Genomic DNA, 288358 nt, shown 5'->3' on the forward strand with positions numbered 1-288358 from the left:
TAGTGAACTCCTTCAAAAAAAGGCAAAAAACAATGCTTTATCATCATACTGCCAAACAAAAAGTGCAATAGTTCGCGAACAAAAAGATGTATATAAATAAGCATGGTACCGCTGAAAACGTCATCTTGTCTCGCAAAAAACGAGCTGACATACAGTGTCATCAGCAAAAAAGTAACAAAGTTATCGCTCGCAGAATAAAGCGATGCAAAAATAATTATTTTTTCTATAAATTTGTTTTTATTGTATAAAAGTGCCAAAACATAAAAAATGCTATAAATGAGGTATCGCTGTAATCGTACTGACCCATAGAATAAAACCGCTTCAATTTTACCACAGGCGGAACGGTGTAAACGCCGCCCCAAAAGCAATTCATGAAATGCTGGTTTTTGTTCATTCTGTGTCCCAAAAATCGGAATAAAAAGAGATCAAAAAAGTCACATGCCCGAAAATGGTACCAATAAAAACGTCAACTCGTCCCGCAAAAAATAAGATCTCACATGATTCTGTCTGTCAAAATGTGGAAAAATTATAGCTCTCAAAATTTGGTGATGCAAAAACTATTTTTACAATAAAAAGCGTCTTTTAGTTTGTGACAGCTGCCAAACATAAAAACCCGCCATAAAAAGAAAATCAAACCCCCCCTAAAATAAAATGTATTTATTTCCATTTTCCCATTAGGGTTAGGGTTAAGGTTGGGGTTAGGGCTGAGATTAGGGTTAGGGGTGTGTTGGGGTTAGAATTGGGGTTTTTTCCCTGTTTACGCACATCAGGGGCTCTCCAAATGCAACATGGCGTCTGATCTCAATTCCAACCAATTCTGTGTTGAAAAAGACAAATGGTGCTCCTTTCCTTCCAAGCTTTGCCATGCGCCCAAACAGTGGTTTACCCTCACATATGGGGTATCAGCCTACTCAGGACAAACTGCACAACAATTTTTTCAGGTCCAATTTCTCCTGTTACCCTTCGGAAAATAAAAAATTGGGGGCAAAAATATCATTTTTGTGGAAGAAAATATGTTTTTTTTTTTAATTTTATGGCTCTACGTTATAAACTTCTGTGAAGCACCTGGGGTTTCAAAGTGCTCACCACACATCTAGATATATTCCTTGGGGAGTCTTGTTTCCAAAATGGGGTCACTTGTGGGAGGTTTCCACAGTTTAGGCACATCAGGGGCGCTCCAAACGCGACATGACACCCGCAGACCATTCCATAAAAATCTGCATTCTAAAACGTCGCTACTTCCCTTCCAAGCCCCAATGTGAGCCCATGCAGTAGTTTTCTCCCACATATGGGGTATCAGCGTACTCAAGACAAATTGCACAATAACTTTTGGGGTCCTGTTTCTCTTGCGAAAATAAAAATTGGGGGTGAAAAGATAATTTTTGTGGAAAAAATATGATTTTTTTAATTGTACGGCTGTACGTTATAAACATCTGTGAAGCCATTGGGGCTTCAAAGTTCTCACCACATATCTAGATAAGTCCCTTGGGGGGTCTAGTTTCCAAAATGGGTCACTTGTGGGGGGTTTCCACTTTTTAGGCACATCAGGGGCTCTCCAAACCTGGCGTCCGATCTCAATTCCAGCCAATTTTGCGTTGAAAAAGTCAAACGGCGCTCTTTACCTTCCAAGCTCTGCCATGCGCCGAAACAGTGGTTTCCCCCCACATATCAGGTATCCGCGTACTCTGGACAAATTGCACAATAACCTTTGTTGTCCAATGGTGTAAAAATGGTCAACTTTTAACTTCCTAACGAAAAAAAATATTTTAGTTCGAAAATTATGCTGATGTAAAGTAAACATGTGGGAAATGTCACTTAATAAGTTTTTTGTGTGCCATATCTCTGTGATTTAAATGCATAAAAATTCGAAGTTGGAAAATTGCAAAATTTTCATAATTGTCACCAAATTTCCGTTTTTTTCACAAATAAACGCAAGTTATATGAATGAAATTTTACCACTAACATGAAGTACAACATGTCACGAGAAAATAACGTCAGAATCACCAGGATCCATGGAAGCGTTCCAGAGTTATTACCACATAAAGGGACAGTGGTCAGAATTGTAAAAGTTGGCCCCGTCATTAACGTGCAAACCACCCTTGGGGGGTAAAGGGGTTAAACCTTGGAAATGTATCATATCAATGAGATACTTGAATGCTTTGGCATTTGTATCCATCATCTTTACACAGCTCTTTATTAGGCTATTAGGCCTAACATGACATGCAATGGTGGTAACAAAATCTTATGTGGGTCGACAAGTGCTGGATGCAGGACATTTTTACTACCTGGCTTAATGTGAACCTGTCACCAGGTTTGGCTGATATGAGATACGGCCACCACTTTTCAGGCCTAATATTCAGCATTCTATAATGCTGTATATCTGCCCCCAACCCGACCTGAAAGATAAGTGGGTCGCCCCTCACACCCAGGGCAGCGGGGTACTTGGTACCGGGCCGGTGTCAGGGGGAAGGTGTCACAACAGCGGTGACCCGGTCCGTGGCCCTGGGCACCTAATATCAATGGCGGTGATGTCAATAGTGTTATAGCTTAGTTGAATAGTTCGAGACGCCACCCGTGGTGTTTGGCAAGTAAGATATTGAGCCAACGCTGCATGCAGATCCACTGGGACTGATGGTGTGATGCAGCAAAGATTGTGTAGCTCCCCACAGGTGGAGCTGTAGTCCCAGGGCAGTGAGGGTGCAATGGATGAGGAGAGGCGCAGAATGGTATAGATGCTGGTACCCAGATGTAGCGGTGCTGAAGGTGTTAGCGACGAATGAATGGAGGACACCAGGGCTTGTAGTTTCAAAGCTTTACTAACAGTTCGTAGTATCCACTGGTGCCCGCCTCCGTGCCATGTCCTCCGGGGCAGAGACTCAATCAACCTACCGGGCAAGTCAGGGTTCTCCTCTCCAACACGTGCCTTTCCTGAACGACTCCTCTATTGCGCCTTTTAGTGTGAAGAACTCCAGTACCGCAGTTCTCTGGAATTCCTCCTGTCAGATGTTCCTAGAACCTTACTTGTATGACAGACAGCTGTAGCCTCTATCGGGGACTCCTCTCAGAGTCCTGGCTCGCAAATCGGTTGCTGTTGTGTCCCAAGTCTTGGATGGGAGTAGTGCATTTACAGCTAACTACTCCACCGGTGTCTGATGCAGAACCATAAGTGTCCATACAACCTAGGGGACCGGGCCCTGGCCTTGCGCTGAGAACCTATAGGCAGGGTTCCTCTTCCAACCCTCAACTCCTCTCTGTTCTCCTACTCATTCGTTCCGCGCTGTTCCATCTCACTTATGGAAGCTTAGGATGCAGGTCTACGTCTTTCTCCTTCTGTTCTCTTTCCCGTGCCAGCTGGCTCAGATCACTGAGGCAGCTGCAGCACTCTTTCTAAACTGAACTCAAACTGAACTCAAAACTGAACTTCTCTCGCCTGACCTCCCGTCAGACTGACCTACTATCCTCAACTTTCCCTCTCTTTTATACTAACTCCACCCACCTCCCAGCACAACTCGTGTTACGAAGCAGGGTTCCACGAAGGGTGCTCTGCTACCCCCAGCCTGAGGCTGCTAGGCAGACTTACTGAACTATCCTGTGTGTGGGATGCAGGTGTTGGAGTGTGGAAAGGAGTTCCCAACTTACCTAGGCAGGTGGGCCACTACACCTTAGGAGAAGGTGCAGTATCTCTGTGGTGACTGAGCCTCAGGGGCGCCGCATAAGAAAAAGAGCTTTTATTATATTCACATGTGGGGCGGTCCGGTCCAAGGGGCGTCGCTGGTCATGGTCCAGAGCCTCCTTTCTTCTTGTGATGCCGCCCTCCTGCTTGGTTCGTGTGGATGGCGTGTCCCTACATCATCCACACAGTCTGCCTGGCACTGCACTCCTGTGCAGGCATACTTCTCTGTCCTGTTAAGTACTGCAGTGCGCAGGTGTAAGAGAGTGTGGGCCTTGCCCCTTTAAATGTTGGTGCTACTCTTTACATGTACATAATTGCCATATTTGTATGTGTCGTGTATGTAGATGTTTATTATTATATTGTATTATATGTAAGATAGGGACAGTGCAGCTAGAGAAAAGGGTCACTAGATGGGGGCACTGAGTACACTGCATAGGAAGGTTTAGTTGTAGGACACTTAGAGATTAATTCTAGGAGGGGTTACTGAGGAATAAGTGAGATGTCCTGTTCATAGTCAGGAGTAGACCCTTGTGTGCTGCTCAGGTGGCTTTGGGCCTGGGCTGCTAAGCTACCACGAAACATTTTAAGGGAGAAGCCCAGCCATCCATGGAGAGGAGGGGGAGTATAAGAAAGGAAGAGAAGGGTTAAGAGCACAGTATCCGCAGCAACGTAGTGAAGAATTTACAGAAGAGTGGGCCACCATGAAAGTGCGCGGGCAGAATAACCATTGAAGGGGTGGACCACCCGCTAGATAGTATTTACGTGTCAGGGATGAAGTTGGTTTCAGGGAGATATATTTAAGTGGTGTTTTCACTGAGCTCTTCGTCCCGTTATATCTTTGTGGCGTATTCCATGAAGCAGAAGAAGTTAGGGAAAGACAGAGAAATGCATTGCTGGTACTGTGACGAATGTGCTGGAAGTGTTATTGATGTGCTGTGTCCTGAACATAATAAACCTGTATTGTTTAAAGTTGCTTTGGACTCTGCCTCTTGTCCTTTGAACTCAGGGAAGAAGGGGGGACACAGCAGGGAAGAAGCAGCTGCCAGCGCAGTGAGTATGGATTGTGCTGACATGACTACAACCCTGTCGGTGTTTTACACAGGCATCGGGAAAGGCCCCGACTCATGCGCACTGCAGGACTTTACTCTGCCATAGTCAGGGTAGAGAATTACACCTGCGCAAGAGCACAATACCGAGGAGAATGTGTGGATGATGTAAGAATGCATCATCCACACGAAGCAAGAAAGAAGATGGGATCGTAAGAAGAGAGGAAGCGCCGGACCCAGAAGAGCGACACCCCTCGGACCCGACTGCCCCGCAGGTGAGTATAATAAAAGGTGTTTTTCTTATCTTTCAGGTCGGATTGGAGTCAGATATATACATAATTCTATAATGCTTTATATCAGGCCTGAAAGGTGGTGGCCTCAACGCATATTGGACAAACCTGGTGACAGGTTCCCTTTAAGTGAATGTCGGATAAGTCAGTCTCTATTAATATAGTGATTGTCATGATCCAGGTCGGGGTTTGCTTGCTGCTTTTCGCTCCCCGGCCTGGTCATGTAGGGGTTAACCTTTTCTGCCTCTCTCTGGAATGGAGGTGGCTATTTCTCGGCGCTGCTGCTGATAGCTCTTGTCAGTGATAGTTTCTGCCTTCGGCTTGAGCTGCTGACCTAGTGCATCCAGTGCATGCCTTTTGCCTCCTGACTTCCCGTGTTAGTGTGCCCCTCTCCCGGTCCCCTATTTAGTGTGTGTCCATGTGCCTGTTCCCCGCCGTGTATGACTCGGTTCATACTGTGACCTGCCCCGTTGTACTCCATGTCTGTTTCCTCTGGTCCTGCCCTGCTCCGAACCTTTGGCTTGTGTTTGACTGTGCACCAGTCTCACCCCATTCTGATACCGCAGTTCCGACCGGCTTCTGACCTTTTGGCTCGCCTCCGACTCAGCTCTTGTCTCATCCCTTGGTACTACGTTCCCGGCTGTGTACAATTTGGTGTGAGTAACCTCTCTCCTGCCATCTAATGGTGGTTACCCCGCTAATGCAGGTCCTCACTTGCGGAGAACCGCTGTCCTCACTTCCTTGCCCCCTAATGGTTGTAACTGAAATAGCGTGCCAGGTACCCACGACAGTGATATTCGCTTTCACGACAACTCCACTCAGACAGAAAGCAGCTGGTTCACGTGAGGTTGCTGACAGAAAGTCTGGGTTTTGAGAGGAAGATGCTTCATGACACCAAGCGCCCTTTTCTTCCTCATTTGACTAGACTGAAAATGTTACTGATAGTTCTTCTGTATGTGGTACTGTGCGTATTGCAGATGAAATGTTTGAATACTGTAAAGTCCACTTCTTCCTTGAAACTGCTTTCACAATAGGGATCACTATGCAGAAATAGCCATTGGTAGTGTGATCAGTTGGCTCTCTGCTGGATCATTAGGACTGCAAAGATTGTCTCTTCCTATGCAACACTGGTTAAGATGTGTTGCACATCTTTTGCAGCATATGTATGGAGCCCAACTCTTGTCCTGATCTCCTATTCTGCAGCCAAAATACAGGTTGTAGGCTTTCCTCATCAGGGTAGTCAAGTTTTACCTTTGTGACCAAAAGTGATTTCTCCACATATTTGGAAAAAATATCTGCTTTGTTAATGCAAGAGCAAGGCATATCTGAAAAAACATAGAAACATGTCAGTATGCTAAGAAACTAAGCTAAGAAATCCTAATACTGTATACCTTACACAGAGAGTATTTATAAAAGTAGGTGATGCAACTGTAATTAGGATTATGCCATTGTAGGTAGGTGAGCTGACTGGGGGGTGACCCCTTTCCTTGCCGCGAACAGACTGAGACGGAGACTGAAGTGCGTCCAACAGGTCCTCTTTATTGGCCGTCCTCTTGACGACCACAGCAACATACAGCAGCAGCTAGACACTCTCCGCACACAGGCCCAGGTACCTTCGCTTGCTTCTTACTTCCATATGACGGCCCTCACGACTCTTTCAATGCAGCTGCCCTAGGCCTACCACTACAGCGCTTTGCCTGCCCGAGTCCGTCCATTTTGTGGTACTCCCAGGCTCTCTCAGTCTGCGGCTTCTCTTGTCAGGGCCACCCCCCTGACTGTCTCAGATATCAGTCCCTTCTGCAGTGTCACCACTGTACTTCTCTTCCTCAGGTCTACTCTTCTCCTCAGCTACTCTCCCTGGACTGATCGCTTCTAGAACTCTCTACCTGCCTTTTATCTCCCTCCTTGAGGATTCCTCCCAGAGTTCTGGTAATCCCGCCCCCCCATGACTATGCGGTTTTGCAGCCCTAAACTGATGTTTAGTCCATTTCTCACAACTCTCTCTACTCCCATCTTCTGGCCAAACTTCAGTATTGCACCCATCTCCTCTATTTCAGCTGTCTCCCATCTATATATGCAACAGTCTCCCTAAAGCACACAATACCCTGTCCTACCCACTGCAGACAGGTCCGTACGTCAGTCCACCTCCCCTACACCATCAGAGCGGTGTTGGCGTTTTTTGATTGGCCACACTAAGATAATATAATACTGAAGGGTCAATAGTATAAATAGATGATGATCAGAGCGGTCATCAGGGCATTACTGCCCTTACTTGCGTATGGGCCCGGCGAGCAGAGGGGACATGCAGCGGCTCCGAGCTGCAGGATCCTGTCACTTCAGTAACTGATTGTGCGTCCTCAGTTCAATTAAAATCTGTTGCCGTGCCGGAGATTCTTCCCGCACTGCAAGATTTAACAACCACCAGCATCCTAGCAGTGGACACCACTGGATCAAGGCCAGGTAAGGAGAAATATTTGTTTTTAAAGCTGCAATATGAGGAACATTATACTACTATGGGGTGCATTATACTACTATGGGGGGTGCATTATAATGCTATGGGGCTGCATTATACTATGGGGGTGCATTATAGTACTATAGGATGCATTATACTGCTATGGGGGGTGCATTATTCTACTATGGGGTGCATTATATGACTATGGGGCGCCGTATAATGCTATGGGGCTGAATTATACTATGGGGTGCATTATAGTACTATAAGATGCATTATACTGCTATGGGGGTACATTATACTGCTATGGGGGTGCATTACACTGCTATGGGGGTGTTTTATACTACTACTGAGTGCATTATAATGCTATAGGGGTGCTTTATTCTGCTATGGGGTTCAAAAAATATTTTAGCCAAAACAAAAGCTGCTGTCTATGTATGTGATCTGGTGTTAGATTGGAACTGTTGAGGAGTTGCTGTACACTGAGTTCTACTGCAGGATATAGATTCTTATCTGTCCCTTCCTGTTGAACTGGGGTGCAGCACCCACACTGTATGCCATACCATCCCCTAGTTTCTATTTTCTTTTACAGTGTTTCTTTTTCTCTTTTATTCCTAGGTATCTCCACCAAGGTGTAAGGCTGGTTTCACACTTGCGTTTTTTTGCGCTGTCTTTTAGTGCAAAAAACGCATGCGTTTTTCCCCAATCTTTTACATGGGTGCGCATAGGTGCGCATACACATGCGTTAGTACGCATTTGTATGCGCATGCGTTTTTTTGTAGTGTGTGCTCGGGCGCACAAAATGCATCCTGTTGCATTTTTTGTGCGTCCGACTTGACCCCAAAAAACGCATGCGCATGCAATGCGTTTTTTTTACAGCAAAACACCCATTATAATCTACGGGTGTGCAAACGTGCGCATTGTAATGCGCACGTATGCGCAAAAAAAGATGCTTTTTTTTTAAAAACGCACCAAAACCCGCAAAAAACGACACAAATGCATGATGCGTTTTTTTCATGCGTTTGTGTGCACAAAAAACGCACAGCAAAAAAACGCAACTGTGAAAGTAGCCTAAGATCAAAAATATTATTCTGATGGATCCATTTTCCTAAAGAGGAAGATTTCGCCAGGAACTTGCTAAATGTATTTACTTTGTTGTATTTCTCCTAATGTGTTTTGATTTCAAGTGATCTCATATTTTTTGGGGGACCATGTGTACCTTTAACAATTGGGTTTGGTTCCCTTTTCCCCCGAGTACCCTCTTGTGGGTTATGTTATGAGGTTCTAACCATATAGGTGTGCTGCTGGTATACGATTTTGTGAATACTGGACCTACTAATGTGCATAATATATTCTTCCGAGTGTTTGAGAACATTCCTCTACTAGTACTTTAATTTGAAACAGTCTAACATGTACCGCACCTTAAACTCAGCTCTATTATCAGCAATCCTTTCTATTGCTGCTTTTTAGAGTGTTAACTACTGTGTTTGTGTGCACATAGTAAACTGTGCACTCTTTTACATCTGATAATATGGGTTAAATGATCATGTATTTTTAGTGGTCTGGTTTGAAACTTCTTTAATCATGTGCTGATATATAGGGCTCCAACCATATACAGTGGGGAAAAAAAGTATTTAGGCTGGTTTCACATTAGCGCTTTTTAAGCGCACGCACGGCCGGGGGTAGCTCCGCCCCCGAGCCGGCTCTCTGCCCGGCGTGCCCACCCCTTGCTTGTAGCGCCGCCTCCTAGCGCACAGCGGCGCCTGCGATCGGCGCACCCTATCTTTAGCATAGGGTGCGCAGATCGTGCGCAGGCCGTGCGCTAGTTGCGCTTTGACCTGCGCTGCGCACTTTTGACGGTGCGCCGTGCGCGCCAAAATCCGAAAAGTTTGATTTTGGCGTGCACGGCGCACCGTCAAAAGTGCGCAGCGCAGGTCAAAGCGCAACTAGCGCACGGCCTGCGCACGATCTGCGCACCCTATGCTAAAGATAGGGTGCGCCGATCGCAGGCGCCGCTGTGCGCTAGGAGGCGGCGCTACAAGCAAGGGGTGGGCACGCCGGGCAGAGAGCCGGCTCGGGGGCGGAGCTACCCCTGGCCGTGCGTGCGCTTAAAAAGCGCTAATGTGAAACCAGCCTGAGTCAGTCGGCAATAGTGCAAGTTCCACCACTTAAAAAGATGAGAGGCGTCTGTAATTTACATCATAGGTAGACCTCAACTATGGGAGACAAACTGAGAAAAAAAAATCCAGAAAATCACATTGTCTGTTTTTTTTTCATTTTATTTGCATATTATGGTGGAAAATAAGTATGTGGTCAGAAACAAGCAATCAAGATTTCTGGCTCTCACAGACCTGTAACTTCTTCTTTAAGAGTCTCCTCTTTCCTCCACTCATTACCTGTAGTAATGGCACCTGTTTAAACTTGTTATCAGTATAAAAAGACACCTGTGCACACCCTCAAACAGTCTGACTCCAAACTCCACTATGGTGAAGACCAAAGAGCTGTCAAAGGACACCAGAAACAAAATTGCAGCCCTGCACCAGGCTGGGAAGACTGAATCTGCAATAGCCAACCAGCTTGGAGTGAAGAAATCAACTGTGGGAGCAATAATTAGAAAATGGAAGACATACAAGACCACTGATAATCTCCCTCGATCTGGTGCTCCACGCAAAATCCCACCCCGTGGGGTCAGAATGATCACAAGAACGGTGAGCAAAAATCCCAGAACCACGCGGGGGGACCTAGTGAATGAACTGCAGAGAGCTGGGACCAATGTAACAAGGCCTACCATAAGTAACACACTACACCACCATGGACTCAGATCCTGCAGTGCCAGACGTGTCTCACTGCTTAAGCCTGTACATGTCCGGGCCCGTCTGAAGTTTGCTAGAGAGCATTTGGATGATCCAGAGGAGTTTTGGGAGAATGTCCTATGGTCTGATGAAACCAAACTGGAACTGTTTGGTAGAAACACAACTTGTCGTGTTTGGAGGAAAAAGAATACTGAGTTGCATCCATCAAACACCATACCTACTGTAAAGCATGGTGGTGGAAACATCATGCTTTGGGGCTGTTTCTCTGCAAAGGGGCCAGGACGACTGATCCGGGTACATGAAAGAATGAATGGGGCCATGTATCGTGAGATTTTGAGTGCAAACCTCCTTCCATCAGCAAGGGCATTGAAGATGAAACGTAGCTGGGTCTTTCAACATGACAATGATCCAAAGCACACCGCCAGGGCAACGAAGGAGTGGCTTCGTAAGAAGCATTTCAAGGTCCTGGAGTGGCCTAGCCAGTCTCCAGATCTCAACCCTATAGAAAACCTTTGGAGGGAGTTGAAAGTCCGTGTTGCCAAGCGAAAAGCCAAAAACATCACTGCTCTAGAGGAGATCTGCATGGAGGAATGGGCCAACATACCAACAACAGTGTGTGGCAAACCTTGTGAAGACTTACAGAAAACATTTGACCTCTGTCATTGCCAACAAAGGATATATCACAAAGTATTGAGATGAAATTTTGTTTCTGACCAAATACTTATTTTCCACCATAATATGCAAATAAAATGAAAAAAAAAACAGACAATGTGATTTTCTGGATTTTTTTTTCTCAGTTTGTCTCCCATAGTTGAGGTCTACCTATGATGTAAATTACAGACGCCTCTCATCTTTTTAAGTGGTGGAACTTGCACTATTGCTGACTGACTAAATACTTTTTTTCCCCACTGTAGTTGTGCTGCTTATGTATGACCTTGTGAATAATGGACTCACCGTGGTGCTAAATGCATCTTTTTGAGAGTTTGAGAAAGTTTCTCCATTATGATTCCAAGTTGAATTAGTCTAACCTGTACCGCAATAATAAATAAAAAAACCTCAGCTCTATTATGAGCAACTCTTTCTCCATACACTAGTAGTGATGTGTTCTGAGAGTGTCAACTACTGTGATTTGTGCCATCTGACAACATGAGTTAAAGGTTCCTGCATTTCTAGCAGTCCGGTTTGGAACTTTTTAAGTCATATGCAGGTATTATAGCCAACTTTCCTTGCGCTTCTGTATCTCTGTGAGCATGCGCACTAGTGTGTATAACTTTAGCACTATTTGGTATCAGTAGATGAGATATTGCGCATATACCTAATCTCTGTGTGACATATTCAATACAGGGCATATGTGGTTATATCGGTAATGATGCCCGCGCTAACGTTTTTACTGCTGTACCAATGGTATGTGTGCGTGCACTGCCGTGAGCAGGCGCACAGGCCTAGACAGTTGCGACATTGCCATTAGTGAAGGTTGGTAAGATACTGCGCATGTATTTAAGTCGCCACTAGTAACTATGGGCAAGACATTGCGCATGTACCTGATTCACATATGTGACTTCCGCTGGATACACTATATGCCTTGACCTCCAGCAGCGAGCACTTCCGGGTGGCTTATCGCGTGCCACCGTGATGTCTCTTCATGCTTACTTCCTGCAGCCGGCTGTCAGCTGGCAAGAATTTCTTCCTAATTATACTACTTTAAATAGATTGGTCTAGCAGAGCCAGATATGCTCACCTTAAAAAAGACACCTTGAGTGTCGGAACGCGTGGGTTTTTACATACCTCCTTGGCCGCACAGCTGCTTCACAGATGACGGGGCGACTGTTTTCTTTCTCTGACTGGACTGGTTTACGGTGATGTATTAGCCCACCCTATTTTAGCCAGCCCAGCAACTCCTTCACTGTGCTATTTTTCCTCTCAGTACTCATGAGTCAGGTACACAGTAAAGTTTGAGTTATAACTTTATCTTTCATGCATGTTGCCTCTTAGGCCTCTTTCACACTTCCGTTTTTGACCATCAGTCAAAATCCGCCAGGTTATGAAAAAAACGGATCACCCATTTTTTTTGCTATGGGGGTGCATTCTACTGCTATGGGGTGCATTATACTACTGTTGAGGTGCATTATACTGCTATGGGGCTGCATTATACTATGGGGTGCATTATTCTACTATGAGGGTGCACTTTTAATGCTATCGGGCTGCATTATACTATAGAGTGCATTATAGTACTATAGGGTGCGTTATACTGCTATAGGGCTGCATTATACTACTATAGGGTGCTTTATACTGCTATGGGGGTGCATTCTAATGCTATGGGGGGTCCATTATACTACTATGGAGGTGCATTATACTGCTATGGGGCTGCATTATACTATAGGGTGCATTATACTACTATGGGGGTGCAATATAATGCTATGGGACTGCATTATACAATGGGGTGCATTATACTGCTATGGGGGTGCATTACACTATTATGGGGTGCATCTTACTACTATGGGGGGTGTCTTATACTACTATGGGGGTGTTTTATACTGCTATGGGGTGCATTTTAATACTATGGAGGTGCAATATACTGCTATGGGGCTGCATTATAGTACTATAAGGTGCATTATACTGCTATGGGGGTATATTATACTACTATTGAGTGCATAATGCTATAGGGGTGCTTTATTCGGCTATGGAGTTGAAAAAATCTTTTAGCCAAAACAAAAGCTGCTGTCTATGTATGTGATCTGGTGTTAGATTGGAACTGTTAATGAGTGATTGGTGAGGACATGGTGCAGATATGGAGTTTTTCTATGAGTGGGTGGTGGGACTGTGGAAGGTTCGAGGGTTGAAGGCGGTGCTGGGGTGGAACCTGGGAGGAGTCTCAAAGGGGCCCGAAAATGTTGCCACTATGGGGCCCCGAAATTCCGGGTGGCAGCCCTGGATGTAATAGACTAGTTATTAACAATCTAATATATAAAGCTCAATGTGTGTGTATGTATGTGTGTATGTCCGGGATTGGCATCTGTACCGCAGCAGCTACAGCCACAAAATTTTGCACAGTCACACGTCTGAACCCTGAGAGCGTCATAGGCTATGTTGTGAGGCAAAATTTTAACCCCGCGCGTTACAATTCACCAAACAATTTTGCCCCTATGTACATAATGGGGAAAAAGTGCATGTATGTATGTATGTGTGTATGTCCGGGATTGGCATCAGCACCATCGCAGCTACAGCCACAAAATTTTGCACAGTCACACGTCTGGACCCCGAGAGCGTCATAGGCTATGTTGTGAGGAGAAATTTTAACCCCGTTCCAATTCACCAAACAATTTTGCCTATTATTCTTATCATTTCTATGGTGTTATCATCCTTCTGTAAAGCTGGAAATAACACAATTTATTACCGTGCCAACACAGACCACCCTCTGACACAGACTGCAGGGGGAGCCCAGTATCACACAGGATAGTATTAGATACACGGCTCAGCAGTCAGTATCACACAGGATAGGATTAGATACACGGCTGAGCAGTCGCTAACACACATGATAGGATTAGGTACACGGCTCAGCAGTCAGTATCACACAGGATAGGGTTAAACACATGGCTCAGCAGTCAGTATCACACAAGATAGGAATAGATACACAGCTCAGCAGACAGTATCACACAGAATAGGATTAGATACATGGCTCAGCAGTGAGTATCACACAGGATAGGATTAGATACACGGCTCAGCAGTCAGTATCACACAGGATAGGATTAGATACACGGCTCAGCAGTCAGTATCACACAGGATAGGATTAGATACACGGCTGAGCAGTCGCTAACACACATGATAGGATTAGGTACACGGCTCAGCAGTCAGTATTACACAGGATAGGGTTAAATACACGGCTCAGCAGACAGTATCACATAGGATAGGATTAGATACACGCCTCAGCAGTCAGTATCACACAGGATAGGATTAAATACACAGCTCAGCACACAGTATCACACAGAATAGTCTTAGATACACGGATCAGCAGACGGTATCACACAGAATAGGATTAGATATACGGCTCAGCAGTCAATATCACACAGGATAGGACTAGATACAGGGCTCAGCAGTCAGTATCACACAGGATAGGATTAGGTACACAGCTCAGCAGTCAGTATCACACAGGATAGGGTTAGATACACGGCTCAGCAGACGGTATCACACAGGATAGGGTTAGGTACACGGCTCAGCAGATGGCATCACACAGGATAGGATTAGATACCCTGCTCAGCAGTCGGTATCACACAGAATAGGATTAGCTACATGGCTGAGCAGTCAGTAACACACGATAGGATTAGATACACAGCTCAGCAGAAAGTATAACACAGGAGAAGATTATGTACACAGCTCAGCAGACATTATCACACAGGATAGGGTTAGATACACAGATACACATGTTGTTTATCAAAAGGCTCTTGAATGAGTTGAAAATAAAATACTATCAATACTTGGGTAATCGTTTAGTTAATTTGTGTTGCAAATCTGTAGTGTTGAATATATGATGTGAAATGTTTTTATGTGCAATATAATCATTATAATTTGTTATAACTAACCACAGTTGGTTACTACGCCCAGGCAACGCCGGGCTCTTCAGCTAGTACAATAAGGATGAAATAATAAAGACTCAATTTTTCTATAAGCCTGCATGAACGGTGTCACAAGTAATTGCAACCTCCTCTAGATCTTGAAAATTAGAGCAAATCGGCAAATCTAAGCATCATATTCGTTTTCAGCAGCACAAAATTTGTTGGATTCAGCTGTTTTCATCTCTGAACGAATTTGGCTGTTATCTGCATGTCAGTGCAATGTTTGCTGCCATGTGAGGACCCAGCCTTACAGTCATCAGATGAAAGACAAAGTGAGGTGCCCTCTACTAGCAGTTTTCACAGAAGTGATCATAGGATGCACAGACTTTTGTCCATCTCTGAAAGGCTTGTGGCATAAGAAACGCCAGCCTTGAACTGGACCAGCGATGGCGGAGTCCTGCTACTCTCAACTCTGGCTATGGTCCCCAGCTGACTCTTTAAATGATATTTTCTATGAAAAGCCAGAGGGTTTGAGAGAAAAATATTCCTGGCAGTAACTATTTAGCCAGACTCTGATTCATGATACCAGATTCATGCTGCCTAAAGCTGTGGGTAACAGGTTCCCTTTAAGTGTGGACAATGCAAGTGAAAAATGGATTTAGCATAGCCTGCAGTCGCACTAGCCATGTGAATTTCCAGTAATTTATTTTGTATCAAAGAAAAGTGTACTATGAATAAAAATCAACATGTGAAGAGTTCATACATAGCACACATTCTACATTCTCTGGTTTCTGTGTTAAAACTACAAATAAATCTCAAATTTGTGCTTGTAAACTAAATTTGGGGTCATATATGTATAAAAATTCCCATCCATCTATTTCAAGAACGTCAAACTGAAAAACACAGAGGGACAAAATTAAAAACTTGGACAAAGTTGTGAGTAAACCTTGATATTTATGAAAACAAATGTCTACAATTGAGGAGGTTTTTTCCTTATCAAACATAAACAATGAACCATTTCATATGGAAACAAACTTAAAGGAATGTTCAACGAACAAAGTATATTTTAATTAATAGAATATTGGAATAATATAATATGTTATGTAAGAGCAGTAAAAAAAAGCATATGGCCCAATGGCCTCATTTAAATAAGTAATAACAAAGGATAAAAAGCCTTGAATCATGCAGATAATAAAGTATAATACCAAAAGAGCCCCTCAAACACAGTAAGATACCCCCACAGTAAATTCATCCACTGTACCCTCCACATACATGATATGATGACCCTACTGTACCCCACCCTCAACTTACTCGGCAAAGTATGGCGATCCCATCACAGTAGAATTCTCAAACTGTAAACCCCAAACAGCATAATGGCTCCTTTTAGTCCTCCATATAGTATAATGGCCCCACATAGTCCTGATGATAAAAGGGCAATAAAGTTTATAAAAGATAGTTCATGATGCAACCTGTGGTATTCGGCAAATAGATGTTAGCCGACGATGCTTGAGGAGACTGCTGGGGCTGATGGTGATGCAGCAGAGTTGTTACCGCTCTCCACAGGTAAAGCTAAACCCCAGGGCAGTTGAAATGTGATAAGATGGTAACGATGGTGGTTGTAGTGCAGGACAAGTGACGCAGTAAATAAATTGGAGGACACAGCAGTGTGCTTCACAGGTTTTTCTCACAGTTCTGATGTTACAATCCACAGCCGGGTTGCTGTGTCCTCAGGGTCGGTGGTCCAGCCAGCTCTCAGGTAATTTGGGGTACACCGTGTCAGAACCCCCTTCAGATGTTCCTTTCCTGGCCATCTCACTGCGCTGGCTCCCACCTCTCCTGCCCTGCGCCTTCACACAGTGTCCCAAGCCAGCAGCCTTGCATCTTGTCGGGCGATGTGCTTTAGGTCCCCTTGATCCTATCCAGCTGCCTTTTCAGCGAATGTGTTGGATGTGGCTGCAGCACATGCAGATACTGCAACCGTCGGTTAGCTAGCTGAGTCTTTAGATTTTCCACTAGTCTGGGGCCGGTCCCCTACAGCGACCTGGTCCCTCCACCCGAATACGGTCGGCGTGGATGTGGGCCCCACGGGTGGATCTCTCACTACCCGTGCCCCTAGGACTCCTTCTTTCTCTCAAGCTTATATTTCTGTTTTCTCTCTTTCTTTTCTCTCTTTCCACTGTCTGCTAGTCCAGGAATGAGCTCCTCACTGCTCAAGTCCCCAGCACCAACTGCTGACTCACTCTCTCACTGTCACTTCCTTCAGCTCAAGCAAGCAAAAATAATAAACCAACATATACTCCCTATCCGCCGTAATCCATTTAATACTGAGTGTCCCATGTCGATGTCGCCCGGCTGCCGGCGATACACTGACAGGAGATAATCACTCTCGCAGTGTATCACTGTGCCACAAATCAGACTACCCTGGAAGGGGTGTGACTAGGACAGCTGCCTTGGTTTTCACTGGAGCCTCTGATGGTGAGGTCAGGCTTGCGCGGCAGACAGCTGCCAAGTGCCACTCCAGGGTGGTGTCTGGTTGTGGCTGCTGATTCCACTTGGGGAGACGGTGGCGTGGCTGAGACACTGGCAAGCAGGCACGGCAAAGACATGGGCAGACGGGCACGGCATGAGACACTGGCAAACGAGCATGGCTTGAGACACTGGCAAGCGGGCACAGCTTTGAGACACTGGCAAGCGGGCACGTCGTTGTGACACAGGGCAGGCTGGGACGGGAGACACATGGCAGGCTGGCATGGGAAAGACACAGGGCAGGCTGGCACGGGAGAGACACAGGGCAGGCTGGAGTGGTATATGAAGGAACAGGTAGAGACCTGTTCACACAGCGGGTGCTAGTACTGAAACAGACAGGAGGGAGAGGAGTATGACAGAAAAAGTTTGGACCAGTTCACACAGGATGAGCAAGTACGGATACTGGCAGAAAGGAGTGGAGTGTGACGGAACAGGTTTGGACCTGTTCACACAGGAGGAGCAAGTACAGATACAGGCAGGCTGCGGAGAAGAGCAGCAAGAGGTTCTGCAGCAGCAGAACCAAGCAGAACCGCAAGAGTACAGAGAACAGGCAGAGCCTACAGAGCAGGCAGAGTCGCAAGAGAGCGGAGCACGAACAGAGCCGCAAGATTGCGGAACATAAGCAGGCAGGGAGGACACAAGGAGAGACACAGCAGGGTAAGAAGCCAAAGACAAGGAGACAGACAGATGGACGTAGGACAGAGTTCAGACAGGGTAACAGTATGAGACAAGGCACAAGACCAAGGACACAGGGAACAGAGTGCACATAGATACAAAGAAAGGCTAGGAGCTACAGCACAGGGACCAGGAAATACTGCCTCCTGGAGGGCAGCAAGACAGGTACAAGACAAAGATAGGACAAAGACACACAGAGCAGGATATTCTGCCTCCTGGAGGGCAGATAGACAGTACCAAGAAAAGCTAGGAGAAAAGCCTCCAGAGAAGGCAAGACATAGGACAGGGCCTGGCTTATTCAGCAGCAAGAAACTGAGTGAACACATTGCACAGGCCAGGTCCAGTGGGTGGAGCAGCCCTAAATACTAGAGGGTTCTTGCTAATAGGCCAAGGAGACATTAGACAGATGCACCCTGACTCCATAAGAACCAGAGAGTTCAGGCACTGCACCCCTACACACACAGCCAGAAAACATGCAGAGAGCAGACATGAGACATAGCATGGAGATGGCAGCAGACAGAATTCACAGCATGGCCTGGAGCAGTGAGAAAGTTGGTGTGTGGAAAATGGGAGGCCATGCAGCGATGCCAGCAGGGTTGTTACAATTACCATCTATCTAAATACACATACACATATATAAGCCTGACCGGCTTGGGGCCAGCTTCACGTGGTCCAATGCTACCAGCTCAAGCGGTTGTTTGGTGACTAAGGGCTGTAGGGGAGCCCTCTGGCTATCATGGGTCTTTCCGTCTCAGGTTGCATGGACCACATTATCGACACCATTTCTTGATTGCTTTCCTCATGCCAACCCAGTAGAACTGCTCACATAGCAGAACTTCTGACTTCTTCCACCCAAAGTGTCCTGCTCCATCGTGGTACGCTTCTAAGACCATTGGCACATCCCGCTTGGGGACTACCACCTGCCAGACCAGTTCGTGGGTTCGGGTGGTGACGCTTCTCTGACACAGCTTCCCCTCACAGATGAACAACTTGCCCTTCTCCTTCCAGAAATGTTGGGTCTCTTGTGGAGCATCTGGACCAGTGTGCGAATCAGCTTGTGTCAGCAACTTCTTTACTAGGCGGACTGCCGGATCTCTGTCCTGCGCTTCTGCCCATCCATAGTGGGGCAATGGGTTAATCGTTGCCTCTTGCACGGCATAGTGCTTGTCACTCACGCAGTGGGAGCCCTGAGCCACACTGGGGCGGTGGAAGGCTGATAACTCGATTTGTTCGAGTTCCTCCGGGTCTTCTCCCCCATCCGGCAAGTTGGGCATCCTGGACAGCACATCAACATTAGCGTTTTTTTGCCCTGCCAGGTATTTGATGGTAAACTCGTAGTTGGAGAGCCGAGCCATCCATCACTGCTCCAACACACCTAGCTTCGCCGTTTCGAGGTGGGTCAGTGGATTATTATCCGTATAAATGGTAAACTTCGCTGAAGCCAGGTAGTGCTTGAAGCGCTCCGTTACCGCCCAGACTATGACGAAAAACTCCAGTTTAAAGGAACTATAGTTGTCGGGGTTCCTTACCATGGGATGAAGCTTCCTGCTGGTGTAGGCAATCACTCTCTCTCTCTCTGCCTTGCTGTACCTGGAACAGCACTGCTCCCAATCCCACATTGCTGGCGTCCGTATAGAGTATAAAGGGTTGGCCATAGTCGGGATAGGCTAGGACTTCGTCTTCCGTAAGAGCCATCTTCAACCAAGTGAAGGATTCTTCTCTTTTACTCCACTCGAACGGAGGACTTGGGTTCTTGGCCTTCTTGACTGGCCTATTAAGAGGTCCTGCATGGGTGCCGCTATCTTTGTGAAGCCCTTTATGAATCTCCTGTAGTAACCTACCATCCCAAGGAACTGCCACATTTCCTTGATAGTGGAGGGTGTTGGCCAGTCCTTGATCACGGTGACTTTTTCAGGGTCTGGTGCCACACCTTCGGCGCTTACCATGTGACCTAGGTACTGCACCTTGGGCTTCAACAGGTGGCACTTGGACTGCTTTATTTTCAGGCCGAAACCTGATAAAGCCTAAAACACCTCGGCCAGGTGCTCCAGGTGGTCTTTGTTCGTCTTTGAGTAGACGATGACATTGTCCAGGTACAACAAAACGGTTTCAAAGTTTTCATGTCCTAGGCAGCATTCCATTAACCGCTGGAACGTTCCCGGGGTTTTGCAGAGGCCGAATGGCATGCAGTTGAACTCACAGAGGTCCACTGGTGTCATAAATGCTGTCTTCTCTCTGTCTGCTTCTGCCACGGGAACCTGCCAATACCCACTGGTAAGATCTAAAGTGGAGAAATAGCGGATCTCAGTGCAGCTAATGATTCCTCAATTCTGGGTAATGGGTAGGCGTCCTTATGTGTAATGCGGTTAATCTGCCTGTAGTCCACACAAATCCTCATTGTACCATCTTTCTTTCTAACGAGGACTAACGGAGCTGCCCAGGGACTACAACTATCTCTGATTACCCCAGGCTCCTTCATTTCCCGTAACATACCTTTGGCACATTGATAATGAGCTGGTGGTACAGGCCGGTACTTATCTTTAATGGGCAGATGATCTCCGGTGGGGATATGGTGTTGGACCCCTTTTACCTGCCCAAAGTCTAGAGGGTGTTTGCTAAAGACATATTCTCGAACCACCCGTTAAACCCCATGCTTTTGATGTGAATGGGTGGAGTCAGTACCTATGTGTAGCTTCTGACACCAATCCTCCAGCTGCCCCTCAGAGCCATTATCCTCTGCCTCGTCGGATGGAAGCAAGGGTTCCAAGGCCTTTATTGCAATATTACTGACAGTGAACAGTTTAGCAAGGATGGCATACTGGGGTAAATGGACCTCTTTCTCCCCACAATTCAAGATGCGTATTGGTACCCTGCCCTTGCGGACATCAACTACCCCTCTGGCTGTCAGGATGATGGGTCTACTATCGGAGTACATGGGTTCTACCAGGGCCTGGTAATCTTGACCCCTGAGACCTATTGCTGCCCGACACCAAATCAACATTTCACTACTAGGGGGTATTGCAATGGGGAATGGATCACTCACTCTGACACTGCCGACTTTTCCACCAGACAGCTCTACCTGTTGTGTCTGCATCAGGGCTCTGATTTCATTTTGCAGGACACGCTGCTGACTCGAACTGGCGGTCTCAGTTACCTATTGCAACAAAACAATAATTTCTCCAAGAAAATTCTCTTTTACATTGGTGCCTAGAGTAATCATAAGACAGCATTCTTGTCTGTCAATAGCAACTATAATCAAACCTTGCGACTGCAATTCTACTCGGCCAACCTTGATGGTCACCTCCTTATACCCCACCTGAGGCAAGGGCTGACCATTGCTGGCAAAGATGTAAAAGTGTTCATCTGGGCTGCGAGTAATGTCTGAATCATCCCAATACCGTTTAAAAAGGATATATGGCATCGTTGTCATCTGGGAGCCGGTGTCCAATAAAGTATTCATCAGGATGCCATCAAGCACGACGGGCAGGCCTGGCTGTCCTCCCACGTACTTGTCTCCCAGCTTTGTGGGCCCGGTTGTCTTACTCCTGGGGGGTTGGCCCTCTGGCCCAGGGGTTGCTTGTTTAAATTACAGAATTTTGCGATGTGCCCCGCCTTGTTGCAGCGGCGACAAATGGGCCGTCCGTCCTGGTCGCAGCGATCGTTGTCTCTCCCTCTGGTCGGTGGGATTCTCCTCTGCCGTTGCCACGGGACATCATCTGGACTGGAGGCCAGCTGGATCTTCTCCTTTGAGGATACTTCCATGGACTGCACGGTTTTGGTTAGTGCAGCCACACTTTTGGTCAACTCCTGGACCTGGAGACGTAGGCCTGCACAGGAGTCATTATCTAGGGTTTGCGCATTGGCCTTCACGGGTACCGGGGAAAAGGACACCGCCTCCTTGTGGTATGTGATAGCTGGGCGCTGGAGAGGTGCAGTGCCACTTTGGGTTGGTTCTCGCAGCACCCGGATGACCTGATCTTTAAATTGTGCGAAGTCCAGGTCAGGGTTTTGCAGGGCCATAATGCACAGGTGTGTCCGTTGAGCGGTAGACAGGAGCCCCTCAGTAAACTGCTCTGTTAGCAATCTGTCCTCGTCTCGCACAATGTCGGGGTCTATCTGTTTAATGGCCTGCAGTGCCTCTTGCAGGTTTAGGGCACAGTCCCGTACACTGTCCTGCACCCTTTGTTTGCACTCGTAGAATTTCATTTTACTCTCCGCTGCTGTGCGGCTGTCAAAAGTATCCTTCAGCCGGGCCAGGATTTGCCTAACAGTTCTTTTGTCGGTGTCCGGCCAGGACTTCACCTCTCTCTGGGCCGCAACGTTAGCTGGCCAAAAGGATGCTGACTTTTTGGATCTCTGACACGGGGTACACTTTGAATAAACTACACTACCAATTACTTCAAAGTATATTTTTTCGTTGAAGAAAAAAGGAGTGAGACTTTTAAAATTTAGTTTTTAGTAAATTTTAGTAAAACACTAGTTTTTAAAATTTAAGATAATGAATTCCGTATCATATTTAAAACAATGTGCCATAGTGATGCAGTGTTAATATAAATTGTGACAGAGATCATGTACACTATACATAATATTATGCTGTACATAAATTATAAGCACTAAGCAAAAATTTTTTAACTATACAAGGTGCTTTTTTGTTGTTTCTTCTTCTCTTTTTCCAGAATTTCAATTTTTTAGTCCTATTTACAGGATCTTCTTTTCTTTGCCGTTCCATCTTGTAACCAACACGATAAACAGGAAAAATCCGGTCATCATGAATCAAAGATGCTCCAAATAGATTTAAATTCTCAAATAAAGAAAATAAATATTAATAAAATCCTATAAATAAAATAATCAATAAAATATCACCCTATGCCTAAATTTGTCAAGAGATTAATAAAGGAGGTCCTACAAAAATGCCCCAAAACCATCACTTTCATTAAGTCCTTGTGGACTTAAGGCCCCTTTACATTTAGCGGTGCACCAGCGATCCGACCCGGTCAGGATCGCTGGTGCATCGCTAAATGATCGCTAGTGAGGTGTCACACAGGCAGACCTCACAGTGATGCAGCGCACGATACTCACCTTTCACACACAGCAATCCTGACGTCCTCCCGCCCGCGTCCACGCGTCGGCGCCAGCAGGAAGCCCAGCAGGAAGCGGCTGACGCGAAATGGAGCCGGACATTCTCGCACGATCAGCGATAACCAGCGGGGGAGCCGGTCGGAGGTAAGTATCACACATAGCGATATCGCTATAACGTCACAAAAGCGGTGACGTTATAGCGAGATCACTCTATGTAAAACCCCCTTTAAGGTTCCCAATCTGAATATCCATTTACATTCCAATTTGGCTAAGCTTTTTCCCAAGTCACCACCCCTAAAGCCCAAATCTAGCATATCAATACCCCTGATTTTCAACAAATGGGCTTTGCACTCATGGTATTGCTTAATTTTTCGGGGTATTGTTTTAAGTGTTGACTCATTTGTTACCGATTTTGCTTTCTCCATGTCCAAGCAATGCTCCCGTGTGCGTACTTTCAATTCTCAGGTTGTTAATCCATTATAAGCCTTATTACAAGGACATGTGGCTTGATAAACAATGCCCTTTGTAGTACAAGTAATATACTTTCTGATGTTATAAGTCCTTGAGCCATCATGATTTTTGAAAGTACTAGTTTTTATTAGGTTTGCACAGGCCTTACACAGACCACAAGGAAATAAACCTTTTTTATTATTTTCCCTTTCCAAATCCACTTTGCGACTTGAGTCATAGTGACTGTGTATAAGATGGTCACGTAAATTACGTGAATGTCTTGCAACAACTGATGGGTATGGATCTAATACCCTTTTTAAAATTGGGTCCGTTAGTAGCACATTCCAATTTGTTTTAGAATGCCTTTGAATTCGTCCCACTGATTCTGGTAGTTAGTTATAAATCTCACCTTTTTATCCATTGTTTTTGTCAGTATGGTATTTGTTTTGAAATAATGTGTCTCTTGAGGCATTCTTCGCTCTGACATAGCCCTTTCGAATACTTTGTCTGCTGTATCCTCTTTCCTGAAACCGCTGAGAGAGATCTCTTGACTGTACTTCAAATTGATGATCATCTGAACATATCCTTTTAATTCTAAGAAACTGTCTAATTGGGATACCCTGTATCAATGCTTTAGGGTGAGCAGAGCTAGCATGCAATAATGCATTAGTGGCTGTTGATTTTTGGAACACCGTTGTAGATAAAGAGCTATCAGGAGCTGCCGTGATAAAGAGGTCCAAAAATTCAATGCTCTGACCATACTTGTAAGTTAAATGGATATTATAACAGTTGTTGTTAAGACTCAACATTGTTTTTTCCAAATCCTGTTTTTGTTTTTTTCCTGCAATAATTCTCAGTATGCAGGGACTTCACGCTCGCTCCCGATACATGACGTGCGGCCAAAGAACGCTGGTGTACCCGTCCCCTGATCACTTGACTGAAGTGGATTATGGATATTCCACCGCGGTAGCGCGCCTGTGTCTTCTTTACATGAGCGTTGCGTGATCTGCCCTGTGCCGCAATATATCTCGGGCACCCGGCGAATAATTAAAATAATTAAGCAATTGACTCCGGCTCTCAGTTAATTTATTTAAAGGCTGTTCACCCTCTGCGCAGACACGCCCCCCAAAGAAGCTAGGCGAAACGTGCGCCTCGAGGCAGAGGGATTGAGCTCTTATTTAAAGGCTGTTCACGCTCTGCCCAGACCCCCCCCCCCCCGAAGAAGCTGGGCAAAACGTGCACGTCGGGGCAGAGGGACTGGGCTCTCATTTACTGTGATTTAGCTGCCAGGATCCAGGTAAAGTGTCCATGGTCATTGTTTTCCTTAAGGAGCTTTTGTATGGTCTCATATTGAAGCCACAATTCAGTTATGTAGGGACCTGAACATATAATTGGCATAAATAAGTATCTGATGGTAGAATTAGAGTGGGTTTTTTCTCCCCTGTGATATTGTGATACTTTTGCAGCAATATAGAATCTAATTAACCTCTTGGTCCAGCATAGACCACAATACTTTGAATGGTTTTTTATTGCAGTTTGTCCTCAGTACTGATTATTTCAACATGAGCTATTATAACCCTCATATATGATCATGCTTTTTACCAGGCAGCATGTAAATAATATTTTGAGACCCAATGTCCCTTTTTCTTGTTCCTATACCTTCTTAATTTTAAAGAGTGTCTAACTAATGGACTAATAAAATTGTATATTTTAAAACAAGTCTCACTCCTTTTTTCTTCAAAGAAAAAATATACTTTGAAGTAATTGGTAGTATAATTTAATTTGTTTGGAGTAGACATACGAATTTGTCACTTTTGAGGACCTTTTGGTGTATTATTATATGAATAAACTACGCAGCCTCTCCTTAAAGTCGCTCATGGTGTGCGACTCCCCTGAGTACTGAGGTAGCCAGGCTGCCCCTGGGATATATAGCATGGATAAAGGCATTACAGTGGCTGCGGCTGCACTCGCTGCTGGATCCTCTCCTAGATTGGGCATCTCCTTCCTTCCTAGTGAACCTCAGCCAGGCTTTGGGTATCGTTACTGTAGTAAGCGGCTGCTCCGAAGGCAGGATGGATTGAGCTCCCAAGGGTTTCCAAGTTGGGGCCTCCTGCACGCCCTGTGGCGAAGTCATCGCGGCTATTATACAGTTCAATAGTCTATGGCACACAGTACCCGGTAATACCGGGCTACGAAATCCTGTTTGTGAGACCAAAATGACACGCCCACCAGGGCAGTAGAGTACTCGGAACCGGGTTCGGACAGTTCTTTGGGGAAGTCACGGGGCCATGACCCGACTCCGTGGCCCTGGCTGTGCCGTAAAATGGGGAATATGTATATGTATATGGTATTTAATGTGACGCCACCTGTGGTGTTCGGCAACAGATGGCCTACGCTGCTAAAAGGAGACCGCTGGGGCTGATGGTGATGCAGCTGGGATGGTTCTGCAGCTGGGATGGTTCTGCTCCCCACAGGTGGAAAGGGGCCCCAGGACTACCGGTTCTGTTTATGTCAGGCTTCGTGTACCTTGTGGTGTAGGACTCAGGGCACAAGAGATCATTGGAGGACACAAGGACTGTAGTTTTCTTTTCCTTTACTTGATGGTTGATAGTACAGACTGGAGCACTGGTAACAGATCGTGATGGAGAACCGGGCAGCCTGGAAGCAATTTTGGATACACCTGGCCAGGTAGGTACGGAGAGCCCTTCCTTCTGCGCTGTCCTCCTTTTTATCCGGTTCCTAGCACTCAACTCTGGGGCGAGTTTAGTCACAGCTCCACTCCCCAGGTTCTGCTCAAGTTCTCTCCTAATGAAACCTGGTAAGGGGACCCCTCCTTGCTTCCAGGCATGACATTACTCCCTGTGAGGGAGGCAATGCCACTGTGGCAACCGGACTCCTGGGGTGCCATACATATGCCAGTCTATACTGAAAAGGAAGTACTGAAGACCTGTGGGGAACCCAGACAGCTATGAAAAGAGGGAGGCAAGAGATAATATATGACAAGTAGGATTTATTTTATTATTTTTAAGCTCTCTTGGCATTTAAATAAAAGTATATTGAGGCTGGACAACAAATATTTAACAATTTACTGCCAACAGCTGCCCATGTTAATCATCCATATTTCATTCTAAAGCCAAAAATTACAATAATGGATTTTCCATGGCTAGACATTAAAAGGGAACATGTCACCAGAAAAACCGCTATTGAACTGCAGATATGGGGTTACTTACCTGCCTGGCAACCACACTAAGCCCGAACGCTTCGGGTTGAAAATTAACTTTGTTCTCCCCTGCAGCAGTCCAGTTTCACTCATGGAGGCGGTGGTGGTTCAGTCATCGTTCTGAGTATAGAGAGCGGCAGCTGTAACTGCGCCCCCAGCCCTGTCTGACACAGGTTGTGCATTGGGGCCGACTGTCAATCAGGTCCAGGGGTGCAGTTACAGTCGCCACTTTGTATATGCAGCGCATGACTGAACCCACGCCAGCGCCACCCTCATGAATGAAATCCAAACCCTGCCAGGGAAAAAAAAAAGTTAATTTTCTTCCTGCAGCGTTCGGCTAAGTGGGGGCAAATTAGTAACACTATTAACCTGCAGATAAACCACATATTTACAGGTTAATAGTGTTTTTCTGGTGACAGGTTCCTTGTTGTGAATTCTCTTGCTCAGAGTTCTGAGCCGAAGCTCCCTCTGCTCCCTCCGGTGGTTGCTGATAGTGGAGCTGGTCAGGTGGATGGAAGTTCCCCACCTGACGACGATAATTGGAAACCTGGGATTACTGGCTGGGAGCATATAATTGAGCTGGTTGCTCTTGGAGGTTGCTGGTGTTTCCTCAGTGTGCATTTGGAGCTCTTTTGTCCCCTGCCTGATCTGCATGGTTCAGCTACGTGATTCTTTTGCTAATCCTTTGCATCTAATCTGGTTGTGTCTTTTTTTGCTTTCTGTTTTGCTGCTAGGGTTCGGCGTGCTCCCTGCTGGGGGCAGCGCTGAGCCCTGCTTCATATGTTGCAGCTTGTTCAGTCCCCTGTTATGTTAGTATCTTTTTGCTTGCTGCCAGTTTATACCAGAGTGCTGATCTAGCGGGGGTGAGATCGTGTGAGCTCAGGTTTTTTTGTATATCAGTAGTGTTGGACTTTTTCAGGGTTTTGTGTTTGATTGCAGACAGCATCTTTTCTATCCTGTCCTGTCTAGACAGTTTGGGCCCCACCGTTTGCTCAGTCTGTTCTCTGCCTGTGTTTGTGTCTCATCTTGTCTCACCGACAATATATGTTTGGGGGCTGTCTATTCCTTTGGGGATCTGCTCCGGGGCAGTTTAGATTTCATCTTTCTGTCTTTAGGATTAGTTAGTCCTCCGGCTGTGACGAGGCATCTAGAGCATCGTAGGAACGCTCCACGTCTACTGCTAGTTGTGCGGATAGGATCAGGGGTCTGCAATCCGCTTAGTTACCAACTTCTCTGGTCTTCTGGTGGCTTAGCCTGTTCCTGCCATCCTCCTTGGTGATCCATTCATAACAGTTCCCTTTAAGTGCTCCTGATGAATTTTTGTTCAGGTCAACACAGTCCACGGGAGACCACTGATAGTAAATGAGAGAATGTTGACCTATGATATTTACCAATACAGAGAAACAAGAGATTTAAAAAAAAAAATACAGGACCCATGTATCTATCAAATGACTGTGTCTATAATTTTGGGGATTTTTCTTTATTTTGTCATCTCTAATAATTACATGTCACAATCACTCTTTCTTAATGAAAAGCGACCTTTCAGTTCATTTCAGACAAGCACTGTTCCAGGGCAGCCATGCCATATATATTAGCCTTTTCTACACCTCCATGATGCTGGATAAGCTCTCTGCAAGGGGCACTGATCTGAGCTAGTGTTGCGAGAAGGGCCTGCAGCACAGGCACTAGCTCTAAATCAACAGATTCTGGTGAAACCTTATCTAGCAGGTTCAGTATGCCTTGTAACCAGCCAGATGTAAGCACCAGAGTGCACAACCAGTGCAGCAGAGGAAGGCAGGCAGAGAATGCTTGTACCCCCAGGAACCACAATTCAGAGATGTCTGCCCATGCCTGCGCATAGCCATCACTCAGGACAATATATTGTTTTTCTTCATCAGGTTCACAGGACAGCACATGGCTATGGCTCAAGAACTTGATAACTGCTAAAAAGAAATCCTGGGAGAAACTTTCTTGCACAACTGAAAAAAAAAAGAAATTGATTTAATTAGAACCAAGTCCCAGACTTTACCAGTTCAATTCAAGGGAACCTGACAACAGGATTTATCTTTATTAAATAATTACAGAGCTGCATTTGTCAATAAACACTGATGTTAAGGGAAAGCTGCTAGCCTAATTGTAATAATCAGAATTTTAATCTTCGGTTCCTTCATATTCCAATTATTTTGACTAAATCGAACAGGCATGGACTTAATTCTGAACAGTCCAGCTAGCAGCAATCACTCACACGGCATGGTTAGAGCCTTTATATTGCCCCATTGCCTCCTCTCAGCTTCCTAAATTACAAATATAACAGGCGGCAGTCACCGTGTCTTGGTTATTCTCAGTGATTGGCCCATGTGCCACTACCTATGTGCCACACAGTGCAGATCCAATGTCTCACCAGCGGAGCGCTTGCAACCAGGGCTGTGGAGTCGGTAAGCCACAGTTGCGACTCCGACTCCTGGATTTTATCAGGCTCCGACTCCGACTCCTTCATAAATGGCCAATTCATAACAACAAATTTACTGTTGTAAAATATTAAACATCGTGCTTATTCAGTTTCTCACCATCATATAAGTAATCAGACCACTTAGAGCAAAAACTACATTTATTAGAATACAATTAGAATATAGCAAATAACTTTTATAAACTTTTCTAAACTGTAAGTAAATATGCAATAAACACTTTTATGAAGTTAATAAGAAGAAATCTATAAATTTGTCCTCAGAAAAAGTATTGCCTCTGTCAGATCCTCCTTCATGGATGCCCTCAAATCTGATCTAATTATTTTGAGAGCAGAGAACAACCTCTCTACACTAACTTGTGTTGGTGGCAAAGCAGTAACCACTCGGGCAACATCTCTGACAATGTCAGGATACAGAGAAATCGCTTGTTGCACTGTTATTTTTGATGAACGGTCAAATTTCTCAATTTCTTTTAGTGCACATGAAAAATTCTGCTGAAATCTACTGGCTGTGTTCCTTGATGGGGATGACTCTTCTTCTATGCGGGAACGCTTTGCACGGTCCTTGTGATCCAAATATTTTTCGAAATTAAATTCTTCATCAGTTGATGATGAGGGTGAAGATGTGGCAGGACGAACAAATTCTTCTTGTTCCTTCTGACTGTTCTGCAACCCTTTCATCCTTACTGCTATTTCAAACAGAGCTTCTTTTCCTTTACTTAGCTGTTGATCATCTAGAAGAATCCGATGCATTGGGTCTACATAAACAGCTGCCAAAAGAATGTTATTTTGTAATAGTAGCTCCTCTCTCCGTTTCATTGATGTAGCAATGCCACTTGCAATTAACCCTCCTCTTTGGGACAGGCGAAACATCAGGTTCTTCCACTCCTTTAAGAAAATACCTGGAGTTAAGTCCTCTGCTTATAATTTTTTAGTCACTGTAAATGGGTGCTCTAGCAATTTTTCCAGCTCAGTCACCTGATTCCACTGACTTTCATTTAGCGTCAGTTGAGGGTTAGCCATGTCTACAAGAAAGGTTTTCAGTTCAACCAAGCGCTGAATCATTAAGTAAGTACTGCCCCATCGTGTGGCTTGATCAATAATTGCCCCTTTTCCAGCATGTCTCTTCAAAATTGAGTCAACTTTAGGGGTTCTGGCAACAGTAGCCAATTTTCTCACCTTGCCAATCAGTGCAGCAGCATGTCCTTCTTGCAGACTGTCTCTTATAGCCAGCTGTAGCGTATGCACAACACAGCGCATGTGATGAATGAAAGAACATATTGACACAGTTTCAACAAGATCATCTAAACTATCATGTTGCTGTTCATCTGAAGCAACTTCAGTTTGCTCCTCAGTTACAATACTGTGTTCCTCTATTTCAAACATGTCTGTGGACCCAGAATGTTCTTCTAGCTGCTGGTCACCATCATTACTCTCATTCATTAGCTTAATAGTACTTATCATATTTGAAGCATTGTCAGTTACGACAGAAAGAACTTGCTCTTTTTTAAGTTCATAGTCTTGCAGAACCTTTTCCACCAAGACCTGGAGAAACTCACTGGTGTGATGAGCTTTGGTGTCTTTTACTGCCAATGTCTTGGTAACTATTTCATTTTTGTCACAAACAAATCGGACATTGATGGCAAAATAGTTCACTCTGTGACGTGTGCAGGCATCCATTTTAAGAAACAGAAAGCGTCCCTTGAGAGTTTTTTAAGTTCTTCCTTTTGTTTAAAAGCTTCTGCAATTACTAATTTTCTAATACTCTCTCTCTCCAGAGAAACACCAAGCTTGCGGGCCATTTCCCCATTCAGACACATAAAAGCTGGTCGTGAAAATAATGAAATAGGCACACTATCCTTTACAACAAGCTCTATGATCTGTTTTTTAAATGTATCTACTGTCATTGTCACAGTAACTTTGTCACTGACAAAATATCTTGCAACTGATGGCTGCAAAGTTCTCTGCTCCTTTGTTTGGCTGGAAGAGCTGGGCACTGGTTCATTGGTTTGGATGCAGTCTTTCTCATCCACTGCTTTCAGTACTTCTGGATGAAAGCGCTGTAAATGTCTCTTTAGATTAGAAGCTCTGGTAGGAGCATTTTTATCTTTGCCTGAATATGCACTCATCTTGGCTTCACAGCATTTGTTTTCGTCTGGATCATTTGTCATACACTGACAGACATAATGTTTTCTATCTTGAGTGATGGTGAAATGTTCAAATACAGCTGATTTAATGTGATGCTTCTTTGACATTCTCAGGTTTTTAATTCTGCATTCACAATCCAAATGACAATTGTTTTTCCTAAAAACAATTGTACAAAATTATTGCCAGGTCGTACAACTGATATAGTGGTCAGTAATACTGTTATTATTCCTCATGTACTCACAGTTAACTGATGCAAAGTTTGTTGAAAGGATAATACTTCTTACAGTCTTCCTCTTCTGAGTAGCAGGCAGCTGTGAGATGCTTGGAAGACGGACACCTAGTATGATCTAGTCTAGAGGAGGAGCTTTACTACTAAGAATTTGCAACACATTTTCACTTTCAGTTTCATACATTGTAAGTAGGGGGGTTGGGGCAGCATGAGGATAACCAAGTATAAGATTAGATAAGGGCAGTGGAGAACAGTGACACACAAGTAGTAAGAAATGTCTCTATCTCCAGCAGAACTGCTTATCACTGTTGTTCATAGTTTGATAGAACATATATATTTGAGTAACATTTATAAAATTCATATGAAAGTTCAATTATAAAATATTAATACATTTTTTTTAAAGCTGGAGTCGGAGTCGGTACATTTCTACCGACTCCGACTCCAACCAAAACTAACTCCGACTCCGACTCCACGACTCCGACTCCACAGCCCTGCTTGCAACTGCAAATGAGCTGTGTCGCCATGTACACTACCGTTCAAAAATTTAGGGTCACTTAGAAATTTTCTTATTTTTGAAATAAAAGCAGTTTTTTTCCAATGAAGTTAACATTATGATTCAGAAATACACTCTATACATTATTAATGTGGTAAATAACTATTCTAGCTGCAAACGTCTGGTTTGTAATGCAATATCATCATAGGTGTATAGAGGCCCATTTCCAACGACAATCACTCCAGTGTTCTTATGGTACTTTGTGTTTGCTAACTGTGTAAGAAGGCTAATGGATGGTTAGAATACCCTTGAAAACCCTTGTGCAAGTATGTTGCATAGCTGAAAAACAGTTTGGCTGATTAGAAAAGCTATAAACCTGACCTTCCTTTGAGCTAGTTGAGAATCTGGAGCATTACATTTGTTGGTTCCATTAAACTTTCATGTGAAACTCTACAGTCTATTCTTGTTCTTAGAAATGAGGGCTATTCCATGCGAGAAATTGCCAAGAAACTGAACATTTCCTACAACGGTGTGTACTACTCCCTTCAGAGGAGAGCACAAACAGGCTCTAACCAGAGTAGAAAGAGAAGTGGGAGGCCCTGCTGCACAACTGAGCAACAAGACAAGTACATTAGAGTCTGTAAGTTTGATAAATCGATGTCTCACATGTCCTCAACTGGCAGCTTCATTAAATAGTACACGCAAAACGCCAGTGTCAACGTCTACAGTGAAGAAGTGACTCCGGGATGCTGGCCTCCAGGGCAGAGTAGCAAAGAAAAAGCCATATCTGAGACTGGCTAATAAAAGGAAAATATTAATAGGGGCAAAAGAACACAGACATTGGACAGAGGAAGATTGGGAAAAAAGTGTTATGGACAGACGAATTTAAGTCTGAGGTGTTTGGATCACACAGAACAACATTTGTGAGACGCAGAACAACTGAAAAGATGCTGGAAGAGTGCCTGATGCCATCTGTCAAGCATGGTGGAGGTAATGTGATGGTCTGGGGTTGCTTTGGTGCTGGTAAAGTAGGAGATTTGTACAAGGTAAAAGGGATTTTGAATAAGGAAGGCTATCACTCCATTTTGCAACGCCATGCCATACCCTGTGGACAGCGCTTGATTGGAGCCAATTTTATCCTACAACAAGACAATGACCCAAAGCATACCTCCAAATTATGTAAGAACTATTTAGGGAAGAAGCAGGCAGCTGGTATTCTATCTGTAATGAAGTGGCCAGCGCAGTCACCAGATCTCAACCCCATTGAGCTGTTGTGGGAGCAGCTTGACCGTAGGGTACGCAAAAAGTGCCTATCAAGCCAAACCAACTTGTGGGAGGGACTTCTGGAAGCATGGGGTGAAATTTCTCCAGATTACCTCAGCAAATTAACTGCTAGAGGTCTGCAATGCTGTAACTGCTGCAAAGGGAGCATTCTTTGACAAAAGCAAAGTTTGAAGGAGAAAATAATTATTTCAAATAAAAATCCTTGTTTCGAACCTTGCAAATGTCTGGACTAGATTTTAAAGGGAACCTGTCACCCCCTCAGGGCGTTTTTAAGTAAAAGAGCCACCTTCAGCAGCACTAAGGCTGCACTATGTGAAGGTGGCTCTTCTGTTTCTGACCCCTAGTAAAGCAGAAATATTGACTTTTATAACTAGGTCCCCATACCTGTAATGCATCCCATAGGTATGGTGTGTCCCCCTGTATCAGCCACCTCCCAGCCGTCCATCATGCTCGTCTTGTGTCTGGGCGCCGCTTCCAAGCCGTCCATCATGCCCCTGTGCACCTCCACCTCCTGTGTTGTATGCCGGTGCCTGCGCTGTGACAACAGTTATCGGGCATGCGCAGTGCCCGCTGCCCGGGAACTGACATCTGGTCATCAAGCCTGTGTGTTCTGGAGTTCCCCGATTCCCAGCCCCGCAGTGTGAATTGTTGTCAAAGCGCAGGCGCCGGCATACAACACAGGAGGAGGTGGGGGCGCACAGGGGCATGATGGACGGATGGAAGGCGGCGCCCAGACACAAGACGGGCATGATGGAGGGCTTGGAGGCGGCGCCCAGACACAAGACAGAGGCATGATGGATGGCTTGGAGGCGGCGCCCAGACGCAAGACTGGGGCATGATGGATGGCTGGGAGGCGGCTGATACAGGGGACATACCATACCTATGGGACGCATTACAGGTATGAGGACCTAGTTATAAAAGTCAATATTTCGGCGTTACTAGGGGTCAGAAACAGAAGAGCCACCTTCACAGAGTGCAGCCTTAGTGCTGCTGAAGGTGGCTCTTTTACTTAAAAATGCCCTGGGGGGGGTGACAGGTTCCTTTAAATTCATTTGGCAACTCATTTGATTAATAAAAGTATAAGTTTTCATGGAAAACACAAAATTGTCTGGGTGACCCAAAACGTTTGAACGGTAGTGTCTATAGTGCTGAGCCAGCAAGTAGTGGCACATAGGCAGAAGTTAACAGTACATGTGTCAGTACCTCAAGGCTCAGAATATTCACATTTCTGCAAGCAACAGGAATCACATTGTCCTATCTCAGTCAGTATGCCTTGCCAACTCGTGATCTGCCTTCTGGGAAGAGTACTCTTCATACTAGGCATTATAAAGTGACGAGTGTTTCCCTGTTGTAGGTGTTTCATCTATGGACAGATTAAAAGGTGTTGTCCACTACTCAGACAATTGTTTCTCAACCAGTTTCTTCCTTATAAAATAATAGCAGCTATACTTCTCTCCAGCACGAGTACCGTTCCAGTGGTGTAAACTCTCCCAGGCCTCACGTGACATTGTTACGTTATGCAATGCCTGCAGCCAATCAGCAGCTGCTTCACTCTCCCCTCCTTCAGACAAATTAGACATTCATGAGGAATTAAAAGACCAACCACAAATCTGAACTGAATTTGTCTGATGGATGGGCGAGTGAAGCGGCTGCCAATTAATAAAGTCAGGCGAGGCCCTGGAGAGCCAGCACCAACACTGCTGGAACTGCACACACACTGGAGGGGGTATAGATGCCATTATTTTATAAGGGAGACAAGTGGTTGAAAAGGAGTTGTCTGAGCAGTGAGCAATCCCTTTAAAGGGGCGATCTGATCAAAATACACTGTTCAAAAAAAGGGAACACTAAAATACCACATCCTAGATATCACTCAATGAAATATTCCACTTGCAAATCTTTATTACATAGTGGAATGCGTTGAGAATAAAATAAAATGATGAATATAAATCTAAATTAATGTCCCATGGAGGTCTGGATTTGTAATGATACTCAAAATCAAAGTGGAAATGAAATTACAGGCTAATCCAACTTCAGTTGAAATGCCTCAAGACAAGGAAATGATGCTCAGTAGTGTGTCTGTGTGGCCTTCACGTGCTTGTATGACCTCCCTAAAACACCTGAGCATGCTCTTGATGAGGAAGTGGATGTTCTTCTGAGGGATCTCCTCCCAGACCTGGATTAAAAAATCAGTCAACTTCTGCACAGCCTGTGGTGCAACATGGCATAATGTCTGCAGTGCGCAGGTGTCGGGAGAGGTCTGGCGCCTGCGCACTGCAGAATTCTTTGTTTAAATCACCCCCCTATCGCCCCATTCAAAATAAAATAAAAAAATCACATATACACATATTAGGTATCGCTGCGTTCAGAATCGCCCGATTAAAAAAAAGGATTAACCCGATCACTAAACGGAGTAGCGAGAAAAAAAAATTAAAACATCAGAATTACGTTTTTTTGGCCGCTGTGACAGTGCATTAAAATGCAATAATGGGCGATCAAAAGAACATATCTGCACAAAAGTGGTATCATTAAAACATAAAAAACGTCAGCTTGGCGCACAAAAAATAAGCCCTCACCCAACCCGAGATCATGAAAAATGGAGACACTACGGGTCACGGAAGATGGCGCAATTTTTTTTTTTTTTTTAACAAAGTTTGGAATTTTTTTTCACCACCTAGATAAAAGAGAACCTAGACATGTTCTGTGTCTATGAACTCGTAATGATCTGGAGAATCATAATGGCAGGTCAGTTTTAGCATTTAGTGAACTTAGCAAAAAAAGCCAAGCAAAAAAACAGTGTGGGAGTGCACTTTTTTTGCAATTTCACTGCACTTCAAATTTTTTTTCCTGTTTTATAGTACACAACGTGGTAAAACCAATGGTGTCGTTCAAAAGTACAACTCGTCCCGCAAAAAACAAGCTCTGACATGGCCATATTGACAGAAAAATAAAAAAGTTATGGCTCTGGGAAGAAGGGGAGCGAAAAATGAAAATGCAAAACCAAAAATACCCCCGTCGTTAAAGGGTTAATACATTTGGCTCCACCGGATAATGTAACAGCAGTTGTGTGCGGGTGATGGATGTCGGACCCACGCCGATTTTGATAACCTGTCTCACAGATTGGTCATTAACATATTTTTGAGTGGATATCTCCTTTACAGAGGATTTAGTTACCTGGAGAGGAAGCAAGTAGGCGACTCATCATCAGTCCCAGAGTGGAAACGTTCGCCACCAGAATCAGTTGGCCTTCCTTTATCAGTATTTCAGGAAGAGACTGCATAAGAAGTTTCAGAAGGGTCACAAAGCAGCTTTCCTGACTGGCGGATGTGAAACATAATGAAAGAATTAAATTATACACTGTGTACTAATACAAAAGGGCCCCACTACAAGTATAGGGGGTGACAGCCAAAAGGTAGTTCACAGAATGGAAAAACATGGATTTTTGTGAGTACTCACCGTAAAATCCTTTTCTCCGAGACGCTCATTGGGGGACACAGAGACTGTGTGTGGGTGTGTGCTTCTGCCGTCTGGAGGCTGACACTAAGTATACAAAAAAAGAGTTAGCTCCTCCTCCGCCGCATACACCCTCGCCCCCAGACCGGGAGTAACTCAGTTTAGTGCATAAGCAGTAGGAGAACGCGCCTTAAACTCAGGCAAGAAATTATACGTCTGAAAAAGGGGCCACCCTAAACCTTACACAAGGATTTGTATAACTCAAAATAAGTAAATGCCAACTGGCTAATAGGGTGGGTGCTGTGTCCCCCAATGAGCGTCTCGGAGAAAAGGATTTTACGGTGAGTACTCACAAAAATCCATGTTTCTCCTTCGTCTCATTGGGGGACACAGAGACTGTGGGACGTTCTAAAGCAGTCCTCTGGGCGGGATCTTAGCTCACCCAATCCATGCTAATTTGCGCCCCTGATTAGAGGTGCACAACTGCTGCCTGGAGAATCTTTCTTCCCAGGCTTGCATCCGAGGATGCCTGGGTATGTACGTTATAATGTTTGACAAACGTATGCAAACTGGACCAGGTAGCTGCTTTGCACACCTGCTCCGCTGAAGCCTGGTGTCGCAGTGCCCATGAGGCACCCACTGCACGAGCCGAGTGTGCCTTGATCCCTGCCGGAACCGGCGTGCCACTGATTTGATAAGATTCTTGGACCGTCAGGCGAACCCATCTGGCCAAAGTCGCTTTGGACGCAGCGAGCCCCTTCCGCCGCCCTTCTGGAATCACGAATAGAGAGTCTGTCTGGCGGAATGGTGCTGTCCTTGTCACATACCTCCTAAGGGCTCTTACCAGATCCAGGGTGTGCAATGCCTTTTCTACCCTGTGCACCGGTGCCGGGCAAAACGAGGGTAAGACAATGTCTTCGTTGATATGGAACGCAGACACAACCTTCGGCAAGAAGGGAGGAGCTGGCCTTAAAACTACCTTATCTTTATAAAAGGTTAGGAACGGCGGTTTACAAGATAAGGCCGCCAATTCCGAAACCCGCCTAATAGACGTTATAGCAACCAGAAAAACGACCTTTCTGGACAGGTAAGGTAAGGAGACTTCTTGCAATGGTTCGAAAGGAGCCTCCTGAAGGGCCCTGAGCACCAAGTTCAGGTCCCATGATTCCGTCGGCGCCTTATAGGGGGGTACTAAATGTGCGACCCCCTGCATAAACGTTCTAACCTGCCAGACGGAAGCGACCTTTCGTTGGAAAAGCACCGACAGGGCCGAGATTTGCGTTCTGAGCGAACTCGGAGCCAATCCTGCGTCCAGCCCTGCCTGCAGAAAAGCCAGTACGTTGGGGATCGAAAAAACCAGAGGAGCCACTCCGCGATCCCTACACCAACGGAAAAAACTTCCCAAGTCCGGTGATATACTCTCGCCGAGGAAGGCTTTCGGGCACTCGCCATTGTGGCCGCCACATCGCGCCTGAATCCTGCCTGTGTTAACAGCCAAGATTCAATGGCCACACCGTCAAACACAGGGCCCCTAAGTTCGGATGGCAGATCGGCCCCTGGGACAGTAAGTCCGGCCGATCTGGGAGACGCCAAGGTACGTCCACCACTAGTTGAACCAGATCTGCATACCAGGCCCGCCGGGGCCAGTCTGGGGCCACCAGAATTGCTGGAACCTTCTCTCTCCTTATTTTTCTGATGACTCTTGAAAGCAGAGGCAGCGGGGGAAACAAGTACGGGAGACGAAACTGGCTCCACGGAAGCACCAGAGCGTCTGCTGCGATTGCCTGCGGGTCGAGGGATCGAGCGACAAACCTTTGTACTTTGGCGTTCTCTCTGGAAGCCATAAGGTCCACGTCTGGTGTCCCCCACCGTTGGCAGATCTGTTGAAAGACCTCGGGATGCAGGGACCATTCCCCTGCCGTGACCCCCTGTCGGCTGAGAAAATCTGCCGCCCAGTTTTCGACTCCCGGAATGTGCACCGCTGAAATTACCACGTGGTTCTTCTCTGCCCAACGCAGTACCAGCCCAACCTCGCGCATGGCTGCCTGGCTGCGCGTGCCCCCTTGATGGTTGACATATGCTACTGCTGTAGCATTGTCCGACTAAATGCGCACCGGCCGGTGTCTCAGCAACCGCTGAAAATGTTGCAGGGCCAATCGTATTGCCCGTATCTCCAGAATGTTGATCGGGAGAATTATCTCCCGAATGGACCACCGCCCCTGGGCTGTGTGACTCTGGAAAACTGCTCCCCAACCATGCAGGCTTGCATCGGTCGTCACCACCAACCACTGTTCCGGGGGAAAAGGTTTCCCCTGGACCAGAGACGAGTCGCGAGTCCACCATCGGAGTGATCGCCGGACCGGCGGAGGCAACTTGCACTGATGACTGAGAGACAGCAGCCCCCGGTCCCATGCTGACAAGAGCGCATGCTGAAGCGGACGGAGATGGAACTGGGCAAACGGGATTGCCTCCATCGCCGCCACCACTCTGCCCAACACACTCATGCCGTACCGGATGGATCTGGTGCCTGGCTGTAGAAGGTTCCGTACCCCCTGCTTGATCCTTCGCGCCTTGTCCTGAGGGAGGATCACCAGCCCCCGGGAGGTGTCGAAAACCATGCCTAGGAATACGATTCTCTGGGCTGGAACCAAGGACGACTTGTTTCAATTGATCAACCAGCCTAGACGGGCCAGGGTATCCAGTGTGATACTGACATTCCCCTGGCACGCCTGAAACGACGGTCCCTTTACCAAAAGGTCGTCCAGGTACGGTAGTACCGTTATGCCCCGTGCATGCAGGATGGCCATAACCACCGCCATTATCTTTGTAAAGACTCTGGGGGCAGTGGCCAAACCGAAGGGCAGAGCCACAAATTGGAAATGTCGCCCTCCGATCGCAAAACGCAGGAACCTCTGGTGTGGAGGAAATATCGGAATGTGTAGATATGCATCCTGCACATCGATCGAGGCCAGGAATTCCCCTGGATCCATGGCTGCAATGACCGAGCGGAGGGACTCCATCCGGAACCGCCTGACCCTGATGAATTTGTTCAGGATCTTTAGATCCAGTACCGGCCTCACAGTCCCGTCTTTTTTGGGGACCGAAAACAGGTTGGAGTAAAAACCCTGCGTCTCTTCGCCTTGCGGCACTGGGACAATGACCCCTTTGCACTGTAGCGTCATTATGGCCTGTAACAAATCTTCCGCCTGCGATTCTGTCCCGGAAAGTCGGGAACGGAAGAATCGCTGTGGCGGGAGTCCGACAAACTCTATCTTGTACCCGGACGATATCAATTCCGCCACCCAAGCGTCGCGTGCCACTGCGACCCAAACGTGGCTGAACCCTAGTAGGCGTCCGCCCACTCTGTTGTCCGTAGGTACGAAGCGCCTCGAGTCATTTTGCTGGAGGCTTTTGGGATCTGGCCCCCCTCGCTCTGGGCAAACGGCCTCGGCCTCTACCCAGCGGATTGGCTCTGTAAGAGGTTTGCCTTTCCCTACTCTGGCCATCGTTTGTGGTGGAGGATGCCCTGGCCGAAGTCCCCCCCAGGGGCTACGAAAAGGCCGAAAACGCCTCTGCGTTTGCCTGAATGCCGGGCAACTCCTCTGCTGCGGGAGGAAACTACTTCTCCCCCTGTGGCTTCTGAGATAAGATTATCAAGCTTCTCACCGAACAACCGATTGCCCTGAAAAGGCAATGAGGTTAAGGATTTTTTAGAGATAGAATCCGCTTTCCACAACCTCAGCCATAATGCTCGCCTAATGGCGATCGCATTTGCTGCTGCCACAGCCGAACACTCGGCCGCGTCCAGTGAGGCGCTGATGAGATAATCACTCGCTCCTGATATCTGATTTGCAACTTCCAAGACCTCCGCGGGCAGATCCCTGTCTTGGAGGGCCTTATGCAGAGCGTCCGCCCATGAAACCATGGCCTTAGCCACCCAAGTTGCCGCAAAGGAGGGGGCCAGAGCCGACCCTGCTGCCTCATACACTGAGCGGGCAAGCCCCTCTATGAGGCGATCAGTTGGGTCCTTGATGGAAGAAACACTGGGTATCGACAATAGCGACCTTGATGCTAAACGTGATACCGGTGGGTCCACTACTGGTGACTCCACCCATCCTTTATGGAGCTCAGGAGGAAACGGATACTTTGCTTGCAGCGCTTTTTGCATTGCAAAACGCTTATCCGGGTGTTCTCTATGTTTCTGGACTAGATCCTCGAACTCCGGATGCGTGGCAAACCTTCTATGCGGTCGCCTGGTTTTCTTGAAGGAGACCTTGTGACCTGAGGCCGTGGACACATCGTCCTCGATCTCTAATGTCTGGTTGACTGCCTCAATGAGGCTGTCCACCGAGTCTTGGTACCCCAGGCTTTCTAGATTCCAGGCCTCCTCCTCCTCGCCCTCATCCTGATCGCTCCCTGAGCTCAGCGACGGGGAACGAGATGCCCTAATACCCGCCGCCGAAGCCCCGGAGGGCCCGGCCGACGGGGAACGAGCTCTTTTGCCATGAGCTTGTCTGGAACTGGAGCGGCCTCTAACGGTCGGAGGGTCCTGAGACGTGGACGAGCTGTCTTCCGCTGGCAGACCACCATCCTTTTCCCTGCCCGGGCCTCGAAGGGATTCAATTGCCCTTGTAAGGGACAACATAGAATGCGATAAAGATACCGCCCATTCCGGGGGGTCCTGACTCCTGGGCTCTGAAACAGTGGGGGGCTCCTGGGCGCGCTCCGACTCGCAGGCTTCACAAAATTTACCCGCCTGCGCCTTTGGCAGCCTGACCCCACAGGAAACGCAAACAGCGTATAGGAAAGAGTGAGCTTTCCCTTTGCCAGACATATTGCCCAAGCTTGAAGGTAGGGTAGAAGGAGGAGGAGGGTAACCCCTTCCCTGAGTACCAGTGCGGCTCTCGAAACGGGGTTGCACTCACCCACAGGTAACGTTCCACTCCTGTTGAACGACCGCGGAACCCTCGGTGCGGGAGAGAAACACGTGGAGGGTTACTCACACGTGGTCGCCCGTTGATGATTTGGGGAGATCGGACCCTCTCTATAGGATCCGTCGCCCCTGTCTTATCTTCATAGAAAAGAAAGAAAAAAAAAAAAAAAATCTAGTCTGGAGCTCCAGACTGCGTGTGCCTCCATCAGACACTAAGCAAAAAACTGAGTTACGCCCGGTCTGGGGGCGAGGGTGTATGCGGCGGAGGAGGAGCTAACTCTTTTTTTGTATACTTAGTGTCAGCCTCCAGACGGCAGAAGCACACACCCACACACAGTCTCTGTGTCCCCCAATGAGACGAAGGAGAAATTAAAATTAGGAGCAGATACAGTTTTGATTACAAATCATGAATTTGTCTGATAAATTTCTATTGCTATAGACGTATGAGGGCAAGTTTGTTTGTGAGAAGAGATGTAGCTTTGAATGCTACCATTTAACAAATAAGGGCTCCATTCATCAAGACAGGCACACCCACAAACTAATACAAAGCCCAGTAAAGACATGTCATGTGGTCATCCAACCACATGGTGGTAGTATTGCAATTATCTACTGACATGTTAAAGGGGTTGTCCCATGGACAAAGTTCATTTTAATCAATAGATCTTGGAATAATAACTTCCACAAAGGGTCAGTTTTTAAGGATCTGGAGGAATTGGTCTGATTTGATTGCTTTCAAATAACAAGCCAGTGACCTTAGGGGGAGGCTCCTGGAAAGAGGCTAGCCCAAAAAGATTTTTAGTGACGCACTGAGAGATGCCCTAAAAAGGGATAGAACTAAATTACTTGCCTCTAGGCCGGATATGATAAAAGACTAATGAGATTAGATTTCTAACTATATTTGACAATGGTGCCCAACAAGTGAGATCCATCCAGCAAAAATACTGGGCGGTACTAAAATTAGATTGGGGATTTGATTAGTAAAAATGAATGTGTGTGTGTCTGTGTAACACCAACCAATCACGAAGCATCTTTCATTTCACCAGAGCTGGTCAAAAGAAGCTGAGCTGATTGGTTGCTATGACCAACAGTTTTCCCACTTGACACTACCTCAGCAGACACTGACATGGTGGGAGAAATATAGCATCCCTGGGAACATAAGCTCCCAGCCATTGTCTGCCCCCCTGAAAGGAGCAGAGGGCACATGACAGAAATGAATCCCCCCTCCCTGCCCATATCCCCATCACAGATCTTCCATCCCGTAGGCACATCTTCCCCCTTAAAGGGATCATTGGTATGGAAGTCAGAGCAAATCCATCCAGCGCTTTGGTTCTGATCCCAGGCCTCTCTTAAAGGGATCCCAGGTATGGAAGTTAGGACACTTCCACTCAGCTCTATGGTTCTGCCCCCAGGGTCTCTTAAAGGGATCATTGGTATGGAATTTTGGGCAAATCCCCTCTGCACTTTGGTACTGACCCCAGGCCCTTCTTAAAGGGATCTTTGGTATGGAAGTCAGGGCAAATCCATCCAGTGCTTTAAGTCTGACCCCCGGCCTCTCTTAAAGGGATCCCCGGTAAGGAAGTCATGGCAACTGCCTTCAAATGCTCTGGTACTGACCCCAGGCTCTCTTAAAGGGATCTCCTGTACGGAAGTTAGGGCAAATCCCTCGGCGCTCTGATTCTGACCCCAGGGTTCTATTAAAGGGATCATTGGTATGCAAGTCAGGGCAAATCCACTCAGCACTCTGGTTCTCACCAAAGTCCCCTCTTAAAGGGATCCTCGGTACGGAAGTGAGGGAAAATCCACTCTGCACTGAGTATAGTTAGGACCGTTCCACTCAGCGCTCTGGTTCTGACTCCAGGCTGACGGGATGATAGGGACATTAGTGGTAGTTGTCCGGTGGCTCTGGCTGATGGGATGATGTGGGATATTAGTGGTAGTTGTCCGGAGGCTCTGGCTGACGGGATGATGTGGGATATTAGTGGTTGTAGTCCGGTGGCTCTGACTGATGGGATGATGTGGGATATTAGTGGTTGTAGTCCGGTGGCTCTGACTGATGGGATGATGTGGGATATTAGTGGTAGTAGTCCGGTGGCTCTGGCTGATGGGATGATGTGGGATATTAGGGGTAGTCCGGTGGCTCTGGCTGATGGGATGATGTGGGATATTAGGAGTAGTCCAGTGGCTCTGGCTGACGGGATGATGTGGGATACTATGGGTAGTAGTCCGGTGGCTCTGGCTGATGGGATGATGTGGGATATTAGTGGTAGTTGTCCGGAGGCTCTGGCTGATGGGATGATGTGGGATATTAGTGGTAGTTGTCCGGAGGCTCTGGCTGATGGGATGATGTGGGATATTAGGGGTAGTAGTCCGGTGGCTCTGGCTGACGGGATTATGTGGGATATTAGTGGTTGTAGTGTGGTGGCTCTGACTGATGGGATGATGTGGGATATTAGTGGTAGTAGTCCGGTGGCTCTGGCTGATGGGATGATGTGGGATATTAGGGGTAGTCCGGTGGCTCTGGCTGATGTGGGATATTAGTGGTAGTAGTCCGGTGGCTCTGGCTGATGGGATGATGTGGGATATTAGTGGTAGTTGTCCGGAGGCTCTGGCTGATGGGATGATGTGGGATATTAGGGGTAGTAGTCCAGTGGATCTGCCTGACGGGATGATGTGGGATATTAGGGGTAGTAGTCCGGTGGCTCTGGCTGACAGGATGATGTGGGATATTAGAAGTAGTAGTCCGGTGGCTCTGGCTGACGGGATGATATGGGATATTAGAGGTAGTAGTCCAGTGGCTCTGGCTGATGGGATGATGTGGGATACTATGGGTAGTAGTCCGGTGGCTCTGGCTGATGGGATGATGTGGGATATTAGTGGTAGTTTTCCGGAGGCTCTGGCTGACGGGATTGATGTGGGATATTAGTGGTAGTTTTCCGGAGGCTCTGGCTGATAGGATGATGTGGGATATTAGGGGTAGTAGTCCAGTGGCTCTGGCTGACGGGATGATGTGGGATATTAGTGGTTGTAGTCCGGTGGCTCTGACTGATGGGATGATGTGGGATATTAGGGGTAGTAGTCCGGTGGCTCTGGCTAACGGGATGATGTGGGATATTAAGGGTAGTAGTCCGGTGGCTCTGGTTGACGGGATGGTGTGGGATATTAGGGGTAGTAGTCCGGTGGCTCTGGCTGATGGGATGATGTGGGATATTAGTGGTAGTTGTCCGGACGCTCTGGCTGAAGGGATGATGTGGGATATTAGGGGTAGTAGTCCAGTGGCTCTGGCTGACGGGATGATGTGGGATATTAGGGGTAGTAGTCCAGTGGCTCTGGCTGACGGGATGATGTGGGATATTAGTGGTAGTAGTCCGGTGGCTCTGGCTGATGGGATGATGTGGGATATTAGTGGTAGTTGTCCGGAGGCTCTGGGTGATGGGATGATGTGGGATATTGGGGTAGTCCAGTGGCTCTGGCTGACGGGATGATGTGGGATACTATGGGTAGTAGTCCGGTGGCTCTGGCTGATGGGATGATGTGGGATATTAGTGGTAGTTGTCCGGAGGCTCTGGCTGATGTGGGATATTAGGGGTAGTAGTCCAGTGGCTCTGGCTGATGGGATGATGTGGGATATTAGGAGTAGTCCAATGGCTCTGGCTGACGGGATGATGTGGGATACTATGAGTAGTAGTCCGGTGGCTCTGGCTGATGGGATGATGTGGGATATTAGTGGTAGTTGTCCGGAGGCTCTGGCTGATGGGATGATGTGGGATATTAGGGGTAGTAGTCCAGTGGCTCTGGCTGACGGGATGATGTGGGATATTAGTGGTTGTAGTCCGGTGGCTCTGACTGATGGGATGATGTGGGATATAGGTGGTTGTAGTCCGGTGGCTCTGACTGATGGGATGATGTGGGATATTAGTGGTAGTAGTCCGGTGGCTATGGCTGATGGGATGATGTGGGATATTAGGGGTAGTCCGGTGGCTCTGGCTGATGGGATGACGTGGGATATTGGGAGTAGTCCAGTGGCTCTGGCTGACGGGATGATGTGGGATACTATGGGTAGTAGTCCGGTGGCTCTGGCTGATGGGATGATGTGGGATATTAGTGGTAGTTGTCTGGAGGCTCTGGCTGATGGGATGATGTGGGTTATTAGGGGTAGTAGTCCAGTGGCTCTGGCTGACAGGATGATGTGGGATATTAGTGGTAGTAGTCCGGTGGCTCTGGCTGATGGGATGATGTGGGATATTAGTGGTACTTGTCCGGAGGCTCTGGCTGATGGGATGATGTGGGATATTAGGGGTAGTAGTCCAGTGGATCTGCCTGACGGGATGATGTGGGATATTAGGGGTAGTAGTCCGGTGGCTCTGGCTGACGGGATGATATGGGATATTAGAAGTAGTAGTCCGGTGGCTCTGGCTGACGGGATGATATGGGATATTAGAGGTAGTAGTCCAGTGGCTCTGGCTGATGGGATGATGTGGGATACTATGGGTAGTAGTCCGGTGGCTCTGGCTGATGGGATGATGTGGGATATTAGTGGTAGTTGTCCGGAGGCTCTGGCTGATGGGATGATGTGGGATATTAGTGGTAGTTGTCCGGAGGCTCTGGCTGATGGGATGATGTGGGATATTAGGGGTAGTAGTCCGGTGGCTCTGGCTGACGGGATGATGTGGGATATTAGTGGTTGTAGTCCGGTGGCTCTGACTGATGGGATGATGTGGGATATTAGTGGTAGTAGTCCGGTGGCTCTGGCTGATGGGATGATGTGGGATATTAGGGGTAGTCCGGTGGCTCTGGCTGATGTGGGATATTAGTGGTAGTAGTCCGGTGGCTCAGGCTGATGGGATGATGTGGGATATTAGTGGTAGTTGTCCGGAGGCTCTGGCTGATGGGATGATGTGGGATATTAGGGGTAGTAGTCCAGTGGATCTGCCTGACGGGATGATGTGGGATATTAGGGGTAGTAGTCCGGTGGCTCTGGCTGACGGGATGATGTGGGATATTAGAAGTAGTAGTCCGGTGGCTCTGGCTGACGGGATGATATGGGATATTAGAGGTAGTAGTCCAGTGGCTCTGGCTGATGGGATGATGTGGGATACTATGGGTAGTAGTCCGGTGGCTCTGGCTGATGGGATGATGTGGGATATTAGTGGTAGTTGTCCGGAGGCTCTGGCTGATGGGATGATGTGGGATATTAGTGGTAGTTGTCCGGAGGCTCTGGCTGATGGGATGATGTGGGATCTTAGGGGTAGTTGTCCGGTGGCTCTGGCTGACGGGATGATGTTGGATATTAGTGGTTGTAGTCCGGTGGCTCTGACTGATGGGATGATGTGGGATATTAGTGGTAGTAGTCCGGTGGCTCTGGCTGATGGGATGATGTGGGATATTAGGGGTAGTCCGGTGGCTCTGGCTGATGTGGGATATTAGTGGTAGTAGTCCGGTGGCTCTGGCTGATGGGATGATGTGGGATATTAGTGGTAGTTGTCCGGAGGCTCTGGCTGATGGGATGATGTGGGATATTAGGGGTAGTAGTCCAGTGGCTCTGGCTGACGGGATGATGTGGGATATTAGAGGTAGTAGTCCGGTGGCTCTGGCTGACGGGATGATGTGGGATATTAGAAGTAGTAGTCAGGTGGCTCTGGCTGACGGGATGATATGGGATATTAGGGGTAGTAGTCCAGTGGCTCTGGCTGACGGGATGATGTGGGATACTATGGGTAGTAGTCCGGTGGCTCTGGCTGATGGGATGATGTGGGATATTAGTGGTAGTTGTCCGGAGGCTCTGGCTGATGGGATGATGTGGGATATTAGTGGTAGTTGTCCAGAGGCTCTGGCTGATGGGATGATGTGGGATATTAGGGGTAGTAGTCCAGTGGCTCTGGCTGACGGGATGATGTGGGATATTAGTGGTTGTAGTCCGGTGGCTCTGATGGGATGATGTGGGATATTAGTGGTTGTAGTCCGGTGGCTCTGACTGATGGGATGATGTGGGATATTAGTGGTAGTAGTCCGGTGGCTCTGGCTGATGGGATGATGTGGGATATTAGGGGTAGTCCGGTGGCTCTGGCTGACGGGATGATGTGGGATATTAGGGGTAGTAGTCCGTCGACTGTGATGGGATGATGTGGGATATTAGAGGCAGTAGTCCAGTGGCTCTGGTTGACGGGATGATGTGGGATATTAGGGGTAGTAGTCCAGCGACTGTGACGGGATGATGTGGGATATTAGTGGTAGTAGTCCGGTGGCTCTGGCTGACGGGACAATGTGGGATATTATGGGTACTAGTCTGGTGGCTCTGGCTGATGGGATGATGTGGGATATTAGTGGTAGTTGTCCGGTGGCTCTGGCTGATGGGATGATGTGGGATATTAGAGGTAGTAGTCCGGTGGCTCTGGCTGATGGGACGATGTGGGATATTATGGGCAGTAGTCCTGTAGTTCTGGCTGATGGGATGATGTGGGATATTAGAGGTAGTTGTCCGGTGGCTCTGGCCGATGGGACGATGTGGGATATTATGGGTAGTAGTCCGGTAGTTCTGGCTGATGGGATGATGTGGGATATTATAGTGAATGTGGCTATGCGGAATGGGCGGGGCTCTACACTCAGCTTTATATATATATATATATATGTATATATATGTATATATATATATATATATATATATATATATTTTTTTTTTTTTCATTATAATTTGCTATAACTAATCGTAGTTAGTTACTATGCCTGGGCAGCGCCAGGCTCTTCAGTTAGTTACATATAAAAAAAAGTCTTTCATAGCAACACAACAGGAAAGCACAAGATCAGATTCTTTAGAGATTGCTTGAACGAAGGTGTGATATATAAAAGCACATGTGAATGGCTGTGAATCTGGAGGCAAAATAGGACAAGGGTTGGTTGGACACCTCTGAGATAGTAAGAAAAATAAAAAAAAAGAAGAGACCCTCACATTAAGGCATGTTAACCTAGAACCTTAAATGTATAGGTATTAATAAAGGTAAAGAAACTACCCATGAGGGCAGGTGAGGGGGAAGGATTGGGACAGCTCTATCCTACAGTGTGAAACCAAGATGGATCAACCAAATACCAAAACAGGTTTGAGACAGGCATAATGAAGTTCTGGCTGGACTGGATAAAAGAGGATTTATTCATCCAATAGGCGCTTCTACTGTATTCTTAAATACCTATATATGGTTGGTTTCTAAAAACGTTTGTGTTCCATAGCAGTGCATTGGTGGTGGCATGGAGTGCACAGGAAGTGACACCATCAAGCTGGCATGTAACGGTGATGCTTGTGTTCCATGATACGACACGCTGATGGAGAGGTGTTGTTCCATTGTGAGTTCCACAGACCGGATACGATGCGCCGGAATGTGAAGGTTATGATGAGTATGACACTGCCCGTGCTCCATATAACGTATGTGACGCTAGTGGAGCATGAGATGCATTACGTACTGGTTTACTGTGAGCAGTGGAAGGACATAGGATCATTGCTGATTTGATACATTTTCTATTTTATTTTTCTTTAGGTAAAAGTGATAAGCTAACTTTATTCTTTGGGTTAGCATGATTATACTGGTAATGCCTATAATTTTTTTTTTTACACTTTCTTACCTGCACACGGAGAACAATTTTAATCAGAAAAACATTTTGTGCATCTCCATATTCTGACAGCCATATTTTTTGCCGACAGGCAAATGAGGGCTTATTTTTGTGAAACGAGATGACACTTACAGTGACACTAATGACTTTTTGTGCAGCAATATGAAGAGAAGGAAAACAGGGATTTTTGTGAGTACTCACCGTAAAATCCTTTTCTCCGAGACGCTCATTGGGGGACACAGAGACTGTGGGTGTGTGCTACTGCCGTCTGGAGGCCGACACTAAGTATACAAAAAAACAAGTTAGCTCCTCCTCCGCCACATACACCCTCGCCCCGATAGCGGGCGGAAACCAGTTTAGTGCCAAAGCCGTCGGAAAAGCTGACAGCAATTTAGCTCTACCGCAGAAAATTATATGTCTGAAAAAAAAGGACCACCCTACAAAATAAGGGTTTATACCCATCAAAAATAAACAAAAGCCAACTGGCTATCAGGGTGAGTGCTGTGTCCCCCAATGAGCGTCTCGGAGAAAAGGATTTTACGGTGAGTACTCACAAAAATCCCTGTTTCTCCTTCGTCTCACTGGGGGACACAGAGACTGTGGGACGTCCCAAAGCAGTCTCTGGTTGGGAGCAACTCATCAATCTACACCGCATGCCTACCTGTTCAAAGGTGTGCCACTGCTGCCTGGAGAATCTTCCTACCCAGGCTCGCATCCGACGAAGCCTGCGTATGTACGTTGTAATGTTTAGAGAACGTGTGCAGGCTTGACCACCTGCATACCTTGCATACCTGCTCTGCCGAAGCCTGATGCCGAAGCGCCCAAGAGGCGCCCACTGCCCGAGTCGAGTGCGCCCTTATTCCAGGTGGAACCGGCGTGCCTCTAATACGATAAGCCTCTTGAATAGTAAGGCGAATCCATCTGGCTATGGTCGACCGTGAGGCTGAGAGCCCCTTCCTGCGCCCTTCAGGGATCACAAACAACGAATCTGTCTGGCGAAAAGGCGCTGTCCTCGACACATACCTCCTGAGGGCCCTCACCAGGTCCAGCGTGTGGAGCGCCTTCTCAACCCTGTGTACTGGAGCTGGACAAAATGAAGGGAAAACGATGTCCTCATTAATATGGAACGAGGACACCACCTTCGGCAGGAACGGCGGAGGTGGTCTCAAGACTACCTTATCCTTAAAAAAGGTCAGAAACGGTGCTCTACAGGATAGGGCTGCCAGCTCCGAGACCCGCCTAATAGAGGTTATTGCTACCAAAAACACGACCTTCCTGGTAAGGTATGGCAATCCGACCTCCTGCAATGGCTCAAAAGGAGCTTTCTGCAGGGCCCCCAGCATCAGATTAAGGTCCCAGGCGTCTAAGGGAGCTCTAAAGGGGGGCACTAGATGCGAGACTCCCTGAATGAAAGTTTTGACCTGCATAATGCTAGCGATCTTTCGCTGGAACAGAACAGACAAGGCCGAGATCTGTCTCCTCAGGGAACTCGGAGCCAACCCTGCGTCCAGGCCTGACTGCAGAAAGGCCAGAATGTTGGGAACTGAGAAGGACAAAGGCGCAACCCCGTGCTCTCGACACCAGAGAAAGAAAACCTTCCAAGTACCATGATAGATCCTCGCCGAGGCCGGCTTCCTGGCGTTAATCATCGTGGCTACCACCTCACGCCCAAACCCCGCCTGGGTCAGGACCCAGGACTCAACGGCCATGCCGTCAAACACAGGGCCCCTAAGTTCGGGTGGTAGATCGGCCCCTGGGACAGTAAGTCTGGCCGTTCCGGTAGACGCCATGGCACGTCTGCGAGGAGCTGTACCAGATCCGCGTACCAGGCTCGACGGGGCCAGTCTGGGGCCAGCAGAATTGCCGGAACCCTCTCCCTCTTGATCTTCCTGATTACCCTCGGGAGAAGAGGCAGAGGGGGAAACAGGTACGGGAGCCGAAACTGGCTCCATGGAAGAACCAACGCATCCGCTGCAATCGCTCGCAGGTCCTGAGACCGGGCAACAAACCTGTCTACCTTGGCGTCCTCTCTGGAAGCCATCAGATCCACGTCTGGAGTTCCCCACCGTTGGCAAATCTTCTGGAAAACCTCGGGGTGCAGGGACCATTCTCCGGCCACGACCCCCTGCCGACTCAGGAAATCTGCTGCCCAATTTTCCACGCCTGGTATATGGACCGCTGAAATTACTGAGTGGTGCCTCTCGGCCCAACGGAGTACGTGTTCTATCTCGCGCATGGCTGCCCTGCTGCGCGTGCCTCCCTGGTGATTCACATACGCCACTGCCGTGGCGTTGTCTGACTGGACCCGGACTGGGCGACCCAATAGCCAGTGCTGAAAATGCTGCAACGCCAACCGCACTGCTCGAATCTCCAACAAGTTGATCGGCAGAAGGGCCTCCTGGGGAGACCACTGCCCCTGTGCTGTGTGATGACGAAATACTGCTCCCCAACCTATAAGACTCGCGTCGGTTGTAACCATCAGCCATTGATCTGGAGGAAAGGGTTTCCCCTGAAGGAGAGAGGAGTCGCGCGTCCACCACTGCAGTGCCCGCCGGACCTGAAGGGACAACCTGCACTGATGATCCAGGGAGAAAGGACTCCTGTCCCATGCTGCTAAAAGAGCATGCTACAGGGGGCGAAGATGAAACTGCGCAAACGGGATTGCTTCTATTGCTGCTACCATCCTCCCTAGCACCCTCATCCCAAATCGAATCGTGTGAGGGCCTGGCCGCTGAAGACTCCGAACCTCCCGCCGGAGCGCCTGGGCCTTGTTTTGAGGGAGAATTACCAACCCTTGGGAAGTGTCGAAAATCATCCCTAGGAATGGAATCCTCTGAGCCGGGGTAAGACATGACTTCTTCCCATTGACTAACCATCCCAGGCGGGATAGGGTATCCAGCGTGATGCCGACATTCTCCTCGCATGCCTGAAGAGACGGTCCTTTCACTAACAGGTCGTCCAAGTATGGCAGCACTACTATGCCCCGAGAATGAAGAATGGCCATAACGACCGCCATCACCTTCGTGAAAACCCTGGGTGCCGTGGCCAACCCGAACGGCAGAGCCACAAACTGGAAATGCCGGCCATTTATCGCAAAACGAAGGAACTTCTGATGCGGAGGAAAAATAGGGATGTGCAGGTAGGCATCCTGAACATCGATTGAGGCCAAATACTCTCCCTGCTCCATGGCCGATATCACCGACCGGAGGGATTCCATCCGAAAGTGCCTGACCTTGATGAACCGGTTTAGGAGCTTTAGGTCCAAAACCGGTCTTACTGTTCCGTCCTTCTTGGGGACTGCGAACAGGTTGGAATAAAATCCCTGGGCCTCTTCGCCCTCTGGTACCGGGATAATGACCCTGTTGTACAGAAGAATCCTGATGGCCCCTAGCAATGCCTCTGCCCGGGATTGCAATTTGGGAAGACGGGATTGAAAAAATCTCCTTGGAGGGTGTCCGATAAACTCTATTTTGTACCCGAATGACACCAATTCCGCCACCCATGCGTCGTGTGCCACCTTGACCCAGACATGGCGGAACCTGAGCAGACGACCGCCTACTCTGCTGTCCTCGGGTACCTGATGCCTCAAGTCATTTTGTAGGGGGCCTTTGGGACCTAGCTCCCCTTGACCTGGGTGGACGGCCCCGCATCCTCCCCAGCGGGTTGGCTCTATACGTGACCTGGCGCGCTCTGTCTTGGTTGTGACGAGCCGGGGCAGTAGAACCGGCCGCTGATGCCCATCCTGGGGCGCGAAATGCTCGAAAGCGCGCCTGTGGTTGACGAAAGGGCGGTCTGCTCTTCTGCTGTGGGAGAAAGCTACTCATTCCCCCTGTGGCATCTGAAATAAGCTTGTCTAGCTTCTCTCCAAAAAGCCGTTTACGCTGATAAGGCAGAGATGTTAACGACTTTTTAGAAATCGAATCGGCCCGCCATAGCCTTAGCCACAATGCTCTCCTAATGGCGATAGCGTTTGCTGCGGCTAGCGCCGCGCAATTAGCCGCATCCAAGGATGCATTAATTAGATAGTCTCCTGCCATCGAGATCTGATTTGCTATCTCAGACACCTCTACCGGCAAGTCTCTGTCCTGCAGGACTTTGTTCAAAGACTCTGACCACGACATCATGGCCTTGGCCACCCATGTTGCTGCGAATGAAGGCAAAAGCGCTGACCCCGATGCCTCATACACCGAGCGGGCTAGACCCTCTATGAGCGGATCCGTGGGGTCCTTAATGGAAGAACCACTAGGCACCGACAACAACGATCTTGAAGCCAGGCGTGACACTGGGGGATCCACAATCGGAGATTCTGCCCACTCTTTACAGAACTCTGGTGCAAACGGGTACCTTGTCTCTAGCGTTTTCTGCCCTGAAAAACGCTTGTCTGGGCGTTCCCTGTGCCGCTGCACCGTGTCCTCGAATTCTGGATGAGTGCTAAACACCCTATGTGGGCGCCTGGCCTTTTTAAAAGATATTTTATGCCCTGCGGTCAGGGAGACGTCCTCTTCAATACCAAGAGTCTGATTGACGGCCTCAATGAGACTGTCTACTGTCTCCCGACATCCGGGAATATCCAGATCCAAGGCTTCCTGCCTGTCCTCATCCGAACTCTGCTCGCTCTCAGACAATGGTGATGGAGAGCGAGACGCCGCACTCACAGATGCCAAAGCACCGGAGGGGCCCGGAGACGCCATATGGGTTCTTTCCCTGTACGTCTCCTTAGAGAGGGTACGGCCCCTGCATGCCGGCAGCTCATGTGAGGTGGATGAACCTTCCCAAACCGGAGAGCCGTTGTCTCTACCCCTATCCGGGGCCTGAAGGGTCTCGATCGCCTTCGTAAGTGAAGCCATAGACCGAGACAGTGATAACGCCCATTCCGGGGGCTCCGACCCCCTGGGCTCCGTTGGCGGGGAGGGCTCCTGGGCGCGTTCGGAACTACAGGCCTCACATATCTTAATAGTCTGCGCTCGCGTGAACACAGCCCCACAGGAAACGCATGCGGTATAAAGGAAGGTGTGTTTCTTCCCTTTTCCAGACATACTGAGGAACAAACGGCCAGAAAAAAACCTTTTTCTATTTTTTTTTTTTTATGGCATCCAGGGGTATGAGGAGAAGGAGGACAACCTGCCCTAGTGTGGCCAAGACGAGGTCGCACTTACCCGAGCTCCTGCTGTCTCCCCGTGCTCCTGTGCTGCTGCTGCTGCTCGCTCCCAGCTGCTGGTCTCCCTGGGTAGGCTGCGATGCTTCCTGACCGCGGCCTACCCCATTCTGACGCCGGGGCCTCCATTTTATCCAGCACCCGCCCAGTATCTGGGGGCGGCGCTGGATCTGACGTTGTGTCGGGGGGCGGGCGCCGGATCTGACGTCACGCTGGGGGGCGGGCCTTCCCCCTGCGTCCTAGGCCGACGCCGCGGGCTAAATTTCGGCCCTGCCCGCCCGCCGCATCGGGGGGCGGGCCTTCCCCGCGGCCTAGGCCGAAGCCGCGGGCTAAATTTGAGCCCTCTTCCCCGCGGCCTACCTCGCCCAGGAACTGGCGCTCTAAACGGCGCCTACTCAGCTACGCGCGCTCCTTCCCCAGCCCGGCCACTGCAGAGGGCCGTGGCAAGGGAGAAGGGGAACACGCCGGTGCCCCTGCCGCGCCGAGGAAGCCCTCCTGCTCTGCCTGCAGGCAGGAGAGGGGAGCCGCTCCAGTCCCTGGAGAGTACGCCGCAGCCCTGGCCTGGAAACCTCCCGCTGCCCAGGAGCCCTGCTTACCCTGAGGTAACCCATATCTTCGGACGGTGCAGGCACCCTAGCTCCGTCCGCCTTGGCTGGGCGAGGAGAGGGACCGTCCGCCACCACGCAGTACCGCCACCTGGCGTTGGTGTAGCCGTGGGGCCGCACAGACTAGTCTTGTGCCTCTGTGCAAGCCCATGGTTTCGCTACCTAGGGGTGGACAGGGCTAAGTCTGGCCTATTGTCCCACGTCGCGGGAGAGAGAACGTGGAGGGACACTCGCACGTGGTCGCCCGTTGATGGTTTGGGGAAATCGGATCCTTTCAACAGGATGCGTTGCCCCGTCATATCTTCTTTAAAATAAAAAAGAAAAAATAGATGTCTGGGGAAAAGTCCCAGAGATGTCCCTCGGTGCGGGAAAGGATACGCAGAGGGATACTCGCGCGTGCTCGCACGTTGATGTTTGGGGGAGATCGGACCCTTTCAATAGGGTCCGTCGCCCCTGTCTCCTCTTCATAGTAAGAAAATGTTAAAAAAAAAAAAAAATAGTCTGGAGAGACCCAGACTGCGTGTGCCTCCATCAGACACTAAGCAAAAACTGGTTTCCGCCCGCTATCGGGGAGAGGGTGTATGCGGCGGAGGAGGAGCTAACTTGTTTTTTTGTATACTTAGTGTCGGCCTCCAGACGGCAGTAGCACACACCCACAGTCTCTGTGTCCCCCAATGAGACGAAGGAGAAATAAAACAAAAACAACACTGCCTTTAATTTTCCTGATCACCTCTCTATTAACCTGCAATACTTATGCATTGCGGGGTTTTACACTGACAGGAGAACCACCAGATTGCACTTATGACAAGGCTTGACAGCCCACCGGAGCTGGTAGAGCCCGACGTTACTGGATGACCTATGGAGCTCCTAATGGAGCAGTGACAACCAGAAGCTTCGCGCAAACATATGCCAAAGGGGTGAAGGGGAGCCCATGCCAGCTACGGAGCATCTTTTTGGACCACCATTAACCCTTGTGCAGCACCACCCTCGGCTTATACATGAGTCAATAAGTTTTCCCAGTTTTTTGTGGCAAAATTAGGGGGGGTCGGCTTATACAGAAGTATATACGGTATTCTAATTTACTGAGATAATGACTTTTGGGTTTTCATTGGCTGTAAGCCATAATCATCACCATTAACAGAAATAAACACTTGAAATAGATCACTCTGTTTGTAATGACTTTATATAATATATGAGTTTCACTTTTTGTATTGAAGAACTGAAATAAATTAACTTTTTGATGATATTCTAATTTTGTGAGAAGCACTTGTAAGCTGCATTTTATAGTACCGGCGAAAGGTATGAGGTTTCAGAAATATCACACGCAGCCCTTATCTTGTCCAAGACTGACTTTGAGCACTAACTTTTTTTATATCTGCAATATGTCAATTCCTTTAGCGCTTTTGTATCAGGCCTTCACTTAAAAAGCAATGAGGAAGTGCAAAAATGCTGAAAAAAAAACCCACAACACACACAAAACTTAACAGGTTTTGCTCCATAGCATTGTTTTTGGGGGTGACAGGACAATTGTGTACAAGATAATTGTGTACGGACTATTGTGTACAGACAATTGTGTACAGGCCAATTGTGTACAATGACAATTGTGTACAAGGCAATTGTGTACAAGGCGATTGCCCTGTACACAATTGTCCTTGTACACAATTGGCCTTGGACACAATTGGCCTGTACACAATTTTCTGTACACAATTGTCCGTACACAATTATCTTGTACACAATTGTCATGGAACCGTTTTTGGGGAATAAAACTACCGTAACGCTATAAGAAAATGTACTGTTGGCAAAACTAACGTCATCCACACCCACAAATTGCAGCTAAAAAACCTCTGCGTTTCTTTTTTTACTGCCAATAAAGTAGGTTTTGGCTGTAGAAAAAAAAACGCAGCAAAAATACTGCGTGTGAACATCGCCTAACAGGTATTCATATTTGTACAAGTTTTTTTTACATTGAGGAAAAGAAAAACTAAAAAACACCCCTTACTTCTAGATACACTTTAAAAAGTTATTTTTTCTACCCCAAACCAGGAGTGGATACGTAAAATACGGTAAATGGAAGACCTTACACTCAGGAGAAATTGCACAACATATTTTGTGGTCCATTTTCTCCTAATACTCTTGTGAAAATAAAAAAGTTTGGTTCCAAAGTAATTTTTTTGTGAAAAAAGTAAAATGTTAATTTTTTTTCCTTCCACATTGCTTTCGTTCTCGTGAAGCACCTGTAGGGTTAATAAACAACTTGAATGTGGTTTTTTAGAATGGTGTCACTTTTGGGTATTTTCTGTTATATTGACCCCCCAAACCCACTTCAAATGTGAGGTGGTCCATAAAAAAAATGGTTTTGCAAATTTTGCTGGAAAAATGAAAAATCGCTGGTCAATTTTTAACCCTTATAATGTCCTAATACAAAAATATGTTTCCAAAATTGTGCTGATGTAAATAAATAACATTTCCCACATGTCTACTTAACGGTTTTGTGCGATATGACTCTCTGATTTAAAGGCACAAAAATTAGAAGCTTGAAAATTGCTAAATTTTCTAAATTTATGCCAAATTTCCATTTTTTTCATAAAAAAATGCAAGTCATACCCAAGAAATTTTACCACTAACATGAAGTACAATATGTCACAAACAAAGAAGTATCAGAATCAGTGGGATACGATGAAGCGTTCCAGAGATATAACATCATAAAGTGACAGTGGTTGGAATTGTAAAGAGTGGCCTGGTCATTAAGTACCAAATTGGCTCTGTAACTAAGGGGTTAAATTTCCAGTACAAAAGGTTCTTAAAAAAAGCACAGCTAAGGTCAAGGATCCCATACCTACCAAACAAAACTTGGCTCTGTCACCACTAGATTGAGGAAAACCCCACAGCAGCTCTGTAGACTCAGTTGGGCCTCATATTTTTTTTCTGCACTCAGATCTTCCTCGGAGGAGAAGATCTCCCACTTTAGCTGGTAGTATTCACAGAGAAGGGCAGGAACTCCTTCAGAGATTAGTATTTTCCGTGGAGCTTCTTCAGCACTTAAATGGCACAGAGCAGGAAGCAGGAACCTGGAGAAGAATAAGATGTATAGCGACTTAGTTCTACTGGGCATCAAAAACCCTAAATCAGGCAGAGACATGTTACAGACACTGAAATAAACCATTATTTGTCCACCAAATCTCTCTCAAAAAGACCTCCAAATTATATTCCAAGGTCTAGATCTGGCAGATCTTGTTAAACCACAAAAGGCATCAGTCTTGTCAACTGCCATTTGCAATTGGTAGACTGCCAAGAGCCAGCAGTACACAATAGGCTGGGTTCACATACTTGCTGCATTTTTTTCTGAATGATGGACACCCAACCCAACAACCCAATATCAAGTAGACGTAGACACATTGACACTATAGGATGGATTAGGTTTTTATTCAGTTCTTCAGTTTATATAATGGAACTCCAAGTGCTAGTGTAAGGTTCACACTGGATCCCATTGACTAATAGGATCTGTTGGTTTCCTTTGAGATGTTGTGTTTTTTTTTTGTTTTATTAAATGCCCTGCAAAAACACATATTTGGTATTGCCGTGATTGTAATGATCTGTACTATAAAACTGATTATTTATTGTGCACAGTGAATAAAAGTCGTAAAAAAAATAATTATGTAGTTTCAACATGTAAAGTTATTAAAGTGTCAATTATACTGCATGGTGAACTCTATGAAAGAAGTTAAAAATCTATTTCAGATCTATTGTTTCTTGTTCAAGCCTCCTTCCAAAATAAAAAAAAAAATATATAAAATTATCAAAAAGTCTTATGTACTTAAAAGTGGTACAAGTGCAAAAAAAGATGGATTTTTGGTTCTTACCGTAAAATCTCTTTCTTGGAGCCTTCATTGGGGGACACAGATTACCATGGGTGTATGCTGCTGCTGCTAGGAGGCTGACACTATGCAAAAACAAGAAAATTAGCTCCTCCCCGGCAGTATACACCCACCGACAGGCACCAAGCACCTCAGTTGGTGAAAAAGCAGTAGGAGAAGCAACGAGAAAACTCTAAACAGAGGTACCAACCCAACAAGGGACTCTAAGACCCAACACGGTACGACTTAAACAGGGAGGGTGCTGTGTCCCCCAATGAAGGCTCCAAGAAAGAGATTTTACGGTAAGAACCAAAAATCCATCTTTCTTTATCGCCTTATTGGGGGACACAGATTACCATGGGACGTTCCAAAGCAGTCCCAAGGGTGGGAACAGCAATAAGGAACAAAAGTAACGGAAAGGCTTAGGTCGGCCGGTGAGCCACCGCCGCCTGCAGAACCTTCCTACCAACCACAGCATCAGACAAGGCCTGGGTATGAACCCTGTAGAACCTCGTGAAAGTGTGCAAAGATGACCAGGTTGCGGCCTTGCAAATTTGCATGGCCGAGGCCTGGTGACGAGCAGCCCACGAAGCCGCCACAGCCCGGGTGGAATGAGCTCTTACTCCCGGAGGGGGCCGCTTTTCCTGAAGACGATACTCTTCCAGAATGGTAGAACGAATCCAGCGAGCGATCGTGGATTTGGAAGCCGGAAGGCCCTTCTGGCGACCTTCAGAGATGATCAGCAAGGAATCGGACAGACGAAAGGAAGAAGTCCTCACGAGATAGACACGCAGGGCTCTAACTACGTCCAGTTTGTGGAGAGACTTCTCAAGCGGATGAGAGGGAGCCGGACAAAAAGAAGGAAGAACGATATCCTCATTGATATGGAAAGCGGAAACCACCTTTGGAAGAAAAGAAGGAACGGGCCTGAGGACGGCTTTGTCCTGATGGAGAATGAGGTAAGGGGAATGACATGACAAGGCCGCCAATTCAGAAACTCTTCTGATGGATGAAATGGCGATCAAAAAGGTGACCTTCCAAGAGAGAAGGGACAAAGGAATGTCCTGGAGAGGCTCGAACGGCGCCCTCTGGAGAGCGCTAAGGACGAGGTTGAGATCCCACGGGTCTATTGGCGAATGATGAGGAGGAGCCACGTGGGAAACCCCTTGCAGAAAGGTTTTGACCTGTGGTAGAGAAGCTAGCTCTCTTTGGAAGAGGATAGAGAGGAAACCTGGCCCTTGAGCGTACTGAGGGACAGACCCGCGTCTAACCCAGACTGAAGAAACCCCAGGATAGATGGGATAGAAAAGGCCATTGGGAAGACTCTTTTATCATCGCACCAACGGAAAAAAACCTTCCAGTACCTATAGTAAATGCGGGAAGAGGCTGGTTTCCTGGATCTGATCATAGTTTGAATAACCTGACTGGACAGACCAGATTCCTTCAGAATTGCGGTCTCAACGGCCATGCCGTCAAACTCAGAGACTGAGAATTCTCGTGGTAAAGGGGGCCTTGCGAGAGAAGGTCTGGACGGTCTGGAAGCCTCCAGGGGACGTCCGCGAGCATGTTGACCAGTTCCGCGTACCAAGGCCGTCTTGGCCAATCTGGAGTGACTAGAATCACTGGTACGCCTGCCGATTTTATCTTTTTGACCACCCGAGGGATCAGTGCCAGAGGCGGGAACAGATATGGAAGTTGAAACTGGGACCACGGAGTCACCAGTGCGTCGCACGCGACGGCTAGAGGGTCCCTGGACCTGGCTACGAACTGCGGCACCTTGTGGTTCATCCGAGATGCCATGAGATCGACATCCGGGGTGCCCCAACGGTCGCATATCTGAGAGAAAACTGCGGGGTGCAGGGACCATTCGCCGGACGCTAGGCCCTGGCGACTCAGAAAGTCGGCTGCCCAATTTTCCACCCCTGGGATATGGACGGCGGAGATTGCCGGAACATAACGTTCTGCCCAGCGGAATATCTTGGCCACTTCTGACATTACTTGCTTGCTGCGCGTGCCCCCCTGATGGTTTATGTACGCCACGGCCGTGGCGTTGTCCGACTGAATACGGACCGGCTTGCCGGATAGGAGGGGCTGCCAATGAAGAAGGGCCAGGAAGATTGCTCTGATCTCCAAAAGATTGATTGGGAGGAGAGACTCCTGTGGCTTCCAGCGACCTTGGGCCGCTTTCTGATGGAACACGGCTCCCCATCCTAGAAGGCTCGCATCGGTGGTGATGACTTGCCACTGAGGCGGAAGGAAGGACCTCCCTTGGAGAACTGACGCTGACCGTAGCCACCAAGTGAGAGACTGCCTCACTCTGAGAGGAAGCCGAATAGGACGGTCCAAGGACATCGTGGTCTTGTCCCAGGCTGAAAGCAGAGACAGCTGGAGGGGGCGAAGATGAAACTGCGCAAAGGGTACTGCTTCCATGGAAGCCACCATCTTACCCAGGACCTTCATGCAGAACCGAATGGGAATGGGAGCAGGCCTCTTGAGAGTTCTGATGCCCTTGGAAAGAGTTGTAAATTTTTCCCTTGGAAGAAAAACACGGGCTAGCTTCGTGTCGAATTCCATGCCCAGAAAGGTCAGACGCTGGGTGGGGATCAGAATGGACTTCTCCTTGTTGACTAGCCAACCTAGGTGGCTGAGAGTGTCCAGGGTTATCTGAAGGCTCCGGAGACAGTCCTGGCGAGACGAACCCTTGATCAAAAGATCGTCCAGATAAGGGATGATGAGGATCCCTCTGGAGCGAAGGATGGCTATGACGGTCGCCATCACCTTTGTGAAAACACGGGGCGCTGAAGCTAGGCCGAAAGGAAGAGCTGTGAACTGAAAGTGGTCTCCCTGAAACGCAAATCGAAGATACTTCTGATGCTGCACACAAATTGGAATGTGCAGATAGGCATCCCGAATGTCCACCGAGCAGAGGAATTCCCCGGGCTCCATGGAAGCAACCACCGACCGAAGAGACTCCATCTTGAAATGAAGAATCTTCACGTGGCGATTGAGCAATTTGAGGTCCAGAATAGGACGAAGAGAGCCGTCTTTCTTCGGGACTACGAAGAGATTGGAGTAGAACCCGGAAAACCGTTCGTCTGAGGGAACGGGAACAATGACTCCGGCGGAAAGAAGGGAGGAAATGGCCTGCAGAAAACCCGTAATCTGGGCCCGCTGTCGCGGAGGCCGAGACCGGAAAAACCGTCTGTTCGGGAGTGAAGCAAATTCGATCTTGTATCCGGATGCGACGAGTTCTCTGACCCAAGCGTCGTCGACAACGGACAGCCAAGCATCCGCGAAAAAGGAAAGTCTGCCTCCCACCCTGGAAGAAATTCTAGGTGGGGTTGACCCGTCACTTAGACGAAAATCTGCCGGAATTGGCTCCTGCAGATCTGGAATATTGTCCTCTAGATCTCCAGCGAGGAGCGGGTTTGTAGGAAGGTTTCCTCTGATCCCGCTCCCTGGTGGCGGCCGGCCGATCCTGTTGAGTGGCTCTCTCCGTGGCAGAGAAGGGACGAAAGGGCCTGAATGGTCGAAAACCCTTTCTGTTGAAAGGACGTTTTGGTCGAGATTGGGGAAGCGAAGTACTTTTACCTCCAGTGGCATCGGAAATTATCTGATCCAGCTTTGCTCCAAAGAGTCTAGAGCCATGGAATGGCAGATTGGTAAGCGACTTTTTTGAAGTAGTGTCCGCATTCCATGACTTTAGCCAGAGGACTCGGCGTACAGCTACTATGTTGCTGTTAGCCCTTGCTACGCAGCCGGCCGCGTCCAAGGAGGCGGCCAAAAGGTATTTACCCGCATGGTTAATCTGATCTGCCAGATCCGCCAATTCGTCTTGAGGAGCTGACGCTAAGATGCCTCTGCGAAGAATTTTTGCCCAAGCGGAAATGACTTTCGCCACCCAGGCGGATGCGAAAATAGGGCAGAGAGAGGCGCCAGATGCCTCAAAGATAGACTTAGCCAGAGATTCAATCTGCCTGTCAGTAGGATCTTTGAGCGATGCCCCGTCTGGCAGAGAGAGCACCGTTTTTGAGGCTATCCGGGAAACTGGAGGATCCACCTCGGGAGCCTTGGACCACTTTGAGAGCAGTTCTGCGTCAAAGGGGTACAGAACGTCCAAGTACTTGCGGCCTGAGAAACGTTGCTCAGGGTGCTCCCAGTGTTTGGATAAGGTAGTATCGAAATCGTTGTGATTGGGAAAGGTTCGAGACGGAGGTCTGGCTCGTTTAAGGAGAACCGAGCATTCCTGAGGTGGAGCCTCATCCTGTTTAATTTTTAGTGTTTGGAAGATAGCTGCAATAAAACTATCGACCATGTCCCGCGTTTTAGAAACGCTGTTCCCCTCTGAACTAGCTTCCGATTGAGAATCATCGCCTGACTGAAGGTTGTCATCCGAGGAAGGAGAAGGAGGCCTGGGAGCGGAAGGGCCCTGCGAGCTCGAGGACGAAGTGGACAGAGCCCGCTTCCTAGAAATCCTTCCCTGTCTGTCTCTCTGAAGGTCGCGGTCAGGTGTGGACGTCTCACCCCCAGAGGCGGTCGGGGCAGAGGTGGCTGAGGATAGCTGAGGCAATCGTTCTAAGACCTGGACCAGCGACTGTGATACTTTTGTCAAGTCAGAAACAGACTGTGACATTGTAACGGCCCACTCTGGGGGGAGAGAGGAGGGAAGAGCGCCCTCCGCCCGGGACTCTGAGATGCTGACATATCTGAAGGACTGCAGGGGGGGCAGAATGGGGACGATCGACCCGATGCCCACTTCTTTTTACAGCGCGCACAGGCGTAATAGGTAGCGGTGGGCCTGAAGCAGAGATCCCCTGAAGGGTTGGGCATAAGTAAACTGCACTGAATGGCCACAGAAATTAGGGAATAACTGCCGAGGAGAGCAATCCTTGCCTCAGAGCCGAGCCTACCGAGATTCTGTGCGAGCAGCAGAAGAAACGCCGAAGTGTCCCCCAAACAGCGCAGGAAGGAGTGATTCAGGCATCAGGAAATCCTTGTGCTGGAAGATGGAGGCGGAGCTTAGCGGCTGCGCCGTGACTGGTTAATAGCGACGGAGAGGGCATGGCGGAAGAGGGGGGGCTGGCATCCAAAAGAGAAAGAAGCCCTGTGATGGGCTAGAAAAGGCGCGCTGAAAGGAGCGCGCTCAGGAAGGGAGGAGGGAGAGCAGAGGAATTCCCCGCGCTGAGGGGAAGGTGAAAGTGAAAGTGCCTCCCACCCTGACGGCGCCGCAGCCCCATGCCCGACATACCGCGCTAAGGATGGCAATCTGACCCGGTCCTGCCGCTTGCGACGCTGCGGTGAGTGAGGAGATCCCCCGAGACTCCCTGACTAGAGCAGGGAAAGTGGAGGAGCGCAAGCGGCTGTGTGAGCGCGCGGCAGGCAGAAAGGGCGGGAGATTCAAATCTGTGGACCTGAAACCAACAAGGTCCCTTCTTCTCCCATGTCACTGAAGCTTATGCGGGGCCGGAGGGAACGTACAGGCACTTACCTGACGTCCCTGAAGAGGATGACCACAGGGGCCCACGGGGAAACGGCAGGCCGCTGGGGGGGGGAAGGAGTCCTCTGTACCCGCATCCTGCAGAAGACGGCTTGGAACACCTACGATCGCCGTCTTCCTCTCAGCCCTGTCCCGAGAAAGGGGTGAGGAGTGGGATTAGGCAAGGACCAGCCACCTGTCCGCAACCCTTATCACCGGAAGGTGATAGGGAAAAGTCCTGCCTGCGGTACTGAGAGTTGCGAAGTGGGTAACACCACACTGCTCGCTCAGCCGCATGATATAGGAAATCAGGGTGATAACTATACCCTGTTTCCCAATGGAAAAAACCTAAAAGACAAAAGAGGGAGAAAATTAAAAAGTTCAAACTAAACCTGAAAGGAAAATTGGATTAAAACTGCGGATCTGGGGAGATCCCGGTCCGCCTCCTACAGACACTAAGCACAAACTGAGGTGCTTGGTGCCTGTCGGTGGGTGTATACTGCCGGGGAGGAGCTAATTTTCTTGTTTTTGCATAGTGTCAGCCTCCTAGCAGCAGCAGCATACACCCATGGTAATCTGTGTCCCCCAATAAGGCGATAAAGAAAAAAGAAAGATAATAATAAGCCTTCATACAGCTCTGTTAGTGGAAGATTGTATAAAATACATGGTTCTCAGAATACCATGACAAATTATTTCTGGGGTAAGAGTTTATTTATTCTACAAAATAAGAAAACCATAGAAATTTTGTATCACCACGTTCATAATGAGCCACAGAATAAAATTAACAGTTTTATTTATGCAGCTCGGCAAATCATGTAATAATTAAAACGCATAGAAAAGTACTCCAAAATTATGCAGGTGACAAATATCCTGAAAATTAGGAAAAAAAAGGATGGGTGAGCACTCACATATGACTGATAAAAAAAAAGGTTATAGCTACTGGAATGCGACATTAGAAAAGAATAAAAGCCAAAATCGACTGACATCAAGGGTTTAAAGAAGCACTCCCAACAAAGTTTTTATGCTCTTACTATATTGCAATCATCATATTATATAGCACTGTGTATTTACAATTGCTCATTTTGCCTTTCTACCCAGACAATTCTTCTCTTTTCCATTAGGTCTATGACATTACGTGATAAAAAAAAAAAAAATGACTAGCTGAATCCTTCTAAGCTCTAGGTAGAAACTGGGGGAGTTAATTTTCTCTGCACAAGTCACTGCAAAAGTCCCTGGTAGGGGAAGGAGTGGAGCAGCTGGGCCAGGAGTTGAAAAACAGGATGATTTGTGCTGTTAGAAGAGACTTCCTGTTTCTACACAGAGAAGAGAAGAATTAGCTGGGCAGAAAGGCAAAATGAGCAATTGTAAGTGCACAGCGACATATAATATGATTACTGCAATATATTAAGAGAATAAAAACTTTGATGGGAGGAGTGCTTCTTTAACACAATATTCTTCTCAATGGAGAAAAGCTGCCGCCAGCCGTGTTGGGCAGCTGTTTATTGTGTAGCAGCTGACAACTATTGAATTTATATAGCCAACATAAAACATTGGTGAAGGAGTAAGAAGTGTTTTGGCACCTTATCGCATCGCCAGGCCACACTGCACCCCAGCTGCTGCTCAGTAACGCCATCTGAGGTGCTTCCTTGAGTTGCTTCCTACAAGTAACTCCCCGCTGAAACCATGTGCGCATGTAATTTACAAAGAAAGGCAACAGCTGGATGACTTCCTGCCTAAGACAGGAGGTTTCTTCCGCAAGCCAGGCTCCAAGTAACCTGACTGATGCCAGAACAAAAGGATCCTCTATTTTCTCCCAACCCACCTGAAATACAAGAAAATCGTCAATTAAAATAGGCCGAAAGCAGATTGAAGAAAGCATTACATTCAAACACAAAAGTCCAAGTTTACATAACGCTAGCGGAGTCAGATATGGAATCACATAAGGAATGGCCATGTGGAAGCTTATATTAGACTAGCTACATTACCCTGTGTAAAGCCATGTCCGTGTGCAAGCTTCCATTACTCTAGCTGTGTTCGATATGACGTCACACGCAGTATATACTGAACGATAGGACATACCTGCTGTAAATAGTACATAACGGCTGCACAGGCCTCCTGCATCACTTGAAGGAGCTGCAGTTTCTGCACATCTCCTAGTACTGGATGTCCCTCCTCTTTTGTACATTCCTGAATACCCATCTCGACCAAGGCATAACAGGCTGTGGCAGTAGCTTGTCTTGAATCCAATGGCATAGGGTCTTCCAGTGCCATCCTTATCTCCACACATGCCAAGTTCACCAGCAGAGACAAGAATTTTGATTTTTCTCCTTTGCCATCAATCATGATCCAGGATGATCCATAAACGTTTGAGAGGCATGCTGCAAGCTTAAACGCTGGGTCACGTTGGGAAACGCTAAGCTTACTACTCATGATTACAAATAAGCCTTTAGAGAGATGTTTTAGGCTGTTTACTCCCCAAGAGGTCTCCAATAAAAGCGGTGATGGAGGAAGGAACACGGGAAGGATTTCAGCCAAGTGGAATTTACGACTACCACATTCATTTCCAAAGTCCTCACTAAGTTCAACCAGCAAACACTGAAGGTCACTGCGGCTTTTCTTCCAGCACATATCTGGCAGGGAGGTGAGCAATGATGTAAGTATTCTAAGGGCTTGTGTCCATCCATGATTCTGCTTCACATAAGCCTCACACAAGGATGATAGAGTTCCACCAGAAACTAACTGCTTTGCCCCCTCAGTAGATGCAAGGATGCCAACAAGGCATTGGTAAGCATCTTCCACCATAGAGGTCAAGTCTTTGTTGTCTTCCTGGCAAGATATATTCAAAGTTTCATTCACAATTGGAATTTTGTTGATAACCTGTGGATGTGAAGCAAGAGATGGGTCTGTGCAGAAACAAGCCAAAAGAGTTAACCCGAGGCTTCGAAACAAGTACTCCGGGCATCCATCAGGTGTAGTCTTTGTAAGGAAAAGGCGATTTAGGAAAGAGAAGCCAACTGCATTAAAAATCCTATGTCGTGTGCTGCCATCCAGTTCCTGGGCGTGAGCGCATTTTGTTACCTGAGGAAAGCAATGAAAACCATATAGTTTTACCACTGAAGAAAAAAAAAAAAGAGCGGTGGTAAATAATTTAAGGGGTATTCCCATCTTCAAGATCCTATCCCAATATTTAGGAGGTGTAATATTATTATTAACAGCAAATGCCTCCAATTAGAAATGTAGTATAGTTCTTCTAATATGCTATGTTGCTTCCCCCATGTGCAGGGCATTGCAGTAGTTTGGGTACCCATGGTTATAACCACAAATAACCAACTGGTACTATATGAGTGGTCGTTGCACATCTCCAAGTAAGGCAAATGCTGTACAAGACAAAACCAATGCGAGCGAATTCTATGCATAAAATAAGCTGCGTTTTGCAGTACCAGCACAAGCAATAAGACTTCAGAAATCTCACACACACATTACTTCCCCCCCATGCGTACTGAGCCCTGCAGTGGTTTAGCATGACACAGCATGCCAATTCTATCAGCACTTTACACCCAAAATGAAAAATTAATGGTTGATCAACACAAGCAAATCCGCTTAAAAAAAACGCAAAGAAGAGGTGCAATTTGTATGAAGCATTTTCTTGCTAACACTTCGGCTTTGATGCAGAACAACATGCTGGAATTAGATCATGTGGACAAACCCTATAGGTTTCTTGACCACTATTCTGGGCTGGAGCTGAGTAATTAACCCCTTAAAGGGAACCGGTCATGTCCTTTTTCTGCTATTAAAACTGCCCCCAATGTTTTGATGATGCACACTGCAACACACGTTTATCGCAAGCAAAATTCCCCAGTATTTAGCGCAAAAATCCCTTTTTATACTTTGATGATTGCCCCACACACCTTCTGTTTCAGTCATAGGGGTGGGCAGCTCTAGCTTGTCAGTCACGGTCAGTCAAACACATTCTGAAATTCTCCACGCCTATCGTATTATAATTCTTTCCTGTCACTGCTCCCTAGGTCACAGCAGTTTCCCAGCAGATCCTGCACGTGCATAATTAGCTTTCTGATCGTGCGCACTGAATCTGGGTGTATGTCCCAGCTTATTATCCTATGTGCGCATGCTCCGAGCCGCTGAGAGTCTGTGACCACACGACACTGTGCGCTCTCACAAACTATCGTGTCACTGTGTTCTCGCTCGCCACTCTGACGCCCAGCGGCTCTGGAGCATGCGCACATAGGATATGAAGCTGGGACATACACCCAGATTAAGTGCGCATGCCCGGAAAGCTGAGCATCATTGAGCAAGCGCAGGATCTGCTGGAAGATTGCGGTGACGTAGGGAATGCCAATACAATAGGTGTGGAGAAAGTTAACCGACAAGCTAGCGATCTCACCCCTATGACTGAAACAGAAGGTATGTGGGGCTATCAAAGAATAAAAAGTGATTTTTGAGATAAACATGTTAGTGATTCAATGAGCTGACATCGGGGGGGAAGTTTAATAGCAAAAAAAAACCACATGATAGGTTCCCTTTAATGACTGGGTCTGAGATTCCTTTCTTCATGACTGGTCAATTTTACTTTTTCTTTTTTACTTTTTGTTTTTTTGATTCTCCATGTTTCAGTAGCCATAACTTTTTTTTTTAACGTACTTTGCCCTCCAAGAGAACATTTTTTATTCTCTTTAAATGTGCATTTTTCTACTTTAACTGGGGAAATGCAGTTTAGTCCCAGTTACAGGAGAAATCAGCTCATAACAGTGACAAAAATCAGCGGCAGAGCTAGTCGGCTGTGCTATTCTATTAATGTACAGAAACCTTTTCACGTCTCTCGATACATTAAAGCGGTTTCTGCGCTTTAAAATAGGGAATGCTCTAAATGAAAGCAGTACCAATTACATAAAAATTAAATCCACTTCTGCTCATGTGGTCCCTGAAGTGATAACGTGGCACCCACATCATCTGCCTCAGTGGTCACGTGCTGTACAGGCAAAAGATGGAAGAAACGTCATCACTTCAGTGGGCATCATGGCAGTGAAGACACAAACGGTTATGCAATGGTCATGTTCCCAAGACAGGACACCTATGGACAAGCCTATGGACATACGGTGATGGAGATCATGTGCTCAGTGCAGGATATGGAATTACTGAGGATTTATGCTACACAAGACAAATTCAGTAGAAGAACAGCAATCTTAAGAAACTTCATTCAAATTCTGATGGTACTATTCCTTACCAGGAGCAACGCCGCAAACTGCTCACTATCATTCTTTGCTGCTCTAAGAACTTCCAAGCAACGTTCCAGGGCAGAATTCTGGGCGCTGCCATCTGCGGGCATCTCCGCCATTATTCCAAATAACTGAAAGAACAAACACAAAGCATTAGACATGAATAAATCACCAGGAAAGAAACAGAACCTTTCCAATGTGACTAGAATAGAGGGGCGTTAGATTTTAGTAGGTCGGCATGTGAAAGCCCAGACCCATGGGCCTGTTTCACACATCAGTTTTTTTGGTCAGTCAAAATCCGTTAAAATGGCGGATAACAGATCCGTTCCTGTACTGACCACAACGTTTGGCACCGGACCGTTATTTTAACGGATCCGTCAAAGGAAGATTTTTAAAGGACCTGCTGCCTGGGGAAGGGGAGAGAGAGAGAGAGAGAGAGAGAAAGAGAGAGAGAGAGAAAGAGAGAGAAAGAGAGAGAAATAAAGAGAGAGAGAAAGAGAAAGAGAGAGAGAAAGAGAAAGAGAAAGAGAAAGAGAGAGAAAGAGAGAGAAAGAGAGAGAAAGAGAGAGAAAGAGAGAGAAAGAGAGAAAAAGAGAGAAAAAGAGAGAAAAAGAGAGAGAAAGAGAGAAAAAGAGAGAAAAAGAGAGAAAAAGAGAGAAAAAGAGAGAAAAAGAGAGAAAAAGAAAGAGAGAGAGAGAGAAAGAAAGAAAGAAAGAGAGAGAGAGAAAGAAAGAGAGAGAGAGAGAAAGAAAGAAAGAAAGAAAGAAAGAAAGAAAGAAAGAGAGAGAGAATTTTTCAGCCGCCAGAACAGAGTTTAGGGTTAAATTTGCGGCTGAGTGAAGTCTTTCGGGCACGCGCAGTGAGAAATGCGGATCCTGCCGCTCGAAAAAACGTTGCATGGTCCGTTCGGGCATGTCGGTGGACGTTAAAATTTTGGCAGATCCGCAAAAAAACGGATCCAACGGATGGCCATCCGCCAAGTCCCGCTGGTAATGCAACTCAATGGGGAAAAAAACGGATCCGCCAAGAAAAATGGCGGATCCGTTTTTTTTTTGCAAAACGGCGGATTTTGACTGATGGACACAAATGGATGTGTGAAACAGGCCATAGTTTTCAGGCATCAGCCTGGCTCAGTACTCCAGGTACAACACTCAGTGAGCAGCAAGAAGCCTTTTACATTCAGGGTCTCTGTGTGGAGTGAGGGGGAAAAGCTGAAATGATGTCATGAAGACCCCCACTCTGAGGTGGGGGATAAAGGAGCTTTCTTCATGTTACCAGCCCTCATATCGCCAACAGGAGACGAGGCGTACCCTTATGTTCTGCCTGGGTCCGACTATCACATTATTCATTTCATACACAATGTAACACTAATGTAAGACTGTATGAGGGTGCCCACAAATAGAAAGTGCCAGGTGGCACTATCAGGAAGCCAGCATGTGGTATATTATGACTATTTCATCATTCAGGCTTGATAGTGTGAAAACTGGCAGCAAATTTAACAGACAAACAGTAAGCACCGATTTACTGTCTTGTTTTTAGAAATCATTAATATACATAAACATTCTGACTCGTTACACATCTTATCAGAGAATGCGGCTTCTTTTTCCTCCTGAACTGATCACTCTCACAATTCTCAATTCACGGGTAATATCAGATTTTTCTATTACAATGAAGGAAATGACATTTGGTGCTCATAACTACAGGAGAGATGAGTGGACATCGTCAGCTGCCAACTTATTCGGAACGCTATAGCGCTTACCAAAGAAGCTGACTCGGAACCCGAATACCTGGAGCGTTCCCGATGATCAGCTGATCGGGCCGCAGCTGCAGGTGTCGTGGCTGTGTGACAGTCACAGCATATGCATGGAGAGCCTGTGTGTTGTGACTGTCAGACAGCTGTGGCGCCGATGAGCTGATTATTGGGAGCGCTCCAGTTATCTGGGTTGCCGATGCAGCTTCTTCGGTAAGCGCTATAGCTTGCTGAGTAAGGAGGGAGCGGACGACGCTCGCTGATGTCTACTCATAATGTACTTGACGTCACTTCATTGCGGGCCGCACTGCTGAGGAGACGCGCTGCAGAGACCAATAGCGGGGGAATGGGGAGAGATGAGCATTGTATTATTACTTTTTTAAATCAGTGGGTACATTGTGGTGGTCGTAATACGGGAGTAATATCCCCCATCAAGGACTATGGGGAGTATATTATACTACATCGAGCACCAAGGGGAGCTCATTATACTATGTCGAGCACCAAGGGGAGCTCATTATACTATGCCGAGCACCACGGGGAGCTCATTATACTATGCCGAGCACATTATACTATGCCGAACACCACGGGGAGCTCATTATACTATGCCGAACACCAAGGGGAGCTCATTATACTATGCCGAGCACCAAGGGGAGCTCATTATACTATGCCGAGCACCAAGGGGAGCTCATTATACTATGCCGAGCACCACGGGGAGCGCATTATACTATGCCGAGCATCACGGGGAGTGCATTATACTATGCCGAACACCAAGGGGAGCTCATTATACTATGCCGAACACCAAGGGGAGCGCGTTATACTTTGCCGAGCACCACGGGGAGCGAATTATACTATGCTGAGCACCATGGGGAGCGCATTATACTATGCCAAGTACAACGAGGAGTGCATTATACTATGCCGAGCACCAAGGGGAGCTCATTATACTATGCCGAGCACCACGGGGAGCGCATTATACTATGCCGAGCACCACGGGGAGCTCATTATACTATGCCGAGCACCAAGGGGAGCTCATTATACTATGCCGAGCATCACGGGGAGCGCAATATACTATGCCGATCATCAGGGGGAGCGCATTATACTATGCCGAACACAAAGGGGAGCTCATTATACTATGCCGAACACGAAGGGGAGCGCGTTATACTATACCGAGCACCAGAGGGAGCTCATTATACTATACCGAGCACCACGGGGAGCGCATAATACTATGCCGAGCACCATGGGGAGCGCATTATACTATCCCGAGCACCACGGGGAGCTCATTATACTATGCCGAGCACCACAGGGAGAGCATTACACTATACCGAGCACCACAGGGAGCTCATTATACTATATCGAGCACCAATGGGAGCTCATTATACTATGCCGAGCACCACGGGGAGCTCATTATTCTATGCTGATCACCACGGGGAGCTCATTATTCTATGCTGATCACCACGGGGAGCTCATTATACTATACCGAGCACCATGGAGAGTGCATCATACTATGCCAAGCACCACGGGGAGCTCATTATACTATACCAAGCACCACGGGGAGCTCATTATACTATGCCGAGCACCACGGGGAGAGCATTATACTATATCGAGCACCACGGGGAGCTCATTATTCTATGCTGATCACCACAGGGAGCTCATTATTCTATGCTGATCACCACGGGGAGCTCATTATACTATACCGAGCACCATGGAGAGCTCATTATACTATACCAAGCACCACGGGGAGCTCATTATACTAGACCGAGCACCACGTGAAGAGCATTATACGATGCCGAGCACCACGGGGAGCGCATTATACTATATCGAGCACCACGGGGAGCTCATTATACTATACCAAGCACCACGGGGAGCTCATTATACTAGACCGAGCACCACGGGGAGCTCATTATACTATACCAAGCAACACGGGGAGCACATTATACTATGCCGAGCACCACGGGGAGCTCATTATACTATGCCGAACACCACGGGGAGAGCATTATACTATACCGAGCACCACAGGGAGCTCATTATACTATACCGAGCACCAAGGGGAGCTCATTATACTATGCCGAGCACCAAGGGGAGCTCATTATACTATGCCGAGCACCCACGGGGAGCTCATTATACTATGCCGAGCACCCATGGGGAGCTCAGTATACTATACCGAGCACTATGGGGAGTACATCATACTATGGTGATCACCACGGGGAGTCCATTATTCTATGCTGATCACCACGGAGAGCTCATTATACTATGCCGAGCACCACGGGGAGCGCATTATACTACGCTGAGCACCACGGGGAGCTCATTATACTACACCGAGCACCACGGGGAGCTCATTATACTATACCGAGCACCATGGGGAGTGCATCATACTATGCCGAGCACCACGGGGAGCTCATTATACTATACCAAGCACCACGGGGAGCTCATTATACTATGCCGAGCACCACGGGGAGAGAATTATACTATATCGAGCACCACGGGGAGCTCATTATTCTATGCTGATCACCATGGGGAGCTCATTATTCTATGCTGATCACCACGGGGAGCTCATTATACTATACCGAGCACCATGCGGAGTGCATCATACTATGCCGAGCACCACGGGGAGCTCATTATACTATGCCGAGCACCACGGGGAGAGCATTATACTATATCGAGCACCACAGGGAGCTCATTATTCTATGCTGATCACCACGGGGAGCTCATTATTTTATGCTGATCACCACGGGGAGCTCATTATACTACACCGAGCACCACGGGGAGCTCATTATACTATACCGAGCACCATGGGGAGTGCATCATACTATGCCGAGCACCACGGGGAGCTCATTATACTATACCAAGCACCACGGGGAGCTCATTATACTATGCCGAGCACTGCGGGGAGAGCATTACACTATATCGAGCACCACAGGGAGCTTATTATTCTATGCTGATCACCACGGGGAGCTCATTATACTATACCGAGCACCATGGGGAGTGCATCATACTATGCCGAGCACCACGGGGAGCTCATTATACTATACCAAGCACCACGGGGAGCTCATTATACTATGCCGAGCACCACGGGGAGAGCATTATACTATATCGAGCACCACGGGGAGCTCATTATTCTATGATGATCACCACGGGGAGCTCATTATTCTATGCTGATCACCACGGGGAGCTCATTATACTATACCGAGCACCATGGGGAGTGCATCATACTTTGCCGAGCACCACGGGGAGCTCATTATACTATACCGAGCACCACGGGGAGCTCATTATACTATACCGAGCACCATGGCGAGCTCATTATACTATACCAAGCACCACGGGGAGCTCACTATACTAGACCGAGCACCATGTGGAGAGCATTATACGATGCCGATCACCACGGGGAGCGCATTATACTATATCGAGCACCACAGGGAGCTCATTATTCTATGCTGATCACCACGGGGAGTTCATTATACTATACCGAGCACCACGGGGAGCTCATTATACTATACCAAGCACCACGGGGAGTGCATCATACTATGCCGAGCACCACGGGGAGCTCATTATACTATGCCGAGCACCACGGGGAGCGCATTATACTATATCGAGCACCACAGGGAGCTCATTATTCTATGCTGATCACCACGGGGAGCTCATTATACTATACCGAGCACCACGGGGAGCTCATTATACTATACCAAGCACCACGGGGAGCTCATTATACTAGACCGAGCACCACGGGGAGCTCATTATACTATACCAAGCACCACGGGGAGCGCATTATACTATGCCGAGCACCACGAGGAGAGCATTATACTATACCGAGCACCCACGGGGAGCTCATTATACTATACCGAGCACCAAGGGGAGCTCATTATACTATGCCGAGCACCACGGGGAGCTCATTATACTATGCCGAGCACCCACGGGGAGCTCATTATACTATGCCGAGCACCCACGGGGAGCTCATTATACTATGCCGAGCACCCACGGGGAGCTCAGTATACTATACCGAGCACTATGGGGAGTACATCATACTATGGTGATCACCACGGGGAGTCCATTATTCTATGCTGATCACCACGGAGAGCTCATTATACTATGCCGAGCACCACGGGGAGCGCATTATACTACGCTGAGCACCACGGGGAGCTCATTATACTACACCGAGCACCACGGGGAGCTCATTATACTATACCGAGCACCATGGGGAGTGCATCATACTATGCCGAGCACAACGGGCAGCTCATTATACTATACCAAGCACTACGGGGAACTCATTATACTATACCAAGCACCACGGGGAGCTCATTATTCTATGCTGATCACCACGGGGAGCTCATTATTCTATGCTGATCACCACGGGGAGCTCATTATACTACACCGAGCACCACGGGGAGCTCATTATACTATACCAAGCACTACGGGGAGCTCATTATACTATGCCGAGCACCACGGGGAGAGCATTATACTATATCGAGCACCACGGGGAGCTCATTATTCTATGCTGATCACCACGGGGAGCTCATTATACTATGCCGATCACCACGGGGAGCTCATTATTCTATGCTGATCACCACGGGGAGCTCATTATACTACACCGAGCACCATGGGGAGTGCATCATACTATGCCGAGCACCACGGGGAGCTCATTATACTATACTGAGCACTATGGGGAGCTCATTATACTATGCCGAGCACCACGGGGAGCTCATTATACTATGCCGAGCACCACGGAGAGCGCATACTATACTGAGCACTATGGGGAGCTCATTATACTATGCCGAGCACCACGGGGAGCGCATTATACTATGCCGAGCACCACGGGGAGCTCATTATACTATACTGAGCACTACGGGGAGCTCATTATACTATACCGAGCACTATGGGGAGCTCATTATACTATGCCGAGCACTATGGGGAGCTCATTATACTATGCCGAGCACCACAGGGAGCTCATTATACTATACTGAGCACTACGGGGAGCTCATTATACTATACCGAGCACTATGGGGAGCTCATTATACTATGCCAAGCACCACGGGGAGGGAGCTCATTATACTATGCCGAGCACCACGGAGAGCGCATTATACTATGCCGAGCACCACGGGGAGCGCATTATACTATGCCGAGCACCACGGGGAGCTCATTATACTATACTGAGCACTACGGGGAGCTCATTATACTATACCGAGCACTATGGGGAGCTCATTATACTATGCCGAGCACCACGGGGAGGGAGCTCATTATACTATGCCGAGCACCACGGAGAGCGCATTATACTATGCCGAGCACCACGGGGAGCGCATTATACTATGCCGAGCACCACGGGGAGCTCATTATACTATACCGAGCACTATGGGGAGCTCATTATACTATGCCGAGCACCACGGGGAGGGAGCTCATTATACTATGCCGAGCACCACGGAGAGCGCATTATACTATGCCGAGCACCACGGGGAGCGCATTATACTATGCCGAGCACCACGGGGAGGGAGCTCATTATACTATGCCGAGCACCACGGAGAGCGCATTATACTATGCCGAGCACCACGGGGAGCGCATTATACTATGCCGAGCACCACGGGGAGCGCATTATACTATGCCGAGCACCACGGGGAGCGCATTATACTATATAGACGACTATGGGGTGATAGAACAAAAATCATTGCACTCTGCACAGCACATCGCCCTGTGAAAACTGCATATGTGCTGCTGATAACATGACGCTGTATGGGGAAAGACTGCTCTACTAGTGATTGTTCTGTTCCCATCATTGTTCCTCACCCAGTGTAAAGAGGCCGGGAAACAAGCGTCGAACAACTTGAATATTGTTGATCGCGCTCGCTTAGCGGCCTGAGACCATGTGAATACAACAGAGAACCATGTGAATACAACAGAAATGTCTCTGTGTGATGTGCAATCTGTGAGCATTAGGGGCCCCACTTTGTCTACTACCGGCCCGGCACCAGTGAGGTGCTGCAGATCTCCAGCCGGGTGTTCTCGGTGTCATCCATGGCGGCCGCAGCTCCACAGCCTGACTGCACGCTGTACCGTAATTACTGCCAGGAGCCGCCCCACTCACTGTAAGCGGAATCACCTACCCCTCCACCACCGCACGGCCCCGTGGTACCATCTTCCGGTCTCCATCTACCACGTAACTTCCGCTTTACGGCTCCTCCAATGACAGCGGCAGCCAGAGTCCCGGGCGGCTGCCATGGTAACTGACGCCATGCTGGGACAGGGAAGGAAGCCCAGGCTGCAACTGGAGCAGCACATCCGGGAGGAGGAGGGGCGTGAGCTGCTGAGGACAGGGGGAGGGGCTCCGGAGCAGCTCGGCAGGCAGCGCTGCGGGTCCTGTGGGTACGGGGCATTGTGCGGGTACGTATGGCGCTCCTCTGTGTGGGACCCCGCACTGCACCCACTGGGGGAAGGTAGCAGGGTAGCACTGTGCTGTGGGGTCCTGTCATCGCGTGCACCTGTTGTGTCAGTAATCAGGCACATGGACAGGATGCCCCCCTGCTCCTGTGTGTGTTGCTGGTGCCAGATGTCTTCTCACCAGCGCTGCCTTTCTTGTTGGGCACATGCTGTGATCCACATCTTCTACTAGATGCAGACCCCCTGTCCTATATACTCCTGATCCGGCCAGTGGTCTGTGGGGCGCAGCAGTCAGATGGAGAAGCCCCCCGATCAGTGCGACCATCATAGTAGTGAGGGGAAAAGCCCAGGTGCCCAGGGCTGGCCGTCGGGCTAGTGTTTAACCCCATAAAGGTCCATTATCCCAGGATCGCCACGTCTCATGTGCTAGAGCTGATGGCCGGCAATAATCGCATATGTGGCCCGGGGTGCAGCAGTCAGATGGAGAAGCCCCCCGATCAGTGCGACCATCATAGTAGTGAGGGGAAAAGCCCAGGTGCCCAGGGCTGGCCGTCGGGCTAGTGTTTAACCCCATAAAGGTCCATTATCCCAGGATCGCCACGTCTCATGTGCTAGAGCTGATGGCCGGCAATAATCGCATATGTGACCCGGGGTGCAGCGGCAGGAATAAGCCCACCCGTCACCTTCTGTCATAGGGCTGTGGCAGATTAGAGCAGCCCCCTATTACAATGGAGGGTCCACTCCAGCCCCTCATTATGGATCCTGTGCCACGGTTATTAGTAAGACATAAACATGGCGGCCGCAGTTTTCAGGACCCAACATCTATCTAACCACAGTTTCTCTCAGCGTAGTTTCCTTGGAATCAGTACCGTTTTTCGGCAGATGCTTTTTGGGGTGCAGTGCGTACCTACGTGTGAGATAAGAGGTGACGGCTTGTGTCTTTTTCCACAGCTCGCTCCTATTCTCTTGGGATGCTGAACTAAAATCTTGCTCAAGAAGTGGAGATGCAGTTGCTGCCCCTCAGTCGGGGGCAGTGATGGTGCAGCTGCCCGTACATGGAGGTGTTGTGGAGCAGCTGACATGATTAAGGTGAGACTATGTACCTGCTCTCCGGGGACTACTGACAGTCACGGTCTGTACACGGCTAACCGGGGACTCCTAGCCATATATAACCATGGTCAGTACACAGACTGTGAACCTGGCCCAAGGCTACAGTCACACGGCATTGTGTCACGTCCTATTGCTGTCTGAGTATAATGGATCACACATCCGTTACAATCAAGGATCCAAGTGTCTCCGCATGTGTCCTCTTCTCATGCGTATTGCAGATCAGACTCTTCTATTACAGCCTTTGGGGATCCGTATAAAACAGATGGAACTCGGGGCAGACTTTGTAATTTACAGAGAGTCCGAGTTTCATTGTTTTTAACTGATCCACTTTCAGTTATGGCTAAAAAGTTCAGTCAACCCACTTCAGTTAGAAAAACGGATACGGATGTAAGTGTTATGTCACCTGTTTCTCTTGGATGGTAATATATACCACACTCCGCAGCATATATACACAGCCTTAGCCAGGGGCTCCTTCGCTATTGTACTCCGCAGCATATATACACAGCCTTAGCCAGGGGCTCCTTCGCTATTGTACTCCGCAGCATATATACACAGCCTTAGCCAGGGGCTCCTTCGCTATTGTACTCCGCAGCATATATACACAGCCTTTGGCAGGGGCTCCTTCGCTAATGTACTCCACAGCATATAAACACAGCCTTTGGCAGGGGCTCCTTCGCTATTGTACTCCGCAGCATATAAACACAGCCTTAGGCAGGGGCTCCTTCGCTACCGTACTCCGCAGCATATATACACAGCCTTAGGCAGGGGCTCCTTCGCTATTGTACTCCGCAGCATATATACACAGCCTTTGGCAGGGGCTCCTTCGCTATTGTACTCCGCAGCATATATACACAGCCTTTGGCAGGGGCTCCTTCGCTATTGTACTCCGCAGCATATAAACACAGCCTTAGGCAGGGGCTCCTTCGCTACCGTACTCCGCAGCATATATACACAGCCTTAGGCAGGGGCTCCTTCGCTATTGTACTCCGCAGCATATATACACAGCCTTAGCCAGGGGCTCCTTCGCTATTGTACTCCGCAGCATATATACACAGCCTTTGGCAGGGGCTCCTTCGCTATTGTACTCCACAGCATATAAACACAGCCTTTGGCAGGGGCTCCTTCGCTATTGTACTCCGCAGCATATAAACACAGCCTTAGGCAGGGGCTCCTTCGCTACCGTACTCCGCAGCATATATACACAGCCTTAGGCAGGGGCTCCTTTTCTACCGTACTCCGCAGCTGTGGTAAATCACTAAGGTTATCCTTTGGGAGACACAAAAAATCATATGGGCTGAATTCACCCACTGCATTTGGTGGTTTTGTCATTTATGTGGTGCCATTGACTTCATGTATTTTTACCATAGGAGCTGACTCCTAACAGACCTAAAACAATGAGGGGAAAAAATAATTTGTTGCTGCACAGTAGTGTGCTTTGTTTGTATAGCACCATCATATTTCACAGCACTTTATACACATTACCATCACTGTCCCCATTGGGAATCACAATCTAGATTCCCTATCAGTATGTCTATGGAGTGTGGGAGGAATAGGGAGACCCAGAGGAAACCCACGCAAACACAGGAAGAACATACAAACTCCTTGCAGATGTTGTCCTTGGTGGGATTTGAACCCAGGACCCCAGCGCTGCAAGGCTGCAGTGATAACCACATGTGTGTTTTTTTTTCTGAACTTGTCCGTTTATTCAGACAGAGAAACGTAAATTAATCTAGTCTGTTTCTTATTTTTAGAAGGATTCAGATAGATTCCCTGGGCACAGTGCAGAAATGTATGACTAGGGCCCAGTGAGAATCAGATAGAAGTCCAAGTGCTGCACAAGACTGAGTATAAAGGATAATTTTTGGTTCTGATAGTCGTACCAATCAGGCCAGTGACATCCAGTGCTCCTTGTGCTCGTCTGCATTGTGGATGGTGCCTTCTGTTAAATGCACTGGTATTGTGTGCACTGGCACATAGGAGCATAGGTTCATAATGCTCAGTGTGACAGCTGATTGATTAGAGATACGTCTTTGTGAACGAGGCCTTTCTCTAATGTTTGTCCATAGGTTTTCCATACACACTCCTTGTCATGCATGTAAGCGGAGATTGCTGCTGCACTTCCAGGAACCTCCTTCAGAAGATGTGTTAGTATCTTGGAGCTCAGCCTGGGCTCAATTAATTGTTTGTTTGCACTAAATATAGAAATAATGGTTGTAAGACATCCTGATAGAATTCTAGTAAGACTTTATTCATATAAATGTATTTTTGGACAGTGTGTAATGTGTGCATATGGCCAATATACTGATGATGACCCATCGCTCTGGAAAAAAAAATCTCAGGATGCAGTATTGTCATCCGGTTTCTGGATGAGATCTTGCTGGTGGGTTCTGGATGAGACCTTGCTGGTGGCTTCTGGATGAGACCTTGCTGGTGGCTTCTGGATGAGACCTTGCTGGTGGCTTCTGGATGAGACAGTGCTGGTGGCTTCTGGATGAGACAGTGCTGGTGGCTTCTGGATGAGACAGTGGTAGTTTTAATTGATGATAGCTTGTGTGGACGTTTGCATTTGAACTAGTGCACATAGTTGCTCATTGACCCAGTCACTTATAATATTTGCAGACATGAACTGAAACGTTTGCATGAGCTCGGCCTAAAAAGGAACAGCAGATCAAGTCCAGTTAATGATCGAGAATGTTCTTCTGAGACCTGGGAGATGTGTATGCCATCTTTGTTCCGCCAGAGAAGGTTAGACATTATGGTTCATTTCCAGCAAGAGTGAAAGTTTTATAGCAGAAGGAACCTAGCAAAAGGCTGGATTCAGTCTTCCATTTTCATGAGCCGTATACTGACTAAGGATCTTCTGACCTGAACTGCTATGCCTATAAGGCTGTTAGTTTGAGACAGGCGGCCTGAATGACTGAAAGCCGGTGGCTTCAGAGAGGCTTAAAGTTCATGTTCTCCTGGGGGCCGCATTTTAATACTACAGCCAGGAACCATCATAGCGCTGCTAACCTGCTGATTAACACTATATTTTCAGGTAACTAGCTTATTGACCCTGACAGGTTCCCTTTAAGGTCTTGATGTTTTCTTCTCTAAACCATGACTGCTATCGCTGGTGGCAGCGGGATGCTCAGGAGTCGTGAGAGAAGCCACTTTAATATTATATGAAGTTGTTCTCCCATGATGACTGGTCCTGTGACATGCATTTCACAGTGTTCGAGAGTAGTCTTCGATTTACGTGCAGAGCCTTCTTCTGGGAGATTATGCCTTGTTTTTTTATCTGAAGGCTTTTTGTCTTGGGTATGAAATTACTGGAGGCTCCTTTGTTTTATGACTCACATATGACAGTAAGTTTACCACAGTGCGCAAATAAGGAGGTGGACAGTAATTGTTCCACGCCGTAAAAACAACTCGTGCTTGGATTTTATGGGCTGCCGCACAAGTTTGTCTGTGGTAGTGATGTCTGACATGCAGTGTGTGACCTGTGGACTTCAGACTATTTCTCCCACATTATACGGTATCGGCTATGAATCCGGTGGATTCTGCCGATGATCACGGTGACACATCGACATCGGATGCTACGACTGACCTCACCGTGTGCTTTATCCCATGTGTAGGGCATGTATAATATATGGCTGCTACTTAGATGACAGCGACGGCGTATTGTTTTCTATGTTTTGTGTAGTAATAAAGCCCCTGTGTTAATACATGAATTAAAACCGCGAGTACATTTCAATATGCGCTTATACGTAATGCCATAACATTGCAAAAAGTAATTTTCTTTTAGCTGTAACCCCCAGGAAGTAGGCAGTCCGCCTCCTGAACAGGATGAGGATACCGCAGCATCAGATTTCAGCCCTTAAGCCTTCCATCCCTGCCAGGCAGATGAAAAGATTAGCTTAGTGGATTGCTTTCACATCAAGTATTAAGGCTACAAAGCTCAATTAAAGGCATTGTGCATTTAGGGCGCTGTTTACCCCGTACATATTTTTACCATTTACTCATATTGCAAATAACCTCCTCTTCCAGCGACTGCAGAGTCACAGCTTGTCTTATACTATGTTATGTTGTCCTTGGATGGACATGTCAAGGTGTCTTCCTGACACCCAGCTCAACATACCAAAAGAGAAGGATTGTATCAATGCAGCATGTTGAAAAGTTGTGCAACATGTCGAAAATCTATGTGTGACGCGTGGAATATTCACAAGCAAGTGATCGCGTCCCATGTAGGGTCTATGCAGCCCCATGCACAACAGGGAGCTGTCCGCCAATCCAAGGTTTGGCTGACAGCAATCTCTCCAAAACTAGAGGCTAAGGAGTCTGAAATTGGAAATGCCAGATCTTTATCTCCCCTGATATCATCTGTTGGGGACAGTTGGGAGGTTCCCATACACATAGGATTGTTGGCTAAGTCCACCGATATGTAATGAGTATGGGGGCTTTATGGGTGAGCTAGAATAGTGAATTGCGTATGGCCAAGGGCCAGATAAGCATCATTGTATTGTAGCTAATAAATAATACCTGTTTGGGATTGGGGGTCCCCTACACAGTCTGACACGGCCCAGTCAGTGGTGACAATGTAGGGCCACGCTCAGTTTTAAAGAGTTGCCCATTCATAAAGGTGTAGGAGGAATAACTGAAGCACAGTACTGTGCAGAGGATGGGATGGAGTCACCTTTTTATATATTGATTACTGTGATGTATTATATTGAATTGAATAGTTCACTCCTTATACTCAGTTTTGTAGTTTGTTTGTAGGTCTTCATATTTCTGTCAATGTACATTGATGTGTATAAAGGAGGAGCGTGAGGTGCAGGAGGAGGCTGTGTAAAAAGGAGCGTGAGGTGCAGGAGGAGGCTGTGTAAAAAGGAGCATGAGGTGCAGGAGGAGGCTGTGTACAAAGGAGCATGAGGTGCAGGAGGAATAAGACCCCTTAACTGCCACCGTTATTTGTCATAACTAACCACAGTTAGCTTGTGAATATATACTATGATTGATATAATTCCTCGGCATTTATGGTTCACTGTTATTGCTATGAAAAGGACAGCGGGGCATCTGAGGACAGGAGAGTGTCCCTGACCATAGTTGTCAGAGGGGCATCTAGCCATGATCGAATGCATAATTGTTGTGAGTTCATTTTCCCCTTCACCATTGAGGTCTGATGAACTCCCTCTTCTGGTGAAGGAAGGTAGTGAGGCTGATTACCAAGCACCTGAGCTGGATGATGATGACTGGGTGACGGGAATTGCTGACTGGATATAAGACAGCCGACGCCCTTCTGCCTGGCTGGTGATTTCTCTGAGGGATTCTAGGAGACCAGTCTGATTCCTGCTCCTCAAAAGCGAAGTTTTCTGCTCTGCTTTTTGCATTTGTGTTTTGGTTTTGTTTTGCCTTGTTTTTCTGGATTTCTGTCATTCCCTGCTGGGGTGAGCTGAATTCCTTTTTGCTCTGTCTTCAGAAAATACCTGAGTACTGATAGTCTTTTTGAAGCCTAGCGTCTTCAGGCTTTTTTCCCTATCAGTCTGTTGGCTCTTGTTTTGATAGGATTTTGGCGGATAGCAGACAGCAGCTTTTCTATCCTGTCCTATTTAGTTAGCTTGGGCCCCATCATTTGCTCAGCCTATCTTTCTATCTGTGTGAGTGTTTTTTCATCTTGCTTCACCGTCATTATATGTTGGGGGCTGCCTATTGCTTTGGGGGCTGCTCTGGGGCAGTTTAGATTTCCCTTTCTGTCTTTAGGCTATTTAGTTATCCGGCTGTGATCGAGGGGTCTCGGGCACCGTAGGAACCCCCCACGGCTACTTCTAGTTGTTGTTGATAGGTTCAGGGGTCTGCAATCCGATAGCTGCCAACTCCTCTGGTTTTCTGGACTTAGCTAGTATTTCTGTTTTTGCCTCCTACGGTGACTCATTCATAACACATAATGTGAACTTGCACTATGTCTCCGCTCACTGCTGTATGGTACAGGTATACATTCTGGTATACACGTGAAATGTTTTTTTTTCCCACTGTCCATGGTAAGGTTTCTGTACTGTGATTGAATACGTGCTCTTTACAGTAATTGTTCCATCACTTAGCAAATATTTATTTCACAGCACCACCAAAACCATCTGAAGCGATGTGCTCAACGCTGGGCTTACCATGAACAGCTCCTGTCATCACCTCTTCACTGACGACCAGTGCTATGTAACTGTGCCCGCACTAGCCTCAGTGCACCTGTGTTCCTCTTTGTTTTTAGCTTGTGCTTAATGGATAAGCCCGGAAAATCTTTTTCATGAAAGGGAAATATTAGTTGAAATGTTGACAAATTCATCATGTAAATTTTGTACCTTTTTTGCTGGAATAATATTTATTTATATAGCGCCAACATATTCCGCAGTGCTTTACAGTTTTAACAGTTTCAAAACACAAGTCATAAGTAACAACGTTAACAATACAATAATTAAAGCAAAATAAGACGACCCTGCTCGTGAGAGCTTACAACCTACAATGAGGTGGGGAGATGCAAAGTACAGGTGTGTATTTACAATGATGTATTTACAATGATGGTCCAGCCATCTTGAGGGAGTGAGGGATGGATGGAGATAGTGAATGGGCTACACATGCACACTTACACATAGAATGACTTTAATTAGTGAACGTGATGGGCCGCTCTGAACTAATGCGTTTTCAGGGAGCGCCTAAAACTATGCAAATTGTGGATAGTCCTAATTTCTTGGGGTAGAGCATTCCAGAGGATTGGCGCAGCGTGGGAGAAGTCTTGGAGTCGGGAGTGGGAGGTACGGATTAGTGCAGAGGTTAGTCGAAAGTTCACACATTGAGGTCAACTTTGACACAAGGCAAGGTTTTTAATATTAGACAGTTTAGGACTATCCCGAACAGAGTTACCGTGTCGTGGTGGGATTGCTTTCCTGCTACTTTTGATCAAAAACAGTAACTAAAAACTCTGTATTATTTAGATGCACTTTTGCTTTTACTAATTTAGTTACAGCAGGGTTTTTGCTCACTTTGTCTATTGGAGGGAGTGGATCAATGCGACAGTGAGGGTTTTTGTTGTTTCCATGGTGGAAAAGGGCGGATTCTAGAGATGTTCTTGAGGTGTAAGCGGCAAGAGCGGGCAAGAGATTTTATATGGGATGTGAAGGAGAGATTGGTGTCAAACATAACACCCAGACAGCGCGCCTGCTGCCGGGGTGTTATTATGGTGCCACACATGGTGAGAGAAATGTCAGATTTACGGAGGTTAGTAGACGGCGGGAGCAGAAGAAGTTCAGTTTTAGAAAGGTTGAGTTTCAGATAGAGAGCGGACATGATGTTGGAGACTGCGGACAGTCAGTCAGTGGCATTCTGTAGTACAGCGGGGGTAAGGTCGGGGGATGACATGTATAGTTGTCATCAGCATAAGGATGGTACTGAAAGCCAAATCTGCTGATAGTCTGTCCAATTGGGGTTGTGTAGAGAGAGAAGAGAAGGGGGCCAAGGACTGAGCCCTGATGTACCCCGAAAGCGAGAGGAAGAGGAGATGACGTTGATCCAGCGAGCAAAACACTGAAGGAGCAGTCAGAAAGATAGGAAGAGAACCAGGCAAGAGTAGTGTCCTTAATGCCTAGAGAGTAGGAGACGGTGGTCAACAGTGTCGAAGGCTGCAGAAAGGTCGAGAAGAATGAGCAGAGAGTGGTCACCATTACATTTTGCTGTCAGAAGGTCATTGGTAACTTTGAGTGCAGTTTCAGTCGAATGTAGGGAGCGGAAGCCGGACTGTGGAGGGTCTAGGAAGGAGTGCATGGTGAGGTAACTGGTAAGGCGGGAGTAGAATAGGCACTCCAAAAGTTTAGAGATGAAGGGGAAATTGGAGACTGGTCTGTAGTTGTTTGTGCAGGATGGGTCGAGAGCGGGTTTCTTTAGTAATGGAGTAATGATAGTGTTTGAAGGAGGATGGGAAAATGCCCCAAGAGAGGTAGAGATTAAAGATTGTAGTTAGGTGAGATGTGACGACTGGAGAGAGAGACTGGAGGAGATATGAGAGAATGGGGTCGGTAGTGCATGTAGTCGGACGAGAAGAAGAGAGGACTCTGGAGACTTCTTCTTCTGTGATGGTATCAAATGTGGAAAGTGAGCCAGGGGAAATGCAGGGAGGGATGGGATTCACAGCACTTGGTGGTTGGGAGTGGATTTCCTGACGGATATTATCTATTTTTTCTATAAAGTGGGAGGCCAGGTCATCAGCACAAATGTCTGTGTTAGGGGCTTGTGCTTTTGGCCTGAGGAGGGAGTGAAAGGTGTCAAAAAGTTTCTTGGGTTGTTGGCTAGTGAGGAGATCAGGAGGGGTGAAGTAGGTCTATTTGGCGAGGTGAAGGGCAGAGTTATAGGTTCTTAACATAAATTTGAAGTGGATGAAGTGTTCTGGTGTGCGGGTTTTTCTCCATAGGCGTTCATCACTCCTAGAGCCTCACTGGAGAAGTTGAGTTTGCGATGTGAGCCAGGGCTGTTTGACTCTGTGTTTGGAGGTTTGAGGGTGAGGGGCGTTGTTTGGTCAAGGGTGCTTCTAAGAGTGTCGTTGTAGTGATGAACAGCCAAATCAGGACAGGAAAAAGAGGAGATTGGGGACAATGGTGAGAGTAGGGAGTCTGAAAGTGTCTGAGGGTTAATGGCTTGTAGATTTCTGAATGTGTGGTAGGTAGGAGTGTGCTGGGGTGGGCGAGGATTTGTGAGCGTTACAGAGAGAATGTTGTGGTCAGAGAGGGGAAGCGGTGAGTTATTTAAGTAGGAGATTGAACAGAGCCGGACAAAGACCAGGTCAAGGGTGTTACCATCCTTGTGTGTCTCAGAGGTTGAAAGCTGTGAGAGGCCTAGAGAAGTGGTTAGTGTCATGTCGCTCTCGCCGCATTCCCCCGGAGCAAGGGCTCAGCGCCCGACGTCATCACTTTCGGTATCACGGCCGGTCTGGGGTTCCCGTCGAGTGCGCACACGCACCTCCCGTGTTTGACTCTGTGGTTGTTCACTCGACTCCATGACTCTGTCTAGTGTGCATTCGCTTCCCCATAGCTTGACTGCAGCTGCGCCATCTCTATGGTCCTGGGGGACCTGACCCGGAAAGTCCCAACGCTCATGCCCTATATCAGGCTGTCTCTTCCTATGGGAAGTGCCTGATTATTGTTGGTCTTCCTTGCTAGGCCTGCTTGGTCCCCGCTTGGCCACTTTCAGTATTCAGGTCCCCTGCCTTGTGCTCTGTCGTGCATCTTAGCACACGCTCTGCTTCTGCCCTGTGCTGTCGTGCTTCTTAGCACATGTTCTGCTCCTGCCTTGTGCTCTGCTGTACTTCTTAACACACGCTCGGCTTCTGCCCTGTTTTCTGTCGTGCTTCTTAGCAAAGGCTCTGCTTCTACCCTGTGCTCTGCCGTGCTGCCTAGCACACGCTCTGCTTTACCTTGTACTCAGGCGTGCTTCCCAGCACGCGCTCTACTTTGCCTCATACTCGGGCATACTTCTCAGTGCACGCTATACGCACTCCTGTACCCAGCGTTCCCCCGTGTAGTCGCCCTGCACTATCCATTACTCTGTGTTCCCCCGTATACATGCCTTGTACTGTCCTAAACCCTCCGTACCTCCGTGTACTCGCCCTGCACTATCCTATACCCAGCGTGCCCCTGTGTCCACGCTTTGCACACTCCTGTATCCTGCGTGTTCCCTCCTGCACCTTGCTAGACACACTCTCTCGCGTCTTCTGTGAGCCGGCCACCTGGTTCCAGCATTCGTGGTACCTTACCCCCCTGTGTTATGATTGGGTCACCGAGGAGGAGAGCAAGCCCAAGCTAAGCCACAGAAAACCAGAGAGGTTGGTAACTAAGCGGATTGCAGACCCCTGATCCTATCCCCACAACTAGCAGTAGCCGTGGAGCGTACCTACGATGATCCTAGACGCCTCGGCACAGCCAGAGAGTTAACTAAGCCTAAAGCAAGAAAGGGGAAATCTAAACTGCCCCAGAGCAGACCCCAAAGGAATAGATAGCCCCCAAACATATATTGTCGGTGAGACAAGATGAAAACACAAACGCAGGCAGGAAAATAGACTGAGCAAATGATGGGGCCCACACTGACTAGACAGGAAAGGAAAGATGCTGTCTGCAATCACGCAAAAAAACCCTCAAAAGGTCCAACACATCTGATGCAAAAAACACTGAAGTCGCATGACTTCGCCCACTATATCAGCACTCTAGTATATTCTGAAAGCAGAGCAAAAAGAGGCCAATCTAATAAGGGACAAAACAAACTGGCACAAGCAGTAACATATGGACGGTGATTCAGCACAACCCGAGCCGGAGCTGGCTGACCCACACAAAACTGAGATAGACAAAACCAGATCAAATGAACACTTAGCTGAGCATGCAGGGACTGAGCTGGAAACATCAGACCTCAGGAGGCAAGAAGAAAAGCACCAGCAGGGATAGAGGGAGTCGGCTGTCTTAAATCCCAATCTGAAACCCCAGATCTCCAATCGTCATCCTCATTATCAGGTGGCAAGCCTCTGTTAATCAGAGCAGCTCCATTACCTCCAGTAACCACCAGAGGGAGCCCAGAAAGAGAACTCACAACACCCCTGTGTCTGCCCCTGACACTGCCTGTATAGAGGGTGGTCCTCACTAGGTCAGCTCGCCCTGGGTGGGTTGGTATCACGACCCAGAGCGTCCACTCCAGGAGTCGTCACAGTTAGTGATTGAAGCTGGGTTTCAGATGTGGAAGTGGGGCTGTTAATGGGGATGTTGAAGTCTCCCAGGATAAGGGTTGGTGGTTCTGAGGACATGAAGTGCGGCAGCCAGGCTGAGAAGTGGTCAAGGAAGTGGGTGGGTGAGCCTGGGGGCCGGTATATGAACGCTACTCTGAGGAAGAGGGGACGGAAGAGCCTGATGGTGTGGACCTCAAAAGAAGGGAATGAGAGTGATGGAACTGGGGAAATGACCTGGAAAGTGCATTGTGGGGACAGGAGTATGCCGACTCCATCACCAAGTCTGTTTGTGGGTCTCGGGGAATGGGAGAATTAGAAGCCACCATGAGAAATGGCAGCAGGGAGACGGTGTCAGAATCTTGAATTGTGCAGGAAAGGAAGTTTGTTACATACAGACCGTGGATTCCAGAGGGCACAATTAAAAGGAGATGAGGGAGTTCAAGTAATATTAATAAGATTATTATGGTTTCTATATGAGGTAGGGTAGGGGTTGAATTTAGGGGATGGTGGACCGGGGTTGGGGGAAAAGTCCCCCGAAATCAGTAGGAATACGAAGATAAAGAGCAAGCAGTTATTGGAATAGTAAGAAATTTTTTCTGCGATGTGTATGGGCAAGATAGGCTGAGATTTTTCAAGAAGGTGAGAAGTGCGTGGGAGCTGTACATGGGAGAGGGAAGTATAGAGGGGCTGATGTGTATGAGTCATGATGGAGGGGGGATGGGGCGGTTAATGTGGATAGAAAGGGAACACAGGAGGATAGAAATAAAGCACTTGGCTAAAAGGGAGTGCAAAGTGTGGGTTACCTGACTCCTGCCCTGACTAACTGCCATGGAATGACTGCGTTTTGCTTGATGCTTAGCTAATGCGATGCTTTGCTGAATGCGTGCGACCCCACTCATTCAGGGAATGAAACTGTCCAAGTTGAATGAAGAAATCCAGTGTAATTGGTTTTTTGATATGTTTAAAGCAACAGAGAGGAGCCAGAAGACCAAAGTACCTGATTTCTCCTACTTCTTTACTAAATAGAAGCACTTCACCTTCTTATTAAACAGTTAAAACAGTGCAGGTTCCTTTTAGCAGTGCATGGGTTAATCTGCTCATTTGAGAGCTCTTGGAAGCTTTCCTGCCTTAGTCTTTCAGCTGTGCACTGTTAGCCACTGCCCTCTCCTATATAACCTGGGCCCTGGCTAGCACTCATTGCCATACCAAGCTTATGCTGCAAGGTTGGAGATGATGGCTTGTGGTTGGAGATGATGGTTTGTGGTTGTTATTTGAGAAGGCATTTGGTGGATTTGTCTGAGACTATTGTTGCAAGGTTTTGGTTGTGTGCTAATCCCCTTCTCCTACTTGGTTTTCCTCCATTCTCCTCTCCCCAGTGTATACCTCTGTTGTTTGTGTGAGTATATTTGTGTGATTGGTATTTTCCTTTATCCCTGTTTGTATTACCTTGTTAGTCTGGTTGGTGTATTACAGTACATTAATACTTCCCTCTTCTCTGGGTGAGGGAGGGGAACAGGCTGAAGGCAGATTTAGGAGCTAAGGCAAGGTATGTGGTCTTGGCGTCTTCACCATCAGAAGTTATCTTGGGAACAGAGCAAGCTAGAGTGACCCTACCATTAAAGACGAGGAAGAATCCCCTGGTCCCGGGATACCTGACAACAGAGCCGTGACATTGTGTCTTAGATACAGGAGTTTACCCTGTAATGACAAAAACTCCTTTATAAATCCTTCATACTCCCCTCTGCTTCTCTTTACCGCTGCTTGGGTAACTCAAAGTTGTCCTAACTTTCACTTCAATTAGAGATGGGTCCCTGCTACAGCCAATCACTAGCTAGAGCGGTGACACTTTGGCCACTGAATGGGATGGAAACCAATTAAAAGGAACCCATTAGGAGGAATATATACCATAATTTATTGGAATGGTTGTATAGGCAATGTTCCCATGATGTAACGGATACAGTTTCTTATAGAAATTTGCCAAGAATTCCTGAGAAATCCGACTTTAAATTTATATGCAAATTAGCTATAATTTCTCTGGTTGTGTGAGCAGTCCAATCTCTCCGGCCCTCACTATTTATTTCCCGCTTGGTGCCTCCCTCCTGCCTGTGATTCACATATTGGACGAGACTACCATATCAGACTCAACTCGTGTCAAGCAAAAACTCTTGCAAGCCCATTCTCTGCCCATGGCAGCACATTTAGTTTTCATTAGTGGGCCAACATCAGTCTATAGCACTCCTCCTCCCAGGCAGATAATGTCGCCTGGACTGTTATGCTAATCACAGGTAGGCGTGAAACACTAGCTGGGGATTAACCAGTGGGGGCCATAGTGCTGGAAATCGACTAACATGCCCGGAGCTCTTAAGGCCAAATTACATGTAACTTCAAAGTCAGGTTTCTCAGGAATGACTTGACGGATTTCTTCAAGAAATGAATAATTTAGATACTGCTCCTAGCAGGTTTCCTTAAAAAAAGAGGCGTACAGCCCTTTTAAACCCTTTTTGAAATTGCTCAGAGATTTGTCATAATAAAAATATGACATTATGAACAATGCTTCCTACATGGTTAGGTTCACATTGAATTTTTGGAGGCTGAAAAATCCAATGAGTTTTTCAAGAGGTATACACTTAAAGAAGTTGTCCACTACTTGGACAACTACTTGTTATTCCCCTTGTTCGGCTGATAAAATATAAATGCTTATTGTCACAGGGATACCGCAACAAAGAGGAGCCAGAATACAGCAGTGTCTGATTGGTCCTACTGTGCTGAAAACAAGCACTTTTCCTTCTTTTTAAGTGGTGTTAATTTCTTTTGGCAGAACAGGGATTAAATTGGCTATGTTGGAAACTCTCACCTCCTTTTTATTCTGGGCCTGATTCAAACCATGTCAGAGCTAGCTTTTGCTGCATGGCTTGGAGGAGAGGTGTTTACATGTGAAGCAGTTTTGGAGGTGTTATCTGTGACTGTCACGTGGTTTGTAAGTGTGACAATTCCCTTCCCTCATCGTACTTTATTTTTTACACTTCCACTCCCCGGTTCATTCCGCTATTATATATGAGTGAATATTTGTATGCTTGGTATTTTCAGTTTACCCTTGTTTGTGTTGCCTTGTTCATCAGGTTGATGTACTGCAGTGCACAGTAGTGCCCCTTTGGGGGAAGAGAACAGAAGGAGGGCCTGTGCGGTTGTTGTGACACATGACCCCCAACTCCCAATAAGTGCTGGCATCTTTTGGTCTCCTCTGCTCTGATGGAATAGTGAAGTCTGTAGCCAATCAGTGGCTGCTGATTGACTGCAAGGTTCTGGTTTGTTGCTGCAATTCCAGATCTATTGTTGAAACTCATTATCCATTTACGGTATACTGGCCAACATGAGAGCGGTAATGAGCAGCAATCAATTATATTAGTTGTTCGGTGCTCGTTTACCGGCAGGATGGGGACAGAAGGATCACTATAACAAATGTTCTGTCTTTCTATAAAATACATATAATACATGTTATTCCCCGACACGTCTTCTGTTTAAATGGCACAATGTGTTGCCAATAGCAGTGTATTATGCATGTTTAATTTTGCTCATTTATCAGGTGTTTCCCGCCATGTTTACACCTGCAGATTATCAGGAACAAGCATTCCTACAAGTGTTTTTATCCAATTATCGGCACCCGTAAAAGATGTCTTTAGATATCATCTGACTCCTTGGTAAGATTTCCAGTGCCCTCGTGTTTTTTTCTGTTTGCTTGGATTTGTTTCCACTATTACTTTTAATGCTGGGTGACTGTCCATATAACACCCACCTGTGCACCTGACATATGGTGACATTTGCACAGTGTAATCTTTTACAGGTCTCCAATTACAAATGTCTCGTTAGCTTTTCCCAAATGTACGAGTCTCAATTGCCTTCTAGAAATGCAAGACTGCCCAATGGAGGTTCACATTGGGACTATGTTCTGCTTTTAGGGATGAAGTTTTCGGACTAGTAATGTCCATAAATTGTGGATATTTACAGTTGTGGCCAAAAGTATTGACACCCCTGCAATTCTGTCAGATAATACTCAGTTTCTTCCTGAAAATGATTGCAAACACAAATTCTTTGGTATTATTATCTTCATTTAATTTGTTTTAAATGAAAAAACGCAAAAGAGAATGAAGCAAAAAGCAAAACATTGATCATTTCACACAAAACTCCATAAATGGGCCAGACAAAAGTATTGGCACCCTCAGCCTAATACTTGGTTGCACAACCATTAGCCAAAATAACTGCGACCAACTGCTTCCGGTAACCGTCAATCAGTTTCTTACAATGCTCTGCTGGAATTTTAGACCATTCTTCTTTGGCAAACTGCTCCAAGTCCCTGATATTTGAAGGGTGCCTTCTCCAAACTGCCATTTTTAGATCTCTCCACAGGTGTTCTATGGGATTCAGGTCTGGACTCATTGCTGGCCACCTTAGAAGTCTCCAGTGCTTTCTCTCAAACCATTTTCTAGTGCTTTTTGAAGTGTGTTTTGGGTCATTGTCCTGCTGGAAGACCCATGACCTCTGAGGGAGACCCAGCTTTCTCTCACTGGGCCCTACATTATGCTGCAAAATTTGTTGGTAGTCTTCTGGCTTGATAAAGCCATGCACACGGTCAAGCAGTCCAGTGCCAGAGGCAGCAAAGCAACCCCAAAACATCAGGGAACCTCCACCATGTTTGACTGTAGGGACCGTGTTCTTTTCTTTGAATGCCTCTTTTTTTTCTTCTGTAAACTCTATGTTGATGCCTTTGCCCAAAAAGCTCTACTTTTGTCTCATCTGACCAGAGAACATTCTTCCAAAACGTTTTAGGCTTTTTCAGGTAAGTTTTGGCAAACTCTAGCCTGGCTTTTTTATGTCTCGGGGTAAGAAGTGGGGTCTTCCTGGGTCTCCTACCATACAGTCCCTTTTCATTCAGACACCGACGGATAGTATGGGTTGACACTGTTGTACCCTCGGACTGCAGGGCAGCTTGAACTTGTTTGGATGTTAGTCGAGGTTCTTTATCCAACATCCGCACAATCTTGCGTTGAAATCTCTTGTCAATTTTTCTTTTCCGTCCACATCTAGGGAGGTTAGCCACAGTGCCATGGGCTTTAAACTTCTTGATGACACTGCGCACGGTAGACACAGGAACATTCAGGTCTTTGGAGATGGACTTGTAGCCTTGAGATTGCTCATGCTTCCTCACAATTTGGTTTCTCAAGTCCTCAGACAGTTCTTTGGTCTTCTTTCTTTTCTCCATGTTCAATGTGGTACACACAAGGACACAGGACAGAGGTTGAGTCAACTTTAATCCATGTCAACTGGCTGCAAGTGTGATTTAGTTATTGCCAACACCTGTTAGATGCCACAGGTAAGTTACAGGTGCTGTTAATTACACAAATTAGAGAAGCATCACATGATTTTTCGAACAGTGCCAATACTTTTGTCCACCCTCCTTTTTATGTTTGGTGTGGAATTATATCCAATTTGGCTTTAGGACAATTCTTTTTGTGTTTTTTCATTTAAGACAAATTAAATGAAGATCATAATAACAAAGAATTTGTGTTTGCAATCATTTTCAGGAAGAAACTGAGTATTATCTGACAGAATTGCAGGGGTGTCAATACTTTTGGCCACAACTGTATGTCTCTGTGTGCTGTCGTCAAGGTTCCTGCTATGTACATGATCTACTCTCGTTAGTAGACTATACCATTGGAGCATTTCTTTTTCATGTGGACCCGGAGGTCTTTGTAAAAAAATTGCCCATGTGCACCAGCATATAGAATACAGTTGGTTTGTGTAATGTCTGTTGCTCGCATGGTCTGAAAATATGTTCCTGTGAATTTAGCCTTAGTCTGCTTCCATCAAAAACTACAGAACGTCAATGGAAAGCTGGCAGACTTTGTCAGTGGGATTAGTTAGTGTTCAATGCCATTCAGTTTGAAAGCTGATCCGGTCAAGACTTTTGTTAAATCAGAAGCCAGTTTATATTCTGCCTTTTTATTCCATCTTAGCTTTTTATGGCAGTGACAGGAATAACCACATCCCACTGCCGCCACTGGAGGTGGAACTCTCCGCTGAGCTTATGTAGAAAGGAAAGAAGTGTAAATCTGTGCTGCTGGTAAACCAAGGCAAATCCAGGTCCACACTAGGAGATTATGCGGTTTTTATTATGTCTACGCATTTCGAACTACCATACAATATATTGGCAATGGATCTGCTTTTCATTATTGTTCAATCTTTTTTTTCGTCAATGATACAAAAACTAATGACGGTGTCTCAGGCTTATCACTTTTCCAAGGACCAAAAAAAAGATGGATCATGTATAAGAAGCACGAACATTTGAATAAGGCCTAAGATGATTGTTTGCTGAACCTGCCAACTTCTGCAGAACTGGCCAACTATTTCATGTTTGTTGTACTGTGCCAATTCTTCCCCAAAAGTCCAAGTAGGATCTGACATGCTAGATTTGACCATGCCCATTCCTTTGTTCTGGGAGTTGGCATGTTAGCGCACATATAAAATAGTGGGGAGATGAGTTGGCGCCAGCGGTGTGTGCCAGGGCCTAATGACTTTCTGTGTTCATGTATATGGAGGAGTTGAGAGGAATAGCTACCCCAGAATGAGCTTATTAGGGTTATGGTCTCCTTAAACCTTGTCATGGGTCAGTGTGACCCTGGATTTACCAACATTGTGTTTGAGAGTACAATAGAGTGATACATTTCCATATCATTTATGTACACAGCTGCAGATGGTCTTTCTCATACAATAGAAAATGTAACACTGCCGTCCTAAGCCTGGCTTCATCAAACAGGTTCTGCCAGAATTCTGGCTTAAAACTGTAAAATATAAAATGTGTAGTTGTGCACAAATTTATAACTTCTGGTGTTTTTACGTCCAGCAAATTTTTGATAAGTGGATGTAACCTGGCAAGAAGGATGCCTGGCCAACAATATTCATTTTTGGTTACGCTACTAAGGTTGTGTAAATTATGACCGACATGTATGTACTCTAGTCGCTGAACTGACTGTATATTTTACACCGGCACACGGAAGATGTAATGATGCGCCAAATTTATTAGGAGGCGCATCTTACTACAGCGCACCCTTCATCAAGACTGGCATCCAAAACGTCAGTCTTGGTTAATCGGGGCCATAATATTTTATTAGGAACAACCAACAAAATTCAAGAAAATTGTCAGTCTGAAACCATGCAATGGGACGTAATCTTGTAAGGTGACGAAAAACATTTTAGTAAGGCTTTATTATAGAAGTGTGAACAAACCCCAGCAAGAGAGAAATCCTACATTTATATTCTCTTATCCCTGACCATTACGAATCTGGGCAGATGTAGATAATAATAGGTTGTTGGCAGACGCCTCCAAAATTGCCAGGAGCTCCAGACAAATACTTAGTCTTTCGCATACATTCACCTGTACACCATGTTTTGTTTTGTTTTTTGCAACATTCTTGTGTTAGGCCTGTTTCACACTTCCGTTTTTGTGTCCGCCAAACGGATCCGTTTCCGTTTTTTTGACGGAAACTGATGCAAACGGATCCGTTTTTTTAAAAACGGATCCGTTTTTTTGACGGATCCGCGGTAACCGTAATGGAAGTCTATGGGACAAAAAAACGGATCCTGAAAAAAAATGGCGGATCCGTTTTTTTACGGAAAACAACGGATTTTGACGGATTTGAAAAAACGGAAGTGTGAAACAGGCCTTACAGGCATATTAAAGAGGACCTTCCACTAGCTTCAGCATGTTAAACTGGCTACATCATGGAATGGTGGCTGCAGAGCTAAATATATTGTAGCTTTTATTCTTTTATTTAGCTCGTAGTAACGTTTATGTGCTAATTGTTGCTAAAACCAAGTTGATGTTAGCTGAAATTTTTCTCTGTGGTGTTTACTTTTTTCCTGTATGATGGTGACCAATAACAAGCAGGAGGCTTCATGCAAGGGGGGGAACACTTCCCCCACAGATATCATATCCAGCTTTCCGTCATAACTCGGTTATTGGAATACCCAGGGCCAGGTGTCACAACTCTGTTGTCGGGTGTCCTGGGACCAGGGGATCCTTCCCTGTCCCTAACACTAGGGGCGCCCTAGCTCGTCCTGTTCCCCAGATTACTTCTTTTTTTTTAAACTTTTTTTATTAATTTAACAATTTTATCAACAAGAAAAAGGTACAGACAGTTACAGTATATTTATGACATTAAGCCAAAATCCCACCTTCCACCCCCCCCTTCCTACAATCCTCATCATTTGAAAGGATTCCTTAAATTGGTGCGTGTCCACTGATGCTTTGTAGCAGGTACCATCTGGTGCTCTCAAATTGCTTCCGAAGTCTGTTCCTAGATTCTGTATCCAAGGATGGAACAAAAAACGACCATCTGGTGAAGAACTTCTCCCCAGATTACTTCTGATGGTGAAGACGCCGGGACCTCGTACCTTGCCTTAATGCCTGAATCTGCCCTCAGTCTGTACCCCTCCCCCACACAAGGACAAAGGCAATAGTGGTGTACCGTAATACACCAGTCAGACTAACAAGGTAATAAGAAAAGGGTTAATGAAAAATACCAAATATACAAATGTACTCACACAGACTACTCAGGGAGTAGAGGATGGAGTTAAACCAAAGTAGGAGAAGAAAGGGAATTATCAAACACTCAAAACCTGGCAACAGTCACAGATAAATCCACCAAATGCCTTTTCCAATAGCAACCACCTACAACCTCCAGCCATGCAGCATAATAAGCTTCTCTGACATTGAGTGCTAGACAGGGCCCAGATTATATAAGAGATGCTAGTGGCTAACAGTGAACAGCTGAGCCTTAACAAAGGAAAGCCACTAGGAGCTCTCAACTGACCAGATTAACCCCTGCACTGCCAAATGAAACTTGCACGGTTTAATATGAAGGTGAGGTGCTTCTAATCAGTGCATGAGCCTAGAGAATGAATACCAAGTATCCAAACACACCACTGAGAAAAGATATATTAAAAAGAATAATTTTATTCAGAAAAATATACAGTACAAAAAGATAAAATGTCATGAATCACAGATAATATGAAACATGTTTGAAGAGATAAACAAGAGGAAAAGTTACTCAAGCAAGATAAGAGTGGTAAAGTGGAAGAGTAACAGGCTATGGGTAAATAGGTACCAAGTCTATCATATGGGCCTATCCTGAGGCACAAAGAAATATCAGATTGAAATATAAAGTGCTAAGTGCAAAAGTATTGAAACTATATAGGACTGCCACATGATTAATAAATTCAAAACGTACCCATATTGCAGTATACCGCGCGTCCACGATGCCACAAACGCCCCGACGCGTGTTTCGCGGATTACTTTCTCCCCTTGGGCCAAACCAGTGGAACACCAGTCTGGGGAAGCCTTATATACAATTTCCAGCTCAGGAGAGGGAGGCCATACCCCGGCTTGCACAGAATGCAATAATACAAAGAAAAAAAAACACACAAATTTAACTTGAGTTGGTTAACATGCAGCACTTAAGCGCATGTTCACATTGCCCATAAAACATATAAAACCTACAAGAGAAAAACTGAGCAAAAACCCTTAAATAAAGAGTTTATAAAAAAAAAACCCTGCTGTAACTAAGTAAATAAAAAGCAAAAAGTGCAGTTAAATAAGAGTTTTACATTTGGTATCTTTATGTGTGAAGCATGATATGTGGGAAAAGGTTGAAAAATTCCAGGGAGCCGAATACTTTCGCAGTGCACTGTATATAACAATGTAGCATTTACTGCAGTAATCCGCAGCAGTGGGAAACTGCCTGGGGTAACTATGGCCACAGTCCTTCATCACTTCATGACCCTATTGATTCCTTATTTTGGCGGTCCAGAATAAATGTGAAATCACATTTCATTATTTGGCTTTGGATTATTGAAAGGTTTAGGGCCTAATTAATTAAGTCTGGAGTAAAGTGGCATAAATTTTGATTAATTTGCCGGGCCTGCTTTGCCATGCTCGCCTCAGTTTCATCTACTTTGGCGGATCTAGCGAGGACAAAGATGTTGCTACCCTTCAAGGTATCTTACATCAGAATTCTAGTGCAAATATGTTTATAATTAGACCCATAGTTTCCCACTTTTGTATGTGATGGCTTAATCTAAGGGAAGAGACAGACAGGCGCATAACGCGAATGAAGATCGCAACGCAATGCTTGGACTGGCCGTCGGCTCTCCCGACCGGAGCACAAAAGCTAGAAATACATACTGCCATGCTTGGGTTGAGAGAGAAGACGGCCAGTCCGAGCATTGCATTGCGATCCTCCTCCGAGTTATTTGGCCATCTGACTCTGGTATAAGAATATGCCTGGGAGGGGGCTAACCTTTTGATGTTTCTCCTTGCACAACGGTGTCCTAAGCCCTGTGCTCAGACTTGGCGAGAGCTGTGTTACACTTCCTTACACAGCAGCTAGCCAGAAGTGCCATTTTGCGGGGACAGAGTTAGGCTGAGTTCACACGTGGCGGTTTTTCCGCGTTTTCGCGGTGGTTTTAAACGCGCGATTTTGCCGCGAAAACGCAAAAAATAAGCATCCCATGCCCTATGGGATTCCGCAATGCTGTGTTTTTTTCCGCGGCGGAATCGCTTCGCGGTAAAAAACGCAGCATGCTCATTAATTTAGCGGAATCGCGGCGATCCCGCATTCATAGAATTGCATTGTTCCGCTTACTTCCCGCATGTGGCTGTGCCCACCATGCGAAAAGTAGGCAGAACATTTGTGGATGGTACCCACGGCCCGGAGGAGAGGAGACTGTCCTCCGGGCTGTGGGTACCATATCCCTGTAAAAATAGAATTAAAATAAAAAATATTGTTATTCTCACCTTCCGGCATCCCGCGCAGCCTTCCTGCCTCTCTCCACGCTCCCGGTCCCAGTAATCCTTTGCGAGAATGACCGCGATTACGTCAAGATCTCGCGGGAGCGCGACGTCTCGCGGTCATTCGCGATGACGTCGCGGGAGCGCGATGTCTCGCGTCATTTGCGCAAAGGATTACTGGGACCAGGAGCGTGGAGAGAGGCAGGAAGGCTGCGCGGGACGCCGGAGGGAGAGAATAACAATATTTTTATTTTTTTAATTTTTTTTTACATTTTATCTTTTACTACTGATGCCGCATAGGCAGCATCAGTAGCAAAAAGTTGGTCACACTTGTCAAACACTATGTTTGACGAGTGTGACCAACCGGTCAATCAGTTCTCCAAGTGATGCTCCAGATCGCTTGGAAAACGCTAGCAGTTTGCAAGCTAATTACACTTGCAATTCGCTAGTTTTTCCTCGGGAATTTAAAATGCGATTTTCCCATGGAATGGAATCTGGAATTCTCGCGGTAACTTCCGCGAGAGTTCCGCTACGTGTGAACGTAGCCTACTGTCCTCCACTGATCTTTATATTGTGAAAGTTCCTAGTGATATGGCATTAATGTGAAGGTGAGCAAGGAGAGTGAAAAGCTAAGTGGTGGCTATCAGGAGTAAGGACCTTCTTCTAGAATGGGATTGGCCCAAGTAACCCATTTCAGAAAGACCTCCGCAGATTACCAGTGGGACTAAGGCTGTGGTCAGACAAGCATATGAGAAATCCATATGGTCACCCATGTGTTATCTCTGTGTCTTTTTTTTTTTTTTTAACTTCCATGTGACATCCTTCCGATATCTGTTTTTATACATCAACAATTTAAGGCTGTGTACCCATGTGTTTTTTTTTCACATTTTTAAGCGTTTTTACCAGAAAAAACGCTTAAAAAAGCGCTTACAAGAAGCATCCCATTAATTTTAATGAATTCTGCACTTTTTGTGCACATTGATGCGTTTTTTTTCGCGAAAAAACGGGTCGCGGTAAAAAACGCAGCATGCTCATTAATTTCGTGGAAAAATCCGCATTTCTAACTATATTCTATGAGCAGGAGGATGCTCCTGTAAAAAATGCATAAAAAACGCGCAAAAAAAGCGCGTTTTTTCTGCATACGTGGGTACATAGCCTAAAGTGTACATGATCAAATGCAGTTTCCTAGGTTAATAATGTATCCATAAAAATCAGATGCTATAGAGGGATTTCTGTCGGAATCTGATTTCTCGGAATAGAATAGTGCTTGCTGCCTTTTTCTTCTCACAGACACTTGGTCTATGTGAAAAAAGTGTCAACTGAACAACCGAATGGAATGACATTAGTCAGTATGGTGTCTGATCATCACTCGGGCCGCGCACGTCTGTATAATACGCTCATCTGGCTCATGCATTGCATGTCTACTGCTTTACTGTAATGTTCCCTCTGACGTATCATGCCGTTGTTTGCTCCAGTTTTTCCTTTTGCCTATGTTCCTTTGGCTTTATGTAATATTTTAATACCTATCGTCTCTTTTGCCTGTAGATTTGTTCTGTGTTGAGTTTGCACTGGACATATAAGCGCGGGAGTGGGAGTGCTGGCAGGCTGCCGGGCACAGACCTTCTTCTCCATGGACAGATAATCTGTTGTCCTGGGGGCGCTATGTATAGGCTTTGCTGTACCAGCACACTCGCTGTACAGGCCTGTGCAGCTCCACTGCTCTTTTGTTCTGAGTGGGTTTTCTTTTAGTGCTTCTTCAACCACGTCCCTTCTGTCCATTGTTTAGGATGGTATCTGAAGAATGTATGACAGAGTAAAGGGGTGTCTTGAATAAGGACTCATTTTACTAGATACAGTGCCACACTTGTGCATGGGCAGTTTCTGGTGCGCAGCTCGGTCTTCTTCACTGTGCTCTGGGCATTTACAGGTCATACTACCGTTAGGCCTCATTCAGGCATCCATTTTTCACATATCTGTTCTATCCGTGAATTTCACCGATGAACACGGGTGCATTCTAATCTATAGGGCCACTGACACTGCCATTTTTTGTTGTGTAGGTGAACATCAAGAGTACAAAAGTGCTGTAATTTCTGCCTACCATGATCAATATCGAATTGATTTCTTATTCTAGATTTATGTATTTGAAGTGTTTAATGAGTGTGTTCTCATCAGCGTGATGCTCAGTGTGAAGGGAGGGGGAGGAAGTGAGCTATTACCTCACTAAGGATGGATGTTGTTATCTACTGCATGGTGTAATCCTGTCTGTGATAATAATGAGACCGCTGAATAGTCTTCTCTTTTATAAGGCTTAGTAGCAAGCGAAAATTGCAAGATATCTGGGGGTTTTTTTACATCTAAATAGTGATATGGAAAATTTAAAAACAAAAAGCAAACATAATAATGTAAATCATGATTTAAAGGGTTGTCCATTTAGTAAAATATATCCAATAGTTCCCCTGTAAAATAAAAATAACATATCCTCACCTCCCTGACAAGGAGGAAGTCTTTAATTAAAAGGGAGTTTGCACAGTTGGACAACTGCTTTAAACAATAGAACATTTCCCCTTTAATGGAAGTGTCCCATTATAAAAATGTGACATTTAGTATGCATGCACATATGTCCTATGCGCACACATACAGTCACTGTGTAAGTACTGTGACAAAGTCACTGGTAATGTGCTGGAGAGGAGATATGTGTCACTCCGCTTAATGGCGTCAGTGATGTAAAACCCAGAGATTTTCCTCCAGCACACTCTGTGCGGTGAGGGGTTACAGCTAATTGGTATAATGGGCTGAGTTTTATGTGGACAGTCATGGAGCAGGTGGGAGGATGTCCACCTTATCTCCACCCCGTCCTCATGGTGCAGGTGGGAGGATGTCCACCTTATCTCCACCCCGTCCACATGGTGCAGGTGGGAGGATGTCCACCTTATCTCCACCCCGTCCACATGGTGCAGGTGGGAGGATGTCCACCTTATCTCCACCCCGTCCACATGGTGCAGGTGGGAGGATGTTCACCTTATCTCCACCCCTGGGAGTGGTCTGGGGCTTATATAGCTGGCCTGAGAGGAAGCAGTCCAGAGGAGTGTTTGTTTTGCTTATACCTGAACCGTGGGTCTTGCTAACCTTGAGCGGGTGGATCCCTGCTAATATAAGGACTGTGCTTAGTGCTACCATTTGGTTTTGTTTTGCCCAGAGGGCCGTGTTTACTTTGTGCTTCACCTTGGTTTATGCCGCATCTAATAAACCAAGGATATTCCGAAAGCATCAGTGTTCCCATGTCTACCTCCGTGTACAGCCGAGTGAGCCAATCTACCACAATACACACACTGACACACACATAAACACAATCATACATTGGTACTTACAGTGTATATGTCCTATCATAGAGAAATAATAGAAATATATCAAAATGCAGCTTACCCCCGTCCTAGTCATCTGCCTTGTGGTAAATATGGCACTGCTCTGTTGTGTGCTTTGGCCTCACTTCGCTCAGGTTAACTGTGTACATATCGTATTAATTATGTTATATAATATTATATACATGCGCATATATATATATATATATATATATATACATACACACACACACAATATTCCATGCAAAAATATTGGAGTATTTATTGGCCCATGTGAACTGGTGGCAAAGTTGTGGCTGAAGGGCAAATGAGCCTTTGTCAAGCAAGTACAGACTACCACAGAGTTTCATAGAGGCATCATACTATCATAATCATTTCTAGTCAGTTACACAGTCAGCATAAGGCCAGGGTCAGGCTTGAGAGAAACTTGGACGAGTCTCGCACGTCAATACCCGACACTGCCGCCGGCACTTGGGACCAGAGCGCTCAGCTACATAGAAATACGAGCAGCTGAATGTTCCGATCCGAGTGCCGGTGGCAGTGCCGGGTATTGACGTGCGAGACTTGTACGAGTTTCTCGCATGTGTGATCCCGGCCTAAAAAGGGAAAGCAGATGCAAATGCACAGCAATAATATATACAGCAGACATGCAGTAATAGTGACTATATAGTGTTTGGTGTGTACAAAATATCTGAATAATATGCAAAATTCATTTTATAACATGTTTATTCTGAATTGTCCGCAGTGAATTGTAATAAAACAAGGGGCTCACCTATCGGGAGAAAATGCCAGCAGAATGGCTGATCTCAGCGTCTTGCGGCCTGTGCGCAGGTAATAATCATGAGACGCTGATATCTGTCATTGCCTGGCATGATTTTGCTAATATGAGGTCGCTATAAAACTCTGCCTGTTGCACTTTGTAATTGCTTTACAAAAGCGTGTTTGCTCTTCAGCCTAAACGTTGCTACCTGTTCACATGTGCCAAGAAATACACCTGTTTTTTGCACTGAATTTGCTATTGAGTGTTGCCCACTTTGTAACCTATAGGCTGGCACCTATACCCGCACATATACACACATGCATTTACCGTAAATCTTCCAGTTGTGCGATTCCCTTTTTTTCTGCCAGCATGTGTGTGTATACATAAGTATTACGTGTGTGTGAGATGCAGCAGGGAACATGGCGCCGTGTCTGAAGGGTTGGAGGGAGCAGAGTGTCACCGGCTGAGTACACACAGAGCAGGTGTCTGCTGTACTAGGGCGCTGTGACTCTGCAGAGCATGATTACAGGCTGTCTGCAGTCACTTCATTATTGACTTGTGCTCCCATGTGACATTACCCTTACTCATTATTATAAAGTCCGTGTCGGCTCTCCATATGCTTCACCAGCCGTATGAGATATCTCCAGAAACAGTGGCAGAGAATGTATATTCTAAGTGCAGATTGTTCTCGTGCACGCCCGTATACACTGCGTCAGAAACCGAGGTACAAGGTATTTCTGGGCACTCACGTCCTGCTCGGCCTCAGCTGCTCGCTATACGTCAGATGCCCTCACCTGGCATCTCCTACATTACCAGCAGCTGTTCCTTCTCACAGTTATTGCGGTAACTGTTATCTGTCATACGCTTACTATATATTTGTGGTGACGGTGCATCGGAAAAACAATCTTCACCTTAAAAGCCATGCACAACCCTTAGCCATGTTTAGTTTAGTCATAGTTTCCAAAATCGGAAAATTGTGGTAAAACATGCACTATGGCTGCAATATATGAAGCACCCTGATACTTTGGGCCCCAGTCATAGACTGAATGATACCAAGGGATGGCCTGATTCTGTGAGGTCCATTACCTCTTGAAACCAAACTTTATGACATATGATATTTTCTAAGGCTCATGAGTTCAGTTGTGTTAAATGAGTATTCCCACAATTGAAATATATCCCTGTCCATAGAATAGCGAATATCTTACTTCTCACTGTGCAGGTCCCAGCAATCCCCAAAACAGTGCTCTGGATGAGGATGGCCCTCCGCTACGTTCATTGTCTATGGAACTACAGGAAATAGCCAAGCACTGCACTTTCCTTTCTCCGGCAGTCCCTTAGACGAAGAGCAGAGTGGAGGGCGAACACGCGCACCTTTGCTTCATGCAGATGTGTTCTCTGGATTGCAGGGGTCTCGGCAATCAGTAGGTAATCCCTGAATACTATAGTTGGGGATAAATTCCCTTGTGGGATCATGTCTCATTTTGTATTGTGCTAATTCATAAAGCCTCAGCTAATGTCATTTAGATATGAATGCTCTTGTCAGGGTTGCCCTCCGTGTGATAGTGAGGGACACTTCTCTGACAGATGTAGCTGGGATCCACTTTGGGGTGTATTCAGATTGTCTGCTTATAGGGGTTGGCCACTTCATCTTTATTTTGGTAAATGTGTTGTGGACACTTACTAATATGTACGGTAAGTACGACAGGCCTTCATTCTGATACTTAGTGCAGCCTTCCTCACAGACTGCACTGCTCTTCTGGTTTCAAAATGGCTGCTTGTGGAGGAGCATGTGACCAGACCTGTCCATCTTCCAGCAGAACTATTACTTTGCCATGTGGGGTGTTTTTCAGTTGGAGGAGGCAGATGACCAGGTTTTGTCACACGCTCCTCCATCAAAGTCCATTTTATGGATTAGAGAGCTGCGCAGTCTGTGAGGAAGGCTGTACTAACAAGAGTAAGAGATCCTGTCTACTTACTGCGTCTGGGTGTCCTGAAAATGATCACGTCAGAGCGCAGGTTCACTCTGTCGGCACCATTATGGTCTATGGCCCCGACAGGGCCACCAAGTGTGTGACAAAATGCAATGTAAAAGCACCCAAATAGTTATTAGAAATATCACAAAATCATGTCCCCAACACATTTGGCAAAAATAAAGGTAAATTGGACAACCTCTTTAACCCCTTAATGACCGCTGATATGCATTAAAACTGCGGCTTCTAAGGGGCCTTTGGTTATGTTCTCGCCATCAGTAATTGCTGCAGGTTTTACACTGTGTACTTGTGCAGCGTCAAACCCACAGCGTCCAGATGTTACAGCATAGTGGATGGGATTTCAAGAAATCCCATGCCCACTATGTGTCCACAGACGCCCGCGCTCAACCGCGGAGACAGACATGCGGCACATCTCTCCAGACCGCAGAATGTCAATTTCTCTTGCGGAGATGCTAGAAATGTCACCCAGAGAATGTATTGGACGTGGTGATTCTGCATGGTTCAGTGATCACATGCGGATTCACATGGATTTAATAGATGACAGCACTTTGGACGCAGTGGATATACACTGCGCCCAAAACGCTGCTAGTTCCGGGCCGTCTGCGCCCGTTATAACTTCCTAGCAAAAAAATTATGGTTCACAAATTGTGCTACTGTGAATTAGACATATGGGAAATGTTATTTATTAACTATTTTGTGTGACATAGCTCTTTGATTTATGGGCATAAAAAACTAAAAGTTTTAAAATTTTCCAAATTTTCATTTTTTTTTTCACAAACGCAAGCCATATCATATAAATTTTACCACTATCATGAAGTACAATATGTCACAAGAAAACATTGTCAGAACCAGTGGGATATGTTGAAGCGTTCCAGAGCTATCACCTCATAAAGTGACAGTGGTCAGAATTGTAAGAACTGGCCCGGGCATGAAGGTCAAAATTGGTCAAAAACAGTGGCCAGTTTGTTTGGTTTTTAATATATCTATGTCGCCATATGCTTCCAGAGGTATGGGCCTTTTTTATTACATGCTAATTTTTCTAATCATTATAAGGAGCGTGGCTCGTAGGGTAATTATGCAGTACATAAAGACACGCCCCTATAAAATATCCTGTAAGCCACGCCCTTTTGTAAAAATTGGCATTAAACAAAAAGGGCCAGAACTCTGTAGTTTTTTTTTGTTTTTTTAAAAGGCGTACTCAGGGGAGCAGCAGGAATAAAATAAGAGCAATAATTGACCACTTTTGACAGGTCCATTTTAAGTTGCAGCTGAAAGTTTTTTTGTTTTTCTTTTTAAGTGATTTTCTCATGGTTTTGTGATTCAGTATTTGGCTACACTGTTTTTAGAGGTAAATACAGTATGTACATTAATGTGTTTTGCCTGTTAAAACTGTGGAGCCAATTATTGCTCCATAAGGAAAGGTTAATGTAGTCCTTTTCATTATTCGGTGTAGTAACAGCATAGCGTGATATTTTGCTAGTCTGCTTTGGTGTGTCGCCATGTAGAGACTTTTTTTTCTTTTCTCTTGCCAAAATTTTTAAAAGTATAAAATCTGTCCAGGACATTTACTGCGCTTTCTGCTCATTTATATGGATTTTTGCTCCATTAATATATGTAAGGTAACTTGTTAAGGAAGTCTGGTGATTTCCCATGGGAAGTGCCAGATGTTTCTCTCTCAGCCTAGATGTGGGGCATCGGTGCCCGTCCATGCCACAGAAAGTCATCTTTAAGCATTCCATCATAATTTGTACCAATTTCTGTAATATACATTTTAGTAGCATTATTGGTCTTTAGGAGGCCCCAACTTCAAAAAGCTAGTGAGCGTGGTGGGATATAGGAAATGGTCTCAAATATTGTCACAAATATGGATTGCATCATATTTTATTCTACCAGGCATAAGGCCATGAAAAAATCCTCCAGAGCATTTTTGCTATGCTTACTTAAAAAAAAATCAAGCAAATAAAAAGAGCACGGAAGCATAACCCGTCCACTAACATCTTCCAAAAAAATGCAGATTGTAATAAATTGATGAGCTCTTTTCCGAATAACTTCTCTCCACATTGTGTTGTTTTCAGACTCAGAAATTCCGAGGAAGACACCATGGAGAGTTCTCTCTTAAGAATGCTGGCATCTGACTGTAGTCCGACATTAATACGCCCCCGGAGGAGACGAGTGACCTGCACGCCGCGGCCATACTGGTTGTACTCGCTAACATTCTGGAGCATTCTCTTCTCCGTGACAGGTGATTCCTGGCGTTGGATGTAGGGATATAACAAGGGTGTTCCGAACTAGTTCTATGACAAATCTGCTCTCATCCAAAGGCACACCACAGAATTGGGGGGGTGCAGATTTCAGGATATTTTTGCTAATTGCCTAGTCTCTTAGAGCATGGAGAAAGTTCATGGCGGATACTTCTAATTTTGCTTCTCTAGAATATGGGGCTGTCAAATTTTCAGCAGAGGACATGCCGGGCACACTCCTTGGTACAGACCTAGCCCTACTATGCTTTCTTTGAAGTGCTTTTATAGCGTTCAAGTCCTTGATTAATCCTCATGTCTAAAGCAAGTGAAAAACAAAATTATTTCTACATTTGTAAAGCCATTTTTTTTCCTTGCCAGTTAAAGGGTTAATGTCTCCCAGCAAGCGTGAGCATCCTAAATTGTAGACTTGTACACATTCCCTGTCTCCTCACATGAGCATCTTGGGCTTATGGAGTGGAATCAGGTCAGAGCCTCCCCTCCAAAGTGTGCGTGTGGGGGAAGGGGCAGAATCTCCTAGTGTCAGACACACAAGCCTGTCTGGTGCCGATGGTGCCAAGTGATGTCATCACGGCTAACTGATGCTGTCGGTCACATTGGCTATAGGATGTGGACTACTTTGGAGGCATACTTGTTTTTTTCCTAAATGCATGCATTTGGCTAAAAATCATTGTTGCTATTGGGGTTCATTAAAAATATTGAACTGTTTGCCTTTGCATTGCACTATCTGAGTATATATGAGTTTACTGAGAATCTGTCCTTCAGTTTGAGTTGTGTAGACAGCTGATTTATTACAGCGAAGGTCAGCTTAATTTTCATAACAAAAGCTGAGATGAGCTCTTGAAGGAAAATAAGCGTTATAAACTTTCCCGTCAGAACCAGCTCACTGATGGATCCTCAGTAGTGTTGAGCATTCCGATACCGCAAGTATCGGGTATCGGCCGATACTTGCTGTATCGGAATTCCGATACCGACTTCCGATATTTTTTCAATATCGGAATTCGGCATCGGAATCGGAAGTTCAAAGTTGATTGACGGCCTGACGTCATCATGATGCGCGGTATGTGCGCATCATGATGCGCCGTCATTTCGGGCCTTCCGGGGGTCTCTGCCGGCCTGCCGGGGGGCTGTGTGGACTGCCCGGGGTCGGTACCGGCCTGCCGGGGGGCTGTGCCGGCCTGCCGGTGGTCTGTGCACCCTGTGGGGGTCTGTACCGGCCTGCCGGGGGGCTGTGCCGGCCTGCCGGTGGTCTGTGCACCCTGTGGGGGTCTGTACCGGCCTGCCGGGGGGCTGTGCACCCTGTGGGGGTCTGTACCGGCCTGCCGGGGGGCTGTGCCGGCCTGCCGGGGGGCTGTGCTGATGTCCGGGGGTATGTGCAAGCATCGTCCGATGGGACTACAAGTCCCATCTGGCGATGCCTGCTACCATGACAGTGATTGACACATTAGCCAATGATGGGACAGTAGTAGTCCCATCATCCGGCTAATGTGTTAAATGTTAAAAAAAAAAAAAAAAAAAAAAATACTACATACATACTACATGCTACATACATACTACATATATACTACATGCATGCTACATACATACTACATGCTACATACATACTACATATATACTACATGCATGCTACATACATACTACATGCTACATACATACTACATATATACTACATGCATGCTACATACATACTACATGCTACATACATACTACATGCTACATACATACTACATATATACTACATGCATACTACATACATGCTACATACATACTACATACATACTACATACATACTACATACATACTACATGCATGCTACATACATACTACATACATACTACATGCATGCTACATACATACTACATGCATGCTACATACAGACTACATGCTACATACATACCACATACATACTACATGCTACATACATACTACATATATACTACATGCATGCTACATACATACTACATGCATGCTACATGCATGCTACATACATACTACATGCTACATACATACCACATACATACTACATACATACTACATACATACTACATGCTACATACATACTACATATATACTACATGCATGCTACATACATACTACATGCTACATACATACCACATACATACTACATGCATGCTACATACATACTACATGCATACTACATGCATGCTACATACATACTACATGCATGCTACATACATACTACATGCATGCTACATGCATGCTACATACATACTACATGCTACATACATACCACATACATACTACATACATACTACATACATGCTACATGCTACATACATACTACATATATACTACATGCATGCTACATACATACTACATATATACTACATGCATGCTACATACATACTGCATGCTACATGCATGCTACATACATACTACATACATACTACATGCTACATACATACCACATATATACTACATACATACAATACATTCATACAATACATACATAGACATACAGTACATATAACATAGAGTAACATACTTACCAATACTTGTCACATTGTTCCCCGAAGCCATTGTCTTTTCCGGAATAAATATTAACATAACAAACCACAAAAATACTCACCCACGATCCGAAGCAGTCCACGAGTGTGTCCCACAACGATCTTGGGTAGAGAACTGCAGCATCAGATGATGCTGCCGTTCTCTACGGGCTGCAGGAATCCAATGACGGAAGGTAGGTATCCTTCCGCACTGTATTCCTCCGCCACTTAAAAAAAAAAAAGTCCCTAGTCTCACTTTATGCCATTGCTGTGTGGGAATTTCCCACGCAGCAATGGCATAAAGTGAGACTAGGGACTTTTTTTTTTTTTTTTAAGTGGCGGAGGAATACAGTGCGGAAGGATACCTACCTTCCGTCATTGGATTCCTGCAGCCCGTAGAGAACGGCAGCATCATCTGATGCTGCAGTTCTCTACCCAAGATCGTCGTGGGACACACTCGTGGACTGCTTCGGATCGTGGGTGAGTATTTTTGTGGTTTGTTATGTTAATATTTATTCCGGAAAAGACAATGGCTTCGGGGAACAATGTGACAAGTATTGGTAAGTATGTTACTCTATGTTATATGTACTGTATGTCTATGTATGTATTGTATGAATGTATTGTATGTATGTAGTATGTATGTAGCATGTAGTATGTATGTAGTATGTATGTAGCATGCATGTAGCATGCAGTATGTATGTAGCATGCATGTAGTATATATGTAGTATGTATGTAGCATGTATGTAGTATGTATGTGGTATGTATGTAGCATGTAGTATGTATGTAGCATGCATGTAGTATATATGTAGTATGTATGTAGTATGTATGTAGTATGTATGTGGTATGTATGTAGTATGTATGTAGCATGCATGTAGCATGCATGTAGTATGTATGTAGCATGCATGTAGTATGCATGTAGTATGTATGTAGTATGCATGTAGTATGTATGTAGTATGTATGTGGTATGTATGTAGCATGTAGTATGTATGTAGCATGCATGTAGTATGTATGTAGTATGTATGTAGTATGTATGTAGCATGCAGTATGTATGTAGCATGCATGTAGTATGTATGTAGCATGCATGTAGTATGTATGTAGTATGTATGTAGCATGTAGTATGTATGTAGTATGTATGTAGTATATATGTAGTATGTATGTAGCATGTAGTATGTATGTAGCATGCATGTAGTATATATGTAGTATGTATGTAGCATGTAGTATGTATGTAGCATGTAGTATGTATGTAGCATGTAGTATGTATGTAGCATGCATGTAGTATGTATGTAGTATTTTTTTTTTTTTTTTTTTTTAACATTTAACACATTAGCCGGATGATGGGACTACTACTGTCCCATCATTGGCTAATGTGTCAATCACTGTCATGGTAGCAGGCATCGCCCGATGGGACTTGTAGTCCCATCGGACGATGCCTGCACAGCCCCCCGGCAGGCCGGCACAGCCCCCCGGCAGGCCGGCACAGCCCCCCGGAGCCTGCACAGACCACCGGCAGGCCGGCACAGCCCCCCGGCAGGCCGGCACAGCCCACCGGAGCCTGCACAGACCACCGGCAGGCCGGCACAGCCCACCGGAGCCTGCACAGACCACCGGCAGGCCGGCACAGCCCCCCGGCAGGCCGGCACAGACCACCGGAGCCTGCACAGCCCCCCGGCAGGCCGGCACAGACCACCGGAGCCTGCACAGACCCCCTGGCAGGCCGGCACAGCCCCCCGAAAGGCCCGTACAGACCCCAGAGAGGCTGTACAAGGCAAAAACAGGGTTTTTCTTATTCCGATACCGGAAGTCCCATAGACTTGAATGGGACTTCCGGTATCGGAATCGGCGATACCGATACTTTTTTTAAAGATCGGCCGATCCATTCCGATCCGATACTTTGAAGTATCGGACGGTATCGCTCAACTCTAATCCTCAGCTAACTCATTCTGCAGGCAGCAGTGCCCCGTGCAACACTGAGGCTATATAGAGCAAACAGTTTATTTAATGAACCCAGTTTAAAAAATGATTAGTATGACTTGTATGGGTGGATTGGCGTCTGGCCAATTGAATGGAGCCGAAGAAAGAAATCTCATTCACACCCACCTACCTGCTGTGAATACAAGTTTTGGTTGACTTTAGCCACACATACATTTTATGTATTCTTTGCACATTTATTATTAACTGCAACTCCCATGAGTTTGAGCAGTTTGCATCAGGGAGTATAAATAGCTGCTCTACGCACATCATTCAGTTTTCAAGAAATGGCCATATGTGCTGATTTTCTCAGCCTAGTCGCCTTCATAAGCAATCATGTAGTATATGGTTTGCTTGTATGAGAGGTAATAAAATGGACTATTGTGTTCAGTTTAAGGCTATGTGCACACGGTGCGGATTCTGCTGTGGAATTTTCCACGCAGGTTTTGCTAAATCTGCAGGTAAAATGACCTGCGTTTTAGTGCAGATTTAGTGCAGTTTGTGTGCGGATTTCCCCTGCAGTTTTCACCTGCAGATTTCTATAATGGAGCAGATGAAAAACTGCTGCAGAACTGCACAAAAGAAGTAAGGCAGTGTGCAGACGCTGCGGATTCTGCTGCGGATTGATCCGCGCGGATTTTGCAAAATCCGCAGATAAATCCGCAGGTCAAAAGACCTGCAGTTTATCTGTGGATTAGCCTGCGGTTTTGCCCTGCGGTTTATCATCTCCACAATGGAGGAGATAGGAAACCGCTGCAGAATCCGCAGAAAGAATTGACATGCAATTCTTTCTGCGGATTTGAAACCGCAGAAAAATCTGCAGCATCTGCACAGCGGTTTTTAATTTGCATAGGGAATAATGGTACTGTACACCGCAGCAGAAACTGCTGCGGATCTGCAGGGCCAAATCCGCTGCGGATCCGCAGCAGAATCTGCAGTGTGTGCACACAGCCTAACATGCTGCAGTTTTAAATCTGCACCAAATCTGCGTGGAAAAATACGCAGCATGTGCACAGCGGTTTTTGTTTTACATAGCCTTAAATGGTACTGTACATCACTTGCAGTTCTGCAGGGCCAAATCTGCTGCAGAACTGCACCAGAATCTGCGCCGTGTGCACGCTGCGGATTCTGCTGAGGATTTTTCCGCGCGGATTTTGCAAAATCCGCAGGGAAATCCGCAGGTCAAAAGAACTGCAGTTTATCTGCGGATTAGCCTGCGGTTTTGTTCTGCGGTTTCACACCTCTACAATGGAGCAGGTGGCAAACCGCAGTGCAATCCGCAGAAAGAATTGACATGTCAATTCTTTCTGCAGATTTGAAACTGCAGCAAATCCGCACGGAAAATTCCGCACAGTGTGCACTGCGGATTTCATTTTCCTTAAGCCAAAAGGGTACTGTACAACGCAGCAGAAACTGCTGCGGCCCCGCATTGCCAAAACTGCTGCGGATCCACAGCAGAATCCGCAGCGTGTGCACACAGCCTTACTTTTTAGGTGTATTTACACTGGCCACTTTTTGGTAATGTTCTTTCCTAGGAATACTCCTTTTTGATGTTTGGCCAGTGAAAACAAGCTGTCAGTCACCAAATGAATGAGCAATATGGAACATGGGCTGCTAAGAAGACTGGCAGTCTATGCATTACAGATCGTTCTTGCGCATGCGAATGGAGGTGGCCTGTTTAGACATCCAATGGTCAGATTTTATGTAGCCATGTCATGTGCGATTCCTTAGTAGTTCATGATAAATTAAAGCACCACTTCAGCATTTTTTATTGCAGTGCATTTAGTGGTGCTACAAACGTAAGATCCCTGCACCTAATATTAAACTTACCACCTGCTGTCTTCAGCTCTTCCTGGTGCCACTCCAGTCCCGCGCCGCCATCTTGAGACCACAGCTTCTGACTGACCAGAAGTCAGAACTACCGGTCTCAATGCAAGTCTGAGAAACAGAAAGAGTCGTGCATTGAAACGGGATCTCTGGCTCTCCCAGCAAACACTGGAGTGATCTGGTAGGTCACAAACTGCTGGAGACTGAGCGGAGTGGCAGGGTTAACAGCAGAAGATGGCAAATTGTAAGTATAAGGCTGGGACCACACATGCGAGAAACTCAAACAAGTCTCATCTTAATACTCGGCACTGCCGCCGGCACTGGAGCAGAGCGTGCGGTTGCATAGCAATACTTGCAGCCGCACGCTCCGCTTCCAAGTGCTGGCGGCAGTGCAGGGTATTGACGTGCGAGATTCGTTAGTTTTTCACAAGTCTGACCCCGGCCTAAGACTAAGTGTAGGGGCATTACATTAATAGCACCACTCCATCGCTGTAGTAAAAAAAAAAAACAATGGAATGGTGCTTTACGGAAATAAAATGTCTGGAGTTGAGTCTCGTAGAATATGCATTTGGTAGCTGTTCATGAAACTCTCAAGATACAGTGCAAAGAAGTATCAATGCAAGTGAAGTAGACCAACTGGAGGCTGAAGAAAAGCAAAGCTAACCTATCAGAAGAGATCGCAGAAACTTTAGGAGTGAATAAATCCACAACTTGCTGTGCTATATAAGTGTACTCGAGAACTTAGAAACACCAAAGGCCTAGAAGAGCACTGGAGAAAGGCCCCATCCACAAGCTGTAGCCAATCAAGAAGACTATCAAGGAGGTGGATTTGTCATTACCATTGGTCAAAAATCAGATGCCTTCATGAAAGTAAATCTTCAAGGTTACTCTCAAGAAGCGAACCAAGAAAACTCAAAAACAAATGGCCAGATTACACTTTACGAGAAAGTATCTTTAAAAATAAGAAAAAAAATACGGTGGCCAGTTATGGAACAAGATTGTACGGACAGATGAAATCAATAACAACTTATACCATTATGATAGCAAGAGAAAAATATGAATAAGGATTGTCAGGGCTCATGATCTGCAGTATGCCCATATCATGAAGAGAGAAGGAAGATCCGGCACTGGAGACTTAATAAAATCCACGATAAGTTTTATTCACATAATTTCATGATAAAGCCATAAAGGGGAAAACAGACCCCCCACGCCTGACGCGTTTCGAACCTTACACCAGGTTCTTCCTCAGAGACATGAAACAAAACAGTTCACAAAATGATTATAAACATTCCTAATCAGCAGAGGGACTCCACACATGTGTATAATCAAAGAGGCAGACAACTAAGCCCTCAAATCACTGGTGGAGTCACTCCCTTGCAAGAAGAAAGAAAAAAAAAAAAAAGAGGAAAAGACCAATACAACAATGGACAAGACATAGAATAAATAAAAACATGTGCAATACACACGTATAAATGCATAAATACATAGCAACTATCAAATGACAAACAGATAGTTTTTTTTTGTTTTTTTTTCTGTTTGTCATTTGATAGTTGCTATGTATTTATGCATTTATACGTGTGTATTGCACATGTTTTTATTTATTCTATGTCTTTCCATTGTTGTATTGGTCTTTTCCTCTTTTTTTTTTTTTTCTTTCTTCTTGCAAGGGAGTGACTCCACCAGTGATTTGAGGGCTTAGTTGTCTGCCTCTTTGATTATACACATGTGTGGAGTCCCTCTGCTGATTAGGAATGTTTATAATCATTTTGTGAACTGTTTTGTTTCATGTCTCTGAGGAAGAACCTGGTGTAAGGTTCGAAACGCGTCAGGCGTGGGGGGTCTGTTTTCCCCTTTATGGCTTTATCATGAAATTATGTGAATAAAACTTATCGTGGATTTTATTAAGTCTCCAGTGCCGGATCTTCCTTCTCTCTTCATGTTTGCAACACATGGTGGTCAGCCATTTGATCCCTAGGCACGACCGGCTTACAGGACTATTTTGGTGAGCACAAAATTTCCCTTTCCCCTTCCTAATTTTCTAAGTATGCCCATATCATCTGTCACTATGGTGGGGGAGTGTTATGGCATGGGCATGTATGGCCCCTACCGGAACCAGGTCACTTCTAAATACTGATGATGTGACTGTGAATAGAAGTGGCAGAAGGACTTTTTAACTTCATAGATTGTGATCTGGTACAGACAAATATTGTAAAACTGGTAGAATGGTGATCCACAGTAAAGATGATAATGACCCCACACATAACAAGAAAGCTAACCAGTAGCCTGTTATGGTAATGTGATAGAGTATTCTGCAATGGCCAAGTCACCTAGCCAACACCCGATGGAGCATGATTTTCACTTAAATCAGTGTTGATGTAGAGTGCGCGTGATTAAGATGCGCCACATACATTAAGAGGCTGGTGCCTCCACAAGAAATGTTCTGCAGTTGGGGACAGGAGTACATTTCTGTCGTAATTTGTGCCTTCATCTTTGGTGTAAATTATGATGAATGAGTTATCCATGCCCCCTCCAACTAAGCACCACCCTCTCTCATAGAGTTCCGAATAGTGTAAAAATAAAATTTTGGGGCCAAATTACAATTTGCACAAAAATGTTTGCAATTTTTCAGTTTTACACCTAATGAATCAGAAGCCCTAATGCGCCTGCCCATTTATCCATTGTTCTTTGTTGAGTTCTCAGTCCTGCAATCAGCCCTTGTACGGAGATCCAGTGGATATTATCAATAAAATATGAAAATTCATAAGAAACGCCTGCCTAAAGTGACCAAATAAATAGCCCTGACATCTGAGTATTACAAGTATACTACATTTATAGACAGCCCTTATTGCCTATTGGCTGATCAGATGTAAATGTCCCAAACGCTGTAAGCCGCCTGTAGCAGAAAGTCAGATTCCACACGTCATTGTCAGCCAACCTATAATCCAACTGTTAATGAGTTTAAAAAAAGATTCTATGTGCCTAACCATTGATCAACCATACACCTTACAAATGGCGTGCAAACTAATGCATGGACATAGGTTACCATGCTGCGCACAGTGGGGTTATTTCCTAGATTCCGCCTAATAAATTTAGTGTACAACATGGTGATGTTTCAGATTTTGGAAAATCACCTGCTTCTTCTATACAGTTTATTCAGCTGTTGTCGGTTTGTCGGAATGCCAGTAATTGGCAGCATATAATATACAGTAATCTATTATGGCATCCAGGTAAGCGTTGTCAGTGTGCTCTAGTAGTTGCATACCAATGGATGCAAAGCTTCTTACATTTTGTACATGTGCAGAGGACTGCTGCTGAATGACTTCTGTAATTGATGACATTCATGTAGTTTTCCCAGGCGTAAACCGCAAAAAATAGGAGCTGAGATGTGACTTTACATTCACGAATCACATTTATTTTTTAAAGGGTTTTCCCAACTTTAGAAATGGGTAAAACTGCAAATTGTTTGTAAGAACGCTATTTAATTCTATAGTTTACAGCTAGTTTCCTAGGTTATCTAGGAGTCACTCATTCCTCGCCTCGGTATCCAGCCACTCTTTCCTAGGCAAGGAGCGCCTGTCTCAACCACAGTTAATGCTTAGTTTGGTTAGTTTCTAATTACATAAAATTTAACCATAATTTGAGACTCCATCATCTGTCCGAAAATTCTAGTACATGTAAAAAAAAAATGCCAATAGTGATATCTTATAAAATGAATGGCTGCAGAGCTGTGAAACTATTTAGATAATAAAACCAAGGATTCCCAGAAATGCAATAATGGACACAACAATGATCTACATCAGGGGCTTCAAACTAAAAATGAGATCCAGGGACACTTGGAAAAATCACGGTAGAGCACAGTCCGCATTGATAAATTTTGGCCGCGACTAAACGGCATGACAGAGGTCGCGTGCCAAAGTCCGCTTTGTGTAGCTACAACATCACAGTGTCATACAAGTAAATTGCATCACATTGTGATGCCTAGTGTGCTGCAAAACCACAGTCCGCTATGATAGCCCCATAGGCCGTCTATATACAGTGTGACAGAGCTAAGATAAGAGGGTCACGAGCCACATCCAGCACTGAGAGAGGGTCGCGAGCCAGATCCAGCTCCCACCCCCTTCAAAGTAGTGTCAACCAAAGCCCCCATTACAGGTATAATCATAAGCAAAGCTTTTCCACAGAAATCACTCCAAAGCAGTACACTGAGATCCAGGTGTTGTTTCCATGATACCCCCATTCAGTATTCTCCCTTCCAGCATTCCCAACACACTGTCACATCCAGCTTTGAGCACTTCCTCTAACAGGTAGTATCATCCTCCAGGATACCATACCTAAAACATCTCTAAACCCCATAAATGTGCATCCAGATCTGCTCTTCTGTGCAGGACTACACACAAAATTCACCATTTTGAGATGTGCTCTTCATACCTGTTTGCTAGACCTGGAGCTAATGCACCAAGCTGGCAGACAGTCGCGAGCCACAATTCATGGGACCGTGAGCCACATGTGGCTCCCGAGCTACAGGTTGGGGACCCCTGCAGTATGATGACCACATAGCCCCCATATAAAGTATAATGGCCCCACAGTTGCTCTATACACATTATGGGCTCCACAGCCCCCTATACCAAGTATGATGCCCCCAGTAGCTCCCTACATACAGTATGATGATCCCACAGCTCCATTATATATACAGTAGTATAATGACTCCGTAAGTCCTATTATACACAGTATGATGGCCCCATAGCTCCCCTACATATTGTGTGATGGCCCCACAGCGCACTACACACAGAATGATGGCTTCATAGCTCCTCTATACAAAGTATAATGACCCCCCATATGTAGTATAATTGCTCCATAGCCTCCCTACATACACTATAATGTCCTCTTTAGCGGTACCCTACTGTCATGCCTACAGCCCTGTTGCTTGTACATTCCCTCAGGCGGGTGGAGGCAGCGCAAGGTGGTCAGCGTGACGTCATTCGGCAAATGCGGGTTTATACGAGATCACACACGACACATTTAAAGATACAGTGCCACCTGACCCAGCCCGACCCTGATTCCTCAGCCACAAAAAAATTGCTGTGGGGGGCCGCACGCAGGCCGTGTGTTTAACAGCCCTCATCTACATGCAGCAATGAGCTGGCTTATGTATGATACATGTGTACGCTTCACAGCAGAGTTTTCTGGTCTTTCCATGCATAAGTGCACAGACATTTTTAGTGAGGCTTTAAATAATAAAATAGCTGGTTTTACTGCCACATTTAGGAGGTTCAAGGACATGTCTTTATCAATGACTATAGCGCTCTATAAAGAGTTTAAAATTGCATTGAATTATGGGTTGAAACAGCATAACTCCATGCTGCAATACTAAGGCCCCCTTCACACGTCCATGTCTGCTTAAAAAACCATACACGTGAAACGGTCCATTTTTACTGTCCATGTGGTGGTGTGTTGGCCATCTGTGTGTGCCATCCATGTGACTTGTGCCTGAATAAAATGCATTCAAGAAATTACAGATTTTTATGTGTTAAAAGATGTGCAAAAATAATAGATATCCATCAGATATATAATTTGTGACTTGCATGTGTAGTTTATTGTAAAGCTTTCTATTAACCTAATAAATAAATGAAAAAAATATTTTTGGTAACCAGCAAAAGATAAGCAGATAGGTCCCTGGTTATTGGGCCCTTCTCAGCCAAAAAAATACCAGTTCCTCCGCCACCCTAGAAGTGAAGCATTATGAGATTTAAAAAAATAAAATATTAGACAAAAACACAAGTTCAAATCACCCCCTCCTTGCCCCATTAAATAAAATAATAATGAAAAAAAAATACACACTGCCACTTTCAGAAATGTCTGATCTATCGAAATATAATTTAAATTAATCTGATTGATTTTTTTTCTCTTTACGCAGTTTACCAGTTACATTTTTTTGGTCGCCGCACCATTGCAATGAAGCGCAATAAGAGGCGATCAAAATATCGTATATACCCCAAAATGGTATCAATAAAAGTGTCCGCTCAGGGCGCAAAAAATAAGCTCTCACCCAGCCCCCAGATCCAGAATAATGAGACCGTTACTGGTCTTGGAAAGTGGCGACATAAGCAAAATATTTATTTTTTACAAATTTCTGATATTTTTTTTTCACTACGCAATTAAAAAAAAAAAAATCTATACATGTTTGGTATCTACATAATCTGTCTGAGCTGAGGAAACATATTGTCAGGTCAGTTTCACCATATATTGAACATGGTAAATGAAAAACCCAAAAAACAATTGTGGAATTGCACTTATTTTGCAATTTCGCCGCACTTGAAATTTTAAAATGAGTGGTGTCATTTAAACTTGCCATTCGTCTCGCAAAAAACAAGCCCTCATACATCTATATGGCTGGAGAAATAAAAAAAGTTATGGCTCTTGGAAGAAGGTGAGGGAAAAAAACCTAAAACGAAAAATGGAAAACCACCCAGGGCGAAGGGGTTAAGGTTTAGTGTAGGAGAGATGATACCGTGGGGCAGTTTTTCAGGTGTTGCTCTGCCATATTTAGTCCTGTGAATGGGGTAGTAATAATGCATAATCAATTTAGACAATGGTATGCATCCAAGTTTGTGAGAACAGTTTATGGATGCTGGACCCTAGGGCACAAACCAAGGTCCACAAGGCTTGATTGGGTGAGTTTGGTGTGGAAGAACTTGACTGGCCCATACAGAGCCCAGACCTCAACACATTGAAATCCTATGGCCGGAACGGGAGCGAAGATTGTGAGCCAGGCCTTCTCATCTAACGTGACAAATAGGCAAACGTGCCCACAGAAATGCTCCAAAATCTTGAAAGATAGGAAAGTTAGAAGCAACAACATATTAAGGTCTGTGGATTTGGATTGAGATGTCATGAAAGCTGCTATATACTTTTGTCCATATAGAGTTTATGTTACAAAATTTAGGGGGAAATCACTCTTGGCAGATTTTGTTGCAGAAAGTCAATTTCATTCATTTATTTGGGGTTGTTTCAGATGAATGGGACAGTTTCAGAAGTTCCTGCAACAAAATCCACAGCAGACACGCAATGTTATGTATGGTTCCTTGAATGGCTGTCATTATCTACAGTTTGGTGTTCATTTTCTCCCATGTCTTTCTTTTCTAGATGCCGGCCAAAGCAATTCTTTATGTCAAAGAGGTAGAATTTTCTTTGGGCTTGGTCTGAGGACTAAGAATCATACCCACTCCTGGACGGTGGCTGACAGCCTCCAGTCTCTTTACTCCTGCCATGATTCTTGCTGTCAAAGCCACTCCTGCAATGTGTTCTGGATGGTAAAGGGCACATGTGTCCTCGCTGACTGTAGGACTCCGCGCAGTTGTATGGCAACTAAGACGCGCTCTAGAGACTCGCTCATAGTAGAGATATTTAGAGATGGCTCGTCACAGACTTCACTGTATCGCCACATTTCAGATACTTCAGAAGAAAGAGATGAACAATTTCATAGGGAATGGTGGAAAACTGGGGCGCCAGCCAGACATAAAAGACAATTGGGTGAAGGAGAAGATGAAAAAGAACCAGAAAATGGGTTGAAGGGACAAACACCGCTATCAAAGAACCAACACCAAGATGACTTGAAAGAATTAGGCGCAAATCAAATAGCGGAAGTAAGTGAATTCTTATAGTAAATGATTTAGAAACATTTGGGCTATTGTGCTATTTTCATGTTCCTAGTTAGTGATAATATTTTGCACTTCACATTATGAAACTACTTTGGACTAAGGACCAAACAATCAGTGACTCTTTTGTTGTATGGTTACCCCTAGACTTTTGGTAGTATTACTTTTCTATAGCATCTTCAATGCCTTATCAAGCAATTTTACATTTCTAAGATTTTTTTTATCATTAAAGCAGATTTTCAGTCTTCTCAATGCTTTCCTATAGACTTATATGTAGTTTTAAAAAATGTCTTCATCACGTATGATTGCACAACGCTTCGCTTCAGTCCTTGCAGCATTGGGAAGTCTAAACTATGCCGCCTCTTCTCTTCCGACCCTACAGCACAAGCAGGAGAGGAGTGTTTTAGATTTCAGACTGTCCCGTGCCACTGCCGCGGCCATTTCGGAAGTAAGTGGAATAAAATGCCGATCTAAGAAAAGGAGGCAGCTTGAGGCAAATGGAGGGCATTAGGTGACCATACATGAAAAAGCAGCATACACTTGAATGTGTATGCTTTAGTGAAAACTTGACAGATGTCAGAGGATGGAAGGATCAAGCATGTTCATTTCAACATGCCTGATCTTTTGTTCTCACAGGACATAATCCACTGTGAGAGGTGCCTGGCTGATGTTCATCCTATAGAATTATGAAGTTCTGTGAGCAAATCCATGGGAGGATCAGATGGAATAGCTGGCAGCTAAATCAGTGTTTCATGAACAGCTAGTGTATGGCATCTGTCTTTCAGTTTTTTTCATCTGTACAATGTCCTCTTTTTAAACAGACAGTACATTGATCTATAAAGATAAGTTTTTAATGTGTGTTGTGACAGTCACTGGCACAGTACTGGAGGGACGATATGTTTCAATAAGGCTACTAGCTTCAGTGATTTGAATCGTAGACATTTGCTCCAACTCACTATGTGTGGAGAAAGGTTAATCTGCCATTTTATGGGCTGGGTTTATGTGAGCAACCATAGAGCACGTGGGAGGTTGTTTGGCATATCTCCACCCAGGGTGTGGTCTAGGATATAAATAGCCAGCCTTTGGAGTCATTAGGTGTTCAGTGGGTCTGGAGAGACTAACTTCAGAGAGGTAATAAAGCGCCAAAAAACAGAGTACTTTAATACAATATATAGAATAATCAAAAAGCTTTGTTTCTTACAGTACATTAATTGGTAAAATCACCATAAAATACAGTGTAGATGATGGTCATAACAAGAAAAAAACCCCCTAAGCACGAATCCAGGGTATATATAATAATAGTCTACATGTAGTCATAGTAAATCACATCATTGTGGTAGTCAGAAAAGAACGTGATCCATGATAAACCTGTGTGCCACTAGCAGCAATACAGTTAGGTCCATATATATTTGGACAGAGACAACATTTTTCTAATTTTGGTTCTAGACATTACCACAATGAATTTTAAACAAAACAATTCAGATGCAGTTGAAGTTCAGACTTTCAGCTTTCATTTGAGGGTATCCACATTAAAATTGGATGAAGGGTTTAGGATTATCAGCTCCTTAACATGTGCCACCCTGTTTTTAAAGGGACCAAAAGTAATTGGACAATTGACTCCAAGGCTATCTCATGGACAGGTGTGGGCAATCCCTTCGTTATGTCATTCTCAATTAAGCAGATAAAAGGCCTGATAGAGTGATCTATTTCAAGTGTTTATTTCTGTTAATGTTGATGATTATGGCTTACAGACAATGAAAACCTAAAAGACATTATCTCAATAAATTAGAATACTTTGTAACATCAGCTTGAAAAATTATTTTCAAATCTGAAAAGTTGGCCTACTGAAATGTACCGTATTTTTCGCTTTGTAAGGCGCACTTTTTTCCCCCCAAATTTTGGGGAAAAATTGGGGTGTGTCCTACAAAGCTTACATGCCTTACCATAGGTCATGATCAGGGGGGGTCTGGTGGTTGCTGGCTGGTGCTGCGGGTGTCTGCGGTGCTGTGTGTGTGTCCGGCGCTGCCCGGGGATCTGGCCTGTCGCAAAATCTCAGCGCTGAAATCTCATCTCTTGAGATCTGGGTCCCGAGATCACATCTGCCCATGCGCCGGTGGCCATTTTTTACCGGAACCACCGCACACACAGGGAACCATGGAAATGCTGGGGCTCTGGCCTGTTGCAAAATGTTGGCAGAACCCCAGGCAGCGCCGGACACACACGCAGCACCGCTGGGCACCGGAGACACCTGCAGCATTGGCCAGCAACCGCCGACACCCAGAGAAACCCAGCAGCAGCACAAGACCCCCGCAGCAGCGGCACACATTAGAGCCCCCGCTTATCCCTGAATGCAGCCTGCAGCATCACTCCACTCCTGACTCCTCCAGCAGCGAGCCTGGGACCCCGCTACACCGCAGCCACCAACCCCGGTATGCAATAAGATGCAAGGATTATAAGAAGTACCACGATTTTATTAAAACAAATTTTTTTTCTTATTTTTCTCCTCAAAATTTGTGGTGCGTCTTATAATCTGGAGTGTCTTATAAAGCGAAAAATACGGGTATATTCAGTAAATGCACTCAATACTTGGTCGGGTGTTATGAATGGGTCACCGAGGAGAAGAGCAGACCCAGTGTCATGAACTCATTTTCTGCTCCACCAGTTGAGAGTTCCCCTTCCGTTCTCCCTCTAGAGGTGACAGGAGGTAGTGCGGTTGGTTTAAGTGGTAATGATCTGCCACCTGATGAGGAAGATAACGATTGGATCTCTGGAGTATCAGACTGGATATAAGACAGCCGACACCCTATCCGGGTGCTGGTGATTCAGTTTGCTTCTCAGGTCCTGGAATTCAGCTCTCTTCCAGTCTTCTCAAGTTAAGTTGTTTTTTGCTAATGTTCACACTTGCGCTTGTTGGTCAATTCAGTTTGTTGTGTAATCAGCCTGCCCCTCACTCTTCAGTATTTGCCAATCTGCTTTTTGTCCCTTATTAGATTGGCCTCTTTTTTGCTCTGTCTCAGAATATTTCAGAGTGCTGATATAGGTATAGAAGTCTAGTGACTTCAGGGTTAATTTTGCTATCAGAAGCGTTGGACAGTATTTTTGTAGGTTGTTTTTGGCAGATTGCAGACAGTGTCTTTCCTTTTCTGTCCTTTTTAGTTAGCTGGGCCCCATCATTTGCTCAACCTATTTTCCTGCCTTTGTTTGTATTTTCATCTTGCTTCACCGTCAATACATGTGGGGGGCTGTCTTTCCTTTGGGGTCTGCTCTGGGGCAGTTAGTTTTCCTCTTTTCCTTCTTTAGGCTTATGTAGTTCTCCGGTTGTGACGAGGCATCTAGGACCAACTTAGGAACGCTCCACGACTGCTTCTAGTTGTGCGGTTAAGATCAGGGATCTGTAATCTGTATAGTTTCCAACTTCTCTGGTTTTCTGAGACTTAGCTTGTTGTCTTGTTTTTCCTCCTCGGTTTCCCAATCATAACAGCCCAGGCTAAGCCTCAGAAAACCAGAGAGGTTGGTAACTAAGCGGATTGCAGACCCCTGATCCTATCCACACAACTAGCAGTAGCTGTGGAGCATACCTACGATGATCCTAGATGCCTCGGCACAGCCGGAGAGCTAAGTAAGCCTAAAGCAAGAAAGGGGAAATCTAAACTGCCCCAGAGCAGACCCCAAAGGAATAGATAGCCCCCAAACATATATTGTCTGTGAGACAAGATGAAAACACAAACGCAGGCAGGAAAATAGACTGAGCAAGTGATGGGGCCCACACTGACTAGACAGGACAGGAAAGGAAAGACACTGTCTGCAATCACGCAAAAAACCCTGCAAAAAAGTCCAACACGTCTGATGCACAAAAACACTGAAGTCCCACGACTTCACCCCCTACTATATCAGCACTCTGGTATATTCTGAAAGCAGAGCAAGAAGAGACCAATCTAACAGGGGATAAAGCAAACTGGCACAAGCAGTAACATATGGGCGGTGATTCAGCACAGCCCCAGCCGGAGCTGTCTGACCCGCACAAAACAGAGATAGACAAAACCAGATCAAATGCAAACAGAATAGCAAATGAACCACTTAGCTGAACATGCAGGAACAGAGCTGGAGACATCAGACCTCAGGAGACACTGGAAGAAAATCACCAGCAGGGATAGAGGGAGTTGGCTGTCTTAAATCCCAATCTGAAACCCCAGATCTCCAATCATCATCCTCATTATCAGGTGGCAAGCCTCTGTCAATCAGATCAGCTCCATTACCTTCAGTAACCACCAGAGGGAGCCCAGAAAGAGAACTCGCAACCCCTGTGTCAATCAGACCACCCAGAGGGAGTCCAGAAAGTGAATTCACAACAGTCGGGGCTCCTTTTGCATCAATTACTGCATCAATGTAGCGTGGCATGGAGGCGATCAGCCTGTGGCACTGCTGAGGTGTTATGGATGCCCAGGTTGCTTTGATAGCAGCCTTCAGCTCGTCTGCATTGTTGGGTCTGGTGTCTCTCATCTTCCTCCTGACAATACCCCACAGATTCTCTATGAGGTTAAGGTAAGGCAAGTTTGCTGGCCAATCAAGCCCAGTGATACTGTTGTTTTTAATCCAGGTATTGGTACTTTTGGCAGTGTGGACAGGTACCAAGTCCTGCTGTGGAATGAAATATCCAACTCCAAAAAGCTTGTCAACAGAGGGAAGCATGAAGTGCTCTAAAATGTCCTGTTAGACAGCTGCGCTGACTTTGGTCCTGATAAAACACAGTGGACCTACACCAGCAGATGACATGGCTCCCGAAGCCATCATTGATTGTGTATACTTCACACTAGACCTTGGGAATCAAGGTCCCAGAGTCTGGAGGAAGAGTGGAGAGACAGACAATCCAAGCTGCTTGAGGTCTATCTAGTGTGTCAATTTTGGCCATGTGTGTATTAGACAGACGTTTACATATTTTAGCTATCCCCGAGATCGTGGAACATTTTTCTTGCTTTGAACATAGTTGTTAAAGGTCCCAGGGTTTTATAGGTTGCGTTATCACATGTCATCCTGCGAGCAGGATGTGGATCTGAGCCAACATAAACATCACTGAGCCTCTCTAAAAAATGGGACCATCTCGAATTGTGCGCCTGTGGCAGTAGTAATATAACGTTTGCACTTCCTATATCAACCGACTCAAAGAACGTAATGTTGTCTTGCTGAATTTCCTCCTAAACCAGCCTATATGTATACACACAAGCCTTCAGGGTTATTCTCACCATCGTAAATGCTTGAAATTCCACTTTACTTGCTATTAAAACTTCTACCGTAATCTACAATTTGAAGAATGGAGGTATAGTTAATTTGATTGTTTACTGCTTGTTGCCTAGGTAATCAGCCACTGATGCAGTCAGTCAGTCAGTGATGGCCAGTCTCCTAGGCAATGAGCTCTTTTCTATAGAACTTGTAGGCACTGTGCTGAAGCTGGCTGGATCCATTGCCTCTGCACTTCTGTAATTCTACAGAGGCCGAGCATTGTAAAATTTGGACCAATGTTGTAATGATGTTGCTAGTTCAAATCATCATTCAAGCAAGAGTGCGCCACTTCTCGGCAAGCTGGAAGCCAAGAGGCTGAGGAGCAGTGCACTCCTGAACAGCAGTGTCAGGAAAACCCCTTTAAAGGGAACTTGTCACCAGTTTTTTCTCATAAAAAGTAGGGCCAGCACCTGTACACCCTCATATACATCATTCTGGAATGTTGTATATAAGTCCCCACTCCCCTCGACATAACACAAAATCATTCTCACCAATGGGGCGGTCCAGTCCGGTGCGATGGCCGTCTCTGGTCTTGATCTGGCGCCTTCTCTCTTCTTACGATTGCCTTCCTCCTTCTTGCTTCATGTGGATGACGCGTCCTATATCATCCACACATTGTTCTCCATCACGCTCCTGCAAAAGCGCATGTCTGTCTGTCTGCCCTGCCGAGAGCAAAGTACTGTAATGCGCATGCTCGGGGAAAGGGCAAAAAGCATCGGTACACACTACAGGGCAGAGAGAAGTGAGTATAATAAATGGTCTTTTTTGTGTTATGCAGAGTGCATTGGTGACATACTGTATATACAGCATTCTAGAATGCTGCTTGTAAGGGTCTACAGGTGCTGGCCCTACGTTAAATGGGGAGAACCTGGCAACAACCTGGTGATAGGTTCCTTTTAAGTTAGAGTTCAGACAAGTGTATGTGAAATTAGTTAATTTTTGATCCATCTAAAAAAAAGGACAATTTTTCATGGTGCTCCATATGTCATCCATATGTCTGATTGTTATATCCATATGGCACACGTTTTATACATCAATTTTAACATTTAGGCCGGAGTCACACTGGCGATTAAAACGGACGAATGCAATGCGATAAAAAAATCGCATTGCATTCGAACCCATGTTATTCTATGGGGCAGCTCCCATCATGCAATTTTTTTTTTTTATCGCATCCGATCCTCTGACCAAGACAATCGCAGCATGCTGCGATTGTCACTGATTTTCGGATCGGATTCGATAATGCAAGTCTATGGGGGCGAGAAAAAATGGGATTGCAAACGGACCCTATGTGTGAGTTGCGATAAAAATCGCACCAAAAGCCGGCAAGTTTTTTTCCTAAATACAGTAAAATGACAGTGTCCAGTTAAATAAAGCACCGAATTAATAGATATAGACACATTAAATAAATAAATATATATATATATATATATATATATATATATATATATATATATATATATATATTTTATACATGTTATAGAGACACATTAATATATATATTTCTAGTTCATACAGTTCTTAATTGCAGAATAGCCGCTGACACATTTGCCGGCTTTTGTATAACATTCTCCTGCCCGACATGAAATGACACATGGTTTACATATAGTTAACCATTTAATTTCATGTTTATTTTTTTATGTCTATCACTATTAATTATATGAGGGCTTGTGGGTTAAATTTTGGGCTTGTAGGGGTTCATTTAAGGGGTTAATTCGTTGTATTAAATTACGGGGACTCAATGCAGCCTCAGTGATGTCAGCGGGAGTCTCCGCAATTTAATACATCGAATTAACCCCTTAAATGAACCCCTACAAGCCCAAAATTTAACCCACAAGCCCTCATATAATTAATAGTGATAGACATAGAAAAATAAACATGAAATGAAATGGTTAACTATATGTAAACCATGTGTCATTTCATGTCGGGCAGGAGAATGTTATGCAAAAGCCGGCAAATGTGTCAGCGGCTATTCTGCAATTAAGAACTGTATGAACTAGAAATATATATATAAATGTGTCTCTATGACATGTATAAAATATATATATATATATATATATATATTTAATGTGTCTATATCTATTAATTAGTTTGTGTGGGGAAACCTGTCATTGGGCTCCATTATATGTCCATTTTGCTTTCCTGCTAGAAAATCTCGCCAGACGGATGTCAAAAGGATCCTTACATGCGATTAAAATCGCATCAATGAAGAAAAATCGCATCAATAACGCATCACTGGTTAAGATACCTTTGTGCGATTTCGGACCGTTAAAATGGGACCGATTTTTTTTTTATTCGTTGTGTGTGACTCCAACCTTAGATTGTAATAAAAGGCCAAATAACATTTTCTTTTTTAATAATTGCAGTGGACCAGTAAAAAAAAAAAAAAAATGGTAATAATGTTCATATAATGTCCATTGTTTCCATTGATTTTAATCCGGGAAAAAAGTAGTGCATGCTGCAATTTTTTTTCAGTTTTTTTTTAATTCACTACATTTTCTGATTGAGTGATTTATAGACAGTACCAGCTACATTTTTTTTCTCCATCTCTATATATAAAAGTGTATGTGTGTGTGTGTGTGTGTGTGTGTGTGTGTGTGTGTATCACCAACCAATCACGAAGCATCTTTCATTTTACCAGAGCTGTTCAAAAGAAGCTGAGCTGTGATTGGTTGCTATGAGCAACAGTTTTCCTTGCAACCAATCACTAAGCATCTCTCATTTCACCAGAGCTGGTTAAAAGTAGCTGAGCTGTGATTGGTTGCTATGAGCAAGTTTTCCCACTTGACAACACCTCAGGAGACACTGACATGGTGGGAGAAATGTAGCATCTTCGGGAACATAAGCTCCCAGCCATTGTCTGCCCCCCTGAAAGGAGCAGAGAGTAGATGACAGAAATGAATCCCCCCCCTCCGCCCATATCCCCATCACACATCCTCCATCCTATAGGCACATCTTCCCTCTTAAAGGGATCATTGGTATGGAAGTCAGAGCAAATCCATCCAGGGCTTTGGTTTTGACCCCAGGCCTCTCTTAAAAGGATCCCTGGTATAGAAGTTAGGACCGTTCCACTCAGCTCTGTGGTTCTGACCCCAGGGTCTCTTAAAGGGAATCTGCCCCCCCTTTTTTGAGATATCATATAATGATATCATTCAATTGTGTGTCACATAAGGATTCTCTTAGTACTTTTGCTTCCCCCTGATCCTGCACCTTTCATGCATAAATACCTTTTTTATATCGGTTCAGATGTATGTAAACTGCCGCGGTCCGGTCTGCTGGGCGGGGCTTATTCACCTGCTCCCCCCCTCCCTGTCTTGCTCTATGCATTTCTTCTTGTGTATATTAGGGGTAGCAGTCCGGTGGCTCTGGCTGATGGGATGATGTGGGATATTAGGGGGAGTAGTCCGGTGGCTCTGGCTGACGGGATGATGTGGGATATTAGAGGTAGTTGTCCTGTGGCTCTGGCTGACGGAATGATGTGGGATATTAGTGGTAGTTGTCCGGTGGCTCTGGCTGACGGAATGATGTGCGATATTAGTGGTAGTAGTCCGGTAGCTTTGGCTGATGGGATGATGTGGGATATTAGTGGTAGTTGTCCGGTGGCTCTGGATGATGTGGAATATTAGGGGGAGTAGTCCGGTGGCTCTGGCTGCCGGGATGATGTGGGATATTAGGGGTAGTAGTCCAGTGGCTCTGGCTGACGGGATGATGTGGGATATTAGGGGAAGTAGCCCGGCAGCTGTGACGGGATGATGTGGGATATTAGTGGTAGTTGTCCGGTGGCTCTGGATGATGTGGAATATTAGGGGGAGTAGTCCGGTGGCTCTGGCTGCCGGGATGATGTGGGATATTAGGGGTAGTAGTCCAGTGGCTCTGGCTGACGGGATGATGTGGGATATTAGGGGAAGTAGCCCGGCAGCTGTGACGGGATGATGTGGGATATTAGTGGTAGTTGTCCGGTAGCTCTGGCTGACGGGATGATGTGGGATATTATAGTGAATGTGGCTATGCGGAGTGGGCAGGGCTCTACACTCAGATATATATATATATATATATATATATATATATATATATATATATATATATATATATATATCTCTATCACTATAATTTGTTATAACTAACCCGTAGTTAGTTACTATGCCCGGGCAGCGCCAGGTTCTTCAGCTAGTAAATATAATAAAGTTGTTTGGAAATCTCAAGTAAGTTGTCCGATAACTAAATATCCGTTTTTGTACATATCTATCTTTATCCCCTAATCTCTTTTGTAATTTTCTTTGTAATAAAATTCCCTACCATTCACCCCTTCCTGCTTATCTCTGTATATGCTTTTTTTATTTTTACATCCTGTGATGTTTATTTTAAGGAACGTCCCAGGAGGATTGCCCTGCAGTTATTTCTGTGTAGCTACTATCACCACCAGAAACAGGACCTCATCGGGGGGCATTTGTGGTCACTTACCACAACTTTGTAACGGCCATCACTTGATGATGTCCTGTTTCAAAAGTGGTGATGGAGACGTGACCTCAGCTTCAGTTGCTACTGCCACACTTCAGCTCTGCCTGCTGCCTACATTTTCAGTGGCTGCCATAGTCGCAGGGTGAATGCAACCACTGTTGCCCCCTGATGACAAAATGTTTGAAGACCATGATAGAAGTTATGGGACAGTGCTGCAGTAACTTGCCAGGCTTTTATCATGACCCCTTGATGATCTCTCATTTCAGTGAAAGATTTTATTTTTTTTGGTTTGCTCATAAAGCACCGTAAAATGCCACAGTGTTATACAGACATCATCATCACTGTCCCCATTGGGGCTCACAATCCAGAATTCCTATCAGTATGTCTTTGGAGTGTGGGAGGAAACCGGAGAACCCGAAGGAAACCCACGCAAACATGGGGAGAACCTTCAAACTCCTTGCAGATGTAGTCCTTGGTGGGATTTGAATCCAGGACTCCAGTGCTACAAGACTGCAGTGCCAACCACTGAGCCACCATGCGGCCCAGAGATGGCTATGATAATAGTAATGACTGTGGCTTTGGCCATTGAAAATGAGGGCGGTGGGCACAGATGAAGTATGGCTGTGACTACTTAAGAAGTGGTCACTTCTCCATCCCCCCCCCCCCCGATGATGTCCTGCTAGATGTCTAGGTATAAATTTAAATTTAGGATTACCGTACTCCGAAATTCAAATATGGCTGCCAACTCACTTGGCTGCAGCAATTTTGCCTGAGGAAATTTTCAAGCTATTAAAAGCATTCTTGGAAAAACAGTGCCATCACAACATATTTAGATTGGGTGATAATTAAGATGTAGCCCTAAGCTAGGGCTGGCCATACAGGTTACACCACTGTCCGCACAAAAAAACAGGTGCTTCTCACAAAATTAGAATATCATAAAAAGTTAATTTATTTTAGTTCTTCAGTACAAAAAGTGAAACTCATATACTATATACAGTAATTACAGAGTGATCTATTTCAAGTGTTTATTTCTGTTAATGTTGAGGATTATGGCTTATAGCCAATGAAAACCCAATAGTCAGCGGTGCTATAAAAATTCTCTTATTGACGCCTCTCCAGTACTAACCTCGGGGTTTGATGTCACCTGACAATACAAAGGTGACAGCAACCCCCCACAACTATCACCCCACTTGCCACTGCTACAGGGCACATGGGAAGAGGGAAGCGCATCTTAGAGATGCACTTTTTCTGGGGGGGCTGAGAGCTGATGTTTTTAGCCAGGGGGGCAGTATCCATGGCCCCTTCTTTGCCTATTAATATCAGCGTTCAGATGTCTGAATAGCCTTTGCTGGTTATTAATTATAAGGGACCCCACGTCATTTTTTTTCCCCCCATTTTAATAGCCAGTAAAGGCTAAGTATACAGCTGTGAGCTGGTATTAATAGCCTGGGAAGCTCTATGGGTATTACCCCCTTACCATGCTATAATCATCTGCCCCCAGCCGTAGACTTTCCCTCTGCTGGTTACGAAAATTGCGCAGGAGCCCACGACATTTTTTTCCAAAAAATAATCTTATGTTAATTAAATACATGTACAGTAAGCTGCACACACACTGTACTAATTGTATTTGTCACAGACATCTATATATCTACCTATTGTATTTGTATTTACCCTATGTAATTCATCTCTTCTATCCTGTCGGCTCCTGCAGTGATTTTACACTATGCTGCACATGAATTGCCGGCTTTTCTTCTATCTATCTATCTATCTATCTATCTATCTATCTATCTATCTATCTAATATATATACATAAATATATGTGTATGTGTCACTGACATATATACATATTTATGTATTCTATGTGTTCTATTCTAACCTGTCACGCTGTGATTTTACAGTACAAGGCACATAATTGCTGACTTTTCATATGTGATTGGTGTGTAAAAATCAGACAGCACTCGCGTGGACCGAGTGCTGTGTGATTTTTTTTTTTTCTCGCACCCATTGACTTCTATTGCGGGATGCAATCCGATTTCCAATTGCTGCAACTTTTTTCCAGTCCGATCATGATCCGATCCGAGCTGGAAAAAATAAACGCAGATGAACACACAATCATAGAATAACATTGGTCCAAATTCAATCTGATTTTTTTTATCGAATTGCCTTCATCCTATTTCTTCGCAAGTAGGAATGAGTCCTAACAGTGACCCAACAGACCACAATATAATCAATGGGGTCCGTCAGTACAATTGGTGTCAGTTTTGGGATTGATCCTTTCCAGGCTTGTATTCTCTTTTCAGAAATGCCCACCACACATGTGAATATAGCCTTATGTGAATGTGGAGCTAAACTTGACCAACAAAGGATTATGAATTAGGCTCTGTTAACATTCCTGTTGTCATATGTTTGTAATGGATCCAGTATTAAAAGAAACTGCATCTGTTACAAATGGAGCAGAAAAGGATGCAAAATGCATCCTTTTCCCATAGAATTAATTGTACCAGAAGGATCCAGTTGCCATTTTTTTTTCTAACCAGATAGAGTTGTACAGTCTATTTTTCTTGAGCCAGCGAAAAAACAGAGAGCAGTTAGAAAGGCAAACAGGCGATTTTATGACTCTTCTGTTCACATTCAAGTGAATGGGTTCTCGATCGTTTTATTTCTGTTTTTATGATCCCAAAACCGATCCAAAAATCGGAAAAAATATGTAAAACTTTCTAGTATACTGTAGCAAGCCATACTTCTGTGTGTTGCCACATGACCAGGACAGATTTTTAATAAAAATTTTCTAAATTCTTTTTGTCACCTATTTTTCATTTTTTACAGACAAATATATCCAGAGTGATTCCTACTGTCTCACCATCTGACCGCTCAGTCACTGGCAACTCATTAAACAATATCAACGTCACAGAATCACCGCCATTTGATGGTCCACCAACAGCAGGTAGCGGAAAACCAAGTCTGGTCACACAGGCACCAGCTTTAGTACCTGTCAACGCAAGCACACAGCCAACGCCTTCTCCTACTAGCTCCGCCGCACCAGGTACGGTTTGATGTCATTTGTATAAAGCCCCCGTCTCACATAGCGAGATCGCTGTTGCATCACCTATTTTGAGACGCAACAGCAATCTCGCCTGCAATCTCGCTACGTGTGTCACATAGCGGCGATCGGCTCCCCTGCTGCGATGTCGCTGATCGTGCTTGAATGTCCTGGGCCATTTTTTGATCGCTGGTGTCCCGCTGGCCAGCATGCATCGCTGTGTTTGACAGGGACAACGACGAACGACCACAATAATACAGGTCTGAAAGACAGGGTCCCAACGACCGTTGTATCGTTCCGTATCATTGCTGTGTCTCTGTTGAGATCTGACTGTTTGACATCTCACCAGCGACCTTGTAGTGACGCACCAGCGATCCCTACCAGGTCGCATCGTTGTCGGGATCGCTGGTGCATCGCCAAGTGTGACGGTACCCTAAGTCAGAGACATGACATCTAGGACAGATCACCACCCAGTGTTGTGGGTACCGTGCGCATCTATACTGTACATTCATTAGACGTGCCTTCACTTTTTCGAAGCTGACACTTATCATATCACTAATACCCTACAATTCTAGATATATGTTCATTCCTTAGGAAGACCTTCGTTATTCTGAAGGTGACTCATTAGATAGAAGTTGGTTAATGATTAACTGTTGAAGGATCCCTCTGCAGACACAGCCATGCACATATATGTTATTTACTCACTTACTTGTTCCAAGCGGCCATAATTCTTACACTACATGGGGCAAGTAACGGCCATAAAGACCCCACACACATTTTTAAAATTGAAAATATCTACCGATTGTTGCGAGATTTGACAACCATTTTCATCTACAGATTATGTTGGGGAAAAGAAGGATGTGGCATTTTTGCTCTCAGGAGATATAAGCTGCCACCAAAGATGTCTGGCAAAACTTAAGCTTCATTTACACTGAAGATGTAAACGAGAGTTCTTAAAAATGCTCATTTCACGATTATCTTGCTGTAAAGACGGACTGCTGATTACTCTATAAATGAGCAAAATGCTTGTTCATTGGGTGAAATGATCTTTTGCATAGTGTAAAAATTAAAAAAGACTCATCATTCTCAGTGGTGCATCATACCATGTAAGCAGGACTTGCACTGGCAAGAACAATGGGCGCCTATGCACACTGACCAGTCTATTACAGATTACTCTGTGTGCATCGTTTACCTTAATCTGCCTGTGTAACCAGGCATTTAAACTACCACCAATCGGGAGAGGTTTACTAATCAGCGGTCGTATTGTGCTCCCAACCTATCCATGTAACGGACCTTTATTCTCCTTACCCTATGCAGAACACATGCTCAGCCAAGCTGAGTGTGTATTAAAGGGAACCTGTCAGTAGATATCTGCTACCCCATCTGAGAACAGCATCATTTGGGGGTGGAGACCCCGATTCCAACAATGTGTTACTTACTGGCCTGTTTGCTGTCATTTTGATAAAATTCCTGTTTTATCTGCTGCAGATATAACAGCCCAGACGATCAGCTTTTCCCGGTGGCAGCCAGATCTGATCCCTTGCGGAGCTAAACAGCACAACTCCATTAACTCTATAGTGGCTGCGACTGTGTACTGCACATCCTCCCCTGTTCAAATGAATAGAGGTGGATCTGTGGTTACCTTCTGCTCCCAATATGCAGTTGACGGATTTGTGCTTTTCTCCTTCGCCTATTGGGGGACACAGATACTGTGGGTGTAAGCTTCTGCCGCTAGGAGGCTGACACTAAATGAAAAAAAGAGGTTAGCTCCTCCGCCGCCGTATACACCCTCGCCCCTATTGCGGGCGGAAATCAGTTTTTTGCTTAGTGTCCATGGAGGCACACGTCTGTTTTTTTTCTCCAGACTTTTTTCGTCTTTTTCCATGAAGATGTGACGGGGGCAACGGATCCTATTGAAAGGGTCCAATTTCCCCAAACCAACAACGGGTGAGCACATGCGAGTGTCCCTCCATGTATCCTCTCCCGCGTCGTGGGACACAATGCCGGACTTAGCTCTGACCACCCCTAGGTATTGAAACCATGGGCAGTACAGAGGCACAAGACTAGTCCGTGCGGCCCCACTGCTCCACCAATGCTTAGACTGCGGTGCTGCAAGGTGGCGGACGGTCCCTCTCCTCACCCCCTGAAGGGGTTAGATGGAGCTAGGGTGCCTGCACCATCCTATTTTATCAAGGCCCCTCACATACCTGCGCTCAGCTGAAGAGGATCATCGGTGAGGAGAGGGTCTGGGAGGGCTCCTGCGAAGATCTCAGGGCTGGAGCCCCCAGCCGGTGGAAGCCATCAGCCATGCAAGGCTGAGGGTGACTGGATCCGTCAGGCGGCGCCACGCAGTTAGTGGCGCCATGCTTTCTGTGTACCGTGTTTTGTCCCCCCGGTCGGGTAGGGGAAAAATTGAGGACGCGGCTGCCGCGGCCGGAAGTCCCGCCCCTGGAGCCGCGCGTCACTTCCGGCGGCCCGCACTGGGCGGTGGCGAACAAATTTAGGCCCCGGCTTCGCAGTGCGGCTAGGACACAGAACGAAAGCACCTCCCCTAGAGCGGTTTTACATGTTGGCTCACTCCCACAGGTGGTGGCGTGCGATTTGAAGGAAGCAGTCAGGACGGGGGGGGGGGGGAGGCGCAAGACTGAGGTAAGTGCTGCCCGAGAGTCCACGCTACAGGGAAAACGAGGTGCTACCTCCTCCCCACATCCCCAGCAGCGGACAGATACAGTATGTCCGAAAAGGCAAAGACGCACACGTTCTTTTACGCTGCATGGATCTCTTGTCGGGCTGCGTTCCTGCTGGCGCAGAGCAAGTGATTATGCGAAGCCTGCAAATCCGAACACCCCCAGGAGCCCACCCCTGCGACCGCGACCAATGTGTCAAATCCCCCGTAGTGGGCCCGATCACTGTCACAGTCCATGGCGTCGCTTACGAGAGCAATAGAGTCCCTTCAAGCCCCAGATAGGGGCAGGGACGATGGCTCGCCGGCCTTAGAGGGAACCTCCACCTCACAAAAGCCTCCAGCCTGCAGGGGCCGCTCTCACTCCAGGCAGACCCGGAGGAAACGAATCCACACGGTGTTGCCCAGTTCATCCGGTGCCTTGACATCCGTAAGGTCTGCTTCTCGCTCCCCGTCACCAGTGGTTGATAGCAAGCAGACCTCAGATTGCGACCCAGACGAGCCCCCTGACCTGGACACTCCAGGGTCACGTGAAACAGTGGACAGCCTTATAGAAGCCGTCACTCAGACCCTGGGGATTGAGGATGATCCCGCAGCGGCTACGGGGCATAAAGTGGCATTTAAGTGAGTGAAGCGCCCGCACAGAATTTTTTCCTCTCACCCGGAGTTTGAGGACATAGTGCAGCGGCACAGAGAACGTCCAGACAGGCGTTTCTCGGGTCAAAGGGCACTCGAAACAATGTATCCGTTTGCTCCGGACCTCCGTAAAAGATGGATGGAATCCCCGATGGTGGATCATCCGGTTTCGTGTCTAGCCACTAAGACCCTGCTATCCGTCCCTAGTGTTTACTCGATTAAGGATCCCACGGATCACCTTATACAGAGCTTAGCTCGCTCAGTATATGAGGCGTCAGGGTTAGCACTTGCTCCCTCGTTCGCAGCAACTTGGGTAGCCAAGGCTATGATATCATGGTCAGAAACATTAAACAAGGTCGCGCAGGAGCAGGATCTACCTGCAGAGATTTCGGCGGTCACAGGTCAGATGGCGATGGCCGGAGACTATGTAATCAGTGCATCTTTGGATGCGGCCAATTGCTCGGCACTTGCTGCCGCTAATACAATTTCGATCAGAAGAGCCGATTCTTCTTCTAACAAGTCCTGGACTTCCCTGCCTTATTAGTGCGGCCGCCTATTTGGGGAGAAGTTGGATCAACTTATCTCCGACTCCACAGGAGGAAGGAGCGGGTTTCTCCCTCAACTAAGGGTCAAACCGCTTTTTCGTCACCCGTTTCAGGCACGTTTTCGGGCCTTTCGCAACACCGGGTGGACTACAGCCGTCATTTCCGCCACCTCAGGCCGCCCCAACCAGGATAAGGGAGCGGCAGGTCTCATATAGAGCCAACCCATTGGGGAGATTGCGTACTCAGCAGTCCAAATCCCAAAGATCGTCGGCCAAATGACTCGAGGCCTTTACCAGACGACACCGGCAAGGTGGGCGGCCGCCTACTCTGGTTTTTCCACGTCTGGGCCAATGTCGCTCACGACGCATGGGTAAAGGAATTGGTGGCCTCAGGATACAAAATAGAATTTGTCAGATACCCGCCAAGATGGTTTTTTCTTTTCCCGCTTCCCAGAGTGGATGCCCAGGCAAGGGCTCTATTGGGAGCCATCAAATCGCTCCAGCACAACGGAGTCATTGTTCCAGTGCCGGGACACGAAAAAAATCAGGAGTTCTATTCCAACCTTTTTGCGGTTCCCAAAAAGGACGGGTCTGTCAGGCCTGTTTTGGACCTGAAGCTTCTGAACAAATTCATCGGGATCAGACATTTCCGGATGGAGTCTCTCCGGTCAGTCATATCGGCCATGGAGCAGGGAGAATACTTCAATAGATATCCAGGACGCATATCTGCATATTCCCATTTTTCCTCCTCATCAGAGGTTTCTACGCTTCGCCATAAGCGATCTACGTTTTCAGTTCGTAGCACTACCCTTTGGGCTAGCCACGGCCCCAGAGTGTTCACAAAGGTTATGGCAGTTGTCATGGCCATATTGCATTCTCGAGGCATAGTCGTCTTGCCTTACTTGGACGACCTATTGGTCAAGGGCCCTTCAAGATGGGCATGCGAGGAAAATGTCAACATCACGCTAGATACTCTTGCCCGCTTAGGGTGGTTGGTCAATGCGAAGAAGTCATCCCTTATGCCAGCTCAAAGGATCTCCTTCCTAGGAATGATTCTCGACACTCGCTGAGGGTTGGTAATTCTCCCTCAGGAAAAGGTGCGAGCGCTCTGGCAGGGAGTCCGGACACTTCGGCAACCAGTACCTAATACCATCCGATCCGGGATGAGGAGTCTAGGGAAAATGATGGCAGCAATGGAAGCGGTACCGTTCGCCCAGTTCCATCTTCGCCCCTGCAGCACGCCCTTTTGTCAGCTTGGGACAAGAATCCCTTCACGCTCGATCGGCAGTGCCGACTGTCCTTTCAAGTCAGGCAGTCGCTCGGATGGTGGTTAACCAGTTCCTCTCTGACCCAGGGGAAACCTTTCCCCCCAGACCATTGGAGGGTGATGACAACTGACGCCAGTCTCCTCGGCTGGGGAGCGGTGTTTCACCACCACACGACCCAGGGATGGTGGTCGCCACAGGAGGCACACCTCCCGATCAGCTTATTGGAGATACGAGCAATTCAGCTGGCTCTGCAAAAGTTTCATCACTTTCTAGCAGGCCGCCCCGTCCGGATTCAGTCAGACAACGTCACAGCGGTGGCTTACATAAATTACCAAGGGGGCACCCTCAGCAGAGCAACCACTCGCGAGGTGGGGCCCAATCTGCAGTGGGCCGAAGCAAACCACTCGGTGATTTCGTCTGTCCACATCCCGGGCGTGGAAAATTGGGCGGCAGACTTTCTCAGCCGACAGGGTCTTGCGTCCGGAGAGTGGTCTCTACATCCCGAAGTCTTCCAGCAGATTTGTCAGCTGTGGGGAACTCCGGATGTGGACCTGATGGCGTCCAGAGTGAACGCCGAGGTGCCCATATATGTCGCTCGGGCCAGGGACCCGCAGGCAATCGCTGTGGACGCGTTGGTTCTGCAATGGAACCAGTTTTGCCTCCCATATCTATTTCTCCCTGCTGCCACTACTTCCGAGGGTCATCAAGAAGATCCAGACGGAAGGGGTCACGGCGATTCTGCTGGCCCCAGACTGGCCCCGCCGAGCGTGGTACGCAGATCTAATGCAGCTGCTCGCTGACGTTCCTTGGCACCTGCCAGAGCGCCCAGATCTACTTTCTCAAGGGCCGATTTGCCACCCGAACTCGGGGGCCCTGTGTTTGACGGCATAGCCGTTGAATCTTGGATTCTAACCCAGGCAGGGTTTAGGAGCAAGGTGGTCGCTACAATGATTAGCGCCCGGAAGCCTGCTTCAGCACGAATTTACCACCACACCTGGAAGGTGTTCTTTGCTCGGTGTCAAGGCCGCGGTGTTTCTCTGCTGAGATTCTCGATCCCCAACATCTTGACTTTTCTCCAGTTGGGCCTAGACTCGGGCTTAGCCCCAAGTTCCCTCAGGAGACAAATATCGGCCTTATCCGTCCTGTTCCAGCGCAGAATTGCTACCAATCTGCAGGTGAAGACTTTCATCCAGGGAGTCTCCCACTTCGTACCTCCCTATAAGGCGCCTATGGACGCTTGGGACCTTAACCTGGTCCTAAGTGTTCTGCAGGAAGCTCCATTTGAGCCGCTTCAGGATATCTCCTTGAGGTACCTTTCCTGGAAAGTTGTGTTCCTAGTGGCCATCACTTCTATCAGGCGGGTTTCAGAACTGGCAGCCCTATCCTGCCAAGCCCCGTTCCTCACTTTACATAAGGATAAGGTGGTGCTCAGACCAGCCCCTCCTTTTCTGCCAAACGTCGTGTCCTCTTTTCACATTAATGAAGATGTTGTCTTGCCTTCATTTTATCCAGCACCGGTGCACCGTGTTGAAAAGGCTCTTCACACGTTAGACCTGGTAAGAGCCCTCCTTAGGTACGTGTCGAGGACGGCACCCTTTCGTCAGACGGACACGCTGTTCGTGCTCCCCGAAGGGCGCAGGAAGGGACTCGCTGCCTCAAAATCGACCATAGCCAGATGGATTCGTTTGACTATTCAGGAGTTCTACCGCATTAGAGGCACGCCGATTCCAGCAGGGATCAGAGTGCACTCTACTCGGGCAGTGGGCGCCTCTTGGGCGCTTCGGCACCAGGCTTCGACGGAACAGGTTTGCAAGGCAGCAACCTGTTCCAGCCTGCACACATTTGCCAAACATTATAATATTCATGCTCAGGCCTCGGCGGATGCGAGCCTGGGTAGAAGGATTCTCCAAGCAGCGGTGGCGCACCTTTAAACAAGAGGTGCATGTAGCTTGAGTCAATCTCCCACCCAGGGACTGCTTTAGGACGTCCCACAGTATCTGTGTCCCCCAATGAGGCGAAGGAGAAACATGGATTTTTGTGATAACTCACCGTAAAATCCTTTTCTCCGAGATGCTCATTGGGGGACACAGCAGCCACCCTATTAGCCAGTTGGCTCTTGTTTTGTTTAAATTTATATGCATTTACTAATTTGATATAAGGGTGGTGTTTTGGACATGTTGTACCTGTATTAAGGCTGATTTTGTTGTCCTCCTACTGCTTTGGCACCAAATTGATTACCGCCCGCAATAGGGGCGAGGGTGCATACGGCGGAGGAGGAGCTAACCTCTTTTTTTCACTAAGTGTCAGCCTCCTAGCGGCAGAAGCATACACCCACAGTATTTGTGTCCCCCAATGAGCGTCTCGGAGAAAAGGATTTTACAGTGAGCTATCACAAAAATCCATGTTTCTGCTTTACATCTAAGCACATCTGGCTGGCACTGGGGCCAGCTGATCGCTGCAGATGTCACACCTCCACCGACCTGGTATTAATACCCTGTCCTAAGGATGTGAGATCCTACAACTCCTTGAAATTTTACTCAATGTACATTATTTAAGGCTAAAATAGTTAATTTTCATCAGCTTTAGTCCGTCAGTTATGTAAATGTGTATGCGTACCTTTTAGTATCGGTTTGTTAGAATAATACACAATTCATAACCATGATCCCATGCTTCAATGCAGAGCTCCCATAGTGAATATGCTTCACCGTCAGTCTTTCTATAGTGTTATTTGCCATATTTTGTAATGTTATTTTTCATACTAATAATTTTCACTTGGATGTAAATAAAACTGCTATGGATTTACTGCAGATTTCGTAGAATCTCAAATAGCAAACAGGCTGCAAAGAATGATATACTGCAGTATCTGCTGCACAGTACGTATTCAGTGTAGAATTTGAAAAATGTCATCCATATTGTTGGTACTGTTAAACACAGCAAGTTTTCCCGTTTGTAAAATCCAATGTGTATAATAATCTGTGTGAACATACCTTAAAAGCCCATCTTTGTGAAGCTGGTGAGCTTATACTGTATATAGTTTAATACCCCTGGCAGTGACGTCCTACTTTAATTTTTACTAAAATATATATAGTTTTACTATATGGTGACCCGATTCTAACGTATCGGGTATTCTAGAATATGGCCAGCGGGAGATCGACGTTCAAAAGATGGTCGAGGACGATCAACCACTATCGGCGATCTCACAGCGGGAGCATGGTCGCTGCTGCGTGTCACACTGAGGCTAAGTACCCACGTTGCAGAAATGCTGTGGAAATTTCCGCAGCATTTCCGCAACTCCTGTCGTTGGAAAAATGCGGAAAACATGGGTTTTTGACGCGATTTTCGCGTGCGGAATTCAAGCGCATTCCAAGCGATTTGAAGCATCGCTTGGAATGTGATTGACAGGTTGGTCACACTTGTCAAGCATAGTGTTTGACAATTGTGATCAACTTTTTACTATTGATGCTGCCTATGCAGCATCAATAGTAAAAGATGGAATGTAAAAAATTTTAAAAAAGGTTTTTCTCACCTTCCGACGGCCCCCGATCTCCTCTCCATGCTCCCGGCATCTTCTGGTCCCAGTAATGCTTAGCGCGAAGGACGTCACTCTCACGAGAGCGCGACGTCATCAGCGGTCTTTCTCGCAAAGTATTACTGGGACCGGAAGATGCCGGGCGCGTGATGATAGGAGGGAAAGATTCTGGGGGCCGTCGGAAGGTGAGTAGATCACTATTTTTTATTTTAATTCTATTTTTTACAGGTTTATGGTACCCAGGGTCTGGACGAGAGTCTCCTCTCCTCCGGACCCAGGGTACCATCCGCACATTGAGCGCTGTGCCTGTCATCTCCTGGCTGCGTCGCCGCTGACCTCCGTGCGGCAGGATATGACCCGCGGCAATCGTCGGGAGATCAGCGGCTAGCGCCGCAGATCTCCCGAGGGTAGCGGTGGCGTGCGTCGTTCGAATGCCGCACCAATTCGCGGCCAGTCTGCGCCTGTTGCTGATTGGTCGCCCCCAGCCGGCCGCGACCAATCAGCGATGCGGGATTTCCGTTACAGACAGACAGAATTAAACGATTATATAGTTTTATAATGGGTAAATTAAGGGCAATATCCTGCTGCTTTTGGCACTTTAAGTGGTCTTGTTACCTACTGGTAAGTCTCCTTAAAAGGGCCCATATCCTTAAGATAGTTGTTAAGGCCCCCACAGACATTAGACTAATTCAGCTGAACCACTGATATCTGTGGGTTCATCCAACAGTCTGTGTATGGGGGTGCCTTATAGATTGTTGGGGAAGATAAGAATCCAACATGTCCAATTTCGAACTGCCAATCTTTTTCTCTAGATATTACCTGCCACCAGAATATTCTGGCTGTGGCTCTCTCATGTAAATTGCACAATCACTCAGCATAGTGTATCGGAGAGTTGTGCGAGAGAAACCATCTTTTGGCCAACTGCTATCTAAAGTGTATGGCAGGCTTTAGTCAACCACATGTTCTGCTGACATATATCGCTTCGTTCAGATTGCTGTATTTTCAGTTTTTGTATTGTCCATGTGTGCAAGGATAGGACACTAACCCTATAATAGTCTATTATTAATAACAAGTAATAAGTAAATGAATGCAGAAAAAGAACCATCATCCGTACATGAAAACAGCACCAGAGCCATCATCAGTACATAATACAGAACCATCATCAGTTCAGGAATACAGCACGTGAACCACCATTCTTGTATGAATACAGCACCAATCATACATCTGTTACCAGTTGCAATGTCGGGTCAGCCCCCACCATATACAGTTGTATCTCATGAACTTGCAATTCCCAGTATGTCCTAAAAAGGGTTGTCTCGTGTTTGGAAGTTATCCCCTATCCGTGAGATAGGGAGTAACTTTCCGATCGCTGTGTGTCCGACCGCCGATCCCGAGAATCAGGATTTTGAATACCCTTGTGTAAATGAAGCGGTGGTCAATCATGCGCACGTCCACTTCATTCATTCTTAGGGTACCGTTACACATAGCGACGCTCCAGCGATCCCGACCGCAATACGACCTGGTAAGGATCGCTGGTACGTCGCTACATGGTCGCTAGTAAGCTGTCAAACAGGCATATCTACTCAACGACGCAGCAACGATACGGCGATCCGTATAATGACCTCATCGGTCGTTGGGACCTTGTCACACAGCAGCTATTCTGACGACTCAGACCTCGATAGGCGTGCTTCAGTGTTGCCTTTTCCATGCCCTTCTGCTCTGTTTGGTGGCCACTACTGCGCTATCACTATGCGGTCTATTTGCTTCAACATCCCTGTCTGACTCGCTAGTGCGCTATTTATTCGTGGATCCAAAGTCACTGACACGGGGGACACGCAATTATTATAACTGTACATGTTAAATGTTATGATTGCATATAATTGATAGCTGACCTATAAAAGGAAACGCTACAAAGTTCCTAATTTGAGACCACCAATCGGAGCTGAGGGGGCGTTGAAAAGACAAAGCAAAATCACACCTGCATCCCTGAGTTCTGAGTCGCCAACGAGGTCGCTCGTCATTGTTATGGGGCGTCAAACACAGCGATGCATGCTGGCCAGCGGTACACCAACGATCAAAAACTGGCCTAGGACATTCGAGCACGATCAGCGATATCGCAGCGGGGGCCCGGTCGCCGCTATGTGTCACACGTAGCGAGATCGCTGGCGAGGTCGCTGTTGCATCACAAAACCTGGAACGTTTCAGCGATCTCGCTAACAATCTCGCTATGTGTGAAGTACCTCTTAATGTGAGTGTTGAACACCAGCCAAGCAAAGCACTTGGATATCTGCAGTGGTCCAATTAAGACACGCACTGCCCCTCCAATCTAAATGTTCCCTGTTCTGCCTATTGTATGGGCTCCAACTAGCTGTGAGCTATCACTTAACCTGTTGTTCCCATTAAATTCTGATTTATTTTGTCAACAACAAAAGGCTGTTATTTTAGCCAGCTAGATATTAAGAAATACGTGCGTTGAGCCTCGAAAACTAGAGCCATTGTGTTAATTGTATCATTAGTATCAGCCATGCCATTGCATTCATTAGCACATCACCTGCCTCCGAATAGGATTCAGTCACTAGAAAAGCAGACTCAGCAATGAGAAAATACTGCAATTTTAGGTGTAAAACCACTAGAGCTGAGATATTTAACAATGTATCTAGCGGGTAATCCTCTACAGCCAGCTTTGTTGCAGAGGGGACATTGGTAGCTTTTGAAATGGAGAACTTGTTTGTTCCAGCCGTCCTAGGAAATCGCTGCCCCCCATATCCCGGGCCAGGAGGCATCCCTGCAGCCATTAATTACCATTCAGGATCTACTTGTATTGTCTTATCTCCCTGGTGTACTGGAAATCATTGTCCTCGGCATAAAAGGCTCTTGACAATGTTGAAATAAAATATTCCCTTGTCTCTTTCTGTATCATTTTGCCAACCCACAAATTAAAATAATGAAAAGTTAGGCAATTTCTAATGTATTTTGCACAAATTCCTTTGTATTTCCTTCCATACCCTGTTTATTTTCTCTTGAGATTTCAGAATTAATTAAAGGTGTTCTAAATCCATTTGAACTAATTTCTGACTTACTTTTCACTCGTCAGCCATAACATTTAGAGTAAATGCACACAGAGCAGAAAATCCAGTGTCAGTGAGTACATGGTGGATATTCTCCATGCATCGCTATACCTGAAGGAACCTTAGCTCATGATGAAGCGCAGCTCGTAGTGTCGCACATACGTACGTTTTCTGATTGCGCTAGAATCTTAAGTTGTTGCCAGTAAAATCCGGTCAAGGTAAACTGCTTTCTGAAAGGTTGCATTAAATTTTAATCATCTTTTTTCCCGTGGTGCTGCAGTTGGCCTTTATTGAAAGGGTTTTCATGTCCTTAGTTAAATGTCAGCTGCCTCCATTCCTCTGTGGAGCAGAAATCTATTCTATAACCTTCCATTATTAGGCGGAGTCCACGCAATAGCTATAAAATTAAGTTTAACTGCTGTTAACTTTAATATCCTACTACCTGCTACAGTATATCACAAATGTGAGTACACCCGTCACAATTTTGTAAATATTTATATCTTTTCATTGAACAACACTGATGATATGACACTGATACAATGTACAGTACTAGTCAGTGTACAGCTTGTATAACAGTGTAAGTTTGGTGTGCCCTCTAACTCAGTGTCAGGGTGTTGGCAATCATCTATAGCCTAGACCATATTTACGTAGAGCAACAATTCTTTTTTTCATATCCTCAGAGAGTTCTTTGTCGTGAGGTGCCATGTTGAACATCCAGTGACCAGTATGGGAGAGTGTGAGAGCGATTACACCAAATTTACACCTGCTCCCCATCCACACCTGAGATCTTGTTACACTAATGAATCACATGACACCGGGGATGGAAAATGGTTTCAGTTGGGCACAATTTTGCCATCTTCACTTAGAGGTGTACTCACTTTTGTTGCCAGCGATTTAGACATTAATGGCTGTGTGTTGAGTTATTTAGCGGGCACACCAAATTTGCACTGTTATTCAAGCTGTACACTGATTACTGTACATTGTATCAGTGTCATATCTTTAATGTTGTCCCATGAAAAGATATAGAATAATTACAAAAATGTGAGGGGTGTACTCATTTTTGTGATATACTATATGTCGCACTTATTCAGGGAACTGGGATATAGGGAGCTGTTAAATGGGGCTTTTACACTTTCTTAGATGTGTCTGACAGTGACAAATGAAAGACTATGGCCACATATAGTGAAAAATAGGTACAAAATAAAATGGGTCAGCAGAACAACCTCCACATGAGGTTGGCCTGGCCAAATATAATTTCATTCAGTACCCAAGTATGGTACTTGCAGTGTTTAATTTTTTTTTATTTTTTTTTCATAAATCAGTAGTACACATGAAAATAAGAAACTTTGTAATATGTCCTATTAGAGAAATCCACTTCTTTCTCCTCTGAAACTAATCATTCACTTTTTCAAAATTCAATAGTAACAGCAACATCGAGGCGCATCGCAGAGGGAGTGAGCTCCCTCGCTACTTCCAGCTGCACAATGTGATGTGATCGCCTTGTGCCAATGTTCTCCATGGTGACCCGGAGCCGCAAGATGGTTGCGGGGTCTTTCAGAATCCTGCAGGGAAGGTGGCCTGTGAACACCTACTAAGAGCAGGAGCTGACACACCTCCCTCCTGCCTGTCAGACACTGCTCTGATGCTCTGCAGTGCAGAAACATTGCACAGTATCAGGTTAGTGTAAGGACAATGTAAAAAATAGTTATTATAAAATGTAAAAATATTAAAAAAAAACAAATAAGGAAGAAAAAAAATAAAAAAAATATTAATCCAATAAATAAATTTAGTTCTGTAAAAAAAAAAAAAAACAGCCAAAAGACACATATTTGGTATCACCCGTATCATACCGCCTAATAAAAAGTGTAAGTAAAAATGGTACCGCTGAAAACATAATCTTGTCCCGCAAAAAAATAAGCCCCCATACAGCTCCGTCAGCGGAAAAATAAAAAATTTATAGCTCTCAGAACAAAGTGATGCAAAAATAATGATTTTTTTTCTATACAATAGTTTTTATGAAAAAGTGCCAAAATATATAAAAAAGATGTATATGTGGTATCTCTGTAATCGTCCCGAAGATTACAGCTGCCTTATCAATTTTACCACGTGTGGAACGGTAAAAAAAAAAATCCTGAATTGCTGTTTTTTGTTCATTCTACTTCCCAATAATTGGAATAGAAAGCGATCAAAAAATGTCATGTGCCTGAAAATGGTGCCAATAAAAATGTCAGCTTGTCCCACAACAAAACAAGACCTCACATGACTCTGTCTGACAAAATATGGGGATGCAAAAACTAATTTCTGCAATAAAAAGCGTCTTTTACTGTGTGACATAAAAAGCTGATATAAATCTGTTATCGCTGTAATCGCACTGACCCGAAGAATAAAGTCACCTAATCACTTATACGGAATGGCATAAAAAAATAAATAAAACCAGTTCTTCACCTGCTGTTGATTTTTGCATTCTGCCTCCCAAAGATCTCAGTAAGGCTCGGTGCACATTTATCTTGCGCTCTTCACTGAGCGCTTACACCGAGGTTTCCGTGTAAATCTCTGAAATACATGATTCAGACAGAACCCCCGGCGGAAAATTCCCTGTAATGAGGCAGATAGAGGTTAAAGTTTAATGTATATATTTTTTTTTCCATTAATTCCTGTGAAGCCCCTGAAGGGTTAATAAACTTTTTGAATCTGGTTTTAAGCACCTTGAGGGGTGCAGTTTTTAGAATGCTGTCACTTTTGGGTATTTTCTGACATATAGACCCCTCAAAGTGACTTCAAATGTGAGGTGGTCCCTAAAAAATGGTTTTGTAAATTTTGTTTTAAAAATGAGAACTCGCTGGTCAACTTTTAACCCTTATAACTTCCTAACAAAAAAATATGTTTCAAAAATTGTGCTGATGTAAAGTAGACATGTGGGAAATGTTATTTATTAACTATATAGTGTGCCATCTCTCTGTGATTTAAGAGCATAAAAATTAAAAGTTTAAAATTGCAAAATTTTAAACATTTCTCCCCAATTTTTTTTTTCACAAATAAACACATGTCATATCAAAGAAATTTTACAACTATCATGAAGTACAATATGTCACAGGAAAACAATCTCAATGTGTGGGATCCGTTGAAGTGTTCCAGAGCAATAACCTCATAAAGGAACAGTGGTCAGAATTGTAAATTTTGTCCTGGTCAGGAAGGTGAAAACAGGCTTGTGGGCTGAAGGGGTTAAATGCCATTTACACTTGGCGATTATATATTAGATGAGTTTGATTACTTATGGTGAGATTAGGAGCATGAGGCAATAGGTCGTATCAGTAATTTATTAGGTTTTCGGAGTTACATTTATTATAAGATATGTACCTTCAGAATATTGTGTTCAGTTTCACCTTATCTCCCATGAAAACAGGATCCAAACATCGATCCTCGACATCTACCATTACGGCAGAGTGCTGATCCCCTATACTCATTTTATCCTCATTGGGCGTGTTTGGGCATCTTTAGCTATACCGAAAAGGTTTCCATTAAGATCTGTGTTTGTTGAAAATGGGAGACTTTACCAATGTGATTTTTTGGCATGTATCTATGGCACTCGCCTGATATCTTTACTTCCTGGACCCCGGTATGTAGGGGTGTCTTATATTCCCCAACATTCAGTTTTGGGATTTCTGTATTTCTTGTCCAAAACAGAAGTAAAATATTTCACTATGGCCCCTTCTTCTTGCCTTCTGATGTATGGATATTCTGTACCGTGGCCATATGTGTGTAGATACAATCTAAGTGTATTTTTGTGGTTTTCTTTTTCCTCTAGTAACCAACAAGCTTGTGGTGTCTGCTGGAGATAGTGTCGAGGTTACCTTACCGAAAAATGCAGTTCAGCTGAATGCCTTTGTCCTTCCTGAACCTCCTGCAGGTAATTCCTTATATTCACATGCTTGCTGCACGTACCACAGGCGACCTTTATCATACGTGTCACTAACTTGTACCTTCTCCCCTTTTGTGCTCAGGATATGGGGATTAAATGGCTGCTTTCCACTCTCCATAATCCTGGATCAACACGATATGGGCCATAGGTAGCCTACCATTTAGGAGTCTGTGGGCACACAATGACCAAACCTTGTAAGGAACACCGTACTAACAATCTTTAGTGTTGAACTCCGTTTGTCATAAATCCTTAATTATTAAAATTATGCTAATGAGGTGCTGGTTGTACCCTGGGCGTGGTTCCGCACTTCAATGCATCTTCCCCAGCTACTAGTTTTTTAGCTGGAAAACAAGTAGGTGGGAAGGTGCACAGAACTGCTTGGCCACGCCCAGGGTGCACCCAGCACTTCATTAGTATATTTGAATAAAAACAGATATGTGGCAAAAGCAACAATGGATATGGATGCGAGAGATATGATTTGTATTAGTACTGTGTCCCATACAAAGTCATTTTGTGCTGACATTTTCCCTTTATTCTTAATTTGGACCCGATCCATGACCAGCATGTACCAGGAATCGATTGTATGATCTCAGTTTGAAGAATGTCAAATACAATATCTTGTACCAGGGACCCTCCTTTTCGACCAGTCATCCTCCTGACTAAGTCCCCAGCCAGTTTGTAAAACAAGTTTATCTCAGAAATGCCGCAGCGTTTCAGAGACAGACATGCCAAACTGAGATCATGCAGCCAGTGCCTGATGTATGAAGCACGTGGATCGGGCACCATGTACAGGTTCTCTTTAAAAATACTCATCAATCTCCAAGTCGCTTTACACAGTACGAGGTATTATATTTGACACTCTCCAAACTGTTCATCATTCCCTAACAATAAAGGTAACTTCTGATTTTCCATATGCCAAGTCTTGTCACTGCCCCTTCGTGTGAGCTCCTTGGAGCAGAATTCACTAGCGATGGAAAGCCTCTTAGGGCCACGTTCCCACGATGAGCTTTTGCTGTGTTTTTGTTGTTGCAGAATTTCTGCACCTAGTTAATACTTGTGCTTTTTCATTGCGCATTTGAGCGTGTCTTTTTTTTACTTTTTTGGCGCTGCAGTTTTTGTCTCTTTTTGGCATTTTGTGTTTGCTACCTCCTGGTACTTGGCTTTCACAAAACTTCATGTGCTTTTTACAAGTGTTTCTGATTTGAAAACACACTAAAAACGCACGTGTGCGTATTACCTGCAAATTTTCCTCATCTAATACAAGTCTGTGGACAAAATATGTACTTTAATCTCAGCACGTCACCAAGAGAGATTTATATGTTGTGGACTTGAAAGATGCAACACAGGTGAATTTACACTGTGTACAAAAGGCACAGTGGGCATGAGATTTCTATAAATCCCATCCCCTTTGATGTAACTTTAAGACGCAGCATCAGAAACTCGTCAGGGGTACTAAGACGCAGCGTCAGAAACTTGTCAGGGGTACTAAGATGCAACGTAAGAAACACGTCAGGGACACACAGCCTAAATAATGTTTAGATGCCCTCCTCCCCATTGAGTGTTTTCCCATATGTGTCCATTACATCTTGATTATGTACAGGACTTGTCTTGTAGCTCAGCACTTTTGCAGCTTTAGTAACACCACCCACGTTGTTTTTACCAAGAAAAAGTCTCAAGATATGAAAGTTGCAGCTTCGTAGCTGTTATTGCCAATTATTCTGCCTATCCTCAAAATTAGGAGTCCAAGCTACTATGTTTATTTGCACAATATATTCTTTATGCTTTTCTGGCTAAACCAGTTATGCAGGAATATTAACCTGAAAAGCTGCCTCTGTGAAAATGAATCACATCTAGTAAGCAGCGTCTCGTTGTATTCCAATGATCTGCCTGAGCCACATGCAGTTTCTCTATGGTTTGTGGTTTAGTATTAGTACAGTTTTGTTTCATAGCATTTACCCCCTCGCAGACAATTTCTATAGTGTCATTGCTTAACAAGAAAATCAGCTCTTATGCCGAAGTGAATGGCACCTCGTTGAATAATCATTGATTTCCCAATTACCGTATATACTCAAGTATCAGCCGACCTGAGTATAAGCCGAGGCACCTAATTTTACCACAGAAAGCTGGGTAAGCTTATTGACTCGCGTATAAGCCGGGTATGCAGTGTCCCCTTATCCCTGTCCTGTTATGTGGCTCCCCCCATCCTGTCCTGCTATGTGTGGCTCCTCTGTCCTGTCCTGCTATGTGTGGCTCCCCCCCCCCCCCTGTAGTATCCTGCTATGTGTGGCACCCCCCCGTCCTGTCCTGCTATGTGTGGCACCCCCCCCGTCCTGTCCTGCTATGTGTGGCTCCTCTGTCCTGTCCTGCTATGTGTGGCCCCCCCTGTATCCTGCTATGTGTGGCACCCCCCCGTCCTGTCTTGCTATGTGTGGCTCCCCCCGTCCTGTCCTGGTACTCACTGAGAAATTATATATTCCAGCTGATGTCAGTGCCTGGGCCCACCGGAGAATCCTTTGGTTCTCCGGTGGACCTGTCCGACCCTGCATAGAAAGTGATATCAGACTGCTAGGATAATTCATCATTTTTCTGATTGGTTTGAAGTCTGATTTTTGGGACTCCGTTGATCCTGAGTTTAATTGAATAAAACTTAGAACTGCAGTGGTGGTGGATGGGAGAGATAATATGTAAGGAAAATTTTAAAAATAACAGTTTTAATTTATTTCATAAATCAATAGTGCATGTCAAAATAATCAACTTTGTAATATATTTTTTTTTTTAGAAAAAGATCTGCTTTTTTTCTCCTCTTGGATGGATCATCCATTCTCAATTCACATTTAAAATCTGTGTTCAGTGAACACAGACTTTCATATACAGTTCAGTTCTACAGTTCTATAGCAAGGGGAGAGGAGCTAGAGGCAGATACATGCTGTTCTCCTGAATCGACACTTACACTTTAAAGGGGTTATCCTCTACTTGGACAACCCCGTCTCGACGTGAATGTTTGCCCCCATGAAAATAAAAACGCTTGTACTTACCTTCCATGCCGGCACCGTTGTAGCAGTGTCGGCACTTGCTCTCCCGGGGCTCTGGTGCGGTTGTTATGACACGTGAGCCCTATGCCCAATCAGCAGTGGTGTCACTGTCCCCAACTTTGGACGTATTGGTAATCAAAAGGAAGTGAGCGCACAGCTGCAACTCTCACTTCCTCTTCATTATGTATACGTCCGAAGGTGGGGGGACAGTGACCCCCAGCTCTGATTGGGCACAGGGCTCACGTTTCTGAACAACCTCTCCTGAGCCCCGGGAGAGCGCGTGTCGACACGGGAGAGGAGTATAGGTGTTTTTATTTTAATGGGGGCAAATATTCAGATTGAGAAGGCGATTGTCCTAGTAGTGGACGACCCCTTTAATATTGACTTTTATATACAGTTCTATGACGAGGGAAGAGGAGCTAGAGGTAGATTATTATTATAGCACCATTTATTTCATGGCACTTTACATGTGAAAAAGATATACATAGTAAAAAATAAGTACAAAAGTTTTTAACAAAATGAGAAAATGAGTCACCGAGTGGTACAATAGAAGAGGATTAGGACCTTGCCTGAGAGGGTTCAGTCTACAAGGGATGGGTAAGAATACAGTAGGTAAAGGAAGAGCTGGTCATGTAGCAGTATGGTGGAACACGGGTTATTACAGTTTGTACGCTTGTCGAAAGAGGTGCGTCTTCAGGTTCCTTTTGAAGGTTTCCACGGTAGGTGAGAGTCTGATATGTTGGGGTAGAGAGTTCCAGAGTAGGGGGGATGCACAGGAGAAATCTTGTATGCGATTGTGGGAAAAGTAGATTAGAGGGGAATAGAGAAGGAGATCTTGTGAGAGTCGGAGGTTGCATGCAGGTAAGTAGCGGGAGACTAGGTCTCAGCTGTATGGATGAGACAGGTTGTCGATGGCTTTGTATGTCAAGGTTAGGGTTTTGAACTGGAGACTCTGAGCATTGGGGAGCCAGTGAAGGGATTGACATAGAGGAGAGGTAGGGGAATAGCAGGGAAACAGGTGGATTAGTCGTGTAGCAGAGTTTATGACAGACTAGAGGGGTGCAAGAGTGTTAGAAGGGAGGCCACAGAGCAGGAGGTTGCAGTAGTCAACGTTGGAGATGATGAGCTCATGCACTAGTGTTTTTGCAGATTCTTGGTTAAGGATCCGTGAAATATTAATGAGTTGAAGTCAGCAGGAAGTGGAAAGGGCTTGGATATGTAGTTTGAAGGAGAGATGAGAGTCAAGGGTTACCCCGAGGCAGCGAGCTTGTGGGACTGGGGAGAGTAAGCAATGATTGACCTTGATGGATAGGTCTGTTGGAGGAATTGAGTGACATGAAGAAAGATGATAAATTCTGTTTTACCCATGTTAAGTTTTAGAAATCTTGCAGAGAAGAAAGTTTAAATAGCGGCCAGACATTGTGGGATTCTGGTTAGTAAAAAGGGGTGAGACTCTATGAGCTGTCCCAGGCCGAAGTTGTAGATGGAAAAGAGCAGGGGTCCTAGAACTGAACCTTGGAGACATAGACGGATAGGGCGCGAGATGATGAGAAGGTGGTGTGTGAGTGGGAGACACCGAATGTCCGGCCTGCTAGGTATCAAGAGATCCAAGATAGAGCCAAGTCTGTGATGCCAAGAGATGAAAATCTGTAGTAAGAGGGGATGGTCCACTGTGTTGAAGGTGGAGGACAGGTCCCGGAGGAGGATTACAGAATAGTTACACTTGACTCTCTTGGATATGGCAGTCAGTAGGATATTGGTGACTTTAGTTGGGGCAGTATCAGTAGAATAATGCAGTCAGAAGCCACATTGTAAGCGGTCAAAGAGGGAGCTGGAGGAGAGATGGGAGGACAGTTCAAAATGGATGTGTTGTTCCAGTAGTTTTGAGACATAAGGAATAAGTGATATGGGGCGATAGCTAGACACAGAGGATGGGTCAAGGGATGGCTTCTTGAGGATGGTTGTGTTCGAGGCATGTTTGAAGCATGAGGAGAAGACACCAGTTGTTAGTGATAGGTTGAAGAGGTGGGTTAGGGTTGGGATGAAGACTGGTGAGGTTTGGGATGAGGTGGTATGGGATCGGGTCAAGTGCACAGGTGGTGAAATGTGATCTGAAGAGTAGAGAGGAAAAGTAACCTTCCATAATAGCGGAGAAGCTGGTTATAAAGGAGGGGGGCTGAGTGACTGAGTAGGGTCTGTGTAGACTATGGGCTAAAGCTTTGTTTTGTTATCAATATTCAGCTGAGATGAGAGGGAGCGGGTGCTGAGGGACGGAGGAAAGAATCGAAACTGTTGAATAGCTGTTTAGGGTTGTGAGGCAGTGAAGATATGAGAGATGAGAATTATGTTTGTTTTGCTGCAGTGAGTGTAGACTTGAAAGTAGTGGACTGTTGGAATCTAAGTGCTTGTTGAAATGGGATCTTTTCTATCTCTGCTCATTAACCCTGGAAACCCTCCTCAGTTCTTTAGTCAGGTTGGTGTGCCAGGGTTGCCTGTTGTGCGAATTTTCATATGTGTGAGGGGGGCAACCGATTCAAGGGCTGCGGTGCTCTAGAAAGTGGCAGCAGCATCTGCACCATGTAAGGAACTTATGCCTGCAAGAGGAAGAAGGGATTCAGAGAGTGAGTGTAAATCAATGTGTTTGAGATTTCTGTGAGGGTGTGCAAATTTGTGGAGTGGGGATTGTGCTCCTGGAGAGGAGAGGGAAGAGAGTATAAGTAGGTTGTGGTCAGAAAAAGGGAGAGGTGAGTTATAGAGTTTAGATAGTGAACAGAGGTGGGTGAAGATGAGATCCAGTGTGTGGCCCTCTTTGTAAGTGGCTGTGGAAGACAATTGAGTGAGGCCGAAGGAGAAAGTGAGATATAAGCTAAGACACAGCTGAGTGGGAATTGTCAATGGGGATCTTGAAGTCAACCATGATGATAGTGTGGATGCCAACAGAAAGGAAGTGAAATGGTAGAAGAAGATGGTGGCTAGCCCTGGCGAGCAGTAAATGATGGGCAGTTGGAGGGGGAGTAGATGCACACAGAGTGTACCTCAAAAGAAGAGTGAGTAATGGAGGGTGGCAGTGGAATTTGGGTGAAGGAGCAGTTATCTCACAGGAGAAAACCAACTCCTGCACTATGCTTGCCTTGCTGAGTCAGGGGTGTAAGAAAGGTGAAATCCACCATAAGAAAGTGCAGCTGGAGAGGCTGTGTCAGAGAGAGTGAGCCAGGTTTCGGTGATGCTGAGAAAGGAAAGTTTGTTAGTAATGAAAAGATCATGGATGTATGAAAGTTTTGTTTCAGACAGAGCAAGTGTTCCATAGAGCTCCTGTTAGAGGGACTGAGAAAGCATAGGGTGAATGGGGGTACAAGGTTAGAAAGGTTGCGGAAATTTGTGATACTGTGATAGATAGTGGATGAGAGGTAGAAGTGACTGTGGGAATGTGGTGACGAGGACCAGGATTTGAAGAGCTATTGCCGGCAGTGAGGAGAAGCAGAGAAAGTGTTAGGTGGGAGCAGGAGAGAGCATGAGGTGGCTGTCTGTGTGTGGAGACATAGGATTTTACATTGAGGAACAGTTCTGAGGAGGAGGTGAGATGGATGGGGGACCACTTCATTACTAGGTGTAGGGATTAGGAGGGATAGTAGGAAGTGTAGGACTATACAGGTGAGCGTGAAAACAAACAGAAACATTGTTTACTGTGACTATGTATGCAGTTACCTTCAGTTATCGTATTTTTCGGACTATATGACACACCAGACCATAAGACACACCTAGGTTTTAGAGTAGGAAAATTAGAAAAAAAATTGAAGCAAAAAATGTGGTCAATTCTGTACTAATATCCCCCATCCTGGTATATATGTATGTCTCCAATCCAGGTATTCATGGCCCCCTCATCACCATCCTTGTATGCATGACCCCCTCATCCCGATCCTGGTATGCATGGCCCCCCTCATCCTCGTCCTGGTATGCATGGCCCCCTCATCCCCATCCTGGTATGCATGGGCCCTATCATCCCTGTCCAGGTATGCATGTCCCCTTCCCCATCCTGGCATGCATGTCCCCTTCATCCCCGTCCTGGTATGCATGGTCCCCTTACCTTAATCCTGGTATGCATGGCCTCCTCATCTCCATCCTGGTATGCATGGCCCCTCATCCCCATTCTGGTATGCATGGCTCCCATCAGAAAAACACAAAAAACATAGACCATTCTACTTACCTTCCCTGCGCTCCCTCGCATAGTCCTGTTTTGATGCCAGCAGCTGATTTCAGCAGGAAGAAGTGCATGGCAGTGAGGTCATGCATTGCTTTCAAGCAGAGGACAGTTGCCTGAATACTCACTGCTCCCCACACCAGGGACTATAGGCATGTGGAGCAGAGAATATTCATTGATCTTTAATAATGGGCACAGTGTTAGCAGCAGCGGCTGAGTGTGCCCACTATTACGGAAAATGTATATTCACTGCTCTCCACTCCCACTCCACTGCTTCCCATGGGAGTGGAGAGCAGTGAATATTCATTTTCTGTAATAGTGGCCACATGTGGTCTTCCAGCAGCTACAGGAGCCAATGGCTGCGGCTAACACTGTGCCTGCTATTAAAGAGAAATTAAAATTCATTGCGTTTCACGCCCATGGTCCCTCCCACCTCTCGGCGCATCCTTCAGTGCATGGAGGGGGGAGGGACTCTCTTGATTATGGGCATGGGGAGCAGGCAGTATTCATTCATTCAAATTTTTGAAGGAAAAAAGTGCTTCTTATAGTCCGAAAAATACGGTACCTTCATATTAAATTCTGGTCTAATTCATTGCACTACACTTAAGTGCTGCACTTGGGTAATGCAAAACAGACTACGTCATGCATATGTATTAATCACAATAGATTTGCTAACAAATGCATTCAGGTGTGAAGCAGAGGCCAGTACTCATCTTTATCAGATAATTAAAGCTGAGCCAGATGCAGGATATATCACTGGCAGAGTAAACAAGTGGGGAGGTGGGGTAGTGCAGTGGTCAGTTTAAAAACATACCAAGTGAATACACACAGGAAATGTAAGAATAATCACATGTACAAGCTGTTCACCTGAATTGACACTTAGCTATTGCAAGGTCATGGACAACTTTCAATAGTTGTCGACCAACAGCTGTTCTTTCCTTTTTATTTTTTAAACTGTGTTTTTATTTACATTTTTCCGAAATGCAAGAATAAAACACAGTTGAATCATAACAATATCCTTACATACATGATTAAAATAGGCTCAAAAAGTTAACCTTGTAGTAATTATCTATTCTATTATTTCTAAACACTGTTTTTCTGTGATTCCTTTGTATCCCCGTTCATACTGCACCCACACACACAAATGATACACCATTTGAAAGGTAAACTTGCCCCCTTCAGCAAGAAAATAGCCAAACAAACCACACAGCCATGATTTTATCACTAAATACAGTTTAAACATTAATTTTCATAAACCTGCAGTAAGGAAAAATGACCTGCAGGTGGCACCACAGTACCCCAAAGCACACTACCAACACATTTGTAAACATGCACTGCTTTTTGGCTCATTACTTTGCCCCACACACACATGATACACCATTTGAAAGGTAAACTTGCCCCCTTCAGGAAGAAAACAGCCAAACAAACCACACATCCACGATTTTATCACTAAATACAGTTTAAATATTCATTTTCATAAACCTGCAGAAAGACACAATGACCTGCAGGTGGCACCTCAACCGGAAAACATTTTTTGGCCTCTACTTATCCAAACAATTTATTGTATTACCAATCTACATATATAAATACCTGTCTGTGTTCATCAGCTCATGATACATTTACATTTGACCAGCTTGCTTTTTCTGATATTGCCTGCGCCCCTGACGACCAATGTGCGAAAATTTTGCATGGGCCAAGCTAGTTTAAGAATATTACACAAATCAAGAAAATTAAAACAAATGCTAAAACGGTCTTTTAAAAATAATTCAAGACAGGACAGACAAGACATACGTAAAAGGAAACATAAAAAGGTATACTATGATACAGCTGTTCATTCTAACTCCCTCATATACATGTGCACTCATGCGAGCATTAAGCTTAGAAGAACCACATCTATGTGATCAGGCACCTGAACAATGTTTGTGGTTTTTGCTTACTTTACAAGTAATCCCCAGTGCATAGGTAAATTGTGTCTTAAAAGCTGTAAGTAAATGTACACTAAGGAAAAAGGTGGAAATCAAACATAAATAGAAAAGAATTGAAGGAGTTGGATTTAAAGGGAACCTGTGAGGTGAATTCTGCCACCCAAAACGATTAGCACGCTTCACGATTGCAGCCAGGTATACTTTTGTCTGAAATGATCCTGCGTTTCAGATAAAATATACTTTGTAGATTCAGCAGGGGACCAGACTAATCCAGCCCTCGCACAACTCCATTGACAAAATAAACTGAAAGTTTTATGGGTCTCAAAAATGTAAAGTGCTGCGGAATATGTCGGCGCTATATAAATAAAATTATTATTAGGCAACAAAACTATTGTTCTTTTACATAGTTCCAAATTTTATTAAGCCACTAAAATAATAAAAAAAAATACAAGTTTAATATTACCACTGAAGAATCACATTGCCAAGTCATTCTTACCATACAGTGAACAACATACAACTCTAAAAAGCAATAGCAGAATTTCATTTTTTTTTTTCACCAATTCAGCGCACTTGGAATTTTTAACATTTGTTCATAAAAAAAAAAATCAACACCTCACATGGCTATGTCAATGGGAAAAAAAGTTATAAGAAGGAGAGGAAAAAATAAAACCCACAAAAGAAAAATCGCCTTATGAGATTAAAGAACAACATTTAAGTCTCTTGTGTATCTCCGTTTTAGCTGATGTTCTATGATTCTCTTCATTCAGGCTACATTTCCTGTGATGCATACTACAGAGTTTCAGTGTATTCTTCGTGAAGCAGCTTCAGTCTGTCTTCCCTGCCACCTTCTGGGAATAGGCTTCTTCCTGTCATCTCTTACACGCAGTGTGAAGCTGCATTGTATGGAAATGCATTAGAGATTTTTTAAATTCTGAATATATATATGTATGTGTGTGTGTGTGTGTTTTTGTCGCTTATTTTTGAGACCTATAACTTTTTTGGCAATGGAGCTGTGTGAGGGATTGTTTCTTTTTTTGCATAGTGGGCAGGTGTTTTTAGTGATTTTTATTTGGTGTTCATACAACATTGTGATAGCCTTTTATTACGTTATTTTTAGAGAGGTGCACACCAAAAAACATCAAATCTGATATTTTTGTCTCTTTATGACATTTACCATATGGAGTAATTACTTTCATATTTCAATATCAAAGTATCAATATCAGACATGTTTTTTGCTTTATTTTTAAACTGAGAAAATGATGGTAATATGAATTTGTATATATTGATTATATATTTTTTTTTACTCTATTTTTTTAGTCTCTAATAAACTTACACCTGCGATCCTTTAAGTGCAGTATATAGTGTAAATTATGGTCTCCTCTGATGTCCATCTTGTGCCTGGGCTTCACAGGAATAACAAGATGGCAGTCACGCAGGCCCCTGTCTGCCATGGTGATGATGGTTGATCACTCCATTTAAATGCCATTGTCCATGATTGACAACAGTATTTAAATTGGTAAAAGCAGGCTTTGTTCGATTTCTCTTTATGACAGTGGTCACCTTACAAGGGTTGTTCATGTCGGGGGACAAATTATTCCATCATATTTCTTAGCTATATGAGTATTTAGGCTTAAAAATCATTTTTGCAACTTGGTTTAATAAAAAATGTTGCACTCTTTGGCGTCTACAGGCTCTTTGTGTCTTGGCACATTCAATTTTGACCTGTGGTCATAAATCTGCTGAATAGAAGCTCAAAAAAGACAGATAAGATTTACAGAGTCTCCTTTTTGACCATCAGAACAGCTCACTGACTGATCCTACGTTAACTCTTTTTCTGCAGCCATCACAGAGGCTATAGGAGGCAAATTGTGCAAACGTTTTTAATGATTCCGAATAGTAAAAATATTTTTTTTTAGCCAATAATACTTGAATTAAAAAAAACCTCTTTAAATCACTACTTTGTCTTACAAGAAAAAGCTACATGGCCAGCTTTAAACGTGCAGTATCTGTGACAAGCCGTGTAATTCACTAGGGCACTGAAAACAATTACTGTACTGTTATCGCCTTCTACTGAACGCTGACTGATGCTTGTTTTATCCGAAGCCAGGAATTTTTATATTGTGCTGGTGTGCCATTTACGATCGTGTTTTCTAGTGAAATGCCCCCCAAACATTGTTTTTTTTATTCCATGGAGAATAAGCTTTAGATGATATTTAATTTAGAGACTAAAAATTGATCTGCTTGCACATATGGGGTCAATGCACAGTTTTAGGCAAGCAATATTGGCAGAGATCCATGAATTGACATCTTTTAAGGATAAACAAGCAGAGCCTCCTTGAAGTGAAGTGACATCAGAAGAAGCCATGTACTCATGATGAGAAATATTATTTTTGACCAGTCTATAAATTATATCCTGCGTTTTCCATACGTTGCTCCCTGTGAGAATGAGCTCCGGCCCCTATGATTATACAGCAGTAGTGAGCATTGTTGCTGTGCCTCCATCACGGGGGTGAGATAGCAGGACACTTGCTAGAATCTGCAGCAGCATGGGGACATTACATGTTACCACTGAATATAAAGTGTGTGGTAAGCAGCCTGGGAAGGGGAGAATTAGTCATTTTTCTTCTGCTTGCTTGTATGATTTATTTTTCTTATCTTTGCTTGCACTATTTATTTAGCGCTTATTGAAATACCTGTGACTTTAAAGGTTGTTTTTTTTTTTTCATTTTACAATGCACAGTACATGTATGATTATTGTTAATATACATTGTAATCCCTGCATAGACTTTGTTCCTTTTACCTTTGTCCTTTTCTCATCTCCTTCGGTCCCTCTCTGCATCCAGCTTCACAGCGCTAAATGTTGCAATTTCCCAGCAACACACTGCTCCTTCTCAGTGCTGCAGAGCTCAAAATGTGCAATTTTTACTTGTATGGATGAGCTGATCAGTGATGGCTTTGAATGTAATAACTGGGACCCACTATTTGATCAACATTCATTACTATTTAAAAGCTCTACGTTTGATTGGTAGTTCATGAGGATCTTCAGACCAAAATCATGATCTCTTTTGCATGCAGAGCAGAACGTCGCATAGCATTGATGAGTGGTGCTACAACATGGCTGTCAGGGCAGTGAGGATGCTGTGAGAGGGTATGGGGAGTGTTTTATTAGGCTGGCTCATAGGTAAATCTATTTTCATGAATTAGGGCCATTATTTGCAAATGCAGCTGGTGTCAATAGGATATTGAGCTAAGGCTATGTGCACACGTAGATTTTGGTCCTGTGGATTTTTCCGAGTGGATTTGTAAAAATCCGCAGGTAAAATCTCAGGTCAAAAGACCTGCGGTTTACATGCGGTTTAGCCCTGCGGTTTCACACCTCTACAATGGAGAAGGTGTGAAACCGCAGCAGAATCCGCACAAAGAATTGACATGCTGCGGATTTGAACCCGCAGCAAATCCGAGCGGAAAAATCTGCAGCATGTGCACTGCGTTTTTCAGTTTACCTTTGAAAACAATGGTACTGTACAACGCACCTAAATCTGCTGCGGACCCACAGAGCCTGAAACGCTGCAGATCCGCAGCAGAATCCACACCGTGTGCACATAGCCTAATGGAGTTGTGCTACAATCCAATATTTTATTAGGCATGGTCATTACGTGCATCTGAACACCCAGCCGATGGCATTAAAACTACTAGAGCAGGGTCGGGAACCTATAGCTCGCGAGTGAGATGTGACTCTTTTGATGGCTGCATCTGGCTGTCAGAAAAATCTGCCTGAACATCGGGTGTTTTGTCACGCTGTGATGTACATGCTAGCGTGGCAAACACCTCTTCTGATCGGCGGTGAAATCATCACCACCAGTCAGACAGCCGCGATTCCCACACTGTCAAAAGACAGCGTGAACGCTCAGCTGTGATAGGAGGTATAAAGTTTACCTCTGGTCACTGGTGTCAGCTGATGGGACAGTTGCTCCCATCATCCAACACCTGCTGCCCCTAATAACAGCCAGAGCAGGAGCGGCAGATGGGAGTATTCATCAGCCACTCCTGCGCCGTAAATAAATAATTTTAAAAAAACTGCGTAGGTTCCCCTTTGTTTTTGATAACCAGCCAGGCAAAACTCACAGCTGGGGGCTGCAACCCTCAGCTGTCAGCTTCAGCAAAGCTAGTTAGCAGAAATAGAGGGGTCCCCACACCGTATTTTTTAATTTTTTAAATAAATTATAAAAAAAGCGGCGTGGGGTGCTCCCCATTTTTGACAACCAGTTTTGCTAAAGCAGACAGCTGGGGGCTGGTATTCTCAGGCTGGTAAGGGGCCATGGATCAATCCATCCATCCCTCATCAATCCATCCATCCCTCATCCATCCATCCTTTCACCCCTCATCCACACATCCATCCGTCCAGCTATATCTCAATCCATCCATCCCTCGTCCACACATCCATCCCTCCATTCGTCCAGCTATCTCCATCCATCCATCCCTCATCCATCCTTCCCTCCATCCATCTCTAATGCATCCATCCCTCATCCGTCCATCCGTCCAGCTATATCTCCATCCATTCATCCCTCCAACCATCCATCCCTCATCAATCCATCCATCCCTCCAGCCAGCCATCCCTCATCCATCCATCTATCCATCCCTCATCCACACATCCATCCGTCCAGCTATATCTCAATCCATCCATCCCTCATCCACACATCCATCCCTCCATTCGTCCAGCTATCTCCATCCATCCATTCCTCATCCATCCAGCCATCCATTCTTCATCTATCCATCCATCCCTCATCCACACATTTCTCATCCACACATCCATCCTTCCGTCCAGCTATATCTCAATCCTTCCATCCCTCATCCACACATCCATCCGTCCAGCTATATCTCAATCCATCCATCCCTCATCCACACATCCATCCCTAATCAATCCATCCATCCCTCCAGCCAGCCATCCCTCATCCATCCATACTTTCACCCCTCATTCACACATCCATCCGTACAGCTATATCTCAATCCAGCCATCCCTCATCCACACATCCATCCCTCCATTCGTCCAGCTATCTCCATCCATCCATTCCTCATCCATCCAGCCATCCCTCCAGCCATCCATTCTTTATCCATCCATCCCTTATCCACACATCCCTCCATCTGTCCAGCTATATCTCCTTCCATCCATCCCTCCTGCCATTCATCCCTCATGAATTCATCCTCCCCTCCCTCCATCCATCCCTCATCCATCCATCTATCCATCCCTCATCCAAACATCCATCCATCCAGCTATATCTCAATCCATCCATCCCTCATCCACACATCCATCCCTCCATTCGTCCAGCTATCTCCATCCATCCATTCCTCATCCATCCAGCCATCCATTCTTCATCTATCCATCCATCCCTCATCCACACATTTCTCATCCACACATCCATCCTTCCGTCCAGCTATATCTCAATCCTTCCATCCCTCATCCACACATCCATCCGTCCAGCTATATCTCAATCCATCTATCCCTCATCCACACATCCATCCCTCCATTCGTCCAGCTATCTCCATCCATCCATTCCTCATCCATCCAGCCATCCATTCTTCATCCATCCATCCCTCATCCACACATTTCTCATCCACACATCCATCCGTCCAGCTATATCTCAATCCTTCCATCCCTCATCCACACATCCATCCCTCCATCCATCCATCATTATTGGTTAGCAGCAGCTTAACAACGTTATTATAAAATAATTCAGAGACCTATTTTACTTTAAAAGTGTTGATCTTGCATAAAATGCACACATTTTCTTGTATTTAGTTTTAAACATATTGGTATGGCTGTCACGGAATTACATTTTAAAATATGTGGCTTTCATGGCTCTCTCAACCAAAAAGGTTCCCGACCCCTGTACTAGAGAATTGGTCGTGTGGCGATGGAGGGTAATTGTGAGAGGGTTGAGATCTGCAAATCAGTAAAGATTGAAAAATGAGCTGTATTGACACACATGAATTATTGTGTATGTGCAGAATACTGAGACCACGTTAGGATTTTGAGATAAACCTTGTAAAACTTGTATAACTGATGCAACACAACACTTATTTGTCTGTAAGGATATGTGTACAGAGCCTAAGTTTTCCACTGTGATGTTCCAACACATGACTGTAATATAATAGGCCGTGTAGTCATACTGCTTGCTAATCCCAGCGACCTGATCAGCAGTGTAAACAGTGGGAATAATGAGGCAAGGGCCAGTAAAAAACTAATTGAAAGTGGTTTTCTGTTTTACATTTTTTTTTATTTTTTACAGGATGGCAAAATAGGAAAATGACAGCTAATCACCCTGCTTGTGTCCCGTGAGGCCTCTCCCCCACTTCCTATGGTGTTTGACCAACTGTAGTGGTGGCGTAAGCACTACAATGCACATGACTGCTGCAGTCAATCACTGTGCTCAGTGGTGCACATCACCACTGCAGATGGTCAGCAAAACCATTGGTAGCAAAGGAGTGGCAACGCTAGTCCTGTGCAGGGTGATTAACTGATTTTATTATTTTTGGATACAAATTTTAAAAAGAAAACCCCAGTAATTGTGGTAATTACTGTGGATCATCTACTGTAGCTATGGTGTGTACTAGACAGATTTTGTTTAATCACATCACTATAAGGAGTTTGCTGATAATCTGCATTTATCTGATCTGTGTGTTTTCCATTTACCTGTAGGTAAAGTTTATACATATGATTGGAGGCTGATCACTCATCCTACAGATTACAGTGGGGAGATGGAGGGGAAACATTCTCAGTCCCTTAAGTTGTCAAAGGTAAGTCTCATAGCTACTATAGTTAGACCATCCATTGATAATTAGAAAATGTATCATTTATAAGTGACTTTATGATTATATCCTTCAATTCAACTCATTAAATTGGTTGTCCAACTAACGATGGAGAATATTTTTCAGACTATGACGGTGTCGGCGGTGAGGCAGAGCATGGAGCAGGGTCTCTTCCTCAGGATGCGGGCGGCTGCAGTCCCGGGGAGCGATGATGCGGATCCAGTGTTGACGGTGAGGTAGAGCATAGAGCAGAGTCCCTTCCTCAGGATGCCAACGGCAGAAATGTAGCGTCGCCACGTCCCGATGTCCACAGCGAGCAGAGCCGAGTGCATCACCGGTTTCTCAGCGGCCAAATTCCAGAGGCTGCGTGTGCGCAGATTGAGATCTCGGTGGCCATCAGCTTTAGGAAAATGGCCGCCGAGATCTCAATCTGCGCGTGCGTGGCCTCTGGAGGCTGTTTTCTTGAAGCCGAGGGCCGCAGTGATCTCAATCTGTGCTCACGCCGCCTTAGCTTCAGGAAGATGGCCCCACGGAAACCGGTGATGCACTCAGCTCTGCTCGCCACGGACATTGGGCCATGGCGTCACTACATTTCTGCCGCCGGCATCCTGAGGAAGGGACCCTGCTCAGGTGCACTCTGCGCCGCCGACACCGAGCCTCAGCATCTCCACTGCATCACCACACCTCTGCCGCCGCCGGTTCTGCTTCTACACCACTGTTGCTACACCACTGCCGCAACACCCCGGTGAGCCTGTGTTCGGACTATAAGACATACCTCCCCATTTTCCTCCCAAATTTTTTTGGTAAAAAGTACGTTTTATAGTCCAAAAAATGCAGTACATTTAAATCAATAGATCATGGAATAATAATAAGTTCCACAATTGGATGTGTTTAGACAAAATGTTCCTGTGCTGAGATAATGTTTTAAATGTGCCCTTGCTGTGTACTGTGTAATGGCTGTGTCTGATCATACAGGAACATGGTCTGATCATTTCACAGCTCCTGGGTCGGGGAGAAAGCATAAGTGTGTACAAATTGGACAGCACACGATCACAACTGATTCTGTCACGGGTCAGTAGGGGGAAAACAGGAGACGTGGAACCTGGGCCCCTGACCTGCTCCTCATGCTAAGGGGGTGCCCTGACTCTCCTGAGTCCAGCTTGGTTGGTCTCCAAATGAATAATATCACCAACCTTGAGTTGCAGCACTTGATGACCCTTTGTAGGAAGGAGGGAGTGGTCACACCTGCTGATTGACTAAACATGTAGTAACACCAGCGGCCACCGGGGAGGGGGGAAACCCAGCAGCAGACTCACTAAACTTGTAGTAACACCAGCGGCCACCGGGGGCAAAAACCCATATTAACCCCCGAGGGCCAGAAAGGAAAAAGGTTTATATAAGTCCAGACTCTGACACAGATCCAAAAATGGATCCTGACAGTACCCCTCCTTCAATGAGGGGCCTCTGGACCCTCAACACTGCACCTCACCAGAAAAACACTGACGGTGAGGATGCCCAGGTCCACCAGAGTTCACCTCAGCAACCACCTGACTCTCTGGTTCATGGCAAACGTTGGCAGATGGAGGTGGCAACGTATGCTCCGGAGGCGCCACGAATCTCCAGAGTGCCGACCTGGGAATGAGTTGTGTATGGGCATTATTGAGGGCAACTCCAGCTGGTAAGTCCCCGAGCCGGGAATGGCTGACACCCGATACGGCCCAATCACCCGAGAACTCCAGGCCTGTTATGAATGGGTCACCGAGGAGGATGGCAGGAACAGGCTAAGCCACCAGAAGACCAGAAAGGTTGGTAACTAAGCGGATTGCAGACCCCTGATCCTATCAACACAACTAGCAGTAGCCGTGGAGCGTTCCTACGATGCCCTAGATGCCTCGTCACAGCCAGAGAACCAACTAAGCCTAAAGACAAAAAGGTGAAATCTAAACTGCCCCGGAGCAGATCCTCAAAGGAATAGACAGCCCCCAAACATATATTGTCAGTGAGAGAAGATGAGACTCAAACACAGGCAGAGAACAGACTGAGCAAAAGGTGGGGCCCAAGCTGTCTAGACAGGACAGAAAAGATACTGTCTGCAATCATGCACAAATCCCTAAAAAAGTCCAACACTTCTGATATACAAAAAACCTGAGGCCACACGACCTCGCCCCGCTAGATTAGCACTCTGGTATAAACTGGAAGCAAAGCAAAAAGATACTAACATAACAGAGGACTGAACAAGCTGTAACGTATGAAGCAGGGCCCAGCGCTGCTCCAGCAGGGAGCACGCTGAACCTTAGCAACAAAGCAGAAAGCAAAAAAAAAAGGCACAACCAGATTAGATGCAAAGGATTAGCAAAAGAATCACTTAACTGAACCATGCAGATCAGGCAGGGGACAAAAGAACTCCAAATGCACAAGGAGGAAAATCACCAGCAACCTTCAAGAGCAGCCAGCTCAATTATATGCTCCCAGTCAATAATCCCAGGTTCCCAATTATCGTCGTCAGGTGGGGAACATCCATCAATCTGGCCAGCTCCACTGCTCTCAGTGACCACCAAAGGGAGCTTCGGCTCAGACATCCGAGCAAGGGAATTCACAACAGTACCCCCCCACCTTGAGGAGGGGTCACCGAACCCTCATCCACGCCACCAGGCCGATTGGGATGGGCCCAGTGAAAGGCACGAATCAATCTCTTGTCATGGATGTTAGAAGCAGAGACCCAAGAATTATCCTCCTGGCCATAACCCTTCCATTTGACCAAGTACTGAAGTCTCCGTCTAGACAGACGAGAATCCAATATCTTCACTACCTCATACTCCAAATTACCCTCAACCAGTACAGGGTCAGGGGGCGCCGCCATGGGAACTACTGGCTCCACAAACCTTTTCAACAAAGATTTATGAAAAACGTTATGAATCTTAAATGTAACTGGAAGAGCCAAACGAAAAGAAATGGGGTTAAGGATTTCCAAAATCTTATAAGGTCCAATAAACCTTGGCTTGAATTTTGAAATGCAACCTTCATGGGAATATTTTTTGAGGCCAACCAAACCAAATCACCCACTTTAAACCGGGGACCAATGGTCCTATGCCGGTTGGAAAACCATTGGGCCTTTTCCTGAGAGTGGGACAACTTATCCACTGCTTGGTCCCAAATCTGCTGCATTCTCTCTACCACAGAATCTACACCTGGGCAGGAAGAAGCTTCCACCTGCCCCAAAGAAAATCGACGATGAAACCCAAAGTTACAAAAGAAAGGAGACATCAAAGTGGCAGAGCTAGCCCTATTGTTTAGCGCGAATTCGGCCAAAGGCAAAAATGAGACCCAATCATCCTGATCAGCAGATATGAAACATCTCAAATAGGAGTCCAACGTCTGGTTTGTTCTCTCAGTTTGCCCATTGGTCTGAGGATGAAATGCAGAGGAGAAATACAACTGAATTCCCAGTTTGGAACAAAAAAGCTCTCCAAAATCTGGAAACAAAGTGGACCCCTCTGTCCAACACAATGTTCTCAGGAATCCTGTGCAAATGAACCACTTGTAAGAACAAGGGCACCAACTCAGAAGAAGATAGCAACTTTGGGAGTGGTACAAGATGGACCATCTTAGAAAATCTATCATAGATCACCCAAATAACACTTATTCTCTGAGAGCCAGGGAGATCAGAGATAAAATCCATTGGGATATGGGTCCATGGCCTCCTGGGCACCGGCAGGGGCATCAACAAACCGAGAACAAGTCCCACAGGACTGATCAAAATTCCTGAGATCACGAGATAAGGCAGGCCACCAAAAAGACTGACTAACCAAATCGCTGGTACCAAAGTTACCTGGATGACCAGCCAACGCAGAGCAATGAATTTCAGACATTACTCTTTTCCTCCACTGGTCAGGGACATACAATTTTCCCATAGGGCATCATTCAGGTTTATCCTCCTGAAATTCCTCCAGGGCACGTCTCAAATCAGGAGAGATGGCGGAAAGAACTACACCCTCATATTTAGAATGGTAGTAGGCTCGGTCACATCAAGAGAATCCGCAAAGAAACTCCTAGAAAGGGCGTCCGCCTTAACATTCTTAGTGCCCGGAAGAAAGGAGACCACAAAATTAAAATGCGTGAAAAACAAGGCCCACCTAGCCTGTCTAGGATTCAAGAGCTTGGCTGATTCAAGATAAATTCTTATGATCGGTGAGGACCACAACTTGATGTCTAGCTCCCTCCAGCAAATGTCTCCACTCTTCAAATGCCCATTTCATGTCCAATAATTCCCGATTCCCCACGTCATAGTTATGTTCAGATGGAGAAAATTTTCGAGAAAAGAAGGCACAGGGATTCATCTTAGAGGTTACCGGATCCCTTTGAGACAAAATGGCTCCTGCACCAATCTCAGATGCATCTATTTCCACCTGAAATGGAAGTGAAACATTAGGTTGCCGTAGAACCGGCGCAGAAGTGAATGTCTGCTTAAGCTCCTGGAATGCTGTGACTGCCTCTGGAGACCAATTCACCACATCAGCGCCCTTTTTGGTCAAATCCGTCAGTGGTTTAACAATACCAGAAAAATTACTTATAAATTTACGGTAGAAATTAGCAAAACCCAAAAACTTCTGGAGAGCCTTCAAAGAAGTGGGCTGAACCCAATCATAAATGGCCTGTACCTTGGCCGGGTCCATTTCAATAGCAGACGGGGACAAAATGAATCCCAAAAAACGAAATCCTCTGTACACCAAAAAGACATTTCGATCCCCTAACATACAGAGTATTTCCCCTCAAAATCCGGAACACAGTCCGGACATGTTCCACATGAGAATCCCAGTTACAGGAAAAAATCAAAATATCATCCAGATAAATGATAAAAAAACTTATCCACAAGGTCCCGGAAAATATCGTTCATAAAAGAATGGAAGACGGAAGGGGCATTAGTGAGCCCAAAAGGCATCACCAGGTACTCAAAATGTCCCTCCGGAGTATTAAACGCCATCTTCCATTCATCCCTGTGCTTGATGCGAATAAGATTATACGTCCCCCCGAGGTCAAGTTTGGTAAACGAACAAGCACTTTTAACTCTGGAAAATAAATCAGAAATCAGGGGTAACAGGTACTGATATTTAACAGTGATTTTGTTAAGGGAACGATAGTCAATACCTTAATGAGCCATCTTTATTGGCCACAAAGAAAAAACCAGCACCCAAAGGCGAAGAAGATGGTCTGATATAACCTTTCTCCAATGATTCCTTGATATAAGATTGAATAGCATCATGTTCAAGTACTGATAAGTTAAAAAGCCGGCCCTTGGGAAATTTACAACCGGGCAATAACTCAATTGCGCAGTCATAACTCCTATGAGGAGGCAAAGACGCGGACTTACTCTCACTTAACACGTCAGAAAAATCAGCCAAATAGTCAGGAACATCTTGAGACTGGGGAGAGGTGGAGAAAACAGTAGTGTCACTAAGAACACATTGACAACCCCAACTCACCACAGACAGAGATTTCCAATCCAAAATAGGATTATGGGTTTGCAACCAAGGAAAACCCAGAACAATAGTATCATGCAAATTGTGCAACACCAAAAATTTACAATTCTCTTGATGACCCTTTCCATTGTGCAGGTAATATAGTTCAATATTTCAAATTTATTAGTATTATTGTTTTCCCCCATAGCCCATTGTAGTTTAGGACTCCTGGGAGCAGAGGAAGTTTCGGCTCAGATATCCGAGCAAGGGAATTCACAACACAGACCCCTGCAGCACACTTCCACCGGATGTTTTTGGTGGGCACCCATACGTACTTCACAGAACCGACAACAGAGGCGTCCCCCTGTGTTGTCACACTAGAGAAGAAGGGGATGGTGGAGAAAGATGGCAGAGACCGTAGCCCCCAGGCAGCAGCCCTCACAAGACTGATCCCAGCTGACTACTTCCCTAGACCGCCAATCTATGACCGGGTTGTGTTTTTATAACCAAGGGAGGCCTAAATCGATAGGTGATGGCATTCCCCCCCCCCCAAGACGTAGCATGACAGGGACTCTACATGATGAGTCCCTATACGCAGATGTATATTTTCCACGACTTGTGTCAACCTCCCCTGGCTCAGTGGGACAGAGTCAATGGCCTGGACGCTTATTGGTTTGGCCAGCGTCCTACACATCAGGCCATGAGTCTGGACAAAGTGAGCGTCCACCAGATTGACTCCCGCTCCCACTGTCCACAGACACCAGTATGCCCTCAGGTACCCCGCCAACCACCACTTCTGCTGACAAAGTACACTGAGAGGGCAAAATGGAGAAAATATACACTCCCTGGTCGCCTCCTTCCACACGACCAGGGGGATGCGGCTTTTTGGGTGGTACAGAAGTTTTGGCGCGAGTCGGGCAGACCCTAAAAAAATGGCCAGTATGCCCACAGCAAAAACATGCCCCCAAACCACGACGAACCGCAGGCAACACCGTTGAGGAACCAACTTCTCCCACCTGCCTGGGCTCGTCTGACTGCACCAATGAGTCCTCCTCCCTAGCAAGAACTACAGGGGGCATATTCGCCAAAGCCGCAAAAACCTCGTCCACCAACCGTAGAGATGGTGAATCGGCCGGCAGGGAGAAGGCCCAGGATTGGGGATCACCTTTAAAGAGGGATATGATGAATCCCACGCGCTGTTCCTCACCCCCTAATGAACGAGGGCGGAGCCTGAAGTGTAGCTTGCAGGCCTCCTGAAAAAACAAAAAATTATCTCTCCCTCCAGAAAACCTGTCTGGGAGAGATAACTTGGGTTCTGATTGAGCCTTTACCTGAGCTGAGGCCCTGAACCCCACCAACTGCTGCAGTTGCTGCTCCACCACACCACACAGCACCCCACGCTCCTCAGTGAGGGTCTGCAGCAATTGAACAAAGGTCTGCATTTGGGCCATGGCTCACCAGAAAAAAATGGGCGCTTGGTAATAATGTCATGGGGCAGAAGGGAAAAAACAGGAGACGTGGAACCTGGGCCCCTGAACTGCCCCTCAGGCTAAGGGGCTGCCCTGACTCTCCTTAACTTGGGGGTACAATTGATGGTAGTGAGGCCCAAGTCCCCAACCTGTCCCTATATCCTGTTTAGCCCTGAGCTAAACCCCCAACCCCCACCCCAGGAGGTGAGACAGGGAAAATATGTACTGCACCAAATAACCAACAAGGAAAGATAAGACAGACACCTAAGGGTAAAATAAACTAAAAAACAAGACTTAGCTTCTCTCTGCTGCTAAAGCTCCTAGCAGCAGAGTAAGGCACCAGATCAAGGGGATAGCTGGAGCTCCACTGCAACACAGCCTGCTCCTGAGTCCAGCTTGGTTGGTCTCCAAATGAATAATATCACCAACCGTGAGTTGCAGTACTTGATGACCCTTTATAGGAAGGAGGGAGTGGTCACACCTGCTGACTGACTAAACATGTAGTAACACCAGCGGCCACCGGGGGGCGGGGGGGAATCCAGCAGCAGACTCACTAAACTTGTAGTAACACCAGCGGCCACCGGGGGCAAAAACCCATATTAACCCCCAAGGGCCAGAAAGGAAAAAGATTTATATAAGAGGGTCCAGACTCTGACACAGATCCAAAAATGGATCGTGACAGATTCTTTCTGTGAGGTAAAGCTTTTGCTGCTTGTTTGTTAACATGTTTTACCTCACAGAAACCAGAAGCTTTGCTGCCCTGTCTGTGTACTCTTTTGCTTACTCCCCTGCCCAGGAGATGTGGAATTATCAGACCATGTTCCTGCACGGTCAGACACAGCCATTACACAGCACACAGCAGGGGCACATTTATAAGATTATCTCAGCACAGGAACATTTTATTTAATCATCCAATTGTGCAACTTATTATTCCAAGATCTAATAAAGAATATGTGCTTTGTTTGTGGTAAAACCCATTTAATGGCTTTCCATAATCATCCAATTTTTACACATAAATATACTTCTAAAAAGTGTTTTGAATACATTGTAACAGGCCAATACACATATGTTTGAAGAGGATTCAATATACTGTATGTGTGTGTGTGTAAGCAGTATATAAACACTGTAGGCACAGAGGCATAGTAAAGAAAAAAAATCAGATGATACAGTCTTACCTGTTATTATTATTATTATTATTATTATTATTATTATTATTATTATTATAGCACCATTTATTCCATTGCACTTTACTGTACTTGTTTTTATTCTGTATACCCCTCCTCACAAGTAATCTTAATCAATACAAGTCACAACTGGAACAGGAGGAGAGAGGATCCTGCCCTTGAGGGCTCACAGTTTACAAGGGATGGGTGAGGATACAGTAGGTGAGGGAAGAGCTGGTCTTGCAGTGGCTTGGTCGATCGGTGGTTACTGCAGGTTGTAGGCTTGTCGGAAGAGTTAGGCCTTCAGGTTCTTTTTGAAGGTTTCCATGGTAGGAGAGAGTCTTATATGTTGTGGTAGAGAGTTCCGGAGTGGAGGCGATGCACACGAGAAATCTTGTATGTGATTGTGGGAAGATGATAGTAGAGAAGGAGATCTTGTGAGGATCGGAGGTTGTGTGCAGGTACGGTGCCTTGCGAAAGTATTCGGCCCCTTGGAACTTTTCAACCTTTTCCCACATATCATGCTTCAAACATAAAGATACCAAATGAAAATTTTTGGTGAAAAATCAACAAGTGGGACACAATTGTGAAGTTGAACAAAATTTATTGGTTATTTTAAATTTTTGTGGCAAATCAAAAACTGAAAAGTGGGGTGTGCAATATTATTCGGCCCCTTTACTTTCAGTGCAGCAAACTCACTCCAGAAGTTCATTGTGAATCTCTGAATGATCCAATGTTGTCCTAAATGACTAATGATGATAAATATAATCCACCTGTGTGTAATCAAGTCTCCGTATAAATGCACCTGCTCTGTTATAGTCTCCGGGTTTTGTTTGAAGCACAGAGAGCATAATGAAGACCAAGAAACACAACAGGCAGGTCCATGATATTGTTGTGGAGAAGTTTAAAGCCGGATTTTGATGCAAAATGATTTCCAAAACTTTAAACATCCCAAGGAGCACTGTGCAAGCGATCATATGGAAATGGAAGGAGTATCATAGCACTGCAAATCTGCCAAGACCCAGCCGTCCCTCTAAACTTTCATTTCAAACAAGGAGAAGACTGATCAGAGATGCAGCCAAGAGTCCCATGATCACTCTGGATGAACTGCAGAGATCTACAGCTGAGGTGGGACAGTCTGTCCATAGGACAACAATCAGTCGTACACTGCACAAATCTGGCCTTTATGGAAGAGTGGCAAGAAGAAAGCCATTTCTCAAAGATATCCATAAAAAGTGTCGTTTAAAGTTTGCAACAAGCCACCTGGGAGACACACCAAACATGTGGAAGAAGGTGCTCTGGTCAGATGAACCTAAATCACACTTTTTGGCAGCAATGTCAAATGATATGTTTGGCTTAAAGGCAACATAGCTCATCACCCTGAACACGCCGTCCCCACTGTCAAACTTGGTGGTGGCAGCATCATGGTTTGGGACTGCTTTTCTTCAGCAGGGACAGGTAAGATGGTTAAAATTGATGGGAAGATGGATGGAGCCAAATACAGGACCATTCTTGAAGAAAATCTGTTGGAGTTTGCAAAAGACCTGAGACTGGGACGGAGATTTGTCTTCCAACAAGACAATGATCCCAAACGTAAAGTCTACAATGGAATGGTTCACAAATAAACGTATCCAGGTGTTAGAATGGCCAAGTCAAAGTCCAGAACTGAATCCAAATGAGAATCTGTGGAAAGAGCTGAAAACTGCTGTTCACAAACGATCTCCATCAAACCTCACTGAGCTTCAGCTGTTTGCCAAGGAAGATTGGGCAAGAATTTCAGTCTCTCGATGTACAAAACTGAAAGAGACAAACCCCAAGCGACTTGCAGATGTAATCGCAGCAAAAGGTGGCGCAAGTATTAAGTTAAAGGGTCCGTATAATATTGCACGCCCCACTTTTCAGTTTTTGAATTTCAACAAAAAATTAAAATAACCAATAAATTTTGTTCAACTTTGTAGATTGTAAGCTCTCACGAGCAGGGTCGTCTTATTTTGCTTTAATTATTGTATTGTTAATGTTGTTACTTATGACTTGTGTTTTGAAACTGTTAAACTGTAAAGTGCTGCGGAATATGTTGGTGCTATATAAATAAAGATTATTATTATTAACTTTACAATTGTGTTCCACTTGTTGTTGATTCTTCACCAAAAATTTGCATTTGGTATCTTTGTTTGAAGCATGATATGTGGGAAAAGGTTGAAAAGTCCCAGGGGGCCAAATACTTCCACAAGGCACTGTAAGTACCAGGAGACGAGATCACAGATGTGTGGAGGACACAGGTGGCTTTGTATGACATGGTTTAGGCTTTTGAACTGGAGTCTTTGCATACTGGGGAGCCAGTGCAGGGATTGACAGAGGGGAGAGGCTGGGGAATAGTGGGGGGACAGGTGGATTAGTTGGGCAGCAGAGTTTAGAATAGATTGGAGGGGCGCAAGAGTGTTAGAGATGAGGCCACAGAGCAGGAGGTTGCATTGGTCAAGGCGAGAGATGATGAGAACATGACTAGGTTTTTTGCAGATTCTTGGTTGAGCAATGTACGGATCTGGGAAATATTTTTGAGTTGCAGTTGGCAGGAAATGGAAAGGTCTTGGATATGTGGTTTGAGGGAGAGATCAGTGTCAAGGATTACACCGAGGCAGTGAGCTTGTGGGACTGGGGAGAGTGAGCAGCCATTTACTTTAATGAATAGGAATAGGTCCATTGAGGGGCTCGAGTGAGATAGGAGAAAGATGATGATTTATGTTTTAACCATTTTAAGTTTTAGAAATCTAGCGGAGAAGAAGGATGAAATAGCAGACGGACATTGTGGGATTCTGGTTAGTAGGGAGGTGATATCTGGTCCAGAGATGTAGATCTGTGTGTCATCAGCATAGAGGTGATACTGAAAGTCGTGAGATTCTATGAGCTGTCTGAGGCCGAAGGTGTAAAAGGAGAAGAGAAGGGACCCTAGGGCTGAACCTTACGGGACTCCAACAGATAGGGAGTGAGGTGAGGAGGTGGTGTGCGATTGGGAGATGCGGATTGTCCGGTCTGTTAGGTATGACGAAATCCAAGATAGGGCTAAGTCAGTGATGTCAAAAGATGAGAGGGTCTGTGGTAATAGGGAAAGGTTCACAGTGTCATAGGCAGAGGACAGGTCCAGGAGGAGGAGGATAGAGTAGTGTTGCTTAGCTTTGGTGGTTAATAGGTCATTGATGACTTTAGTTAGGACAGTTTCAGTGGAGTGATGTGGCCAGAAGCCAGATTGTAAGCGGTCAAAGAGGGAGCAAGAAGAGAGGTGGGAGAACAGTGCAAGATGGAATTGTTGATCCAGTAGTTTTGAGGCATAGGGGAGAAGTGATATGGGGCGATAGCTAAGCTACAGAGTCAAAAGAGGGCTTTTTGAGGATAGGTGTGATTGAGGCATGTTTAAAGCTTGAGGGAAAACAGTTTTTAGTGATAGGTTGAAGAGATGGGTTAGGGCTAGAATGAAGACTGGTGAGATTTGGGATGAAGTGGGATGGGATCGGGTCAAGTGCACAGGTGTTGAGATGTGATATTGAGAGTAGAGTGGAGAGTATCTTCTGTAATGGTGCAGAAGTTGATTTTGGAGAAGGAGTGCTGAGCAGTTAGGAGGAAGGGCTCTAGGGTTTGTCGACCAAAATTGTCTCTGATGTTATCAATCTTCTGCTTGAAAAATGAGGCAAAGTCTTTGGCTGAGATGAGTGGAGCGGGAGGGGGTGCTTGGGGATGGAGGATGGAGGAGAGAATTGAAAGTGTTGAATAACTCTTTAGGGTTGTGAGACATGGAGGATATGAGAGATGAGAAGTAGGTTTGTTTTGCTGCAGCGAGTGTGGCCTTGAAAGTATTGCGGGACTGTTTGGTGAATGCGATGAAGTGCTTGTTGGAGAGGAATCTTTTCCATCTCCCGTCAGCAACCCTGGTAGCTAGTGTCAGTTCTTTGGTCAGGCTGGTGTGCCAGGGTTGTCTGCTGATTTTGCAAGCTTTGGCATGTGTGAGAGGAGCAACCAATTCCAGAGCTACAGCTATTGCGGTGTTATAAAGAGCGGCAGCAGCATCCACATTGTGTAAGAAACTTATGTCTGTAAGAGGGAGAAGGGATTCAGACAGTGAGTGTAGATCAAGGTGTTTAAGATTTCTGCGAGGGTGTGCAAGTTTGTGGAGTGGGGATTGTGGACAAGCAGTGGAGAGGGAAGAGAGTGTAAGTAGGTTGTGGTCGGAAAGAGGGAGAGGTGAGGTAGAGAGGTTAGATAGGGAGCAGCGGCCGGTGAAGATGAGGTCCAATGTGTGGCCATCTTTGTGAGTGGCTGCATTGATTGAAACCAAAGGAGGAAGTGAGAGAAGTTTAGTGGCAGCAGAGTGGGTAGTGTCAATGGGGATGTTGAAGTCACCCAAAATGATAGTGAGGATGTCAACGGAAAGGAAATGAAGTAGCCAGGTGGTGAAGTGGTCGAAGAAGGTGGTGGCTGGCCCTGGGGGGCGGTAAATGGCAGCCGTTTGTAGGGGGAGTAGATGCGCACAGAGTGCACCTCAAACGAAGGGAGGGTGACAGGGTGGAAGTGGGATTGGGATGAAGGAGCAGTTATCTAACAGGAGGTAACCAACTCCTCCACCATGCTTGCTGCTGGGGTGGGGGGTGTGGGAAAGGTGGAATCCACCATATGAAAGTGCAGCATGAGAGGCTGTATCAGAGGGGGTGAGCCAGATTTTGGTGATGGTGAGGAAGTTTGTGAGTAATGAAAAGATCATGGATATAGGAAAGTTTGTTGCAGACAGAGTACAATCCAGTACTCTGGATTAGAGTACTTTCCACTCTTAGGCAATATCTGACCAACATACAACAATAGGTCTTTCTACATAACTCCCAGACCACATCTGAGACATCGCATCTGCCTACTAAATGGATTGCTTAGCCTAGGTTAGCAATATGGAGACAGCCCGTCCCACCCAGCTCTTCTAGCTGCTCCTAAAACCCAGACCCAGAAATCTGGTCCCCCTGTAAAACATTGCAGCAAACTAATGTTGCTGGAGCCTGCTCTCCAGGCTTCACATCACAGAGGCTAGTCACCTAGATTACACATATCTCCCATCCATGACATCCCTGCTGCGCCCTTACTATAGATAGTGCTTTGACAAGTAAAGGTACTGTCACACTTAGCGATGTACCAGCGATCCCGACCAGCGATATGACGCGGTCAGGATCGCTGGTACATCGCTAAGTGGTCGCTAGTGAGCTGCCACATAGGCAGATCTCACTAGCGACATCGCTGGGGACGGGGATCGCTACTTACCTGTCACACCAAGCGATCCTGCGTCCTCCCGCCCGGCTCTACGCGTCGCTCGTCCTCACAGCAGGAAGCGCCACAGGAAGCTGACGACGAGAAACAGTCCTGAACGTTCTCGCGCGATCAGCGATAACCAGCGGGGGAGCGGGTCGTAGGTAAGTATCAGACACAGAGATATCGCTAGCAATATCGCTATAACGTCACTAGTTATAGCGATATTGCTAGCGATATCTCTTAGTGTGACAGGCCCTTAAGAGTTTAATATCTCAAACACAGCACAAGAACGATTTTGAAAATTTTAACAATTGCCAGGACTGAGTTTCATATAAATGTTTTTAAAACCCACAACATGAGTCAGGTTAATAACTTTTATTACAAAAGCTTCATTTTTACTTTAAAATTAGCTGATGCAAAAATAAATACACCCCACATCAAAACTACTACATCTAGATTTTTGTATGACCTCCATGATTTTTAAGGATAGTACCAAGTCTTCTAGGCATGGAATGAACAAGTTGGCGATATATTGTAACATATATCTTTTTCCGTTCTTTAAGAATTATGTCTTTTAGAGCCTGGATGCTGGATGGAGATGTAGTAGTCTTAGTTGTGGAGTGCATTCATTTTTTAATCAACTGATTTGAGTAAAATGGAAGATTTTATAATGAAAGTTATATTTTTTACCTTACTTTCATGTTATCGGTTAGTAAGTTAGAAAAATGTTCTATGAAACTCAGTCTTGTCAAAGTTTGGTAAATTGTTCTTGTGTTCAGTAAGGTATTGATTGAAATCTTACTTTTCATACAGGGTGTGCTTTTTTATGCTGAGCACTGTATATATACAGTCATGGCCGAAAGTGTTGTCACCCTACAAATTGTTCCAGAAAATGAAATATTTCTCACAGAAAATGATTGCAACACATTTTGTTATATGCATGTTTGTTTCCTATGTGTGTATTGGAACAATACAAAAAAGAGAAAGAAAGGCAAATGGGACATCATTTCACAAAAAACACCCAAAATGGGCCTGACAAAATTGTTTTGTACCTTTCCAAATATGTGGGTAAGCAACTTTGTTTCAAGCATTTGTTGCTTGTTCAAACTCACCTGTCGCAAGTAGCAAGTGTGGGTAATGTGAAAACCACACCTGAAGCCAGATAGAAAGGGGAGAAGTTGACTCGATCTTTCCAATGTGTTTCTGTGAGTGCAACACTAAGCATGGAGAACAGAAAGAGAAGAGAACTGTCTGAGAACCAAAATTGTTGAACAATATCAACGATCTCAAGCTTACAAGTCCATCTCCAGAGATATTGATGTTCCTTTGTACACAGTACGTAACATAATAAAGAAGTTTACAACCCATGGCACTGTAGCTAAACTCCCTGCATGTGGATGGCAGAGATAATTGATGAAAGGTTACAACACAGGATAGTCCTGATGGTGGATAAGCAGCCCAATCAAGTTCCAAAGGAATTCAAGCTGTCCTCCAGGCTCAGGGTGTATCAGTGTCAGTGTGAACTATCCGTCGACTTTTGAATTAAATGAAACACTATGGCAGGAGACCCAAGAGGACCCCACTGCTGACACAGAGACATAAAAAAGCTAGCCTGCAGTATGCCAAAATGTATGTGAGTAAGCCAAAAATCTGTCTATCAATGCTTCTTGTGAACAGATGAGATCAACATAGAGCTTTTTGTTGAATCACATCATTCTAATGTTTACTGAAAACGGAATGAGGTCTACAAAGAATAGAACAAAGTACCTACAGTCAAATATAGTGGAGGTTCAAAGATGTTTTGGGGTTGCTTTTCTGCCTCTGACCCTGGGTGTCTTGACTGTGTGAGGCATCATGAAATCTTAAGATTAGTAAAGATTTTGGGTTGCAATGTAGTAACCTGTGTCAGAAAGCTGGGTTTGAATCCTAGGTAAGGGGTCTTCCAGCACGACAATGACTCCACCCATACTTCAGGAAGCACACAGAAATGGATGGAAACAAAGTGCTGGAGAGTTCTGAAGTGGCCAGCAATGATCTAAATCACATTGAACACCTGTGGAGACATCTTAAAATTCCAGTTGGGAGAAGGCACCCTTCATATATGAGAGACCTGGAGCAGTTTGGAAAAGAAGAGTGGTTCAAAATTCCAACTGAGAGGTGTAAGAAGCTTGTTGATGGTTATAGGAAGCGATTGATTGCAGTGATTTATTCCAAACGGTGTGCAACCAAATATTAAGCTCAGGGTGCGAACAGTTTTGACCTGTCCGGACCATTTTTGTGGTTTTGTGTGAAATTATGTCCAATTTGCCTTTTTTTTCTCTGCTTGTTTGTGTAGTTACAATACACAAAGGAAATAAACGTTTATAGCAAAATATGTCATAATAATAAATAATTTTATGGGAGAAAAACTTTATTTTTTCTAGAACAATTTCAAGGGTGCCCAAAATTTTGGCCATGACTTTAAGTGTATGTATATGTCTGTATAAATGATTTTCATGTGCACATGAGAAGAAACTGCAATGTTGTGTGTGAAATAAGATCTAATACATTATATTAGGAATTTGTTAGACAGTAATTTCTAGTAATGTCTAGTACTATGTGGGTCAGGTATGAAGATTGTGTCTTAGCATCAATGTAAGGGAAAGGTGAGAGTTATCATGAGGTTTTTAGACAGTAAGTTGGGAAGACTTTGCCCTGTTGTATGTGCAGATATGCTAGATCAGATTTTGCTTATTAAAGGCGTTTTCCCATGAACAAAGTACATTTTAATCAATAGATCTTGGAATAATAATACTTTCCACAATTGGATGTGTTTAAATAAAATGTTCTTGTGCTGAGATAATCTTATAAATGTGTTCCTGCTGTGTACTGTGTAATGGCTGTGTCTGACCGTGCAGGGACATGGTCGGATCATACCACAGCTCCTGGGCAGGAGAAGCAAAGTAGAATATACAGACATTACAGCAGATCACAAATGCTGTTTTCTGTGAGGTAAAACATGTTAACAAACAAGCAGCAAACATGTTTTACCATTCTGTAATGTGTGAAAACTCTTTTGCTTCCTCCTCTGGCCAGGAGCTGTGCTATTATCGGGCTATGGTCCAGCATGGTCAGACACAGTCAATAAACAGGGGCACATTTTTAAGATTATATTGAGACAGGAACATTTTTTGAGTACATCCAGTTGTATTATTATTCTAGGGTCTAAGAAGTAAGGTTTCTCCTTGCGGAGAGTGACATGCCAGCTGTGGCTTGTCAAAGTAAGGAGACTTATTCGCCATGCAATGCTCCTCTGGGAAAATAATATGAACAGGCAATTTGCATATTATTATTCTAAGATCTAATAATTAAAATGTACTTTGTTCATGGGAAAACCCCATGGGAGGAAACGTCTGTTTATGGCTTCGCTGGTGAAATAGTGTATTTTATTACAGAAGAGTCTTAGTCTTATACTTTTTGCTTTGTATAAGCTGGCTGTGACAGTCTGCTTCATTTCTCCATTCTATCACTATTGCTTTCCTCTACCAGCTCACAGCAGGTCTGTACGAGTTCAAAGTCATTGTGGATGGTGAAAACGCACATGGAGAAGGGTTTGTGAATGTCACAGTGAAACCAGGTCAGACATCCCCTTAAGAAGTACTTCTGTAGGACTTGTAAACACGTATGTAATCATTCTCTCTAAATATAACTCTCCTTCTCACAGAACCACGAGTGAACCAACCTCCAGTAGCAATTGTGTCCCCTCGTTACCAGGAAATCTCATTGCCTACCACGTCTACTGTGATTGATGGCAGCCGTATGTATCCTGTTTATCGATTCATTTCTGGTCTAAATGGTCTGTTTATAAGCACTTGCTATGTTATGGCAAAAAAACTAAAGGATACCATAGCATTCAGTGGTCTGCGTGGATAAACTCACAGCATGCTCTCATTTGGTCCGATTTACGGGCCAGACTAATGCAGGTAAACAGCAGTTAGCTCCTGCACTCTTCTGCCATGCGGACAGAGCTGAACACCGGCCCATTCTGAGTTGTGTCTCCGGAGCCGCATGTAAGGCTCCGTAATGAGGAGTAAGTGAGTTCGACAGCATTACGCTGCCCATATCCAAAGGCCTAAACGGCACACCATTTTTTGGCATTCATACTTTCATATGGAGTTAAAACATGCCCTGTATGGAATTACATGCTGAAAGATAAAGCATATGGTTAATTTGATCTTGCTTTGTTTTACAGAGAGCACTGATGATGAGAAAATTGTTAGTTATCACTGGGAAGAGTTGAAGGGTCCTCTAAGAGAGGAGAAAATCACAGCTGACACTGCCATCTTAAAACTGACAAATCTTGTACCTGGAAATTATACTTTTAGGTAAGGCTTTTTAATTGTGAGATATGACTACATTTTTGTAGCAAGCCTTCATGAGACGTATAGCCATAACAATAGCATGCCGGGTATGCCCATTATTATGGCACCTGGAGGTCGGGGCAGAGGGAAATCAATTAGGCAATGTGATTAACAGTAGATTAAGTAAAATGTCATTGTAAGGTTAGCTGCACATGGTTTGTATTTATAGATGATTTTTCTGCTTCAAAAACCAAAGCGTTAGCATAAAAATTCCTGCCTAAAATTTTCACTTTTTGATGCATTTTTACTTGCTTTTTTTTCTTTATTCATTTGAAGGGGTGAAAAACTCATTGGCATGCTGCAGTTTGAAAAACGCGTTGAAGGTTCAAATCTGCTGGAACCTTCAAAGTAAAAAATAAGACTACTCATGAGATTTCAGAAATTTCATTCACTTTGTTAGGCTGGTTTCACATTAGCGCATTTTCAGCGCGCGCACGGCCGGGGGTAGCTCCGCCCCCGAGCCGGCTCTCTGCCCGGCGTGCCCGCCCCTTCCTTGTAGCGCCGCCTCCTAGCGGACAGCGGCGCCTGCGATCGGCGCACCCTATCTTTAGCATAGGGTGCGCCAATCGTGCGCAGGCCGTGCGCTAGTTGCGCTTTGACCTGCGCTGCGCACTTTTGACGGTGCGCCGTGCGCGCCAAAATCAAACTTTTCGGATTTTGGCGCGCACGGCGCACCGTCAAAAGTGCGCAGCGCAGGTCAAAGCGCAACTAGCGCACGATCGGCGCACCCTATGCTAAAGATAGGGTGCGCCGATCGCAGGCGCCGCTGTCCGCTAGTAGGCGGCGCTACAAGCAAGGGGCGGGCACGCCGGGCAGAGAGCCGGATCGGGGGAGGAGCTACCCCCGGCCGTGCGCGCGCTGAAAATGCGCTAATGTGAAACCGGCCTATATATTGCAAAATGCTGCATTTTTTTTCTGTGGCAATGGCAAGAATGCAACATGTGAACAGGTCCTTAGGTATGAAGACTGTAATTTGATTACCGTATTTTTCGGATTATAAGACGCTCTGGATTATAAGATGCACCCCAAATTTTGAGGAGGAAAATAATTTTTTTTTTTTAATAAAATTGTGGTGTTTCTAATAATCCATGCCTCTTATTTCAGTTCTGAAATCTCATCTGTTGAGATCTTGATGCCGAGATCTCCATCTGCGCATGCGTCGCCCCCGGCGGCCATTTTCCCGGAGTCCACCGCACAGGAAACCACAGAACTGCGGGGGCTCCGGCCTTTCACAAAATCTCATCAGATTCAAACAAAAAAGGAAGCACATTGTAGCGCCATAACATGCAAACATGAAATATGAGAAATGAATTGCATTACTGCATTGGAAGTATGAAAAATTGAGAAAGTTTAGCGCATAAAATGGCCAATTTTATGTGTACCTGGAAGCCACGGTAAGGCATTTCTCGTTTTCCAGGACCCTATCTATGCCAATCCAATCTAAGTGAGGATTGGCATAGATAGGGTCCTGGAAAACGAGAAATGCCTTACTGTGGCTTCCAGATACACATAAAATTGGCCATTTTATGCGCTAAACTTTCTCAATTTTTCATACTTCCAATGCAGTAATGCAATTCATTTCTCATATTTCATGTTTGCATGTTATGGCTCCACAGAGTGCTTCCTTTTTTGTTTGAATGTATATGAGTTGGTGACTCTAGGTTAAGCACCTGTTCACACTATGCTTATGCTTTGATGTGACGGTCAGTTTTTGAAATCCAAAATGTCAGCAGAGACCCCAGCAGCACCGCTGGAGACCCCAGCAGCACCGCCAGGCACCCCCTAATCCCAGCCTGCAGCAACAGTACTGGTAAGATATATACGCATTATAAGACACACCCCCAGTTCCCCTCAAATTTTGGGGGAAAAAGGTACGCCTTATAATCCGTAAAATACGGTAATTCACAGTTAACCCCTTGATGACCGCCGATGCGCCTTTTAACAGCGGCAGTTCAGGGTACTTATTCCTCAGCACCGCTTTTTAATGGCGCTGAGAAATAAGATTGTAGCACCCCCAGCATTGGAAAATCTCCGGGGTCTTGGCTACCAGAGGGTTAGAGCTAGGGTTTGAGCTAGGGTTGGGGCTAGGGGTTGGGATTAGGGTGGTGTTGGGGTTATTGTTAAGGTTGGAACTATGGTTAGGGGGCTGTGTTAGGGTTGAAATTAGAATTGGGGGGTTTCCACTGTTTAGGCACATCAGGAGGTCTCCAAACGCAACATAGCACCCGCCATTAATTCCAGTCAATGTTGCGTTGAAAAATTCAAACGGTGCTCCCTCCCTCCAGAGCCCTGCCATACGCCCAAACAGTAGCTTTTCCCCCCATACGGCATATCGGCATACTCAGGAGAAATTTCACAACAAATTTTGTGGTCCGTTTTCTCTTGTTACCCATGTGAAAATAAAAAAGTTTGGTTCCAAAGTAAATTTTGTGAAAAAAGTTAAATGTTCATTTTTTTTCCTTTTACATTGCTTTAGTTCTCTTGAAGCACCTGAAGGGTTACTAACCTGCTTGGATATGTGGTTTTGCGCACCTTGAGGGGTGCAGTTTTTAGAATGGTGTCACTTTTGGGTATTTTCTGTTAATTGACCCCCAAACTCACTTCAAATGTAAAGTGGTCCCTAAAGAAGATGGTTTTGTAAATTTTGTTGGAAAAATGAGAAATTGTCAACTTTTAACCCTTATAACGTCCTAACAAAAAAAAAAGTTTCAAAAATTGTGCTGATGTGAAGTAGACGTGGAAAATGTTATTTATTAACTATTTTGTGCGATATGACTCTGATTTAAGGGTGCAAAAACTACAAGTTGGAAAATTGCAAAATTTTCTAAATTTCTGCCAAATTTTATTTTTTTCATAAATAAACGCAAATCATATCGAAGAAATTTTACCGCTAACATTAACCCCTTCCTGACATCCGACGTACTATCCCGTCCATGGGCCCCGGGCCCCTATGCCCATGGACGGGATAGTACGTCTACCGCGATCCACGTGGTGAGCGCTGCTGATTGCGGCCGGGTGTCAGCTGATTATCACAGCTGACACCCGGCACAATGTGTCAGGGGCGGTCACGGACCGCCCCCGACACGTTAACCCCTTGCACACCGCGATCAAACATGATCGCGGTGTACCGGGAGTTAAAGGGAAGCATCGGCAGGGAGGGGGCTCCCTCCTTGCTTCCCTGAGCCCCCCACGGCAGCGCAATGTGCAGCGCTGCTGCGGGGACTCCTTTCCTCCAGGCCCCCGAATCCAAGATGGAGACGGGGGCCTGCAGGAAGCTGGCTTCCTCAGTGCCTGCAAAGCGCAGGCAAGAGGAAGTCGTCTTCAATGCCTGTGACAGATTGCTGATCTGTCACAGTGATCTGTGATGTGACAGATCAGCGATCTGTCACAGGACAGTGATGTCCCACCTGGGACTATGTAATAAAGTAAAAAAAAAATTAAAAAAAGTGTAAAAATAATTTTAAAAAAATCGCCAAATAAATTAGTAAAAAAAAAAAAAAAAATATTCCCCAATAAATTCATTTTTTGAAAATAAAAAACAAAACAAAACAATAAAAGTACACATATTAGGTATCGCCGCGTCCGTAACGACCCGCCCTATAAAACTGTCCCATTAGTTAACCCCTTTAGCGAACCCCTTAAAAACTAAAAATAAAAAACGAAGCAAAAAATAATTTATTATCATACCGCCAAACAAAAAGTGTAATAACGCGCGATCAAAAAGACGCATATAAATATCCATGGTACCGCTGAAAACATTATCTTGTCCTGCAAAAAACGAGCCACCAAACAGCATCATCAGCGAAAAAATAAAAAAGTTATAGCTCGCAGAATAAAGCGATGCAAAAATAATTATTTTTTATATAAAATAGTTTTCATTGCATAAAACCAAAAAAACGACCTAAATGAGGTATCGCTGTAACCGTACTGACCCAAAGAATAAAACCGCTTTATCAATTTTACCGCACGCGGAACGGTGTAAACGCACTCCCCCAAAAGAAATTCATGAAACGCTGGTTTTTGTTCATTCTGCGTCCCAAAAATTGGAATAAAAAGCGATCAAAAAATGTCACGTGCCCGAAAATGGTACCAATAAAAACGTCAACTCGTCCCGCAAAAAATAAGACCTCACATGACTCGGTGGGTCAAAATACGGAAAAATTATAGCTCTCAATATGTGGTGATGCAAAAACTATTTTTACAATAAAAAGCGTCTTTTAGCGTGCGACAGCCGCCAAACATAAAAAGCGCCATAAATAGTAAATCAAACCCCCCGTTATCACCCCCTTAGTTAGGGAAAAATAATAAAATTAAAAAAATGTATTTATTTCCATTTTTCCATTAGGGCTAGGGTTAGGGCTTGGGTTAGGGCTAGGGTTAGGGGTATGTTGGGGTTCGGGTTGGAGTTAGAATTTGGGGTTTCCACTGTTTGGGCACATCAGGGGCTCTCCAAATGCAACATTGCGTCTGATCTCAATTCCAGCCAATTCTGAGTTGAAAAAGTCATATGGTGCTCCTTCCCTTCCAAGCTCTGCCATGCGCCCAAACAGTGTTTTACCCCCACATGTAGGGTATCAGCCTACTCAGGACAAATTGCAAAACAATTTTTGGGGTCCAATTTCTCCTGTTACCCTTAGGAAAATAAAAAATTGGGGGCAAAAATATCATGTTTGTGGAAAAAATACGATTTTTTTATTTTCATGCCCGGGCATTATAAACTTCTGTGAAGCCCTTGGGGGTTCAAAGTGCTCACCACACATCTAGATAAGTTCCTTAGGGGTTCTCGTTTCCAAAATGGGGTCATTTGTGGGTGTTTCCACTGTTTAGGTACATTAGGGGCTCTCCAAAGGCAACATGACACCCGCAGACCATTCCATCAAAGTCTGCATTCCAAAACGTCACTACTTCCCTTCCGAGCCCTGACGTGTGTCCATACAGTAGTTTTCTCCCACTTATGGGGTGTCAGCGTACTCAGGACAAATTGGACAACAACTTTTGGGGTCCAATTTCTCCTGTTACCCTTGGGAAAATAAAAAAAATGGTGACTAAAAGATCATGTTTGTGGAAAAAATACGAATTTTTTATTTTCACGCCCGGGCGTTATAAACTTCTGTGAAGCACTGGGGGGTTCAAAGTGCTCACCACACATCTAGATAAGTTCCTTAGGGGGTCCAGTTTCCAAAATGGTGTCATTTGTGGGGGGTTTCCACTGTTTTGGTACATCAGGGGTTTTCCAATCGCGACATGATGTCCGTTCTCAATTCCAGCCAAAAACGTCAAATGGCGCTGCTTCCCTTCCGAGCTCTGCCATGCGCCCAAATAGTGGTTTACCCCCACATGTGGGGTATCAGCATACTCAGGACAAATTGCACAATAACTTTTAGGGTCCTGTTACCCTTGGGAAAATAAAAATTGGGGTGAAAAGATCATTTTTGTGGAAAAAATATGATTTTTTAATTGTACCGCTGTACGTTATAAACTTCTGTAAAGCCCTTGTGGGTTCAAAGTTCTCACCACATATCTCGATAAGTTCCTTGGGGGGTCTAGTTTCCAGAATGGGGTCACTTGTAGGGGGTTTCCACTGTTTAGGTACATCAGGGACTCTCCAAACGTGACATGGCGTCCGATCTGAATTCCAGCCAAGTTTGCATTGAAAAAGTCAAACGGCGCTCCTTCCATTCTGAGCTCTGCCATGCGCCGAAACAGTCGTTCCCCCCCCCCCACAAATCAGGTATCAGCGTACTCAGGACAAATTGCACAATAACTTTTGCAGTCCAATTTCTCCTGTTACCCTTGGTAAAATAAAAAAAATTGAACCTTTAGTATTTTTTTTGTGAAAAAAAGTTAGATGTTCATTTTTTTTTAAATATTCAAAAAAATTCCTGTGACGCACCTAAAGGGTTAATAAACTTCTTGAATGTGGTTTTGAGCACCTTAAGGGGTGCAGTTTTTAGAATGGTGTCACTTTTGGGTATTTTCTATCATAGACCCCTCAAAGTGGCTTCAAATGTGATGTGGTCCTAAAAATAAAATGGTGTTGTAAAAATGAGAAATCGCTGGTCAACTTTTAACCCTTATAACTTCCTAACAAAAAAAAATTTTGGTTCCAAAATTGTGCTGATGTAAAGTAAACATGTGGGAAATGTTAGTTATCAAGTTTTTTGTGTGCTGTATCTCTGTGATTTAAGGGCATAAAAATTCAAAGTTGGAAAATTGCGAAATTTTCAAAATTTTCGCCAAATTTCCGTTTTTTTCACAAATAAACGCAAGTTATTTGAATGAAAATTTACCACTAACATGAAGTACAATATGTCACGAGAAAACAATGTCAGAATCACCGGTATCCATGGAAGCGTTTCAGAGTTATGACCTCATAACGGTACAGTGGTCAGAATTGTAAAAATTGGCCCGGTCATGAACGTGCAAACCACCCTTGGGGGTGAAGGGGTTAAGTACAATATGTCACGAAAAAACAGTCTCAGAATCATTGCGATCCATTGAAGCCTTCCAGAGATGTAACCTCATAAAGAGACAGATGTTAGAATTGTAAAAATTGGCTTGGTCATTAAGTACCAAATTGGCTCTGTCACTAAGGGGTTAATTAATAATAGTTCTTGATTCATACTGTTTTGTGTGAATGACAACAAATGAATAATCCTATTAATTTTTTTCATCACCATTATCACTTATTGCTTTATAATATAGTCTCACTATGTGTGATGATAAAGTTCAATTATACTACGGCAGAAGTGTTCATTATAGGCTATGCACAGCAAAGACATGCAATATACACGGTGTGCAAAATTATTATGAGATTCTAATACATTTAAAATCCCATAAAGGTAATGATGCTCATGCTGAGAATTGACTCTCATGCTTATTCTGCATGCACTTTCCTTTTCTTTGTTTGAATCTGCAGGTTGACTGTCAAAGACTCTGATGGGGCAAAAAATTCTACAATAGCCAACTTGACAGTGAACAAAGCTGTTGATTATCCCCCAGGGGCAAATGCAGGAGCCAACCAAGTTATTACACTGCCCAAAAATGCCATAGTCTTGTATGGGAATCTGAGCACAGACGATCATGGTATTGTCAGCTATGAGTGGTCTTTGAGTCCCAACAGCAAAGGGAAAGTTATGGAGATGCAGGTGAGATTGAACCCCTATGTAGCTTATACCATGAGAAATAGGGTCATTTGTCTGTCATATGATTGCCAAAAAGATATACATGACAATTAGGCCATCATAGACAAACGTAAATAATAGAAAAAGCAAACTATTATAATGTTTGTCCACTACTAGTAAAACCCCTTCTCTTTCCCCATGTTTGGCCTGTTAAAATTGTAACATTTGTACTTACACCCCGTGCCGGCGCCATTCCAGTGGTATCAGCACTTGCGGTGGCTCTCATGCTGATATGACACGAGCCCTATGCCCAATCTGGGGTCTCTGTCCTTGAATTCGGACAAATCAATTTTCAAGAGGAAGTCAGACAGCATCTGCAGCCCTGGCTTCCTTATGATGATCTATATGTCTGAAGGTGGGGACAATGATGCCTGCGTTGAGAGCCCATGGATCGCGAGTGCCGATACCACTGGAATGGCGCTGGCACGGGAGGTGAGTGTAAGGGTTTTTATTTGACTGGGGCCAAACATGAATTAGAAGGGGTTTTCCAGATAGTGGACAACCCCTTTAACGTTGCACACACATGATTTCAGATTTTAATTTCATCTGACATAATGATTATATTTCTCCTTATTATTTGTGGAAGATACTGCACTTGACACTGAGTATTGGATGTATTTTGAACATGTTTATTATCTAAAGTATAAAGATGTTCAATGCTATTTAGGGTCTTTCTGTAGAATCTACAGGACACGTACCGAATATCTGATATTTGTTAGTGATGAGAGACACACAAATGTTAAACTGTCAGCCACCAAATCCTTTGGATTGGATAACGGGGACAGTACTGTACCGATACCCCACCGTTGGGACCCTCCTATCATACATTTTTTTCCACCATGTAGGGTGTCAGAACATCAACTCTCCAGCTGTCAGAACTGCAAGAAGGGGATTACACTTTTCAGCTCACTGTGACAGACTCTGCCGGACAGCAGTCTACAAGTGAGGTGACCGTAATTGTCCAACCTGGTAAGATGCATATGATGATTTTAGTTTGAAGGGGTTAATATGAGTTATCATCATATGAATTGTCATAATTGCAAACCTCAAATGTTTCAGAAAACAACAAGCCTCCAGAAGCTGATGCTGGACCAGACAAGGAGCTCACTCTGCCTGTAGACAGTACAACTCTGGATGGCAGCCGAAGTACAGATGATCAGAAGATTGTCACTTATCTTTGGGACAAAACTCGGTGCGTATTTACAATTCCTACAGTGAACAAAACTTTGACTTTGAGAGTTCTTAATGACCAGACAATTTTGCTCAGCATTGTATACTATAGTATACAGCCATGTAAGAAGAGGCAGAAACATATTTTGTGGGTTTATTATATATATATATATATATAGTTACAGACAACTTGGACAATCACAGTGAATACCATGGTCCATATGTACAGATGGTGATTGCTTTCTCTCCTGGTTGCTGGAGTAGCTGCTGGCTGTTAACATTATCTATTAGGTCTATACTGTAGGCCATGAGAATATATGTCCCCTGTAACTCGGGCTAATATGTCTACCCCAGTTACAGCGGAAATCAAGAAGAAAGTAATGTGCCCTGGAAGTTTCTGAACACCTTTTTGGGGCACAGTCCTTTCACCATTCAAAAATTTTCAGGTTGAACTGGACTCCGGACAGGTTGTAACAGTGGCTGCAGAGTGGAATAAAACATTTTTTTCTTTATTTTGCCTCTCCGTAACAGAGATATTTGCAATCAAAGTATTAGACGCCTCATAACATAACTTTTTTTTTTTTCAATCCAAGTGGTTGTTACCAGACAGTTTTGACTGGGGCATGCTCATCTTTTCCCTGTATGATGCATAATGCTGACTGATCATAAACCAGCAGTAAGGCCAGGTTCACATTGCGTTAACCCAGCCATTCAACGCATAGCGGTGACAGAGCCTCAGATGCTGCAGCCCGTGTCCGAGGCTCCATCGCTGAATGACGGTACATCGCGAACGCATGCTGCTGTACGGCATGCGTCGTGATGCGCCCAACAATGGGGGTCAATGGAGCGTTAATGGACTGCGTTACACCGCGTTATGCCGCGTTGTAACACAGTCCGTCTAACGGACTGCCATAACGCAATGTGACACCGGCCTAACGCTCAATGGTAAGAGGAAAACAGTCTCACCATAGCTTAGAGCAGATTTCTCAGTGTGTGAGATATGATGATACAGACCTGCTATCCTGGTCTAAGGGTACCGTTACACTTAGCGATGCACCAGCGATCCCGACCACGATATGACCCGGTCAGGATTGCTGGTGCATCGCTAAGTGGTCGCTAGTGATTTGCCAAACAGGCAGATCTCACCAGCGACATAGCAGCGGTCGGGGGTCGCTACTTACCTGTCAGACGAGGCGATGAAGACGTCCTCCCGCCCGCGTCCACGCAACGCTCGTCGCCCAGCAGGAAGTGGCCGACGAGAAACGGCCCAGGACGTTCTCGCGTGATCAGCAATAATCAGCAGGGGAGCCGGTTGGGGGTAAGTATCACACATAGCGATATCGCTAGCAATATCGCTGCTGCGTCACAAAACCAGTGACGTTATAGCGATATTGCTAGCGATGTCGCTTAATGTAACGGGCCCTTAACCTTCTGCATGATTAGAAAGCGCAGATGACTAACACCACAGATAAGGTACATGTGGGGGAGGGGGCAACAGAGCTAATCGCATGAATGTCTGCTGTGCTCAAGCAACTTTTAAGCCCCCATTACACATAGCGATATCGCTAGCAATATCGCTGTAACGTCACCGATTTTGTGACGTAGCAGCGATATTGCTAGCGATATTGCTATGTGTGATTCTTGCCTCCGACCGGCTCCCCCGCTGCTCATCGCTGGTCGCGCGAGAACGTCCTGGACAATTTCTCATCGGGCACTTCCTGCTGGGCTTCCTGTGGAGCCGACGAGCGACGCGTGGACGCGGGCGGGAGGACGTCAGGATCGCCGTGTCTGACAGGTAAGTAGCGACCCCCGACCCCTGCTATGCCGCTGGTAAGATCTGCCTGTGTGGCAGCTCACTAGCGACCACTTAGCGATGCACCAGCGATCCATATTGTTGTCGGGATCGCTGGTGCATCGCTAAGTGTAACGGTACCCTTACTCACTTTGCAAGTCCGTCATTACATCTCATGCAGGAGGAACCTGCCTCTTCTGGGCTTGTGTGTGAGATGTAATGAGACCCTGCTCTTATCTCACTGCAGAGAGATTACAAGATGAGCACAACACACATAAGTGTGATGCTGACACTTTGAGCTCCAAATACCCAGGCTACAGTACAACAGAGGTGGCGATTCTATGCGAGGAAGAGCTGATCGAAGGGTTTTTAATGTGATATAGGCAAACTCCTCTGCACTGCTTCTCCCTCCACACTAACTCATCCCAAAGGTTACACTAGGAGAACAGGGCTGTATCATTTCACACACTGAGAAATCTACTGTAAGGCCAGGTTCATACTGTGATAAGGCAGCCCTTTCAATGTATAGCGATCACGTTATGCTATACCGCTAGCGCAGATGCTTCATCAGCGCTAACGGTGACGGAGCCTCAGACGCTGCAGCCCGCGTCCGAGGTTCCGTCACTGAATGACGGCACATCACTAGCGCATGCCGATCATGGCATGCGTTAGCGATGCACCCGATAATAGGGGTTAATGGCAGCGTTAACGAACTGCATTACACCACGTTATGCCGCGGTGTAACGCAGTCCGTCTAACGGACTGCCATAACGCAGTATGAACCCAGCCTAAGCTATGATGGAGGTGTGTTCTTATTCCCATTAAGTATTGCTGCCATCTTATGATTGGTCAGCATCATAGAGGGAGAAGAAGTACACCCTTATGAAAACTCCAACTTGGACTTGGAGTTTTCCAACAAAACAAAAGGTAATTTTAATCAATAGATCTTCGAATAATAATAATTTCCAAAATTTGATGTTTTACTAAAACATGTTCCTGTACTTGGATAATCTTATACATGTGTCCCTGCTGTGTACTGTGTAATGGCCAGGTCTGATTGTACAGGAACACAGTATGATCATATCACAGCCCCTGGGCAGAAGGGGAGAAAAAAGTGTAGAGACACTGCAGTAGGGGATCACAGATGATTCTTTCTTTGAAGTAAACCATTGTTTTTTGCGAGGTAAAGCATTTCCTTGCCTGTTTTTAAACAATCAGCTGTGATCCTGTATTGTCCTGTATGTATCCTCTCTTTTGCCTCCTCCCCTGCCCAGGAGCTGTGGTATGATCAGACCATGTTCCTGTACGGTCAGACACGGCCATTACACAGTACACAGCAGGGACACATTTATAAGATTATCTCAGCACAGTAACATTTTTTTAAAACACATCCAAATGTGGAACTTATCATTATTATAAAATTTATGAATTTAAAATTAAATTTTGTTCTTGGAAAAACCCCTTTAAATATACAAATGTGCTATAAATGCCTACAAAGGATTAAAAGCAAGGCCTCCACTAGCACAAACTATAGTTAAAGCCCCACCACTAAAAACCCAAAGCGATACACGTTTTGTGAAAATAATTACTATAAAACATAAGGTAAGGACTTAAGGTTGCATTTTAGTGGCACGTTGTGCCATTAAAAAGTGTGAGAACAACACGTTTTTTTTTTTCCTTCATCACAAAAAATGAATATTAAAGTTGCTGCTGAAATAAAAAACCTCACGTATCACAGAAAGGACACATAACTCATTTGAATGAGAAAAATGTCATATTCTTCAAATCTATATGTATTTAAAGAGTAACTAAACTTTCATTCTAAATTTTGCTATATTTTTAAAATATTTTTTTCCAGCCTGGAAAGTTATGAAACTTTTCAAATCACTTTATTAGAGGATTTGATTTCATTCATTCTAAAAAAAAAAAAAAAAAAAGCATGTAGGGGGCATCCAAACCAATGCTTCTCCCCAGTCTATTTGACTGTCTTCAGCTGCACTGATATCGGAACGTACTCATTTGGAGTACAGATGCTGGCAGTGGGAGGGTCAGCACCTGTGTCTCCCTAGCTCTGGAGTCAAGCAGGGCACACAGAGGAGGAGGCGGGTGCTGACACTTTCACTGCCAGCATCAGTACTCCACATGAGTACGTTCTGATATCAGTGCAGCTGAAGCCAGGTAAATAGACTGGGGAAAAGCAGGGGGTTGATATTCCTGTAAAACAATTGAATTTAAGTGATTACCTGGATCCTTGCTGCACTGAGGCCCTGGGTTCAAATCTCAAGGACAACATCTACCAGGAGTTTGTATGTTCCACCCATGTTTGCGTGGGTTTTTTTCTGGGTCCTTCAGTTTAATCCCACATTCCAAGTGAATATAGATTGAGTCCCAATAGAGACAGTGATGATAATGTCTAAGTAGCGCTGCGGAATTAATGGCACTGAATATATAAGCGAGATAAATAAATAAAAAAATAATAAGGTGATTTGCAAAGCATCAAAACTTTCCATGCTAGACAGAATTATTTCAAATGGAAAGTTGACTTATTGTTTATAAAAACATGCCTGGTGATTAACAAGTCTTGAACTGGTTGACTAACAAGTATCTTTTTTTATTTAGGGGGCCAGCAGGAGTAAAAATTGAAAATTCTAACAGTAGCATTGCCACAGTGACTGGTCTACAGGTTGGAAAGTATGAGTTTACACTGACTGTTACAGATGAGCGAGGCTTGCAAAATATGGCTGTAGTCAGTGTCATTGTGAAGGAAGGTGAGTGTAGTGTCCTAACTTGGGGTAAAGGGGTTGCGCGAGATAAGAAAAATGGTCTGTACAGTGCCACTCCTATATTTAGTATCTGTATCTTATCTCTAGCCACTTGAACAAACCTGAGCTACAATGTCAGGGACAAGGGTGCTCATAAATTTAGTAAAAACTAGACCAATTTTCTGAAATTGTAGAAGCCATTTAAGTCCACCATCTACATGCAGTGACTATGGACACGTATTAGCAGAATATATGTGTTTGTACATTATTATGATTATTATTTATTAACACATTATGTTTTTCAGAGATTAATAAACCACCTGTGGCAAAGATTTCAGGAAATGTCGTCATTACATTGCCAACCAGCACCGCAGAACTGGATGGCTCGAAATCTACAGATGATAAGGGCATTATGAGCTTCCAGTGGCAGCGAGACGAAAGCAGCCCAGCAGCGGGGGTGAGCCAAACCAATCATGAGTTTACTAGAATAATGAGATTTAGTGTAATTGATAGAATAATATTTCAGTAGATGTAAACATTGAGCGTAAAGGTGCTGTCTGTATAATGCAGCAAAACACCACTAAGTAATTTATTGATTACCTGTGAAGAGACAAGAAAAATCTGTGTTGTTATCCATAGTGAGTCAGGTAAGGCTTGAAAAGGGGACATCTGCATTTTATGGACAGGTTTGCTACAAATGTTACATACACATAAAAATTAGTGATGAGCGAACATGATTGGATAAGGTGTGCTAACCGAGTGTCATCAGCGTTCTCGAAAAATATGTTCGAGTCCCTGCTCCTGCATGTTTCGCAGCTGTTCGACAGCCGCAACACATGCATTGATTGCATAACCATAAGATATGCAGGTGCGGGGACTTAAATATATTTTTCAAGCACACCGGCGTCACTTTGTTGACACCTTATCCAAGCACATTCCCTCATCACTAGTCATCACCTATCCTGCCGATAGGTGATAACTTGTTTTCCCTGCATCTGTTGTGGCTGGCAAACATCCGCTAGACATGGAGCCACGGGAACGCAAACATATTCTTCGAGCACACCAGCGTCACTTTGTTGACACCTCATCCAAGCACATACCGTCATCACTAGTTATCACCTATCCTGCCGATAGGTGATAACTTGTTTTCCCTGCATCTGTTGTGGCTGTCAAACATCCGTGAGACATGTGGCCACGGGAACTCGAACATATTCTTCGAGCACACTGAAGACACTCAGCTAAAACACAAGCATCTTATCCGAGCATGTTCGCTTATCACTAATAAAAATAAATGTAAATGAACAAGATAAAGAGATTTAGATTTTCCTCTTAGGGACACTCTAAGAGAAATCATTCAGCTCCATAGTATATATACCCAGCATCGTCATCTCATATAGCACATTTTAAGTGAGTGTATGAAAGCAAATTATTTACATTTCTATGTAATGTCTAAAACGCTGCAGTATGTTTGTCAACTTGTAAATCACACTTAGAAGTGTTTGGCCACCACTGTTTGACCGGTCTTCCATCTTAAGTGAGGCATTACATTGTGAGGTGACAGAGTGGAAAAGATGACCGATCATTGGATGATGTGGCAGTCATTAAGGCTCACAGCAGTTTGTTTTTCTTGCAGGAAGTGTTGAATAACTCTGATCACCATTCAATCCTGTTTCTATCTAACCTTGTCGAAGGAACCTACACTTTTCACTTAAAGGTGACTGATGCCAAAGGAGAGAGTGATAATGACAGGACTACTGTAGAAGTGAAGCCAGGTGAGGGATGTCCTTAGACTAATCATTATTTATATATAGAATTGAGACTGTTAAAGACAATTATCTATGCCACCAGCTACTAATCTCTATACCTTACACACGAATTTCCACAAAGTGGGGTGAAATACATTTTTGGGGGAGTTCCTAAAGAACTATAGAAAACCACCACAAATTGAACTACCCAGATTGAAAAGTATAGAACTTAAAATAATTAAATCTTTATTATGTAAATTTTTAAACCATTAAAATAGAAAAATAGGAAAAGGGATAAACCCCACAAAGACAAAAAATAGTATACAATCCATTTACAAATATTGTAAATAAATTCATTAAATATACAATGTTTTGACAGTATTTGTATAAAACATTACATCAATATTCTATGTGTAAATATTATGTTTAATACAGGTATTATGGTTCCATCTAGTGGTTGTATGCCAAAACTGCAGTAGAGGAGGTAGATCTAATAGAAACTTGCTGCCCTGCGAGTAGATATATTCAAGTAAAGTGAATATACATGGATGAATTATAATTTCAGAGCGAAAACATTCATGAATGAATCACCTAGTGTGGCAAATTAGTCACAATAATTTCTATGAGGAAATACTTACCTTATACTTACCTTGAGTCCTTTGCAGGTTGTTTTTTTTACCATGCTTATGATATACAGTGGGGCAAAAAAGTATTTAGTCAGTCAGCAATAGTGCAAGTTCCACCACTTAAAAAGATGAGAGGCGTCTGTAATTTACATCATAGGTAGACCTCAACTATGGGAGACAAACTGAGAAAAAAAAATCCAGAAAATCACATTGTCTGTTTTTTTTTCATTTTATTTGCATATTATGGTGGAAAATAAGTATTTGGTCAGAAACAAAATTTCATCTCAATACTTTGAGATATATCCTTTGTTGGCAATGACAGAGGTCAAACGTTTTCTGTAAGTCTTCACAAGGTTGCCACACACTGTTGTTGGTATGTTGGCCCATTCCTCTATGCAGATCTCCTCTAGAGCAGTGATGTTTTTGGCTTTTCGCTTGGCAACACGGACTTTCAACTCCCTCCTAAGGTTTTCTATAGGGTTGAGATCTGGAGACTGGCTAGGCCACTCCAGGACCTTGAAATGCTTCTTACGAAGCCACTCCTTCGTTGCCCTGGCGGTGTGCTTTGGATCATTGTCATGTTGAAAGACCCAGCCACGTTTCATCTTCAATGCCCTTGCTGATGGAAGGAGGTTTGCACTCAAAATCTCACGATACATGGCCCCATTCATTCTTTCATGTACCCGGATCAGTCGTCCTGGCCCCTTTGCAGAGAAACAGCCCCAAAGCATGATGTTTCCACCACCATACTTTACAGTAGGTATGGTGTTTGATGGATGCAACTCAGTATTCTTTTTCCTCCAAACACGACAAGTTGTGTTTCTACCAAACAGTTCCAGTTTGGTTTCATCAGACCATAGGACATTCTCCCAAAACTCCTCTGGATCATCCAAATGCTCTCTAGCAAACTTCAGATGGGCCCGGACATGTACAGGCTTAAGCAGTGGGACACGTCTGGCACTGCAGGATCTGAGTCCATGGTGGCGTAGTGTGTTACTTATGGTAGGCCTTGTTACATTGGTCCCAGCTCTCTGCAGTTCATTCACTAGGTCCCCCCGCGTGGTTCTGGGATTTTTGCTCACCGTTCTTGTGATCATTCTGACCCCACGGGGTGGGATTTTGCGTGGAGCACCAGATCGAGGGAGATTATCAGTGGTCTTGTATGTCTTCCATTTTCTAATTATTGCTCCCACAGTTGATTTCTTCACTCCAAGCTGGTTGGCTATTGCAGATTCAGTCTTCCCAGCCTGGTGCAGGGCTACAATTTTGTTTCTGGTGTCCTTTGACAGCTCTTTGGTCTTCACCATAGTGGAGTTTGGAGTCAGACTGTTTGAGGGTGTGCACAGGCGTCTTTTTATACTGATAACAAGTTTAAACAGGTGCCATTACTACAGGTAATGAGTGGAGGAAAGAGGAGACTCTTAAAGAAGAAGTTACAGGTCTGTGAGAGCCAGAAATCTTGATTGCTTGTTTCTGACCAAATACTTATTTTCCACCATAATATGCAAATAAAATGAAAAAAAAAACAGACAATGTGATTTTCTGGATTTTTTTTTCTCAGTTTGTCTCCCATAGTTGAGGTCTACCTATGATGTAAATTACAGACGCCTCTCATCTTTTTAAGTGGTGGAACTTGCACTATTGCTGACTGACTAAATACTTTTTTGCCCCACTGTATATGGCATAGCGCTAGCATGTATTTTGTTTTGCCTGATCACTCTTTCAGGTGCCAAAGGGTCTTGATTTCTTATGCACTTGCTCTGTGTCCTCATAGAAATTATTGTGACTAATTTGCCACACTAGGTGATTCATTCATGAATATTTTCGCTCTGACGTTATAATTCATCCATGTACTTATTTATATACTTCTATAAATCAATTATCACTTTACTTGAATATATCTACTCGCAGGGCAGCAAGTTTCTATTAGATCTACCTCCTCTACTGCATTTTTGGCATACAACCACTCAGGGCCTGACTGAGACAAAAAAGCAGCCCTGCCACACAAACCCCACCAGCCCACAAACTATAACACTCCTCACCCCGATCAGTGAATTTTACTTTACTTTTTCGTGCCCCTCACTCTCCTAAAAGGAGATATTTGAAGAGCCACATGTGAATGCTGCCACAGTGTGTATGATCAACCACAGCTGCATTTACATGGTGCTCTACAGAGATCTGATTTTCGTGATCATGGGGGTCCCAGCAGTCGGATGTCCAGCAATTGCAAAGTTATCCCCTATCCAGGGGATAGGGGATTCCTTGGGATAATCCATTTAAACAACTTTTCCAATATTTTATTTTTATTTGGCCATAGTAATATTGAAAATACTAAACCAACATTGACCCTCCCAAAGTCCAATGTCGACAGGAGAAGTGGTACTGTGCAGTGCATACAGAGCCGGCTCCAGGTTTCTGTGAGCCCTGGGTGAAAGTCTCAGTGGGCCTCTTTAACATGTACCACAATTTTATAATGCACAGATACAGCAAGGAAATATAGGTATAGTACAATGCCAAGAGATTTAACTTCTTACATTCAATGTGTGATATCTATTGTACATTCTACAATAGGTCAGAAACCGGACAGTATAGCCCTCCGTACAGTATTATGGGCACCACATAGTCCTCCATACAGTAGTATGGGTACCACATAGTGCTCCATACTGAATAATGAGCGACATAAATTGCTCCATTCAGAATAATGAGCCCCATATATTGCTCCATAAACTGCAATAGGCTCCATATAAGTCTCAGTGGGCCTCTTTAACATGTACCACAATTTTATAATGCACAGATACAGCAAGGAAATATAGGTATAGTACAATGCAAAGAGATTTAACTTCTTACATTCAATGTGTGATATCTATTGTACATTCTACAATAGGTCAGAAACCGGACAGTATAGCCCTCCGTACAGTATTATGGGCACCACATAGTCCTCCATACAGTAGTATGGGTACCACATAGTGCTCCATACTGAATAATGAGCGACATAAATTGCTCCATTCAGAATAATGAGCCCCATATATTGCTCCATAAACTGCAATAAGCTCCATATAATGCTCCATACAGAATAATGAGCCCCATATAATGCTCCATACAGAATAATGAGCCCCATACATTGCTCCATAAACTGCAATAAGCCCCATATAATGCTCCATACATAATAATGAGCCCCATATAATACTCCATACAGAATAATGGGAACTACATAGTGCTCCATACAGTATAATGAGCCCCATATAGTGCGCCATACAGTATTATGGCCCCATATATTGCTCCATTCAGAATAATGAACCCCACATAATGCTCCTTACAGAATTATGAGCCCCATATAATGCTCCATTCAGAAAAATGAGCCCCATATAATGCTCCATTCAGAATAATGAGCCCCATATATTGCTCCATACAGAATAATGAGCCACATATAATTCTCAATACAGTATTATGGGTACTATATAGTGCTCCATACAGTATACTGAGCCCCATATAATGCTCCTTACAGAATGAGCCCCATATATTGCTCCATTCAGAATAATGAACCCCATATATTGCTCCATTCAGAAAAATGAGCCCCATCTAATGCTCCATACAGAATAATGAGCCCCATATATTGCTCCATTCAGAATAATGAGCCCCATATATTGCTCCATATAGAATAATGAGCCACATATAATGCTCCATACAGTATTTGTACTGCATAGTGTTCCATACAGTATACTGAGCCCCATATATTGCTTCATACAGCATTATGGGTACCACATAGAGCTGCATACAGTATAATGAGCACCATATATTGCTCCATAAACTGCAACAAGCCCCATATTTTGCTCCATACAGAGTAATGAGCCCCATATAATGCTCCATACAGTATTATGGGTACTACATAGTGCTCCATACAGTACAATGAGCCCCATATAGTGCACATACAGTATTATGGCCCCATATATTGCTCCATTCAGATTAATGAGCCCCATATACAGTGCCTTGCGAAAGTATTCGGCCCCCTGGAACTTTTCAACCTTTTCCCACATATCATGCTTCAAACATAAAGATACCAAATGTAAATTTTTGGTGAAGAATCAACAAGTGGAACACAATTGTGAAGTTGAATGAAATGTATTGGTTATTTTAAATTTTTGTGGAAATTCAAAAACTGAAAAGTGGGGCGTGCAATATTTTTGTGCCACTTTGCTTTCAGTGCAGCAAACTTACTCCAGACGTTCATTGTGGATCTCTGAATGATCCAATGTTGTCCTAAATGACTAATGATGATAAATATAATCCACCTGTGTGTAATCAAGTCTCCGTATAAATGCACCTGCTCTGTGATAGTCTCAGGGTTCTGTTTGAAGCACAGAGAGCATCATGAAGACCAAGGAACACAGCAGGCATATCCGTGATACTGTTGTGGAGAAGTTTAAAGCCGGATTTGGATACAAAATGATTTCCAAAACTTTAAACATCCCAAGGAGCACTGTGCAAGTGATCATATTGAAATGGAAAGAGTATCATACCACTGCAAATCTACCAAGACCCAGCCGCGTCCCTCTAAACTTTCATCTCAAACAAGGAGAAGACTGATCAGAGATGCAGCCAAGAGGCCCATGATCACTCTGGATGAACTGCAGAGATCTACAGCTGAGGTGGGACAGTCTGTCCATAGGACAACAATCGGTCGTACACTGCACAAATCTGGCCTTTATGGAAGAGTGGCAAGAAGAAAGCCATTTCTCAAAGATATCTATAGAAAGTGTTGTTTAAAGTTTGCAACAAGCCACCTGGGAGACACACCAAACATATGGAAGAAGGTGCTCTGGTCAGATGAAACCAAAATCAAACTTTTTGGCAACAATGCCAAACGACAAGTTTGGCGTTAAGGCAACACAGCTCATCACCCTGAGCACACCATCCCCACTGTCAAGCATGGTGGTGGCAGCATCATAGTTTGGGACTGCTTTTCTTTCAGCAGGGACAGGGAAGATGGTTAAAACTGATGGGAAGATAGATGGAGCCAAATACAGGACCGTTCTTGAAGAAAACCTGTTGGAGTCTGCAAAAGACCTGAGACTGGGACAGAGATTTGTTTTCCAACAAGACAATTATCCCAAACATAAAGCAAAATCTACAATGGAATGGTTCACAAATAAACGTATCCAGATGTTACAATGGCCAAGTGAAAGTCCAGACCTGAATCCAATCGAGAATCTGTGGAAAGAGCTGAAAACTGCTGTTCAAAACGATCTCCATCAAACCTCACTGAGCTTGAGCTGTTTGCCAAGGAAGAATGGGGAAGAATTTCAGTATCTCGATGTACAAAACTGATAGCGACATACCCCAAGCGACTTGCAGCTGTAATCGCAGCAAAAGGTGGCGCAACAAAGTATTAAGTTAAAGGGGCCGAATAATATTGCACGCCCCACTTTTCAGTTTTTGAATTTCCACAAGAATTTAAAATAACCAATAAATTTCTTTCAACTTCACAATTGTGTTCCACTTGTTGTTGATTCTTCACCAAAAATTTTCATTTGGTATCTTTATGTTTGAAGCATGATATGTGGGGAAAAGGTTGAAAAGTTCCAGGGGGCTGAATACTTCCGCAAGGCACTGTAATGCTCCATACAGAATAATGAACCCCATATATTGCTCCATACAGAATAATGAGCCCCATATATTGCTCCATACAGAATAATAAGCCCCATATATTGCTCCATACAGAATAATGAGCCACATATAATGCTCCATACAGTATTATGGGTACTACATAGTGCTCCGTACAGTATACTGAGCCCCATATATTGCTTCATACAGTATTATGGGTACCACATAGTGCTCCATGCAGAATAATGAGCCCCATATAATGCGCCAAACAGTATAATGTGCCCCACATAATACTCCATACAGTATAATGAGCTTCATACCTTGCTCCATAAAGAATGGGCCCCATATAATGCTCCATGCAGAATATGATGGTCCCCTTATATTGCTCCAAACAGAATGGGCCCCATATAATGCTCCATTTATAATGGGCCCCATATGAGTCTCCATATAATGCTCCATATATAATGCTCCAGTGTATGATGGGCCCCATATGATGCTACAGTATATGATGGGCCTCATATTGCTCAAAACATAAATAAAAACAAAACTGAAATCCTCACCTCTCCTCGCTGGCTGCTGCTCTGCTCCGGACCCCTCAACGTTGGAGTCTTCCGGCTCTCTGCACTGTGACTGTTCAGGCAGAGGGCGCAAAGATGTGATGTCACTGCACCCTCTGACCTGAAACAGCACAGTCAGAAGACACTGCAGCGGAGGAGCGGGAAGAGGTAAGTATCGCAAGTGCCGCAAGTATCGCAAGCCCAGCAGCACCTGCAAATAGATCACCACACCAGCTCCGCAGCACCTGTATATACATCACCACACCAGCCCCGCCGCACCTGTATATACATCAGCACACCAGCCCCGCAGCACCTGTATATACATCACCACACCAGCCCGCAGCACCTGTATATACATCACCACACCAGCCCCGCAGCACCTGTATATACACCACCACACCAGCCCCGCAACACCTGTTTATACATCACCACACCAGCCCAGCAGCACCTGTCCTGTATACACATCACTACACCAGCCTCGCAGCACCTGTCCTGTATATACATCACCACACCAGCCCGAGAGCACCTGTCCTGTATATACATCACCACACCAGCCCCGCAGCACCTGTCCTGTATATACATCCCCACACCAGCCCGAGAGCACTTGTATATACAGTTGTGGCCAAAAGTATTGACACCCCTGTAATTCTGTCAGATAATGCTCCGTTTCTTCCTGAAGATGATTGCAAACACAAATTCTTTGGTATTATTATCTTCATTTAATTTGTCTTAAATGAAAAAACACAAAAAGAATTGTCCTAAAGCCAAATTGGATATAATTCCACACCAAACATAAAAAAGTGGGTGGACAAAAGTATTGGCACTGTTAGAAAAATCATGTGATGCTTCTCTAATTTGTGTAATTAACAGCACCTGTAATTTACCTGTGCCACCTAACAGGTGTTGGCAATAACTAAATCACACTTGCAGCCAGTTGACATGGATTAAAGTTGACTCAACCTCTGTCCTGTGTCCTTGTGTGTACCACATTGAGCATGGAGAAAAGAAAGAAGACCAAAGAACTGTCTGAGGACTTGAGAAACCAAATTGTGAGGAAGCATGAGCAATCTCAAGGCTACAAGTCCATCTCCAAAGACCTGAATGTTCCTGAAAAAGAAGAAAGAAGCCAGCGCTGCTTGTGGTTAGAACGCATAACATGAGGTGCATATGCACATATTAACATCTAACTGTATTCAAAATGAGACATTTGGCAAAATATTGATCAATAAATTGAGCCACCCCACTGCGCCAAGGCAATCTCATGTGGGGGGTCCTACTCAACATTATTATTATTCACTGTGCCATTACGGCCTCCTAAATATTTTAAAAGCAAGACCATATCAAATGCAATCCATACCTGAAGCATATCTGCATCACTCCCGTGCAGCCCGATGAAGCAAGTGCAGATAAAGGCCAACCAGGTCTGAACATAGACATCTCAGGTTTGACCTCCACACATTGCCTGACCAGCAAACACATATGAAGGGCGATGTTCCTGTGTCTACCGTGCGCAGTGTCATCAAGAAGTTTAAAGCCCATGGCACTATGGCTAACCTCCCTAGATGTGGACGGAAAAGAAAAATTGACAAGAGATTTCAACGCAAGATTGTGTGGATGTTGGATAAAGAACCTCGACTAACATCCAAACAAGTTCAAGCTGTCCTGCAGTCCGAGGGTACAACAGTGTCAACCCGTACTATCCGTCGGCGTCTGAATGAGAAGGGACTGTATGGTAGGAGACCCAGGAAGACCCCACTTCTTACCCCGAGACATAAAAAAAGCAGGCTGGAGTTTGTCAAAACTTACCTGAAAAAGCCTAAAACGTTTTGGAAGAATGTTCTCTGGGCAGATGAGACAAAAGTAGAGCTTTTTGGGCAAAGGCATCAACGTAGAGTTTACAAAGGCATTCAAAGAAAAGAACACGGTCCCTACAGTCAAACATGGCGGAGGTTCCCTGATGTTTTGGGGTTGCTTTGCTGCCTCTGGCACTAGACTGCTTGACCGTGTGCATGGCATTATGAAGTCAGAAGACTACCAACAAATTTTGCAGCATAATGTAGGGCCCAGTGTGAGAAAGCTGGATCTCCCTCAGAGGTCATGGGTCTTCCAGCAGGACAATGACCCAAAACACACTTCAAAAAGCACTAGAAAATGGTTTGAGAGAAAGCACTGGAGACTTCTAAGGTGGCCAGCAATGAGTCCAGACCTGAATCCCATAGAACACCTGTGGAGTGATCTAAAAATGGCAGTTTGGAGAAGGCACCCTTCAAATATCAGGGACCTGGAGCAGTTTGCCAAAGAAGAATGGTCTAAAATTCCACCAGAGCATTGTAAGAAACTCATTGATGGTTGCTGGAAGCGGTTGGTCGCAGTTATTTTGGCTAAAGGTTGTGCAACCAAGTATTAGGCTGAGGGTGCCAATACTTTTGTCTGGCCCATTTTTGGAGTTTTGTGTGAAATGATCAATGTTTTGCTTTTTTGCTTCATTCTCTTTTGTGTTTTTTCAAGACAAATTAAATGAAGATAATAATACCAAAGAATGTGTGTTTGTAATCATTTTCAGGAAGAAACTGAGTATTATCTGACAGAATTACAGGGGTGTCAATACTTTTGGCCACAACTGTACATCACCACACCAGCCCCACAGCACCTATATATATACATCACCACACCAGCCCGAGAGCACCTGTCCTGTATATACATCACCACACCAGCCCCGCAGCACCTGTCCTGTATATACAGTACATCACCACACCAGCCCCACAGCACCTGTATATACATCACCACACCAGCCCGAGAGCACCTGTCCTGTATATACATCCACACACTAGCCCCGCAGCACCTGTCCTGTATATACATCACCACACCAGCCCCGCAGCACCTGTCCTGTATATACATCACCACACCTGCCCGAGAGCACCTGTATATATATCACCACACCAGCCCAGCAGCACCTGTCCTGTATATACATCACCACACCAGCCCCGCAGCACCTGTATATACATCACCACACCAGCCCATCAGCACCTGTATATACATCACCACACCAGCCCATCAGCACCTGTATATACATCACCACACCAGCCCGAGAGCACCTGTCGTGTATATACATCACCACACCAGTCCAGCAGCTCCTGTCCTGTATATACATCACCTCACCAGTCCCGCAGCACCTGTATATACGTCACCACACCAGCCCAGCAGCACCTGTCCTGTATATACTTCACCACACCAGCCCCGCAGCACCTGTCCTGTATATACATCACAACACCAGCCCCGCAGTACCTGTCCTGTATATACATCACCACACCAGCCCCGCACCACCTGTCCTGTATATACATCACCACACCAGCCCCGCACCACCTGTCCTGTATATACATTACCACACCAGCCCAGCAGCACCTGTCCTGTATACACATCACCAGACCAGCCCAGCAGCACCTGTCTTGTATATACATCACCTCTGGTGGCATCCCCTTATCCCCCCCATCAGCAGGAGGTGGCATCCCCCCCATCATCTCTGCCTGTCCCATGATGACAAGTGCTTACCTGCACATTGCCGATGAGGAGAGCCCTGTTCTCCAACACTGGTTGGTACTGGCCAGGGCCAGCGTCTGAGTGAGGCTCATGCCGACATCCTCTCCTGTGCGCGTGGCGGCGGCCTTTTCAAACTGCGGTATAGGCCCGCCCTGATGTGCGCTCTTTCCTTCACAGACTGTGACGAGGCTGGCGGCAGCATGCGCAAGCACAAACGAGGGCCGCACTGACACGGGCCGCCGTGGCCCCAGTCGGCGTGTGCACAGAGAGAGGGCGTGCGTGCCAGGGCCTGTCCATAAGATTTAAAGAGCTGGCGGCCCATTTTTAGCTCAGAGCTGCCGGCCCAGCGGGCATCTGACTGGTGCGCCAGATTATCAATCCGGGCCTGCAACCACTAGATGGAACCATAATACCTGTATTAAACTTAATCATATTTACACATAGAATGTTGATGTAATGTTTTATACAAATACTGTCAAAAGTATGTTTATTTAAGGCTGGCTTTACATTAGCATTAGCGGTTTTTTTTGCGCATCGCATCATGCGCCTCCATGAGCATGCGTCCCTATGTTTAACATGGGCACATGGTCTTTGCACGCGTTCGTACGCGTTTTTGTGCGCATGCGTTTTTTCAAGGTGTGCGCCTAGGCATGCCAGACGCAACCTGTTGCATTTTTGGGTCCGCCGAAAGGCGTCAAAAAAACGCTTGCGCACGGAATGCGACAAAATAACGCATTACAGTCTATGGGATCGCAGGCGTGCGCATAGACATGCGTTCGTCTGTGTTTTCGTGCGCATGCGTTTTTGGCGTAAAAATGTAGACACTGGTTTTAATCCCTAGATAACGAATGCGCATAAAAAACGCAAACACATGCAAAAACGCATGATGCGTTTTTTGCATGCATTTCTATTGCGCACGATGGACTGCGCCAAAAAGCGCTAATGTGAAAGTAGCCTAATGCATTTATTTATTTGTAAATGTAATGCTGTAGATAAGCCCCCGATGTAACCTGAAAAAGAAGAAAAACACGTTATATTATACTCACCGAGGTGGGCGGTCCAGTCCGATGGGTGTCGCCGTCCCGTCCGGCGCCTCCCTTCTCCATGCGATGACGTCCTCTTCTCCCATCCTGTAATGGCGCAGGCGCATTGCTCTGCCCTGTTGAGGGTAGATGAGAATTCTCCCGACGCCTGCACACTGCAGGACTCTGCTCTGCCCTCAACAGGGCAGAGCAATGCGCCTTTGCCGGAGCCATTACAGGACGGGAGAAGAGGACGTCATCACATGAAGAAGGGAGGCGCCGGACGGGACGGCGACACCCTTATGACCGGACCGCCCACCTCAGTGAGTATAATATAACGTGTTTTTCTTCTCTTTCAGGTTACATCGGGGGCTTATCTACAGCATTACAGAATGCTGTAGATAAGCCCCCAATGTCTATTTCGGCAGCTGCAAGGCCAAAAAAAAGGTGACAGATTTCCTTTAAATTACAGGATCGATAGACATCTTGATGTTACAGAAACGATTAAACAAATCTCGATTTATTGAGTATAGAATATGAGCGCTACACACAGAAATATATGCTCTTACACACTTTGCCATTTAGTCAATGAGGTTATTCATGAGGGAACATCTCACCAGTCCTACTCCTGGGATTATGGTGTGGGGGAGCATAATGTAGAGTAGCCAGACCCATCTTGTCTTCATTTTAGGCACACTAACAGCTCGGCGTTACATTGATTTGGTGGTAGAACCAGTGATACTGCCATTTCCCTAAACTATCCCAGCAGCCATTTTTCAACAAGACAATGCAAGGCTGCATGTTACTCACTCAACTGTGAGAAGCCTGTGTGGCCTAAACTTAGTACCATAACTGCAGTGTTCTCAGACTTGTCTCCTATTGAGCACTTCTGGGATGTCATTTTTAAACCATTCCAAAAGTATCTGCCAGCAGCGGATCGTGATGATTTCTGTGCCCCGGTGCATTCAGCATCGCAGAACATTCATTAGACCACCATTAACAACCTTATTATTTTCATGACAACACATATAAGTTTGTGTATTTCTCTTGCTCCACTACTGAATAAATTGAAATTTTGAAAATGTTTTCATTTTTTCATCATTTGCATATCATTAACATTGTTATTGATCCTGTGATTTTCATAATTCCACAACTTTTCCTTCTTCTTCAACAGCCGCAACACATGCAGGAGATTCCCTAATAAACAGGCAATCCCTGCATTTATTGCGGCTGTCGAACAGCAAAGACATGCAGCCGCAGGGACTCAAACATATTTTTCTAGCTTGTTGAAGACACTCGGTTAGCACACAAGTGTGTTCGGATAACACCTTATCCAAGCATGCTCACTCATCACGATTCATTTCCAAACTAAAAACAAAAATTCTTCTTGATGACGCTCTCTGTAAAGTTAATCTACACTCAGACAAAAGTTTGTTTTTAATCTACAGTGCGCTCAAGTAATGGGAAACTAGTAATATTCAGAATTATATTTTTGGACATGAATTGAGATGAAACACTTTTTTTTTTATATATGGTTAGACTATGAAAAGTGGGCTTTACAAATTTTGTACTTAAATTATCCTACAGATCTAGTACTACATATTTTGGACAACACTCCCTGCAATATTTATTTACTGTTTCCTTTTATATGTGCTGTTGCCAGGTAGACTAGGGTTGAATTCTAGCTCTGCAGGCTTTGATTAGTGCACCTGGCTAGCCCTGCATATAAACAGGCTAGATGTTCATCTAAGTCAGTTAGCTGGAAGGAAGCAGACCAGACTGGATGTGTCTTGGAGCTCAACAGAGAGAGACAGGCCAGAATATCTCTGAGAAGAGACTACACAGGTCGTGAAAAATATTTATTACATGTATAAGTGAGGAGGCTTTATAATGGTGGTTTATTGTTTTTATCCTATTATACCATCTTTTGTAGTAGTCTTTTCTGTTATTCCAACTTTGCTTCTGTTTGTCAGACCCCATGAAGAGTAACCTGGTGGAGATAATTTTGGATGTGAGTGTCAGCCAGCTGACTGAAAGACAGAAGGGGATGTTTATGCGCCAGATTGGGGTTCTTCTAGGGGTTTTAGATTCTGACATCACTGTGCAGAAGATTCAGCAGCACACAGAAAAAAGGTATTTTCTGATCCATTTCAGAATATTGTGTTTCTTACAAAATGATACTAGTCATGTCTTTACATGGAAGTAGCTACTAGATGGTTATACTTCTCCACAGGTAACACAATGTGACAGATTTATCAATGAGAAAAGTTAAAGGGATTTTCTGCTCCTGATTTTATTTTATTTTTTTTTAATTTGGCAGCGGGTTCTAAAAGAAAACAAAGGATACTGTCATTAGGAAGTGAAATGTGAGCTCTTGATGGAGCCAATCATTGAGATATATTTGGTAATAAAAAAGTCGTAGAATTAAACCTTAAAGCCATTTTTTCCCCACAAGTCTTATGAGTCTTATATTGCTATCAAGTCCAGTTGTAGTACTACAAATAGGCTATATGTAGCTGTGACTTTTTTTGGCTTGTTTCATAATAATATTTCCTATAGTGGTACATCTGTATATTAATACATTGCACTTCATGAAAATGGCATGTACAGTGGGGAAAAATAAGTATTTGATACACTGCTGATTTTGCAGGTTTTCCCTCCTACAAAGAATGGAGAGGTCTGTATTATTATTGAAGGTACACTTCAACTGTGAGAGGCAGAATCTAAAAATAAAAAAACAGAAAACCACAGTAGTTAAAAATTATATAATTTCCTGGGTTAGCCTTTCTGGAACTCATCAAAGACAGGATATTAGGGTTATAGAAATGTGTGCGGCATTGTATTATATTGACAAGGATTATGTAAGCGTTACGGGGGAGGGGGGTTAGGGGAGGGTTTTGTTTCTAAGGGGGGATTTTCTTGTATTACTAAAAATTTAAGAAAAGTTATATTGCTGATATATTTATACATGTCTATGTATGTATTGTCATTTTCTTGAATAAAAACTTTGATTTAAAAAAATATATATATATAAAATTAGCATTTTACTGCATGAAATAAGTATTTGATCACCTACCAACCAAGAATTTTGGCTCTCACAGACCTGGTTGTTTTTCTTTAAGAAGCCCTTCTTTGCACTCATTACCTGTATTAATTGCACCTGTTTGAACTCGTTACCTTTATAAAGGACACCTGTCCACATATTCCGTCAATAACACGCCAACCTCTCTACCATGGCTAAGACCAAAAAGCTGTCTAAGGACACCAGGGACAAAATTGTAGACCTGCACAAGGCTGGGATAGGCTACAGGTCAATAGGCAAGCAGCTTGGTGAAAAGGTAACAACTATTGGCCCAATTATTAGAAAATGGAAGACACAAGATGACTGTCAATCTTCCTCGGTCTGGGGCTCCATGCAAGATCTCACCTTGTGGGGTAAGGATGATTCTGAGAAAGGTCAGAAATCAGCCCAGAACTACACGGAAGGATCTGGTCAATAACCTGAAGAGAGCTGGAACCACAGTCTCAAACGTTACCATTAGTAACAAACTACGCCATCACGAATTAAAATTCCTCAGGGCACGCAAGGTCCCCCTGCTCACACCAGCACATGTCCAGACCCTTTAGAAGTTTGCCAGTGACCATCTGGATGATCGAGAGGAGACATGGGAGAAGGTCTTGTGGTCAGATGAGACCAAAATAGAATTTTTGGCATCAACTCCACGTACCATGTTTGGAGGAAGAAGAAGGATGAGTACAACCAAAAGAACAATGTCTCAACCATTAAGCATGGTGGGGAAGCATCATACTTTGGGTGTGCTTTTGTGCAAAGGGGACAGGATGACTACACCGTACTGAAGGGAGGATATATTCCCTCAGTAAGAGCATTGAAGATGGGTCATGACTGGGTCTTCCAGTATGACAATGACACGAAACACACAGCCAGGGAAACTAAGGAGTGGCTCTGTAAGAAGCATTTCAAGGTCTTGGAGTAGCCTAGCCAGTCTCCAGACCTGTAACCAATAGACTATTTTTGGAGGGAGCTGAAATTCAATCTTGCCCAGCGTCTGCCCCGAAACCTGAAAGATCTGGAGAAGATCTGTATGGAGGAGTGAGCCAAAATCCCTGCTGCAATGTGTGCAAACTTGGTCAAGAACTAGAGTAATTGCAAACAAAGGTATCTGTACCACACTATTAAGTTCTGTTTTTCTATTGTATCAATACTTCTTTCATGCAATAAAATGCAAATTAATTATGTAAAAATCATACAATGGGATTTTCTGGACTTTTTTTTAAAAGATTCTGTTTCTTACAGTTTAATTGTAGCTACGATAAAAGTTTACAGCCCTCTCCATTGTTTGTAGGTGGGAAAACTTGTAAATTGTCCGTGTATCAAATACTTATTTTCCCCACTGTATGTGCAACTTGGGGTTTAACTGAAATATAAGTGCCTAAGTTCCACTTACATGTAGTGCAGCATGCTGGTAAGCGACCTATTTCTGAAATTCATACTGTTAGATGGGGAAGATCTGTATCCAGCAGCTTAAAAGCATTCTCACCAATTCAGCGATGTTGGTAGTGGACCTCCTGACACTTGCGTGACATTGGCTGCAGCGCTCACGTGGCATAACAATCAGTGGCTCTTCCTGACGTCCAAGTGTCATCCAAGAGAAGTGAGAGTGCTCTAGCTTATTGGCGGCTTCTGATTGGCTGCAGTGCTCACGTGGCACAATAATGTCATTTGAGCTCTGGAAGATTCAGCACCGAAATTGCTGCAATCGTGCCGATGTGGGTGATGAACATCTCTATTATTAATATGTTAAATTTGTAAACACATTCAATGCAATAAATGCTGCATTTAAGAATGGGGTTGTCCAAGTAGTGAACATCTCCTTTAAGTATGCGACACAAATTCCAGTATGTTGCCTGTGAACTTGCCCCTTTTTTTGTAGCATTCTTGCTTACATATTGCTTGTAATACCAACTAATTATAGCAGTAACAATCCAATTTATAATCTATAACCATATTCATTTTATCTATTGTAATGAAAGAGTGCAAGTTCCATGGAGATGTAATAAGGGTGAACGGCACATCCACATAAGCCCCCGATGTCTATTCCGGCAGCTGCAAGGCCAAAAAAAGGCTGACAGATTTCCTTTAATATGTCAAATCTACTTTATTAGAATTCCATTAAAAATGTAACTGATATCAAGCATTGTGTATGTGCCGTTCTTCCTTACTCAGTCTATATTGAGTGTTGGTGGTCTACAACAGGCCGGGCACCTACAGATCTGGGACTGCATCTGAATGATTTAAACAGACAGGGTAAACCCTATTACAGCCTTTGTAAACTACATGGCAACTTAAAGGGAATCTATCACCAGGATTTTGCTACCTAATCTAAGAGCAGCATAATGTAAAGTCAGAGACCCTGATTCGCGTTGTCACTTTCTGGGCTGCTTGCTGAAGTTTTGATAAAATCACTGTTTTATAAGCAGTACATTAGCATTAGAGTAAACCTGATGCCAGGTAGTCAAGCATATTCATGAGCTCTGTATAACCCCACCCCCCTCACTCATTGGTAGATTTCTGCTTATGCACAGTATATACCAACGTCAGTGATGGTAAAAATGTTGCGCATGCGCGATGCCTCCCTAGGTTTGCACATGCAGGATACTTCTATACTGTCATTTACTATCACCGTTGGCGCAGAGTGGTGGGCAGGATTATGGGAGTGGGTAACAGTGCATATTCATTTTAGATTTAAATACACTTGACTAGCCGGCACGTGGCTGTAAATTCTCCTGTGAGTACAGCAAGAAAACCGGAGAAGCTACAGCAATAAATGTTGGCTTTGACAAAAATTGCTACTGCGATCGAAACGCGTCACTTTTTATTCTTGAGTGCTGTCCAGGAGCCTTTATGTGTTTTAACGTAGGACAAATACATTTTGGGTTTTATATCAAGGAGCTGGAGCATCAAACTTTTTCCAGCAATAAATGTTACAGATTCTAAAAGGCCTGCCCAAACCCTATGTTTGGATACGAAACTAATAGTAATAACCTACTCTTGAACATCTGAATTCTTCTAGGTGTTAACATTCTTTATGGATTTGTATTCTCCAAATTTTGTCCATCCTATTACAACTTTGACCACTTTTCCAAAACCGTGTAGTATAAGGAATTTCATACCTTCGATTACTTGGATTTTTGACAATTTGATTTCTAATTTGGCATTGCATTGTATATTCTCTTCACTCTCAGCACTAAAGTGGTTTTCTATGTCAAGAACCAACCTCCTCACTTGGTTATGAAAGGATACCAGGTTGCCTGTACACTTCGCAATGAACTACGCAAACAGCAAAATGATTTCCTTATCTTTCGAGCGCTTGAGATTGATACATTCAGTAAGTGGGCACTTTTCTCTACCTTTAAATGTTTAAAGTGTAATCTGAACTATTTTTGTTTCCTAAAAGTAGTGTATATATGAAACAGATCTGCGATCGGAAAATGCATCGAAGAACATAGTAAGTTACACATTAAAAAAACATACAGAAAAGGCATACTCACTAATGTTAAACGAGCAAGGCCACAAGTCACACATTTGGATGTTTGATATAGACACCTGGAGCCTTTCCTAGCTCCACAGGTCTTTCTCTGGATCCTTTCCTGGCTTTTTTTTTTTTCTAAAAATTGCACGTGTCATTCCAGAATAAAAATTCTGATAGTTTTATGTCAATTGTTTATCATTTTACTTCTGTACATGAAAACAAAAACGGCTATATCTGTAATTTTTTTAAGGCATGGATGTTTTTAAAATCAAGAACTCCTCCTCCATCATCTAAATGGATCCAGCACGGGCCGCTCCGGATTTCTTGTCCGTCTGGATGTCAACAGGACTGTTGAAGCCTGTGATCGGCCTCAGAGGTCAGGTGACTAAAGGAGTGTACCATCAGAGGTTTCTCTAGTGATGTGCTTCTGTCACCTAAAGCTACAGACAGTCTTTGGTTTCAGCAGTTGTGTATGCATTTGGAAGACACAGACCTCCACCTGGGCTGGATCCTCGTTGGGGGTGACACAATGTGACTGTGCCTTCGCTTGTCATTTTGAAAACATTCATGCCTTAAAAAAAATTCAGTGTCTACTTTTTGTGCAAAAAAATAGCCTGTAAAGGCATTTTTCATGTGTGTAAAGTATAATTGTTTTGTTTAATGCATATGGTCACATATAATCTCTATTTTAAAGTGTAATTATAAAATGACTCTACATCAGCTGTATTAGCTACCTTGTTACCTTGCAGTGATCCTTAATTAGAGCTTTTGCTGTAGCGTAGAACATTAATTGCAATAGTGTCGTCTTCAGAGCTAAACTCCCAGAATTTCTTACTAGTCCACTATCTGTTCTGTTAATTCTTTAGAATGCATTCTTTGTAACAGAGAAACAACACAGAATTACTAAAACTTGGTCAATCCTTTTTTTTTACTTTTGACGTAAGCTTAGATCTTATCTATATATATAAAGCTGAGTGTATGTGTGTATGTATCAAGCCACGCCCACTCCACATGCATAGCCACATTCACTCCACATGCAAAGCCCTGTCCACACTGCCCACGTTGTTAGCGCACACGGGCGGAGACACATTCACCTCGAAAGCCACCCTGCAAAGCTCACTGGCAACGACATCCCAGCCACTGCACGCTACAATCAGGGCCGCCGCCTTCAGTGTGCGGCAGGCACAGGTCACATCTAGCTCCGTTGTGTCTAGAATGGATTTGCTCCTTTTGAGGCATGATGTCAAGGGAAAGGGAGGAGCCTCATAGATTACACAGCTGTGATCATAACAGGAAGTTGCTGTGTGGTGCTGCAGAAGAAGTAGGCTGTGTATACGATACACTTTATTGCAATTAGTGCAATTTATCTCGGGGTCAATCGGGATAATCATTTTAATTTGTTATAACTAACCACAGTTAGTTACTATACCCGGGCAATGCCGGGCTCTTCAGCTAATAAGTTATATTAGTGCCTCAGTCTTCCTCCTCTTCTTTATTTCTGTTTTTTCTTCATCTACAATCATTTTTTTCATTTTTTGTCTGGCTATAAATGGGATTTTTCCACTTCCATAACATTAAAAACAACTCTTTATTAATTAAGATAAGATTGTCATGCATTCTGATGTTACATGATGTACTCTATCGTTGCTTTTTAATCTGTACTGTTATTAGTAACCACATGTTTTGTACTTTTATTATAAACCTATTAAAGTGCATTGTTCCCATCAGGTGCAGGATATAACTCCCAACTGTATTATAGTAGATAAACTAATCAGTTTGGTTTGTGTCTGACAAAAATCATCTTGACTTTTTTAATAACTAAAAAAACAAATGGTAAATTTTGCTTTTGGATGTAAAAACCCTAAAGCTGGAGTCACACATAGCGACTTACCAGAGATACCGACACCGATATCAAGGTGTCAGGATCGCTGGTAAGTCGCTATGTGATCGCTGGTGAGCTGTCACACAGACAGCTTCACCAGCGATCAGCACAGCGATGCCGAGCGCCCGGCATCGCTTGCCATCCCTGTAAAAAATAGAATTAAAATAAAAAATATTGTTATTCTCACCTTCCGACGTCCCGCGCAGCCATCCTGCCTCTCTCCACGCTCCGGTCCCAGTAATCCTTTGCGAGAATGACCACGAGACGCCACGGTCTCGCGGGAGCGCGAAGTCTCGCGGTCATTCGTGCAAAGGATCACTGGGACCGGAGCGTGGAGAGAGGAAGGCTGCGCGGGACGTCGGAAGGTGAGAATAACAATATTTTTTATTTTAATTCTGTTTTTTACAGCTGATCGCTGGTCTCCCGCCTGTCACACGCAGCGATGCGTGCTGGCCAGCGGGAGACCAGTGACCAAAAAAATGTTCAGAGGTTTCTTACAGCGATCAGCGATACCGGCAGGGGGGCCGCTCGCTGATCGCTGTCACACACAGCGATCTCGCTGGTGAGATCGCTGTTACGTCACAAAAGTTGTGACTCGGCAGCGATATCGCTAGCGAGATTGCTATGTGTGACTCCCGCTTAAGGCTCACTACTAGACCTATAAAGCAATTTTCCGGTCAACACGTGTCTTGTGACAAAGTCACTGGCAAAGTGCTGGAGGGGAGATACCTTTCACTGATACTGTTAGCTTGAAACCTAGACGTTTGTGCCTGGACACCACAGTATGTGGTGAGGGGTTAATCTGCCATTTTGAGGGCTATGTTTTTTGTGAACAACCATAGAGCAGGTGGTCTAGAATTTATGTATAGTCGGTCTTCTGAGGCACTCATTGTTCAGTAGGGCTGGAGAGAGGAACTCCAGCGCTTTGTGTCCTGATAAGTAAAAGTTGAACCAGTGTATGATTGTTTTCCTGAGTGGGCAGATCCCCACACGGACTGTGCTGTAAGTTATGTTTAGTTTTTCCTTAGGCCAGAAAGGCCGTATTTATTTTTGCTAACTATGCATTGGCTTCTGCAGCATCTTTAAATAATCCAGTGAGAGATTTAGAGACAGTGTTCCGATGTCCACAATGTAAACGTAGTGGACATATATATATCTTAAACCCTTATCAGCATTGAAGTTGTAACATCAAGAAGGCAAAATTATGGGATTTTGGAAATCGCAGGATCGATAGATATGTTAATGATATGCAAATGTTGAAAAAAATGGAAACCACATATTCAAAACATCAGAATGTATTGAGTATGAGCTACATGTGTCAAAATACACTCACATGCCTTAGCATGCTATCAGTGAGGTTATTAATGGTTGTCTGAGGAATGTTTTGCTACGTTGAATGCACTTGGGCACGCCGAACATCAACATCCACTGCTGGCAGCTCCATATATATTTGCAGACCAATGACGCCTCAGATGTGCTCAATGGGATACTGTCAGGAACACCGCACTGCACTTGCTCACTGAGCCAGGGCGCGTGTCCTGAGTACAAAGACTGTGCACAAAGATACCTGCGGAGCGAGCAGCAGTGGTGACAATGCATGCTCCAGGACCTGAATCACGTGACTGCTGGGGGCGTGGCCTAAGCTCCACAGAGCTAGGAGCTGCAGGGAAACTCCTAGAAGGGTAACTACAGGACAATGTTACCAAGGCGCATAGACAGAGACAGACACCAGATCAAGCCGGGTCAAAGCACGAGATAGCAGGACAGTACCAAAGGGCTTAGACAGAAAGAATAGTCAGGACGTAGCAATAGATCAGAAAACCAGAACAGGTATTAGACGGTACAATAGGGGTAAACTGTAACGGAGTAACGATAGCCAAGCCAGGAGGTCAGAACCAGAAAAGACAATGGTACCAAAAACGAGAGACGGAGTACAGAGTGAAGGAACAAGCCGGGTCATACACGGGAAGCAAACAAACAATGCAGTGTACCCACACACCAGGGGTCAGACACACCAGAATAGCAGTATAACTGACAGAGAATGCCAGTATGGAGTGAGCATAAATACCCCTCCCAGATCCAAAGAGAGGCCGGCAATGTTAACCCTGTCAGAACAGGACATTAACCATGTCCTAACCATGACAGATACAAGTCCAGAGATAATGAAGTCCATGGTAGCACATGCTGCCTGGTTTTATCATGCTGAAAAATGTCTCATGGGACACTTTAGAGAAACGGCTGGTTCTATGACCAAATCAATGTAACACCAAGTTGTTAGTGCACCTGAAATGATGCCCAGAGGAGTCAAACTGCTGTACATTATGCCGCCCCACACCATAATGCTGGGAGAAGGACGGGTATGATGATACCTCATGAAGACTTCTTCATAGTGTTGCCCACGTGGTCTCCAGACCAATCTCCGGCTGTCACTGCATCCAAGACAAAAACAGGACTCATCGCTGAAGAGGCTAAACCTCAGTTCAACACTCCATTGCTGTCTTCCTCTGTACCAAGATATTTTTTGAGAGGCATGGCTCGAGGTCAGTGGAACACCTGTAGCTGGTCATCTGTCTTATAGCCCAATATCGTGCAAACACCTTCTGATAGCTTGTGTGGATACTGCGTGATTCCTTAAGGCCCTGTCTCACATAGCGAGATCGCTGATGCGTCACCGATTTTGTGACGCAACAGCGATCTCTCTACATGTGACACATAGCGGCGACCGGCCCCCCCGCTGGATATCGCTGATCGTGCTCGAATTTCCTTGTCCATTTTTTCATCGTCGGCGTCCCGCTGGCCAGCACGCATCGCTGTGTTTGATGCCGACGAGGAGCGACCTCGTTGGCGACGCAGAACTCAGGGACGCAGGCTGGAATTGTTCAGAATAGCTGCTGTGTGACAACGCACCAGTGATCCTTACCAGGTCGTATCATTGGGATCGCTGGTGCATCATTGAAGAGATCTGCCTGTCTGGCAGCTTACTAGCGACCGTGTAGCGACGCACCAGCGATCCCTACCAGGTCGTATCGTTGTTGGGATCGCTGGTGCGTCATTGAAGAGATCTGCCTGTCTGGCAGCTTACTAGCGACCATGTAGCGACGCACCAGCGATCCCTACCAGGTCGTATCGTTGTCGGGATCGCTGGGGCATCGCTATGTCAAACAGGACCCTTATGCTTGGTATGTTATGTCACTTGCAGTAAAGATAAGAGAAATGGCCGTACCAGTGGTTTGTTCCATCACTGATCCAAAGTGTCCCAGGAGCCAATTTTGCATTCTAGTAATATGTCAGCATGTCGATAGGTCCTGTGAATTTCGTAGTTCTTCCTTCTTGGTGTTGCAATTTCAATGTATCTATATGATTCCTAAAAAAAAAAAAAAAGGGGGGGAATTTAAGAAGCTAAATCCGGCTTAATGTTCCTACTAATTTGAGGTCTATGCACATACATAGTCGTTTTGTTGATGTGCTGTACAGAGATAAAGAAAGTTGACCTATCATAATATTACATTGATGTTAAGTATGGCAAAACAGTTCAGTATGTGCCTGGTAAGAAGTGTGGTTCCTTATCATGGCATCCTAATTACAGAGTCCTAATGAGCAATGATGATGTGTTTATTCTGGTATTGTTTACACCACATATTCAGTGGTGTTTTATACATATATTATGTTTCCTCTGCAGCGTGTCAGTTGAATTGTTCTATGCATGGTCACTGTAATTCCGTCACTAAGCGGTGTGTCTGTGACCCCTTTTGGATGGAAAACTTTATACGTCGTCAGTTTGGTGATGGCGAGAGCAACTGTGGTAAGTTTCTCCTTTACAGCTCCAGTTAAACATATGTAAACTTTGCTAGGACTGAATGTCACTGGTCACAATTGTGGGAAGATGCAGAACATCTGTATTAGTTACTGCCTCCATCCTAGCACTCTTAGGGCTCATTCAGACCTCTGTGATGTTTCAACAGTGTTTGTATGCCAAAACCAGGAGTGGAACATACAGAGAACAACTCTTAGGCCAGGTCACACTGGCGAGGAATACGGACGAGTGAGAGGCGTTAAAAGCACGCATTACACACAGACAAATTATTCTCTATGGGTTTGCTCCCAACAGCCGTATATTTCTCGGGCGTATTCTACGGTCCATGCCAATCGCAGGATGCTGCGATTGTCAGCGTACTACGCCCGTAATACGCCAATGCAAGTCTATGGGTGCGCAAAAAATATGGATTACACACGGACCACACATGTGACTTGCGAGAAATACGCACCCGGTGTCTCTTAGAAAAGCCGGCAATTCAGTGCGCTATACAGTAAACTCACACTGACAGGTTTAATAAAGAAACGAAAGAATAGATATATACACATAGAATATATATATATATATATATATATATACATACATGTCATTGTGACAAACATATATATATTTATATTTCACAGAGTTATTCATAGCAGAATAGCCGCTAATTAAAATGCCGGCTTCTATCAAAGCATTCCCCAACCCGACATGAAATGACACATGGTTTACATTCAGTAAACCATTTCATTTTAAGTTTTTTTTATATGTCCTTAACTAATAATTAGATGAGGGTTTGTGTGCAAAATTTGGGAGTTGTAGTAGTTATTTTAAGGGGTTAATTCGTTGTTAAAAAATGCGTGGGCTTCCCATTGCCCTATATTTTTGGCGAGTGGGTTAATCTAACAAAGGGTTAATGTCACCATTCGATTGTAAGGTGACATTAACCCTTTGTTAGAGTAACCCATTCGCCACCACTACAGGGCAATGGGAAGCCCACGCATTATTTAACAACAAATTAACCCCTTAAAATAACAACTACAACTCCCAAATTTTGCACACAAACCCACATCTAATTATTAGTCAAGGACATATAAAAAAACATGAAATGAAAATGTTTACTGAATGTAAACCATGTGTCATTTCATGTCGGGTTGGGGAATGATTTGATAGAAGCCGGCAATTTAATTAATTTAATTAGCGGCTATTCTGCTATGAAGAACTCTGTGATAGATAGATATATATGTTTATCTCAATGACTTGTGTGTGTGTGTATATGTGTGTGTGTATATGTGTATATATATATGCATTCTATGTGTCTATATCTATTATTTCGTTTCTGTTATAAACCCTGTCATAGGGCTCCATTATATGTCCATTTTGCAAGGCGGCGAGAAAATCTCACCATACGGATGCAGACGTGCAAAATACGCAACCACACCTTGCTTACGGATGACATACGGAGCACTATTTAGGGGTCATTCATCCGTATTACGCATGTAAACTACGGACCGTATTTTGCTTCTGTTAGTGTGACCCCGGCCTTACTAATCTTCCCTCATCTCTGAAGCCCCTTATACATTTACTCAGTTGACAGACTTTGTAGCATTTCCTGTGTCCTACCCCTGAAGCTCAAATAATTAAACCATATAAATCACAATTTGAGAAAAATGATTAATAAAATAAGTCTTAGAGGAACGAACATACTTTTAAACTCTATATAATATATGCCAGAACCATAAATATAAGTAAGGACCAAAGTCCATAGGGGAAGTTCCCGATATAATGCAGACATTATTGGAGAACAAAATAGACTTACTTCTTATAAAAAGTATACATTATATTGAACATGTTTTAAAATGGTCATGTATCATAAAAAAATAATGGAAAATGCTAATTGCCAGGGAGGGAGCTGACAGAAACACTGTAAATTCATCATATGTGAGATCCAAGGCATCTAGATAAGTATTTAATAGTGTACAATTGTATGTAATACAAAAATAAGATGCAAAGGATTTCACATATTATGATGAAGGTGATTACATGCATTATCAAGTACCAGCACCATACCTATGGGTGAATGCTACTAAAGAACAGTAGCAATACAATGGAGTGCATAATTACTCACCCTTAAAGCGCAACAAACGCCTGTGTGCACTGATGAGCCCCAACGTGCGTTTCGCGTCTGCATCATCTGGGGGCCTATGTGTTCTATATGTGCGGTAATAAATATATATATACGTGTGTGTGTGTGTATGTATGTGTATATATTATAAAAGGATCCCATGTGTCCCAAGTGTAGCACATAAGTGTCACTTCCGGTGGACAGGGTCTCCTCCCCTACCCTTGTCACATCTGGCCAATCTCATGGAAGCAATGCACGTCAGGAAGAATAATTCCGATGACATCAGTGACATGCATTGCTCCATCCAGATCCCTTCAGTGATGGGAGGAGACAGGACACCCAATGCGCATGCGCACCCAGCAGGGATCTTGTCAGCAACCAGGGTAATGTGTGGAGTGCGATGTCTGGCAAAAAAAGGGCCTGTAAAAGAAGGAGTAAAAAAAAAATGAATGAGGATGATCAACAAAGCATGCCCAAACATTAGTGGTATGATTGGATGAACATTGGCCAATCACATCTCCTTATAAATAATTTATGACAAAGGCCCAATTTAGAATAATGACAGCATCTACTTGTTTTCACAATTTTGCAAATATAAACATACATATATGAAGGCATGACATAATATGTATACAACATATAGTAGCATAATGTCATGGCCAGGCACGCACTGGAAGCACACTCTCACAGATTTGATAAGTTGAAGGTATGGGAATAGATGGTGTGATCGCTATCAATCGTCAAAAAGACAGACTACTAAATAAAAAAAAATAACAAAGGGGCACAATTAAAAACACATACTATTAAAAATAACCTAGAGATGTAGTAAAGAATGGGAAAAGGGGAGGGCCAGAAAACCTGAAGCATTTCCTGTGTCCTACCCTGGATGCTCAAATAATAAACCATATAAATTGCAAATTCAGAAAAATGATAAATAAGTCTTGGAGGAATGAACATACTTTTAAACTCTAGTTGCCTATTGGAAAATACCAAAAGAAAGCCAAGATAGATCTAAAAATGCCAATAGAACAATGTTTTTAATACCCAGTTCACAATGTCCGTTCGCACCTGCAGATTGGAGTGTGCTGTATGTGGTTATCACAAGCTTCCTTTGTGTGGTGGCCCTGGGTCTGCTCGTCTGGTGCACAATCTGTTGTTGTAGAAGGTGAGTGATGCTTCTATTTGCTAATTAGTTTTAATAAACTGTGTTTCCACATATGAATTTGCTACAATATATCATTTATTTAATTAAACCCCTCTGTTCAATCTTGTATACGGAGAGCTGTCTATTTTGGAGAATGACAGTCATGTGTAATAGTATTTTCCTAGAGAAACCTACAGTATTTTTTGTACTATGAGACGCACCGTACCTTAATCACAAAACAATCACTGACCTCAGTGAGACCAGTCAAACAAAACACTGCAGCAGCCGGCAAAGGCGCTCAATCAGTGAAATCCTAAGTGCATTGCTCCCTGGGAAATACGAATATGCAAATAAAGTCCGTGGAGCCTCATTTAAGAGTCTCAAACACGGGAGTAGCCAGATCTTCCTCCAGGGAAGGACCCAGCCAAGGAGTGGCTCCTTTCGGAAACCACCATTACTTAATATGGTGGTAATGGTGGTTTCCGAAAGGAGCACTCCTTGGCTGGGTCCTTCCCTGGAGGAAGATCTGGCTACTCCCTTGTTTGAGACTCTTAAATGAGGCTTCACGGACTTTATTTGCATATTCGTATTTCCCAGGGAGCAATGCACCTAGGATTTCACTGATTGAGCGCCTTTGCCGGCTGCCGCAGTGTTTTCTTTGACTGGTCTCACTGAGGTCAGTGATTGTTTCGTGATGTTGGTCTACTAGGCATTGCTCCCACCTAGCCAGAATACTACTCCACACTGATGAGGGGCAACACCCCGAAACAGCTGTCTGTGGATGGATACCTGGCCTTGGTATTTCCCTTGTCATATCTGTAAACTCGTAAAGAGCTGGATATTGACTTAAAGGGCCACTTAATATGGTAGTAATGGTGGTTTCCGAAAGGAGCCACTCCTTGGCTGGGTCCTTCCCTGGAGGAAGATCTGGCTACTCCCGTGTTTGAGACTCTTAAATGAGGCTCCACGGACTTTATTTGCACCGTACCTTAAGACACACCCCACATTTTCAGAAGGAAAATAGGGAAAAAAAATGTGTCAAATGGGGTCCGTCTTACAGTCCGAATTCAGCTTACCGGGGGAAATCTCGGCACAGGTGGAGGAGTAGTCACAGGGGATGTTCGGTGGTCCAGGCTGGTGGCCTCCGGGAGATCCTATTCCAGGCTGGTGCGGCGCTGGTGCTTTGTGGTGTGAGGGACTCCCCTAGAATTTTACGACAGGTTCGGCGGTGGGGCTCCGCCGACATTTTGCGACAGGTGCGGTGGTGGAGCTCTGCGGTGCGGCAGTCCCCCGCCGGCATTTTGCGGCGATGGTGCCGAGATCTCAATCTGAGCATGCGCCGCCACCAGTGGCTATTTTCCCGGAGGCTACCGCATCACAGCAATGGATCTGCTGGGGCTTCCGGGCTTTCACAAAATGCTGGCGGTGCCCCCCCCGCATGACAGAGCACCACCGCCGCACCACAGAGCATGTCCACCGCACCAACCTGGGAAGGGAGGCTGCATTGCCCTGCAGTGTCAGACCGGAACCGCCGCCACAGTATTTTTGGGGAAAAAAGTGCGTCTTATAGTAACGAAAAATATGGTAAATCATTGAGTGAGGTAGCCTTCATAATAAACAGTCAATTTTTTTTTTTTTTCTTAACAGATTCTTGATCAGCGACGAAAATGTTGCATTCGGGTACCAGTTGCTATTCTCTAATGTACATTTTCATCAGGCTATTCTCTTGGGTGCAGTCAGTGCTAGCGAGCCCCAATCCTGGCAGTTTATACCCTTAGATACCACAGTCAGTTGCGATCAAGGCATCGGAGTTGTTTGCCAGAGGTTGGCGGCTCCGTTTGTCACCTCATTGCCCAAATGCTTTGGAATATGTTGGTGCTTTAAAAATTATTATTATTATGCTATAAATAGTTGAATGAACAGGTAGAAGTGTTTTAGTTTATTTTATGAGTCAATACAAGTTAAAGCCCCCTTGTGCGAATGAAGAGAAAAAGAATTCACATATCTGGTATCACCATGTCTGTAATGACCAGATCTTTTAACCCCTCTCTGACATTAGACTTACTATTCCGTCCATGTGACCTGGGACTTAACTCCCATGGACGGAATAGTACGTCATGTGCGATCAGCCGCATGTCAGCTGATTCTCACAGCTGACACCCGACACTAAGTGCCAGGAGCGGTCACGGACCGCTCTCGGCACTTCAACCCCCGGAACACTGTGATCAAACATGATTGCAGCGTTCCGGAGCTGGCAGAGGCCCTGACAGACCCTCTGCCTTTTGGATTGGCGACCCCACAGCATGAAGCGGGGTCCCGATCACTCCCATGGTAATGACAACATCCTGGTTACCAGAGCTGAGAGACTTCCTATCATGCACAGTGCATGTAAGGAAGTCTCTGAGGTCATTGTGCAGAAACTGCAGCACTGACAGCTTATATGGCATGCAGATCTGCATGCCATATAAGCGATCACCCTGTACAAAATGAGTGTCCTATAGTGGGACAAAGTGTAAAAGTAAGTAGAAAAAAGAGAAAGTTCATCAGCTCACCCATATTTGCTGTATTTCCAAGTTCCAGATAATGCTGCTATATGTGTTGTGCTGCTAGTGCTATTTTTGCATTGATCATCATATTTGATCATAATTTTATGATAACGAATAAAAGTTACTTTTTAAGTGATCAAGATTTCCTTTGGATCCTGCTGGAATTCATCTGTTTTTGATTAAAGTGTAAAAGTAAGAATGAAATTAAAAAAAAATAATTTTAAAAAAGTAAACAAATCAATATTTATTCCATAAATAAATATGTTAATTAAAAAAAATCTAAATAATAAAAGTACACATATTTAGTATCGCCGCGTCTGTAACGACCCAACCTATAAAACTGTCCCACTAGTTAACCCCTTTAGTGAACACCATTAAAAAAAGCAAGGTAAAAAAACAATGCTTTATCATCATACCACCGAACAAAAAGTGGAATAACACGCAATCAAAAATACGGATACAAGTAAACATAGTACCGCTGAAAACGCCATCTTTTCCCCCAAAAAACAAGCCGCCATATAGCTCCATCACCAGAAAAATAAAAAAGTTCTAGCTCTCAGAATAAAGCGATGCAAAATAGTTATTTTTTTTATAAAATAGTTTTTATTGTGTAAAAGTGCCAAACACAAAAAAATGATATAAATGAGGTATTGCTGTAATCGTACTAACCCGAGGAATAAAACTGCTTTATCAGTTTTACCATATGCGGAACGGTACAAACGCCCCCCCCCTTAAAAGAAATTCATGAATTGCTGGCTTTTGTTCATTCTGCCTCACAAAAAATGGAATAAAAAGCGATCAAAAAATGTCATGGGCTCGAAAATGGTACCAATAAAAACGTCAACTCGTCTCACAAAAAACAAGACCTCAAATGACTCTGTGGGCCAAAATATAGAAAAATTACACCTCTCAAAATGTGGTGATGCAAAAATTATTTTTTGCAATAAAAAGCGTATTTTAGTGTGTGACAACAGCCAAACATTAAAACCTGCTATAAAAAGTAAATCACCCCCTTAGTTAGGTAAAAATAATAAAATAAAAAAGTATTTCCATTTTCCCATTGGGGCTAAAGTTAGGGTTAGGGTGGAGCTAAAGTTAGGATTACGATTAAGGTTGGGATTAGGGTTAGGGGTGTGTTAGGGTTAGGTTTGTGGTTAGGGTTATGGATAGGGTTGGGATTAGGGTTAGGGGTGTGTTGGGGTTAGGGTTGGAGTTAGAATTGGGGGTTTCCACTGTTTAGGCACATCAGGGCCTCTCCAAATGCGACATGGCGTCCAATCTCAATTCCAGCCAGTTTTGCATTGAAAAGTCAAATGGCGTTCCCTGCCTTCCAAGCTCTGCTGTGCCCCCAAACAGTGGTTTACCCCCACATATGGGGTATCAGCGTACTCAGGACAAATTGTACAACTTTTTGGGTCCAATTTCTCCGGTTCCCCTTGGTAAAATAAAAAAAAATTGGATCTGAAGTAAATTTTTTGTGAAAAAAAGTTAAATGTTCATTTTTTTTAAACATTCCAAAAATTCCTGTGAAGCACCTGAAGGGTTATTAAACTTCTTGAATGTGGTCTTGAGTACCAACAGGGGTACACTTTTTAGAATGGTGTCACTTTTGGGTATTTTCTATCATATAGACCCCTCAAAGTGACTTCAAATTTGATGTGGTCCCTAGAAAAAATGGTGTTGAAAAATGAGAAATCGCTGGTCAACTTTTAACTCTTATAACTTCCTAAACAAAAAAAAAATTTGTTTCCAAAATTGTGCTGATGTAAAGTTGACATTTGGGAAAAGTTTCTTATTAAGTCTTTTGTGTGACATATCTCTGATTTAAGGGCATAAAAATTCAAAGTTGGAAATGTTTTAAATTTTCGCCAAATTTTCCTTTTTTTCCACAAATAAGCGCAAGTTATATCAAAGAAATTTTACCACTAAGATGAAGTACAATATGTCACGAGAAAACGTCAGAATCACCGGGATCCATGGAAGCGTTCCAGAGTTATTACCTCATAAAGGGACAGTGGTCAGAATTGTAAAAATTGTCCTGGTCATTAACATGCAAACCACCCTTGGGGGTAAAGGGGTTACAACTACATTTAGCCTATGTGATGAATACCTAAATTGCTATTTTTGCATGCTCTACTTCACAATGAAAGCAGAATAAAACATAATTGAAATATCTTATGTATAAAAGATTTTTCCCTTTTTTTTCTTTTTTTTAACAACAAAAGTGTCTTTCTTGAGCAACAGTAGTGAATTAAAAACATTAGGTATCTGCATGATTGGAATGACCTGCAGAACCAAGATGACATTATACATGGTGCACGTTTAAAATGGTGCAAAATTTAGAGCGCAAAAAACAATGCCAGAATTGCTACGTTTTACCAGTTCTTCCCCCATAAAAGTTCATTATATTTTAAAAGTGTCGTATCCACAATGAAGGTGCCTTTTAAAAATATGAAAAAAAAATAAAGTTATGGTTATGCAGCGAAGAAGAAAAGCTAAAAAAAAGTTGGTGCTTATGTTCAAACAAGCCTGGTTCTTAAAGGGTTAAGTAATGTTCCTGAAGATGTGGAGCCATCTAGTTCGCATTATTCTGTGGCCGGTGCAAAACCTCATGCCGGATTCTGTTGATGTCTCGTACCTGACTATCATCAGATCCAGTCCTGTAGCTTGTATCATGGCTGTGGAATATACAGGTAAATGTGTGATAAAGGACTCGTCTAAAGACTTCTAGGCGAATGTAGCTGATGTTATCAGCACCGTGTGCGCTGTGAATATCATGACACCCGCAGCCCATGTGTGTATTATACACCATTTTTACAATCTATGCCTGGACGCTCCATTCGTTATCGATGGGGCCAACAGAAACAACCATGGGCTGTACGCACTGTACTAGGCAGGTTCCGCCAGCCCACTAGAGAATGAGTGGAGCAACAGCATGCAAACTATAACTCGGCTTCAAAGTCACTCTTCACGTGCAGGAATAAGACTCAAGACCCCTGTCCTAGTGATGGGTCAGGGTCCCAGTCATCAGACATTTGTTACCCATCCTGTGGTTAGTTAATAATTCGACTGTGGGACATCCCCTTTACCATCTGCCAAAGAAGTTTTAAAATTTTTCTAAATAAGAAAACCTTTTAAAATGTGTTTTTTTTCTCATTCTTGAAGGAAAAAGGGAAAACTGAAACGGAAGAGTAGATATAAAATGCTGGAAGCAACAGATGACCAAGAAAGTATGGAGCTGAAATCAAGTATCAAAACTGGTAATTATGAACATGGAGGACAATAGATGTTTTGCATAAAACTTTGGAGTTACTTTGCTCATTCTTAAGAAGGCCTGTCACCAGAGCATAATCCTTCTTATTAATCCCGAAATACATGGCAACAAACACAAGTAATCAGGAGGGACAACTAGTCCCAGCAAACATCCACACACTGCCGTCACCCAGCAGCATCTGCAATATTAGTGTGAGCCGGCCTGTTGACCATGATAGAGTATGCTCAGACACAGATGTCTGCAAAGGAATACGTGGATTTCGTCCGCGCTGCCCAAATGATGAAATTCCAGAGGTTAATAACGTTTGACAGTGGTTTATTCTACGCGTTTCAAGGTTTTTTGCAACCTCTTCTTCAGGTATTTCCTGAAGAAGAGGTTGCAAAAAACCTTGAAACGCGTAGAATAAACCACTGTCAAACTTTATTAACCTCTGGAATGTCATCATTTGGGCAGCGCGGACGAAATCCACGTATTCCTTTGCAGAGCTCTGTTTCAGATAGTCGGTGACCGACTTGTGGATCTGCGGCAGCCCTTATCTATACATGCTTTGAATACCTACTACCAGGTGAGCAGTTTTTTGTCAAACCGCTTACTCTATTTGTGGGATAAGACCCTATATTGCGCTTGTGTCTCCCTCTTTCCTCACAATACCAGACACAGATGTGATAGACTCCTTGTCATCTCAGGCAGGATTACACCTATATACGCTGCTGATAATACAGGATCAACCATTCACAATAGGTGATTTCACAGTCGTTTCTTTTCCTCCTCCCTTCACAATGACCTTTACAGCCTCATTACATTGTGATATGTAAAAAAAAAGTTCATTTTTTTAAAAAAAGTACATTTAACAACCTGATTTAAAGGAACTTTGTTGGTACAGAATGACTTTTCTCACCAAGTATAGGCGATCGGTGCCTCATGGCGGGGCTGATCATTTAAGTGCAGCTTCCCCCTACTAAATAGACAAGTGAATGAGGCCTTAGAGTATTTCATGACCATCTTTTTTATGCAATATGGCAACATTTTTTAACCTTTTCTTCTTTTTTCATTAGGTGTAAAATTGAAACCTACAGTCCAAAATACAAGTTTGATGCATTCAGAATCGGAACTAGACAGCGATGACAATGCTTACACCTGGTCTGACCGCGAGAAAGGCAAACTCCTCAGACCTCAGAACGGCTCCTTGCGTAATGGACAAGCCTCTCACAAAAACAAAAACCAAAGAGAGGAGTTGCTATAGTGTGGAGTCTACACACTGGAATTCATTTCATTTTTCGCAGGATAGTGCAAGTTGCCTCACTGTCCTCTCCATCACTGCTGGTTTACTCTGTGGACAAAGCTGCTACCCTGAACTGCTTTTCAGAAGTGGGTATTTTGGTAGAAATATCAACTCCTTTGCTCTCCTTAGAGCACTGAGGCTCTGGACATACTTGAAGTGGAATTTTTCATTGGGAAATACTACTGGATTTATGCTAATAGATTTTTTAATTAAGTAATTTAATTTTTTTCTGCACAGTTTCTTGGGTTCACAACCCCCAAGAGTGAGCCACACTGTTAAACGTAATCAAGTCTAAATGCACTACTGCGCCCCGTCCTCACTGGTAATGAAGGATAAAATGTGAATCGCACCGGGCATATTCTACAGCCCAACCTCTCTTCTTTTTCTTACAGTCTAAAACAACGAAACATCCGGCTTGATCATTTTGTAACACCTACTTTTCTAGAAACGTTCTTTTGTCTTCTGTGTTGTCACTGTTCTGATCCATCAGTGAATCTGAAGGGAATAAGCTGGCTGGCTTTATTGAGAGAAGGTAACCTATAACACTGGATGATCTACAATAAAGACAAACTATGAGTCCCTTCTTTTATTTCTGTTTTAAGAATTTACTAAAGTGCAAACATGTTCTGACTCTGAAGCAGTCATCGACTGATACATCCATACTAAAAAAAAAAAATAGATGGAAGCTGCTTTAAGTACAGTGCCTTGAAAAAGTATTCATGGCCTGTGAACTTTTCCCCATATTTCCAGGTTACACCCGCAAACTTAAATTTATTTTATTGGGATTTTTTGTGATATACCACCCCTAAGTAGGAAGTATTTGTGAGGTGTACAAGAAAATAATACATGTTTTTCTAATTATTTTAAAAATATACATCTTTGTCAATACTCGGTAGGTCCACTTTTCACTGCACTTACTACTGCAAGTCTTTTGGGGTAGGTCTGTACTAACTTTGGACATCTAAAGTCTAAAAGTTTTGCCCATTATTCCTTGCACTAGTTCAGTGAGATTGGATGAAGAGCATCTGTGAACAGCGATTTTCAAGCCTTGCCACAGATTCTCAATGGAATTTATATCTGGACTGTTACTGATCCATACAAAAACATGAATCTGCTTTCATATAAACCATTCCATTGTAGATCTGGCAATATGTTTAGGGTCGTTGTTCTACTGAAAGGTAGGTCTACATCTCAGTTTCAGGTCTTTTGCAGCCTAGAACAGGTTTTCCTCTAGGATTTCCCTGTATTTACCTTCAACCATCTTCCCATCAGCTCTGATCAGCTTCCCTGTCCCTGCTGAATAAAAGCATCGCCAAAGCATAATGCTGCAACCACCATGTTTGACTGTGGTGATGGTATTTTCAGTGTGATGTGCAGTGTTAGTTTTCCGCCACACATAGCATTTTGCATTTAACCCAAAAAGTTCTATTTTGGTCTCATCTGGCCAGAGCACCTTCTTCCACATTCTAGCTGTATTCTCTACATGGGTTTTTGCAAACTGCAAACAGGACTTGTTTTGGTTTGCTTTAATAAATTGCTTTCTTCTTGCCACTCTTCCATAAAGGCCAGATTTGTGGAATATATGACTAATAGTTGTCCTATGGCCACATTCTTCCACCTGAGCTTTATATCACTGCAGCTCCTCCAGAGTTACCATGGGCCCCTTGGCTTCTACTTTAATAAGTGCTCTCATCGCTTGGGATGTCAGTTTAGGTGGACGGCCAAGTCTTTTAGGTTAGCAGTTGTGCCATACACTTCCTGTTTTGTATGATGGATGGAACTCTGTGAGATGTTCAGAGCTTGGGCTATTTTTATAACCTAACCCTACTTTACTCTTCACAATTTTATCCCTGACTTGTCTGATGTGCTTGTTGGTTTTCATGATATTTGATCCCTAATGTTCTCAAACAGACCTCTGAGACCTTCACAGAACAGCTGTAGTTATACTGAGAATAAATTATTCAATTTACTAATTATGTGCCTTCTGGAGGCAATTGGTCACTCATGGGCAAATGCACTTCACAATTTTCAGATTTATATTTTTAAAATATTTAGAAAACAATGTATAATTTTTTTTACTCTTCAGAAATACTTTGTGCTGGCATGTCATATAAAATCCTAATGAAATACATTTGAGATTGTGGGTGTAATGTTAAAAAAATTTGGAAAGGTTAATGGGATACGAATATGTTTCAAGGCACTGTATGTATTAAAGTGGTTGTCTCAAATTTTTATGAGGTTTAAATTGCAGTGTTTGTGAAAACAAACATTGCAATTTATTTTTTATTAATCATCTTTTCCAGTTTCAAACAATGGAGGGATTTTTATTTGTATAGCATACAGTGTGATGCTTAGGTATCCCTCCACCCTGCAGTTTCAGAGTGGTTGGTTGCCTAGGTAATGCGTGCACCCTGCAGGCAGGCTCTATACTTTAGAGATTACTCACGCAGCTCTCTAGTTGGCTGGATCGTTGCATCCAGCCAGATTCAGGATAGCTGCGCATCTTTTGCGGACGTGACTGGTCCAATAAGTTCAGCGTTTGTCTGAACTCAGACTAGGTTCAGATGGACATACTAAAATTTTGGCGAGTTTTGTGCGCAAATGGGTGCCTAAAAATTTGCATAAACTAGAATGGTCCATAAAACGAACCAGACTAATGCATGTGGCAATTTTTCTTTTTCACAGTGGTCTGTTTGAAAAATCACCATATGTACTGGCAAACAGGTTATTATTTAATCGGTGTGCGGTCTATGGAGCATACAGGCAACATTGTGGCCAAATATACATTTGTCTAAATGAGCCAACGGGCTGGGTTTAGGTGGCCATATTTTCGGAGCTATCTTCTTCTGCTCAATGGACAGCAAACTGATCCAATAACAACCTGTTTGCCATGGCACACAAGCAATTTTTTGCGCAGTCCAAAGAAAATGGCAGCATGCATTGATTGGACTGTTCCATTTTCTAGACCAGACTACTGTATGCCAGTAGTGGGCATGTCCTGCGCTCATCCATGTAATTTGCGGATGTAATTGGCCCAAGTTTTAGTATAGCCAGATTCAGATGGGTGTATTTTCCATCTGTGTGCTGACTGTGTGCTCTATGGACAGCACACTGAGTCAATAATAACACAGGTCTACAAAAAAAATATTTTTTGTAATCATCGCAGGTGACTTTGTACTTGTCTGAATCATCTTTTTGTCTGAACTTTAAAAATGTATATAGTTTTTCTGTAGCACGTATAGTTTCCATGGAGCAATATCATTATAAGGTATAGGAAATTTACTGGCGACATTAAGAAAACAGTAATTTACATATCTGAAAAAAATGCTTCACCTTACAAAACAGTTTTTATTGAACCAAAATAATTTCACATGCAAAATAGAAACCAAAATATGAGCAGAAATTAAAAGTGCTTGACATTAGACTGTCATGGATACAATTTTTCAGGGTTGTCCCTATATAACATCCTACAGTAATCGGCCATCATTGAGTTATTCCAAAAACCCTGGTAGTGGTGTTCCATTACTTTAATGGCTTGCCTTGTTCATTGCTTACATCCCCAAGATTTTCAGGGAAGAAATCTAAATGTGAATGCAAAAAGTGCATTTTCAGAGACATGTGACTTCAAAGACACTGGTATGCAATTAGCAGTTCCTCAACACCTTCAACATATTCTGGAGATTTTTGTTTTCCTTAGAGGTTTTCACAGATCCACTTGAAGCTTTCCCAAGATCTCAATTCCTTATCATTTAGAGTTCCTTCAAACACATCATCTTGCTCTGATCTGATGACCAACATATACCCCTTCCTTCAGTTTTGCAGGTGAAATGCTGGAGAATTTCTGTGAAATGTACTGGAACCCTTGTGAATTTGTCTTTACCATGGCTTTCACAAAGTTTTTAATCCCAACTTTATATGTAGTGAAGGAAGAAAGATTTTTGTTGGAGCAACTAAAGGATTATGCTGAACGTTTTCAGCATAGATGTTTCTCTTCAATCATGGCGAGCATAATGCTCTACTGTATGTCTACTGTCCCATAAACACAAGAAACAACAATATTTTGTGAAGCCTTCTTGCATTGCCATTAGCAGACCAGTCACTTTCAAATCTCCACAGATATTCCATTGATGATGCATATATTGTATAGCATCCAAAACAACTGACAGATTTTCAAAACTTTCCTTTAGATGACATGAGTGAGTAATAGGGATTAATAGTTTATTTGGTCGTCCATGACAGCACCACCTGAGAGAGCGGATCCGCCCTTCAGGAACAGGAAACCTACAGATACAAAAGGGCGGCACCTCTCCCACGCATCAGTTGGTTTCCTGTTCCTAGAGGACAGGACTTCCTACAGATCATCCGTCATGGATCATCGAGGATATTCCCAGGCCGGCTGACCGACCCAGGTAGCGGGGGGATCTCCTACCTCGGTCAGCGCGGGGTCCCTGGAAGCGCCACGATGGGGCCGGGTAGGTCGCCACGGCAGTGGATGGAGCAGGTGGAGCAAGGGGTCCGGTGGACAGCCACCTCCAGAGTGCCAGCACCAGGTATGTATGCCCCGGGCCCCTCCTGGTGCGTTCCCCCCGGGTCCGGTCCTTTCCTCATCCGGGCAGGCGCGGGGTGGCGCACATGGGGGCTGGAGGCATTCCGGGCCGGGGGCGGCGTGCCGGCTCCTCCCGCGGTCTCAGGTGAGCGGCGGAGGTGACGCGGCGGAAGGGGCGGGGTCGGAAACGCCGAAACCGGAAGTCGGGTGCTGGCCAGCGGTTGCGCGCCTGTCCTGGGTCGCGGGCGGGGTTGATAGGGAACGATAGTCCATGGGTAGATTGACAGGCCCTTACACTCTCCCCCGTTTATACAGGTAGCGGAAGAGCCACCTGGCTTCACTACAAACCTGAGAGAGAGAATCAGGACAGAGATGAAAGCCCTATCTCAAGGGGTATCTTCTAGGAGAAGAGAGGCTAGTTTTTCAGGCTCGGAGTCCTCTGTCACCCCTAGGAAGGAAGATAACTCCTCAGACTCCCCGGCCTCCTCTTCGTCTTCTTCCGATGAAGACTAGCTGTTTCTGCTTCCCCCTAGACCAAATGGATAGGCTAGTCAAAGCAATAAGGTCCACCATGGGGGTAGCGGACACAAAGCCGGAACTCTCAGCACAGGACGTGATGTTCGGGGGTCTAGATCCCAGGAAGCGCAGGGCTTTTCCATTAAATGATAAAGTCCAGAGCCTGATAGAGAATGGAAGAGGCCTGAAAAAAGGGGCACCATGCCACCAGCCCTCAAGCGGAGGTACCCTTTTGATGACCCAGTGGTAAGCAGATGGGATAAGGCCCCTAAGCTGGACGCGGCAGTAGCCAAAGCCTCCAAAAAATCCTCCATACCTTTTGACGACATGGCATCCTTGAAAGATCCGCTGGATAAAAAAGCGGATTCTTTTCTAAAGGGAACATGGGAGATGTCAGCAGGCGCGCTAAGACCAGCGATAGCTGCCACTTGTACAGCCAGATCCATGATGGTCTGGCTAGATCAACTGGATTCCCAGCTGATAGACGGAGCCTCGAGTACATCCATTCGGAAAACTCCGCCAATCATCCAGAATGCCGCTGCTTTTTTAGCCGATGCTTCGGCGGACTCTGCAAGGATGGCGGCTAGGACCGCGGGATTGTCTAATGCAGCTCGAAGGGCACTCTTGTTAAAGTGCTGGCCGGGAGATATTCAGGCCAGGTCCCGACTCTGTTCCATTCCGTGTGAGGGGGAATATCTATTCTGCCCCATCCTGGACGAACTATTAGAAAAAGCTGGGGATGATGAAAAGAAATTCCCCAGATTGCCGTACCCTTCTTATAGACGTCCCTTTACCAGGAAAGGATATTTCCATAGAAGGCCGTCCAAAGATCAGGGCAGATGGGATGAGAAAAGAAGAAAAGGTACAGGATTTATGTTTGGAGGAGGGGGGCGCCAGGAAGGTCCAGCACGCGACACTAAAAAGCCGCCCCAATGACTAGTTGCCCCGGTAGGAGGGAGACTAGCTGCCTTCTACCCAGCTTGGTCGCTGATCTCTAGTAGCAACTGGATACTTGGGGTGATAGCTGCGGGACTACGACTAGAATTCTCTTGGGTTCCCCAAGATCGATTTAAGGTCACCCCACTCAGGTCTTCCACATCAGAACAAGCTGCCCTGGAGGCCGAGGTTTGTGATCTATGCGGCAAGAAGGTCCTAACAGAGGTTCCAGAGGGAGAAAGTGGGAAAGGTTTCTACTCCCCTCTGTTCCTGGTCCGCAAGCCAGACAGCTCCTTTAGGACTATAATAAATCTTAAGGCCCTCAACGAGTTTCTGGTCATACGTCCGTTCAAAATGGAAACAATTAATTCCACAATAAAATTGCTGTTTCAAAACTGCTTTATGGTGGTGTTAGATTTAAAAGACGCCTACTACCATATACCCATTCATGCAGCTCATCAGCATTTCCTCAGAGTGGCGGTTCAGTTAGATGGGTCAGTTCGACATTTCCAATATACGGCCCTCCCCTTTGGGGTGGCAGTCGCTCCCCGGGTGTTTACTAAAGTGGTAGCGGAAGTTATGGCCCATCTACGTGAATCAGACATTCTAGTAGTCCCCTACTTGGATGACTTCCTTATTGTAGGCAAAAAGGCGGAACATTGTTTGGAACAGCTACAGAGGGCAATGTCTGCCCTAGAGCGGTTAGGATGGCTGCTGAACATCAAAAAATCTCGGTTACAGCCGATGAGAGTCCAGCAATTCTTAGGCCTAAATACTAGATTCTGAGAAACAGGAATGCCGTCTGCCTCCGGAAAAGCTTGTTCGCCTACACTACCAGGTCCTGAACGGTTCCAATAACCCCACCATGTCCCTCAGGAAAGCCATGTCCCTTCTAGGTTCTCTCTCGTCCTGTATCCCGGCAGTCCAGTGGGCCCAGTTTCATGCAAGGAAACTACAGGGCGAGGTTTTATTACATCAAAGAGTCCTTGGGGGTTACTTGGAGGGCCAACTAACCTTATCCCGAAACACAAGGGAGTCCCTAGAGTGGTGGCTAGACAAGGACAATTTATCCAGAGGGGTACCCTGGGAGTATAACATAACCCGCATAGTCACCACGGATGCTAGCCCTTCCGGTTGGGGGGCTCATATGGGTGAAATTCTGGTCCAGGGCCTATGGGAGCATCATCAGATAGAAATGTCATCTAACCTGAAAGAATTGACAGCAGTGGAGCAGGCGGCTAAAAAGCTCCTTGTGTATCTACAGGGCCATCACGTGTGAGTATTCTCCGACAATCAGGTCACCGTGGCTTATATCAACCACCAAGGCGGGACTCTTTCCAAGCCCCTGATGAATGTAGCAGAGCGGTTGTTCCATCTAGCAGAGCAGCATTTTCTATCTTTAACATCTCTACATATAAAAGGGAAAGAAAACATCACGGCAGATTTCTTAAGCCGCAATCTGCTAAAACAAGGAGAATGGTCCCTAAAAACCTCCATCTTCAACCTGATTGTACAAAAGTGGGGACAACCAGAGGTAGATCTCTTCGCCACCAAAGAAAACAAGAAATTAAGACAATTCTGCTCCCTAAATCCCAGAGAGAATCCTCTGGCGGTAGATGCCTTTCTGATAAAGTGGGACTTCAGGCTAGCCTATGCCTTCCCTCCCCTATCTCTACTACCCCTGGTGATGAGAAAAATCAGAAAAGACAGAGCAAGGGTTATAGTTATCGCTTCATTTTGCCCAGGAGGGCATGGTTCTCAAGCTTCAGGACCATGTCGGTGTCCGATCCTTGGGTTCTTCCGGACATCCCGGATCTCCTATCCCAGGGCCCAGTTTTCCATCCTCAGGTGGCTGGCCTACATCTCACGGCGTGGAGTTTGAATGGTCACTGCTAAAAGATAAAGGTTTCTCCCCAGACCTGATTAACACCCTACTTACAAGTAGAAAAATTACTACCAAAATTTACGTCAGAATTTGGAAAAAATTCCTTCAGAACTCAGGAGTAGTCGCTGGGGATTCAGCACCTATAATTCAAATCTTAGAGTTTCTACAGAAAGGTCTGGACATGGGGCTTTCCACCAGTACCCTTAAAGTACAAGTATCAGCCTTGGGGGCCCTCTTTAGCTGCACCATCGCGGGTAATTATTGGGTCAGTAGATTCATTAAGGCCGCAGGTAGATCCAGACCAGTAGTGAAGGATAGGTTCATGCCATGGGACCTGAATCTAGTGTTCACGGCTATGACGGAAGCTCCATTTGAACCTATCTCATCAGCTTCCATAAAAAACCTGTTCCTCAAAGTAGCCTTCCTGGTAGCTCTGACGTCAGCTCACAGAGTAAGCGACATCCAGGCATTATCTAGGCATCCTCCTTATTTACAGTTTAAAGAAGATAGGGTAATACTTAGGCCTGATCCAGTGTACTTACCTAAGGTAGTTTCTAGCTTTCATAGGACACAGGAAATAGTCCTTCCATCCTTCCTCCCTAATCCAACTAACGAGAAGGAAGAGAAACTACACACTCTGGATGTTAGGAGATGCCTCATAGAAGATCTGTCAGTTACTGATCCCTGGAAGAAAGATAATTCCCTGTTTGTCTCCCATCAAGGCCCTAGGAAAGGTTTTAGAGCATCAAAAAATACACTAGCCAGGTGGATTAGAGAGGCTATTTTATTAGCATACACCTCAAAAGGCAGGTCGGTACCTGGGAAGGTGAGGGCGCATTCCACCAGAGCCATGGCAACCTCTTGGGCCGAAAGATCGGAAGTCTCCATTGACCAGATATGTAAGGCGGCTACTTGGTCCTCTCCGAGCACCTTTTATAGTCATTATAGGCTAGACCTGGGTGCTTCCGCAGACCTCTCCTTTGGTGTAAGGGTGCTGCAGGCTGTAGTCCCTCCCTAAAGTAGTTATTACTCTCTCTAATTCTCTCAGGTGGTGCTGTCATGGACGACCGAATAAAGTCTTAGTTGCTCACCGGTTAACGGTATTTTTCGGAGTCCATGACAGCACCCGTATATTCCCTTCCCTTAGTTAAATCGGGTGTGCACGTCTTCCTCTTATATATGTCCACTGGTGATAAATATTTAGATAATAGTACTGTACATAAATCATGCATTAACCTTGGAGGTCCTCTTGTGCTCTGTAATCCAACTGATGTGTGGGAGAGGTGCCGCCCTTTTGTATCTGTAGGTTTCCTGTTCCTGAAGGGCGGATCCCCTCTCTCAGGTGGTGCTGTCATGGACTCCGAAAAATACCGTTAACCGGTGAGTAACTAAGACTTTCATATTTCCATTGTGAAGCAACACTGCTTTCAAACTTCTCTAGGATGAGTCAATAAACAATCGCCAATCTGCAACAAAATACTCTTGATTCAGTTTTTTAAAGAGGCCATTCACATTGTTATAGTCCCATTGGTCCATTAACTGTGAAAAATTGTGTTAAACTGTTTTTTGGGTTCTCTCCAAATCATGGGTCCAGCAAATGGCATAGCCACTTTCCTCATATTCAACCAGTCACGAAGACCATTTAAACAACTTGAGCATATCATATGAGGGGCCCAACTGTTGTCTTGATCACCAGGTAGACACTTAAAGTACATCTGGTACATATTTTAAATACCATGAGTGATTGAACGTACTTGGCCTTTTGGTGTAAAAGAACCATACACATATCAGAATCTATTTGGATGATTGATACACTGTCAGAGCATTTTTCTCCTTTAAATCAGATCAAACAGTAGAGTAAGTTCAGTTCAATGGTGGTGACAAAAAAATGCGATGAGCCAACCGACTATATGTAGATATTTCACCAGAGATGACAGAGGCAGCAGAACTGATTTTACTGGAGGTAATCTGATAGATAACTATTTACAGTTTTGTGGTAAATGGGTCAGCCTATTCCGTGCAGATGAACATTTGCAGACAGGCAGCTTCTCAGTATGATATTGGCTGCTTTCAGATTCTCTCTCTGTGGAGGCCTTCACTCAGTTACACCTCAGTGGCTGAACTGTTTTTTTTCCCTCTGAGGCGACTTGCCATCCCAGAAATGCATTGAAAATCCTTTCACAATGGCGGCTGTCTGCTGCCTTCCCTTCTATCTCCCTGTAGCAGGGCTCAGATCCCTGTAGAGGCCTGTCTCCTGTCAGTGTCACATACCAGTCCTTGCTGCCATCACCTTCTTTTTCTGACTGACTCAAATCTTACCGCCTCATAACAGCTCCTTCTCATAATGTGACTTTCCGAGAAGCAGTCATTGGTTGACTGCACTGTCAATACTCCTTCCCATAAAACTCACTAAAACCTTTACTGATGTTGTCCCTGTAAGAAAATTCACAATTAAGTAAGTTAAGCAAAGAAATGGGAATAACAGGAAAAACCACATACTGTATTTTTCGGATTATAAGACGCACCCCAAATTTTGAGGAGAAAAATAGGAAAAAAAACTTTTTAATAAAATGGTGCTTACTATAATCCATGCGTCTTATTGCTTACCGGGGGTGGTGGCTGTGGTGAAGCCGCGTCCCAGGGTCGCTGTTGAAGGAGGCAAGAGTCTAGCGTTGCTGCAGGCTGGGATGAGGTGGTGTGCGGGGGCTCTGCTGACATTTTGTGAAAGCCCAGAGCTCCCGCACTTATATTGTTTACTGTGCAGTAGACTCAGGGAAAATGGCTGCCGGGGCATGCGCAGTTGGAGATCTCGTCACCAAGATCTCAGGAGATCATCAGCACATCAAACTCCATAAAACAGACATATTACTTTGATGATTTTTTTGTGTTGACCTGTGTAATGGGTGTGCCTATGCACCTCAGTAATTTTTCACACAATGGTCTAGTGATAAAAATGTCAGCATGCACCAGTCTTGGTCAATTTACAGACCTGATTAGTGTATGGAAATGCAGGCAGCTCCTCCGCTTGTCTGCTATGCATACCAGCAATGCAGCTGCACACAGAGCCTGTCAGGATGAGTTTTTCAAGAAGAATCCACTTCAATGAACACACAAAAAAGCTCAAAAACTCACTCTGTGAAAAGCAAAGTGGATTTGAAGCAATTTGTGAGGGGTTTGTTAGAGTATATCTCCTGGGAAATCCTCCTCAAAAACTTGTGTAAACCTAGTCTCTCAACCTCTCAATAGAGGTTCATCTGGAGTTTAAAAAAAGGACAAAAAGGGGCGTTGCCTGACTGCTACACTGACCAGTCGCACTATTCAGGAGCTCCTGCATTGAAGTGTCTATAGCAAGTTAATACTGCTACAACGGTGCCACTTTTTGGTCCCTGTGTGGAGAGTCCACTTCACTCCACACTAGAAAGCCATCGGTGCACTTTGAAAGCCTGTTTGGACTGGTGAGCGGCCTGATAGAGAGGACAGCGCTGTGTGGGGATGCCATCTTGGGATCTGCCTGGTGGTCTGAGGGGACCTGCTCCACCGAGGTAACGCCGCTGAACACCGCTCTCACCCCCTAGCATCGACGTAGTACTCACCGGTGCCTGGTCCCTGTTGCTAGTGATTGGACCGGGGGCTCTCAGTGACTTCCCGCCTGCGGCTCCAGTTTGGGACGGAGGCCTGCAGACGAGCGCAAGATTGAGGACGGCTGTCTTACCTGCCGTGGCGCTTTGCGGCTTTCCTGTCTCGGCGGGGGGGCCCCGCCTTGGGGGCCTCGGTGTGGACGCGGCAGTGTGGATGATTTTATCGCCTCTTCCGGCGCCATCTTAGACATTCTTCTGCGGCTGGAGGCCTACTCAGCGTCACTCTGTGAGGGGAGGAAGGTCGTTCCCCCTCTGCCATTCTATATCGGCAATTTACCTCCTGCTACCTACTGTTGGCCCATACTCGGGACTACCGATATTATATGTTCACACAAACAAGGGGCTAATAAACAATATAGGAGACCTGCTGAGGCTGAGATTATACATTTTTACAAGCAGGGTGGTGCTTTTCCCTATAGCCTCTAATAACCTCTTGGATTGCCTCTTCTGTATACAGGCTGCACTGGTTAAGAGTTTTTCTACAAAAACATTTGAAAACACGTATTCTCATGCCAGCAAAAATATGAAAAGGGCTCCATGCTCATTTATCTCTCTCTAATGCTCCTACAGCGACACCTAGTGTCCACTCCTTTCAAGTTGTTTTTACTTCTAAATATGCATTATTAAATTTACTCTTTTGTCCAAGTTGTGTTTCCAGCTATTCACGTTATTGGAAGCCTCATTATGGTCAAATCACAAAACGAACGTGAAAAATTAGCGAATAAAGCTATTCTAGACGAACAGAAAGAGCACCCATGGAGAGCTTGACAAATATCTAAAGAAGAAAGTTGATTCTGTTCATACTCCGTCAAAACGTGCCCTTAAAAAATCTATCTCTCTTGATACCATGGACGACTCGGATATCAGTGGGGCTGACTCTGATTGTGACTCCACACCGGCAGATACGGCGCCTATTTCCAGAGCCTTTATGAAGAAACTAATGGCCCAGAATATGAAAACTCTTCTGGAAGAACTGTCTGTTATGCACTCGGATCTTCAGCATTTGGGGCAAAGAGTGGAGATGCTAAAGTCGGCTTCCACAGAGACAGTTGATGCTTTATCCGGCCTTCACGATCAAATCCTTAATCAGCAGCACCATCTCAACGTGGCTCTGTTGGCTGCAGAGGATCAGGAAAACAGGAGCAGAAGGAAAAACATTCGCTTAAGAGGCATCCCTGAGTCCTTTGCACGTGAAGCTTTAGAGAAAGTATCCAGAGAGATTTTTGCCAATCTTTTGGGCCAAGAGAGAGCATCTACAATCACAATCGAAAGAGTTCACCGAGCTCTGAGACCTAAGCCAAAAACGGATGAACCGCCAAGAGATATCATTTGCGGCATTCTCAGCTAGGTTGCTATTCTGGCAAGTGCCAGAGAACAGGATAAGATTATATATGAGAACTCTCAAATCCAGCTATTCCAAGATCTAGCTGCCTCCACCTTAACCAAAAGACGGATCCTGCGTCCCCTTCTCTCAACCTTAAAGGCCAAGAATTTGGCGTACAAGTGGCTTTTCCCCTTTGGTCTGGCGGTCAATGCAAAAGGTCGGCAGATTGTGATTCGCACCCCAGAGGACCTGCCAAATTTTTGGGAGTCACTTGAGGTCTCCCCAATTGAGCTCCCCTCTTGGATGCCTGTTGACTCCAGCTGGAGACTCCCTCCGCTTACCAAGCCACAAGAATGGTCCCTAAAGAAAAAGCAAGCCTCGCCGAAGGTCAAGAAATATGACTCCAAGAAACACCCGCCTTGAAGAATCAGTCTTTTGGTACTCACTTTACCTACTTGCTCTTCCTTGTTCTTTTTCTCTTTTTGATGTCCAAGAGCTATATGGACCATTTATTTTCATTTGGCAGTTTTTACTATATAAGGTCATGAGACTTATTTGTCATTCCAATTTTTTGGTTCACAACTTGGACTACCTCGCCTATGTTTGGGTATAATAATCCCCCCCCTGCTATTGTCGAGCTATTGTATGTAAAAAGTTTGATGGTTTTGCTGTTCTTTTCTTTTATCAGGTATTCGGCTGTGACAGATCTTTCTTCAAGACATGTCGAGCATGAGTAGTCGGGTGAGTTCGGGGTCCATCACTGTGGCTTCGTTTAATGTTAAAGGGCTCAACTCTCCTGCTAAACGAAACCAAATCCTTACGCTTTTAAAAAAACAACACTCACATATTGTTTTCCTCCAGGAAACTCATTTCAAAGTCGGTAGAGTCCCTAACACATCCTTTTCCCCCTATCCCATATGGTTTAATAGCTGTAGTACCTCCTCCTCTAAGGGTGTTCGTATAGCCCTAAAGAAAGGCCTTCCCTTCTCACTCAAAGATAGCTTAGGCGACCAAGAGGGCAGATATATATTTGTAAAGGGGACTTTAGCGGACACAACAGTTACATTTGCCAACTTATATGCCCCTAACAACCACCAGGTCCATTGGATTACTAAAACACTTGAAGTATTGCACTAAAGAGGGATTACTGATTGTGGGAGGGGATTTCAATCTTAAGGGGGTTTTACACTAAGCGATATCGCTAAAACGTCACTGGTTTTGTGACGTTATAGCGATATTGCTAGCGATATCGCTATGTGTGATACTTACCTCCGACCGGCTCCCCCGCTGTCCATCGCTGATCGCGCGAGAATGTTCGGCTCCATTTCTCGTCGGGCGCTTCCTGCTGAGACTTCCTGCTGTGACGACGAGCGACGCTGGACGCGGGCGGGAGGACGTCAGGATCGCTGTGTGTGAATGGTAAGTATCGTGCGCTGCGTCGCTGCTGCATCGCAGTGAGGTCTTTCTGTATGAAAGCTCACTAGCGATCATTTAGCGATGCACCAGCGATCCTGACCGGGTCGGATCGCTGGTCGGATCGCTGGTGCATCGCTAAATGTAAAAGGGCCTTTACTCTCAACCCTGAACTAGACGCATCTAGTGGCTCATCACCCATTTCCCAAGGTCTAAGAAGGAGTCTTTTACACAAGTTGAATTCCTTGCATCTTATAGATCCCTGGCGTATTCTACATCCTACCACAAAGGATTATACATTCTTTTCTCCCCCACACTCATCACTGAATTGACCTCCTCTTAATACAGTCCCAAGCCTTACACCTAATTAAGTCTGCCGATATAGGCTCGATCACAATTTCCGACCATGCCCCTATTTTTATCAACATAACCATTAATACCTTACCCCGTCCTGCTACATCCTGCAGATTGAATGAATATTAGACGCTCCACAGAACCTTGAAAAAATAAAATCCTGCATCTTACATTACTTCGAAGAGAACATCACAGAGAGGATTCTCACACCTAATATTTGGGAAGCGCATAAGGCTGCACTTAGAGGCGAACTCATCTCCATTGGTTCTTACACCAAGAAAAAGAGAAAAAAAGAAATTATGTCCCTTTTACACCAAATAGGTACAGCAGAACGACTCCATAAAAAGTTTGGCGCACAGAGGTTTCAGCAAGACCTCTCCTCCCTACGCAGTAAGTTAAAAGATCTACTCAATGTTAACTCTGCAAAAATGTTTTTGCATTGTAGACACAGATGTTACGTTCACGGGAATAAAAGCAGTAAGCTCACTTCCCGGCTGCTCAAAAACCAAGTCGGAAATAAATTTATAAATTATATTCATACAAATTCCAATACTAAGGTGGATAGGTCTGATAAAATTGCGGAGGCGTTCAGACTTTATTACGAATCCCTTTATAACTTAGACACATCCGAACCCATGAGGGATCAACTGTCTGCGGACGAAAGGATTCAGAAATTTTTGACCCCCTTCTCCCTACCAAAAGTTCATCCCAAAGATTTCCCAGCGCTACTCTCCCAAATCACTCCTCAAGAAGTTAAAGACACTATACTGTCAATGGCGAATAATAAAACTCCAGGTCCAGATGGTTTCCCTATGGGTTACTATAAGAAATTCTTAGACTTGCTCCTACCTCAGCTAGTTTCTCTCTTTAACGCATTCCTGGCAGGAAACCCCCCATCTAAACAGACTCTAGAAGCTCACGTCACTGTTATCCCAAAGGGGGGGGGGAGATGGCGGCTTTTGTGGTAACTACAGACCTATCTCGCTACTTAACACAGATATAAAAATATGGGCAAAAATCCTTGCTTCCAGAATTAACTCCGTTCTGGACTATTTAATCCACCCCGACCAAGTCGGGTTCGTTAAAGGCCGTGAGGGTAAAGACAATGCCACAAAAATTCTCTTAGCCATTTCCTACGCGAGGCGCTCTGGGTCACCCCTGACCATTCTATCAACCGATGCCGAGAAGGCCTTTGATAGAGTCAGTTGGCATTATATGGTAAGCACCTTACGGAAGTTTGATTTTCCTCCTCCTTTTATAGAAGCCGTTATGACTCTTTACTCAGAGTAAAGAGGAGAAGAGCATATCACTAGGTTGTGGTCAGACGGGGAGGGGTGAGTTAGTTAGATTAGTAAGGGAACAGAGTCGGGTGAAGGCAAGGTCCAGCATGTGGCCATCTTTGTGAGTGGCCACGGAGGACCATTGAGTGAGGCCAAAGGAAGCAGTCAATGATAAAACTTTAGATGCAGCTGAGGTGGAATAGTCAATGAGGATGTAGAAATCACCCATGATGATAGTAGGGATGTCAGCAGAAAGGAAATGAAGTAGCCAGGTGGTGAAGTGGTCGAGAAAGGTGGAGATGGCCAGTTCTTGGGGGCGGTAGATGACAGCCAGCTAGAGATTGGAGGGGGAATAGATGCGGATGGAGTGCACCTCAAACAAGGGAAGAGTAGCAGAGGGTGGGAGCGGAATAGGGGTAAAGAATAAGGTATCGGACAGGAGCAAGCCAACTCCTCCACCACGTTTGTTGCTGTGGCGAGGGGTGTGAGAGAGATTGAGTCCACCATAAGAAAGTGCAGCTGGAGAGGCAGAGTCAGAGAGGGTGAGCCAAGTTTCAGTGATGCCAAGGAAGGAGAGTTTGTAAGTGATAAAGAGGTCATGGATAAATGACAGTTTGTTTCAGACAGAGCGTGCGTTCCATAGTGCTCCGGGTAGGGGGACCTGAGGGGAAGGTGGGCTGGATGAATGGGTATGAGGTTATCATGGTTGCGAAAACGTGTAGAGGATCGTGGCAGGGTGTTAGAAATGAGTGTGGGAATGTGTTGATGAGGGCCAGGATATGAGGAAATGTCAGCAGCAATGAGGAGTAGCAGACAGAGCATTAGAAAGTGGGAGCATGATGTGGCCGTGTGTGTCTAGAGAAAAAGGAGGAGGTGAGATAGCTGGGCAGGATGGAGGGAGAAATGACTACTTCCTTACTAGGTGGAGATAGGAAGAAAAATGTTGTATGGGGGTGAAAGTGAAAAGAAACAGATCGATATATATAGATATATATAGAGTTCAAAAGTTTAGGATCACTTAGACATTTCCTTGTTTTTGAGTTTTTGAAAGAAAAGCACAGTTTTTTCCAATAAAGCTAACATTAAATGATTCAGAAATACACTCTATACATTGGTAATGTGGCAAATGACTATTCTAGCTGCAAATGTCTGGTTTGTAATGCAATATCTTCATAGGTGTATAGAGGCCTGTTTCCAACGACAATCACTCCAGTGTTCTTATGGTACTTTGTGTTTGCTAACTATGTAAGAAGGCTAATGGATGGTTAGAATACCCTTGAAAACCCTTGTGCAAATATGTTAGCACAGCTGAAAAGTTTGGCTGATTAGAGAAGCTATAAACCTGACCTTCCTTTAAGCTAGTTGAGAATCTGGAGCATTAAATTTGTTGGTTCCATTAAACTCTCAAAATGGCCAGAAAAAAAGAACTTTCATGTGAAACTCAACAGGCTATTCTTGTTCTTAGAAACGAAGTCTATCCATGCGAGAAATTGCCCAGAAACTGGAGATTTTCTACAATGGTGTGTACTACTCTCTTCAGAGGAGAGCACAAACAGGCTCTAACCAGAGTAGAAAGAGAAGTGGGAGGCCCTGCTGAGCAACAAGACAAGTACATTAGAGTCTGTAGTTTGAGAAATCGACGCCTCACACAGGTCCTCAACTGGCAGCTTCATTAAATAGTACACGCAAAACGCCAGTGTCAACGTCTACAGTGAAGAGGCAACTCCAGGATGCTGGCCTTCAGGGCAGAGTGGCAAAGATAAAGACATATCTGAGACTGGCTAATAAAAGAAAAAGATTAATATGGGCAAAAGAACACAGACATTGGACAGAGGAAGATTGGAAAAAAGTGTTATGGACAGAAGAATGCAAGTTTGAGGTGTTTGGATCACACAGAAGAACATTTGTGAGACACAGAACAACTGAAAAGATGCTGGAAGAGTGCCTGACGCCATCTGTCAAGCATGGTAGAGGTAATGTGATGGTCTGGGGTTGCTTTGGTGCTGGTAAAGTGGGAGATTTGTATAAGGTAAAAGGGATTTTGAATAAGGAAGGCTATCACTCCATTTTGCAATGCCATGCCATACCCTGTGGACAGTGCTTGATTGGAGCCAATTTCAACCTACAATAGGACAATGACCCAAAGCACACCTACAAATTATGCAAGAACTATTTAGGGAAGAAGCTGGCAGCTGGTATTCTATTCGTAATGGAGTGGCCAGCGCAGGCACCAGATCTCAACCCTATTGAGCTGTTGTGGGAGCAGCTTGACATATGGTACGCAAAAAGTGCCCATCAAGCCAAACCAACTTCTGGGAGGGACTTCTGGAAGCATGGGGTGAAATTTCTCCAGCAAATTAACTGCTAGAATGCCAAAGGTCTGCAATGCTGTAATTGCTGCAAAGGGAGTATTCTTTGATAAAGCAAAGTTTGAAGGAGAAAATTATTTCAAATAAAAATCTTTATTTCGAAACTTGTCAATGTCTGGACTAGATTTTAAATTCATTTAGCAACTCATTTGATATAGCGTATTTTTCCGACCATAAGACGCACTTTTTTCCCCAAAAATTTTTGGGGAAAGTGGGGGGTGCGTCTTATGGTCGCAATATACTAACCTCCGGTGCGGTGGTGGCAGCGGGCGAGGCTCTGCGGTGCGGTGGTGGCAGCGGGCTGTGCTCCGATGCAGGGGCTCCGCCGGCATTTCCTCGCAGCCCGGAGGCCCCCGCACACCCCTTGCTGGCCGCCGCCATGTTGCGGTGGCCTCCGGGAACATGGACGCCGGAAAGATGGCCGTCGGTTTGGGGACGGCGCATGCGCGGGTTCAGATCTCGTCCCGAGATCTCGTTGCCGAGATTTGAATCTCGTCCCCCGAGATCTCGGGACGAGATCTGAACCCGCACATGCGCCGTCCCCGGACCGGCGGCCATCTTTCCGGCGTCCATGTTCCCGGAGGCCACCGCCCCATGGCGGCGGCCAGCAAGGGGTGTGCGGGGGCCTCCGGGCTGCGAGGAAATGCCGGCGGAGCCGCCGCCCCTGCACCGGAGCACAGCCAGCTGCCACCACACGAGCCTGGACCACTGAATGACCCCTGTGACTACTCCTCCACCTGTGCCGGATCCCTTCCCAGGTAAGCTGAATTCGGACTGTAAGACGGACCCCCATTTGACACATAATTATTTTTTTTCCCTATTTTCCTTCTGAAAATTGTGGTGCGTCTTATGGTCCGGTGCGTCTTATAGTCCGAAAAATACGGTAAGTATGAGTTTTCATGGAAAGCACAAAATTGTCTGGGTGGCCCCAAACTTTTGAACGGTAGTGTATGTATATTACCGTATATGTATAGCACCATTGACATTGCAGCAAGAAGAAAAAGTCATGGAATTATGGAATTCGCACGTTAATGATATGCAAAAGATGAAAAATTTAAACATTTGAGTATGAACGCCATGGTGAGAAACATATGCACTTACACGTTTCGCCATGCTATCAGTGTGGTTTTTAATGGATGTCCGAGGAAGATTCTGCCACACTGAATGTACTTGGACACGCAGATAATCAAGGTCTGATGCTGGCAGCTCCCTCTGAAATTGTAGATCAATGATGTCTCATGTATGCTTAATGGGAGATGAGTCCCGAGATACTGCAGGTGTCACGAGCGCTTCAGAGGTCATAGAATCATAGAATCATAGAGTTGGAAGGGACCTCCTGGGCCATCTGGTCCAACCCCCTGCTCAAAGCAGGATTCGCTAAATCATCCCAGTCAGATGTCTGTCCAGCCTCTGTTTGAAGACTTCCATTGAAGGAGAACTCACCACTTCTCGTGGCAGCCTGTTCCACTCATTGATCACTCTAACTGTCAAAAAGTTTTTTCTAATATCTAATCTGTGTCTCCTCCCATTCAGTTTCATCCCATTGCTTCTAGTCTTTCCTTGTGCAAATGAGAATAAAGTTGATCCTTCTACAATGTGACAGCCCTTTAGATATTTGTAGACAGCTATTAAGTCTCCTCTCAGTCTTCTCTTTTGCAAACTAAACATTCCCAAATCCTGCAACCTTTCCTCATAAGACAGGGTTTGCAGACCGGTCACCATTCTGGTCGCTCTTTTCTGAACTTGCAACAGTTAGTTGATGTCTTTTTTAAAATGTGGTGTCCAAAACTGGACACAATATTCCAGATGAGGTCTGACCAAAGAGGAGTAGAGGGAAATAATGACTTCACGTGATCTAGACTGTATGCTTCTGTTAATACATCCTAGAATTGCATTTGCCTTTTTTGCTGCTGCATCACACTGTTGACTCATATTCAGTCTGTGATCTATTAGTATACCCAAGTCTTTTTCACATGTGCTATCACTTAGCCCTATTCCTCCCATTCTATATATGCTTTTTTCATTTTTATTGCCCAGATGTAGTACTTTGCACTTCTCCCTGTTAAAAACCATTCTGTTAGTTGCTGCCCACTTCTCCAGTTTATTTAAATCTTTTTGAATCCTCTCTCTCTCTTCTCTAGTGACAGGCTATCATCCTGCGTCAGGCCTCAGAAGGTCTGAGCGCCTGTCCATACAGACTGCTCCCTGAACCATCTGCCTCTAGGACCCAGCGTCGACTTCCTCCTGCCCTGAGAAGTTTGGATCTATTTAGTTAGTGGCTCAGCTGTGACCCAGTGCGGGTAATAGCTTCATTTCCACTTCTGCTTGCTAGAGTGTTGGACCTTCTCAGAGTGCTCCAGTTTGGTGTCTGGAATCCCTCTTCTGGTATCCGTATCTGGCGATTTAGCTAAGTGTTCCCCTGTTTGTCTCACCTTACCGTCTTCAGTTTAGCAGAGACTGCCTAGCGTGCATCTCCCTCCCGTTCCCTATTCAGGACTAGGACCCAGGGAGATTCAGGGCCTCAGATTCCGTCTCGGCAATTGGTGAGGACCAATATAGGGACTCAATAGGAGTTCTAGGGAGAGATTAGATCTAGCCTAGGGGTCTCCACATCACTTCCTTAGTGTCTGGGTACCCCTCCCCATTTTCCTATATGTTACACTTGGTTTTCCCTCACCGTGCTTACAGTAGCATTAGGAACATAGGAACATGTGGCCTGGCATTGTCGTGTTGAAAAAAAAATAGCTCTTGAACATGTTGGAGAAACCATTGGTTTAACGAACAAGTCAATGTAATGCCAAGTTGTTAGTATACCTGGAATGAAGACTAGAAAGGTTTGGTTACTGTACATTATGCCAGGCCACACCAATCCAGGAGTAAGACCTGTGTGTTATTCCTTCATGAAGGCTGCTTCATGACATTTCCCTTGTGGTCTTGTCAGATTTTAAGAATGGCACATAGTAACATATTTTTGAAGGCTGAAGGAAGACCTTATGTCCATCTAGTTCAGCCTATTTTTAGTGCAGCTGTTCTGCATTGTTGATCCTGGGGAAGGCAAAAAACCCACAGAGTAGAAGCCAATTTTCTCCATAGGGAAAAAATTTCCTTCACCTAAGCTGGGTCAACCAACTACCTATAATATTATGTTGTTCGTAACCTTCTATACTGTTACTCACAAGAAAAGCATCCATTCCTTTCTTAAATTCATTCAGTGAGTTGGCCATCACCACTTCCTCAGGAAGAGAATTCCAGAGCCTCACTGCTCTTACCGTGAAGAACCCTCTTCTATGCTGGTCCAGAAATTGTCTTTCCTCCAAACGAAGAGAATGCCCCCTTGTTCTTGTCACAGTCCTTGGTACAAACAGTTCATTGGAGAGATCTCTGTATTGCCCTCTGATATACTTGTACATATATATTAGATCTCCCCTAAGTCTTCTCTTTTCTAGAGTAAATAGACCTAATTTTGATAACCTTTCTGGGTATTGTAGTGAACCAACTCCATTTATCATTTTAGTAGCCCGCCTTTGAACCCTTTCAAGTTCAGTAATGTCTTTCTTGAGCACCGACATCCAAAATTGCACCAAGTGTGGTCTGACGAGTGATTTGTACAGAGGGAGAATTATGTTTTCATCTCGTGTCCCCAGACCTCTTCTAATGCATCCCATGACCCTATTTGCTTTGGTGGCAGCTGCCTGACACTGGGCACTCCAATTTAGCTTCTTATTGACTAAGATGCCTAAGTGTTTTTCCATGTCTGATTTCCCCAGCAGTTTCCCCTTTAGTAAGTGATTGTTGCATCTGTTTCTCCTTCCCATGTGCATAACCTTACACTTATCTGTGTTAAACCTCATTTGCCATTTTTAAGCCCAATTCTCCAATTTACTCCAATTGATAAACGAGGAGGAGGTGTCGCATTGTTTGTTAGAAACGCGTATATCTGCACAGAGATTGAAGCTTCGTAGACTGAGAGTTCTGTGGAAACTGTTTGGGTAAGAATACAAGGACAGAACAATGGAAAGGACACCATTGTAGGCATTTACTACAGGCCGCCTGTGCAAGCTAAAGATATGGATGAACTCTTTATGCATCAAATGGCCAAGTTCTCCAAAAAATATGACATAGTTGTCATGGGAGATTTCAGCTATCCAGACATTTGTTGGGAATCTCTCTCAAGCAAAACTAACAGGTCAAGGAAATTTTTATCCTCTCTTGCTGACAACTTTATCTTCCAAAAGGTAGGGGAGAAAACAAGGGGAACTGCTACCTTGGATCTAATCCTTATAAACAGGGAGGAAATGGTTGAGGAGGTAAAAATGTCTGGGACCCTAGGAGGTAGCGACCATGCTATTTTAGAATTTTGGATAACTAGAGGAGGAAGACCTGTGAAGACTCAGACGTCAAGGTTAGATTTCAGAAAGGCAGATTTTAAGGGATTCAGAAAGAGAATTGGAGGGATCCAATGGCTGGATATCCTTAAAGACAAAAATGTCCAGGAAGGATGGGAAATCTTGAAAAATGAAATTCTCAAAGCACAATTGTTAACAATTCTGAAAAGAGGGAAGAATAGGAAGCATTTAAGGAAGCCAGGATGGATGAACACAGAACTTAAGCACATGCTAAAAAGAAAGAAAAAAATGTTTATAAAATGGAAAGAGGGAGGCTTGTTATGAATGAGTCACCGGAGGAGCACAAAACAAAAATACAAGCTAAGTCCAGAAAACCGGAGAGGTTGGTAGCTATCGGATTGCAGACCCCTGATCCTATTCACCACAACTAACAGTAGCCGTGGGGGCTTCCTACGGTGCCCTAGACCCCTCGTCACAGCCGGAGAACTACATAAGCCTAAAGAAAGAAAGGGGAAATCTAAACTGCTCCAGAGCAGACCCCAAAGCAATAGACAGCCCCCAACATGTATTGTCGGTGAAAAATAGATGAAAACACAAACACAGACAGAAAGACAGGCTGAGCAAACGATGGGGCCCAACTAACTAGATAGGACAGGACAGAAAAGATGCTGGCTGCAATCCGCAAAAAACCCTACAAAAATGTCCCAACCGTCTGATAGGAAAAAAGGCCCTGAAGTCGCTAGACTTCAAAATCACTATATCAGCACTCAGGTATATTCTGAAAACAGAGCAAAGAGATCAACTGATCAGAGACAAAAATGGAATTCAGCCAGTCCCAACCAGGACTGGCTGAATACAAACACTAAGGAAACCAGACAAAATCTCATGGAATAATAGCAGGGCAAAAACTTAGCTTTTTGTAGACAGGAACTAAAACTGGATGCCAGAGCTCAGAGCAGAAAGGATCACCAGCAAACCCTGCAGGGCGTCTGCTGCCTTATATCCACTCAGAAATTCCAGATGTCCAATCACACTCCGCCTGTTCAGATGACAGGTTCTTCCCATCCCAATCAATTTCACTACCTCGCTTCACCAGCAGAGGGAGTTCATCAGACATCAAAAGTGAAGGGGAAAATGAACTCACAACAGTACCTCCCCCTTGAGGAGGGGTCACCGAACCCTCATCCACGTCACCAGGGCGATCAGGATGGGCCCGATGAAAAGCACAAATCCATCTTTCGGCATGAATATCGGCTGCAGGGACCCAAGAATTATCCTCCAGGCCATAACCCTTCCATTTAACCAAATACTGGAGTCTCCGTCTAACCAGACAAGAATCCAGTATCTTCTCAACCTCATATTCCACATTACCTTCAACCAATACAGGGTCAGGAGGTGCCACCACAGGAACTACTGGCTCAATAAACCTCTTTAACAGAGACTTATGAAACACGTTATGGATCTTGAATGTAACAGGAAGAGCCAATCGAAAAGACACCGGATTAAGAATCTCCAAAATCTTGTAAGGTCCAATAAATCTAGGTTTAAACTTTGGAGAAGCCACCTTCATAGAGATATTCTTTGACGACAACCAAACCATATCACCCACCTTAAACCGGGGACCAATGGTCCTATGCCGGTTGGAAAACCGCTGGGCCTTTTCCTGGGAGAGAGACAACTTATCCACCACTTGGTCCCAGATCTGGTGCATTTTCTCCACCACTGTGTCAACACCTGGGCAGGCAGAAGACTCCACCTGCCCTGAAGAGAATCGAGGATGAAACCCAAAGTTACAAAAAAAAAGGTGACATCAAAGTGGCAGAACTAGCTCTATTATTTAAAGCAAATTCGGCCAAGGGCAAAAATGAGACCCAATCATCCTGATCAGCAGAAATAAAACATCTCAAATACGACTCCAAAGTCTGGTTTGTTCTCTCCGTCTGCCCATTGGTCTGAGGGTGAAACGCAGAGGAGAAGGACAACTGAATTCCCAGCTTGGAACAGAAAGTCCTCCAAAATCTAGAAACAAACTGAACTCCTCTGTCAGATACAATGTTCTCAGGAATCCCGTGCAAGCGAACCACCTGTTGCAAAAACAAGGGCATCAACTCTGAGGAAGATGGCAACTTAGGGAGTGGTACAAGATGGACCATCTTAGAGAATCTATCACAAATCACCCAAATAACAGTCATTCTCTGAGAGACAGGCATATCAGAGATAAAATCCATTGAAATATGGGTCCATGGCCTCCTGGGCACCGGCAAAGGCATCAACAACCCACTAGAGCGAGAACAAGATTTAGACCGGGAGCAAGTCCCACAGGACTGCACAAAATTCCTGACATCACGAGACAAGGCGGGCCACCAAAAAGACCGACTCACCAAATCTCTAGTACCAAAAATACCTGGATGACCAGCCAATGCGGAGCAATGAACCTCAGACATCACTCTCTTCCTCCACTGGTCAGGAACATACAATTTTCCAATGGGACAACGCTCAGGTTTGTTCTCCTGAAACTCTTCCAGAGCACGTCTCAAATCGGGCGAGATGGCAGAAATAACTACCCCCTCACCTAAGATGGTAGCAGGCTTGGTCGCAATAGGAGAATCCGCAAAGAAACTCCTAGAGAGGGCGTCTGCCTTGACATTCTTAGTGCCCGGAAGAAAAGAGACCACAAAATCAAGACGTGTGAAAAACAAGGCCCACCTAGCCTGTCTAGGATTCAAGCGTTTGGCCGACTCCAGGTAAATCAAATTCTTGTGGTCAGTAAGGACCACGACTTGATGTTTAGCTCCCTCCAACCAATGTCTCCACTCCTCAAATGCCCATTTCATGGCTAACAGTTCCCGATTCCCCACATCATAGTTACGTTCGGATGGGGAGAACTTTCGAGAAAAGAAAGCACAGGGATTCATTTTAGATGTTACAGGATCTTTTTGGGACAAAACAGCTCCTGCCCCAATCTCAGAAGCGTCCACCTCTACCTGAAACGGGAGTGAGACATCAGGTTGCCGCAAAACCAGGGCAGAAGTGAACCTTCGCTTCAGCTCCTGAAAGGAAGAAACAGCCTCCGGAGACCAATTCAACACATCAGCACCCTTCTTAGTCAAATCAGTCAATGGTTTGGCAATACCAGAAAAATTAGCTATAAATTTACGATAAAAATTAGCAAAACCCAAAAACTTCTGGAGGGCCTTCAAAGAAGTGGGCTGAACCCAATCATAAATGACCTGTACCTTGGCCGGGTCCATTTCAATAGTTGCCAGAGACAAAATAAATCCCAAAAATGAAATCCTCTGTACACCAAAAAGGCATTTCGATCCCTTGACATACAGGGAATTCTCCCTCAAAATCCTTAACACAGTCCGAACATGTTCCACATGAGAGTCCCAATCCTTGGAAAAGATAAAAATATCATCCAGATAGATGATCAAAAATTTATCCACAAAATCTCGGAAAATATCATTCATGAAGCACTGGAAGACAGAAGGGGCATTAGTGAGCCCAAAAGGCATCACCAGGTACTCAAAATGTCCCTCCAGAGTATTAAATGCCGTCTTCCATTCATCCCCCTGCTTAATGCGAATAAGATTATACGACCCCCTGAGGTCAAGCTTGGTAAACCAGCAAGCACCTTTAACTCTGGAGAATAGATCAGAAATCAGGGGTAACGGATACTGATATTTAACAGTAATTTTGTTGAGGGAACGATAGTCAATACAAGGCCTTAATGAACCATCTTTCTTGGCCATAAAAAAAAAACAGCACCTAAGGGTGAAGAGGATGGTCTAATATGACCTTTCTCCAACGACTCCTTAATATAGGATCGCATAGCCTCGTGCTCGGGTACAGATAAGTTGAAAAGTCGACCCTTGGGAAATTTACACCCAGGGCTCAGCTCAATTGCACAGTCATAATTCCTATGAGGAGACAAAGACACAGACTCATGCTCACTAAATACATCATAAAAATCAGCCAAATAGTCAGGAACATCATGCGACTGGGGAGAGGTGGAGAAAACAGGAGCGTCACTAAGGGCACAATGACAACCCCAACTCACCACAGACACAGATTTCCAATCCAAAACTGGATTATGGATTTGCAACCAGGGAAACCCCAGAACGATGGTATCATGCAAATTATGCAACACCAAAAATCTGCAATTTTCTTGATGGTCTGGGGTGACCCGCATTACTACCTGGGTCGAAAACTGAAGTTTATTCTTCGCCAAAGGAGTAGCATCAATACCCCTCAATGGGATAGGCATCTGCAGAGGTGTCATAGGAAACCCACAACGTTTAGCAAAATCCAAGTCCATCAGGTTCAGAGCTGCTCCCGAATCCACAAAAGCCTTAGCGGAAAATGTGGACAGGGAGCAGATCAGAGTAATTGCCAGAAGAAACTTAGGTTGACCACCACCCACAGCAAATGTGTGCAAAACGTTTCTCTCGTTTAGGGCAGACAGAAATCATATGAGAGGCATCTCCACAGAAAAAACACAGCTTATTACGCCTTCTGAACTCCTGACGTTGCGCCCTAGACAAAACTATCACATTGCATAGGTTCAGACACTTGTTCAACAGGTGGCAACACCTCTCGTACAGTTTTGCGTTCACGCCAACGCCGATCAACCTAAATGGCTAATGACATAGAATCGTCAAGACCAGAGGGAACAGGAAATCCCACCATAGTATCTTTTACGGTTTCTGACAAACCCTTCCGAAAGAGAGCTGCCAAGGCACCATCATTCCAGGTAGTAAGGACCGCCCACTTTCGGAATTTTTGACAGTACAACTCTGCAGAATCCTGACCCTGGCTCAATGCCAACAGGGCCTTTTCAGCCTGATCAATAGCATTAGGTTCATCATACAACAACCCCAAGGCCTGAAAAAATGTGTTCACATCTGTCAGAATAGGATCATCAGGTTTCAAAGAAAACGCCCAATCCTGGGGATCGCCGCGCAGCAAAGAGATGACAATTTTAACCTGCTGTGCGGAGCTCCCCGATGAGTTAGGCTTCAAGGCAAAAAATAATTTACAATTCTTAAAATTCAGAAATTTAGACCGATCCCCAAAAAACACATCAGGAGTAGGGATCTTTGGTTCAGCAGCATGGGAATGAGCAAGATAGGCGGAAATTCCCCGCACTTCAGCAGTAAGCTACTCCACACGATCAGACAATTGCTTAATGTCCATTGAGAAAAAATTCCTCCTACGGCCTCAGAGAAATAGAGGAAAAATATACACAAAAAAAAAAATTCTGACACTTTTTTTTTTGTTACAATTCTTTCCTGCTATTGAGTACCCTAGAATCTGCGGTATGGCTGGTGAGTCTGTTATGAATGAGTCACCGGAGGAGGACAAAACAAAAATACAAGCTAAGTCCAGACAACCGGAGAGGTTGGTAGCTATCAGATTGCAGACCCCTGATCCTATTCACCACAACTAACAGTAGCCGTGGGGGGTTCCTACGGTGCCCTAGACCCCTCGTCACAGCCGGAGAACTACATAAGCCTAAAGAAAGAAAGGGGAAATCTAAACTGCCCCAGAGCAGACCCCAAAGCAATAGACAGCCCTCAACATGTATTGTCGGTGAAAAACAGATGAAAACACAAACACAGACAGAAAGACAGGCTGAGCAAACGATGGGGCCCAACTAACTAGATAGGACAGAAAAGATGCTGGCTGCAATCCGCAAAAAACCCTACAAAAATGTCCCGACTGTCTGATAGGAAAAAAGGCCCTGAAGTCGCTAGACTTCAAAATCACTATATCAGCACTCAGGTATATTCTGAAAACAGAGCAAAGAGATCAACTGATCAGAGACAAAAATGGAATTCAGCCAGTCCCAACCAGGACTGGCTGAATACAAACACTAAGGAAACCAGACAAAATCTCATGGAAAAATAGCAGGGCAAAAACTTAGCTTTTAGTAGACAGGAACTAAAACTGGATGCCAGAGCTCAGAGCAGAAAGGATCACCAGCAAACCCTGCAGGGCGTCGGCTGCCTTATATCCACTCAGAAATTCCAGATGTCCAATCACACTCCGCCTGTTCAGATGACAGGTTCTTCCCATCCCAATCAATTTCACTACCTCTCTTCACCAGCAGAGGGAGTTCATCAGACATCAAAGGTGAAGGGGAAAATGAACTCACAACAGAGGCTTATCTAAAGAAGAATATAATGCTGTCTGCAGAACCTGCAGGGCACAAATCACATCAGCTAAAGCTGACAATGAATTGAGGCTTTCAAGAGATGTTAAAAGCAATAATAAAGGATTTTGGGGATAAGTCAAAAGTAAAAGAAAAGTCAAAGATGCTATAGGATTTTTACAGGATGAAAATGATGAAATGGTAAGACAGGATGTTGAGAAGGCCGAACTTTTAAATTCCTATTTTGCATCTGTTTTCTCTCAGAAAGGAAATGTAACATCAACTGTTCTTCACTGTCCAGTTAAGGGAATAGAAGAATCTAGGATATCTATAAACAGATAGATAGTGAGGAAACACTTAGCTAACCTAAATGAATTCAAGTCTCCAGGTCCAGATGAATTACACCCCAGAGTACTGAAGGAGATAGCAGAAGAAATTTTTGAACCCCTCTCCATAATCTTTGAAAATTCTTGGAGAACAGGAGAAGTCCCAGAAGACTGGAGAAGAGCAAATGTTGTTCCTATCTTCAAAAATGGGAAGAAGGTGGACCCAGGCAACTATAAGCCGGTGAGTCTGACTTCTATACCAGGAAAGATCTTTGAACAAATTATTAAACAACATGTAAGTCAGTACCTGGATAAGAATGAAGTGATTAAACAGAGTCAGCATGGGTTTGTAACTAATAAGTCATGTCAGACTAACTTAATTTCCTTCTATGACGGAATCGCTGATTGGGTGGATCGAGGAAATGCTGTAAATATAGTATATCTTGACTTCAGCAAAGTATTTGACAAAGTATCTCATACCATCCTTATTGAAAAAATGACTAAGTATGGAATGGACAAGGCAACTGTTAGGTGGATTCATAACTGGCTTAGTGATCGGACCCAAAGAGTGGTCGTAAATGGCTGCACATCCAGTTGGAAGAATGTCTCAAGTGGGGTACCACAGGGCTCTGTCCTGGCCCCATATTGTTCAACATCTTTATCAACGATTTAGATGAAGGAATTGAGGGTAAACTGATTAAATTTGCTGATGACACAAAGCTAGGAGGGATAGCTAATACTAGAGAAGAGAGAGAGGATTCCAAAAGATATAAATAAACTGGAGAAGTGGGCAGCAACTAGCAGAATGGTTTTTAACAGGGAAAAATGCAAAGTACTACATCTGGGCAATAAAAATAAAAAAAGCATATACAGAATGGGAGGAATAGGCCTAAGTAACAGCACATGTGAAAAAGACTTGGGTATACTAATAGATCACAGACTGAATATGAGTCAACAGTGTGATGCAGCAGCAAAAAAAGCAAATGCAATTCTAGGATGTATTAACAGAAGCATATAGTCTAGATCACGTGAAGTCATTATTTCCCTCTACTCCTCTTTGGTCAGACCTCATCTGGAATATTGTGTCCAGTTTTGGGCACCACATTTTAAAAAAGACATCAACATACTGGAGCAAGTTCAGAAAAGAGCGACCAGAATGGTGACCGGTCTGCAAACCCTGTCTTATGAGGAAAGGTTGCAGGATTTGGGATTGTTTAGTTTGCAAAAGAGAAGACTGAGAGGCGACTTAATAGCTGTCTACAAATATCTAAAGGGCTGTCACATTGTAGAAGGATCAACTTTATTCTCATTTGCACAAGGAAAGACTAGAAGCAATGGGATAAAACTGAATGGGAGGAGACACAGATTAGATATTAGAAAAAACTTTTTGACAGTTAGAGTGATCAATGAGTGGAACAGGCTGCCATGAGAAGTGGTGAGTTCTCCTTCAGAGGCTGGACAGATATCTGACTGGGATGATTTAGCGAATCCTGCTTTGAGAAGGGGGTTGGACCAGATGGCCCAGGAGGTCTCTTCCAATTCTATGATTCTACTCAAATCTGTCTGTAGTTGCAAACTGTCCTCCTTTGTGTTAACTACCTTACATAGTTTTGTATCATCTGCAATTACTGATATTTTACTGTGTAAGCCATCCACTAGATCATTAATAAATATATTAAATAGTAGGGGGCCCAATACAGAACTCTGTGGTACCCTATTAGTAACCCTGCCCAATCTGAGTATGCACCATTAATAACCACTCTGTTTTCTATCACTAAGCCAGCTACCTACCCATCTACACATATTTTCCCCTAGCCCAAGCTTTCTCATCTTACTTACCAATCTTTTATGTGGGACAGTGTCAAATGCTTTAGAGAAATCGAGATAAATGACATCCAATGATTCTCCTTGGTCCATTTGAGAGCTTACAGCCTCATAGAAGCTGATCAGGTTAGTTTGACAGGAGCGATCCTTCATAAATCCATGTTGATATGGAGTTAAACATTTATTAACATTGAGATATTCCATAATGATATCCCTTAGAAACCCTTCAAAAATTTTACCCACAACAGATGTTAAGTTTACCGGCCTATAGTTTCCAGGTTCCCTATTACACCCCTTTTTGAATATTGGTACCACGTTTGCTTGCCGCCAATCAAAAGGAACAGACCCTGTTTTTATAGAGTCTTTAACCCCTTCCTGACATGAGACGTACTATCCCGTCCACGGTACCCGGGCCCGTATGACCGGGGACGGGATAGTACGTCTACCGCGATCAGCGGCGCCCACGTGGTGAGCGCCGCTGATCGCGGCCGGGTGTCAGCTGATTATCACAGCTGACACCCGGCACAATGTGTCAGGGGAGGTCACGGACCGCCCCCGACACGTTAACCCCTTGCACACCGCGATCAAACATGATCGCGGTGTACCGGGGGTTAAAGGGAAGCATCGGCAGGGAGGGGGCTCCCTCCGTGCTTCCCTGAGCCCCCCACGGCAGCGCAATGTGCAGCGCTGCTGCTGGGGGCTCCTTTCCTCCAGGCCCCCGAATCCAAGATGGCGACGGGGGCCTTCGGGGGCCTGGGGAAGCTGGCTTCCTCAGTGCCTGCAAAGCGCAGGCATGAGGAAGCCTTGTGCACTGCCTGTGACAGATTGCTGATCTGTCACAGTGATCTGTGATGTGACAGATCAGCGATCTGTCACAGGACAGTGATGTCCCACCTGGGACTATGTAATAAAGTAAAAAAAAAATTAAAAAAAGTGTAAAAATAAATTTAAAAAAATCGCCAAATAAATTAGTAAAAAAAAAAAAAATATTCCCCAATAAATTCATTTTTTGAAAATAATAAAAAAAAAATCAATAAAAGTACACATATTAGGTATCGCCGCGTCCGTAACGACCTGCCCTATAAAACTGTCCCAATAGTTAACCCCTTTAGCGAACCCCTTAAAAAACAAAAATAAAAAACGAAGCAAAAAATAATGATTTATTATCATACCGCCAAACAAAAAGTGCAATAACGCGCGATCAAAAAGACGCATATAAATATCCATGGTACCGCTGAAAACGTCATCTTGTCCCGCAAAAAACAAGCCGCCATACAGCATCATCAGTGAAAAAATAAAAAAGTTATAACTCGCAGAATAAAGCGATGCAAAAATAATTATTTTTTATATAAAATAGTTTTCATTGCATAAAACCGACAAAAACATAAAAAAACGACCTAAATGAGGTATCGCTGTAACCGTACTGACCCGAAGAATAAAACCGCTTTATCAATTTTACCGCACGCGGAACGGTGTAAACGCACCCCCCCCAAAAGAAATTCATGAAACGCTGGTTTTTGTTCATTCTGCGTCACAAAAATCGGAATAAAAAGCGATCAAAAAATTTCACGTGCCCGAAAATGGTACCAATAAAAACGTCAACTCATCCCGCAAAAAATAAGACCTCACATGACTCGGTGGGTCAAAATACGGAAAAATTATAGCTCTCAATATGTGGTGATGCAAAAACTATTTTTACAATAAAAAGCGTCTTTTAGCGTGCGACAGCCGCCAAACATAAAAACCGCCATAAATAGTAAATCAAACCCCCCGTTATCACCCCCTTAGTTAGGGAAAAATAATAAAATAAAAAAAATGTATTTATTTCCATTTTTCCATTAGGGTTAGGGCTAGGGTTAGGGCTAGGGGTGTGTTGGGGTAGGGTTAGGGCTAGGGTTAGGGCTAGGGTTAGGGCTAGGGTTAGGGCTAGGGTTAGGGCTAGGGTTAGGGGCGTGTTGGGGTTCGGGTTGGAGTTAGAATTGGGGGTTTCCACTGTTTGGGCACATCAGGGGCTCTCCAAATGCAACATGGCGTCTGATCTCAATTCCAGCCAATTCTGAGTTGAAAAAGTCAAATGGTGCTCCTTCCCTTCCAAGCTCTGCTATGCGCCCAAACAGTGTTTTACCCCCACATGTAGGGTATCAGCCTACTCAGGACAAATTGCAAAACAATTTTTGGGGTCCAATTTCTCCTGTTACCCTTAGGAAAATAAAAAATTGGGGGCAAAAATATCATTTTTGTGGAAAAAAATGATTTTTTTATTTTCACGTCCGAGCGTTATAAACTTCTGTGAAGCACTTGGGGGTTCAAAGTGCTCACCACACATCTAGAAAAGTTCCGTGGGGGGTCTAGTGTCCAAAATGGGGTCACTTGTGGGGAGTTTCAATAGTTTAGGTACATCAGGGGCTCTCCAAACGCACATGACACCCGCAGACCATTCCATCAAAGTCTGCATTCCAAAACGTCACTGCTTCCCTTCCGAGCCCCGACGTGTGTCCATACAGTAGTTTTCTCCCACATATGGGAAATCAGCGTACTCAGGACAAATTGGACAACAACTTTTGGGGTCCAATTTCTCCTGGTACCCTTGGGAAAATAAAAAAATGGTGACTAAAAGATCATGTTTGTGGAAAAAATACGAATTTTTTATTTTCACGCCCGGGCGTTGTAAACTTCTGTGAAGCACTGGGGGGGTAAAGTGCTCACCACACATCTAGATAAGTTCCTTGGGGGGTCTAGTTTACAAAATGGTGTCATTTGTGGGGGGTTTCCACTGTTTAGGTACATTAGGGGCTCTCCAAAGGCAACATGACACCCGCAGACCATTCCATCAAAGTCTGCATTCCAAAACGTCACTACTTCCCTTCCGAGCCCCGACGTGTGCCCATACAGTAGTTTTCTCCCACATATGGGGTATCAGCATACTCAGGACAAATTGGACAACAACTTTTGGGGTCCAATTTCTCCTGGTACCCTTGGGAAAATAAAAAAATGGTGACTAAAAGATCATGTTTGTGGAAAAAATACGAATTTTTTATTTTCACGCCCGGGCGTTGTAAACTTCTGTGAAGCACTGGGGGGGTCAAAGTGCTCACCACACATCTAGATAAGTTCCTTGGGGGGTCTAGTTTACAAAATGGTGTCATTTGTGGGGGGTTTCCACTGTTTAGGTACATTAGGGGCTCTCCAAAGGCAACATGACACCCGCAGACCATTCCATCAAAGTCTGCATTCCAAAACGTCACTACTTCCCTTCCGAGCCCCGACGTGTGCCCATACAGTAGTTTTCTCCCACATATGGGGTATTGATACTCAGGACAAATTGGACAACAACTTTTGGGGTCCAATTTCTCCTGGTACCCTTGGGAAAATAAAAAAATGGTGACTAAAAGATCATGTTTGTGGAAAAAATACGAATTTTTTATTTTCACGCCCGGGCGTTGTAAACTTCTGTGAAGCACTGGGGGGGTCAAAGTGCTCACCACACATCTAGATAAGTTCCTTAGGGGGTCTAGTTTCCAAAATGGTGTCATTTGTGGGGGGTTTCCACTGTTTTGGTACATCAGGGGTTTTCCAAACGCGACATGGTGTCCGATCTCAATTCCAGCCAAAAACGTCAAGTGGCGCTGCTTCCCTTCCGAGCTCTGCCATGCGCCCAAATAGTGGTTTACCCCCACATGTGGGGTATCAGCGTACTCAGGACAAATTGCACAATAACTTTTAGGGTCCTGTTACCCTTGGGAAAATAAAAATTGGGGTGAAAAGATCATTTTTGTGGAAAAAATATGATTTTTTAATTGTACCGCTGTACGTTATAAACTTCTGTAAAGCCCTTGTGGGTTCAAAGTTCTCACCACATATCTAGATAAGTTCCTTGGGGGGTCTAGTTTCCAAAATGGGGTCACTTGTAGGGGGTTTCCACTGTTTAGGTACATCAGGGACTCTCCAAACGTGACATGGCGTCCAATCTGAATTCCAGCCAATTTTGCATTGAAAAAGTCAAACTGCGCTCCTTCCATTCTGAGCTCTGCCATGCGCCGAAACAGTCGTTCCCCCCCACATATCAGGTATCTGCGTACTCAGGACAAATTGCACAATAACTTTTGCAGTTCAATTTCTCCTGTTACCCTTGGTAAAATAAAAAAAATTGAACCTGAAGTATTTTTTTTATGAAAAAAAGTTAGATGTTCATTTTTTTTTAAATATTCAAAAAATTTCATGTGACGCACCTAAAGGGTTAATAAACTTCTTGAATGTGGTTTTGAGCACCTTAAGGGGTGCAGTTTTTAGAATGGTGTCACTTTTGGGTATTTTCTATCATATAGACCCCTCAAAGTGGCTTCAAATGTGATGTGGTCCTAAAAATAAAATGGTGTTGTAAAAATGAGAAATCGCTGGTCAACTTTTAACCCTTATAACTTCCTAACAAAAAAAAATTTTGGTTCCAAAATTGTGCTGATGTAAAGTAATCATGTGGGAAATGTTAGTTATCAAGTTTTTTGTGTGCCGTATCTCTGTGATTTAAGGGCATAAAAATTCAAAGTTGGAAAATTGCGAAATTTTCAAAATTTTCGCCAAATTTCCGTTTTTCTCACAAATAAACGCAAGTTATTTGAATGAAATTTTACCACTAACATGAAGTACAATATGTCACGAGAAAACAATGTCAGAATCACCGGGATCCATGGAAGCGTTCGAGAGTTATGACCTCATAAAGGTACAGTGGTCAGAATTGTAAAAATTGGCCCAGTCATGAACGTGCAAACCACCCTTGGGGGTGAAGGGGTTAAATATAAGGAATAGAGTCCTGTCTATCACATTACTTAACTCCTTTAATACCCGAGGGTGAATGCCATCAGGGCCTGGTGATTTGTCAATTTTAATCTTACTAAGGCGGTTCTGTACTTATTCCTGGGTTAGCAGGTAATACTTAATGGGGAGTTTACATTATCACTCTGCATTTCCCCTGGCAAATCCTTTTCCTGTGTGAACACTGTTGAGAAAAAGTATTTAAAACATTTGCTTTTCCCACATCGCTCTCTATGATTTCACCCTCAATGTTCTTTAAAGGGCAGACACCATCAATTTTAATCATTTTACTGTTTATATAATTAAAGAATAGTTTGGGGTTTGTTTTACTTATCTTAGCAATGTTTTTACACATTTTATTTTTTCTCTATAACTTTTTAATGCGGCTTCATTGACTTCTTGTTTTATCTTCTTAACTGCCTTGTTCTTGTTATTTATTGCCCTTTTTACATCCTTATTTAGCCACATTGGCGTTGTCCTGTTCCTAGCCCTTTTATTTCTGTACGGTATGGCTAGCTCGCCATCCATTCTGTACAGGAAGTTAAATTAGATCTCAGATACCAAGCCGAAGGTATTAAACAGGGTCTACGAGAACCATCATATGGCATTTGCACTTGTGCTATGAGCTGGATGTCCAGCTACAGCTGTTCGATTTGACCTCATGGGATTGCTCTCAAAGATTATTATGATACAGAGCAAGACTGGAATGAAGGTCTACTCTGTTCAGCGATGAGTCGCGCTTTTGTCTTGGATGCAAAGGTAGCCAGAGATTGGAAGGAAGACCGCGTGTCCAACATCACAAAGAGGCTTTCATGAGGGAACGTGAAAGTGTCACATAAGTTGTTTTTCAACACTACAATGCCACGGTGCATGTTTTTGGGCAACTGTGAGCAGCCTCTGTGGTCTAAATGTGCCACCATTACCTGCAGCGTCTCTGCATTTGTCTCCCATCGAGCACATCTGTGACGTCGTTGGTTGGCAATTGCAAAGGTAGCTGACAAAAGCATATTTTGATGATTTGCGTGTCTTAGGCTAGTTTCACACTAGCGTTTATTCGATGCAGCGCACAGCGCCGCTAAGCCCCGCCCCTGCCGACTCCCTGCCCGCCCCATCCGGTCATCGCCGCCTACTATCGCACATGGACGCTTGCGATCTGCGCACCCTATCTTTAGCATAGGGTGCGCAGATCGTGCGCTGGCCATGCGCTAGTAGGATTTTGGTGTGCGCTGCGCACTTTTGAAGGTGCGCCCGTGTGCGCCGAACGCAGCATGTTGCATTTCGGCGTGCTCGGCGCACCTTCAAAAGTGCGCAGCGCGCGCCAAAATCCTACTAGCGCACGGCCAGCGCACGATTTGCGCACCCTATGCTAAAGATAGGGTGCACAGATCGCAAGCGTCCATGTGCGATAGTAGGCGGTGATGACCGAATGGGGCGGGCAGGGGGCGGGGCTTTGCGGCACCGTGCGCTGCGTCGAATAAACGCTAGTGTGAAACTAGCCTTAAGTATATCAGTGTGCCCGAACATTCGTAAAAACCTCTTTCACTTACATGCCTTAGCATGTTATCAACGAGGTATTCCCATCTCCAAGATCCCATCCCAATGTGTATTAGGTGTAATAATATTAGCAAATACCTCCTGTTAGAAGTATAAAGTATGTAGTATAGAAGTCTATAATATGTAGTATAGTTCTTCTGATTCGCTATATCGCTTACCTCATATGCAGGTGTAGGAGGAGGGGTCCCTGCTGTGTGCCCGGGCCGGAACCATAGGGACTGTCACCAAGGTTCCTAGGGGGGACTGTTTCCTAGGGGACATAATTAGCGGACGGAACAGAGTTTTAGAAAAGTTGGGGGTGGAGCCGGTATAAAAGGGGCTGAGGACGCCAGCAGGAGTCAGTCGACGGAGCAGGAGAGACGGAGCAAGGAAGCTAGAGGGCACCAGAGAGCCAGAGCGAGAACCAGAGCCAGAGCAAAGAGAGGAGAGCAGCGACTGGAGAGACTGAAGGGAGACGGCACCGAGCCGTCCAGCCGAGATACACCAACCGTCCGTCCGCGCTCCTAGCGGCCGCCGCTCCACTCCAGCCCGCGGTTGCAGCCTGTCCGCTGCCGCCTGTGGCCGCCACCACCCAACTCCAGCCCACGGCTGTGACCTGTCCTCTGCTGCCCGCGGCCGCTCCTTTCCAGCCTACGGTTGTGGCCTGTCCGCGGCCGCCGCCGCTCCACTCCAGCCCGCGGCTGTGGCCTGTCCGCTGCCGCCCACGGCCGCTGCCGCTTCACTCCAGCCCGTGGCTGCGGCTTGTCCGCTACCGCCCGCGGCCCCCGCAGCTCGGCTCCGGCCCACGGCTGCGGCCTGTTAATAGAATCATGGAATCATAGAGTTGGAAGGGTCCTCCTGGGCCATCTGGTCCAACTTTCTGCTCAAAGCAGGAATCACTAAATCATCCCAGATAGATGTCTGTCCAGCCTCTGTTTGAAGACTTCTATTGAAGGAGAACTCACCACCTTTTGTGGCAGCCTGTTCCACTCATTGATCACCCTAACTGTCAAAAAGTTTTTTCTAATATCTAATCTGTGTCTCCTCCCATTCAGTTTCATCCCATTGCTTCTAGTCTTTCCTTGTGCAAATGAGAATAAAGTTGATCCTTCTACAATGTGACAGCCCTTGAGATATTTGTAGACAGCTACTAAGTCTCCTCTCAGTCTTCTCTTCTGCAAGCTAAACATTCCCAAATCCTGCAACCTTTCCTCATAAGACAGGGTTTGCAGGCCGGTCACCATTCTGGTCTCTCTTTTCTGAACTTGCTCCAGTTTGTTGATGTCTTTTTTAAAATGTGGTGCCCAAAACTGGACACAGTATTCCAGATGAGGTCTGACCAAAGAGGTGTAGAGAGCAATCATAACTTCACTTGATCTAGACTGTATGCTTCTGTTAATACATCCTAGAATTGCATTTGCTTTTTTTGCTGCTGCATCACACTGTTGACTCATATTCAGTCTGTGATCTATTAGTATACCCAAGTCTTTTTAACATGTGCTGTTGCTTAGCCCTATTCCTCCCATTCTGTATATGCTTTTTTCATTTTTATTGCCCAGATGTAGTACTTTGCATTTTTCCCTGTTAAAAACCATTCTGTTAGTTGCTGCAAACTGCTCCAGTTTATTTATATCTTTTTGAATCCTCTCTTTCTCTTCTCTAATATTAGCTATCCCTCCTAGTTTTGTGTCATCAGCAAATTTAATCAGTTTACCCTCAATCGTTGATAAAGATGTTGAACAATACAGGGCCCAGGACAGAGCCCTGTGGTACCCCACTTGAGGCATTTTTCCAACTGGATGTGCAGCCATTTACGACCACTCTTTGGGTCCGATCACTAAGCCAGTTATGAATCCACCTAACAGTTGCCTTGTCCATTCCATACCTAGTCATTTTTTCAATAAGGATTGTGTGAGATACTTTGTCAAATGCTTTGTTGAAGTCAAGATATACTATATCTACAGCATTTCCCTGATACACCCAATCAGTGATTCTGTCATAGAAGGAAATTAAGTTAGTCTGACATGACTTATTAGTTACAAACCCATGCTGACTCTGTTTAATCACTTCATTCTTATCCAGGTACTGACATACATGTTGTTTAATAATTTGTTCAAAGATCTTTCCTGGTATAGAAGTCAGACTCATCGGCCTATAGTTGCCTGGGTCCACCTTCTTCCCCTTTTTGAATATAGGAACATTTGCTCTTCTCCAGTCTTCTGGCACTTCTCCTGTTCTCCAAGAATTTTCAAAGATTATGGAGAGGGGTTCAAAAATTTCTTCTGCTATCTCCTTCAGTACTCTGGGGTGTAATTCATCTGGACCTGGAGATTGAATTCATTTAGGTTAGCTAAGTGTTTCCTCACTATCTTTCTGTTTATAGATATCGTGGATTCTTCTATTCCCTGAATAGGACAGTGAAGAACAGTTGATGTTACATTTCCTTTCTGAGAGGAAACAGATGCAAAATAGGAATTTAAAAGTTCGGCCTTCTCAACATCCTGTCTTACCATTTCATCATTTTCATCCTGTAAAAATCCTATAGCATCATTGACTTTTCTTTTACTTTTGACATATCCCCAAAATTCTTTATTATTGCTTTTGACGTCTCTTGCAAGCCTCAAGTCATTGTTAGCTTTAGCTAATCTGACTTGTGCCCTGCAATTTCTGCAGACAGCATTATATTCTTTTTTAGATATGCCTCCCAATTTCCATTTTATAAACATTTCTTACTTCCTTTTTAGCATGTGTGTAAGTTCTGTGTTCATCCATCCTGGTTTCCTTAAATGCTTCCTATTCTTCCCTCTTTTTGGAATTTTTAACAATTGTGCTTTGAGAATTTCATGTTTCAAGATTTCCCATCTTTCCAGGACATCCTTAAGGATATCCAGCCATTGGATCCCTCCAATTCTCTTTCTGAATCCCTTAAAATCTGCCTTTCTGAAATCTAACCTTGACGTCTGAGTCTTCACAGGTCTTCTTCCTCTTGTTATCCAAAATTCTAAAATAGCATGGTCGCTACCTCCTAGGGTCCCAGCCACTTTTACCTCCGACCTCAAGTATTTCCTCCCTGCTTATAAAAATTAGATCCAAGGTAGCAGTTCCCCTTGTTTTCTCCCCTACCTTTTGGAAGATAAAGTTGTCAGCAAGAGAGGATAAGAATTTCCTTGACCTGTTAGTTTTGCCTGAGAGAGATTCCCAACAAATGTCAGGATAGTTGAAATCTCCCATGACAACTATGTCATATTTTTTGGAGAACTTGGCCATTTGATGCATAAAGAGTTCATCCATATCTTCAGCTTGCACAGGCGGCCTGTAGTAAATGCCTATAATGGTGTCCTTTCCATTGTTCTGTCCTTGTATTCTTACCCAAACAGTTTCCACAGAACTCCCAGTCTCCGAAGCTTTAATCTCTGTGCAGATATACGCGTTTCTAACATACAATGCGACACCTCCTCGTCGTTTATCAAGTTTGTTTCTTGCAAATAAGTTGTATCCTTCTAGCCTTGTATTCCAATCATGTGTATTGTCCCACCAAGTTTCAGTGATTCCAATGACATCATATTTCTTTTCCTGCGTTAGTAGTTCCAATTCTCCTTGTTTGTTGCCCACGCTTTGTGCATTAGTATAGAAACATTTTAATTTGTGATTTGGTTCTCTTTCTCCAATATTTTTATTATTTAGATTCTTTTGTCTTTGTTCTTCCTTTCCACTTCTGATAGCAGAGTTCTCAATAGGATTTATCAGGTGTATGGCTTTTTCTGGCCTTTTGCTTCCCTTCCCACATTGTTCTAGTTTAAAGCTGGTGCAACCCATCTTTAGCAAGTAGTCCATCGTATTGGTAATTCACTCCGTGATCCAGAAATCCAAATCCTTGCTGATGGCACCATCGATGTAGCCAGTTGTTCACATGCAGAATCTTATTCCACCTCCTTGTTCCATGGCTATCCACTGGGAGGATGGAAGAGAAGACCACCTGCGCTCCCAGTTCTTTCGCTTTCTTACCTAAGTTTTCAAAGTCTCTGCAGATGGTTTCCAGGTCGTTTCTTGCTGTGTCATTTGTCCCCACATGTATTAGCAGGAATGGGTAGTCATCTATAGGTCTGAAGAGTCCTGATATCCTATCAGACACATCTTTAATTTTTGCACCTGGAAGACCGCACATTTCTCTTGAGGTTATATCCGGTCTGCGGATAACGGCCTCTGTTCCTCTCAACAGGGAATCCCTCATGACCACCACTCTCCATTTCTTCTTCACAACATTTTTCTTTCTCCATCCAGGAGGATGCAGCCGCCGCTGCCCGTCCCCAGCTTGTGGTTGCGGCCTACACCGTCCGGTCCCCGGGCAACGCTGTACCGCCTCCGCCGGGAGGCGCAACGCAGAGGAAATCTTCAGGGGCCTACTGTGCCCCCACTTCACTTGGGCGTAGGAACGCCCGAAGTCTCCACCAGATCCTCGTCGGCTGGGCCCAGTGGCTGAAACGCCGAAGCATCGCCGACCACCACTCTGCCGGACATCAGAGAGGATAAGTGACACGTTGTAGTTTATACTCAGGAGCCGTAGTCGGCCATACCGCGGCCCTATAGTGACCGGTCTCTGCCGGGTTAGTCGTATTCGTATTACCAGTGTATTCTTGTTTTGATCCCTGCGAGGATAACTATTGTTAGCTTGTTTGGTTGCTCTAGATAGCCCCTATAGGCCTCTATATATATAAAAGTTACATCTTAAGTTCATCTCGTCTCCCGTCTCGTCACTGCATCCCGGGTACCTGCGATTTCTACACAGGCATTGCAGGACCTTAGGTATCCATGGTTACTACCACTAGCAACTTGCTAACTGTCACTATATGAGTGGGCGTAACCATGAATACCTGCACATGAGGAAAGAGAGATAACGAATCAGAAGAAACATAATACATTTCTAATTGGTATTTGCTAATATTATCATTATTACACCTACTACATCTTGGTATAGTACCTTGGATATAAGACTACCCTTTAATGTATTTCTGACCTTGGCATTCATACTAAAAAATGTTTTCATGTTTTGCAAATCATTAACATGTAAATGGACCCAATGTAATCTACAGTTAGGTCCATATATATTTGGACAGAGACAACATTTTTCTAATTTTGGTTCAAGACATTACCACAATGAATTTTAAACAAAACAATTCAGATGCCGTTGAAGTTGAGACTTTCAGCTTTCATTTGAGGGTATCCACATTAAAATTGGATGAAGAGTTTAGGAGTTTCAGCTCCTTAACATGTGCCACCCTGTTTTTAAAGGTACCAAAATTAATTGGACAATTGACTCCAAGGCTATTTCATGGACAGGTGTGGGCAATCCCTTCGTTATGTCATTCTCAATTAAGCAAATAAAAGGCCTGGAGTTGATTTGAGGTGTGGTGCTTGCACTTGGAAGGTTTTGCTGTGATGGAAACATGCGGTCAAAGGAGCTCTCCATGCAGGTGAAACAAGCCATCCTTAAGCTGCACACAACAATACACACAACGATATTATGAACGATATTGTTGCAATGTGACCAGTTTGGTGACATTGCAGTAATGTCAAAACGACATTGTTGTGTGTGTGACATGTAGCAACGATCAGTTGGCTGATCGTTAATTGTTGCCTAATGGTCTGGGCCATAATTGGTCTCCCACTTGGCAGCACACATCGCTGTGTGTGACAGCGAGAGACCAACGATCAGCAACGCTGGGAACTGGTATCCAGGGTAAACAGCTGGGGTAACTAAGCACCGCGCGGCTCTTAGTTACCCGCTGATTACCCTGGATACCAGCGTGCTCGCTGGTCCTGATCGTTGGTGAATCTGCCTATGTGACATCTCATCAGCATTCAGCTAACTATGTCCCAGCGATCCCATCCACGTCGGATCGTGGGTGGGATCGCTGGGACACTGAAGCGTGTAACGGGGCCCTAAGTGTTTGCGGGTTCAGTATATAAAGTGTCACTTTGTATGTAATCTCTTGCCCAATCCAACATCAGGCACAGAGAGATGCAACTGCATACGGGGTAATACAGTTATGAGTTCTACCAGACAACACTCAGTGTGTATTGTGCATTAGTTCCTTTAATTAAATGATCCACGTAAAATATACTTCCTGTGCACCATACGGCTGCCTTCTAACCAGTGTGCAGCTTGGATCAGGTGCAATCATTCCTGAAATATCTAGCTGACCCCTAATTTGGTGTGCAGTTGCCAACCCTTTCTTGACATGAAACTCATGCACGTCACACGTTGGCTGCATTAGTATGGCACAGACTGAATACCAGGCAGGTGCTGGCAATGTTACACAGCCAGCATCTGCCGCTAACACAAGGGACCACAGTTTAACCATTTAAATGCCACTGTTAATCTGGGATGCACATTTAAATGGAGTGATTGCAATCACTCTGGCACCCATCGATCGCCCTGTGATAGGCTGGACATCAAAAGAGATCAGAATTTTTACCATATGCTGCAATACTGAAACCAATAGGAAATAATACAAGCTTTCAAAGAATCACAGGTTCAAGTCCCCTAGGGGGACTAAAAATCTACAAATCACATAAATGCGGTCAGGTGACGGCTCGCTCCCTCTAGCAATGCAGGAGAATCCTGACCGCACGCACACCCTCAAGATTCAGGAGTCTGCAGTCACATAGATTGCAGACATCTATCTCAAGCCTGGACAACCGCTTTAAGGCTCTTGGAAGAAGTTGATAAAAACTGGCTGTAACATATAGTGGTTAAAGTGTATGGAACATCAGTGTACACTAAGGCTATGTGCACACATTGCGGATTCTACTGCGTTTCTGCAGCGTTTTTGGCCCTGCGGAAACGCAGCAGTTCCGCAGACATGGTACAGTACCATGTTAGCCTATGGCATTTCAAATCCGCTGTGCTCACGCTGCGGTTCTTTCCGCATGGTTTTGCTGCGGTTTACAAACCGCAGCGTCAATTATTTGTGCGGATTCCGCAGCGGTTTCACTCCTTTAGCATAGTAGAGGTGTGACACCGCAGGGCAAAACCGCAGGTCACTTTACCTGTGGTTTTACCTGCGGATCCACAAGGAAACACCCGCAGGTGAATCCGCAGCGTGTGCACATAGCCTAAGGGAGAGTTTCTGCCATATACCCAAACAGCCATGAAAATCCCAGCAGAGCAATAAGTATGGCCTTGGAGTCATTTCATAGTTTGGCCGGTAGGAGTCCTTAGCTCGTCAGAGAACGGGCTGTATAGGAAAGCAGGGATGTTACTCAGGACCCTGAGAAACATTTGTGCCAGCTGTAATACTCACATGGCTACACATTATACATGCAGTCCAGAAACAGTCACTGACTGGGCACAGGCAGAGAACGGGCTGTATAATAAAGCAGGTATGTTATTCAGGACCCTGAGAGACATTCACATTAAAGATTTACAATAATTGGGGGCCCCATTGGAGCTTTAGCATTGGGGCCTATGCTGTTCAAGGTACGCCACTGCACATGATCACCAGCTCCAGTACTGGAAAATCCTCATAACACACATGCTCTGTCAAGATTCAGAAGTCTGCAACTAATTCTTGGATAACTACTTTAAATAAACCACTGTGCTAAGACTGATATTACCGCCATACAGTGACCATATAATGGCATGCCTCCCAAGTTTTGAAGAAGGGAAAGAGGGATAATTTTAGGTCATGCCCCCGACCACACCCATTTCCAAATTAGTCACATCCATGTCCACGCCCCAACCATACCCATTTAGCACTGCTGATCACACTGACTGGTACTGAGGGCACAGTGGCTGGCATTATGGGCACAGTGGCTGGCATAGGCACATTGGCTGGTACTGTGGGCACACTGACTGGTACTGAGGAAAAGAAAGAAAGAACAGAGAGAAGGAAAGAACGAACAGAGATAGAAAGAAAGAACAGTGAGAGAAAGAAAAAGGGGAAAGAAAGAGAAATAAAGAAAGAGAAAAAAGAAAAAAGAGAGGGAGTGAAAGAACAGAGAGAAAGAAACAAAGAAAGAACAGAGAGAGACAAAGAAAGAGAGGAAAGAAAGAACAGAGAGAGACAAAGAAAGAGAGGAAAGAAAGAACAGAGAGAGAAAGAAAGAGAGGGGAAGAAAGAACAGAGAGAAAGAAAGAGAGGGGAAGAAAGAACAGAGAGAAAGAAAGAGAGGGGAAGAAAGAACAGAGAGAGAGAAAAAGAGGGGAAGAAAGAACAGAGAGGGAGAGAGAAAGAAAGAACAGAGAAAGAAACAGCAGAGTAATAAAGAGGGGAAAGAAAGAACAGAGAGAGAAAGAAAGAAAAAGGGGAAAGAAAGAACAGAGAGAAAGAAAGAGAAAGAAGAAAGAACAGAGAGAGATAGAGAAAGAAAGAACAGAAGAAAAGAGGGGAAAGAAAGAGCAGAGAGAGAGAACAGAGAGAGAGAACAGAGAGAGAGAACAGAGAGAGAGAAAGAACAGAGAGAGAAAGAAAGAGAACAGATATAGAGAAAGGAAGAACAGAGAGAACAGAGAGAGAAAGAAAAAAAAGAAAGAGGGGAAGGAAAGAACAGAGAGCGAGAAGGAAGAACAGAGAGAAAGAAAGAGGGGAAGAAATAACAGAGAGGGAGAGAGAAAGAAAGAACAGAGAAAGAAAGAGGGGAAAGAAAGAACAGAGAGAGAAAAAGAAAGAAAAAGGGGAAAGAAAGAACAGAGAGAAAGAGAAAGAAGAACAGAGAGAGATAAAGAAAGAACAGAAGAAAAGAGGGGAAAGAAATAAAGAGCAGAGAGAAAGAAAGGGGCAAGAAAGAAAGAACAGAGAGAGAGAGAAAGAACAGAGAGAAAGAAAGAGAAAGAGAACAGAGATAGAGAGAAAGGAAGAACAGAGAGAAAGAACAGAGAGAGAAAGAAAGAAAGAGAAAAAGAAAGAGGGGAAAGAAAGAAAAGAGAGAGAAAGGAAGAACAGAGAGAGAGAGAACAGAGAGAAAGAAAGAGAAAAAGAAAGAGAGAACAGAGAGAAAGAAAGGGAACAGAGAGAGAAAGGAAGAACAGAGAGAGAGAAAGAAAGAGAACAGAAAGAAAGAAGGGGAAAGAAAGAACAGAGAGAACGAAAGAACAGAGAGAGAGAGAAAGAAAAAAGGAAGATTAGAGAGAGAAAGAAAGAAAGAACAGAGAGAGAGAAAGAAACAGAGCGAGAAAGAAAGATTCTATAAAGATACTATAGCAGCCTGGCTCCCATTGTAGTGCCCACCTGAGCCTCCCGATGCAGGGAATATCATGATCTGCTCACATGGCCGGCATCCCCGATTCCAAGGCGATGCCGCTGTCCACGCTGTTGGAGGACACGGTGATGGATCTGAAGCATTCCCTGAAGTGCCTATATGATTCCGACACAATCTCCTCCCGAAATTACCTCATTTACGGTCAGCTCCCAGCACATCACTTTCGGTGGAACGTCACGTGCGAGTTTTAAAGTGCTCCTCGGGACTCCGCCGTGTACTCCTGTGTCCACGGGAAAAGTAAGCTCCTGACCCGGAACAGCGGGGCAGACTCTAGAAATCGGGACTGTTCTGCTGGATCCGGGACGGTTGGGAGGTATGAATGCTCCCCACCATACACATTGTACACGCACGGCTCTGCACATCTCATACTCACACGGTTCCGCTTTGTATGCCTCATACACACACGGCTCCAATCTATACACCACGCACACACACAGCTCCACTCAGTACACACATGGCTCCACTCCATAACCCTGGTACACACACAGCTCTGCTCCGCTCCATACTTACACTGCTCATCTCCGTACACTTCGTACACAAAGGGCTCCGTTTCGTACACCCCTTACACACGCGACTCCGCTCCGTACACCCACATGGCTCTGTACACTTCTTACACACACTGCTCCACTCTGTACACCAAGTACACATATGGCTCCGCTCTGCACACTCCATACACACACGGCTCCTTACACTTCATACACACAGGACTCCTTTCCGTACACCTCGTACACACACAGCTCCGCACACCTCGTACACACGCGACTCCGCTCCGCACACCTCATACACACGCTGCTCCGCTCCATACCCCTCGTACACACGGCTCCGCTCCGTACCCTACGTACACGCACATCTCTGCTCCGTACACCTCATACATGCACAGCTGTGCTACATCCAGCCTGTAAACCCCTCTTGACCCCACACATAAACTTCCCCTCATCCAGCACCATGACAACCAGCATAGCAGAGTCCTGCATACACTGAGGCCCCTGATCATGTGAGCCCTGACTCCTCCCCTCATGTGACCTCATCACAGGTCCTGTGCGCACAGAACAGCCCAGCAACGTCATTGCTGGGATTTAATAGGAGTGAGGGGCTGCGATGGGTCTTTCTGGGAGGGCAAGGAATGGATGGGGTCAATGCATGGGGGGTTTGGCAGCAGTGCAGTGCGGGAAAAATAAGCTTCCGGTCAGGAAAGCGGGGCATGCGGTCTAAATCGGTACTGTCCCGCTGGATCCGGGATGGTTGGGAGGCTTGTATCATGTTGATATCCGTTTTACACCAGTGCTCTGCAGACCCTATATGTGTACACTGTGCCGGTTTTCGCCAGTGACGTCTCGCTGATTGTTATCGTTCATTTTCCCTTTTCCTTTGCATTCAGTCCAGACTACCATGATCTCTTATTCCATCCATTACTCATCTCTGCTAATTGTAACACACAGACATCTTCACTTTCCTGATTTTCCAGAACCTTACTCACATTCTACCACATTTACACAAAGCACAACTTGTGATGCCTTATAATTCCCATGTGCCTCATTTAAAAATGCTCCCCTGTGACCTCTTATAATAATGGCCCTGTACCTCCTTAAAATAATAACAGTCCTCCACATTGTGCCTACTTATAATAATTGACACTACTAAAGCCCCTAAGGGGTGTCACTCATAGTATAAAGTACCCTATAGACCTCAATACAGTATAATGTCCCCCACAACCAGCCTACACAGTAAGATGGTCCCCCACAGCCACCCCACACGTTATAATAGATCCCCCATACACTATGAATATCCCCCATAGCTCCAATATTGTATGATGGTCCACCCAGAGCCCCCTATATAGTATGATTGTCCACATCACAACCTCCCTATATAGTATGATGGTCCACTTCACTGCCCTCATTTAGTATGATGGTCCCACCAACAGCCATCTATAGTGTATGATCATCCACATCACAGCCCCATTATATAGTATGATGGTCCACCTCACTACCCCCATATAGTATGATGGTCCCACCAACAGACCACTGTCATGACACAGCTGTCAGGTGACCCTGGACCAGGGGCTCCTTCTCTGATCCTAGCACTAGGGGGTGCCCTAGATACTTCTGAAGGTGAAGATGCCAGAGCCGCCACCCTTGCCTTATCCCCTAAGTTAGCCCTCCGTCTGTTCTCTTCCCCCACCCAGGGTTAACAGAAAACTCCAAGCATACAAAATATTCACTCACATATAATAGAGGAATGCACATGGGAGTGGGGGATTGGGAATAAACAAAAGTAGAGACGGGAAACTGGCATTAAAACACTTACTAACCATGCAATAGTCAGATAATTCCTCCAACACTCCTTCTCATATGAACACCTCTTCCTCTGATGGGGATTTGCATCAGAGCACAGATTATAAAGGGGATGACAGTGGCTCACTAAGCTCAGCTGCGAGCACAGAGTTTTCCAACATGGCCAATTAACTCCTGTTCTGCCAAAAGGAATAAATACCATTTAAAATGGAGAAGTGCTTCTTCTCAGCGCCAAAATAGGCGCAATCAGACACTATGGTCTTCTGACTCCACACTGTCGCGGTAACCCCATGATAGTGCCACCCTTCTACGAGGGTCCTCCAGAACCTCAGGACAGGATTTATTGTAGTGTACCATGTGAAAAGACCGGACCAGTCTGGCCACATGAACATTAGATGCTGGTACCCACATCCTCTCCTCAGGAACGTACCCCCTCTAATGTACCAGATTCTAAAGCGTCTGAAGGACAAAACGAGAATCCAAGATTTTCACTATCTGAAAGTCCAAGTTTCCATCGACAAAGACAGAATATGGTGGTAGCGGTGACAGTATTGAAGATGCAACATTTTTTAAGGAGAGATCTATTAAATACTGTACATTATGAATCCTAAAGGTAGATAGCAGAGTAAGGCAGAATGCTACAGGATTGACGATGGCTACAATCTTATTAGAACTGATAAACCTGGGACCCAGTTTCCAAGATGGAACTTTCAGGTTAATGTTCCTAAAGGACAACCACACAAAGTCACCAACATACTGGTCCGGACCCACCAAACATCTCCGATCAGCCACACTCTTAAATTTGGATCCCAGCTTCCTCAAATTATTAATAACCCCCTGCCATACGGACATAATAGAGGATGAAAACTGTTCCTCTTCAGGTAATTCAGGACGGTCTTCATTAAATGAACTGAACTGAGGATGGAGCCTCGAAAAACGGGGACTTACTGGTCGATTCCTGACAATGATTATTTACAGCAAATTTGGCTAATGGTAAGTAAGTAACCCAATCATCCTGATTTTCAGATACAAAATACCTGAAGTAAGTCTCCAGATTCTGGTTAATCCATTCAGTCTGCCCATTAGTCTGCGGGTGAAATGCAGAGGAAAATGACAGATGGATCCCCAGACAGGTGCAAAATGCCCTCCAAAACATGGAAACAAACTGTACCCCCCAATCAGAAACAATATCGGTCGAGATCCCATGTAATTTTACAATTTCCATGACGAAAATTTGCACAAAGGACTTGGTGTTTGGTAAAACTGGTGATGCAATAAAATGAGACATCTTACTGAATCTATCCATGACCACCAAAATTACCGCATTCCCTGCCGACACAGGTAGATTCATGATAAAATTGACCAACAAGTGAGTCCAAGGTCTACTTTGAATCTCCAATGGCTGGAGAGCCACCGACGGACGAGTAAGAAATGTCTTAGAATGCGAATGAAAGAAAGAAACATACTACATACTTCCGGACATCCTGATGAACCCCTGGCCACCAAAAATGCAGAGTAAGAAGATCAGTGGTGGCTTTATTACCAGGATGCTACAAACTTGTTACGCCCCCCCAGAGAATCTGTCAGGCAAAGAGACTTTGGGCTCCACTATGTTTTGCCTGGGAGACATGATTCTTACACCAGATGTATTAGGGTGCTGCAAAACAACAGTGCGTAGATCTGCCACCTCCAGACTGAGCTGCTGCAGTTGCCCTATCAGAGCAGTAATAGGATCCATTATGGATAAAAAAAATGGTTATGGTCAGAGCTATTGTCACTACTCAGCTGTCGGATTACTCCTTCCTTGTCCCTAACTCTAAGGGGCGCCCTAGCTAACCCTATTCCCCAGGATATTTCTGAAGGTGCAGATGCTGCGGCTTCCACCCTTGCCATATCTCCTGAATCAGCCCTCCGTCTGCTCCCTCCCCCCAAGCAGGGAAGAGGGAAGCTGCCGTGCACCGCATCACATCAACCAGACGAACAAGGCAACAAGAACAAGGACAATAGAAAATACAGGCATAGAAATATTCATTCACATATAACAGAGGAATGAACCGGGGAGTGAAGGATGGGGGGGGAAAATAATAGGAGGGAAGGGAATTATCACACTTAAAAACCCTCGTTACAGTCACAGATAACTCCTCCAAACTCCTTATATAAGCACCGAAAACACCTTTCCTCCAAGCCATACAGCATAAGCTAGCTCTGATGACGTGTTCCCATCAGGGTCCAAATTATATAAGGGATAGGAGTGGCTAACTGAAATCAGCTGAGAGCTCTAACTCGCAGAGCTCTCATCATTCCCGATTAACCCCTATTCTGTCTAAAGAAATAAACACCATTTAAAAAGAAGGTGAAGCTCTTCTTTTCAGTGCAGGCGTAGGAGCAATCAGATGCTGTGGTCTTCTGACTCCTCTCTATTGCAGTAACCCCGTGATGGTGGCTCCCTTGAGGGTTTCATCTGAATCACGTCACTCAGCAATTTACATGGAAACTCAAAGTAAGTGCTCAACGACAAGAACCAGATAAATGTGATCCCAAATGTTATGTAAAATGTTAACAATAGAAGCTTCAACTCAGTCCACAAAAATAGGAAGTCTCCACTCAGGTTCATCATCTACCAGTGGAAATATAGGGGACTTCAATATTACTGGTAGCACAAAGCCTCCTCACACCCCAAAAGAAATCCAGTGAATTCTGCACTTCCAAATCCAAATGCCAGCCTCCCTTCTAAGCCCCACAGTGTACCTAAACCACATTCAGCGTCCACATGTTTGGCATTTCTGTAGTGATGACAGCTCACCTAATTTTTGGGTGCATGTCTCCTGAAGTATAAACTGGACACAATATACTAGTTACTACAATGTACTGGTCACTACAAAGTATTGGTCACTACAACGGCTGTTTGCAATTTACTCTGTAACATCCACTGCTTCTTGTTTTTTGAAAACATCCATGGAGTCGAAACCGTCACTACACCTGTAGATTAATTCCCAAAGAGGTATAATTTCCAAAATGGGATAACTTGAAGGGGGATTCTGCTCTTCTACCACTTAGGAGCTCTGTATATGGAGTCCGCAAAGTATTCTAGGAAAATCTGCGCTCCAGGAGGCAAATAACACTCCATTGTTCCTGAGTTTCTTTGTATGGCTAAGCAGTACTGTACAGCCACATATAGGGTATTTCTACATTCAACAAAAATTGTGGGACAAATTTCGAGGACATTTTTACCAAAATGAAAACTGTGAAAATGTAAAATCTGGGGCTAAAATACATTTTTTGTGGTAAAAATGTAATTATTTTTTCTTCAAAGTCCAATGGTATAAAATTCTGTAACACACCTGTGGTGTCATTATAATCCCTGCAACTCTAGATTAATTCATCAAGAGACTCTCCCAGTGAGTCATGGCACCCGCAAACCATAACAGTAAAATCTGCACTATCATATGGCCCTTCTTCCCTTCCGAGCTTTGTATGGTGCCTTAAAATTAATTACCGTCTACATCAGGGGTCCTCAAACTACGGCCCGTGGGTCACATGCGGCCTGCCGAGGACATTTATCCGGCCCCTGGGCCCGGCGACATTGAACTTCACTACAGATCAATGCTGGTGGGCCCTGTAATCACAGGTGGAATGACGAGGTGGCGAGGAAGGGCAATGTGTGGCTTCCGTATGCAGCACAGGCGACGTGATTATCATCAGGCCGCCTGCGTCGCCTGATGACGTCTCGATGCCTGTGCCAGAAGAAGATGGAGTTGAGCGGGCGCCTCTTCAGTGCAGCGGGGGACATAGGTGAGTACCGATATATATATATATATATTTTTTTTTTTTTTTAACGCCGGGTCTGTTCACTGAGACTGCACAGACTCCCCACCTGACCCGCGGTGAACTGACAGTGAGGAAAAATGTTCAGAAACTGGGGTGACTGGGGGTAGATGTTTTTAGCCGGGGGGGCAATAACAATGGTCCCTTTCTAGGCTATTAATATCTGCCCTCACAATTTTGTTCCGTGAATTAATTCTCTAATTTAACACCTACAGCTCCAATATTTTACACACATACACTACTAACATTATTAGTTAGGGACATATATAAATCTAACTGATATGCAGGGCCAGCGTTAGGGGCAGGCAGACCAGGCAGCTGCCTAGGGCCCCCGCTCCTCCAGGGGCCCCCAGCCAGCGGCACATCACACAGCCGCTATGGGGCCCCGTGAGGCAGGGGGGCCCGCCTGCCCCCAGCGCCGACTCCCGCCGCCACCGCATTGAAGGAGGCAGTGATGGAGGAGAGTGCGTCAGCTGTCGCTCCCTCTCCCATCATTCCCCGCTCTGCCTCTGACACAGCAGGGGGCGCGATGACATCATCGCGCTCTCACTGTGTGCCAGACAGAGCAGGAGGAGACAGGAGCAGCCAGCAGCGCAGGCACGAGGAGAAGGTGAGGAGTGGTTTTTTTTTTTAAATCAGTGTGAGTGCTGGACTGTGGGGCCCTTCTGGGTGGACTATATACCATGCTCAGCTGTATCATACCATGCTGGGGGGGCTATATTCAATGCTGGGCTGTATTACACCATTCTGGAGGGGGCTATATACCATGCTGGGCTGTATTATACCATGCTGAGCTGTATTACACCATTCTGGGGGGCTATATGTGGCGCCCCTGAGGCTCAGTCGCCACAGAGGTACTGCACCTTCTCCTAAGGTGTGGTGCCCCACCGTCTGGGTAAGTTGGGAACTCCTTTCCACACTCCAACACTCGCACCCCACACAGCAGGGTAGTTCTGCACAACCACATTGTGGCTCAGTGCTTAGAGAGTAGCAGAGCACCTCTGGTGGTTCCCTGCTTGGAACACTGGATGTGTTGGGAGGTGGGTGGAGTTTAGATCCATATAAAAGATTGGGAAGGTTTAGAATTACAGGTTCAGTCTGACAGGAGGTCAGTCTGGGGTGAGTCCCAGAGGAGGGAAGGACAGTCAGTCAGGAGAGTCTGAGGACGGGTCCGAGGAGAAGGAGAGTGACGTAGAACTGCAACCTAAGCTTCCATAGAGAGAGAAAGACGAGTACAGAATGAAGGAGTAGAGAGAACAGAGAGGAGACGTGGGTTGGAAGAGGAACCCTGCCTATAGGTTCTCAGCGCAAGGCCGGGGCCCGGTCCCCGAGGTTGTATGGACACTTATGGTTCTGCGGCAGACACCAGTGGAGTAGTCGGCTGTAAATGCATTACTCCCATCCAAGACTTGAGGCACAACAGCAACACAGATAGAGAGCCGGGAGTGAGGCGTCCCCGAAGCAGGCTACAGTTGTCTGCCATGCAAGTAGAGTTCTAGGAACATCTCTTAGGGTATGTGCACACGCTGCGGATTCTGCTGCGTTTCCGCAGCGTTTTTGGCTCTGCAGAAACGCAGCAGATTTTGCTGCGTTGTACAGTACCTTTATTTCCTATGGAAATAAAAAAAAGCTGTGCACATGCTGCGTTTTTTTCCGCGCGGTTTTGCTGCGGTTTACAATCCGCAGCATGTCAATTGTTTGGTGCAGAAACGCTGCGGTTTTACACCTCATCCATTATGAGGTGTAAAACCGCAGGGCAAAACCGCAGAAAAAACGCAGATAATCCGCAGATAAACCGCAGAAAAACCGCAGCACTTTGTCCTGTGGATTTCCTGCGGTTTTCTCTACAAAATCCGCAGAGACTAAAAACTACGTGTGCACATACCCTTAGGAGGCATTCCAGGGTTACTAAGTACTGGAGTGGTTCACACTACAAGGCGCATTGGCGGAGTCGTTCAGGAAGGTACATGTTGGCGGAGTGTTGGAGAGGAGAGCCCTGACTTGCCCGGGAGGTTGATTGAGTCTTTACCCTGGAGGACACGGCACGGAGGCGGGCACCATTGTGTACCACGAACTGTGAGTAAAGCTTTGAAACTGCAGCTCTGGTGTCCTCCATTCATTTGTGCGCTAATACCTTCAGCATCGCTACATCTGGGTACCAGCATCCATACCATCCTGCGCCTCTC

General features: G+C 44.9%; 2 protein-coding genes across 10 annotated transcripts; one reads left to right on the top strand and one right to left on the bottom strand.

Annotated features, from left to right (window-relative positions):
* Positions 1-22460: 22460 nt before the first annotated feature.
* Positions 22461-77796, bottom strand: NCDN (neurochondrin). 7 transcript variants are annotated; one of them, XM_073563076.1, is made up of 7 exons: positions 77526-77796; positions 69701-69823; positions 66538-67536; positions 66039-66280; positions 57969-58196; positions 36561-36703; positions 22461-22823 (listed from the first exon to the last, which is right to left on the bottom strand). In XM_073563076.1, the coding sequence occupies exons 1-7, from the start codon at positions 77793-77795 to the stop codon at positions 22789-22791; spliced, it is 2040 nt and encodes a 679-aa protein (XP_073419177.1). In that variant the 5' UTR covers position 77796; the 3' UTR covers positions 22461-22788. The 7 variants fall into 7 exon arrangements, with proteins under 7 accessions (XP_073419177.1, XP_073419134.1, XP_073419125.1 ...); XM_073563033.1 differs by lacking the exon at positions 22461-22823 and adding an exon at positions 26542-28149; XM_073563024.1 differs by lacking the exon at positions 22461-22823 and adding an exon at positions 28212-28750.
* KIAA0319L (KIAA0319 like) lies at positions 77663-234131 on the top strand. Of its 3 annotated transcripts, XM_073563006.1 has the most exons (23): positions 77663-77802; positions 78751-78888; positions 108661-108827; positions 122289-122788; positions 123183-123248; positions 135359-135575; positions 151106-151207; positions 167072-167169; positions 184078-184165; positions 184253-184345; positions 184781-184913; positions 191869-192097; positions 192979-193102; positions 193193-193325; positions 197715-197863; positions 198163-198314; positions 199491-199629; positions 212919-213078; positions 217210-217352; positions 223058-223180; positions 226371-226461; positions 232152-232246; positions 233316-234131. In XM_073563006.1, the coding sequence occupies exons 3-23, from the start codon at positions 108686-108688 to the stop codon at positions 233501-233503; spliced, it is 3165 nt and encodes a 1054-aa protein (XP_073419107.1). In that variant the 5' UTR covers positions 77663-77802; positions 78751-78888; positions 108661-108685; the 3' UTR covers positions 233504-234131. The 3 variants fall into 3 exon arrangements, with proteins under 3 accessions (XP_073419107.1, XP_073419098.1, XP_073419114.1); XM_073562997.1 differs by lacking the exons at positions 77663-77802; positions 78751-78888 and adding an exon at positions 104607-104665; XM_073563013.1 differs by lacking the exons at positions 77663-77802; positions 78751-78888; positions 123183-123248 and adding an exon at positions 104616-104665.
* Positions 234132-288358: the final 54227 nt, after the last annotated feature.

Source organism: Dendrobates tinctorius, unplaced genomic scaffold (assembly GCF_039654945.1).
Source record: "Dendrobates tinctorius isolate UK_male_01 unplaced genomic scaffold, ASM3965494v1 ptg000015l, whole genome shotgun sequence".
Taxonomy (NCBI): Eukaryota; Metazoa; Chordata; class Amphibia; order Anura; family Dendrobatidae; genus Dendrobates; species Dendrobates tinctorius.

Excerpts from the sequence above, each read along its gene's own strand:
- NCDN (XM_073563024.1), bottom strand. The coding sequence starts at position 77,795 with ATGCCCCGTACCCACAGGACCCGCAGCGCTGCCTGCCGAGCTGCTCCG. Across the intron at positions 66,281-66,537 it reads TTATGTACTATTTACAGCAG|GTGGGTTGGGAGAAAATAGA; the intron begins GTATGTCCTATC and ends CTTGTATTTCAG. Across the intron at positions 58,197-66,038 it reads TGGCCTGGCGATGCGATAAG|GTTCCTGCTTCCTGCTCTGT; the intron begins GTGCCAAAACAC and ends ATTCTTCTCCAG.
- KIAA0319L (XM_073562997.1), top strand. The coding sequence starts at position 104,631 with ATGGCTGATCTCAGCGTCTTGCGGCCTGTGCGCAG. Across the intron at positions 151,208-167,071 it reads CCTTCCTGAACCTCCTGCAG|GTAAAGTTTATACATATGAT; the intron begins GTAATTCCTTAT and ends ATTTACCTGTAG. Across the intron at positions 184,914-191,868 it reads CCTGGAAATTATACTTTTAG|GTTGACTGTCAAAGACTCTG; the intron begins GTAAGGCTTTTT and ends TTGAATCTGCAG.